Source organism: Salmo trutta, chromosome 39 (genome assembly GCF_901001165.1).
Source record: "Salmo trutta chromosome 39, fSalTru1.1, whole genome shotgun sequence".
NCBI lineage: Eukaryota > Metazoa > Chordata > Actinopteri > Salmoniformes > Salmonidae > Salmo > Salmo trutta.
In genome coordinates, this window is record NC_042995.1 from 23,852,582 (window position 1) to 24,140,939 (window position 288,358).

Genomic DNA, 288,358 nt, shown 5'->3' on the forward strand with positions numbered 1-288,358 from the left:
TCAAAGGATTGAAACATGGCTGGAGCATTCTTTAACCCATACGGCATGACAAGGTACTCATAGTGGCCCGATGTGGTACTAAACGCGGTTTTCCACTCGTCTCCTCCCCGGATACGCACCAGATTGTACGCGCTCCTGAGATCCAGTTTCATGAAAAAACGCGCTCCGTGAAATTATTCCACCGCCGTAGTGATGAGAGGTAGCGGGTAACTAAACCCCACTGTGATGGGATTTAGACCTCAATAATCAATGCATGGACTCAGACCTCCATCCTTTTTCTTCACGAAAAAGAAACTCGAGGAGACGGGTGACATGGAGGGCCGAATGTACCCCTGTCTCAGAGATTCCGTGACATATGTCTCCATAGCCAGCGTTTCCTCTTGTGACAATGGGTACACGTGACTCCTGGGAAGTGTAGCGTTTACCTGGAGGTTTATCACGCAATCCCTTCGTCGATGAGGTGGTAATCGGGTCGCCCTCTTTTTACAGAAGGCGATAGCCAAATCGGCATATTCAGAGGGAATGCGCACAGTGGAAACCTGGTCTGGACTCTCCACCGTCGTCGCACCGATGGAAACTCCTTTGCACCTGCCTGAACACTCCTCTGACCACCCTCTGAGAGCCCCCTGTCTCCACGAAATATCATGATTGTGATTGGCCAGCCAGGGAATCCCCAGCACCACCGGAAACGCAGGCGAATCAATGAGGAAGAGACTAATCCGTTCCCCATGATCACCCTGCTTTACCATGTCCAGTGGCACTGTGGCCTCCCTGACCAGCCCTGACCCTAATGGGCGGCTATCTAAGGAGTGCACGGGGAAAGGTTGGTCCAACGACACCAGGGGAATCCCTAGCCTTAAGGCGAGCCCACAATCCATAACGTTTCCAGCTGCGCCTGAATCAACTAGCGCCTTATGCTGGAAGAGGGAGAAAACTCAGGGAAAGTTATAAGTACAAACATATGACCAACAGGGAGCGCTGGATGAGGTTGGTGCTTACTCACCTGGGGTGAACGAGGAGTGCTCTGCCTACCATCCCGATTCCCAGAGAAGCTCCTCCAGCACCGGTCGGCAGTGTGTCCTCTCCGACCACACCGGGTACAGGAGGAGCCTCCTCACCCGGTTCCCCTCGATGCGGCCCCCCCTTGCTCCATAGGGATGGGAGCTGGAGGGCCTGGAGGTGGAACCAACAGGGACGCCCGCGGGCAGCCAGCAGGTTGTCGAGACGAATGGACATGTCAATAAGTTCATCCAGGGAGAGGGTAGTGTCCCGACAGGCTAGCTCCCGGCGGACGTCCTCCCGGAGGCTGCAATGATAGTGGTCCATCAGGGCCCTGTCGTTCCACCCCGCTCCAGCAGCCAAGGTCCGGAACTCCAGAGCAAAGTCCTGTGCGCTCCTCGTCTCCTGACGCAGGTGGAACAGCCGTTCACACGCCGCCCGGCCTTCTGGTGGGTGGTCGAACACGGCTCGGAAACGGTGGGTGAACTCGGGGTAGTGATCCCTTGCCGAGTCTGGGCCATACCACACTGCGTTGGCCCACTCCAGGGCACGACCCGTTAAGCAGGAGACGAGGATGCTCACGCTCTCCTCTTCCGAGGGAGTCGGACGAACGGTAGCCAGGTACAACTCCAGCTGCAGCAGGAACCCCTGGAACCCAGCCACCGCTCCATCATACTCCCTGGGGAGAGCCAGGCGTAGGGCCCCGGGTCCGGACGTCAGAGGAGGGGTAGCAGGTGGAGGGGGAAGAGGAGCTGGGGATGCGGTAGGGAGGCCACTCCTCTCCCATCGGTCCATCCTCTCCATCATCTGATCCATAGCTGAACCGATCTGGTGGAGAATGCTGGTATGATGGAGGACCCTTTCCTCCATCGATGGGAGAGGAGGCGCGGCTGCTCCTGCTGACTCCATAACTGGTGCGGGATTCTGTCACGAATGCTAGGAGTGGTGGTAGGAGTCAGGCGCAGAGAGCAGAGGTAAGAAATAATGAGATTTATTTTCTCTGGTACGACAAGGTCGACGCCAACACAACAGGCGTGTGAACAAAATGACCAACCCATACACAACGGGCACACAGTCCGGAAAGAAAATAATCCAGGCAGATCGCCAGCACATCCAAAAAGCACACTGACGTAAAATAATCCCGCACAAACCTAGGCGGGCTAAACAGGCTTAAATAACCACAAATCAAGACACACAAATAAGGAACAGGTGCAAACAATAAGACATACCAACAGAAAAGGAAAAAGGGATCAGCGGCGGCTAGTAGGCCGGCGACGACGACCGCCAAGCGCCGCCCGAGCAGGCAGGGGAGCTACCTTCGGTGGGATTCGTGACACTGTACTTAAATCCAAACTGGTTCTCCAACAAATTAGTAAGAATTGCTCACCCGTGTTCAAGAATTGCCTTTTCCCCTTTATTCAGATTACAACCTCTCACTTTAGGTTATTTAAAAATAAAATAAATAATAATAATAATAATCTCCAAAATATCGCTATTTTCAAAAAGAAAGTTGGTTGCAATTTCAGATTAATCCACTTGAAAAGACGGAACAAATATTAAGTTAAAACGGTGTAATCTTTGTAAATTATATCATAAATAGCACTGCTGGAGTTGTCACCCATGCGGCTTACAAAAATATATGGAAATTTCTGCTTCATACAAAATTACAACCAACTATTTGCAGCATTACTGCAAAAAAGGAAGTGTCAAGTGGAAGGGTAGAAAGTAAATAACTTACATTAAAGACTAAAACTGGTTGAAGAAAATTGTAATCAATGAAAAAGTATACCAGTTTAATTTAAGGACCAACACATGACAGCTTTGCCATACAGATTGCAAAATAGCTGGGAAAAGATTTACAATGTACCGTTTCCATGGTTTGATTCCATGGTTTATCTTTAAAATCTGTAGAAACTATAAGTATGGTAAAGTTCACAACTTTTGAAAACACAATTTCAAATTTTTAAACATAAGACCAATTTGAGCGGTCTTTAACATTTACATAAGTACTCAGTCACTTTACTCAGTACTTTGTTGAAGCACCTTTGGCAACGATTACAGCCTTGAGTCTTCTTGGGTATACAAGCTTGCACACCTGTATTTGGGGAGTTTCTCCCATTCTTCTCTGCAGATCGTCTCAAGCTCTGTCAGGTTGGATGGGATGTGTGACTGGTCAGCCATTTTCTGGTCTCTCCAGAGATGTTCAATCGGGTTCAAGTCCGGGCTCTGGCTGGGCCACTCAAAGACATTCAGAGACTTGTCCTGAAGCCACTCCTGCGTTGACCTGGCTGTGTGCTTAGAGTTGTTGTCTTTTTGGAAGGTGAATCTTTGCCCCATTCTGAGGTCCTGAGCGCTCTGGAGTCGGTTTTCATCAAGGATCTTTCTGCAAAACCATTAAGCGCTATGATGAAACTGGCTCTCATGAGTACCGCCACAGGAATGGAAGACCCAGAGGATAAGTTCATTCGAGTTACCAGCCTCAGAAATTGCAGCCCAAATAAATTTGTCACAGAATTCAAGTAACAGACACATCTCAACATCAAATGTTCAGAGGAGACTGCGTGAATCAGGCCGTCATGGTCCAATTGTTGCAAAGAAATCACAAATAAATGACACCAAGGGTGTGCAAAGCTGTCATCAAGACAAAGTGTGGCGGCTTTGAAGAATCTCAAATATAAAATATATTTTGATTTGTTCAACACTTTTTTGGTTACTACATGATTCCATATGTGTTATTTCATAGTTTTGATGTCTTCACTATTATTATACAATGTAGAAAGTAGTAAAAATAAATAAAGAAGAACCTTTGAATGAGAACGTTTGTAAATGTGATATTTTTTTTATTTAATTTTTTTACAAATTTGCGAAGATTTAAAAAAAACGTCTTTTGCTTTGTCATTATGGGTTATTGTGTGTAGATTAATGGGGGGGGAAATGATTTCATACATTTTTGAGTAAGGCTGTACAATATATATAGTAGTCCTACCATACAGCAACGGGAAAACAGAAAGCATTGGCATCTTCCAGGATAATAAAGCCTTCATCTCAATACGTTCAGTATGCACACTTTAGATCTGTAAGAGCTGAACTGGACAGACTGAGGCAACTCCTGCTGAGAATGAAATAACTCCTGCTGAGATCAGCTGTCCTAATATGGACACCGTAATAGTTAGATAAAGTCACTTTGACACAGAAATATGAAGCATGTTTAATTCTGGAACCTATAAGTAAAATATTTTTGTTTCAGGAGGGAACATTTTCAAGGGTGAACTTTTCCACTTCTACTACAGATTGTGTGTAGAAAGTAATTGGGGTCATAAGCTGTTTCTGCCCTGTAGGTCAGGGACTCTGAAAGTGATATGATCTTACAGACCTTGTTCAGTACATTTTCTCCACAATGGTAGAGGGCTAAAGGATTGTGGTCATATTAAAGGGATTTGAAAAGTGTAAAGTATTGCCATGAAAGAGAGGTTTGATCCAAAAGAGAGATTCTTAAAAGTGTGGGTCAATGAAAATAGACACGCATGATCTTCTTTACACAAAAGAAGTATCGTCTGAAAATGTTTGGTTTTGTCCAAAAAATACTGTCATGTACCAACAAACATTGATAGATGAGTTTATTTTATAAAAGAAAGTAAAATGATACGCAGCACTTCATTGGGGCTAGTATTTCTGGATAACAGGTTGTTCCTCCCTGTTTCATTACGGTTTCTTCTGTTTAGTGCATAATGAACACGGCCAAGGTTTCCGAAATGTCCTCTGGGCACTGCCTCGTCTCTAATTGACCTATCTGTCACTGTGGCAACGTTGAAGGGGTTAATGGACAATCACCCTGGCGACGGCCATCCCATAACATGTCTCGGTGAGAAAGGCCCCTGTGGGAAATGTAGTCAGCAGGTTGAGCTCCCGCTAATTGCTGACACAGGGCTCCTGTTCCAATGTCCCCTGGGACACCTGACTCCAGGTCAGCTCTAAATCTCTTAACAGGAAGTTCAGCCGTTGTGCCACAGCGGTCTGTAAAAACATAGCAATGAAACTGGATCAGTATCTGACTATGGAGTGGTGACTCTATAATCGCAAACCTGTGAGAGCCAAGGTTGACTGTGAGGCTACAATACCTTTTGATTACATATTCCTATGAACAGATCTGACATCCTTTATCATTGACTGCAGTTATTACCGTTGGCATATCAGCCTTGTGTTTTTAGCCTGTCAATCTGATGTCAGTTGCCAAGAGTGTCACGATCACAAAATAATGTCCCAGGGCCAGAGGATCTCACATTTAAAGCCAGTGAGAGCAAAATAGAAATGTAAAGCCATTCAAACTGACACATGGCTGTTTGTGTCATATTACTTTAAATCAACATATAAGTAGTTACACAGGTAATAGTGCTGTAATTGTAATTATAATTACAATGGCATGCAATGTGATGACACACCCTATAATAAAATATCACACTATGAAGACTTGTTAACGCTCTTAAAATAACTCCAGCTAAACTGTAGCTATATCTAATACAATTAATGCAGAAGGACATGCTAACACACCAGAACACAAGAGATTCATTTGTACAATGTGTTCCAATGACTAACTAGTTTTAGCAGCAAAATGAGACAAGCAGAGGCTATACAATGACATAGGTAGCGGGAATTAATTGGTTTCCATTAGCATGCGCCAGAGCCAGCATTTATCTTGGTAAGAATCTGGTGACATTTGTCCTTGTAGTACACAACGGTACACCGTCTTTAATTACCGACAATTACGGTGAAGGGCAGAGGAGGAGAAGGGCTCTAATCACTAAGGGGAATTAGTTATTAAAATCCAATTGTATTTAAACAGATGTAATGAGCGAGAGCAAGTTCGCCTCGCCCGTAAGGACTGGCCCGGGATACATAGGATGCACCCTATTCCCTATTTAGTGCACTATTTTTTGACCAGAGCCCTATGGATGGCTATTGGGCCCTGATGAAATGTAGCACACTATATAGGGAATAGGGTGCCATTTCAGTCGCAGACATACAGTACATGGCCTTTTTTTGTACTGTTTATGCATGGCTATTCCTCTCCAGGCTTTCTACTCCAGCATAATGGTGTAGGGACTGTGGTAATAGAATGAAGCTAGTCAGCCATTTGCATTTGATTTAGTGGCTGGTAACAGTGCTTGTGCAGAAGTATGCATTTGTCTTCTTGATTTCCCTTTGTGTCATATGAAGCCATGCTGTTCGTAACACTCTGCAGTCCACCTGTAGTAAAAGTCATACACAAGCCACTGTACATATTATGTAAATAATCTGTTTTGACCATAGTTACATTTTTATTTTCTCTGACTCAACTAAATATATAGCAAAGTATAAAAATCTGTATACACACAGGCAACAATAACTCAACAAAAGGGTACATGAGCTACACATGGGATGGTAGAAGACAACAGGTTGTTAAACACTGAGCTTGCCTTGAGGTAGTCGCGCCTCTCTGTTTGACACTTTCCATAACAGCATAGAGGCAGGCTACAAAAGCAACAAAGGTGGGAGCATATGCCAGCGTGACTTGGGCTGGGAATTCCAAAAAGTCTGATGCTAATCAGCCTGGCCCGGGTATCCTGGAAGGATATTGACCTTATTCCGTCAGTAGAGGATGCCTTTTTATTCTTTTAAAGTGCTTCCTCACCATCTGAAATAAGCATGCCCCATTCAAAAAATGTTGAACCAGGGAACTGCAGTTCCCAGACCTGACTGCCCTTGACCAGCACAAAAACATCCTATGGCATACTACATTAGCATCGAATAGCCCCCGCGATATGCAACTTTTCAGGGAAGTTAGGAACCAATATACACAGGCAGTTAGGGAAGTAAAGGCTAGCTTTTTGCATCCTGTAGCACAAACTCCAAAAAGTTCTGGGACACTGTAAAGTCCATGGAGAATAAGAGCACCTCCTCCCAGCTGCCCACTGCACTGAGGCTAGGAAACACTGTCACCACCGATAAATCTGTGATAATTGAGAATTTAAATAAGCATTTTTCTACGGCTGGCCATGTTTTCCACCTGGCTACCCCTACCCCAGTCAACAGCCCTGCACCCCCCACAGCAACTTGCCTAAGCCTCCCCCATTTCTCCTTCACTCAAATCCAGATAGCTGATGTTCTGAAAGAGTTGCAAAATCTAGACCCCTACAAATCAGCTGGGCTAGACAATCTGGACCCTCTCTTTCTAAAATTATCCCCCGAAATTGTTGCAATCCCTATTACAAGCCTGTTCAACCGCTTTTTCCTATCGTCTGAGAGCCCCAAAGATTGTAAAGCTGCCACGGTCATCCCCCTCTTCAAAGAGGGAGACACTCTAGACCCAAACTGCCACAGACCTATATCTATCCTACCCTACCTTTCTAAGGTCTTCGAAAGCCAAGTTAACAAACAGAACACCGACCATTTCGAATCCCACCGTACCTTCTCTGCTATGCAATCTGGTTTCCGAGCTGGTCATGAGTGCACCTCAGCCACGCTCAAGGTCCTAAACAATATCATAATCGCCATCGATAAGAGACAATACTGTGCAGCTGTATTCATCGACCTGGCCAAGGCTTTTGACTCTGTCAATCACCACATTCTTATCGGAAGACTCAACAGCCTTGGTTTCTCAAATTACTGCCTCGCCTGGTTCACCAACTACTTCTCAGATAGAGTTCAGTGTGTCAAATCGGAGGGCTTGTTGTCTGGACCTCTGGCAGTCTCTATGGGGGTGCCACAGGGTTCAATTCTTGGGCCGACTCTTTTCTCTGTATACATCAATGACGTCGCTCTTGCTGCTGGTGATTCTCTGATCCACCTCTACGCAGACGTCACCATTCTGTATACTTCTGGCCCTTCGTTGGACACTGTGTTAACTAACCTCCAGACGAGCTTCAATGCCGTACAACTCTCCTTGCGTGTCCTCCAACTGCTCTTAAATGCAAGTAAAACTAAATGCATGCTCTTTAAACGATCGCTGCCCACACATGCCCGCCCGTCCAGCATCACTACTCAGGACGGTTCTGACTTAGCATATGTGGACAACTACAAATACCTAGGTGTCTGGTTAGACTGTAAGCTCTCCTTCCAGACTCACATTAAGCATCTCCAATCCAAAATTAAATCTAGAATCGGCTTCCTATTTCGCAACAAAGCATCCTTCACTCATGCTGCCAAACATACCCTCGTAAAACTGACTATCCTACCGATCCTTGACTTCGGCGATGTCATTTACAAAATAGCCTCCAACACTCTACTCAGCAAATTGGATGCAGTCTATCACAGTGCCATCCGTTTTGTCACCAAAGCCCCATATACTACCCACCACTGCGACCTGTATGCGCTCATTGGCTGGCCCTCGCTTCACATTCGTCACCAAACCGACTGGCTCCAGGTCTTCTATAAGTCTTTGCTAGGTAAAGCCCCGCCTTAACTCAGCTCACTGGTCACCATAGCAGCACCCACCCGCAGCACGTGCTCCAGCAGTTATATTTCTCTGGTCACCGCCAAAGCCAATTCCTCCTTCGGCCGCCTCTCCTTCCAGTTCTCTGCTGCCAATAACTGGAACAAACTGCAAAAATCACTGAAGCTGTAGACTCATATCTCCCTCACTAACTTTAAGCACCAGCTGTCAGAGCAGCTCACAGATCACTGCAGATGACTGATCACTACAGATCACTGATCAGTACAGATCACTGCTCATCTGTAAATAGCCCATCCAACTACCTCATCCCCATACTGTTATTTATTTTATTTATTTTGCTCCTTTGCATCCCAGTATCTCTACTTGCACACTCATCTTCTGCATATCTATCACTATATTGGAGTTATTTCGCCACCATGGCCTATTTATTGCCTTACCTCCCTTATCCTACCTCATTTGCACACACTGTATATAGACTTTTTCTATTGCATTATTGACTGTATGTTTGTTTATTCCATGTGCAACTCTGTGTTGTTGTTTGTGTCGCACTGTGTTGCTTTATCTTGGCCAGGTCGCAGTTGTAAATGAGAATTTGTTCTCAACTAACCTTCCTGGTTAAATAAAGAACAAAAAAAAAAAAAAAAAAATTCACCACCCACTTTCAAAGGTCTTCTTTGATTCATGGAGACTGTGCTAAGAGATGAAAGGTGAAGTAAAAATGATAGGAGGATTAGAAAGGATCAAGAATTCCCTTCGTGAGGTTGGTAATGCATAGCAATCTTGACAACAACCCTGAGAGCAAAACACAGCAACATAGCTGGCAATGTTCTTCACCATCAGAGATGAAGATTGTAATGGCTTCATTGTCGAATAAAACAAAGGTTGTCTGGCAAGGCAGATACTTGTAATGGCAACCCAGGTGTAATTCTTTCCTTACTCAAACCACAGTCTTCAAGTTCAACAGGTTTAATGTTTTACTGCAGTGGGCTAAATCAGGGTCACACAGAGTGATTCTTGGTAGTCTTTAAACAAATCTACTTTGAAACAAAAGTGTACACCTCACACACATGAATAATTTCAGCCTCAATGTGTGCGCTCTGTTCACATCGGCTCTCTATTGCTTGGTGGAGTCCAAGAGCCTGCGAAAACATTTCCACTCCATCGCTCACAAGTACACTACCGTTCAAAAGTTTGGGGTCACTTAGAAATGTCCTTGTTTTTGAAAGAAAAGCAATTTTTTTTGTCAATTAAAATAACATCAAATTGATCAGAAATACAGTGTAGACAATGTTAATGTTGTAATTGACTATTGTAGCTGTAAACGGCAGATCTTTTTATGGAATATCTACATAGGCGTACAGAGGCCCATTATCAGAAACCATCACTCCTGTGTTCCAATGGAACGTTGTATTAGCTAATCCAGGTTTGTCATTTTAAAAGGCTAATTGATCTTTAGAAAACCCTTTTGCAATTACGTTAGCACAACTGAAAACTGTTGTCCTGATTAAAGAAGCAATACAACTGGCATTCTTTAGACTTGTTGAGTATCTGCAGCATCAGCATTTGTGGGTTCGATTACAGGCTCAAAATGGCCAGAAGCAAAGACTTTCCTCTGAAACTCGTCAGTATATTCTTGTTCTGAGAAATGAAGGCTATTCCATGTAAGAAATTGCCAAGAAACTGAAGATCTTGTACAACGCTGTGTACTACTACCTTCACAGAACAGGGCAAACTGGCTCTAACCAGAATAGAAAGAGGAGTATGAGGCCCCGCTGCACAACTGAGCAAGAGGACAAGTACATTAGTATGGTTTGAGAAACAGACATCTCACAAGTCCTCAACTGGCAGCTTCATTAAATAGTACCCGCAAAACACCAGTCTCAACATCAACAGTGAAAAGGCGACTCCGGGATGCTGGTCTTCTAGGCAGAAAGAAAAAAAGAAAATAAAAGACTAAGATGGGCAAAAGAACACAGACACTAGACAGAGGAAGATTGGAAAAAAGTGTTACAGATGAATCTAAGTTTGAGGTGTTTGGATCACAAAGAGGAACATTCGTGAGACGCAGAAAAAAATGAAAGATGCTGGAGGAGTGTTTGACACCGTCTGTGAAGCATGGTGGAGGCAATGTGATGGTCTGGGGGTGCTTTGGTGGTGGTAAAGTGGGAGATTGGTACAGGGTGAAAGGGATCTTTAAGGAATAGTATAACTCAATTTGCTATGCCATGCCATACCCTGTGGACGGCACTTAATTGGAGCCAATTTCCTCCTACAACAGGACAATGACCCAAAGCACAGCTCCAAACTATGCAATAACTATTTAGGCTGGTATTCTGTATATAATGTAGTGGCCAGCACAGTCACCGGATCTCAACCCTTAAGAAGTGCCCATCAAGCCAATCCAATTTGTGGGAGGTGCTTCAGGAAGCATGAGGTGAAATCTCTTCAGATTACATCAACAAATGTATAACTAGAATGCCAAAGGTTTGCAAGTGTAATTGCTGCAAATGGAGTATTCTTTGACAAAAGCAAAGTTTGAAGGACACAATTATTATTTCAATTAAAAATCATTATGTATAACCTTGTCAACGTCTTGACTATATTTCCTGTTCATGGAAAACAAGGACATTTCTAAGTTTATTTTTTTAAATGTTTTTATTTCACCTTTATTTAACCAGGTAGCAAGTTGAGAACAAGTTCTCATTTACAATTGACCAAGATAAAGCAAAGCACTTTGACACATACAACAACACAGAGTTACACGTGGAGTAAAACAAACATACAGTCAATAATATAGTAGAAAAATAAGTCTATATACAAAGTGAGCAAATGAGATAAGATAAGGGAGGTAAAGGCAAAAAAGGCCATGGTGACGAGGTAAATACAATATAGCAAGTAAAACACTGGAATGGTAGATTTGCAGTGGAAGAAAGTGCAAAGTAGAAATAGAAATGATGGGGTGCAAAGGAGCAAAATAAATAAATAAATAAATACAGTAGGGGAAGGGGTAGTTGTTTGGGCTAAATTATAGATGGGCTATGTACAGGTGCAGTAATCTGTGAGCTGCTCTGACAGCTGGTGCTTAAAGCTAGTGAGGGAGATAAGTGTTTAAGACATTTCTATGTGACCCCAAGCTTTTGAACGGTAGTGTAGAAAATAAGTATAATGCGACATAAAAGAGAGGAGATTGAAATTAGCTTGTATTGTGCCGGGAGAGTTTCATAGATGAACGATAATGGTAAAGGGGTCCTGTAGCAGCAAGGGGACTGTCTGTCCATTTTGCCCGGGTAAAAAGGGACAACGGTACAGCTTTAATGAATGTACAATCTTTATCGTACTTCACCACTGAAACCTTTTGCTCCCTGACACTCACGACTCACCTTCCCGATACAAACAGAGGGTTTCACCAAATTGAGACTTTCAGACTATCAGCAGCAGAACAATTTAACGTTCAGAGTTTTTTATTTCTTTCAGGAGTACTGTAATTGTTCTCTGCTCAAATTGGTGCACACTTTGTCCTCCTAATTCTTTTATTAAGCAGAATCCAGAGCTGTCTGATTACGTATTCAAAAGTATGAACATTTACATATAAAACATAGAGATTGCATGAATTGTATGTTTGTTATGTACAAGGGCCATTTCTCCACCGTGACAAGGCGTTTGGAGCTGGTTCATAATGAAACAACATCCGGAGTAGTGTTTTTAATCTTTCCTAAAGTTGTCGGTATAGCTGATTTATTCTCACAGATAGTCGCCTAGGGAATTCCCCCTCAATCCAAATTGTCTGCCAAAGTGTAGCCACAGTGAGACAGACGATTCACGGGTAGAATCAATCATTCGCTTAATACCCAACATAATTCACTCGGATCACCCTGGTGTGAATGTTATGTGCTATTGGGAAAGGTGACCATCATTATAGAATGGTACTTTGCACGTTAGGTTCACAGGGACATTATAATGCAGTAATGGGCGGAACACTTGGCGACTGACATGCTAAAAACACAAGGCTAACATATCAACAGTCATTACTGCAGTCAATCTTTTAGGATGTCAGATCTGATTCATCCACATGATATTGTGGCTGCTCATTCAAAACTCACTTCCTTAGTTCAACATCAACATTTGACAAATAAACCAGAGAATAAATATATGAAGTGATATAGCCTTGTGATACATCTTGCAAATTCCAATGGGTAAAAACATCATTCCGATTTACTTTATGTTGAACAGTAACTAAGTTGTTAAAAATGATGAGTCCCTTCTGGTCTGTTAGAAGTGTGTTAACCAAATTACTCAATGTTCAATACACTGAGAATACAAAATATTAAGAAGACCTGCTCTTTCCATGACAGACTGACTAGGTGAATCCAGGTGAAAGCTATGTAGATGTGTAGATGAAGGGGAGGAGACAGGTTAAGATGTTTAAGCCTTGAGACAATTAAGACTTGGATTGTGTATGTGTGCCAGAATTGCTGGAAATTTGCTTTAAAACTGCAACATTTTCTCTCAGCCTCATGGCAATAGGAAATGTGCTTTACAAGTGCAAAATGGTCTCTGATCCTCATGGCAAAATGTGAAGAACAGCCTGAGATGAGCTATAAGACAGCACATTTTTCTCGCTGACCCATGGCAAAATGTGTAGAATAGCAAGAAACATGCTTTACAAGTGCAAAATATTCTCTCATCCTCATTTGAAAATGTGAAGAATAGCATGAGATGAGCTACAAAATAGCACATTTCTCTCACAGCCCCATGACAGCATGTGTGGAATTCTAGGAAATTAGCTTTAAAACTACAACATTTTCTCTCAGCCACATGACAAATTGTGTAGAATAGCATTATGGATGGAACAGATAATGTTTCTCTCTCCCATGGCAAAGTGTTGAAATGCAGGAAGTTTTCCCTAAAAAAACTCTACTTACACTTTTTGGGTTGGGGGCTTTCTGGAGGTACAGTGGAATGCGAAAGTATTCACCCCCTTGGCATTTTTCCTATTTTGTTGCCTTACAACCTGGAATTAAAATAGATTTTTGGGGGGGTTTGTATCATTTGATTTACACAACATGCCTACCAGCTTCAAGATGCAAAATATTATTTTGTGTGAAACAAACAAGAAATAAGACAAAAAAACAGAAAACTTGAGTGTGCATATGTCATAGGCGTCGTAAGGATTGGACCAAGGCGCAGCGGGTAAAGTGCTCATCTTCTTATTTTATTAAAGAAAACACTTAATCAAAATAAACAAATGACAAAAACAGTCCAGTAATGTGCACAGACTATACTGGAAACAACCACCCACAAACACAAGTGAAAACAAACACAACTAAATATGGCCTCCAATTAGAGACAACAACAACCAGCTGCCTCTAATTGGAGGTCATTGCCAAAACTCACATAGAAAAAGAAAAGCTAGATTTAAACATAGAAATAGGAAAACAAGAACCTAAACCCACAATACCCAAACACACAAAACAAACACCGCCCTGCCACGCCCTGACCAACTATAATGACAAATAACCCCTTTTACTGGTCAGGACGTGACAGCATAACTGTTCATCCCCCCAAAGTCAATACTTTGTAAAACCACCTTTTGCAGCAATTACAGCTGCAAGTCTCTTGGGGTATGTCTCTATAAGTTTGCCACATCCATCCACTGGGATTTTTGCCCGTTCTTCAAGGCAAAATTGCTCCAGCTCATCTAAGTTGGATGGGTTCCGCTACTGTACATCAATCTTTAAGTCATACCACAGATTCTCAATTGGATTGATGTCTTGGCTTTGACTAGGCCATTCCAAGACATTTATATGTTTCCCCTTTAACAACTCAAGTGTTTCTTTAGCAGTATGCTTAGGGTCATTGTCCTGTTCGAAGGTGAACCTTCATCCCAGTGTCAAATCTCTGGAGGATTGAATCAGGATCCCCTCAAGAATTTCCCTGTATTTAGCACCATCCATCATTCCTTCAATTCTGACCAGTTTCCCAGTCCCTGCCAATGAAGAGCATCCCCACAGCATGATACTGCCACCACCATGCTTCACTGTGGGGATGGTGTACTTGGGGTGATGAGAGGTGTTGGGTTTGCACCAGACATAGCTTTTTCCTTGACGGCCAAAAAGCTCAATTTTAGTCTCATCTGACCAGAGTACCTTCTTCCATATGTTTGGGGAGACTCCCACATGCCTTTTGGCAAACACCAAACATCTTTGCCTATTTTTTTCTTTAAGCAATGGCTTTTTTCTGGCCACTCTTCTGTAAAGCCCAGCTCTGTGGAGTGTACGGCTTAAAGTGGTCCTATGGACAGATACTTCGCTGGATCTCCGCTGTGGAGCTTTGCAGCTCCTTCAGGGTTATATTTGGTCTCTTTGTTGCCTCTCTGATTAATGCCCTCCTTGCCTGGTTTGTGAGTTTTGGTGGGCGGCCCTCCCTTGGCAGGTTTGTTGTGGTGCATATTCTTTCAAAAAAAATTATAACGGATTTAATGGTGCTTCGTGGGATGTTCAAAGTTATGGATATTTTTTTCTAACCAAAACCTCATCTGTACTTCTCCACTACTTTGTCCCTGACCTGTTTCGAGAGGTCCTTTGTCTTCATGGTCCCGCTTGCTTGGTGGTGCCAATTGCTTAGTGGTGTTGCAGACTCTGGGGCATTTCAGAACAGGTGTATAAATACTGAGATCATGTGACACTTAGATTGCACACAGGTGGACTTTATTTAACTAATTAGGTGACTTCTGAAGGTAAATGGTTACACAAGATCTTATTTAGGGGCTTCATAGCAAAGCGGATGAATGCATATGCACGCACCACTTTTCCGTTTTGTATTTTTTTAAACAAGTAGTTTTTTTCATTTCACTTAACGAATTTAGATTATTTTGTGTATGTCCAGTACATGAAATCCAAATAAAAATCTATTTAAATTACAGGTTGTAATGCAACAAAATAGGAAAAACACCAAGGGGGATGAATACTTTTGCAAAGCACTGTACGTTGGAATGCTATTCATTGACTGCAGCTCAGCGTTCAACACCATAGTGCCCTCAAAGCTCAACACTAAGCTAAGGACACTGGGACTAAACACCTCCCTCTGCAACTGGATCCTGGACTTCCTGACGGGCCGCCCTCAGGTGGTAAGGGTAGATAACAACACATCCGCCACTCTGATCGTCAACATGGGGGCCCCTCAGGGGTGCGTGCTCAGTCCCCTCCTGTACTCCCTGTTTGCCGATGTCACAACAGTGGTAGGCCTGATCACCGACAATGACGAGACAGTCTATAGGGAGGAGGTCAGAGACCTGACCGTGTGGTACGACAACACCCTCTCCCTCAACGTGATCAAGACAAAGGAGATGATTGTGGACTACAGGAAAAGGAGGACTGAGCACACCCCCATTCTCATCAACAGGACTGAATTGGGTGAGAGCGTCCACATCACCAACAAACGAACATGGTCCAAGCACACCACGACAGTTGTCCTCAGATTCTCAAAAGGTTCTACAACTGCACCATTGAGAGCGTCCTGATGGGTTGCATCACTGCCTGGTATGGCAACTGCTCGGCCTCTGACTGCAAGGCAGAGGGTAGTGCGTATGACCCAGTACATGACTGGGGCCAAGCTTCCTCTATACTAGGCGGTGTCAGAGGAGGGCCCTAAAAATTGTCAAAGATTCCAGCCACCCTAGTCATAGACTGTTCTCTCTGCTATTGCACATCAAGCGGTACAGGAGCACCAAGTCTAGGTCCAAGAGGCTTCTAAACAGCTTCTAACCCCAAGCCATAAGACTCCTGAACTTCTAATGAAATGTCTACCTAGGCTATTTGCATTGCCCTCCCCCAGCCCTATTTTACACCGCTGCTACCCTCTGTTATTATCTATGCATAATCACTTTAATAGCTCTTCCTACATGTACATATTACTGTACCTCAATTACCTCGACTAGCCGGTGCCCCCGCACATTGACTCTGTACCGGTGCCCCCTGTGTATAGCCTTGCTATTGTTATTTTACTGCTGCTCTTTAATTATTTGTTAATTTTATTAATACTTTTCTGGGGGTATTTTTCTTAAAACTGCATTGTTGGTTAAGGGCTTGTAAGTAAGCATTTCACTGTAAGGTTGCAGACTAACAACCTGTTATATTCGAAACATGTGACAAATAACATTTGATTTGATTTGAGTATTCGGCATCCATCCATGTCTGACGATATTGGGCGATAACATGGTAACCAGCCACTAGGGGCAACAGTGAGCATTGTTACCTTCAAGTAGGTTTCAGTTTTACTAGGATATTGTGGACAGTGATGTCAGAGAGGTGTAAGCATTTGCCCTTGATGCCAAAAGTTTTATGTTCAAATCCAGCAATAGGAAGTTGTTCTTGACATTTTTTTTTTAAGCCTATCCCAAACCTTAACTCTTTCCTTAGCCATTCGAAGTTAATGCATAACCTTAAGATTTCAGAATTAATGACTGAACTTAACCCAAACGTTAAAAATTCTGTTCATGCCTAAACTTAACCTTAAACACTTTGGAATTTGACCTGTGCAACAACTTCAAAGTGTTACGTTTGAGAAACATGGATGAACATCTAATTCTGACGTGAGACTGTAAGGTCTAGTTGTATGTATAACCAGAAAGACAAAATGCTACAGTGATGTCAAATGGCCAAAGACGAGAAAGAATGAGGTGAGAGGATAATGACCTGTCTGCCAGTGCCTAAGGATACAGGTGTCAACATCCGTCAGGCGTTATCATCTTTCAGTATGGTGCAGGGCAGGAGACAAACCTAACATCATAACTAGTTTTTCTCCCTGTCATATTCTTCTCTTTATTTTATACAGTTTAAAATTAAGATCTATGGGTATAGTTGTAGAGTTGTGCTCGGTAGACTGCATCACTACCGCTGCCACGAAGTCATAACCTGTTAACCAGGCTTATTTGTTGTGAAATGTGTTTATAGTCTTTTCCATCCCACAAGGGTTTTTATGTATAGAAGTGCACTAAGAAGTCATATCTCTCCCCACTGGCTGTAATGCGTTTAGCTGTTTCTATCTTAGAGTCAGAGTCTATCGACGGCTCTATCGCTAAGGAAGAGTTGAACGTCTTTGGATAGTGTGGAGCATAACATGTTTGAGGAGGGGAGACACCCACTGCATTCAAATGGCTGAGGTAGACTGTTAAGCCTGCATACAGTATGCATCTTTACACACACTTACTTACATATTGAAATATGCATTTGCTTGCAGACACACATCAACACACATATAAAATGTTCTATTATATTATATGCATGTACACATACATAAACACACACACACAATACGAAGATGAATGCATATGCAAGGAGCTGCATCTCTCTGTCTCAATTCAATTCAATTTGCTTTATTGGCATGACGTAACAATATACATATTGCCAAGCTTACTTTGGATACTTACAATATGAAAATAATAAGAATCAAAATTGTCAACGGGACAACAGTAACAACAATAACCAAGGGTCAACATACCCATACATTGAACAATAACAATAAGCATACAGTAGAGGACATGTGCAGGTTGATTGTTCTGTCAGACACTGTCCCTCACCTTATGGCAGGCAGCAATGTAGTGCACTGCCAACCCACAGCTCTCTGCGTCCTCCCCCAACAGGACGGGTAGCCTACTCTCATCAGAGAGGTCTTTGAAACCTTGAATAAGGGTTTCAAATTTTGTGAAATGACACTCTCTAATTGTTTTATATTTTGCCAGGAAATGCAGCTCTGTCTCAGGTTCTGCTGTTGTGCAGTGGTTGCACAGCCTTTCCTCTACAGGGAGCCAGGTTTTCCTGTGTCTACCCTTCTCAATGGCAAGGCTGTGCTCACTGAGCCTGTACTTTGCCAAGGTTTTTCTAAGGTTTTGATCAGTAACCATGGTCAAATAGTTAGCCACGGTGTACTGTCGATTTAGGGCCAGAAAGCACTGCATTTTGCTTTGTGCTTCCCAATAAGCAATGCAGTTTTGTTTTGACTGTGTTGTAATTTGGTTTATTCTGATTGATTGGATGTTCTGGTCCTGAGGCTTCAGTGTGTTAGTCGAACAAGTTTATCTGGGGGGGGGGGCTCAGCTCTTGGCATTGCAGGGCTTGGTGATCGCTCTCGCTCTCTCTCTCTCCTCTCTCTCTCTCTCAAAACCAGGCAGAAAGTCCATCAAGTCAGATATGTGCTAGATGAAGTGGTGTGAAAACAAGAAAGTTATCATAGCAACGTTTTGTTATATCAACTGACAAGCTTCCTCATAACAGTAGGGCACAATGCTATTGACCAACACACAAATAAACTCATAAATTGCTCACACACACACATTTTTTGTAAGAGTAAGCAATTTGATGAAAACCAAAAAAATCCACTCTGAAGTGCACTAGCTCCTTATGATTGCACAGTGTGTGAAATGAGACTGATTTCCTTGCAACCTCTTAGAGTGGAGACTTACCCTGGGGCACATCTTCATAGGGCTGTATTTGTGTCTGCACAGTGTCAACGAAAACACTTGTCTGTAGTCAATACTTCACAGTCTAGAATGGAAGTGGACTAAGTGTTTGGTACACAACAACAAAAAACACTCAGACAATAGCAGGCCTACCTGCTATGTTTGTGCCATGGATAGTTATACAGTAGGCATCATAACCTGGGATTGAAGGTAATGTTTAGACGTGATATTGCAACAATGCCGGTCTCTGCCGCAAAATTCTCTTGCTTTGCCATAATTTCATAGTTCTGTATTTACCAGGAAAGCTGGAGATCAAGGTTCCCTTCAAATGCACCAATGAATTTATGTCATTTTTATTTTAGGATCATCATACCATTGTGCAGATACATTTTGTTTTGTTCTATATTTCACATTACACACTACATATCTGTGTCACACTTTTCGTCGTCGTCAGACGATATGGCGAAATCATCGTCGGAAAAGGAGGACCAATATGCAGCAGGATTGTGAATGCTCATCTTGAAGTTTATTAACTCAAAAGTGACCATAAAATAATAAACAACGTACTCACAATCTTCTAGACAGTCCTGTTAGGCTCACACACGCTAAACAAGAAACAATCTCCCACAAATGGCAAACACACCCTAATATATAGGACTCTCAATCAAAGGCAAAGAGAAAACACCTGCCTTCAATTGAGAGTCCCAACCCCAATTAACCAAACACAGAAACACACTCACTAGACTACACATAGAAATACATAAACATAGACCATAAGCCAAAACCCCGGAAATACTAAATCAAACGCCCTACTACCAAAACACCACCCCGAACTACATAAAACAAATACCCACTGCCACGTCCTGACCAAACTACAATAACAATTAACCCTTATACTGGCCAGGACGTGACAATCTGTTTATACAACGTTGACTTGCCCTGCTTAGCGCAGGTCTAGATGGGTTAATGCAAAAGATGTGTTTTGAACATGGACATTGTGTCTGTTTACACCAGTAGTTAACAACAAGGGCCCCTCAAGTCAAGTAGCTAGAAGATAACTCAGAACTCAGGTCCCCTAAGGGAGTGCGCCACATTTGTAGCCATGGGTCATTCCATTTCATTTCAGCAAGCCATGACACCCGTTAGCTCAGATCGTTCTGAGAAACAACAATAATGAATTTGGCAGGAGATGAATAGTTCAACCTGACTCTTGTCTTGAAATGTGTTTTTTACCTTTCATGAAATGCTGTGGGAATGTAGAATCCGATTTTTACCGTATAGTGTTAAATAGCCTTATTTCTATGTCTTCTGCACATCATGGCCACTCATTTGACAGAACAGATAAGATAAGCATTCCCTCAACATTATTTTGTGGAACAACAATTTGAACTCTGAGATATTAAGCTAATTGATTCACATAATTTTCATGAAATGTATGTTTCAGTCTTCTGTGATGTATATAAAGTGTAATATTGGGATGCAAACTCAAAATATAATCCGTTTCAACTTTTTATCTGACATGGTATAGGTGTCTTCTTTTTCTTAAACTCATAACCATGTGTGTGTGAGGTATACACTTTTGTTTCAAAGTAGATTTGTTAAAGACCACCAAAAAACAGTCTGTATGACCGTGAGTTACCCACTGCAGTAAAAGGTTAAAAAAGCTATCAGTCAGGTCTGTGATCACCCTGATCACTGCAGTAGTGACACTCAACATGGTGTTTCCCTCTCAGCTTTCTTACAATGACTACATAATCATCAAAGATCCATCTGTTTCGCCATAGAAATAGAATGGCACTTAATATCGCCGCCGTCCACTGGTCCATCCCTCACAGAACATTGTCTTGAATTGTAATGTCTGTTCTAGTCATTGCTGTGCACAAGAATAAACCACATTCACGATTTGGACCAGTCTATGTTCACTGCTGGAGCAAAACATGTAAATAATAAGACCAAGGCACAGTTGTAGCATGTTACAGATAATGCCAGTTTATATTAAAATAAGAATGAGGTAATATGATCGATCAATTAACAATGTACAATGCGTGGAAGTGAGTACAATTAACATAGAAAATGGTAATAACCATGTAATAACAATGGGTAAGTAACAACCTTATATGTACAAGAACCTTTAGGCAGTCAATAGTATTTCTAGGTCATTATAATCTACTGGGTGCACCCTGTAAATCTAAACTTCATATAATACAATGTACCAATACATTAGAGTACACAAAATCAGTTTCAGAAATGTATGAAAATACCAATAGTTCAATACAATCAATTCACCAATTCAATCATACAACAATCCCACAACATCAGTAAATGGCAGTCATTGACCATCAGAGTATTCATCAGGAATTCATCACTCCATTACACAAGTACAGTACGTGTCCACTTGGGGAGAAGTGAAGAGAGTTTCGGGCATTTTTTGTTGTTGTTGTAATTAAACCTTTAATTAACTAGGCAAGTCAGTTAAGAACAAATTCATATTTACAATGATGGCCTACACCTGCCAAACCCTAAAACGGACGACCCTGGGCCAATTGTGCACCGCCCTATGGGACTCCCAATCACGGCCGGTTGTGATACAGCCTGGAATATCATATCATCCCACAGGGAAAAAATGGTTGAATCCACGTCATTTCAACAACAAAATGTCATGTGATGATGTAAATTAAAACTAGACTTTAAATTGAAGTCTGTGCCTAGTGGGATGTTCCGGGAAAGGGAAGTTATTTAGTACAAAGAAAAATAACAGTTGAGCCGAAGGCAAAACCATAACCTCAGTACGTAGAATGACGAATAAACTGGAATGGGATGTAGGTGGAAAAAGCAGTAACAGTTGAGCAAAGCAATGCCTTGGCCAAGGCAAAACCTTGTACAGCCTCAGTACATTTTTCAGAGACATCGAGAAAACATTGGGAAAATTGAAAAAAGGAGATGGTGTTGTTCTTGGTAGTGTAGTAATGGTCTCCGCACAGTGCAGGAACAGCAATGCTACAAAAGGAGACATTGAGCCTTGAGGTTATGTGGATGTGGATCAATCACACATTTCTGTTTCTGCAGTTTGTCATTGTGTAGTTGGACCATAAATGGTGAATGATTGTGAAAAAGAAAACAGCTAGGCTGCTAGAGAATTACAATTGGATACAATTTTAGCCGCTAATTTATCTCAAATATACGGTTCCTGGCCCAAATGGATGTTGTTCAATATTTTATATGATTTTTATCATTTTCAAATCAATTATATTAAACATACTTTTTTCATGGAGCAGTATGTGAGTATGCTCCAGTGCGGCTGTGATTGAATCCTAGCCTGAGCCTATTCCGCTTATTGCCGTTTGCAGTCTATTTCCCTTTATCCTTCTACCCTGTCATGATGAGCATACAACAACGTTTTTCATTTATCTTAAATGAAGTTCCCAATATGTGCTCTGGAGGAAAATAGTAATTTCCGAGCCATTTTTCTTGTTTATCTTGTTTATGTGTCTGGTAGTTTTCACTTTGGGGTTTTCACATTCTTCCGTCTGACAGTTGTTTTTTAGCTCCACTTCAACATCTTATGTGTCTGAACTCTGCGTTATTGCGCCGAGAAAATGGTGTAACAGCTGGAAATCCATTCGGCTTTTAACAATCAAACGCAAATGATGAAAATAGTCTGTTTTTGTGTGTGGAGATCTATGTTGAGATTAAATATAAAGGCTAGGTCTTTTCATCCAAGACAGAAAAAGCCTCCCCTTGAATTTTAGGAACCATTGATGTATGGAATCATGAGAAACTTTACTTTCACCACCACGACTGAAAAGCAAGATGTGCATTTGCAGAGATTCCTTTGCAGGCCCATTTGTTTTGTTTGTGCTACTTCAAGTAAAGCTTTTATTTATCAATGGCTTGTTTTGCTCTGTAGGTTTTTGCTCTGTAGGTTTTTGCTCCAATCTATGAGCTGACAACCCATCAAACAAAGCAAAACTGGTTGTAATGATTTAGGCTGACGTCTTTTATGACGTCACGGTTGGTGTAAAGTTTTCCTGTTTTTAATACAGTCTAGGCAGTTTTTTTGCGACTAGGAAATGATGTATTTTCCTGACAAGACAACAAACAGAATATATCTTTCCCAGACATCTTGATGTTTTTATTAACATAAAGCTGTTGTGATATGACACCATTACAATTCTGTAAAATCAGTGGCCATGATGTGCAGGAGACCTAGAAATAATGCTATTTAACACTATATGGTAAAAACCTGATTCTACATTCCCACATTTAATGAAAGATGAAAAACACATTTTAAAACAAGAGTCAGGTTGAACTATTCATCTCCTGCCAAATTCATTACTGCTAATAATGAAAATAAATAGCTTTCCTTGTTGAGTTTTTTATGAAGTATTTATAGCTACACCATCTATTTCTGTATTCAAATTAGTTTATTAAAACAGATACAGGCTGAAAATCCAGTACTTGCGCAACACAAACACATAACTATGCAAGTTGTTATTTGGGTCAAAGTGCAGAAAACATCATTATTTTTTGCCGGATTGGCATTCACCGAGCACACGGCAAGACACCAATGCACTTTCATCTCAGTTCATCATTCAACTGATAACATTAGCAATCATGGAGTACATTTACATATAAATACAACACATTTGGCTAAATTAGATTGTGAATTCAACCCAGGGCCTAGTTTACCAGCAAAGTTCGTGGACCAAAATAGCCAGGTGATTGCTTCAGTTTTTCCACATTTTACATTTAGATGATAAAACCCGATGAACGGCGCTTAATGGAATATGCAGCTGCTAAACAGTAATTAACTTTGAAATGACTATTATTAAAGTAATTTAAAGTAAACCGACAATGGCATTAGTTGACAGGTGGTGTAGCATGCAATAAATTGGCTCACAAAATGACTGCTCCGTAAGGCATTTAGTCATATTCGCAACATCGGCTCAATCTAAAAATCAATAAGCTATGGTAATAGAAAAACACAGCGGTGGGATAGAGTGACGTGATCAAATATGGCTACCTAGTATGGTCAAGTCTCTATTGCAGGATATCACAAACTGGGATAGACCCCTTGACTTTTTCAAACTAGGTGAGGAGTTTGGTCAGTTGAGTTACTGCTGGGTCGTATTCATTAGGAACCAAAAGGACGTAAATGGACTGAAGCAGGGAGGGACTACCTGAACTTGTCCAATTAGAAACTAAGAAACTTAGAAAAGGTGACAAAACGTTTTGCTAAGTTGTGCACTAATGAATACGACCCAGACGTGTTCGTGCAAAACGTATGCCATATTTTCTGTCAGCCATGACAATGTTGTGCATTACTTCACAGTGGCCCCAAGTTACTACATTGACCCAAGACATGGTAGCCTGCAAATCTGGACATCTGTTAGACAAGGGGGCTTACCACAGACTCATTCATTAGCAACAGGGTAACACACACACACGCACACACACACCGAGAGCTAGTCAGCCCACACATGCTCCCTCTAGTGTTTAATCTTTTCCCCAAATATTCACGAACTTGATGTATACATAAAATCACCCTTTAATGCAGCCATCTGTGTTCTTCCTAGAGTAATTTCATTCTGATCCATGCCCTTTCATTAGAAAAACAGAAAGAGAGCTTTGCTGCCCCACAACTCCTCCGCGAGCATCAAACGCAAGACACAAGAAAAGCAACAGCCGACATCCCGACTTGAACCTCGGTACATTGTGCTCTTGTCTAATTTCCTGATGTTTAATGAACGATTAATTGGTAAGAAGTACTCACTCTTTGACAACTCATTTTTACAACTCATGTTTACACCTCTGGCAACCAAATCCACTTCAGACTGAAGCGTAGAGGACAGGGCTTTCAGACAGTAGCTTTACCTGTCGTGGTCTCTCCCTCTGCCTCGTCTGCTTTCTGTCTGTTCATCTCTTTGTTTTGGAAGGTGTTTGAGGCTGTTCCCAAGACTGTGTGAATGAGGGTGTTTGATGCCCATGGCGAGGGATGAATACTAATACTGTACACTGGCAGAGCAGTGTAGAAGGGCGCTCTGCTGCCACCTTTTGGCAAATATCAAAGCCTCATACTGTAGATAGTCACAGTGATTGAGAATTCAGCAACAGTCGGTACCTTTGCAATGCTCTCTCCCCTTCTCTCTCTCTTCCTCTTCAACTACCTCCCATTCTTTATTGTGTCTCATTGGCAATCCACATCCTGTCTGTATTGTAAGTCCCCCTCTTTCTTGCTGTAGCACACTGCCTCCTCTTTTTTCTCCCTCCACATGCCTCTCTTTCTCTTTCTCTCTCTCTCTCTCTCCAATCTTTTTTCTCCCTCCCTCACACCTTCCCCTCTCTTCTTCTCTCTCTCACTCGCTCGCTTACATTCACGTAAACTCCATCCAGGAAATTAGATGTACAGTCTCATCTTCTGAGAGGTGTCATCATGTCCTCTGTTGATTGTTCCCTTCTATCTACCTGTTACAGAATGCATCCCAAATGGCACCCTATTCCCTATATAGTGCACTACTTTTGACCAAAACCCATAGGGCTCTGATCAAAGGTAGTGTACTATGTAGAGAATAGGGTGACATTTGGAACACAGGCACTGGTCGGCTCCACAGTGATTGCTCGGCAAACCTAATCAGCCAAGCCTCTTCCCTGTTCCCCATTATCCCCTGTCCTCCCAGGGATGACGTGATGAGACAATTAGTTGTAGGAAGCAGCGGCATCATGCCCATTGAAACTGAGTGGCACATGCCCACTCAATTTCATCTATTTGTAGGATAAAAATATAGAAAGAAGTTTCTCTTAAACATAATGAATTTAAAGATATTGAATTTGGCTGTTAGTGCCCCTACAAAAATAATAGATACAGTACATGGCACGCACCAACTTGTTCACTTCATTATGCAACCTCTGATGATCAACAAGAAGCCAGGTGCCATTACTTAGCGCAAAACTACAACACTATGACAAGGTGTCATGCCCTGACCTGAGAGAGAGGGTTTGTTTCTCTATGTGGTTAGGTCAGGGTGTGGGGTGGGCATTCTATGTTTTGTATTTCTTTGTGTTGGGCTGAGTATGGTTCCTAACCAGAGGCAGCTGTCTATCGTTGTCTCTGATTAGGAACCATACTTAGGCAGTGTCACGCCCTGACCTGAGAGAGCCTTTTTTATGTCTCTATTTAGGTTTGGTCAGGGTGTGATTTGGGTGGGCATTCTATGTCCTTTTTTCTATGGGGTTTGTGGGTAGTTCATTTCTGTTTAGTGTTTTGTAATACCTGACAGAACTGTTTGGCTGTCATTTTCTTGTTTTGTTCAAAGTGTCTCGATTACAATTAAATATGAGCACTCAACACGCTGCGCCTTGGTCTACTACGTACGACACCCGTTACAGGCAGCCTGTTTTTCCTTTGGGTTTTGTGGGTAGTTGCTTTCTGTTTAGTTGTAAGTACCTGACAGAACTGTCAGCTGTCATTTTTGTTCAATTTGTAAAGTGTTCATTTTTGCATTAAACTACAAGATGAACATATTCCACGCTGCAACTTGGTCTACTCATTTTGACGCCTGTGACACAAGGCATTATGTCTCTCAAAGAAAACGGACACTAGGTTAGTCCAAAATATCTAATTTCATAATATCGGCACAGTTATAAGATTAACTCCCCAAAAATGTGATAATGTTTCTATTGAATGTGGGAAGAGACATTCTGTAACAACAAAGTCTCCAGCCACCCTAGTCATAGACTGTTCCCTCTGCTACCGCACGGCAAGCAGTACGCGCTAAGTCTAGGTCCAAGAGGCTTCTAAACAGCTTCTACCCCCCAAGCCATAAGACTCCTGAACAGCTAATCAAACGCTTACCCAGACTATTAACATTGCCCCCCCCCGTTTTACGCTGCTGCTACTCTCTGTTATTATCTATGCATAGTCACTTTAATAACTCTGCCTACATGTACATATTACCTCAATTACCTCGACACCAGTGCCCCGCACATTGACTCTGTACCCATGCCCCCTGTATATAGCCTCGCTATTGTTATTTTACTGCTGATCTTTATTTATTTGTTATTCTTATCTCTTATCTCTCTTATTTTCTTAACTGCATTGTTGGTTAAGGGCTTGTAAGTAAGCATTTCACTGTAAGGTTCTGATTTGAATTGATTTATATCAAGCATATTGGTACTTTGCTGCTGTATCAGTGTGGACTGTTTGGACATAATTCCTTAAATACCAATCTATGAACTCCTTCAAGGTGGAACATTTTCCACAAGAGAAGAGAAGAGAAGAGAGAAGCAGTGAGAAGCAGACCTGGGATAAAATACTATTTAAAATCTTTCAAATTCGCGGCTTGCACTTTTGGGATGTGTCTGTTGCTTCATTGCAACAGGCAAGATCGAAAAGAAACAAAACAAAAAGAAAGAGAACTCTTCAAAGGGAGAAGCAGAGAGAAGAATAGAAGAGATAAAACAGAGTACATAAACGGAGAGGAGCAGAGGAGAGGAGATCAGTAATAGCATTGTTGTGATTCTGGCGATGCTCCCCCTGCCTGTCTCTATAATGAACCTGCCGCATATTAATCCCTATCACTAATGAGGCCATTCAGAATGATAAGCTTCCCCCGCACCCGCTAATGAACACATGCTAATGCTGCCGCTCCCTCTCCGCCAGGCCCCTTTCACTGAGCCTAAATCAGACAGCAACACCTGCCCGGCTGCACCGTCGTCCAGACAGCCATCAGCACATAGGCCTAGGTCCAAAATGCAGTGCATCTGTCTGTTGGTTAATCTATCTATGCTTTCATTCGTCAGTCCATGTGTCCGCCGATTCATTAATTAATTCATCCATCCATCCTTCCATGAATGTTTGACATCCATCTGTCCATCCTTTCATCCATCTATCCATCCATCTTTTTTTGACACCCATCTGTCCATCCATTCATCCATCCCTTCATATCTATCTAACGGCACATTTACACATCCACATTTGGACATCCTCCATCATTCTGTCAGTTCAATGAGCTGACATAAATCTGAATTTCCTTACCATCCACTGATGAACCACGTGCCCCATTGACATTATTTTCTGAATTCTTTAAATCTGGGACTCTAAATCAGGCAAGTGTGATTGTGTCTCGTCTCTATTTGGGGTTCTTCCAACACCTTGAGGAACAGTGCTCCAAACAGGGGCGTATTCATTGTGGAAACTGTTTATCATTTAAGAACCAAACGGAAGCAAACAGAACAAAACAAGAATTTCTATTGGACAAATTTAGGTAAGTCCCTCCTCATTTTGTTCAGTTTGTTATGTTTTTAATAAACGTTTTTCAACGTTTTGAAACAGAATTGGTGTAAAGAAAACTTCCCCTGCTCACCTCAAACTAAACCCAACCTACAAATATACATCCATGAAAAAAAGTAAGTCATGAAATACAGTACATTCGGAATGTATTCAGACCCCTTCACTTTTTCCACATTATGTTACATTACAGCCTTATTTTTTTTATTTTATTTTACCTTTATTCAACTAGGCAAGTCAGTTAAAAACAAAATATTATCTACAATGACATCCTACCAGGGAAGAGTGGGTTAACTGCTTTGTTCATGGGCAGCACGACATATTTTACCTTGTCAGCTCGGGGATTCGATCCAGCAACCTTTAGGCTACCTGCCGCCCCTTTTACAAAAATGTATTAAATTATTTTTGTTCCTCATCTATCTACACACAACACCCCATAATGACAAAGCAAAAATAGGTTTTTAGAAATGTTTGCAAATATATATATAAAAAAAATGAAATATCAGTTACAGTATGACGCTACAAGCTTGGCACACCTGTATTTGGGGAGTTTCTCCCATTCTTCTCTGCAGATCCTCTCAAGCTCTGTCAGGTTAGATGGGGAGTGTCACTGCACAGCTTTTTCAGGTCTCTCCAGAGATGTTCAATCAGGTTCAAGTCCGGGCTCTGGCTGGACCACTCAAGGACATTCAGAGACTTGTCCCGAATCCACTCCTGCGTTGTCTTGGCTGTGTGCTTAGGGTCATTGTCCTGTTGGAAGGTGAACCTTCACCCCAGTCTGAGGTCCTTAGCACTCTGAGAAGGTTTTCATCAAGGATCTCTCTGTACTTTGCTCCGTTCATCTTTCACTCGATCCTGACTAGTCTCCCAGTCCCTGCCGCTGAAAAACACCCCCACAGCATGATGCTGTCACCACCATGCTTCACAGAAGGGATGGTGATAGGGTTCCTCCAGATGTGAAGCTTGGCATTCAGGCCAAAGAGTTCAATCTTGGTTTCATCAGACCAGAGAATCTTGTTTCTCATGGTCTGAAAGTCCTTTAGGGTGCCTTTTGGCAATTTTTTGGTACCCTTCCCCAGATCTGTGCTTCGACACAATCCTGTCTCGGAGCTCTATGGACAATTCCTTCGACCTCATGGCTTAGTTTTTGCTCAGACATGCACTGTCAACTGTGGGACCTTATATAGACAGGTGCGTTCCTTTAAAAATAATGTCCAAATAATTGAATTTACAATCAAGTTGTAGAAACATCTCAAGGATGATCAATGGAAACAGGATGCACCTGATGTCCATTTCAAGTCTCATAGCAAATGGTCTGAATACTTATCTAGATAAGATATTTCTGTTAATTTTTTTAAAATAATTTTGCAAACATTTCTGAAAACCTGTTTTCACTTTGTCATTATGGGGTATTGTCTGTACAGTAGATTGATGAGGAAAACAATTTAGAATAAGGCTGTAGTGTAAGAAAATGTGGAAAAAGGGAGGGGGTCTGAATACTTTCCAAATGCTCTGTATTTAGACGTTATTTTTTGGAAGAGAAGTTTGAACTGTGAAGTTCTGTTAGCTGTTAGTCAGAAATTATCAACTTCATTATAGATTACCTTTTTGTTGTTTTGTTACCTGGATGTTACCACATGTTAGCCTTCCAGCTCATTAACTTTTGTTTTAGCCTTACCATATTGCTTTACTTTGCCAGTGCTGATAAATCGCTTTTCATTTCTGTGGTAACTTTATTAAACACGTTGATCACGAAAAAACAACAAATGCAGACAACACGACAGGAGACAGTTTCGCAGGCTATAACTAGCAGTGCAAAAAACAACTACCCACGAAACACAAAGACAAACACACCCTACTATATAGGACTCCCAATCAAAGGCAACTCAACACACCTGCCTTCAATTGAGAGTCCAACCCCAATTAACTAGACATAGAAACACAGACATAGACCAGTGACAAACCCCATAAACATACATCAACTAACCTCTGCCACGTCCTGATCAAACTACAATAACCAAATATACTCTATACTGGTCAGGACGTGACAGCGTCATAGCAGTGCAGCGTTCTACGAGCCTGACTCTAGGTGTTGACATCACGGGAGTGAAAGGTCATGGTCAATACCAATGCCATACAAATTCACACATGAATAGTAATACTATACTGCAGATAAGTATGCATACACATTCAAAACAACAATTTCAATATTCATGCATGTTTGTATAGCGTTTGTGTATTGGTATTGATCATGCCATTGTTTTTCAATGTTTACCATTACAGAATTGCATATTCATTATTGCACTTTATGGATATGGTTGTTTATGCTCAGAAATTATAATTGAATATTTACAATTATATTTGGAAGCGAACCCTCAACATTTGTTGTTAGCATTGTGGTTAAACCAAATGGACCATCTGGATGCAATCATACCACATGAACTCCTAATGTAACTAAGGAGAGGAGAGTGTGAGATGAAGACCATCCAGGAGTGCAGGAGACTGGAGCCTGCGTGAACTCATGAGAAAATAATCCTATAAGTGTCTTATCATTAAGACAAGCATGGCTTATTAATGATGGCTTATCTGTTTCTTTAAGCATTCATGGGATGAGGCTTTATCATATCAATAAAAAATAGCTCAGCATACAGACATACTTGTGCATGTGACAAATAAACCTTGAAAATAAAACTATTTATGTTCCTCACCATATGAGCTGAAGATCAGGGTTGCCCTCTTTGCAGGCCTTGGGAACACACACACACACACACACACACACACACACACACACACACACACACACACACACACACACACACACACACACACACACACACACACACACACACACACACACACACACACACCGCTTTCCCTACACATGAATAGGAAATTACTTCCCACTGCGAATAACTCACATTAGCCATCCATCAAAGCCATCAAGTTTATTGTAATAAATCTATTCCCTGGGCTACATAGGGTCTTGATTAAAAGTAGTGAACTATACAGGGGATAGGGTGACCTTGAGAAGCTGAACACAACGATTGTCATGATGTGGACCCGAACGGCCTGCTCCTCAAATAGCTCTTAAAATATGCAAGCTTTCAAAACAAATTTTGTACAAGGGGGTGTTAATTGTTGTCTGCTTCAAAGCGTTGCACTTCCTGACTAAGATACGGTTTCATTTCAGAGAAGGAATGAGATGATGCCAAATACAGTATAACAATCATTGATTGTGTTCAGTTTAGTAATCATCATTTTGTAGTTGCTTGGTGTCTGCATATTTTCCAGCTTTTGTTACTTGTGTGACTCGCAACATTAGTTCATATACATTTTCTATATTATGTTATTGATGTACTTTGGGGTAATATAACAATCATTAATTGTACTCTGTTTCAAATCATAATTTCATAGATTCCTGGTTTCTAGTTGAGTCTTTCCATCTATTCTAAATTGCATTGGCTCACAACAGTCGTTTGAATGTTCAGATCCATTTTCTACAGTGTTATCTAAAAAATATATATATTAGATGTATATATTTGTTTTTGTTGTTGAATATCCGAAACATACAATATACTTGCTGTGAAGCCACTCAACACCATACCAGTCATCCAACAGATTCCCATTCAGAGCGACACACAGAAGCATCCAGGGTCAATGCCCTGCTCAAGGGCATGCTGACAGATCTCCCACCAGGCCAAAAAATGTGAACCCGAACCCTCCAAGATCCCCCCCACAGTTCCCTAATAGCTGTCCCTCAACCATTCGAGACCCCTCCCACAGTCCACCCCACCAAGAAAAAAAAGAAAAAATACAATTAATTCCATTCCCCAATGCAACAACAACCAAGAGAATGAACTAAAGAGAAAAAAGAAAAAGACAGAAGCAAACAACAATGCAAAAAAAAACTAAAATAAAACAACAATTAAAAAAAACAAAAAAACAAAGGACATCAAGGACACCTAAAATCATAACAGCAATGACAACTTTATATGTTTGTGTGCATGTCTGGCACTATTACATGTATGTGTGTGTTCTTGTATGTGTTTATTTGAATGAGAGTGTCTATATGAATGTGTACAAACACCTGCATGGCATCAGCCTCAGGAAAACCGGCATTAGTTGTAAAAACACTGCCCCTCAGTGTCATTCAAACATACTTTTTATTATGTTTTATTTAGACTTTATTTTTGACTTTTATCTTTGACCACCCGCACAGAAACTCCACTCCCACTTGACTCCAATTCCACATCCCAACCCTCAGCTTCCCTCAGCCCATCCCATCTATCTCTGATGCCCACCCTCTTCAGATTTCTACGCAACATACATCTTTCAACTATGCTGTGCTGTTTAACGTACAATTTCAATCTATCTAATCGAATAGAATCCACAGATTGCGAGTTGAAGATAAATACTTTTGCTGAGAGTATTAGTATATTAGTAATTGACTGAACCGGTCTCTCCATATCTCCTAACAGTATTATTTCTAGGGTCAATTTTAGATCAATGCTATGCATTTTCACCCATTCCTTAGCCTGAAACCAGAAACAGGCTACCTGAGGGCAATACCAAAATAAATGGTCTATTGATTCTGTATCCTAAAAACAAAATCTGCAGAGCTTTGATGATTTTATGCCCCAAATACTCAACATTTTGTTGGTGGCAAGAATTCTATAAAATAATTTTAGCTGAAAAGCACGAAGTCTTGAATCTTGCGCTGTTTTATATATCAACTCAAACACCCTGTACCATGGAATCGGTACATCAAAACTCTCTTCCCAGCTATTTTGCAATCTGTATAGCACAGTTGTCAACATCCTGGTCCTCAAATGAAACTGGTATACTTTCCTATTCATGCAATTTTTATTCCTTCTCAAGTTTTGATCATTTATATAGGGCAGACAGACCAGTTCCCTACCTCCTCCCGCTGCCACCTGCCTCCTCCATTTTGGGGGTAATGCTGTAATTAATTGGTTGTACTCTTGGATTGAGCAGACCTTCCCGTACATTTCTGATAACTCCATGAAGGACATAACTCTACCATTCCAATTTACAATATAATTTCAGAACAAAATACCCTTTTAAAACATCTTTCCCATAAATACAGGTGTTTTATCAACCAGCACATTTGAGTTTAGCCATATTATTTGTTGTAATATTTGTTATATATTTTCAGGGGGATGACATTGAAATTGTAGCCAGCTCTGCAGTGCTTGTTTGAAAAAGAGAGATACTTAGAAAAAAGTATAATTTTCAATTAATCGAAAATGAGACATGGCATTCTGCACAAAGGATGAGCTTTTCTTAGTAATCTACTTGAGAACCATTTAGGGTTCAAATATAACTTTTGAATAAGTGAAGCTATTAAAGAGAGGTTTACTGCTTTTATATTTAATCATCTCAAACCACCCAATTCATATTCATTATATAGATCGGCACACATTATTTTGTCTGGTTTAGCATCCCAGATAAAGCAAAATATTTTTTGCTCATATGATTTGAAAAATGAATCATCAGGAGTAGGCAGCGCCATAAGTAAGTGAGTGAACTGAGATATGAGTAAGGAGTTAATCAGGGCAATTTTTCCATAAATAGACAGGTATTTACCTCTCCGTGGTTGCAGGATCTTGTCTATTTTTACAAGTTTTCTATTGAAATTCATTGTGGAGAGCTTATTTATATATTTTGTGATATGAATACCAAGTATGTCTACTTCACCAACAGCCCATTTTATAGGTAAACTGCAGGGTAATGTAAAAGTTGTATTTTTTAAAATATCCAATATGTAATATTGTACACTTATCATAATTAGGTTTTAGTCCAGAGAGTATCTCAATCTTCAATGAGACATTGCAGGGATCTAGCTTGCGGACTGAATATAAAACTTGAATCATCGGCATACATCTTTGTTTTTAAGCCTTGGGTTTCTAATCCTCTAATGTTGTTATTTGATCTGATTTTAATAGCTAGCATTTCGATGGCCATAACAAATAGATATGGTGACACCGGACACTCTTGTTTAACTCCTCTTGACAATTCAAAACTCCCTGAGAAGTAGCCGTTTACTATTTTACACCTGGGGTTGCTATACATTATTTTGACCCATTTTATTGGAGAATCACCAAAATTGAAAAAATCCAGGCATTTATAAATGAAATCCAGTCTTACTTTATCAAATGCCTTTTCAAAATCTGTTATAAATACCAGGCCTGGCTTCTTAGATGTTTCATGATGTTCTATTATTTCTAGTAGTTGTCGTATATTATCTCCAATGTATCGTCCATGTAAAAAACCTGTCTGATCAGGATGAACAATACCTTGTAAAACCTTTTTAATTCTGAGTACTATGCATTTCGCTAGTATTTATGCATCGCAATATTGAAGTGTAAGGGGCCTCCAGTTTTTTAGATAGACTGGGTCTTTATATTTGCCATCTGGGTCTTGTTTTAATAAAGTAGAATTCAGACCTTCCTGCTGAGTACCTGACAGACTACCATTTCTATAGGAGTAGTTAAAACAATCTAACAATGGAGCTTTTAGTATATCAAAAAGGCTTGATATACCTCTACCGGTATGCCATCAAGCCCTGGGGTTCTTCCAGACTGAAAGGATTTAATAGCCTCAAAAAGTTATTCCTCTGTAATTTGGACTTCGCACTGTTCTTTCTATACATTTGTAAAAAAAAATGTTTAAATAATATTATTTGGGAAGAATTCCTTGCTAATAATCTTCATTCAGTGGGAGAGGATGGGACGGAAAAGAGAACATCTGCCTAAAATAATTAGCTTCCTCTTTTAAAATATAATTCGGAGAAACATAGATGACTCTGTCTTCAGTAACGAGTTCCTGCAAATTATTTTTGTTAGCGTTCCTGTATTGGAGATTCAGGAAGACTTTTGTGCATTTTTCTCCATATTCCATCCAGTTTGCTTTATTTTTGTAATAGTTTCCATTTGATCATTCTTGAATAAGTTTTTCAAGTTCTTTTTGTTTTTCCTCAAACTTATTTTGTGTCTCTGTAGTATCGTTTTTTTTTTTGCTATCAACCAGTACTATTAGTTCATGGATTTCCCTTGTTAGTCTTGTCTCTTTAGCCAGAAACTGCTTTTTTATTATTGATGACTATTGAATTGAATGACCTCTGAAGGTATATTTAAAGGTATCCCAAAAAATAAGGGGATTTGCTGAACCTATATTATACTGGAAAAATTCTGTTCTAAATTATTTTGTCTTAGTTAAAAATAAGTTCTCCAGTAAACTTTGATTCAATTTCCAATATCCCCGTCCACATGTAAAATCTATGAGTCATGTGAATACCAATTAGATGATGATCCGATCACATTCTGTCTCCTATTAAAACGTTTTCAACCTTTTATGCAAGAGAAAAAGACACAAGAAAGTAGTCAAGACAACTAGCTTGATTAAGTCTCCTCCATGTATATCTCACTAGGTTGGGTATTTTTAGTCTCCAAATATCCACTATTTCTAATGTGTCCATAATATTTGTGATTTCCTTAAGGGCACGGTGATGATAGTTTGTAGAGTGATTACCTTTACGGTCCATTGAGGTACTTAACACCGTGTTATAGTCTCCAACCATAATGATTTTATCATTTGTTGACAGTAAGTTCAATAAATTGGTGTAAATGTTTTTGAAGAAGTATGGATCATCCTGATTTGGACCATATAGATTAATGAGCCAAATCTCTTTTTCGTTCACTTTCATATACTAAAAGGTCCACCTTCCTTGCAAATCATTCCTGACTATTTGCACATTCAGATCAAAATGTTTGTTAATTAATATCATCACACTTTTTGAGTTCCTTTGTCCATGACAGAAAATTATTTCACCACCCCATTTCTTTTTCCACGCAACTTCATCTAAGGATATAGAGTGAGTTTCCTGTAAACAGTATATGTTATATTCCTTTTATTTTAGCCACGTAAAGACTGATCTTCTTTTTTTATAATCTACTAAACCATTACAATTATAACTGGCTATACTTATTTCACCCCTTACCATAACTAGATACTATTCTCAGTCTAAATTGACCATAATTAGTGCTTGTAAAGTTACTGCCATCAGAGGTATTATAACGGTCAAAATTAGACCTTTCAAATGTCTGATATTTAGAATTCAAGAAATATGTTCTAGCAATATTTGTTTTATTCCTGTGTTAAAGTTTTTTTAGGATAAATACCTTTAAGGACAGAACAACTACATACTACAAAATAGAAGGAATTGCAATACTTTTGGTGGCAATAAAGTTGATGATAATGAACTCTTTAGATGCAAGGTTCAAAGCAAAAACATATGTTGCTGATTTTGTCCAGCAAGTTTCCATGTGCATATCTGGTGGAGCTTTTTGTGATTTAGCTGTTAGATTTAAACCCATAGTGCAACTAAAGAAACCAATGATTTGTTTTTGATAGAGGGAATATCGTTTTAGATGTCGTTATAACAGGGTGTGTGTCTGTGTGCCTGACTGGCATTGCGTGTGTGTTTGAATGTCTGCCGTGCACTTGTGTGTGAGCAGTGTGCATGTGTACACTGCATGAATGTGCCTGCCCTGTATGAGTTTTCAGATTTCCCTCTCATACTAGTGTTCCTCTGAATGGGAGCACAGCGGTTCCACCTCACCCGCCATGAACCTCCCACTCCTGCTCCCGCTGTCACTCATCCGTGTCCCCTCGCTAATAAAGGTTGGATTTATCGCATCCCGCCTCCCTCGTTCCCTGCCATGCGTAGTGACCCGGTCCCTGCCGGTCACCTACATGAGCGCCGTGACATTTCTGCTAACCGGAGTGGGCTGTTGCTAATGACCCAGGTCAGGTCACACCGTGGTGAAAGCCAAACCCAACCCCATCACTGACATTTCCCCCACCGCCACATGTAATAACCTATCATGGTGTCCCGGAGGTCCTCACCTACATTATCAAACAGATAACGGACTGCTCCATTTGTGTGTTTCCCAAATGGCACCCTATTCCCTGTATGAACCCTAGTCAAAAGGCTCTTCAGACTAAATCAACTCCCCCTCGACACTTCCTGATGTTGATTATGTCACCATGATGGAGCGTGGGTGGGTAGATATAACTCGATATGATGGGGCTCATTTGGGACTGTGTCGGGTCACTAGGTAGGTCTGATAATATAAACTCCCCAGAAGCTTTCAAATGGAGTTTGAGTCCCTCTATTGCTTTTTTACTGTGAAACCTTGGTCAAAAAACATTAACCAAAGGTAATGTTAGCCACTGCCGTACAGAATCTTATGATCCACTTCCACAAAACACATTCTCTCCTGCTGAAACTCGTAGCCTAAACAATTCTTCCTGACATCAATTGTTCAGTGCCTCAATGCCAATCATCAGTTAAATGTGTTTTTGCATTAAGCTGTTAATGCATAGCAGAAAAAAAATCCATGAACAAGCAAACCTTAAGAGAGACTGATGGATCACACTGCATTAAGCCAGACGGACCATTATGGGAAAGCTTTGGATCATAAACAAATGACATAATGACAACGAGTTGGTGAGGGAAATGGGGAGTGGGGGAAGTAGGGGCTATTCTATCTGGGTACACTAAATGCAGCCGTTAAACTGTACAATGTAGCTTCTAATAAATCAGGAGCACATCCAAGGCAGGTGTTGTGTGTACGAAACCTCTTTCATTCCCCCGCAACGAAACTCTCTCTCTCTCTAGCTCCCTCTCTTTCTCTCATTTTCTTCCCCTTTTTCTTCCGCTCTCTTTACCCTCATTATTTTCTCTACATTCCTCCCTCTCGCTCTCCCTCCCTCCATCCCACCTCATCCCTCTCTCTCCTGAATCCAGTGGAGCAACACGGTCATTCAGGAGGTGCTCTGTGATCTATGTTGATGACAGTGACTAGCGAGCTATAGGCAGGACTGGAATACCCAAAAACTCAATTTGGCCTGACCTTAGCCATGTCCTGGTCTCAAACGACTGACTCCAGAACAGGTTCCATCCAGCATATTCGTCAGCCACAGCCTACTGATCTGAATACTACAAGCCCCATGCTGTGTAGTGGGTAGAGCAGTCCGATCTGAACGCTAAGGAAGAGAGGTAGTATTTAATGGTGTTTAAATAGTATTGCTTTTCATTACTGTAATGGTTCCACCATGAATGAAAGGATTTGACTTAGAATAGAAAACTAGTCATAGTAGTCATAGGGCCATGGATAGCAGTCATAGGGATCATGGTCAATTCCTTGTCTGGTCACATGTGCTGTGTCTGAAAAAGTTACTGTCCATCCAATCCTTCCTTCCCCCACCATTGTTGCCTCAATTCCTCTCAAAGCTCATTGAAGGAGGAGGCCCGAGGGAGAGACATCGATCCTCTCCTCCAATATACTTTGAGAGGAATTGAGGAAACGATCCAGAGGAAGCAAGGTTTTGATGGCTGATATCGCTTTCTGCACAGCCATGGACACTACCCACAGGGCCTAGAGAATTTCCTGGTCATATCATGTGGTCAGGAACAACTCAAGGCCATATTCCTGATTACCCATCTTCCTGTAACATTTGTCTATGATGTGGTAACATAATAGTGCAGCCTAGTTTTCCTGTAACTTTATGCATGTTAGACATCCAAGGCCTCCTCTCTCTCCATGTCTGCTCGAAGATGACTTGAAAGCAGTGGTCTCCAAGGTATGAAAGACACAAGAAGTATTATTTTCCCCATCCCACATTTCTCCTCTTGGCTTTCTGTGGGGAATAGCATTCAGCGAGCATCAGTAGTCCTTCAAGACATGACGTCAATCAATCCCTGTATTCAATGCCTCAGGGAACCAACTGAAGGGCTATGCCTCATTTCAAGGAGCTGTGGATAGGGGGCAGATGCAGGAGAAGAAGAACTTATTCCCCCCAAACCGGCAGATATGAGACTTCCTCCTTCTTCTGGTTTGGGGTGAGAGGACTCGAGGTGGACTTCACGAGACTCGAAGAGACTCTGGAGAGCGAATACAGATAGATTTCCAGTGACAAGAAGGGAGAGAAATGTTCAAGGCTTTGGATCAGTCCAGATCAGGCCACCACCGAGAGACGGGCTGACTCAGTGAGTTGATCGAGAATCGATAGCAATGTTCTCAATTACAGCAACGCTTTAGGGCCCAAATTAGCTCTCTAACGGACCAGTGGCAGGAGGGATGGAGGGAGTGAGGGAGTGAGGGTGAGATAACAGGGTGAGAACACATATCAACACAAGGTGGTGTGTCTGTATGTTTGTGTGTGTGTGTTGTGTGTATTTGCATGTGTGTGGGCGTTCGCATCTGTGGGTCTGTGTAGGATTAATCTGTTGCAGCGGTGAAGCCGGTCTAAGTTGATCAGAAGTAGGGCAGGGCCATGTTTTCTAGGGCCATGAATCGGTGACTAGGACGTATGCCCCAAATGACATCCTATTCCCTAAGTAGTGCACTATATAGAGAATAGGGTACCATTCAGGATGCATCCTGTGTGAATCAGGCTGACTATGGTGTTTGAGGATATACTGATTTAACTGATTTAAAAAGATTTGGGTAATGGTTCAGACACCTTGAACGGCCATAAGAGGGCTGATCAAAAGCTTAAACCTAGGTGCTAGCAACACCAGGGTCATGGGTTCGAAGCCCGGTGGAGTCACAAATGTATGCACTCACTGAGTCTGCTAAATTAAATGCAATATGCTCTATTATGCTTGCTGTTATTAAGATGGAAGGTTATCAATTCCTGAATGTTATGGAACTGAATGTAGGCCAACATGTGTGCACTACTCGGGTGTGCAAATGTATAGAAAATTCAATTGTAACAGACAGAGGCTAAAAACACTTGACTGGCGGTCAAGGTCAGTTTTCATCAAACCTGAAATCAAGGGATCCATTAGTGTCACATTCCACCCTCCCTGAAACGAACAAAATTGCTGGCGTTTCTCCCACAATTTGAATCAGATTGTTATTGCATCTCATTACCAATTATAAGAAGCGTGTGATTACACGGATAATGCCCAAACTGTCCATCTGCGGCACAAAAGATAGTCATCCCATTACATCCAAATAGAAGTGGAAGCTCAACCACACAATGGAACATCATACAATCATCCTGAGGGCTTTTCTTTCAATTTGAGGCAGTTTATTTGCCTATTCATGCAGCCACCAATATGCGGTCATTTGAGCAGTTTGAATGATAAACTTTCATTCTCTTTGGGGATTGGCATAGGTGTGCCTGTCACTGTGTACAACATCAAGGCTTATGTATATATATTTTTTGGGAAAGGATATAGGAATAGGACTATGTAGTAATTAGATGCAAGTACTTCAAAATTGCAATAGCAATGTAGCAATTTAAATAAAACTTGAGTCAATGTCCGCGGCTCCCACATACATCTAATTAGCATAATAAAATCATCCGCATAAAAATCGGTAATTTTAAGCTAGAGATATCTGTGTTTTTGCATAGTAGGCGTCTCAATCTCCCAATGTCGCACTTCCCTTTTTGGTTCTAGGTAGAACCTTTTCACCAAAATAGGGTTCTCCTATAGGGACAGGCAAATAACCTTTTTGAAAGCCTATTTTTCACAGAATTTGACATATTTAATCAAACAAGCTAGCTACTTTCAGTCCAGACAAACATCCATCATGGCTCTGAAGTTGTTTCCACAGCATAACGATGGGGTATAGGAACTCGGGTGATTGCTGCTCTTTTGCAAGTACCAGTCCATGGGCAACCTGAATAAACTGAAATAGGTTTACACTTTATTTATTTTCATTCTCTACTGGCTCCAGGCTCAGCGCTATAGAGTTCTTGGTTGGCAATATACCATGGAAGGCATTACAGCAATACATATGAGAGGATTGAGATGGGGTAGTAGTAGAGTGGCTCTCCCTTGTGGAAACTGTGTGGGGACTGCAGTAACAGAACAGTCAGAGCACTGTGAGTAGGTGTTTACCTGTCGGAAATATCCCATTGCACCTTGGAGAAGACGGGGATACAAGGCCCAGAGGAAGACCAGGCCCTGTAGTCTAACTATCCTTGTGATGGCTGGGGTAGGTAGACCTGATAACTGTCAGGATGTACTATTCACAGTTGTGTGTGTGTGTGTGTGTGTGTGTGTGTGTGTGTGTGTGTGTGTCTGTGTGTGTGTGTGTGTGTGTGTGTGTGTGTGTGTGTGTGTGTGTGTGTGTGTGTGTGTGTGCGTGCCTGCATTTGTGCATGCGTGCTTGGTGGACATGTCTGCCTGCCTGCCTCCCTGCCTGAGTGTGTGGGAGGGTTGCCAGGCTGTAGATAAGGATGCATGTCGGTATAATAGATACTAAAATTTATCTCCCATAGTGGGCTGCATAAAACAGGTCGATACACTGCAAATACCCTCCATTACGTTTGATAATGAATAGCAGCAGTCAGTAATCCAATAGATAATGCAGGTCTTCATGCTGCAAAGTAACATTCATATTCTTTACATCCATGAAATGTATGTAATTATCTATAGAAAAATGAATTGGTACTTCAGTTTGAAACTGACTTTCTGAGAATATATTTTTTTCTGAGAATGTTTTTCTTTGTATGCAGTAGTTGTGAGTGGCAAATATGTGGTGCAATTACTGAGAAATTGACAAATGCTGCATATAAAATAGTTAAATAGATCCTTAGGGCATATCTCATTAGTAAAACATTTAAAACATGTATTTATTTCTCTCTCTCACTTTCTCTCTCGCTCTCCCTCTCTCTCACTCCATCCCGTAGCTCCATTTTCAGTGGATACTGACATTATCAGACAGCCATCAGAGACCCATTGTCAGCTACTCAGCAGTCCACTTAAATCACTCCATGCTGAATGTTCTAACTGAGGCCTTGACTGGAGGACTTGCACTTGAGTGAATAGGGCCTGATAAATAGCATGTTGTGGTGCAGCATGAGCCATGCTATCCTCTCCACCACTTACTGAGGGTGCACATAATGTAACATACTTTATAACACAACAGGGATTTGGAAACTCGAATGTATTGTTTTCTCACCTTGACATGGGGTCCTTGATAACAACTGCATAAAGAGCAATTTAAGGCAATAAACAACTTGTCTGATAGAAAACAGCCTATGTGGCATCGGTATTAGTCTGAAACATTTATTCTGGTGTCAAAATTGACTACAAAAGGTAACTGGATAAATTTGGTCATGAAGTCAGTCTCGTCCAAAACTGAGTTGTGTTAGTTCATCATGACTTACTTGAGGGTTTGGTTTTGATTTCGACAATGCTCACGTGCCCACTAACATGGGATATATAGCTGTGGTAATTGCACTTCATCCAATCATACGGAAGAACACACAGACAGTGAGACAGACCTGCCCTTTGTTTACATAAGACAACAAGTTGCCATTTTTTTACTTGAGAAACCCTGCACCAAACACCTTAGCTAGATGTTAAATTGCACGACTAAAACCTATTTTGAGGAAGTCATACTGACTTTGTTCCTATGGTGTCTCATGGGGGACAAACATCAGTAACTGCCACATTGAAACACACCCCAAAGATTGAAATCTTGTTTCTCTTAATGAACAACAGAGAAACACATGCGTAATTGGTGTGTTCAGTCGCTCTTTTAATGTTGAGGGTGTTAAATCTATATGCTGGAAATGAGTCTGCGTTTAATTTCATGTATTCTGATCCATGCCCGTCCTTCCTAATGTATAGCTGGTTATTTTGTTCAAGTTCAAGAAAACTTTACATTGAACTCAAGTTGAACCAAGTTTAAATGAAGGACCATTGCTGTCACTTATTCCTAAACCCTCCAAATACAGTAGAGTTGAGTGAGGTGGTGAGTTTGGAAAAGTTGATAGCCCTGTTCATTTCCTCTGAATTACCTTTAATGTGTGTGTCTTCGACTCTGGGCCCTGGGGGCAAACAGGTCAAGAAAATGAAAACCTGTATGGCACTGGCAGACAAGGTGTTGGATGGAGAGGGAAGAGGAGATTGTGTGTGTGTCCTTGCCTGTTTGTCTGTGTGTGTGTGTGTGTGTGTGTGTGTGTGTGTGTGTGTGTGTGTGTGTGTGTGTGTGTGTGTGTGTGTGTGTGTGTGTGTGTGTGTTTGTGTGCCTGTTTGTTTGTTTATGTGTGTGTCCATACATCCGTGCATGTGCATCTGTGACTGCATTTGTGAATGTTGTACATAAAATATTCCTATTTACTACAGACTGCCTATAGACTGGTTTTGCAGCATATGGGCATTTAATAAATTTCACTGTTTCATAGCTACATTCCCGTTATGAATTCCTAAGCGCGTGAGGAGTAGAAATAGGCACCTTCTTCAGGCATCGCATTAAGCTGAGCCCTTCAGTGGTGTGCTGGCACCTTTTGTGTCGATCAAAATAGACTCTTAGGTTGCTGGCTCTCGGCGAACAAGAGAGCTTAATGGACTATTTAAATGACTGGAGGTTTGGTAGGAAAACACAGACAGGATAAAAATGGCTGTCATGTGGACAAGCTAAAGAAAAAAACGAATCAATATTCTCTCGAAATAGAGCATGAAGGTAAAATCCAATTACACATAATGCTTCTGAAAGTCAAAATAACACTTTGTCTTATTTCCTTGTGCTTCTCCTTTGCCACGTGTGACAGCAGGCATGACAAATGGTCCGGAGCTTTGATTTGATATAGAACAGGGGGAAAGGGAAAAGTAATGTGCGTTCTAAGAGATTGTGTTCTACTTTCTTTCCCCTAATCATGCATAAGATCTTCAAGAACAGGGGTATTCAACTCTTACCCTAACTGGTCTGGAGCCTGCTGGTTTTCTGTTCTACCTGATAATGAATTGCACCTACCTGGTGTCCCAGGTCTAAATCAGTCCCTGATAGAGGGGAACAGTGAAAATAGCAGTGGAACTGGCTTCAAGGTCCAGAGTTGAATTTGAGGGTTCCAGAAGATAGAAGTGAACTTTGAGGAAACCTAAAATCTGCTCTTATCTTCAGGATAAACATCAAATCTCATCAACTCAAGTTTAACCGTGGGCTGATTTAACCAAGTTTAGGTTTAAATTTAAAGGGTCAATCTGTAGTTCAAACGAAGCAGCCACCAAGCCACTGATTATTTAAGCACAATGATGTGGCTGGAGAAATGCAAGCTCTCTCTAATTAATATACATAGCTATGGATGCAAGGACTGACCATCCATAAGATCAAGTAACAAGTAACAAGTAATCAATCAAATTCACAACAGCTACCTTATACACACAAATGTAAAGGTATGAATAATAATATTTACATATAAATATATGGATGAGCGATGGCCGTGCGGCATAGGCAAGATGTAGTAGATGGTATAGAATACAGTATATACATATGAGATGAGTAATGTAGGATATGTAAACATTATTAACATGCCGTTATTTAAAGTGACTAGTGATATCTTTATTAAGTTCATTTATGTGGCCAGAGATTTGAGTCTGTATGTTGGCAGCAGCCTCTCTATGTTAGTGATGGCTGTTTAACAGTCTGATGGCCTTGAGATGTTTTTCAGTCTCTCGGTCCCAGCTTTGATGCACCTGTACTGACCTCGCCTTCTGGATGATTGTGGGGTGAACAGGCAGTTGCTCGGGTGGTTGTTGTCCTTGATGATCTTTTTGGTCTTCCTGTGACATTCGGTGTTGTAGGTGTCCTGGAGGGCAGGTAGTTTGCCCCCGGTGATATGTTGTGCAGACCGCACTACCCTCTGGAGAGCCTTGCGGTTGGTTGAGGGCGGTGCAGTTGCCGTACGAGGCTTTGATACAGCCCTACAGGATTTTCTCGATTTTGCATCTGTACAATTACATTGTTTACAAACAATTGTGTAAAGAAAGATTATATTTTGGGTTCTGATATGGTATGACAGTTTAATTAAACTCATAATGCATTCATAAGTTATATTCTTTAAGAATCAATAGGTATATCATTGTTCATCATTAACTCCAAAAATGGATGTAGCAATCACAGATTGCCACTTTAGGTTTAAGTTCAGAAACAAGTGTTTAACATCACGCTATTTTATTCACAATATTTTCCTGTCAAGCTTACAGTGCACTGATTAAATATCTATGGTCATATTATACATTCATATCCATAGTTAATTCAGATCTATTGAAATTCACCATGGGATGTTTTGGCATTTAATAAAACACAAAGAAATTACTTCGGCATCAGATGCCTGGACCGCAAGAATTTCATTAAATATTGCAGACATGCGAGTCCTTGGACCGGCAGGTAATCACCAGGGAGGAAGAAATATAAGGATTTTTACTTAGGCTCTTTCACTTTTCTTTACCAGAAGAAGAAAAGGGCCAGTATCTTTGCTTCAAAGAAGCTCCCCAGCTTGAGTAGATCCTGTTGCCTTTCTCTGGCAGCTGTGAGGTTAGAACACATACCAGACACATCATGTCCAGCAGCTTTCAACTCAAGCACTAGCAACATGTCATACTCACTTGCATGTAGACCTGCAGGAAACTAGATGTAACACTGACATTTTTTCTCTCTGACATGTTGCGACTTTGGCTATGGCTATTCAAGATAATTTACTGATTAATTAATGGAATAATTCATTTATCGAATTAAGTTGGTTTTCCTATCCAAATTAATCTAAGAGGCTCACCATTAAGGATTTTGCTATATAGAGACCCCTTGTAGTTATCATTAACCGTTATACCATTAATCCTATATCAACAGTCTTAATCAACAGTCATTTTACTATATTATTTTTCTGAATGGTCGTTGAGCTATCAGACTTCAATGCAACAACAAATTCAACATTTTAATACTAGACCAGTCCTTCTCAAATAGTGGGGCTCGGAGTGATGCCAGGGTGTGGCACCGGGGAACATGCTTTTTTTTGCCGCAGGGAGTAGGGTTTTTTTGCACCGAACAAGAGCACACAGCACAGAGCAGGAGATATGAAGTGCAGATAACAAACCCTTAAGAGACACCATGGAAAAATATTTAACAGGGATGAAAAGAAAGGCGGAGAGAGATGGAGATAATGAGACAAACGTAAGTCTCCCGAAAGCTAAGACAAGGAAATATGACGAAGCGTATGTAGCGCTTGGCTTCACTGTGACTACGGTGGGAGACGAGGAAAGACCGGTATGTTTACTGTGTCTAAAAATGTTGGCAGCGGACAGCATGAAGCCAAATAAATGAAGGCGTCACTTAAAGACATTACACCCTAATCACGCTGATAAGCCGCTTGAGTTCTTTCAGCGAAAACGTGCCGAATATTGCCAACAATCTTCCCGCTTTGTGAATGTTACTTCAGTAAACCAGCGAGCACTGTTAGCATCATATAAGGTGGCGTACCAAATTGCTCAGTGCAGAGAAACCCACTCCATAGCAGAGGAGCTGATACTGCCTGCAGCATTAGACATGGTCTCTGTCATGCTGGATGACGCAAGTGCTGCAAAAATAAAAATGATCCCTCTGTCCAATGACACTGTCGTCAGACGTATAAATGACATTGCTAACGATCTTAAAGAACAGCTGGTAGATAAACTCAAAGACAAACGTTTTGCCTTACAGTTCGATGAAGCAACTGACAGCAACAAAGACTGTTTGTTTATCGCTTATGTACGTTTTGACATGACAAACTCCCTGTGTGAGGATCTACTTTTTTGTAAATATGTCAGAGACAGAGCCACAGCTGAAGAGCTATTCAAAATGCTGGACTGCTTCCTGACTGAGAATGGGCTAAAGTGGGAGAACTGCATTGGTGTTTGGAGTGATGGTGCACAGACCATGGCAGGGATGAGAAAAGGACTTCGGGCACTAATCAAGAAGGCCTCACCTAATGCTGAGTGGACACACTGTGTTATACACAGAGAAGCACTGGCATCAAGGCACCTTTCCTCTGACTGACATTGTAGGTGTAGTCAATTTTATGAAGACCAGACCACTAAAATCAAGAGTCTTCTCTGCTATCTGTGAGGAGATGGGAGCTGAACATCAAGCTGTGCTGTTTCACAGTGAAGCAAGGTGGCTGTCACGAGGAAAAGTCTTGTCCCGAGTTTTTGAGCTCAGAGAGCAGGTAAGAATGTTTTCGGAGCAGGAGCACATGTATGACCTCGCAGAAAAATGTAGTGATGAGAACTTCCTGGCAAAACTGGCCTACCTGAGTGACATATTTGGAAAGCTAAATGAACTAAATCTACAGCTTCAAAGGAAAGATAAACACCTCCCTCAGGTCACAGACAAGATCAGCTCTTTCACTCGAAAGCTTGCAATGTGGGGCAGGCGACTTGATGAAGGAAATACTGATTCATTCGAGAACCTGCATGAATTTGTTGACACAACTGACTATGATGCCACCTCAGTGATTCCATATATTAAGGAGCATATGTCATCACTGATGGGATTCTTTAAAAAGTACTTCCCTGAAAACAGTTCCCAATATGACTGGGTGAGAGATCCTTTCAATGCACCAGCTCCAACTAGTTTCAGCTCTGCAGAGGAGGACCAGTTCATTGATATGACGTCTGACTCCACATTGAGACAGAGTTTCACATCACAGACACTGAGTGAATTCTGGCTGTGTGTAGAGAGGCAGTATCCACTCTTAGGGCAGAGGGCCATGGGCATTCTTCTTCCTTTTGCAACATCTTATCTTTGTGAGACTGGCTTCTCTGCGGTTGCTGCACTGAAGACCAAGTACAGGTCCCAGCTAAACATTGAGCAGGAGCTGAGAGTTGCAGTATCATGCTTCAAACCCCACTTCGAAAAGCTGTGCTCTGCAAAACGTGCTCATTGTAGCCATTAATCCTGACTTCCTCATTTTGATTTAAAAAAATCAGCACAAATTGTTTTATTCATTTTTGTTTTATAGGTCAGTGTTTCATATATTGTGCTCCTGAGTTAATGTTACTGATCAATTTGAATTTATTATTATTTATTGATTATATTTAATTTTATTTTTCAGTATCAAATGGTCAAAAAATGTTTACAGTTTAAATAAGGATGGAATTTTTTTTACATTTCAGGCAAATTGATGCACTTTAAGTCTTTTCTGTTACAGACTAAAAAACTATGTTAATAAAGTTATTCTTTGTTGTAAGTTGATCTATATTTCTTTATTTTTTATTTTTTGTTTTCTTTAATGTTATTCAGGATACAATGTTATGCAGAGGTGTACTTATAACAATTTTATAGACAAATTATACTATTTACAGTCGCGGTGGAGAGTTGGGGGGCGCAAAATGTTTACTTCTTCCTAGGGGGGGCGTAACAGAAAATAATTGAGAAGCACTGTACTAGACTAACATAGGTTGAAAATGAGATAGCTAGGTGCAGTGGTCTTAATAGACACAAGATACAAATGGAATGCAGTACAATCATTGATGTGGGGAACTCAACAGATAAATTGAATAGGCTTATGTAGCCTACTCACAGGCAAATGTGACAACACTTTAACAGGACTTTGGAGAATTGGAAATTCTTATTCGTGAAAACAGGAGAAGTGAAGGAGAGACTAGATTAGTAAAGTTTCACAGCCATGAAACTATAGGCTCCTTAATCAGGGGTAGACCAGCCCGGTTACAGGTTAACACTTGCTGTGGACAGTGCCAGGACTGAATTGATATGTAATTCAGACTAACAGTCTTACAATAATCCGTAACTTCCACCACTTTTACACAAACACAGCATAACCAGAAGGGAAATTAAATGCAATGATGTATTTATGTGTATGTTAGCTGAAGGTCAGAGGGTCCGGGCATTGGAGCTTGCAGCCGAAGAAGCTTCTTCCCTCGTTGGAGCTCACACGCATAGGAGTTCGTCGTTCTCTCTCAGAAGTGGTAATGTCGACCCACGGGTCGGTAAGAGACGGCTGGTGCCTGCTCTCTCCCTCTCTCTCAGTCTCAGTCCTCAATTCCATTCAGTCCAAAGAAATCAAGTTTGTTTAGTCAGTAGGGTCCAGTGGAATGTTCGGGTCCCCTGAGGGAGAGAGGAAAACTTGGAGGTTCATCATGAGTGGGCAGAGTGCGGGTTCAGCAAAGTTCCTCTCAGGAGATGGCTATCTCTGTCCGAATCGGATGGTGGAAGTCAAGATGACGTTAGTTTTCTCAAGGAGAGGGATCATTAAACTTCTAAGGCGTTGCTGCAACTCACAAAGATCTGATCTGACGAGTCTGAGTACAAGTCTCACTAATTATAGTGTGGGAAGGCTCAGCCAGAAAGTGTCACAAAGACTGTCCGGTCACTCCTCAGAGTTTAGCATATGGCATGCCAATATTATAATAAAACTTGAGATTTGCTTGTGAGTGTACACAATAAGTCCCTTTTGAACAGTTCACCGTTCTTAAAAGGAGATAAGCAATTCATAGATTCTAAACACGACTGAATAAGATACATACATTTTATGTTATAGTGAAATACAGGAAACATTTTCAGAATGTGTATTTGGTTCATACCAATTATGTGCAAAGCCATTTATTTTGGTACATCGTTTAGAAAAGGGGTCAAATTTCCCATGTAGCGTTTGACGCCATTTCCCTCCTTAGAACGAAGAACATATTTCTCTCTTCTCCCCCTTTCTTAGAATCAGCTAATTTGATGCCAGGATGTCTGGTTGACTAGCTCTGTGTAACACATGCTTACTGTAAAAGTGTCTACATTTGACCCCCTTGACCCACCGTTGAGGTACTTAAGGGTCGTAAGAGAGAGGGGACAGGACTCAAGGCCCTTGTGATAGACCTGGTTTGTAAGATAATCAAGGACAGGATGGGGTCTATTTTTCCTCCTTCAGCACCAAAGGACATCCCTCATGGGGTAAGAGAGGTACAACAGCCCCATGGCAAAATGTGTATAATTGCAGTGAACTTGTTGAAAAACTTAAACCTTTTCTATATGCCACATGGCAAAGTATTTTTTCTCTCTGCAGTCAAGAGCATGGCCACTTAAGGTTTTTCCCACAACGTGGGAGAGCTCTGCAACCAAATTTCGCTTAAGGCCCCCAAAAGGCTAGGGTCGGCCGTGCATGCATGGCACACAGTGCACATTAATCAACATTCCTGTAAAAGTGACGGTTTTAGCCGCAGTTTCTGGACCGAAGTCCCTGGGTAGGTTTTTAAAATAACAATACAGACAGATAATGAGCACATACAGAGCAACGCATGACAAGCAACCCTTAGCATGCGGACAGAGAGAGAAATAACACAAGTAAACAAAATTACAGAACAATTACGAGCAATGTCTACATACCTCACACGCTACAGACAACAGACAACATGGAAAGGAGCTATACACAGCTAGGGATTGTGTTCACACACCTGATTATTCTTTAGCCATGTCTTTGGGTTAATTGTAAAAGTGTGGTAGGTGGCGCAGTTACATGTGTCTGAAGGCAGTGTGTTCCAGACATGGGAAGCTCTCACATAGAAATACGTAGGTACTCTCACACCTGTTAATTGAAATGCATTCCAAGTGACTACCTCATGAAGCTGGTTGATAGAATGCCAAGAGTGTGCAAAGCTGTCATCAAGGCAAAGGGTGGGCATTTGAAGAATCTCAAATATAAAACATATTTTGATTTGATTAGCACTTTTTGGTTAGTACATGATTCCACATGTGTTATTTCATCATTTTGATGTCTTCACTATTATTCTACACTGTAAAAAGTAGCAAAAATATAGAAAAACACTGAATGAGTAGGTGTTCTAAAACATTTGACCGGTAGTGTAAGTCAAAACTGTAACTAGGCCACTTAGGAACATTCATGGTCATCTTGCTAAGCTACTCTGTTTTTGGTTATTGTCCAGCTAAAATGTGAATTTGTCTCCCAGTGTCTGAACAGGACTTTGCCTGTTCTTAGCTCTATTCCGTTAATTTTTTATCCTGAAAAACTCCACAGTCCTTGCCAATGACAAGCATACCCATAATATGATGAAAATATGATGTGTTGCGTTGGATTTGCCCCAAACATAACACTTTGCATTCAAGACATAAAGTGAATTTCTTTGCCAAATATTTTGCAGTTTTACTTTAGTGCCTTATTGCAAACAGGATGCATGTTTTGGAATATTTTTATTCGGTACAGGCTTCCTTCTTTTTGCTCTGTCAATTTGGTTAGTACTGTGGAGAAACGACAATGTTGTTGATCCATCGTCAGTTTTCTCCTATCACAGCCATTGGCCTCAAGGTGAAATCCCTGAGCAGTTTCCTGCCTCTCCGGCAACTGAGTTTGGAAGGACGCCTGTATCTTTGTAGTGACTGAGTGTATTGATACACCATCCAGTGTAATTAATAATTTCACCATGCTCAAAGGGATATTCAAGGTCTGGTTTTTAATTTTTACCCATCTGCCAATAGGCACCCTTCTTTGCGAAGCTTTAGAAAACCTCCCTGGTCTTTGTGGTTGAATCTGTGTTTGAAATTCACTGCTTGACTGAGGGACCTTACAGATAATTGTATGTGTGAGGTACTTCAAAAATCATGTTAAACACTATTATTGCATCCATACAACTTATTGTGCGACTTGTTAAGCACATTTTTACTAATGAACGTATTTAAACTTGCCATAACAAAGGTGTTGAATAGTTATTAAGACATTTCAGATTTTAATTTGTAATTAAATTGAAAAAATGTTTAACAACATAATTCCACTTTGACATTATGGGGTGTTGTGTCAGTTACAAAAAATCTCAATGTAATCAATTTTAAATTGAGTCTATAATTTTCACGCCCTGATCTTTCACCTGTTCTTGTGATTGTCTCCACCCCCTCCAGGTGTCGCTTATTTTCTCTAGTGTATTTATCCCTGTGTTTCCTGTCTCTCTGTGCCAGTTCGTCTTGTTTGTTTCCAAATCAACCAGTGTGTTTTTCCCGTTCTCCTGCTTTTTGCATTCTCCTTTTTCTAGTCCTCCCGGTTTTGACCCTCGCCTGTTTCTGGACTTTGTACCTGCCTGCCTGACCATTCTGCTTGCCTTGACCACGAGCCTGTCTGCCACTCTGTACCTCCTAGACTCTGATCTGGTTTTGACCTTTTTGCATGTGCACGATCATTCTCTTGCCTAGCCCTTTGGATTAATAAACATTGTAATACTCCAACCATCTGCCTCCTGTGTCTGCATTTGGGTCTCACCTTGTGCCTTTATAATAACAAGGCACTGTAACCATTCTATGACCTGCTACTGCATAAAGAATATATAGTACCAGAATTAAGTACTTTCATTCTTTACATCAGCCATTTTCTATTCCCCTGCCTGCTTAATTAAGGGCCTTCTCTCCACTGTGATTTGCTTTTCACCAATAGATCAGAATGTGTCCAAGGACTGGCTCGCAGGACTTTTATGAGGCATAATTTGTGCAGCAAGTGTGAGATCAAGTGATATGTTAGTTGGAAATGGCTATTTTCTGTATTATCGATGAGATAGCAGAATACTTATTCTCAGGATTTCATAACCATATCCTCAGATATTTAAAAGCCTCTAATTCAGTCTGCATAATGCCCTGTATATTCTATACGTTATTATATGCAATGAACTCTGTTTCTGTGTACAATTTTGTTTCCCCATTAATGGAAAGTGTGCATTAGTGTGCTGTTTTCCGAAATGTACATGTTGTTGGGTAGTGTTAACTAAACACACACACATTAGATACAGGTCTGAATGCTTCAACAATCCAGGATAAAGTCTGGAATTATTTGCTATACGAAGACTGGCAATGTCAGTATCTGTGGAGAGTGCAGACCAGCCCTGTACCGACTGTATCAGGTACTGTAGACATGAAAACACAACATAGGCATTACGCAACAGGATCATTGCCTTGTAACTAGTTGAGTACTGCACTATTGTCCAGAGTGCTTCTAGGGTTATCATATTTGTCTGTGTAATAGAGGTGGTATGGTGAACCTCTCTCTGTTTATGAGAAGGCTAACTTTGACTGAGACTTGAAGAGTTGAGTTTTAGGCTTTAGCTTAGCTGGCTAACACATCTTGTCAAGTGCAGGAGACCTGGGATCAAACACCAGTTGGTCACTTTGCTAATTCGGATCAGTCAGGAAAAAGTAAATGCTCTTGTTAGCTACTGTAACCCTTTGATGTAATTCAATCACTTAGGTCTATAAACAAAACCCATTGATGCAGCATGTTGACCAAGGGCTAGAGGTGGTTAAGCAAGTGATTAGGCCAAGCAGATGACCTGAACTTTCTTAAGTTGCTACATGACACAACAACATTGTTTGGACAATGTTACTGAGTGACTATAGCTTCTCCATGTTGACAAACAACTCCCAATGTGAAAAGCATTTGACATTATCTTTAAAGGATCCTGTGCAATGTCAAACTTCTGGAAGTCTATGTCAATCATTGTGAATAAGAGGACATGTATACATTTGACCTTACAAATCATATTGCCTTGGCACCCTCAGTGAAAGTGACAAATATCCCTCCTTAAGTAATGTGTATTCTGCTATGGAACAAAAATTATTGATGTCAACTGATATATGTATATATATTACACATATTTAAAACTACCTCCATACCTCCATTCATTTTTTAAAACCGGTACCGGTTACCTTCAAATGAGTCCTGTGACACTTGTGGGGGTTGTACAGCAAAACGGAGCAAAATCACAATCGTGTGAGTCTCATCTCTCCATATAGTGGTCATAATAGTTTGTAGACCAAACCGTTCGGATGCTGCATGCATTTTGTCATGGATGTCTCTAGTGTGACTTCTGCGGATGTGGTGGATTGAGATGCATCCAATGCAAAAAAACCCTGATATCTCTATTTTAAAGTTTCGGAAAACTATTTATGACCGGCTATTAAGTCATAAAACCGTCCCAACTCCCCCGCTCTATCTGTCAGCCATGTTCCAAGCTGATCTGGCACCTTTGATCCTCACCAAGGAGAGAGAGTCATGACACAACCCATACATACTGTATTTCATAGGTGATAATGTCACCCTATGAATGTGTTATGTATGGGTTATGAATATGTTCTTATGTAGTTACGCTACAAATATAGTCCATAATGACATTGGATGAACTTAAAGACTTGTAAGTATATTTTAAACCTCCTGCTTTGGGCTGGATGTGTCAATGTGTGGTTCATAACAAATACAGTCCATTACGACTTTGGATAAACTTAAAGACATGTTCTGGTACTTTCGCGATTAGTAAGTATATATATAGACACTTCTGCAGGATGCAGTGGATTGAGATGCATCCATTGCAAAAAAAACAGATATCTCTATTTTAAAACCTCTTAAGGATCCTCCTTTTTTTTCAATTTTTGCCTGAAATGACTTACCCAAATCTAACTGCCTGTAGCTCAGGCCCTGAAGCAAGGATATGCATATTCTTGGTACCATTTGAAAGGAAACACTTTGAAGTTTGTGGAAATGTGAAAAGAATGTAGGATAACACAATAGATCTGGTAAAAGATAATACAATTAAGAATACCAACCATTCTTTAGTATTTTTTTCTTTGACATGCAAGAGAAAGGCCATAATGTATTTTTCCAGCCCAGGTGCAATTTAGATTGTGGCCACTAGATGGCAGCAGTGAATGAACCAATGAACCACTGTTCAAGACTGCCCAAACGTGCTTAATTTGTTTATTAATAACTTTTCATGTTCAAAATTGTGCACTCTCCTCAATCAATAGCATGGTATTCTTTCACTGTAATATCTACTGTAAATTGGACAGGGCAGTTAGATTAACAAGAATGTAAGGTTTCTACCAATATCCGATATGTCTATGTCCTGGGAAATCTTCTTGTTATTTACAACCGCATGCTAATCGCATTAGCCTACATTAGCTCAACCGTCCCGTGGAAGGGACACCGATCCGGAAGAAGTTTTAAGGTCCTGGAGTGGCCTAGCCAGTCTCCAGACCTTAATCCCATAGAAAATCTGTGGAGGGAGTTGAAGGTTTGAGTTGCCAAACATCAGCCTCGAAACCTTAATGTCTTGGAAAAGATCTGCGAAGAGGGGTGGGACAAAATCCCTTCTGAGATGTGTGCAAACCTGGTGGCCAACTACAAGAAACATCTGACCTCTGTGATTGCCAACAAGGGTTTTGCCACCAAGTACTAAGTCATGTTTTGCAGAGGGAGTCAAATACTTATTTCCCTCATTAAAATGCAAATCATTTTTGAAATGGATTTTTCAGGATTTTTTTGTTGTTAATCTGTCTCTCACTGTTCAAATAAACCTACCATTAAAATTATAGACTTTCATTTCTTTGTCAGTGGGCAAACGTACAAAATCAGCACGGGATCAAATACTTTTTCCCCTCACTGTACATAGATTTGTAGCTAGCATTGCCAAATTTTTTTTTTTTTTTTTTTACCTCAATTTGAAGGTATAGTCTTGTCTCATTGCTGCAACACCCGTACAGACTCGGAAAGGCGAAGGTTGAGAGCCATGCATCTTCTGAAACACCACCCTGCCAAGCCGCACTGCATCTTGACACACTGTTCACTTAACCCGGAAGCCAGACGTACCAATGTCAGAGGTGTCACGTCTACTCCCGCTCCTTCCCTCCGGTGTTCGACGTCACCAGTTTACTAACCACCGGTCCTGGCATTCATCATTATTCGCACCTGGCATTCATCATCATGCACACCTGGACTCCATCACTACATTGATTACCTTCCCTATATCTGTCACTCCCTTAGTTCCATTCCCCAGGATGTTTTTGCTATGTGCTCCTTACTATACGCTACTCATGTTTGTTATATTGTTCTTTGTTCGTTTATTATTAAACTCACCACCTGCACTTGCTTTCTGACTCCCAGCATATACGTTACAGGAAGAAAGACAGTACAACTGGCGACCGAATGGCCCTCCACAATGAGTTGCTAGAGTGCGATGGGACAAGGACATCCAGCCAGCCAAACCCTCCCCTAACCCAGATGACCCTGGGCCAATTGTGTGCCACTTAATGGGTCTTCCGGTCACGGACGGCTGTGACACAGCCTGGGATCGAACCAGGCTGTAGTGACGCCTCAAGCACTGTGATACAGTGCCTTACACCTCTGCGTCACTCGGGAGGCTGTTTAAAGAGAACTGAACCATGGATTACAGTTTATCCAGGCCCATAGATTACTTTCAGGGTGATGAACCATCTAACATCAAGTTAGAAAAGAATGAACTACTCCTATATTGTATTTACTTCGCCACCATGGCCTTTTTATTGCCTTTACCTCCCTTATCTCACCTCATTTGCTCACATTGTATATAGACTTACTTTTCTACTGTATTATTGACTGTATCTTTGTTTTACTCCATGTGTAACTCTGTGTTGTTATATGTGTCGAACTGCTGTGCTTTATCTTGGCCAGGTCGCAGTTGTAAATGAGAACTTGTTCTCAACTTGCCTACCTGGTTAAATAAAGGTGAAATAAATAAATAAATAAGTCCCTTTTGCCCTTGACACACCAAAATTGACAGAGGCTATGTATAAAGCAGTCGTATTATTACATTTTTGCCATAGCACATATCTATTTTTCACTCTTTTCTATTACTTTGACAGGCCCGTCACTCTAAAGTAAATTAGCCCAGTTTAACCCCTCGACCCCAGGACCGTTTCTCAAAGTCACCTTTTCTTCCGGCGTGGTGCTATTAAGTATTTACTTCCAGGTGACAGGCGACTTCTAGTCGCACCTCGGTCCCATAAGGACATAATAAATCCCTCCTGAGTTTTCATTCACGAGGAAAAAGTGAAAAGAGAGGTTGCCGGGATCACTTAGGAACATTTTTAAAGACAAGTTTGACAGATACACAAGCATATCAGGGCAGCACGGCTGGCCCTTGGATGCACACAGAGAGCTAACGTTAATAATATGCATGTCAAGGAGAGATTGACTTCATCACTACTTGTATTTATGAGAGGTATTGACATGTTGAAGCGGTGTGTCTAAACTACTGGCACACAGCATGGACACCCGTTGCAAACCCCACAAGACATGCCACAAGAGGTCTCTTCACAGTCCCCAAGTCCAGAACAGACTATGGGAGGCGCACAGTACTACATAGAGCCATGACAACATGGAACTCTATTCCATATCAAGTAACTGATGCAAGCAGTAAAATTGGATTTAAAAAACAGAATACAAAAACACCTTACGGTACAGCGAACACTGTGAAGCAACACACACATAGGCACAGACACACGCATACACACACACACACACACACACACGATAATATACACACTAAACACACAGATATACATGATTTAGTACAGTAGATATGTGGTAGTGGTGGAGTAGGGGCCTGAGAGCACATAGTGTGTTTGGAAATCTGTGAATGTATTGTAATGATTTTAAAAGGAAGAGTAGCTGCTGCCTTGGCAGATACAAATACACATATTAACAGTGATAACGAGGTAATACAGAGACACACAAAGACGCACAGAGACACAAGCCAAAAGCACCAAGGCACAGAGTCAACAACCCTGTACTGTTCTGAAAAGAAAACATTGTCCAGCAAGTACCTTTATTCCACCAAAGAGGATACAGTGTTAGAGCACAGAAATACACAATTTTTGGTTCAAAAAAACTAAGTGAATAACAACTAATGGACCTTTCTGGCATTTTGAAGGTGTGACATGTATGGACAGAATACATCATGGCAAAAAAAGAGAAGAATGCTCACCATGGTGCAATGCAGGCCCAGTGTGTCTTGCAGGAAAAAGAGTCTATAGCACCACTTGAATGGAAACTTACTAGTCAGTGTTCCATAAATCAGGAATCAGGTTTTTGTGTGTGTGTGTGTGTGTGTGTGTGTGTGTGTGTGTGTGTGTGTGTGTGTGTATATTCGCTATCTGCTAAGTCCATTAGAGCAAAAGACAAACAGGTAGGCAGAAATTATTGTAATTTCTACACAGGTAGAGAGAACAAGGAGAGATACCTCACCCTCTAGCAATATACTTCACATTACCTTATAGGAAATCCCATTTTTCTTTACACACAAAACCTAAGTAAGATTAAACCAAAACATGAATTGTAATATTTAATCTTTGCTTTCATTTTTGTACAGTCTGCCTCACTGTCTGCTTAGAGCCTAACACCATCAGTATACACAGTGGGAGTAACTCTTTCAAAGTTAAAGCCACTCTCCCTTCTCTCCTCCCAAAGCCTCCACAGATGGGCCTTTTGATGAATTATGAAGGGAGCTCCCGCCTGATTCATAGGCCAGTACGCACGCCCGCACGCTCGGAAGCACACACACACACACACACACACTTGTCTAGGCGCTGCCTCAGTATGTCTCACTGATGCCCTCTACATCACACAGATATACCATAAACCTCTTAAAACGCTACCCCCCACCCCCATTTGAATCCACCAGCGGGAGAGAAATGTACCCGTATGTGATGTCACATCGTTAGTTGCCCCATGTCGCAGATGCTGCCTGCAGTCCCTCCTGCCCCACATGCACCCCTCACTCTTCCAGGTCAGTCTCCCTTAAGCAGTCCCGTAGCAGACTAAAAACTATGTGTGACAGGGCTTTCATTTGCGCTGCTCTGCGGCTGTGGAACGCACTTCCAGACACTATTAGGGCTGCAGAGTCTCTGTCCTCATATTTAGGTACAGGTACAGCTCAAGACCGTGCTGTTCAGAAAAGCTTTCATGGACCTCTGCAAATACTGTTCTCATGTTGTCCTAATACTGTTCTCATGTCGTCCGTCTGATTACCCCTGTATATTGTGCCTATAGAAAGTATACACCCCTTTGAACGTTTTTAAAGTGGGATTGAAATAGATTTCATTGTAATTTTATGTAATTCATCTACACAAAACACTCCATAATGTCAAAGTGAAAACACATATTTACAAATTAATAAAAATGTTATAACTAAAATATAGTCGTTGCATAAGTATTCAACCCCTTTGTTTAGGCAAGCCTAAATTAGTTAAGAAGTAAAATTTGGCTTAACAAATCACGTAATAAGCTAAATGGACTCTGTGTGAAATAATATGGATTAACATGATTTTGAATGACTACCCATCAGTGGTGTAAAATAATTAATTAAAAATACCTGAAAGTACTACTTAAGTAGTTTTTGGCGGTATCTGTACGTTACCATATTATTTCTATTTTTGACAACTTTTACTTTTACTTCACTACATTCCTAGTGAAAATTATGTTATTTTTACCCCATACATTTTCCCTGACATCCAAAAGTACTCATTACATTTTGAATGCTTAGCAGGACAGGAAAATTGTCAAATTCACACACTTATCAAGAGAACATCCCTGGTCATCTCTACTGCCTCTGATCTGGCGGACTCACTGAACACACATGCTTTGTTTGTAAATTATGTCTGAGTGCTGGAGTGTGCCATTGGCTATCTGTCAATTAAAAAAAACAAGAAAAAGGATTCAATTTGGTTTGCTTAATACAAGGAATTTGAAATTATTTATACTTTAGTATTTGGTTTTAAATATACTTAAGTATATTTTAGCAATTACAATTACTTTTTATACTTAAGTATATTTAAAACCAAATACTTTTAGACTTTTACTTAAGTAGAATTTTACTGGTTGACTTTTACTTTTACTTGAGTAATTTTCTATTAAGGTGCTTTACTTTTACTAAAGTATGACAATTGGTTACTTTTTCCACAACTGCTACCCCTTGACTGAGTGACAATTGGTCACAAATCCCACAAAATATCTTTAACCCCCTAAGGTCGATGTCCGTGCCAGCGTGGAAATCTATTTAACATAATATAATAAAACAATCACACAAATCTGCCAGTTTAAGCTAGAGATATCTGTTTGGATGCATTGGATGCATCTCAATCCACCACATCCACCTAGGTAACACTTACGCATCTGCGATGAAAGGTGACAGAGCTAGAGCGGTGTTTGTCAGACCATGTGACATCCCGAAAATTGGTCTTCTCACAAAATTGTAGCGTCTGAAACAGTTTGTAACTATTATGACCGCTCTATGGGAAGATGAGACTCTCACGAACACGATGGTGTTCTACGTTCTCTTCTCTGCGGCCCCCACAAGCATCTTGGGACTCGTCTGAAGTTGATGCAGCCGACCTGCCAACTTCTGTCTGTAGCTCCGAACTGTTTGGGCTACACAGTAATACGACCTCTCAGTGCAATGGTGAGATTCTCACGCATACGTACATGTTGGTTGTTTTGCTCACAGGCCTCACAAGCCTCGTCTGACGGTCCCCAGTACCAGTAGAAGACATTTATGGAATTACAGCATACAGTCCAGTATAAGGAGACTTTTTAGTGATAAAAATAAAGGTTTGAATACATGTCAATTGTTTTTACAAATATTTCGCTCAGGTAAAGGATAGACATTTTTTTTTTTTTTTTTTTCCTTTGTTCCATCTAGTGAATATTTTATTCAATGTGTTTGTATGGGCTAATAGATGTAAATACATTTTTTTGATACTGCAAGAGGTCTTACAATTCAAAATCAAATAGCAAAATGATCCTTGGTATCCTCTCCCGGCTTAGACAGGGCTTAATAATTATGCTGTGGAGGATACATTAAACCACCCAGATACATCAAACAGGCAGCCATCCTTCTGAACTGAGCTGCAGGACAGGAAGGAAACTGCTTAGGTATGTCACCATGAGGCCATTGGTGATTTTAAAACAGCTACAGAGTTTAATGGCTGTGATGGGAGAAAACTGAGGATGGATCAACAACATTGTTAGTGACAATAATGATTAGGAACATTGTGAGGAGACTCCTAGTGATGACTCGTTTGTCAGCCGTTCATTTGGCTCCCTGAATTGCATAGTTCTACTACTGCTTTTTGAGCTTCAAACAATGATTATCTGTAAATAAGTTACAAAATCTTCACGGAAGAAACAATAAACAGTGGGGAGAGCAAATTTTTTCAGGCCATGTAATCATTTCACCAGGTAAATTTTTTTTATGTGCATATCACGTTCTGACATGGTAGCCTACTTTTGTGAGTTTACATTAGAGATGTGCAAGTTTTTCATGGTTATAGGTTGATTTTCAAGCATTTTGAATGAAGAGACGTTTTAATAAAAAATATTACAATGTTCCTTTTCCGTGAACGGAGTCAAATGATGCGGCTCATCGAAATTACCTGGAATGCCCATCACTAGAGACTGCCTAAGCCATTTAAACTCGAACAACCATTTCAGTAAATGGTGAAAGAAAATGTAGCTGATTTGATTAGTTTAGAAATATTTATGGAATATATCTTTGTGTAGCATTAGATTAATCAATCATTCAAAAACACAGATATTAAAAACGATTTAAAAACAAATCTACCTGCAGTAGAGCATGCTGGGAAATATGATGATAATGATGATGGCACAAATTTGCCTTTTTAGGGTACCACACCAGTGACAAAGCCATTATTTCCTTTTAGGTGGCAAAAATGTATCATTCTACCTTATTGTGGACATAAAGAGTATTGAGGGTACACAAAATACATTTGTACCCTGGGAAACAGAAAGGTACCTTCATATTCTACCTCTTTTTTTGAGATTGAGAGTGTGATGACTGTACCTTTATACTCAAAATATGAGGTACAAAAATGTACCATTATACTTTTTATCCACACATGTACCCTAAAAGGTAGCGAACAGTATGATGTTAGATCATTATGTGTACCTTTGAAGTTACATTATGTATATTTGTATATTTTTGTACCCCAGGGAACAATACAGTACCCTTATTTCTAAGAGTGTAGTGTCACTGTGACCTGCCACACGTGTCAAGAACCAAACTGGTAATTATATGTAATTACCACAGTTCTGTTTGCATTAGAGATGAAGCAGAAACATGTGATATGAAGTGTTGTTTACACGTCCATAAAGCGGCTTCCTGTATCACTGTCCCTGTTTCATTAAATGTCAAACTATTTTGAGCCAGAGACGGTGTATAAATATTGACAAATCTGAGAGCAAGCAGGAGGAGATGGGAATCGCTAATGTGTTTTATACGTTGTTGTGTTTGCTCATCAACAATGTACACGAGGGAGAGGAGCTGCAAGGGGAGATGGACAAAGATAGGGAGGTAGCATTGAGCTCTGGTATGGTCAAGAATATAGGCCAAGAGCTCATAGACCTTGTTTAGTCCTTGTAAGTAAAAATACATATTCAATCACTTGCGATCTGTTGTAAACAATATGGCCTTGAAATCCCTATCAAGTATTGTGATGAGGAGGTTTATTATGATGACTCATGTCTGGTTGCATTGAATTACAATTTTGTAAGCAAAAATGTTGAGAGTCTTTCGGCAAACATTTTCAGTGACTCTACTGGGTTATGACAAAAAAACTATACGAAAAAATGCATTGGAGATTCTTTAGTGAGCATGCTTTTGAGTTCAGGACTAGGCTTTTTAATCTGTGTATGTTATATCAATGTCTCTATGTGGGCCTGGTGACTTTTCATTCCCTAATGGGTAGCACAGGAGCGGAGATACAGGAGCTCAGATTGGGGAAAGAGTAGATATAGTGGAGGCAAGAGAGATGGGTCGATACTGGATACGCAGCAGGGCCAGAGACAAGTGAGCTGTGTGTGTGTGTGTGTGCGTCTGTCTGTCTGTCTGTCTGTCTGTCTGTGTAGGTGTGTGTGTTTGTGTGTGTGACAGAGGGATATGTCACGGTCTATGAAGTAGGATCAGACTTGGTTTGTTACTCAGGGACTTTAGTTGTTTGTAACCAACCATCTCGCCAGGGTTTCAGCTGACACATTGTGAAATTGACATTTTGGCACACTGTTGGTCAGTTGGTCCACTGTGTTCACTTCACATTATCATTCTGTTAAATGATTCCATGAATGTTGAATTTGCACGGCAGTGTCACAATCTATGGTTATTAAGCTCATGCAAAATATTTTGTATCGCTAGAATGGTCTCTAAAATAACGTAAAACCACTGCCTGGTATGGCAACTGCTCGGCCTCCGACCGCAAGGCACTACAGAAGCTTCCTGCCATCCAGGACCTCTATACCAGGCGGTGTCAGAGGAAGGCCACCCTAGTCATAGACTGTTCTCTCTGATACCGCACGGCAAGTGGTACCGGAGTACCAAGTCTAGGTCCAAGAGGCTTCTAATCAGCTTCTACCCCCAAGCCATAAGACTCCGGAACATCTAACCAAATGGTTACCCAGACTATTTGCATTGCATCTATGCATAGTCACTTTAATAAAAAAAACACAAAACACCCCTTGTCACGCCCTGACCTACTCTACCATAGAAAATAACATCTTACTATGGTCAGGACGTGACACTTTATTACTTGCTACTTTTATTTCTTATTCTTATTCCTATTTAGATTTTAATTTAATTAAATTGTTATTTAATTAGTAAAATGTTTGAATATTTATTTATTGAAATTATTTTTCTCTTGTATTTTATTTTTATTATTATAATATAATTTTTTTTACTGCATTGTTTGTTAGGGGCTCGTAAGTAAGCATTTTACTGTAAAGTCTACACCTCATGTGACTAATAAAATTTGATTTGATTTCAACAGCGAGAATGGTAAATATCACCAACCCTCCCTGCCCCTCAGCCTACAAATAGCTGGGTCTGATACTGTTGTCCATGTCTGTTTTCGGTGACATTTATAAATGTTTCATCGGTGCAATATAAAACATTACAGATGCCACTCTCATGAATCATTTGTGTTATGGATCATCGCTTCCGAGTCAAACCCTAGCAACTCTATAGCTCTAACAGGAAGTAAGAAACTCAGTCCCAGGCTGCTTCCCAAATGGTACCCTATTCCCTATATGTTGCACTGCTTTTGACCAGAGCCAGGTCACATCCAGCCTTAGCACTTAGCACGTTGAAATGTTAGCCATTTAAAAAAAATGAAAGATACAGAAATATCTCTGAGTAAATACTTTGTGGAAGCACCTTTGGCAGCGATTACAGCAGTGAGTCTCTAAGAGCTTTCCACACTTTCCACACTAACATTTGCCCGTTATTCTTTTCAAAATTCTTCCATCTCTGTCAAATTGGTTGTTGATCATTGCTAGACAACCATTTTTTTTTTTGATCTTGCCATAGATGTTCAAGTAGATTTAAGTCAAAACTGTAACTCGGCCACTCAGGAACATTCATTGTCGTCTTGGTATTATATTCATTTTATTAAAGATCCCCCATAAGCAACTCCAGTGCATATTTGGCCTTGTGTTTTAGGTTATTGTCCTGCTGAAAGATTCATTTGTCTCCCAGTGTCTGTTGTAAAGCAGACTGAACAAGGTTTTCCTCTCAGATTTTGCCTATGCTTAGCTCCATTTACGTTTATTTTTTTATGCTGAAAAACTCCACAGTCCTTAACATAATGCAGCCACCACTATGCTTGAAAATATAAAGAATGGTACTCAGTAATGTGTTGTATTGGATTTTCCCCAAACGTAACACTTTGTATTCAGGACAAAAGCGAATTGCTTTGCCACATTTTTTGCAGTATTACTTTAGTGCCTCGTTGCAAACAGGATGCCTGTTTTGGAATATTTTCATTCTGTACAGACTTTTCAGTATTGTGGTGTCACGGTTGTCGTTGGAAATGGAGGACCAAAACGCAGCAGGTATGTTTACGCTCATCTTGACATTTATTTACTCAGAATGAACACACCAAAACAAACTTACGAAACAGTCTTGAAAGGCTCACTCGGCAAAACAAGAAACAATCTCCCACAAATACACAGACAAACACACCCAACTAATATAGGACTTCCAATCAAAGGCAACACCAAACAGCTGCCTTCAATTGGAAGTCCACCCCAATTAACTCAACATAGAAACAGATCAACCAGACTACACATAGAAATACATCAACATAGACCATAACTCAAAACCCGGAAATAATAAATCAAACGCCCTCCTAACTAACACACCACCCTGAACCACATAAAACAAATACCCTCTGCCACGTCCTGACCAAACTAAAATGACAATTAACCCTTATACTGGCCAGGACGTGACAGTACCCCCCCCCCCCTTAAAGGTGCTAACCCCGGAAGCACCTTAAGAAAAACAACCCCAAACAACAACAAAACAAAAATTCCCCCCTACTAAAGGGAGGGAAGGGAGGGTGGCTGCCGTCAACGACGGCACTGTGCTACACCCCCCCTCTCCAGCCCACCTATATCTGGAGGTGGCTCCGGTTCTGGCCGTTCCGGGCAGTCGGGCCACTCTGGCAGCTCGGGGCAGTCTGGCCACTCTGGCAGCTCGGGGTAGTCTGGCAGCTCGGGGCAGTCTGGCAGCTCGGGGCAGTCGGGGCAGTCTGGCAGCTCGGGGCAGTCTGGCAGCTCGGGGCAGTCTGGCAGCTCGGGGCAGTCTGGCCACTCTGGCAGCTCGGGGCAGTCTGGCCACTCTGACATCTCCGGGCAGTCTGGCCACTCTGACATCTCCAGGCAGTCTGGCCACTCTGACATCTCCGGGCAGTCTGGCCACTTTGACATCTCCGGGCAGTCTGGCCACTCTGGCAGCTCCTGACTAGTGGGTGGCTCTGGCGACTCTTCACTGACGGGCGGCTCTGGCGATTCCTCACTGACGGGCGGCTCTGGCGACTCTTGACTGACGGGCAGTTCTGGCGACTCTTGACTGACGGGCATTTCTGGCGACTCTTGACTGACGGGCAGTTCTGGCGACTCTTGACTGACGGGCAGTTCTGGCGACGTCGGACTGGGATGAAGCAATTGAATTCTGGTGCGTGGTGCTGGTACTGGACGTACCAGATTAGGAACACGCACCTCCAGGCTAGCGCGGGGAGCGGGAACAGGACGAGTCGGACTGGGCTGACGCACTTCCGGGTCCGCACGAGAGACAGGAGCTGGAAACTTAGGGCTATGGAGGCGCACAGTCGGTCTCCTGCACAACCCGTCCTGGCTGGATGGAACTAGTAGCCCTGTACGAGCGGGGTGCTTGTACAGGGCGGACTGGGCTGTGCAGGGGCCTGATGGTAGCCGTGCGTAGTGCGGGAGTTGGGTAGCCTGGTCCTCGGAGGCGTACCGGCGACCAGATGCGCTGCGCAGGCATCCTCCTACCAGGCTGGATGCCCGCTCTAGCACGGCACCTGCGAGGGGCTGGAATAATGCGCACCGGACTGTGCGTGCGTATGGGTGAGAGTGCGCTCCTCAGCGAAACATGGCGCTCTCCACCTCATACGCTCCTCCATATAACCACGGGTAGTTGGCTTCCGGCTCTTCCTAGGCCTAGCCAAACTACCCGTGTGCCCCCCCCAAAATAATTATTGGGGGTGCCTCTCGTGCTTCACCCTCAGCGCGTCCAAGGCCTCGTACCTCCGCCTCTCTGCCTTGGCTGCCTCAATTTCCTCCCGTGGGTGACGGTACTCCCCAGCCTGGTGCCAAGGTCCAGCCCCGTCCAGAACTTCCTCCGAGGTCCATCTCTCCCGCCAGTCCAACTCGAAATCCCCTTTCCTCTGCTGCTTGGTCCTTAGTTGGTGGGAGATTCTGTCACGGTTGTCGTTGGAAATGGAGGACCAAAACGCAGCAGGTATGTGTACGCTCATCTTGACATTTATTTACTCAGAATGAACACACCAAAACAACAAAACGAAACGAACTTACGAAACAGTCTTGAAAGGCTCACTCGGCAAAACAAGAAACAATCTCCCACAAATACACAGACAAACACACCCAACTAATATAGGACTTCCAATCAAAGGCAACACCAAACAGCTGCCTTCAATTGGAAGTCCACCCCAATTAACTCAACATAGAAACAGATCAACCAGACTACACATAGAAATACATCAACATAGACCATAACTCAAAACCCGGAAATAATAAATCAAACGCCCTCCTAACTAACACACCACCCTGAACCACATAAAACAAATACCCTCTGCCACGTCTTGACCAAACAAATGACAATTAACCCTTATACTGGCCAGGACGTGACATGTGGAGTAACTACAACGTTGTTGATCCATCATCAGTTTACTCCTATCACATCCATTGTACACTGTAACTGTTTTAAAGTCACCACTGGCCTCATGGAGAAATACCTGAGCAGTTTCCTTCCTCTCCGGCAACTGAGTTAGGAAGGACGTCTGTATCTTTGCAGTGACTGGTCTTTGTGGTTGAATCTGTGTTTAAAATTCACTGCTCAACTGAGGGACCTTACAGATACTTTTATGTGTGGGGTACAGAGATGAAGTAGTTGTAAAAAATGTATGTTAAACATTATTATTGCACACAGAGTGTGTCCATGCAACATATTATGTGACTTGTTTAGCAAATGTTTACTCATTAACTTTTTTAGGCTTGCCATAAAAAAAGTGGTTGAATACCTATTGACTAAAGACATTTCAGCTTTTTATTTTTAATTAATAATAATTTTAAAAAAAATTAACATAATTCCACTTTGACATTATGGGGTATTGTGTGTAGGCCACTGACCAAAATATAAATGTAATCAATTTTAAATTCAGGATGTAACACAACAACATTTGGAAAAAGTCAAGGGGTGTGAATACTTTCTGAAGGCACTGTAGGAACTTAGAAACCAGTTACTAATTATTAGAAAAGTGTTTTAGCAGTTCCTAATCTATAGTGTGGACTAGTCATCCTTTATAAATACTTAATAAATGTTTTGGGTGACTAATATAGTTTTTCACCAAAAAAATTGACATTTCATTGCTAGACATTCCAGCAGTGAAAGGATTATGCAACAAAAATGTATATCTTGAATCACCACTGTTTTCTGGGTCAAGCTCTGGGCCCTGAGGCCAAACAGACTAGGATGTGCCAATAGTGTAAGCTATTGATCTGTTAGAGGTTGAAGAGAATATAACATTAATACCTATATATTCCCTGATAGAAAAGGTGTTGGATTGAGAGGGGAGAAGGAGGAAAAGAGAAAGAGAGAGATGCAGGGAGAGGGAGAGAAAGAGAGTGTGGGTATGTGTGTTTATTAAATAGTGACACAAGCTAAACAGTGGCTTGTTGGTGTTACAAAGGCCAGTCAAAGCCAATTAGATGTGTGAGGAATAATCAAATGAACCTTTTGCAAGTTCACTATCCTCAGACTGCATTGAGACGACATGTACAAACAGTCAAAGCCACCATGTTAAATCTGCATGGAGAAAAGCAAATAGCTCCAACCTGAATATATCTGTCTGTCTGTATACTGTACCTGCAAACGTACGTATGAGTGTGTAGTGAGTATGAGTTAAAACATGTAGGATGGTTTGAAACAACCAGTGTTGAAACAAACAGTGGAGGCACATGAAATCCACAAATTACAAATGACTTGCAAGACCAAGTAGTCCAACCATTCAATGTACGACAGACTTTCTTTCACACTTTATAATTATCTCCTCAAGTTATAGTGTACAGATGGATGAAGTCTGGTTTGACTCTTTTTGAAGTACTTTTGTCACAATCGTTGTAGTAAGTGGACCAAGGAGCAGCGGGTCGAGTGCTCATCTTAACTTTATTTGTGAATACTTATTAAACAAAACAAGAAACGAACTAACAGTCTTGCAGGCTAAATACAGCAGTGCTAAGAACAAACGCCCACAATACCCATAACAAACATACTCCTAAATATAGGACCTTCAATCAGAGGCAACGATAACCAGCTGCCTCCAATTGAAGGCCCCAATCCCAATTACCTAAACATAGATCTAAATACCCTAGAACAGACGTAGAACTATACAACATAGAACTAAACCAAAAACCCCGGAATACATAAATCAAACGCCCCTCTACATAAACACACACTCAAAACCATATAAAACAAATACCCCCTGCCACGTCCTGACCAAACTATAATAACAAATAACCCCTTTACTGGTCAGGACGTGACAACTTTCCCATGTTTTGATTTTCATTTCTCGCCAGTGAACGGAGAAATCTCTTTATGTCTGTCTGTGTGTATTTAAGGCTGTGTATGTTTACTAAAAGGCTTGGTCCCCATGTTCAGGGCCATCTTTCATTGCAAATGGCATTGAACCATGTGAGATAGGGTACAGTCAACTGCAGAAAACCCAGCTGAATTCACAGGAATTTTATCTTTCCTTCCAATTCCGTCTGATCGGTATCGGCCATTCCACAGAGAGTGGGTCCGTGTTGGAAATGTAAAAAGGGAAAAGTACGAGATTCGATTTAGATTGCAGGCCCCAGAACCACATCCCCAATGCAATGCCTTTATTACATTGCAAGAATGAGGCACACTTTACGCACAATTAGGTTTCCATTTGAACGCCCATCGCCACTGCCACCAGTTGAACTTTAAGCCCGAAGGAGACGTGTTCACACAAAACCTCAAGCTCTTTATTTCCTCCATACAGTTTTTCACTGAGTCCTAGATTAGAATAGTGTTTACAGAATTGCGTCCCAAATGGCACCCTATGCCATATATATATAGTGCACTTTCGACCAGAGCCCCATGGACCCTGATCTAAAGTGGTGCACTATATAGGGAATAGTGTGCCATTTGGGACATATGCAATGTGTTTGCTCTAGTGAAGCAGCACCGTGGAAGACCTGGGTTCAAATAGTCTTTGTTTTCTTTCAAATACCTAAGATGTGCTTGATTGAGCTTGCCTGACGCAATGGAACTAATGGGATAGTTAAGAAAGTGCAAACCCCGCCTGTCTGGCACAACAGGCAGGCTTAATCTAACGCTCTAAAGTGTCAGTGCAGACATCCTTGCTAGCTGTACCTGAGAGGGGTAGCCTAGACACAGCTTTTGGCTAGAGCACTTCCAGGCCAACTTGCTCCCTTCAACTAACACATTGTATGTAACCGTATTAATATTATGTACTGTACATCCATGATAAGTACAAGGGTTTAGTGCACATCATCTTAGATAGTGCAGAAGATAATTGCTTTTATGTCTCTGTAAGCTGTACACTGCTGTAAACAGGAAATAAACTGCTAAGACTTCACCTTCCATCCTACAGAGTATTGACGGTGGATGGCAATATGTCCTTCAATAAGAAAGAGGCTATTTTATAAGACAAATGGGTGTAAGGTTTCTTAAAGAGGCAATCTGCATTTTCAAAGTGTAAACATTTATGTACCAATCACAGATGCCCCTTTTAATGTTACAGTATATCTAACACAAGATAGACACTTCAAACCTATCAACCCTTGCCCTGACAAAGTCATCAGTGACCAAAAGCTTAGCAAATAAAACTCTGACATTGCATCTGATTGAAGTGTGAGAAACATATCAACTTTGCCATCGACCCAGCTAAATCAAAACCTTCTTAATATTATATACTGTACATTTGTGATAAGTACAAGGATTTAATGCACAACGTCTTAGATCATCTTAGATAGTGCAGAAGATAATTGCTTTCTATCTCTCTGTAAGCTGTACACTGCTGTAAGCAGGATATCTACCATACCTTGCTTATTGTGCCGGGACTTCACTGAGATTACCTAAACGATTCATGCTGCCGACATTGGTTTTTCATTTATTATGTATTTACCAAACATAAAATTGCCATTAGAAATATATTATTAACATTTCTTCCCACAGAACCTAAAGTTTGCCTTGTTGATATGAAGATTTTTTTTTTCCCCTATGGCTAAGATGTTACCGATGTCACGACTGACAAGGAATTGAGCTGTGAAGCATGTTTTATATATGTGAAGGAGCTAACGCTAGGATCCAGTATCACACATTTTTTCAAACATACACACTGTAGTACAACACCTTCCCATGGATGTATTAGCTGTTGATACTGTTTACATCAAATGGCAATTTTAGAGTGTGGAAAGTGATAAATAAAGTATAAATTGATGTGCATCACTTTCAAGTATTCTGTTGATCCTCTTTCTTCAATAAGAGGCAGGCCTTTAGCATTCTAGCAAAACATGCACCTAGGCCTAATGTATGTAGACACACACACACTTTTTCTTTCACATCAGCCCATGCAGTCCTTTGCAGGTAACCTCAATATATCCTATTGGAATTGACATAGTCAGCATATTCAGTCTTTTTGGCCTGTTTCTCAGGAAATTAAGTGATTATGAATGAGAGAATTACATTATCTAAAGATTTCTCTCCAGATATGCAAATAAACAAGCATTGGTTTAACTACATAAAATGGTGGTCTTTCTTCTGATTGTCCTCTTCAGCTTCAGCCGTTGTAACCTTCTAACTTGCTGTTTGGAAAGCAATTACAACAGCGTCTGCCGTCTCATCACAGTGCCGACCAAAATTAACACCATTTTTCTATTCCTCTTCCTGAAAAATGTAAGGCAGAGAAGAAGAGTTCTTTACTCTTGTCTCTGCAGGCGGCAAAATCTCACCCACACATACATTACCAATGCCACTTGAATAATTCAGAGGGCCGGGACATCGAAACAGAGGATGAAAGATTTATGAAATAACATAACAAGTTTCAATATTTTAGCAATTAGCTGGAGACATATCATCTCTCCGGAGTTGTTCGCGCAGTGGGAGGTCAAACGCATGCTCGGGAGTCCTGGAGATGTTTAGAAGTTTAAGCAAAGTGCAAGTCATCAGGCTAATGCTGTCCTTAAACTTTGATCAATTCAGGAAACAGGAAAAAAACAGCTAAGACTTCGCCTTCCATCCTACAGAGTATTGACGGTGGATGGCAATATGTCCTTCAATAAGAAAGAGGCTATTTCATAAGATAAATGGGTGTAAGATTTCTTAAAGAGGCAATCTGCAATTTCAAAGTCCAAACATTTATGTACCAATCACAGATTCCCTGACAAAGTCATCACTGACCAAAAGCTTAGCAAATAAAACTCTGAAATTGCATCTGATTGAAGTGTGCAGAAACCTATCAACTTTGCCATCGACACAGCCATAACTTCCACAAAATCCATCACTATTCAATACTAACTTGCAAATTACAGTGATTAATTATGTTTTTATCGGCACATATGGGATGTGCATTTGAAAGGCCATGTGCAGACATATGGCCTTGTGTCCAAATTATAGCTACATTATTCACTGATGTTTGGAATGATTTAAATGTTAATGGACAGTAGAGAAACAACTGAGGTTTGGAACAGCCAGCCCTTTTAGCCCTAGATAAGAACAGATAAGAAATAATAGGCATATGGTAATGTGTAAAACGTTGATGTGAACATCAAGCATTGATATGCCATGAACAACTATTGGATCATGTGTCGTGTGGAGACAGGTGGTCTTTCGGCAACAACACCTGCTACAATATCATTAACATTGAGACTTACGTACATGTTCCTGCCTAATGGGCCTGTTGTCCACAAGCACCTTAAGTATGGTTTACGGGAACACGTTTATGTTAGAAGCTGGAGTAGAAGGTTCCTTCACCAAACGGTGTAAGTGGTCGCTGAGTGTCCAGGCACAGCATTCCCTAAGCCCTGACTTGGGAACAGCTCCAGAAATTCTGCCTCTTTTAACCCTCATATGGAGTATAGAGACTCCAGAGCGGTCCCTAGGGTCAGTGTCCCAACTACAGCTGCATTCACATGCTACAATTAGTTTTTTTGTTCAGGTGTACCTTTTGTGATGCCAAAACCCTCCAGTCCTCTGGGTATGTGCATGTGATCTCCCATCTCAGCACACCCATGCTCAGTTACTCCCAGACAAGCCTGACCAATCTATCTGTTCTGTGGCGGACTGTGGTTGATACACTGGCATGGCCAGGCTCCAAGCTAATATGAAGCATGTCTGAATGAGACAGTTGAATGTGGTAATGACAGACGTTCTGCTTTCTGTATTATTCTGTTAACACTAAGGCATTTTACTGGAATGAAGTGAAATCTATTCTGTGAAATTGTTCTAATGTACATACTGTGTCTGGTATCCTTTCCTCTTCTCCTGTCCTTGTTCAGAGTTAATCGATTTGAAAAGATGCGACATGTGAACGCAAGGAGTTACATGACCAGAGTTTATGAGATCTGACTCGGCAAGGTCTCATGAGGCCACACAATCTTACCTTGCATAATTTCACTTGTCTGTACGATTTCCCAAGTGATTCCTGCATTCCAGGCCGACTACATTGCAGGTGTGGCATTGCAACAACCACGTCATTGACTGCACAGTTGGGCATCAGATTGCTATTTCATATGATGTGGTTAGCTGATATGTTAAGTGTTTTGGGATCTGGCATGCACCTGCAATGTAGTCAGTATGGAAAGTAGACCAAGCCTTCACCTTGCTCCAGAGGTGGTATTATGGAGAAGCCACCATTCGTCATGTGCATAATTTTAAACCTGGTAATGATGTAGAGCTTTAAAACAGACGTCCCAACATCGAAGACAAATTGTGAATTAATTTAGAGTAAAGCTGCCTGAGCTGGGATGAAATATGAGTAAGTTATGAGCTTTTGAAGTGGCACCATTGGTCTATCAGCCTCTCAGTATATTCCTGAAAGCTATGAAAAATACCCCTTGATAGATATTTTTAAGGTTGTCGTACTGTTGAAGCTGTCAGTATGTGACTGGAGTTTGTCTTTGCCTTACCTCTGCTGGTCAAATTATTGGTTGATAGACAATCGCAAGACTGTAGCAATCTGTCCAAGGTCCATCCATGGTAGGGTCACCTTCAGAAAGATCCCCAAGAACGCTAGAGACTCCCCACCTCTTGTGCAGAGTCAGTCTTCCTTTGTATAAGCTCCAAATGTGTTGGCTTGTCCAGTGGTTTAGAGTTTTTACAGAACCTTATTGGTGTCATACTGAGCCCAACGAAATGGCACTTTCAACCAATACATTTTAAAAAGAAATCATCTTACAATAACATTAGCTATCAAATGTTTAATTGATTTACTGTGCACCAGTAGCTCTTGATTGTCTGCTCTTTTTTTTTACTGAGTCAAGAAAAAAACTGGCATTTTGGGCAATGCCAATCATTTTAGAAGTGCTGATCGCTCTACTTTAAAGCGGATTGAGGGCACGGCTCAACGCTTTGCCTGCCTTAGTCAGTCAGTGATATTACCAGCCTCAACCTGACCATTGAAATGTCTTTTACTACTTTTAAAAGCACACCATGAGGGACTGTTGTATGAAAACCACTAGCATTAATGGGAATGCAAATGAAATAGACTTGCCTCTGATGTTTCTACCTTTCGCTTAAGTGCATGCTTGTGCAAGAACACACATGCACACTTAAACAAACACACTTATGCACACACACACACACACACACACCAGACCAGGGATAACTATAGTTTTAACTATGCTTTGTGGAAAGTAAACTTTTTTCCAGGGGAACATATAGTTACTTTGGAGCTGAATAGAACTATTTGAATAAACATCCCCAAAAATTGTGGAAGTGACTAATTTCTGAAACTATTGGATTGGCAGCCTTCAATTAATGACAGGGCTGTATATGGAACTACATGTTGAAGACATAAATATAATGAATAGAGCACACACAATCTACAGTAACACTTTATTTGACACCTAGCATCCTAACACGTTATGACATGGTCCATTCTGTTCTACTTGTAAATAGTACGTTATATAACATTTCCCCAAATCTCCCATTTTATTACCATTGTAATTGTACACACATTTATGTCAAACATGTGCCTAGCCCAGTGCTCTGTCGCTGATGACTGGGATGAATGCCGGAGCCAGACAAAACACCCTGTTTGGGACTTATGGTCATGTACATCATAGATCTATCTGGCTTGTATTATTTATTACGGCTCAGGCTAAGCCTCAGATGCAGATACAGGCGGATAGTACGAGTCTCTGAGTTTATTATAGTACAAGGGGTAGACAAAAAGGTAAGTCAAGGCAGGTAAAGAGTCGTAATCAAAATTAGAGTCAGGCAGGTACAGGACGGCAGGCAGGTCCGGGGTCTGGACAGGCAGAAAGGTCAGAACTTGGATGACTAGGAAAAACTAAAGCTCAAGAAACACTGGACCACGCTGGTAGAACTTGACGGGACAAGACGAACTGGCAACAGACAAACAGAAAACGCAGGTATAAATAGACGGGATAATGGGGGAAGATGGGAGACACCTGGTGGGGGGTGGAGACAAGACAGGTGAAACAGATCAGGGTGTGACATTATTACCCTTACAAGAACAACAAATGTCCTTTGACAGATTGTATACATTTCCATATTTTGGAATCAAAGTTTGTTTGTCAACAACATTATGATTGTAGTACTCCATGGTTTTGCTTTAATATACATGTATACTTAGCGCTACCACTAGAGGGAGACATTTGAACTGTCAGCTGCAGGCGCGCGTCTCAAACGTTGGAAGAAGAGAAGCCCAGTGGAAAAATGAAAATGGAAATTGTCTGTGTCTCCTCCTGTTTTCAGGTTTGAAACATTTATAAGCATGGTTTAGTTTTTGAAATATAGAGATAACATGTTTATCTAATGTGCAATGAGTTTTCTCGTCGTGTTTATGTATAATTTAAGTGTTTTGACCGAATGAAAAACGAGTGAGATTTTCCTCTTCACATGTGGGTAGCCAAGCTAAGGTAACTAACTTTGTATGTAAGTCAATGAGACAAGATGGCATCTCGGATTAAATGTATTTATTGTTCTAAATGTTTTGGCTCTTAAATGGTTTTATTTATTTTTTACAAACAATGGGTGGTATTAAGTGTATTGATATGAGTACATATGAACTACTCTAATGATATGTATTTTAGAAGGTTACTTTTTATTAAATGTGTATCTAACGGTTGCATGCTAACTACTACTGTTAGATATCTAGCCTTATATAGCTAACTAGTTTTTATCTGACAATAGTGTTTAGGCCTCTTCTATAATTCATTTGTACAATTAGCACAGTATATAGAGTGAATCGGGTGTACTGTTGTTGCCTCAACAGTACATGGGTATAAGTAGTTGTTTTGCACACCCCCATCTTTAGGGATAGGGTTACTAACGTTAGCTAGCTTGCTAGATAGATCAATCGTTGAGAGATAGCTTTAGCTGTGTTATGAAAACATTGAGAAAACAGGATTGAGACGTATTTGAGAATGTGTGAAAGTGTTTGCTATTGCCATAATATATGTGATTCGTTTCAGGAAACTAGGCATTTTTTGCACATCACTACTTCACAGGAGAGAGATTTAAATGTAAACATAAAATGTTTAATCTAAATGCATTTTTTGGGGAAGAAATGCCTTCTGGAACATGTGAACTTCTATGTGCCTTAAGAACAAACTTGTATTCCATCCATAAATATGAATACAATTGTTAAATTACGAGCCAAGTTGGTTTAGCCACAGAAAAAGACAGGAAACATCCCACTAGCAATGATTGGCTGAGATAATGGATGGGCTGGAAATGCTGGGAGAGGAGTTTGGATTGGTCTGCCATGTATTTTTATTTTATTTTATTTAACTAGGCAGCATCTGTAATGTGAGCTGTTCTGTATGTGTTGATAATCCTTTCTACTGCACCATTTTTGAAAGATATAACGTTAGCCATCGAGAACTACAAAAGTTTTGCTACTTTTTCAACAACATTCATGCCCTGAATTTAGCAGGCGCCATATACAGATCAGTTGGAATAAGTGATGGGCTACTTTTGTGAACCGGAGTGACTTGACACAATGCTGTACAAACAAAACAGAGTTAAATGGTTCCAGATTGCCGTGAAGCATTCATCCATGTACGGATAAGAGTCTAGCTACATTTTCACAAATAAGTTTTAAATTTGATCAGAAAGTTATTTTTATTGCATGTTAAAGCGTACTGTTAGTTAGCTAGTGAACGTTATTATGCTGGCTCGCTAGCTAACATTGTGTATGATCTGTGTATTAATATTATCCAAATCAGAAAACATTTGCATTGCTATAACATTTCCATCACATGACCAAATCAGTTTAGACATGTGTGCCGGGTAAGCGTCATCTAATAATGATAAAACATTGATGAAATAGTTTTATCTGGACACTTTCTGTTTTTGATATTGCTACTATGCAAGTAACCATTTCAGTGTACCGTTTACACCTTCTGTGTCTGGTGCATGTGACAAATAAGTGTGTTTACCACATGGCCTCACTTGTGAATCCTTAAAGAGATGGGTGGGGCTAAGGCTTAAGAGGGTGTGAACAATGCTGATGGGTGTAGACAAAGAAGAGCTCTCCGGTAGGTGTACCAAAACATTCATTTGCCATTTTCTCAAAAGTGGGGTTACAAGTTCATCAACTTTCAAAGCAGAATTACTTGCCCATTGTTCCTCAACTGCAGTGTATGATATACAATTTTCAAGTATAGTCTCTAGTTTAATCCAATGTAAAAAAAAACAATTTCAAATTTTGTAACATATGACCGAATCGAGGTGGTTGGTCACATACAGTGTATTTGGTATGATTTAGTTTTCAGCTTACTTTAGCGGTGTCACTGCATTGTGGTATACTCTATTCTGATTTCTGTTCTTTACTTGTATTTTTTAGACAAAGTAATGCATCTGTTGCATCCAAGGGTGGAGGTCAATACCTTGAGAGTGGCTGGAGAAACAAACTAAATTAAACTTATTGGCAGAGAAAAATACATATTTGAATAAATAATAGGATTTAGAGTTAAAACCTGTCTGGGCTAGGGGGCAGTATTGAGAATTTTGGAAAAAATATGTTCCCATTTTTAACTGCCTCCTACACCAACTCAGAAGCTAGAATATGCATATTATTGTTCAGGTTTGGATAGAAAACACTCTGAATTTTCTAAAACTGTTTGAATGGTGTCTGTGAGTATAACAGAACTCCTATGGCAGGCAAAAACCTGACAAGGTTTCAAGCAGGAAGTACCCTGTCTGACAAGGAGTCGTGCGTCTTGCATCTTTTTATTGAAAAGTAAGGATCTTAGCTGTAACGTGACAATTCCCAGGGCTCCGATAGGCTCTCAGAGCCCGGGAAATAACTGAAGGTTTACGAGGGAGCCTCAGGCTGAAACACATTATCACCTTTTGTAAGTGGCTGCTCCGAGGACCTTTGAATGAGGCGCGTGCATGAGTCGCTTCTGAGGAGAAATTTTATTCGGCTGTTTAGGCTCAATGCATACTCCCGGTCGGAATATTATCACTAATCTACGAGTTAAATGGCATAAAAATTGGTTTTAAACAGCGGTTGACATGCTTCGAAGTACGGTAATGGAATATTTAGACATTTTTGACACGCCAATGCGCCATGCGCGGGACCGTGAAGAAGCATTCTAGAACTCACGAACAAAACGTCGCTGTTTGGATATAACGATGGATTATTTGGGACCAAACCAACATTTGTTATTGAAGTAGAAGTCCTGGCAGTGTATTCTGATGAAGAACAAGCAAGGTAAGAACATTCTTCTTATAGGAAATGTGATTTTGGTGGAGGCTGACCTGGGTGGGTATCTAAATAGCTAGCCCTGTAATGCCGGGCTATGTACTTAGATTATTGCAAAATGTGCTTCATCCGAAAAGCTATTTTAAAATCGGACATATCGAGTGCATAGAGGAGTAATGTATCTATAATTCTTAAAATAATTGTTATGCTTTTTGTGAACGTTTATCGTGAGTAATTTAGCAAACTGTTAGTAAATTCAACGGAAGTTTGCCGGGGGTTATGCGTTTTCTGAACGTCACATGCTAATGCAAAAAGCTGTTTTTTGATATAAATATGAACTTGATTGAACAGACATGCATGTATTGTATAACACAATGTCCTACGTGTGTCATCTGATGAAGATCATCAAAGGTTAGTGCTGCATTTAGCTGTGGTTTGGGTTTATGTGACATGATATGCTAGCTTGAAAAATGGCTGTCTGATTTTTTCTGGCTGGGCACTCTGCTGACATAATCTAATGTTTTGCTTTCGTTGTAAAGCCTTTTCGAAATCGGACAGTGGGGTTAGATTAACGAGATTCTTGTCTTTAAATAGCTGTAAAATAGTCATATGTTTGAGAAATTGAAGTAATAGTATTTCTAACAATTCAAAAATCGCGCCACTGGAATTTCAGTAGCTGTTACGTAGGTGGGACGAAATCGTCCCACATACCCCAGAGAGGTTAAATCCTTTGTTGTTGTAATGAATTATTTACAGTCTGTTTTTCTTTCATTGTATTTTGAATAAATTGAAGAAAATACATTTTCTGACACTATCATGAAACATTATGACCATCCTTTGTCACTTTACTTTGACTAAGAAAATATACTTTATGATGCTGTCAAGAAGTATTATGACCATCATAATCATTTAAGACAGCTAGGACTACCACATAGAGTCACAAAGAGTGTGTCCTGCTGTTGAAATCTGCTCCTGCATTCATCCCAGTCATCAGCAACAGAGCATTGGGGTAGCTGCAATTACGGTGAGGTACAGTTACCCGCTACCTCTCATCGCCACGGCAATTGAGTCAATGCACGGGGCGCGCTTCTTCACTAAACTGGATCTCTGGAGCGCTTACAACCTGGTGTGTATCCGGGAGGGAGACGAGTGGAAGACAGCGTTCACTACCACCCCAGGGCGTTATGAGTACCTTGTCATGCCGTACGGGTACCCCAGGGCGTTATGGGTGTAGTAGTGGTGTATATCGATGACATTTTGATATACTTCGCTACACGTGCCGAGCATGTGTCCCTGGTGCGCAGGGTGCTTGGACGACTGTTGGAGCATGACCTGTACGTCAAGGCTGAGAAATGCCTGTCCTTTCAGCAGGCCGTCTCCTTCCTAGGGTATCGCATTTCCACCTCAGGAGTGGAGATCGAGAGTGACCACGTTTCAGCCGTGCGTAATTGGCCGACTCCCACCACGGTAAAGGAGGTGCAGTGGTTTTTAGGGTTTGCCAATTACTACCAGAGATTTATCCGGGGTTTTGGCCAGGTGGCAGCTCCCATTACCTCACTGCTGAAGGGGGTCCTGTACATTTGCAATGGTCGGCTGAGGCGGACAGGGCTTTTGGGCACCTAAGGCCTCTGTTTACCTCGGCTCCCGTGCTGGCCCATCCGGATCCCTCTTTGGCGTTCATAGTGGAGGTGGATAGGAGCCATACTCTCTCAGCGCTCGGGCACGCCACTGAAGCTCCGCCCCTGTGCTCTCCGCTCAGCCCGGCGGAGCGAAACTATGATGTGGGGGACCGGGAGCTGTTGGCTGTGGTTAAGGCTTTGAATGCATGGAGACATTGGCTTGAGGGGGCTAAACACCCTTTCCTCGTCTGGACTGACCACCGCAACCTGGAGTACATCCGGGCAGCGAGGAGACTGAATCCTCGTCAGGCAAGGTGGGCCATGTTTTTTACCTGTGTTGTGTTCACCCTGTCCTACAGACCAGGCTCCCAAAATGTGAAGGCAGACGCACTGTCCCGGCTGTATGACACAGAGGAGCGGCCCATGGATCAGACTCCCATACTCCCGGCCTGCCTGGTGGCACCAGTAGTGTGGGAGCTGGACGCAGACATTGAGCAGGCGTTACGTACAGAGCCCGCTCCCCTCCAGTGTCCCGTCGGGCGTCTGTACGTTCCGTCTACTGTCCGTGACCAGTTGATCTATTGGGTCCACACGTCACCCTCCTTTGGTCATCCGGGGATCGGTCGGACGGTGCGCTGTCTGAGTGGGAAGTACTGGTGGTACCTTGGCAAAGGACGTGAGGGTTTATGTTTCCTCCTGCTCGGTGTGCGCCCAGTGTAAGGATCCTAGACACCTGCCCAGAGGTAAGCTACATCCCTTACACATTCCACAACGGCTTTGGTCACATCTGTCGATGAATTTTCTGACCGATCTTCCTCTCTCACAGGGCAACACCACGATCCTGGTCGTTGTGGATCGTTTCTCTAAGTCCTGTCGTCTCCTCCCTCTGTCCGGTCTCCCTACGGCCCTACAGACTGCGGAGGCCTTGTTTACACACGTCTTCCGGCACTACGGGGTGCCTGAGGATATAGTGTCTGATCGAGGTCCCCAGTTCACTTCGAGAGTCTGGAAGGCGTTCATGGAACGTCTGGGGGTCTCGATCAGCCTTACCTCAGGTTTTCACCCTGAGAGTAATGAGCAGGTGGAGAGGGTGAACCAGGATGTGGGCAGGTTTCCGCAGTCTTATTGCCGGGGGAGTAGGCAGCGTTCGTGCCCTGGGCAGAGATGGCGCCGAACTCGCTCCGACACTCCTCCACTAATCTCTCCCCCTTTCAGTGCGTATTGGGCTACCAGCCGGTTCTGGCGCCATGGCATCAGGGTCAGTGGACGACTGGTTCAGGTGCGCGGAGGAGACATGGGAGGCCGCCCATGTTCACCTCCAGCGGGCCGCGCATCGCCACGGTTTCGGGTCACACCGGGGGACTGGGTCTGGCTCTCGACCCGAAACCTGCCCCTCTGTCTGCCTTGCCGGAAGCTGGGTCTGCAGTTTGTGGGGCCATTTAAAGTCCTGAGGAGAGTGAATGAGGTGTGTTACAGGTTACAGGTTACCGAATGAAGTCCTCGTTCCATGTGTCTCTCCTCAGGCCGGTGGTGGTTGGTCCACTCCAGGAGTCTGTGGTATGGGAGGTTCCTCCGCCCCCTCTGGACATCGAGGGGGCCCCGGCGTACTCTGTTCGGTCCATCCTGGATTCGAGGTGTCGGGCGAGGGACCTTCAATACCTCGTGGAGTGGGAGGGATACGGTCGGGAGGAGAGGTGCTGGGTTTGGGTGGAGGACCTGTTGGACCCTGCAATGCTGCAGGAGTTACTCCGTCTCCGGCCGATTCGCCCTGCGCCTCGCCCTCCGGGTCGTCTCCAAGGCCGGTGTCGGCGCGCAGCTGGAGCCGTGCGTCAAGGTGGGGGTCGGCTCCTCTCCTTGTTCGGGCGGCGTTCGGTGGTCGACATCACCGGTCTTCTAGCCATTCCCGCTCCACTGTTCATTGTTCCATTTGTTTTGTCTTGTTTCCCCGCACACCTGGTTTACATTCCCTAATCACACTACATATATATTCCCTCTGTTCCCCCCGTGTCTTTGTGTGGAGTTATTTTTGTTACATGTTTCGTGTTACTTGTCAGGCTGGTTTTCTCCGGGTACCGTGTTGTACCTGAGTGTGTTTAATTGTTTAACTTATACATTATTGTGACTGTTGTTCACGCTTTGCACTTTTACCATTTGGCTGGAGGTTTTTGACGCAGTTGCGTCCATCTGTTGTTACTTCTGCCAATTAAAGTGTGCACCTGATCACAACTCTCCGCTCTCCTGCACCTGACTTCTTACCAGTAGCGCACAACCTGACAATTATAAGTGAAATAATCTGTCTGTAAACAATTGTTAAAAAAATTACTTGTGTCATGCACAAAATAGATGTCTTAAATGACTTGCCAAAACTATAGTTTGTAAACAAGAAATTTGTGGAGTGGTTGAAAAACAAGTTTTAATGACTCCAATCTAAGTGTATGCAAACTTCCAACTGTACTCCGAGCATGTGCTGACCAACTGGCATGTGTTTTCACTGACTTTTTCAACCTGTCCCTGAATGAGTCTGTAATACCAACATATTTCAAGCAAACCACCATTGTCCCTGTGCCCAAGAACACCAAGGTAACCTGCCTAAATGAAAACCGACCCGTAGCACTCACGTCTGTAGCCATTCATGAAGTGCTTTGAAAGGTTAGTCATGGCTCACATACACACCATTGTCCCAGAAACCCTAGACCCACTCCAACTTGCATACCGCCCAAACAGATCCACAGATGATGTGGATCTCTATTACACTCAACACTGCCCTTTCCCACCTGGACAAAAGGAACACCTACGTGAGAATGCTATTCATTGACTACAGCTCATCGTGCCACACTTTAGTGAAAAGCTTTTAGGGCACTAATCAAAGGACCCTGGAACTAAACACCTACCTCTGCAACTGGATCCTGGACTTCCTGACGTGCCGCCCTCAGGGGGAAAAGGTAGGTAACAACACATCTGCCACACTGATCCTCAACATGGGGGCCGCTCAGTGATGCGTGTTCAGTCCCCCCCTGTTCTCCTTGTTCACCCATGACTGCATGGCCAAGCATGACTCCAACACCATCATTAAGTTTGCCGATGACACAACAGTGGTAGGCCTGGTCACTGACAACAATGAGACAGCCTATAGGGAAGAGGTCAGAAACCTGACAATGTGGTGCCAGGTTAACAACCTCTCCCTCAACATGATCAAGACAAAGGAGGTGATTGTGGACTAAAGGAAAAGGAGGACCAAACACGCCCCCATTCTCATCGACGGGGCTGTAGTGGAGCAGTTTGAGAGCTTCAAGTTCCTTGGTGTCCACATCACCAACAAACTATCATGATCTAAACACACCAAAACAGAGGTGGAGGGCACACAATGCCTATTTCTCCTCAGGAGACCGAAAATATTTGGCATGGGTCCTCAGATCATCAAAAGGTTCTACAGCTGCACCATTGAGAGAATCCTGACTGGTTGCATCACCACCTGGTATGGCAACTGATGGGCCTACGACCGCAAGGCACTACAGAGGGTAATGTGTACGGCCCAGTACATCACTGGGGCCAAGCTTCCTGCCATCCGGGACCTCTATACCAGTCGGTGTCAGAAGAAGGCCCTAAAGATTGCCAAAGACTCCAGACACCCTAGTGATAGACTGTTCTCTCTGCTACCGCACGGCAAGCAGTACCGGAGTGCCAAGTCTAAGTTCAAGAGGCTTCTAAACAGCTTCTACCCTCAAGCCATAAGACTCCTGAACATCTAGTCAAATGGCTACCAAGACTATTTGCATTGCCCCCCCACCCCTACCCTCTCCACACCACTGCCACTCTCTGTTGTCATCTATTGATAGTCACTTTAATTAACTCTACCTACATGTACAGTCGTGGCCAAAAGTTTTGAGAATGACACAAATAATAATTTTCACAAAGTTTGCTGCATCAGTGTCCTTAGATATTTTTGTCAGATGTTACAATGGAATACTGAAGTATAATTACAAGCATTTCATAAGTGTCAAAGGCTTTTATTGACAATTACATGAAGTTGATGCAGAGTCAATATTTGCAGTGTTGACCCATCTTTTTCAAGACCTTTGCAATCCGCCCTGGCATGCTGTCAATTAACTTCTGGGCCACATCCTGACTGATGGCAGCCCATTCTTGCATAATCAATGCTTGGAGTTTGTCAGAATTTGTGGGGTTTTATTTGTCCACCCGCCTCTTGAGGATTGACCACAAGTTCTCTGGATAAGAGCATCTCCTAAATGACGTAAATGTTCTCAATTGGATTAAAAACTTCTTCAGCCTACCATCCCGTTAGCGGGATCATTTTCCAGCGAAAACTCCTAGCGACATTAGCATAACGAAATTCAATATTTCTTTTTTTTCAAATATAGGGCTGTCTCATATCGTTTTATAGATACACCTCTCTTGAATCGACCCTCGTTGTCCGATTTCAAAAAGGTTTTACAGGAAAAGCACAATATTAGATTATGTTAGAGGAGTACATTGTAAAAGTCGCATCATATGAATTTTCCGAGCAAGCACACCCATCACATATAACCAAAAAACAGCTAAATGCAGCACTAACCTTTTACAAACTTCATCAGATGACACACCTAGGACATCATGTTACACACAGCATGCAATCTTTTGTTCAATAAAGGTCATATTTCTATATAAAAACAGCATTTTACATCGGCACCTGAGGTTGACTAACTATTTTCCCATATAATGCGTCCCGGGAAACAGTGCTACAATTTTATAAATTACTATTCGAAAACGATTTTTTTAATATATATTGTCAATCTAAGATTTATAGATGAATATCTCTTGAAAACACCTGTCAAAACAGATTTTAAATTAACTTTACAGGGTAATCACACTTTGAGATCAAATGGGATGCGATACCCAGAAATTGAGCTCGAAAACCTAGCTCGGCGCCACCTGTGAACAATAGCACGTAACATCTGATATTGTATAATATCGCCAATAATCCCTCACCTTTAGTTGTCTTCATCAGAAATCACTTCCCGATGTCCCAGGTCCATGACAAATGTATTTTCGGTCGAAAAAGTCCATGCTTTATGTTCCATTAGCTTCCTCTTGTTAGCGCGTCCTAAGGCTGTAATCAAATGTTGATCCGTGGGCGGCAGCTGTCTAACGCAAAATGACTGTTTACGGTAAGTTAGGGTCGTTCAAACATGTCAAACGTTGTATCAAGTAATCGTCAGGGCCTGTTTCAACAAGAGAGCCAATCAGATTCGAGTGGGACGATTTCATTGTGTTTCAAAAAACTTCCAAAGGTGGGGGCAGACACGGCCGCCAACGTCACAATGCTCATGGCCCTCCGACTGTGACCAATTGCCACATCGTCTCTTTCACTGAGTTTCTACCGTAGAACCCTCAAAACACTTTGTAAAGACTGGGGACATCTAGTGGAAGCACTGGAAAGTGCTCAATTTTCATTTTTTTACGTTGTGATTTATAGGTAAGGCTGTGAAGTCGAGTCCACAATTCAGATTTCCACTTCCTGGTTCAATCGGTCTCGGGGTTTTGACTGCCATACGAGTTCTGTTATACTCACAGACACCATTCAAACAGTTTTAGAAAATTCAGGGTGTTTTCTATCCATATAAAATAAGTATATGCATGTCTTAGCTTCTGACTTTGATTAGTAGGCCGTTGAAAATGGGAACGATTTTTTTCCAAAATGCGCTGTGGCGCCCCCTATCCTAGGGTAAATCCAACAGGTTAAGGTCTGGGGAGTTACCTGGCCATGGACCCAAAATATCGATGGTTTGTTCTCCGAGCCACTTAGTTATCACTTTTGCCTTATGGCAAGGTGCTCCATCATGCTGGAAAAGGCATTGTTCGTCACCAAACTGTTCCTGGATGGTTGGGAGAAGTTGCTCTCGGAGGATGTGTTGGCGAAATTCTTTATTCATGGCTGTGTTCTTAGACAAAATTGTGAGTGAGCTCACTCCCTTGGCTGAGAAGCAACCCCACACATGAATGGTCTTAGGTTGCTTTACTGTTGGTATGACACAGGACTGATGGTAGTGCTCACCTTGTCATCTCCAGACAAGCTTTTTTTCCGCATGTCCCAAACAATCGGAAAGGGGATTCATCAGAGGAAATGACTTTACCCCAGTCCTCAGCAGTCCAATCCCTGTACCTTTTGCAGAATATCAGTCTGTCCCTGATGTTTTTCCTGGAGAGAAATGGCTTCTTTGCTGCCCTTCTTGACATCAGGCCATCCTCCAAAAGTCCTCACTATGCGTGCAGATGCACTCACACCTGCCTGCTGCTATTCCTGAGCAAGCTTTGTACTGGTGGTGCCCCAATCCCGCAGCTGAATCAACTTTAAGAGATGGTCCTGGGGCTTGCTGGTCTTTCTTGGGCGCCCTGAAGCCTTCTTCATAACAATTGAACCACTCTCCTTGAAGTTCTTGATGACCTGATAAATCATTGATTTAGGTGCAATCTTACTGGCAGCAATATCCTTGCCTGTGAAGCCCTTTTTGTGCAAAGCAATGATGACGGCACGTGTTTCCTTGCAGGTAACCATGGTTGACAGAGGAAGAACAATGATTCCAAGCACCACCCTCCTTTTGAAGCTTCCAGTCTATTATTCAAACTCAATCAGCATGACAGAGTGATCTCCAGCCTTGTCCTCATCAACACTCACACCTGTGTTAACGAGAGAATCACTGACATGATGTCAACTGGTCCTTTTGTGGCAGGGCTGAAATGCAGTGGATATGTTTTTTGGTATTCAGTTCATTTTCATGGCAAAGAGGGACTTTGCAATGAATTGCAATTCATCTGATCACTCTTTATAACATTCTGGAGTATATACAAATTGCCATCATACAAACTGTTGCAGCAGACTTTGTGAAAATTAATATTTGTGTCATTCTCAAAACTTTTGACCACGACTGTACATACTACCTCAAATAACCGGTGCCCCCACACATTGACTCTGTACCGGTACCCCCCTATATAGTTATTTTTTGCTGCTCTTTAATTACTTTTATCTCTTATTCATATTTTTTGAAACCACACTGTTGGTTAGGGGCTCATAAGTAAGCATTTCACTGTAAGGTCTGCGCCTGTTGTATTCGGCGCATGTGACTAATACATTTTGATTTGATCTAATAGATATATTTTGTTACTGTTAGCATTCTCAGTAACACTTAACATTAAAATGGTCTTGTGTCTGTGTAATACAACTATAATTACTTTTGGAGCAACATTTAATCAGCATGTTGTTGTCCCGAGTGGCGCAGTGGTCTAAGACACTGCATCTCAGTGCAAGAGGCGTCACTGCAGTCAGTACCTGATTCGAATCAAGGCTGCATCACATCCGGCCATGAATGGGAGTCCCATAGGGCTGCGCAAAATTGGCCCAGCATCGTCTGGGTTTGGCCGGGGTAAGCCGTCGTTGTAAATAAGAATTTATTCTTATCTGACTTGCCTAGTTAAATAAAAGGTTAAATTAAAAAAATTATAATTATTATACTTTGGTAATTGCATTTGAATTACATAGCAATTCGTTTTTGTAACTACTGTACACAAGGAATAGTAACTGTTCCATATTCCACTTATGTAATACATCTATTATTATGCAATTATGAAGTCCTATGTAACAACAATGTTGCTATTGTAATAATCATAAAGTTACTACACTTGTGTAAGAACTTGATGTCAAGTGTTACTGTATTACCTTGTGTCTCACTCGTTATGAAATATATTTGCTAGTAATTTTAAAGCTGCAAAATTGGTCTACTCTAATGTTGAGGGGATTCCATGTCCCTCATGTGATTCCATATCCCTGGGCCAATTGTGCGCCACCCTATGGGGCTCCCTGTCACCGCCGGCTGTGATACAGCCTGGGATCGAAATGTGATGCACATTATTTGGTTTTCTAGATGTAACCCTCTCACCAGGCTCGAATATGACTTTCACAATATTAACTTATGCAGAGTATCTCAACAGCATGGGATGTTAGGTGAGAAGGACATCTCCAATAAGAATTCCTATTGTAAACTATCTAGGGTTATGACAATAGGGTATTAACTTCAGATGAAATTATTATAGGTTTCTGTTATTGAATCAGGATAGACCATCCCATGCATTCAATTAAATTGAAACAATCAATGACTCCACCAAGTCAAAATACATAAGGTTCCATATGTGTATTAAAACATTTTCAAACACAAATACAGTTTCAGACACAACAAAATAAATAAAAAATAATAAACCCCAATGAGTCCAAATTATTTCAAGTTTGCTTAAATAAATCGTTGGCGCGCGTTGGAGCGGAAAAAAAATGACGACACCCCAAAATATCCTGAAACACCTCACGTTGTGGTTACTCACTGCTTGGTAGATATTCCCTCAGCGAAGTATGGCAGTTCCATGCAGGTTTCCTCACAAAGTCCAAGTAAAGCACAGCTACCCATGCAGACAGTACTCCTTAGCCGTAACCGATATCCCATGGGAACACGAACTCGTTAAGCTTCCCAAGCAATTATCTCCCGGTGTCACACGATGCTAGGCTAACCTCAATGCTGGCAAATACCTCCACGACGAGACGGTAGCTTCAGTCTTTACTAAGTTTTAACAAAATTATAACAACTCTTTTATAAAATAAAACATGTCTTAGTAAGTATGGGTTTTGTTCTAATTCTGTCGTCTTCTTTTACAATTTCTTTACCAACCGTCCTAAGGTAAAACGTCCATCCTTTCATCAACGTCTTTTTCCCTCTCTTTTTTCCCAGGCCTCCCGTTAACCAGGTCAACTCCCATTGGCCACAACTTAACAAGCGACCTTATTGGTCAAAACTTACACTTCAAAGTAAAACAAACTATTCACTTATACATTAAATAAATATTTCTTCAAAAGCATAATGCATTAACAACATTACAGTTTAGGAGCAATTCAATTATATTTTAAATATATAACCAATTAATTATAAATAAACTCAATACCTGGTTCAAACAAGGGTATTACATAGAGGTATTCAAAATACTTTCAAATATTATTTGTTTTTCTGAGACTTGTATTTGAATATCAAATAAAATAGTTACCTTTAAGTTGAAACTATATAAACTATATTTGATTACCTTGAGTATTTGAAAAGTTGGTATTTTCAAATAAACTACACACACACATTCATTCACACAAACACAAATACACTTACACAAATACATACAGTATACTGTACACACATGCACACACAAAGAACACATGCATGCCGGATAACCATATGGGTAATAGATCAGTTTAAGGAGAGCGACTGAGCTACGAGCATGTACATCGATCCTGACAGTCCGTCACAGATGTGACTGTGTGTCTCGTCTCTCGGCTGAGACATTTGTCCTCTACGTTAACGCTCTAAGTCGTCCATCAGCCTTCCAATCCCTCTCGATCTAGCCAGTCAAGGATGTCATACACTCTCCGTACACGTCTTAGGAGAAACGACTTTCCCAGTAATGATCTACACTGAGATTCTGAGATTTTTCCAAAGCCTTTTCATCTGAGTAATTGGCTTCACATGAACACAACGGAGCATCGTCTAATGCCGGTTACATGTCTTACATATCAATTAATGGATGTCCCTGATAGATTTACAGTATTTTCATTAGGTTGTATTTCTTCCCCGGGTAGAGCTGGCACTCAGCACCTGGTGATAACCTCCTGCTTACAGATGCCTCCTTACTGAGACACGCTCCCCAAACTTTTCAGACCCCTGTGGTGGGATTTCTCTTACCAAGGTTGCCCTGACCTTCGAAGACCTTGGAAAAGAACTCAAACCCACATGGATCCATTACCAACAATGACAGAAATGTCCAGAGGGAGGGAGAGGTCTGGCCTTGCTACTCCATTGGGCAACCGGTTTCCAAAACCTGTAAGGCTCTTACTACAGCAAGAGAGTTTGAACTGCAGGGTTCGGAATTGGGCTGATTCCTTTCCTACGCATGCATTTCCTAAGCACTTCTCAGTAGTTGGTATTCAGATTTATCTTATGCAGGTGCATAATGGGCTTTGCAGACGTGGTTCCCTTGCGTGCACTTAATACATTTTACATTTAAGTCATTTAGCAGAGCGACTTACAAATTGGTGCATTCACCTTATGATATCCAGTGGAACAACCACTTTACAATAGTGCATCTAAATCTTTTAGGTGGGGGGGGGGTTAGGAGGATTACTTTATCCTATCCTAGGTATTCCTTAAAGAGGTGGGGTTTCAGGTGTCTCCGGAAGGTGGTGATTGACTCCGCTGTCCTGGTGTTGTGAGGGAGCTTGTTCCACCATCGGGGTGCCAGAGCAGCAAACAGTTTTGACTGGGCTGAGCAGGAAATGTGCTTCCTCAGAGGTAGGGGGGCCAGCAGGCCAAAGGTGGATGAGCGCAGTGCCCTCGTTTGGGTGTAGGGACTGATCAGAGCCTGAAGGTACTGAGGTGCCGTTCCTCTCACGGCTCTGTAGGCAAGCACCATGGTCTTGTAGCGGATGCGAGCTTCAACTGGAAGCCAGTGGAGAGAGCTGAGGAGCGGGGTGACGTGAGAGAACTTGGGAAGGTTGAACACCAGACGGGCTGCGGCGTTCTGGATGAGTTGTAGGGGTTTAATGGCACAGGCAGGGAGCCCAGCCAACGGCGAGTTGCAGTAATCCAGACGGGAGATGACAAGTGCCTGGATTAGGACCTGCGCCGCTTCCTGTGTGAGGCAGGGTCGTACTCTGCGAATGTTGTAGAGCATGAACCTACAGGATCGGGTCACCGCCTTGATGTTAGTGGAGAACGACAGGGTGTTGTCCAGGGTCACGCCAAGGTTCTTAGCACTCTGGGAGGAGGACACAATGGAGTTGCCAACCGTGATGGCGAGATCATGGAACGTCCTTCCCCGGGAGGAAAAGCAGCTCCGTCTTGCCGAGGTTCAGCTTGAGGTCGTGATCCGTCATCCACACTGATATGTCTGCCAGACATGCAGAGATGCGATTCGCCACCTGGTTATCAGAAGGGGGAAAGGAGAAGATTAATTGTGTGTCGTCTGCATAGCAATGATAGGAGAGACCATGTGAGGATATGACAGAGCCAAGTGACTTGGTGTATAGCGAGAATAGGAGAGGGCCTAGAACAGAGCCCTGGGGGACACCAGTGGTGAGAGCACGTGGTGCGGAGACAGATTCTCGCCACGCCACCTGGTAGGAGCGACCTGTCAGGTAGGACGCAATCCAAGTGTGGGCCGCGCCGGAGATGCCCAACTCGGAGAGGGTGGAGAGGAGGATCTGGTGGTTCACAGTATTAAAGGCAGCAGATAGGTCTAAAAGGATGAGAGCAGAGGAGAGAGAGTTAGCGTTAGCAGTGCGGAGAGCCTCCGTGACACAGAGAAGAGCAGTCTCAGTTGAATGACCAGTCTTGAAACCTGACTGATTTGGATCAAGGAGGTCATTCTGAGAGAGATAGCAAGAGAGCTGGCCAAGGACGGCACGTTCAAGAGTTTTGGAGAGAAAAGAAAGAAGGGATACTGGTCTGTAGTTGTTGACATCGGAGGGATCGAGTGTAGGTTTTTTCAGAAGGGGTGCAACTCTCGCTCTCTTGAAAACTCCTATCTGCTGTCCTGCGCCTCTACACAAGCTACACACAGACCTCATTACACCTTCCTCTAATTTCCACCTCTCCCATTTATTTCTGATGTCTATACAGTTTAATTTCTAATTAATGTTAAAAAAATTGCTAAAAGTATTATTAAACTATTTACTATGACTTTTAAAATCACCCAGTATTGCAGCGTTAGCTCCTGGTAAATGTTGCAATTCTTCAACCATTCATGGACCTGTGACCAAAAATGAGTTACATATGAACTAAAAAGGATCTAAGGACTCTGCCTCCTCGCAGCAAAATCTGCAGAGCTGGGAACGTTGTATCCCCCATATATATAACATTCTATTGGTTGCAAGAATTTTGTATAATAATGTAAATTCTAAGTTTTGAATCCGGCGTCGTTTTGTGTGTCAGTTAAAAACCCATGTGCCATGGAATCGGTACATCAAAAATCTCTTCCCAACTATTATGCAATCTATATGGCACAGTTGTCAATTTTTTGGTCCTAAAATGAAACTGGTATATATTGTTATTCATCACAATTTTCCTTTTTTCCTTACTTTTCCCCCGTCCACTTGCTCTTCCATTTTTGTGGTAATGGTGCAATTAGTTGTAATTTTGGGTAGATCAGACATTTCCAGATATTTGTGTTAGCTGCAGGTGTGACATAACTCCACTGGTCCTATTTATGATATTATTTACAAAGATGAATCTTTTTTTTATCAATTATTATATTTGAGTTTAACCACAAAATTTGTTGTATTATTTGTTCTGGCTTTTCTGGTGGATTAAACTGAAATTGCATCCAACTTTCTATGGCTTTTAATTTTTTTTTTATTTATTTTGTGGGATTATTTAATTTTCAAATAACTGAAAGTGAGCGGATGTAATCTGAATAAAGGGAAACGGGCCATTCTTGAACACGGGGTGAGACGTTCTTGCTAATTTGCTAGAGAACCAGTTCGGATTTAAGTATAACTTCTGCATGACTGATGCCTTTAGTGAGTAGTCTAATGCTTTAATATTTAATCATTTCTGCCCTCCAAAATCATATTCCTTATATAAATAGGCCCTTTAACAATAAGTGAATTGCTTTGCCACATTTTTTGTAGAAATACTTTAGTGCCTTGTTGCAAACAGGATAAATGTTTTAGAATAATTTCATTCTGTACAGGCTTCCTTCTTTTCACTCTGTCAATTAGGTTAGTATTGTAGAGTAACTACAATGTTGTTTATCCATCATCAGTTTTCACCTATCACAGCCATAAAACTCTTTTAAAGTCACCATTTGCCTCAATGTGAAATCCCTGAGCGGTTCCGGCAACTGAAGGACGCCTGTATCTTTGTAGTCACTGGGTGTATTAATACCCCACCCAAAGTGTAATTAGTAGCTTCACCATGTTCAAAGGTTCATTGTCAGCTTTTTTTCATTTACCAATAGGTGGCCTTATTTATGAGGCATTGGAAAACCTCACAGGTCTTTGTGTTTGAATCTATGTTTCAAATTTGCTGCTTGCCTTAGATACCGTAATTGTATGTGTGGGGTACAGAGATGAAGTAGTCATGTTAAACACCATCATTGCACACAGAGTGAGAACATGCAACTTATTATGTGATTTGTTAAGCACATTTGTGATGCGTTTAAGGACACTAGGCGTATGTCGCACGTCACTACTTCACAGGAGAGCCATTTTAATGTATACTTTAAAAAAAATCAAAATCCATTTTTTGGCAGAAATGCCTTCGGGAACATGTGAACTTTCATGTGCCTTAACAACAAACTTTTATGCCATCTGTAAATATGAATATGATTGTTAAATTACGAGCCTAGTTGGTTTAGCCACAGAAAAACAAAGGAACCTTTCTGCTAGCCATGATTGGCTGAGATAATGGATGTGCTGAACATGCCGAGAGGTGAGTTCGGATTGGTCCGCCATTCTGTTTATCATATGAGCTGGTTAGCATGTGTACTGTAGGCAATCCATTTGAACGTTTTTAAAAAAAAAGATATAACATAATAGCACTGAAAAAGTGTTGCTCTCCACTTTCTGGAGTACCGAGTTTTGAAATCAGTGGAACGCCCAGTAGAATTAGACTATGAAACAGTTGACGTCAGAAGATTACATATACCTTTGCCAAATACATTTAAACTCATTTTTTCACAATTCCTGACATTTAATCCTAGCAAAAATTCCCTGTCTTAGCTCAGTTAGGATCAACACTTTACTATAAGAATGTGAATAATAGCATAATAGCAGAGATAAGACAGGGAATTTTTAGAATAATAGCAGAGATAATTATTTATTTCAGCTTTTATTTCTTTCATCACATTCCCAGTGGGTCAGAAGTTTGCATACACTCAATTAGTATTTGGTAACATTGCCTTTAAATTGTTTAACTTGGGTCAAACATTTTGGGTAGACTTCCACAAGCTTCGCACAACAAGTTGGGTGAATTTTGGCCCTGGGTCTCGACCCCACCCTGTGCAACTGGGTCCTGGACTTTCTGACTGGCTGCCCCCAGGTGGTGAGGGTAGGAAACCACATCTCCACCCCGCTGATCCTCAACACACCCTTGTGGGGCCCCAGTGTTATCAGCACTCTCCTGTACTACCTGTTCACCCATGACTGCGTGGCCATCCAACTCAATCATAAAGTTTGCAGATGACACTACAGTGGTAGGCTTGATTACCAACAATGATGAGATGGCCTACAGGGAGGAGGTGAGGGCCCTCGGAGTGTGGTGTCAGGAAAATAACCTCACACTCAACGTCAACAAAACAAAGGAGATGATCGTGGAATTCAGGAAACAGCAGAGGAAACAGCAGAGGGAGCATCTTGCCTATGCCGTTCAGCCATCGCTCATCCATATATTTATATGTACATATTCTTAATCATTCCTTTACACTTGTGTGTATAAGGTAGTTGTTGTGAAATTGTTAGATTAATTGTTATATATTACTGCACAGTGGTTCCCACTAGAAGCACAAGCATTTTGCTACACTCGCATTAACATCTGCTAACCCTGTGTATGTGACCAATACAATTTGATTTGATTTGAGTAGACACACCTCTGCCACACCTTCATTTCTTCGATCTCCACCCCAAACAAATAGCGGGCGAATAGCATGCTTATGTTCAAATTCAGAATATGTGTAGAGAGATAAGTGTATGAAAAGGGAATTCTGCATGTGCTTCACTCAAGAAGATATTCCCCCCATAGAAAATCTGTGAAGGTAAAACTGTTCTGGGCAACCATTATTACATGCCTGTGCGTGTGTTTTATGTTGCGTTTAAAAGAAATCTAACTGGCTACAGAAGATATGGGTGCAAAGTAACCTGCCATTCTAGTGGTTGGTAAACTGATGCAGTAAAGTAGTGAGTAGTGCTCCTCAAATGTTGGTTGTGACAATTGCAGTTAAAATATATTTTAAGGTTTTATATAATTATCTAGAACATAGCTTAATAAATTTGAATAGCCAGAATATTGAACATAAACCCACGAAATAGCGATGATGTATTTTTATGAAACCCATTTGATGTATATTTGGGAATAAAGTGTGCTGTCAAGAGCTATATACAAAGACTTGCATTTTAGACAAACATGATATGTCAGCCTGTCTCCAGAAAGGGTTCCCCTGGTTCGAGATATAGCTACTGTATAATACATGTACACTGTGTGCATCCCAAACGGTACCCTATTCCCTATTTAGTGCACTACTTTTGACCAGAGTCCTATCGGCCATGATCAAAAGTAGTGCATTAAATCGGAATAGGGTACCATTTGGAACACACACTATTTTTCCCGGACATGTTCTTTGGCTTCATGGATTCAGCCCACTGCAACAGAAATACACAAAAAAGAGGGGGGTTCCTTTTGAGTGGCACGATTGATTGTCTTTGTGTCAATTCACTGGCAGGCAGTGCTGTCATTTTCTCTGGCAAAGCTGTCTATCAGATTCATCCCACTATGGCCCTGTGGTATTTGATGTTATGAGTTTAGAAGTTGGTGATGCTGCTTTGGCACATTGGGTAAGACACAGGCATAGATAATATATTTCTCTTCTTCAAAGGTGAAAGATGTGTACTGAGTTTTAATTGGAATTCTGAGGGATGTGTTTTGCATGATTGCTTTTTTTAAGAGCCTTTGGAGCTCAATCGGAAACTCTATGTCAACATGAGAACCCAAAAGAGCCCTTTCACACACACCTTTTTCAGTTATTTTTCCAGTTTCCATCTTATTCTCCTTAGTATCGATATACATTATTTTTTACCCTGACACTAACAGCAAAGTTGCCTTAAAGAGTTAATTTAATGTGTCAATATGAGTCAAGTGCCTATGTATTGTTTACTTAGAGCTAATTGGGAATACATCAACCAGTGTCTCGTTAACCACTATACCTCAAACTCAGCAAAAAAAGTAAAGTCCTCTCACAGTCAAATGAGTTTATTTTCAGCAAACTTAACATGTGTAAATATTTGTATGAACATTGCAAGATTCAACAACTGAGACATAAACTGGACAAGTTCCACAGACATGTGACTAACATAAATGGAATAATGTGTCCCTGAACAAAGGGGGGGTCAAAAGTAAAAGTCAGTATCTGATGTGGCCACCAGCTGCATTAAGTACTGCAGTGCATCTCCTCCTCGTGGACTGCACTAGATATGCCTGTTCTTGCTGTGAGATGTTACCCCACTCTTCGACCAAGGCACCTGCAAGTTCCCAGACATTTCTGGGGGGGAATGGCCCTAGCCCTCACCCTCCGATCCAACAGGTCCCAGACGTGCTCAATAGGATTGAGATCCGGGCTTTTCGCTGGCCATGGCAGAACACTGACATTCCTGTCTTGTAGGAAATTATGCACTGGCTGGTGGCATTGTCATGCTGGAGGGTCATGTCAGGATGAGCCTGCGGGAAGGGTACCACATGAGGGAGGAGGATGTCTTCCCTGTAACGCACAGCGTTGAGATTGCCTGTAATGACAACAAGCTCAGTCCGATGATGCTGTGACACACCGCCCCAGACCATGACGGACCCTCCACCTCCAAATTGATCCTGCTCCAGAGTACAGGCCTCGGTGTAACGATAAACGCGAATCCGACCATCACCCCTGGTGAGACAAAACTGCGATTCGTCAGTGAAGAGCACTTTTTTCCAGTCCTGTCTGGTCCAGTGACGGTGAGTTTGTGCCCATAGGCGACGTTGTTGCCAGTGATGTCTGGTGTGGACCTGCCTTACAACAGGTCTACAAGCCCTCAGTCCAGCCTCTCTCAGCCTATTGTGGACAGTCTGAGCACTGATGGAGGGATTGTGCATTCCTGGTGTAACTCAGACAGTTGTTGTTGCCATCCTGTACCTGTCCCGCAGGTATGATGTTCGGATATACCAATCCTGTGCAGGTGTTGTTACACATGGTCTGCCACTGCGAGAACTATCCTGCTGTCTGTCCTGTCTCCCTGTAGTATTTTGCTGTAATGTATGGAACTTAAAGAAACACAATGGTTGTGTCTCCAATGGGCAAGATTTACAGAACCGTATGTACCTGTACAAAGTTTGCCCCTATTATTTTCAGAGGTGATTATAACAGAGTTATAAAGAACTCTTAATTGCAATACTTTCTTCAATCACTCACAATATCACACTTGAAACACTGAGTGTTAGCCAAAAAAGCTGAAAATAAATAGTAGCCTACACCTACCCAAGCTTAACCGCATGTTGCCAATACACAGACATCAGGCAACAACAAGACACTGTACATATATTTGTCACGGCTGTCGAAAGGATCGGACCAAAGTGCAGCGTGGTTGTACTTCCAGATTTGATTATATCCGTGAAACTTTGCAATACATAAATAACTAAATTGACAAAACAACAAACCGTGACGCAGAGAGAAACAAACACTACTCAAAATATAATCACCCAAAAAACCCAGGAAGAAAAACCCCTACTAAAATATGATCTCCAATTAGAGGCAACGAGGACCAGCTGCCTCCAATTGGAGATCAACCCAAAAAACAACAACATAGAAATAGAACTAGAACTTACACATAGAAATATAAAACATAGAAAAACACAAAACACCCCCTGTCACGCCATGACCTACTCTACCTTAGAAAATCACATCTTTCAGTACGTGACAATATTAATCTCTATATCTCCTAAATAGCCTGATAAATTAAACAAATTATTACTTCGCAGTCGTATTGACACACCTTTATGAGATAAATGAGTTGATATTCCCGGGCACTTGAGATCTATGCCCATAACGGCCTCTCTATAGCCTTTGTCCCTCTTTATGTGGCTGAGGCTCAGACGTGAGGCCTTCATTGATCGGTGGTGGCTGATGTTTACTCGCTGGTAAATTATGCTATTATTCAGGGGCTCAAATTGAATTAATTCTCTACAATTGATCTGCTTCATGCGGTACAATGGCCCTTGAGTTGCGGGCAGTTTTTTTTGCTCCCAGAAAGAGTTTAACAGGCAATGTAACCTCTGTGTCTTACAACATGTCCACTTTCGTGCTGCCTGGCTGTCCGCTAGGCTAGGCTATACCCCCTCTCCCCTGTCTTGCTCTCTTTTTCATCTTTCTCTCTATTTCTCATCTCTCTCTCCTGCCTCTTTCATTCCCTTCTCTCTCTCACTCTCTCTCAACTTCTCTCCATTTCTCCTCTCTCTCTTTTCAGCAATCAATAAGAATTCCCTGTCAGATAAAGGGTCTGTCAATCACACATAATACAGATTGTTGTGATTGTAGAGAGGATAACACTGTATATACAGGTAACTTACAAAATAATGGAAACACTTGTGAGAGATGAGGGATACAAAGTATATTGAAAGCAGGTGCTTCCACACAGGTGTGGTTCCTGAATTAAGCCATTAACGTCCCATCATGCTTAGGGTCATGTATAAAAATGCTGGGCAGGCCATTATTTTGGCTACCATGGCTATGCCCCCATAGGATGACAATGCCTCAATCCACAGGGCATGAGTGGTCACTGAATGGTTTGATGAGCATGAAAAGTATATAAACCATGGCCATAACAGTCACCATCACCAGATCTCACCCCAGTTGAATACTTATGGGAGATTCTGGAGCCACCATCAAAGTACCATCAACAAAACACCAAACACCAAGTTTATCGTGGAATAATGTTGTCACATCCCTCTAATAGCGTTCCTGACACTTGTAGAATCTATGCCTAGGTGCATTGAAGTTGTTCTGGCTCTTGCTGGCCCAACGCCCTATTAAGACACTTTATGTTGGTGTTTCCTTTATTTTTATATCTAGGTTTACAATTTAACATTATTACATTTATAAAAATGATTCATTATGTTTTACAATATTGCCGTAAACCCAGTCCATCGATGGCTCGAACATTACACAGTCACACAGTCACACAGACCACAAAACAAACCAAACCATTGTGTTAGAAGTAATTTGAGAAGCTATTACAGCTCTCACACTTCAAAAGAAGTACAACCTTGAACCAGGTGTTCATGAGCCACTTGTCAATTTATGTAATAATTTGAGGCTGCTGACTCTTTCTAAATGTCAAGGTGTCCAGAGCATTTGGTGGTGTAACTGCTGATAATTAACAGATTTCTCTTAAAGCTTTTAAATAGTGGCGTGTATCAGGGGTGCAGTGAATCAACCTCCCTTTCAGACATTTGTTCACACACTTTCAAATCCTCAGTTAATTGAAATGAGAAAATAAATACATAACTTACGAGATATGTTTCTTCGTACTGTTGGTTTCGACATTTCGAACATTGATATATTAAATAAATGATAGAGAAGAAGCATAGAATATGAGGAGTGAAAGAGCCTGGGTTTTATGTCAGAAGTTAATGGTTCTCTGTAGGAAGACAGATGGCTTTGGAATGTGTTGGGTGGACGGGAGGAGAACAACATGTTGATATAGGGGAGACAGATGGACATCTGTGGATTAGGTGAAGGAGGGGTTGAGGTCAGGAGGTGAGGTCAGATCCCCTGAAGGGAGTAATATGGGTTTAGTATCCTGTTCATCTTTTCCTGTAGAACCATAAGATGTAAGGATTGGAGAGAAGGAGGGGTGTCTTGAGTGGGATATATATATCTGTGATGGGAGAAATGTTGGGTTGTCTGAATTACAGCTGTACAGATCCTGTGGGAAGAATTAAACTTGGTTAAAGCTTCTCTAGTGTCCGTGAGTTACTTACTCTGAAAAATAAGAACCTAACAGTACCCTTAGTGCATTGCTGTAGCTGTCATTTGATTTGCATGAGACTATTCCCTTCCACCGCCATTACTATGCATCTATGGCTCCCAATCTGTGCTTTGGGTCTATGGGTAAGAATCGGACTTGGACTGTCACCAAAATTAATCCCTGATATGACCAATGTCAGTCTGTCTATTTAAGCAATCGGAACTGCATATCTCAGACTATTAAAAATGAGACCTGATAGGCTTGACCATTTGTGAGTCTTATCTTGCCCAGACTTAAAACCCCATTTCAAAAACACCTGGGAATCGACTTTTTCCTCAGATGTTGCTATTGAGGCAACACATTTTGCAACGTTGCCATAAGCTCAGATTTTTTTCTCTGGAGTTGGTGGCCCGCACGAGGACAGGCCAGATTGCATATTTTGTCTGCTTTAGAGATAATTCCCTGTGGATACTTAATTGGTTTCGGTGAAGGCTCATTTCTCTGGTGGTATAGCTGTGAGCATCGACAGGTACACACAAATCCCTCTCATGGGCACCTGCTTATTCTTTCTCCCGAGACACAATACAACTGAGCTTGAGTGGTAACCCCTCAGAGCAGCATTTCTGCTGACAAATATCGATTCCTAAAATGTTTATTGGAAGTTTGGGAGAGTTTGTTCAGTTGTATTTTTTTTTTACATAGCAGGATGTGTCTATTCAGAATTCCAGGGACGTATCCCTTGAATGTTGAATAAATACTCTTTTAAAAGTCACATTTCAGGATTTGACTAGGTGTTTCAATAATACTCAGGGAGAAAGTTCTCACACTGTTAACCCCAATGTGATGTCATTATCCAAACGTTTGAGGAAACCTGTTGCACTTAATATGTCTGAGTACTGTTACTTAATTAATCCATAGGAGTCCAAGCCCAGTCTAAGCCGGGGGAGGGGGGATTGTTTTAAGAAGGTCATACCAATGATCATTTTGCTATTTTATTTAGAATGTTAAGATCCCTTAAAGTATAAAAAAAACAATATTTAAATGTTTTTTAAATTAAAAAGTATTTTTGGCCTTATTGCTACTAGACCATACAAACACATTGAATAAGAGATTCACTACATGGAACAATAGACAGCCCCCCCCCCCCCCCCAGAAAATCAAAAGGAAGTTTGTTCTGAAGTGTCTGTCCTAAATCTGAGAGATATAAGAAAAATCAGGAAACATTATTATTATTATTTTTTTTTTTTACATGTATTTAACCCAGATTTTTGGCACTTAAATAGTCTAGGCCCTGTCTAAACCGGGGGGAGAGATTCTACTAAGCTATAAGGAATTTCTTTAAGAGGGTCATACCAAAGAAATATTGAATAACAGGGGGGGTCCAGATTTTAGTTATCAGCTGTTAAGATTTTAGTAATGCCCCCATTAATAAATCCTGTTAAGGTGTAGGGGGCAGTATTTCCACGGCCGGATGAAAATCATACCCAAATTAAACTGGTTACTACTCTGGCCCAGAATCTAGAATATGCATATTATTAGTAGATTTGGATAGAAAACACTCTGAAGTTTCTAAAACTGTTTGAATGATGTCTGTGAGTATAACAGAACTTATATGGCAGGCATAAACCTGAGAAAATCCAACCAGGAAGTAGGAGATCTGAGAATTGTAGTTCTTCTTTTGAATCCCCATTGAAACTATAGTGTCTGTGGGGTCACGTTGCACTTCCTAAGGCTTCCATTGGCTGTCAACAACCTTCAGAAAGTTTTTCCATCATTCTCCTGTTACTGGGCAGAGAATAGTAGCTCAGTCAATGAGTGGACTGCCTATGGACAAAGGACTTGGTGATGCGTGATCCCGAGAGCGCGCCGTTGCTTCTTTTTCTCCTCGAATGAATACGCTATTGTCCGGTTGGAATATTATCGCATTTTTACATTAAAAATACCCTAAAGATTGATTGTAAACAACGTTTGACATGTTTTTACGAACGGTAATAGAACATTTTGACTTTTCGTGTCTCGAATTACGCTCGCGCATTATGCCTTTGGATAGTGACCTGAACGCATGAACAAAACAGAGGTATTTGGACATAAATATGGATTATTTCGAACAAAAACAACATTTCTTGTGGAAGTAGCAGTCCTGGGAATGCATTCTGATGAAGATCAGCAAAGGTAAGAGAATATTTATAATACTATTTCTGAGTTTAGGTGACCCCAGAACTTGGCGGGTGTCTGTATAGCTTGCTTTGATGGCGAGCTATTTTAAAATCTGACACAGCATTTGCATCAAGGAGTACTGCATCTATAATTCTTAAAATAATTGTTATGTATTTTGTCAACGTTTATGATGAGTATTTTTGTAAATTGAAGTGTTCATTCACCGTAAGTTTTTGGTGGGAATACATTTTCTGAACATCACGCGCCAATGTAAAATGCTGTTTTTGGATATAAATATGAACTTTATCAAACAAAACATACATATATTGTGTAACATGATGTCCTAGGAGTGTCATCTGATGAAGATCGTCAAAGGTTAGGGCTTCATTTAGCTGTATTATGGGTTTTTGTGACATCTCCTTGCTTGGAAAATGGCTGTGTGGTTATTTTTGTCTATGTACTCTCCTAACATAATCTAATGTTTTGCTTTCGCTGTAAAGCCTTTTTGAAATCTGACAATGTGGTTACATTAAGGAGAAGTGTATCTTTACAATGGTGTAAAATAGTCGTATGTTTGAGAAATCGAAATTATTACATTTTTGCGGAACGCCTTTCCTCAACATAAGCCATGTTGCCTATATAATTTCCCAGTGTGCCTTGCCTTTTCAAGTGAATTGTAAAGTTACCACCCATGACTGTATTTGTTAGTAACAGAGACATGGTTGTTGAATTCATTCATTTTCTATCCTGTGGCCTTCTACAAGTGAGTTCCCAGGTGTATATCATCATTATATTTAAACTCTTTATGACAATACATATCTCATATGGCCTTATTTTGAACACTAGCTTTACCTTAATACAGTGTCCTGAAACTAATGGTTTACAGGCCACATCATGCCTGCAATTAGGGTTGCAAAATTCCAAAGACAAATTCCCAGATTTAAAAAAAATACAGAAATCTTACAACTGGGATTTCTGGAAAAGCTGGGAAGTCACATTATGCTGACTTGCAAAGTGATATGTAATCCAGTCGGAAGTTTTATTATTCTTTCTAAACCATAATATAAAACCCAAATAAGCCAAAATCTCAATAATGACTGCCAGTGCTAGGAACAATGTGAGCAAACTTCATAAGCCATTTAAATGGGAACAACCATTTCAGTAACAGGTGCAAAAAGCTAACTAAATGAGTGGATTCGTTTAGAAAAATTGATGTTATGTATCTTTGTGTAGCATAAGATTAATCAATCAATCACTTTAATGTACATGGAAAAACACAGATATTAAAAAAATAAAAAATTATATTCCTGCAGTAGAGCATGCTGGGTTAAAAGTTAATTTGTTATCATAACTTAACAAAATAATTGTTGAGTTTTGAGTCAGTACCACAAATATTTTAAGTAGTAATGACTTTTCAGTGACTTTGAGTTCAACTTATTAGAAGTATTGGAGTTAAAAATGCCTTGCGGTTTACAGTGCAGTCCCAACCAAGTGGGAACCAGTCAAAACACTCCATAATATTTTGCAAACAATTCTCATTGTTTGGGACTTCTGACTTCAGAAGACACACTAAAGAAGGACAAGCTAAACAATACAGGAGGACAGTGATCCTCCCAATACCCCTGAGGAACAAAGCTGAATCCCAAATTGCCCAGGCACTCTCTAATATCTACTGTTTGTTTGAATGACACTGCTATTTCAATTAATTTCCATTGACTCCCATCTAAAGAGATGCTTGTCGCTTGTCCGCCTCCCATCTCCCATACGACAGGGCCTATTTGGGTATAGAAAGGCTGGGGCTGCATCTCAAATGCCCCCCTATATAGTGCATTGGGCCCATAAGGAACCTGATAAGGCTCTGTTCAAAAGTAGTGCACTATATAGGGAATAGGGTGGCATTTGGGATGCGGAGGCTGAGTGTGATGAGGCCAGACCGTTGAATATTGTTGGCGAAATAAGAGAAGGCGGCGGTCCTGAAATGGGAATCCCAGAGAGAGGGACGTCCTGTCAGCCTTGTCTATGCTGGGATTATCCCAGAGAAGAGACACCGTTTTTATTGGTCTGTGTATTCTCTCTCTCTCTCGCTCTCTCTCTCTGACTTTCAGTCTAATAACTCTCGCTCTCTTTCTCTCCCTCTCTAATGCGCTCTCTTGCCGCTTTCTTTCTCTCTCTCCCTTTCTCAATTTGCTGTCTCTTTTTTTGCACACGGTGGCCCCTCTATCTCTGACAGCTGTCAAGGTCTCACCACTCTCTTTTCTTTTCTCTGTTCATTTTCCTCCGGCTTAAGTTGTTTTCATGAAGGACAGCGTGCGACTTTGGCTGGATACATAACTTAGTTTTATAAACAGAGCTCTATTTTCTGTGAGATGAAGGACATCACTAGCCCTTCGAAGTGAAAAAGCAGGATATGGCAATTGTGACTCTGTTTGTTACTATTACCAGTAGTCATTTTTACATTAGGCTTTGTTAATGCTAATATTATTTAACCTATAAAAATGCTGCATGAGCCTCTACCATGTTAAAATGCAATTGCTGTTTATCAACGTAAAGCCAGTGTTGTAGTATATTATCTGCATTACCACACTAACGTTACCGCGTCATAATTCTTAATAAACTGTGAGTATTCTGCATTATACACTGTGCACAAAACATTAGGAACACCTGATCTTTCCATGACATAGACTGACTAGATGAATTTAGGTAAAAGCTATGATCCCTTATTGATGTCACTGGTTAACTCCGCTTCAAATCAGTGTAGGTGGAGGGGAGGAGACAGGTTAAATAATGACTTTTAAGCCCTGAGACAATTGAGACATGGATTGTGGATGTGTGCCATGAAAACCCCCTTGGCTTGTGCCATGGCGGAGATCTTTGTTGGCTATACTCGGCCTTGTCTTAGGACGGTAAGTTGGTGGTTGTAGACATCCCTCTAGTGGTGTGGGGGCTATGCTTTGGCAAAGTGGGTGGGGTTATATCCTGCCTGTTTGGCCCTGTCCGAGGGTATCATCGGATGGGGCCACAGTGTCTTCTGATCCCTCCTGTATAAGCCTCCAGTATTTATGCTGCAGTAGTTTATGTGTCGGGGGGCTAGGGTCAGTCTGTTACATCTGGAGTATTTCTCTTGTCTTATCCGGTGTCCTGTGTGAATTTATATATGCTCTCTCTAATTCTCTCTTTCTCTCTTTCTTTCTTTCTCTCGGAGGACCTGAGCCCTAGGACCATGCCTCAGGACTACCTGGCATGATGACTCCTTGCTATCCCCAGTCCACCTGGCCATGCTGCTGCTCCAGTTTCAACTGTTCTGCCTGCGGCTACGGAACCCTGACCTGTTCACCGGACGTGCTTGTTGCACCCTCGACAACTACTATGATTATTATTATTTGACCATGCTGGTCATTTATGAACATTTTAACATCTTGACCATGTTCTGTTATAAAATCCACCCGGCACAGCCAGAAGAGGACTGGCCACCCCTCATAGCCTGGTTCCTCTCCAGGTTTCTTCCTAGGTTTTTTGCCTTTCTAGGGAGTTTTTCCTAGGGAGTTTTTCCTAGCCACCGTGCTTCTTTCACATGCATTGCTTGCTGTTTGGGGTTTTAGGCAGGGTTTCTGTACAGCACTTTGAGATTTCAGCTGATGTACGAAGGGCTATATAAATACATTTGATTTGATTTGATTTGATAATGGGCAAGATAAAATATTTAAGTGCCTTTGAACGGGGTATGGTAGTGGGTGCCAGGCGCACCGGTTTAAGTGTGTTTTTCACGCTCAACAGTTTCCCGTGTGTATCAAGAATGGTGCGCACCCAAAGAACATCCAGCCAACTTGACAAAACTGTGGGATGCATTGGAGTCAACATCGGCCAGCATCCCTGTGGAATAATTTTGGTACTTTGTTGAGTCCATGCCCAGATTAATTGAGGCTGTTCTGAGGGCTAAAGGGGTTGCAACTCAATATTAGGAAGGTGTACATTACATATTTTACATTATGGCATATGTAGAAAATCTTCCTACCTTCCTAAAAATACTAAACCACCTATAGTGTCTCACCCTGGAATCCCTGACAACCTGACCTACCAATTGTGACTAGTTTCAGGAGATGTTGCAAGTCACGACTTCACAGGAGAGGCTTTTGATTTTTTTTTGTTGAACTAGCTAAGTAGTTAACATTGAACCTCATTCTCTATTTCTCTCTCACACATACACACATTACATGAATTAACTCACATAGGGATATTCTCAATTGCATACTCCTCACGTCCTCTCTCCTCACCTCCTTCTAAAAACCCATTGGATGAGAAAGCCAGAGGCGAGAGGACGCAAGGTGTATGCAATTGAGATTCCTCCATAGTACACACATACTCTCAGGTATACGCCTACATCTCCTCCCAATTCCCAAGATGTCCTCACTCTCAAATGTGCACGTTCCACATTATCTCTCTCGGTCCTCCCGCACGCCTAGGTGGGTTGCTGGTGTTGAGTGTGGGCTCCATCATGGTGCCCATCGGAGGGAGACTGACGGAGGTTGGCAGACAGGCATTTAGGGAGGTGTCCGTCTGCTCCTCACGGCGAGGCAGCGCCAGCCTCCATCCATCTCCATTACAGCTGTCCACATGGCAGTGGGCAGAGGACAGCTTCCCCGAGACAGACTGAAGACAAGGGGGAGAGAGGGGAGGAGATTCTGTCATAAACCCTGTTTCACTGCCTATGACTTCTTTTCCTCCATCTAAATGGTGTCGTTGTAGAACAGAAAGGGAGGAGAGAGTGCATCCACTGGGGCCCCCACTGGATGCACGTTTAGTTTTTTGCCCTAGCTCTACATAGCTTATTAAAATAACCAACTCATCATCAAGCATGGATGATTTGAATCAGCTGTGTAGTGTTACGAAAAGGACATGGCAAAATGTTCAACCATTTAAGGTTATATACTTGCTTCCAGTTAAATCTGTCCCCTTTACATTTTAAATTGATGGGGCACTATAACCTAGTTAAATTCAGTGGTGTAAAGTATTTCAGTAAAAATACTTTAAAGTACTACTTAAGTAGTTTTTTGGGGTATCTGTACTTTACTATTTATATTGTTGACAAATTTTACTTCACTACATTCCAAAAGAAAATAATGTTAATTTTACTCCATACATTTTCCCTGACACCCAAAAGGACTCGTTACATGTTGAGTGCTTAGCAGGACAGGAAAATGATCCAATTAACACACTTATCAAGAGAACAAGTGGTCATCCCTACTGCCTCTGATCTGGCAGACTCACCAAACACAAATGCATCGTTTGTAAATTACGTATGTTGGAGTGTAGCCCTGGCTATCTGTACATTTTAAAAACAAGACAATGGTGCCGTCTAGTTTGCTTTATATAAGGAATTAGAAATTATTTATACTTTATCTTTTGATACTTAAGTATATTTAGAACCAAATACTTTTAGACTTTTACTCAAGTAGTATTTTACTGGGTGACTTTTAGTGAGTAACTTTCTATTAAGGTATCGATACTTTTACTCAAGTATGATGACTGGGCACTTTTTCCACCACTGGTTAAATTGGTACAGCATTCTAACTCACGGGTGCAGCAAATATAGCCTCTTACAAGGCACACCTCAAAATATGTTAAGTCAGAAACAACAATACCATGCACCCACAAGTGGTCAAAAGGTTTTTGTCACTCTAAAGATACGGTACAGTACTGCATTCTGTGGGGTGGAATTACAGTACCATTCGAAATACAGTAGTTATTTCCCTTCCCACTAACGTTTCCCACAATGTACCATCATTTACAGTATCCTGCAGTTATATGTTTCAGAGTATTTTACTGTTGATAAGACAAAAACATATCTTATAATGTACAGTTTTCCGTTATAGTGTGTTTGCTGAGTCAAATACAGTTGTTCACTCCCTTAAGGAGATTTGAATGTTTAATGTGTCTTTTCCCTCATACACAATGCATGCCTATCCATAAAGATGCAGAGACATTAAGTCTATTGGTTCATTATACCACAAATATGCTAATTGCCATTAGTTTGAAGGGATTAATGAACATCTCAGCGTGATAATCTTCTGGGAGAAAGTGTTGACTAAACAGACATACTAAATCACTCTAAATGATCTGTTTGTGGGGCTCGTTGATAGCTTGTTACCGCGGTGATGCGGTTGTTTTCATCAGCATCAGCATTTCCTCTGCGACAATAATGACCACTTTGGACGAGGAGGGGAAAATGAAAAAACAAAAAGAGTTTTTGCTATGATAAACGTCCTGATGATGCATCCTCAAGGAAAACACCCCTGCTCTCCACTCTCTGTCACAGTCATGTGTTGGCGATGGGTAGCGATTGCGTTGCCAGCCCAAAGTGGTGTGTGTGTACCTTTCTGCGTGTGTGTGTGTGCAATACCAGCTCAAAGAGGTGTGTGTGTTTGTGCATGTACGTTCTTGTGTGTGTGTGTGTGTGTGTGTGTGTGTGTGTGTGTGTGTGTGTGTGTGTGTGTGTGTGTGTGTGTGTGTGTGTGTGTGTGTGTGTGTGTGTGTGTGTGCGCGCACGCGCGTGTTCCTGTGTGTACGTTCCTGTGTGTGTGTGAGTGAATGAGTGAAGGGATGGGGAAATGGTCTTCAAACTGGGCCGTCTTCCAGTCACTCTGCTTCATTACATCCATATTTTTCCCTCGGCAGCACTGCTGGAACTCTGTACATTTCCCCTTAGTTACATCTAGAAAAGCCTACTAAGACAGCCACTGTGTCTCCTGACACCAAACGTCTACCGCCTCGATAATTTTTTTGGGGGAAATACTTAATCCGACACCTTCCATCACATCAGCACAGGTGCGTTGATCTGCTGCATCGGAAACACGTTGGCTTGGGAGATGTTGAAGTCGGGTGTTTGAGCTGGAATTACATCGTAGTAACATATTTTTATGTCGAAAGTCTTTGCTCTAAACTCTTCTAAAAAGTCAAATTAAAAGAGGTATAGCAAGGCCTGAAGTTCGATCTCCTTCCTCATATGAACGTCCTGTCAGACTAACATTTCACCTATGATGCAGTTCCTGTTAAGGCAGGAAGTTACTCAGGCTGGCAATTTCCTCACAAGAAAAAGATGGATACGTGCAAGAAACAACATTAAACTCATCTAAAATCTTCAGCACTGCTTCAATGATTTGATTATGAGGAAATTATTGAACCACAGTTTACTACATTCTGGTTGAAGCATCATGACTCAACAAAATTCGACCAGCTGTAACAGCTGACACTCCTGAGTTATAACCAGGAGGGGTCGATGGAGCTGGAGCTACAGTACTTCCAATCAGCATAGCCTGGCATGATAGTGACCAGTCACAACAGTTACAAGTGAGAGAAAGCAGAAAACACTGTGGAGCCAGCTTACTACCAAACTAAACTCCCCCCCCCAAAAACTAAAATATAGCCCTTGAGTGCCTGGAGTGAAATTTGGAGTGAAACCATTTGGGCACACAAGCAGAGTCCTTGCTTATGAGTCTCCCAAGCCAGAGTGTTTCCTTGTGTTCTGAAAGTCAAAATACCCTCTCCTTATTTACTCAGAAAAGCTCCCTGAGAGGCAGGCATCCCAAGTTTTCCAATTAGCCAAATTAGCGAATCATTAATAATGAGTTGCGATGAAAACATCAGAGTGGCTCATCATAGTAATAGGATGGAGACACTCACCTACTCTAAGTACCATCAATCAAACAGATTGTTTGACAGACACCTTGTAGTACTGTATTGCGGATATTTGATAAGATAGAACGTGATAGTCTTTGAGGAGGAATAGCTTGTTGACAGTGGTTTAGTTAATTGACGTGATGGGAGAAGAGTTGGAAAAGGTATAGAGAGACAGAGAGGCCCCTAGAGCAAGGTGGAGGAACTGTCTATGTTGAAATATTCAACACCCTTTCCAGTGTCAATTTTAGCATTTAAATCTTGGTGGGGCAAACAAACCAAAGAATGTGGGATGCATGCCAGCAAAGCCACTACACAACACAATACAGTAATTGCACTAAAATGGTGACAAACGGTGCCCACAAACTGTTAGGGCCTACATAAAGCTGTCCCAACAGCAGAGTCCCAACAGCAGAGTCCCAACAGCAGAGTCCCAACAGCAGAGTCCCAACAGCAGAGTCCCAACAGCAGAGTCCCAACAGCAGAGTCCCAACAGCAGAGTCCCAACAGCAGAGTCCCAACAGCTTACCACTGCTACACCTGGCTGAGCCTTGTCTGGCAAAACGTTCATTCAGCCTCATTTACTGCCTTTTGTCACACCCTGATCTGTTTCACCTGTCCTTGTGATTGTCTCCACCCCCCTCCAGGTGTCGCCTATCTTCCCCATTATCCCCTGTATATTTATACCTGTGTTCTCTGTTCATCTGTTGCTAGTTCACCTTGTTTGTCAAGTCAACCAGCAGTTTTGCCTTTCTCAGTCTCTCTTTTTCTCACCCTCCTGGTTTTGACCCTTGCCTGTCCTGACTCTGAGCCCGCCTGCTTTACCACTCTGCCTGACCCTAAGCCTGCCTGCCAAGCTGTACCTTTGCCCCACCTCTGGATTATTGACCTCTGCCTACCCTGAGCCTGCCTGCCGTCCGGTACTGTTGCCCCACCTCTGGTTAACTGATCCCTGCCTGCCTTGACCTGTCTATTGCCTGCCCCTGTTGGATTATTAAACCATTTTTAATTCGACGTTGTCTGCATCTGGGTCTTACCTTCAAACCTGATACCTTAAAAAAACATAGATGATATGGCTGACTTGCTTAAATAAATGTGGTTTCTACTGACAATTGAGATGTACAAACTATGGCATAAGGGGACGACAAGCGGATAAGAGGCAATCCACAATTTTGAGTGCGCTAGGACAGATGTAGTCAATATAACTATTTGTTCAGCACTTTGGAAACGTACAGCTACAGAATTCAGAACATGGTCATCAAAGTATGCCATTTTCTGGAATTTTGGTGCTTTCAAGACAACTAGGAAAGAAAAAAAAAGTTGTGATCTTCAGGTCGAAGCCCTAGAAAGTAGCCCAAGTTCCGAATTCACAATTCCTAGTTGGATAAAGTTCAAAATGTATTTTCCCAGTCGTATCTACTTTTTTACTGAGTTCCCACTTGTCTTGAACTCACAAAAGTCAGATTATGCAGTTCTGAGTTAAGTTGTTTTGAGCGCGAAACAAATCATGGTTCATTGACAGCATGGCCAATGTTTTAAACTAGGAAAAGAGACCCTTAATCTTAGACTTGGGACCACACATCCACTCCACTGAATAGCATACTAATGATTGCTTTGCAATGCTTGCAGTTAGCCACTGATTCCTTCCAAACCACTCATTGTGGAATTTGTGATTTCCAACTTGTTGTGTAATATTAATGTCCAATGGCCGATGAGCACCGATACATTTTATCTATAATTTCTCTTCATATGACAAGGATTAAAACGGATTTGCCAGTAGATAGTTGACTTGATTCATGATGACTGTTAGCTAAGATTCCAATCAAAGATACTGTAGATATAATGTGATTTGACATCATTTAATCTATGGCCAATGACCTTGAGCCTGCTTGGATGGGCATTTCTAATGTAACTATGGCAGCACTCAAGGGGCTTGAATTTTCCAGCTCTACTCTTAGACTTGGCGGTGATGTAGTGTCCCCATGAGTGACAGAACACTGAGCCAATCAAGGCGCTGTCTTGCCCCACCACCACAGAAAGCACTGAGCTAGGCTGAAACACCTGCATTTTGGAGCTCCCTTACTCAAGAAAACAAAAAAAGAGATCCATGTTTGTATGTGGCTTTATTAACTCAATGATATTATTTTTACATTGTTTGCAATGTAAAAATGTGGGGCTCAAAACAGGTGGGACTCTGCCCCACCTGCCCTGAGTGACGGGTCACCACTGACCCTTTCTGTAAACCATTGGCATGGGCTAAGTAACCTACTGGAGATTGTAATAAAACATATGATGCGCTGAACATCAGCATGGTGTGATGGTTTGTGAGATACGGTCTTCCAAGCTCTTCTATTGCCTATGTGAAGAGTTAGTCAGACAACAGGTGAAATGGCTGAGGATGCAGCCAGCCCATAACAATTAGTTGGAAACATATGTAGGTTTAAACTTGGATATTCTCCAGCCTATATGATTGTGTTAGCCCACTGACCTAAAGCCTACAACCCAAGCATAATTACTCAACACGTGAGCATGGTTCACTGAACAACCTCTGTTATACACAAATAAAGTCTCTAGGGGTATGTCTCTATAAGCTTGGACCCTCTAGCCGCTGGAAGTTTTGCCCATTCTTCAAGGCAAAACTGCTCCAGCTCCTTCAAGTTGGATGGGTTCCGCTGGTGTACAGCAATCTTTAAGTCATACCAGAGATTCTCAATTGGATTGAGGTCTGGGCTTTGACTAGGCCATTCCAAGACATTTAAATGTTTCACCTTAAACCACTCGAGTGTTGCTTTAGCAGTATGCTTAGTGCCATTGTCCTACTGGAAGGTGAACCTCCGTCCCAGTCTCAAATCTCTGGAAGACTGAAACAGGTTCCCCTCAAGAATTTCCCTGTATTTTGCGCCATCTATCATTCCTTCAATTCTGACCAGTTTCCCAGTCCCTGCCGATGAAAAACATCCCCACAGCATGATGCTGCCACCACCATGCTTCACTGTGGGGATTGTGTTCTCATGGTGATGAGAGGTGTTGGGTTTGCACCAGACATAGCATTTTCCTTGATGGCCAGAAAGCTACATTTTTTTTCTCATCTGACCCCACTTGCCTTTCGGCTAACAACAAACGTGATTGCTTGTTTTTTTCTTTAAGCATTGGCTTTTATTTGGTCACTCTTCCATGATGCCCAGCTCTGTGGAGTGTACGGATTAAAGTGGTCCTATGGAAAGATACTCCAATCTCCGCTGTGGAGCTTTGCAGCTCCTTCAGGGTTATCTTTGGTTTCTTTGTTGCCTCTCTGATCAATGCCCTCCTTGCCTGGTCCGTGAGTTTTGGTGGGCGGCCCTCTCTTGGCAGGTTTGTTGTGGTGCCATATTCTTTCCATTTTTTTATAATGGATTTAATGGTGCTCCGTGGGATGTTCAAAGTTTCATTTTTATAACCCAACCCTGATCTGTACCCCTCAACAACTTTGTTCCTGACCTGTTTGGAGAGCTCCTTGGTCTTCATGGTGCCGCTTGCTTGGTGGTGTCCCTTGCTTAGTGGTGTTACAGATCATGTGACACTTATAGTGCACACAGGTGGACTTTAACTAATTATGTGACTTCTGAAGGTAATTGGTTGCACCAGATCATAGCAAAGGGGGTGAATACATATGCACACACCACTTTTCCGTTTGTAATTTTTAAAACATTTTTGAAACAAGTTATTTTTTTCATTTCACTTCACCAATTTGGACTATTTTATGTATGTCCATTACATGAAATCCAAATAAAAACCCATTTCAATTACAGGTTGTAATAAAACAAAATTGGAAAAATGCCAAGGGGGATTGTCACGTCCTGACCATAGAAAGCTTTCATTTTCTATGGTAGAGTAGGTCAGGGCGTGACTGGGGGGTTAGTCTAGTTTATTATTTCTATGTGGGGTTCTAGGTTTGTTTTTCTATGTTGGTGATTGTGTATGATTCCAATTAGAGGCAGCTGGTAATCGTTGTCTCTAATTGTGGATCATACTTAGGTAGCATGTTTTCCACCTGTGGGTTATGGGATATTGTATTTTGTTTATGTGTAGTTGCATTGTTGTCACGTTTCGTTTATTCTTTATCGTTTTTGTATTGTGTTAAGTTTCACTTTCTAATAAAGATGTGGAACAATACTCACGCTGTGCCTTGGTCCAACCATCATTATTACGACGTACGTGACAGGGATGAATACTTTTGCAAGGCACTGTAAATCACCCAGAAAAAATACTTTTCTGTTGATATCACATGCATTATCAAGCATTTCACACATATTATCCAAATACTGACTGTTAGCACTTGGTGGTCTATAGCAGCTTCCCACAAGAATGGGCTTTAGGTGAGGCAGATTAACCTGTAGCCATATTACTTTAACATTATTTAACATTAGATTGTCTCTAAGCTTTACAGGAATGTGATTCTGAATTTAGACCGCAACACCGCCTCCGTTGGCATTTTTGTCTTTTCGGAAAAGATGTTAAAACCATGTATTTCTACCACTGTATCATCAAAAGGTATTGTCTATGTGAGTTTCAGAGATAGTCAGAATATGAATGCAAGCAAGTTATTGACTTCATGGACCTTGTTTCTTAGGCTACATATGTTAATATGGGCTATTTTAAGCACTTTTCTTGGTTGCTTGTTTGTTTTTAATGCTTTACTGGGAAGCTTATCCAAGGTAGACTTACTCATGTTATTTACATTGGAGCTGGTAGTGCAGGGTGAGCTGCATAAAGTGGTCTTCCAACTATTGCACACCACCTCAGTGCTAACAGTGTATCTCTGATTTATAGGCTCATGATTACTGCTTACAATAGCTGTAGGATAAACAGATGTATTCCATTCAATTAGGGGTACATGCATTAAATGACTTACATTGTGTTTGCCAATGCCCCTAAGATCATGTACATTTGATGCTGCATTATGACGACTCACCGTCACAATGGTAGGGATAAACTGAGCTGATCCATGACAATAGTGTTTGTCTCTTCTACTTTTGATTGAGAGCTGCCTGTGTAGTGACACTGGCCTTGGTGAAATGAGCTTGGACAGGATATCAGGTCCAATGTCACACATTGTATCTGTACAAAGACTGCTTTCGTGCAACAGTTGTGGAGTCATGCACAACACAGCGTAACGATGTAATAAACTGACGTCACTTTTGGTGTTTTTCAGAGTCAGTAGAAAGGCCTCTTTAGTGTCCTAAGTGTCCTAAGTTTTCATAACTGTGACCTTAATTGCCTAATGTCTGTAAGCTGTTAGTGTCTTAACGACCGTTCCGCATGTTAATTAATTATTTATGGTTCATTGAATGTCAGTGTTCTGCCATGGCCAGCGAAGAGCCTGGATCTCAATCCCATTGAGCACGTCTGGGACCTGTTGGATCGGAGGGTGAGGGCTAGGGCTAGGGCCATTCCCCCCAGAAATGTCCCGGAACTTGCAGGTGCCTTGGTGGAAGAGTGGGGTAACATCTCACAGCAAGATATGGCAAATCTGGTGCAGTCCACGAGGAGGAGATGCACTGCAGTACTTGATGCAGCTGGTGGCCACACCAGATACTGACTTTTACTTTTGATTTTGGCCCACCCTTTGTTCAGGGACACATTATTCCATCTCTGTTAGTCATACGTCTTTGGAACTTGTTCAGTTTATGTCTCAGTTGTTCACACAAATATTTACACATGTTAAGTTTGCTGAAAATAAACACAGTTGACAGTGAGTGGATGTTTCTTTTTTTGCTGAGTTTAGTATCTTAAATATACTGCGTGAACACCTATGGTCTTTCATAAAAAAGCACCCTATGTAGATGTTTTTGCAGATATTAGGCGTATGTTGTGCAATATAATGCATTATGCACAGCTCATAAGGTGTTATACATTTGCTTATAATGCATTCTGAAGCTAGTATTCATATGAAGGGTTACTCAACTTTCAAATCTCCTCCCCCCACCTCTCTCTCCCTCTACCTCTCCTCACCCACTTTCTGTTCTCTTGCTCTATCCCTTCCTCCCCCCTCTCACGCTCTCTCTTACTAAGCGCTACAGCATCTGCATCAGTATGAGCAGCCTTTAGATTTCCCCTTAGACACATGGGGAGGGGGGGGGCTGTGTCAAGGAGAGATAGGGGAGTGGGGGGAGAGAGGTTAAAACCAGAGGCTGCCAGCTGGTGTGTAATCACCGCTTTAACCTCCTTTGTCATTAATCTTTTTCAGGGATTCCAGCACGGGCTCTACCACCCATGACAGCCCATCAGCTCACTACAGTTGAAGTGAGTTTGGGACAGGATGGGGGTGGTGAGTGGAGGCGTGGTGGTGGGTGGGTTGTAATGGAGGGTTAAGGGAGACATTTAGTACATTTGAGGACTTTAGTCTCTGTGGTGTAGAGGCATCTAGCCTTAATGAAGACCAGGCACCACACCCTAATAGGGATTTTGTTTTTCCTTTATCACAAACTTTTACCAGTTGAATGTTTTTAGATAAAAATACAATACTTTTTGTATTATTGTTTTTCTGAGATATTGTATTACAATATGCAAATGAGGTAACATCATTAAATATGCACATATTTGCATACCACGCAAATACTTTCTTTGGGACAGTGAAATATTTTGGTTTCATTTTGTTAAGACACTCCAGGTCTGGACTTACTCAGAGTATATTGTGGATAAAACTTGTTTTACCTTTCTATCTGTAAAATACCAAAAGAAAATGGTAAATGTTATCTAGAATAAAACAATATAAACAGAGGGTATTTGTTTTATGTGGTTCGGGGTGGTGTTTTTGTAGAAGGGTATTTGATTTATGTATTCCAGGGTTTTTGGGCACTGTTCCTTGTTAATGCATTTCTATGTTTAGTCTAGTTGGTTGTCTTTCTATGTTTAGGTTAATGGGGGGTTGGACTCTCAATTGGAGGCAGGTGCTTTCTCGTTGCCTCTGATTGAGAGTCCTATATATGGGTATGTGTTTGGTTTAGTGTTTGTGGGAGATTGTTTCTTGTTTTGCGTGTGTGAGCCTTACAAGACTGTTTAGTTGATCGTTTGTTCTTCTTTTGTTATTTTTGGTGTTTTCTTGGTTGAAATAAATATCAAGATGAGCATCCACATTCCTGCTGCGTTTTGGTCCTCCATTCCAGACGACAACCATGACAGAATCTCCCACCACAAATGGACCAAGCAGCGGAGTAAGGAGCAAGGGGAATTCAATATGGACTGGCGGGAGAAATGGACATGGGAGCAGATTCTGGCCGGAGAGGGCCCATGGTGGAAGTCTAGTGAGGACCGGGAACGCTACCGGGGGGGCACACGGACAGATCGGCGGAGCCGAGGATGGAACCAGAGCTAGTCGGGGTAAAATTGGAGGTGAGAGAAACAGAGACTATAAAGGCATTGATGGGAAAATTGGAGAAGAAAAGGATGAGAGAGATACTGTGTTGGTGTACTGGCACGACATTCGCCCTACAGAGCGTGTCCTAAAGATATCACCTGAGTCAGCGTTTATTACTAGTCCTGAGGTGCGTGCTAGCTGTCTGGTGAAGATGGTACCAGCACCACGCACCAGGCCTCCAGTTTGTCAGCCCAGTCCAACTCGTCCTGTTCCTGTTCCCCGCACTAGCCCTGAAGTGCGAACCCCTAGTCTGGCACGTCCAGTACCAGCACCACGCACCTGGCTTCCAGCGCGTCAGCCCAGTCCGACTCGTCCTGTTCCCGCTCCCCGCACTAGCCCTGACGTGCGTGTTCCCAGGCTGATACCTCCAGTACCAGCACCTAGCATCAGGCTTCCAGTGCGTCAACCCAGTCCGACTTGGCCTGTTCCCGCTCCCCGCACTAGCCCTGAGGTGCGTGTTCCCAGTCTGGCACGTCCAGTACCAGCACCACGCACCAAGCTTCCAGTGCGTCAGCCCAGTCCGACTCGTCCTGTTCCCGCTCCCCGCACTAGCCCTGAGGTGCGTGTTCCCAGGCTGATACCTACAGTACCAGCACCACGCATCAGGCATCTAGTGCGTCAGCCGCTCGCCAGTCAGGAGTCGCCAGAGCCGCCCGCCAGTCAGGAGTCGCCAGAGCCGCCCGCCAGTCAGGAGTCGCCAGAGCCGCCCGCCAGTCAGGACTCGCCAGAGCCGCCCGCCAGTCAGGAGTCGCCAGAGCCGCCCGCCAGTCAGGAGTCGCCAGAGCCGCCCGCCTGCCCGGATCAGCCAGAGCCGCCCGCCTGCCCGGATCAGCCAGAGCGGCTCGTCTGCCCGGATCAGCCAGAGCGGCTCGTCTGCCCGGATCAGCCAGAGCGGCTCGTCTGCCCGGATCAGCCAGAGCGGCTCGTCTGCCCGGATCAGCCAGAGCGGCTCGTCTGCCCGGATCAGCCAGAGCGGCCCGTCGCGCCGGATCAGCCAGAGCGGCCCGTCGCGCCGGATCAGCCAGAGCGGCCCGTCGCGCCGGATCAGCCAGAGCGGCCCGTCGCGCCGGATCAGCCAGAGCGGCCCGCCGCGCCGGATCAGCCAGAGCGGCCCGCCGCGCCGGATCAGCCAGAGCGGCCCGCCGCGCCGGATCTGCCAGAGCGGCCCGCCGCGCCGGATCTGCCAGAGCGGCCCGCCTGCCCGGAGCTGCCAGAGTGGCCCGTCTACCCGGAACCGAGGGCGTCTGCCTGTGATCCGGAACCGAGGGGGTCTGCCTGTGACCCGGAACCGAGGGGGTCTGCCTGTGACCCGGAACCGAGGGGGTCTGCCTGTGACCCGGAACCGAGGGGGTCTGCCTGTGACCCGGAACCGAGGGGGTCTGCCTGTGACCCGGAACCGAGGGGGTCTGCCTGTGACCCGGAACCGGGTGAGTCTGCCTATGACCCGGAACCAAAGGAGTCTAGCAGCAACCCGGAACGGAGTAAGTCTATTAATGATCCAGAACTAAATATAAGTAACTGTGTTTCTAATGAGTCTGCCGACAGTGTGGAATGGAAGAGGTCTGCCTACGATCCGGAACGAGGGGAGTCAGCCTACGGCCTGAAACGGATTAAGTCTGTCTGCATTCTGGAGGACAGTAGGCCGGAGCCTGAACCACCACTGGTATAGGTGGGTTGGGGAGGGGGTGTGTAGCACAAGTGCCGTCGGTGACGGCAGCCACCCTCCCTTCCCTCCTTTTAGTTTAGGGGGATTTTTTGTTGTTGTTGTTTTGGGCGTTGTTTATTTATGAGGTGCATCCGGGGTCTGCACCTTTAGGGGGGTACTGTCACGTCCTGACCAGTATAAGGGTTATTTGTTATTGTAGTTTGGTCAGGACGTGGAAGAGGGTATTTGTTTTATGTGGTTCGGGGTGGTGTTTTTGTAGAAGGGTATTTGATTTATGTATTCCGGGGTTTTGGGGCACTGTTCCTTGTTAATGTATTTCTATGTTTAGTCTAGTTGGTTGTCTTTCTATGTTTAGGTTAATGGGGGGTTGGACTCTCAATTGGAGGCAGGTGCTTTCTCGTTGCCTCTGATTGAGAGTCCTATATATGGGTATGTGTTTGGTTTAGTGTTTGTGGGAGATTGTTTCTTGTTTTGCGTGTGTGAGCCTTACAAAACTGTTTAGTTGATCGTTCGTTCTTCTTTTGATTTTTTTTGGTGTTTTCTTGGTTCAAATAAATATCAAGATGCGCATCCACATTCCTGCTGCGTTTTGGTCCTCCATTCCAGACGACAACCGTGACATAAGCACCTAAATTGGAACGCAGTGGCTGTACAGTAACATGCTATACAGTGCATTTGGAAAGTATTCCGAGCCTTTGACTTTTTCCACATTATGTTACACCCATATTCTAAAATGGATGAAATAATCTACACCCAATACCCCATGAACTCAAACCAAAAACAGGTTTCTAGAAATGTTTGCACATTTATGAAAATGTTGAACCTGAAATATCACATTATTAACATAAGTAGTCAGACCCTTTACTCAGCACTTTGTTGAAGCACCTTTGGCAGCGATTACAGCCTCGAGCCTTCTTGGGTATGACACTACAAGATTGCCACACCTGTATTTAGGGAGTTTCTCACATTCTTCTCTGCAGATCCTCACAGTACAGTTGAAAAAAAACAACAAACACTAAGTCTCAAAAACTCACTCAGAAAACGACCGCACAATTCAAACTTCTGCAAAGGACAACAGAAAAACATCTCTTTTTACAGGGAAATCATAATGAGTAAATTGGACACACCTGAGTGTCGTTAATGTCTCTAGGACGGTCTCTGCCGCCCTCTGGTGACAGGTGGAACCATGACATCTACAAACAATTTCTTCAACTTCATGGCTTGGTTTTTGCTCTGACATGCACTGTCAACTCTGCGACCTCATATAGACAGGTGTGTGCCTTTCTAAATCATGTCCAATCAATTGAATTTACCACAGGTGGACTCCAATAAAGTTTTATAAGCGTCTCAAGGATGATCAAAACAATGGAGAAAATTCATCACATAACATTTTAACATGCAAATATCTGATCTATCATGTGCGGTGTTCAATTCCATGAGACTTTTGAAAAAACATGCATGCGCGGACCAACTGGCAGGTGTCTTCACTGACATTTTCAACCTACCCCTGACCGATTCTGTAATACCAACTTTTCAAGTAGACGACCATAGTCCCTGTGCCCAAGAATGTGAAGGTAACCTCCCTAAATGACTACCTCCCCGTAGCACGTTGGGATCCATGAAGTGCTTTGAAGATCTGGACATGTCTCACATCAACACCATCATCCTAGAAGCCCTAGATCCAATCCAATTTGCATACCGCCCCAACAAATCCACAGACGACGCAATATCAATCACACTCCATGTTTCCCTTTCCCACCTGGACAAAAGGAACACCTATGTGAGAATGCTGATCATTGACTACAGCTCAGCGTTCAACAACATAATGCCCACAAAGCTCATCACTAAGCTAAGGACCCTGGGACTAAACACCTCCCTCTGCAACTGGACCCTGGACTTCCTGATGGGCCGCCCCCAGGTGGTAAGGGTAGGCAACACCACATCTGAAACGCTGATCCTCAAAACCGGTTCCCCTTAAGGTTGCGTGCTTAGTCCCCCCGTACTCCCTGTTCACCCACGACTGCGTGGCCGAGCACAACTCAACACCATCATTAAGTTTGCTGATGACACAACAGTGGTAGGCCTGATCACGGATAACGTTGAGGAGGTCAGAGACCTGGCAGTGTGGTGCCAGGCCAACAACCTCTCCCACAATGTGAACGAGACAAAGGAGATGATCGTGGACTGCAGGAAAAGGAGGGCCGAGCAGGCCCCCATTCTCATCGACGGGACCGAAGAGGAGCGGGTCCAAAATTCTCCTTAACAGCTTCTACCCCCAAGCTATAAGACTGCTGAACAATTAATCACATGGCCACCCAGACTATTTACATTGATCCACCCATTTGTTTTTACACTGCTGCTACTCACTGTTTATTATCTGTGCATAGTCACTATACCCCTACTTACATGTATAAATTAGCTCGACTAACCTGTACCCATGCACATTTACTCGGTACCGGTGTCCCCTGTATAAAGCCTCGTTAGTGTTATGTAATTCTACTGTGTTACTTTTAATTTTACTTTATTTTATTGAGTAAATATTTTCTTAACTCTATTTCTTGAACTGCACTGTTGGTTAAGGGCTTTTAAGTAAGCATTTCACGGTAATACCTGTTGTATTCTACGCATGTGACAAATAAAATATGTGAAAATGTGATTTGATTAACTTGTTTATCCACTTGTCATTCAGACAAGGTGACTGAAAATACTATTGTGTTGTTTGATGCAAGAAACCACTTTATAAAATAACATGTATTGTTATTCCCAACCATTATTGCAGAGAATCAGCCAAATTTGTTACATTCCTCTTCGTCAGAAGATATGTTGAAATCGCTGTCAGACAAAGTGGACCAATATGCAGCGGATTGCGTGCTCATCATCATTTATTTAAAATGTGAACACGAGGAAAAAAACAATAAACAAAAACTCACGACAGGAACAGTGTAGCAGGCTAAACAAAAGCAGTGCTAACATACAACTACCCACAAGTGACAAACAAAACACACACCTACTTATAGGACTCCCAATCAGAGGCAACTAGAAACACCTGACTCCAATTGAGAGTCCAGCAACCAAATCTGCACATAGAAAACTTAACCTAGAACCTACTCATACTAAAACATACACCACAAAACCCAGGAACACATAAATAACACACCCCTCTAAGCTATACACAAAAAAAACACCATACAAAACAAACATACCTCTGCCACGCCCTGACCAAATAATACAAATAATCCTCTATACTGGTCAGGACGTGACAAAATTATGCTACCCTCTGCCTTTTGGCTACATAGCTAATTCAAGCCATTCTCAAAATGCAAAACTGCCTCTTTAATAAGACCAAGAAAAGCTCTTTACCTTACTGGCTTTCAAAGATGTCTAGAAATGCACACGTTTTGTGCTCTTGTAGGAAGCAATCACTCACATATTGCTGACTACAAATGATATATAACTGGGCTAATAACTCACTAACTAGCAAAAGATATTAACAAAATGTGCACACGTGGCTTCATGCAGCTCTCACTTTGATCTCAAAACAAGCACATCTTCTCAAGACCACTCATTGTGTAAACAGTCCAGTTCGAAGTAAATGGCACAAATCCATATATGGCAATGGTCTATTTGTATATAGGCCTACTGCAGCTCTTATTGGTTATGCCACACTGGTCTTTCTAGAGTTCGGACTGAGTCCTGCCATATCAATGCAATAGAAACCTACTCCAATGCGTTCTGCCTACAACAAAATCACTTGCATAGTTCGTTTTGCATACTAAGTCTTGCATAGTTGTTTTTGTTTCGGTCTGTTGCATTGAAAGTGGCTAATATTGCATTGATTCGATCACAATAGCCAAAGTAAAGGGAAACTCTAGAAAGTTGAGTGAAGCTTAACATTTCTCCAGTGTGTCGCAGTGGTCTAAGGCACTGCATCTCATTGCAAGAGGTGTCACTATAGTCTCTGGTTCGAATGCAGGCTGTATCAAATCCGGATCTGGTTGGGAGTCCCATAGGACCGCCCACAATTGGCCCAGTGTTGTCCGGGTTTGGCCGGGGTAGGCCATCATTGTAAATTAGAATTTGTTCTTAACTGACTTGCCAAGTTAAATAAAGGTTAAATCATTTTTGAGGGAATCTTGTGCTTCTCTCAGTGGTCGGAGCAGCTGTCCCAAGGAGCTGAAAGGCAGGTTCTTTCAGGTTGCACATTGCTCATTAATCCATTTTATCCGCACCAGTATTACAATATGTGTTTCTGAATTGCTTTGTGAAAGCCGAACACTGTGAGATTATATTTGATAATTTAGCTAGAAACGTTGGCGATAGAACAAGCATTCAAATTATTCAAACCTGAACCAAATTGTGATTTATACTGTAATGGACCGTTTTTGAATTGCATAGACGACAAAAGTAATTGTGTAAAGGCAGGGATGCAGGGCTGTGTTCCAAACAAAACAACTACCTGTGTTGCTTTAGTTCCTCAACGGAGAGCTAAAAATAACGTATAGTTGAAGATTCTTCTTTGAGTCATGAAAGCGCATTGAAATGATCAAAATTACTTAGGAACTGCGCACACTTTGAAGAGTTGTGTGGCCACTTGGAGACACCAGTTAGATCTCTCATTCAAACCCTTGTCTTTTTTTGTCTTATGTTGCACGTACCCAAAATTTTCCACAATTTTTCTTATCATATTACTGAATGTATCCAGAGTATTTTCAGATTAATGTGGCAAAAGTACAGTAAATTTAAAATGCACATAACATCAACAGTGTAATGTTTGATTTGAGTCTTGTGTCAGGTAAACTGTTGTGTACTCATCTTTAGGATAATAACTTCACCATAATCTCCAAACAGTTTCCTTTTAATTGCTACCATGGTTATGCATATGCTTTCCATATATTTAAATTTAGCCCTATCCATTGGCCAATACCCACAAGTGTAAGGGGTAACATTCCTTTCACAGTTCCTTCACAGGATTTAAGCGAGTTAATTACGTGATGTATCAGTGCTGTTCCAGATTGACCCTCTTACATGAAACATCCGAAACCTGTTTAAAACCGTCCTGTTCAGCACTGTGCACTCTCTTCAGTAGCCTTAATTAAGAGAGCTCGTTAGAATTCTCAAAATGCTCAATTAGTGCAGATGTCTTTGATGACCCTCTGTGATTAGAAAAAGAAAGAAAAAAGAAAGAAACACAGCTGTAATTGTGCATATACCATCTGTTCAAGTTCACAGTCACCATTATAGATCCAGACCACCTAAAAAATGTCTCTCACTACCCTACTTACATCTATTGGACCCCACCATTGCATCCAATCTTTAGACTATTATAGAAATCCTCTCTGCAGTCAGTGTATTAATCTGTCTGTCAGGACCAGTCTCTGGTGCTCCTCTCAATCATTGCAATGTTACACTAATTAAAGGCCTCCACATGCTGTCCTGTAGCTAGACGCCCAACAAAGACGTCATCCTCACAAAGGCACTGGATCAATGGGAGATAGTAGATCAATCTGACTACATTATTAGACAGACAGACTGGGGGATTAAGTAATCGAAGTCACCATCATCCATCTGCAGGCGTCGTAATTTTGTCATCATCTGTCGTGAGACTGCATATTTCATCATCACACGAACAAACGATTAGCTTTCGCAGCCGGATTCCAAACTTGTCGATGGTACGTCTGTTTTCAAAGTAAATTAGCATCATTAGTCATTATTACCCTTCTCGAGTCTCTCTGCGACAAGCGGACACGTCCCATTCATTTCAGTTGTTTTTTTATTTACTTGTCATCTTCTTGTGACTACTTTGGAACCGGGGACTCATTAACTAATAAAATGAACTGACATCAGGGACTGATTGGCAACTCCAAATGAAAAACTGGCTCGGGTGATTGTGTGAAACCCCGGGGCAGTATAATTTTATCTCTGACACCATCTTGTTTATTAAGATGGACGTTTCCTGTTGTTTGTCGTGATTTATTCTATTTAGGCACAGAGCCTTTAATTTATTTTTAATCAGCATTTTCTGTAAAAGTTAGAAACCACTACTAAAGAATGCCCACTTGGTTAGGCTGAGGTATTGGCAGTAATATCGGTTCACAGGTGTCATGCTTTTTACTACATGGTCATAAAATATGACACGTATTAGGGCAATAATGGCTCAATCATTATAAATGACAGAACAGTGCCTTGGCTGTCAGAGACTGTTGGTTTAGTCACGGTTATCGTCAACTCCAGGGTGATGCACTTCAAAAGGCGCACAGATGCTCGACAGAGGAATAAACGGGCACAAAAGGAATGACACATTCTCTTTGTTGCCTTTGAAGGCACTTTCTTCCAAGTCAGAATGACCGTGTGAAATTAAAACAAACACATTCTCACTCGGCACTGTGTGTGCCGAGTGCAGACCTTTAGAGTTCAACTGTGGGTCTGACTGACTGAAATACTCTCAAGACTGTTTGTCATGGGTAGTGTGGCATTTTCTGGCACCTGCTTTTCTGAACAGAGAATTCATTCTGAATCCGATAACAAGGCTCGATGGCCGAACTTCGGATGAGATGGAGTTTTATCATGTTAAAGAGAAAAACAAAGGGAGAGAGAGTGTGAGAGGGAGAGGGAGGAAGACAGAGAAATAGAGAGTGAGAGATAGCAATAACAATAGCAAGAATAGAGTTCACCACATAGTGCAATTATTATTTCAAAACTATTCTTTCTCACCCCTCAGAGCACACCCCACTGGGCACACCACATCATTTCAACATGGATAACTGGGCAATATTTAATTGAGATGTTTATCAATGACATTACAACCTTCAGTTGAAGTTGGAAGTTTACATATACTTAAGTTGAAGTCAATAAAACTCGTTTTTCAACCACTCCACAAATTTCCTGTAAACAAACTATAGTTTTGGCAAGTCGGTTAAGACATCTTGTCACACCCTGGCCATAGAGAGGTTTTTGTTCTCTATTTTGATTAGGCCAGGGTGTGACTAGGGTGGGCATTTCTATGTTCCGTTTTCTATGTTTTGTGTATTTCTTTGTTTTGGCAGGGTATGGCTCTCAATCAAGGACAGCTGTCTATCGTTGTCTCTGATTGGGAGCCATACTTAGGTAGCCTTTTCCCACAGGGTTTTTGTGGGTAGTTGTTTTCTGTCTTGTGTTTTTCACCTGACAAAGCTGTGTGTTTTGTTCCACTTTGTTTTTTGATTCAGTGTTCAGATAAAATAAAAACCATCATGAACACGTATCACGCTGCACCTTGGTCCTCTCCTTGCAACAGCCGTTACACATCTACTGTGTGCATGACACAAGTCATTTTTCCAACAACTGTTTACAGACATAATATTTCACTTATAAATTCCAGAAAATTATATCACGGCTTTAGAAGCTTCTGATAGGCTAATTCACATCATCGGAGTCAATTGGAGGTGTACCTGGGGATGTATTTCAAGGCCTACCTTAAAACGCAATGCGTGTTTGCTTGACATTTTGGGAAAATCTAAAGAAATCAGCCAAGACCTCAAAAAAGAATTGTAGACCACAAGTCTGGTTCATCCTTTGGAGCAATTTCCAAACATCTGAAGGTACCACGTTCATCAGTACAAACAATAGTACGCAAGTATAAACACCATGGGACCACGCAGCCATCATTCCACTCAGGAAGGAGACTCGTTCTGTCTCCTAGCGATGAACGTAATTATGTGCGAAAAGTGCAAATCAATCCCAGAACAAGGACCTTATGAAGATGCTGGAGGAAACAGGTACAAAAGTATCTATGTCCACAGTAAAATAAGTCTCATATCGACATGAAAAGCCATTGCTCCAAAATCACCATAAGCCAGACTATGGTATGCAGCTGCACATGGGGACAAAGATGGTACTTTTTGCAGAAATGTCTTCTGGTCTGATGAAACAAATATAGAACTGTTTCGCCATAATGACCATCGTTATGTTTGGAGGAAAAAGGGGGAGGCTTGCAAGCCGAAGAACACCATCCCAACCATGAAGCACGGGGGTGGCAGCATCAAAATAGATGCCATCATGAGAGAGGAAAATTATGTTGATATTTTGAAGCAACATCTCAAAACATCAGTCAGGAATTTAAAGCTTGGTCGCAAATGGGTCTTCCAAATGGACAATGACCCCAAGCATACCTCCGAAGTTGTGGCAAAATGGCCTAAGGACAACAAAGTCAAGGTATTGAAGTGGCCATCAGAAAGCCCTGACCTCAATCCTATAGAAAATGTGTTGGCAGAATTGAAAAAGCATGTGCGAGCAAGGAGGCCTACATACCTGACTCAGTTACATCAGCTCTGTCAGGAGGAATGGGCCAAAATTCAACCAACTTATTGTGGGAAGCTTGTGGAAGGCTACCTGAAACGTTTGACCCAAGTTAAACAATTTAAAGGCAATGCTACCAAATTCTAATTGAGTGTATGTAAACCTCTGAGTCACCGGGAATGTGATGAAAGAAATAAAAGCTGAAATAAATCATTCTCTCTACTATTATTCTGACATTTCACATTCTTAAAATAAAGTGGTATTTCTAATTGACCTAAGACAGGGAATTTTTACTAGGATGAAATGTCAAGGAAATGTGAAAAACGGAGTTTAAATGTATTTGGCTAAGGTGTATTTAAACGTCCGACTTCAACTGTATATTCACCCACTCAAAAAGACAGCCAAACGTTTTTTACATTTCCAACCATCTAAAAGCAAAACCAAATTCCAATGGAAAACTATATCTGATTGTTGGTTTAGTTGTCACCCAAATGTCTATCACTGAACTTTTAACCATTTGTTAAAAGCACAGCAAGGTTCAAATGGGAATACAATGTCAGATATTTATTTTATTTATACAACAGATTAGTGTTTTATCGCTGTGCTTCATCTAATAGCAGAACCAAATGGCCTGGATTGCAGTTGAGATTGCATTAAAAGTACATGGTGCACGTGATCAATGCCGTTTGAGATTCTGCGCAGATTATTACAGCATTTGTGAAGATCTCCAGAGACTTGCAACAACCTATGCATGCTATCTTGAACATGCACACTTTATATGATTACATAATAAGAAATGTATAGTTACAGTAACCTCAATGTGGCCATGGATGTGTTAATCATTTTAAGGTTGACTGTTCCATTAGGTTGTTAACTTAACGCTAATTACTGTATTACAAAAGTTGTATTGAATTGTGTTTGGTTTACAACACAACCAAATATCAAGATTTAAAGGAGATTTATCTACTGCTTGGATCCCATTCTTTAACTTTTTTGTTTTTGTATTGTACCCCCACGATCTTGTCTCCTCGCTGCAACTCCCCAACAGGCTTGGGGGAGGAATCATGCATCCGCCGAAACTTGACCCACCTAACTCCACTCCTTGACACCCTCCAGCTTAACCCGGAAGCCAGACGCACCAATGTGTCGGATGAAACACCATTCAAATGGCAATCGAGGTCTGCCTGCAGGCACCCGGCCCACCACAGGGAGTTGCTAGAGCGCAATGAGCCAAGTAAATCCCCACCAGACAAACCCTCCTCTAACCCAGACAACGCTGGGCCAATTGTGCACCGTCCTAGCCATTTGTGGCACAGCCCAGGAATGAACCCGGGTCTGTAGTAACACCTCTAGCACTGTGATGCAGTGCCTTAGACCACTGCGCCACTCGGGAGGCCCTCATATCTTTTAGTTGTGGTTTAGTTGGAGACATTAATCCAACATATAATTTCGACAAGTTAATAGGCTATTCATTTTATTTCAAAAGTGATATTGAATTGTGTTATTGAAATATCAACATTTGAAAGAGATTTATCTTCTGCTTGGTTAGTTCAATCTGTGCCACTGACTTCCAGTTTATCTACAAATTAATAATTGATGTGTTGGATTTACATCTCAACCAAAATCTAGAGTGCCTTCTGAAAGTATTCATGAATACATGAATATGAATACTTTCTGAAGGCACTGTAGATTGTTGATATAATGATGGACTGTCGTTTATCTTTGCTTAGTCAAGCTGTTCTTGCCATAATATGGACTTGGTCTTTTTCAAAATAGGGCTATGTTCTGTATACCACCCCTAACTTGTCACAACACAACTGATTGGCTCAAACACATTAAGAAGGAAAACAATTCCACAAATGAACTTTAACTAAGTACACCTGTAAATTGAAATGCATTCCAGGTGACTAACACATGATACTGGTTAAAAGAATGTCAAGAGTGTGCAAAGCTGCCATCAAGGCAAAGGGTGCCTACTTTGAAAAATCTAAAATATATTTGCATTTGTTTAGCACTTTTTGTTACTACATTATTCCATAAGTGTTATGTCATAGTTTTGATGTCTTAACTATTATTCTACAATATAGAAAATAGTACAATTAAAGAAATTAATGAATGAATAGCTGCATCCAAACTTTTGGCTGCTACTGTATGTAGCAGGTACAAATGATAACCACTTATTCAGAACACTAAGGTGGGCTGGTGTCAGGGTCTTACATGATAAGTTGAAGACATTTAGCTCCTGTTGAACTGGGGGCCAGTCCTGGATCTTAATTGGTAGGTATCACGGGCGGTTGTTCTTTTCTTCCAAATTGCGTTTATACTATATATAATTTTCCTCTCCCTCAGTTCAGCCGTAATCTTGGTCTGAATGTCAGTCTTACTCTTAATGAGATCATCCTGTTTGATAGGATCATTAAGCTTGTCTCGTAGAGCTTGCTGTCAATTTGGGGGTTGTGATCTCTGTAATATCCTTTTTAAGTTGTTCAATGATCAAAGTCATCAGGTCCAGTGAACATTTGTTAAGTACAGCACACCATCGTTCACAAAACTCTACAGTGCGTTGGCCAAGTGAAGGCACTTTTTGCCAACGTAGTCCGTGTGGGATAACTCCATTTCGAACATACTCACTTAAAGTGACGATGTGCCGGTGTGTTCTAGTTTTCTTAGATGAACAGTCTTGGAATTTTTAAAAAACATTTTCGCAGCTGCCTTCTGGCCGATCATAGCTAGCTAGTAAAATTATTTACAGTTGCTGATGTTACACGTTTGCTAATAAGTTACAAATGCGAGGCATGGAGCATAACAAGCTTGCAGTCACAAGGCTAACTAGCTAGCCAACTCCAGCCATGTGCTAACATTTTCTCTTAAACCTAGCTTTAGGTGGCTGGTTGTAATGTTGTAGCTTGCTATTTAGTAGCCATATCTATTACTTAACCTTTTCATACGTGAGTTCCAAATATCTCTAACGGTTGCCCAAGCATAAGTTGTTTTATGCAGTTGATGTCAGAAAGCACTCAGTGTTCCAAAATATGATTCTTACGCAACAGGACAGTTAACATCCGCTGACTGCTAATTATCTATAGGCTATGTTTGAACTTGTCAATTTCAAAATATTTTGAATTGAGGTGTGTTCCGCCTCCTCATTAATTCACATAGAAGAAGCCCATTTCAGCACTGCGGACAATTTATGTTTGAGGCTTTACTGAGCTGGACAAACTTCTCTCTTCTCTGTTTTTCAGATAAAGTATGCAGATATTTGCACAGTTTTGTGCGAATTGGAAACTTTTCTGGCTGGCGGTCACATTGCCCTGATGTTTTCCTTACAAATAATAACTTTGGACATGTGTGCATTCCTACAGTATCAAAGTAAGTTCCCTATTTTCTGTATATCGTGTTGTCATTTCTACTGTAGGCACATATTTACAGTTGAAGTCGGAAGTTTACATACACCTTACATTTAATCTCAGTTTTTCACAATTCCTGACATTTAATCCTAGTAAAAGTTCCATATTTTAGGTCAGTTAGCATTACCACTTTATTTTAAGAATGTGAAATGTCAGAATAATTGTAGAGAGATGTCACGTCCTGACCAGTAGAGGGTGTAGTTGGCTCAGGACGTGGCAGAAGAGAAGTGTGTAGGTTGATTTGTTTCATTTATTTTGGCCGTGTGACTTCCAATCAGGCACAGCTGTAGAGGGTTGTTGCTGATTGGGAGTCACACATAAGTAGCCTACTTTTCCTTTGGGGTTTGTGGGTAATTGTTCTTGTTACTGTGTTAAACGTGACAGGACTGTTTTGGTTGTCTGTTTATTGTTTTGTATTGTATAGTGTCCGTTTGATCATTAAATATACGATGAAAACTCCGCTGCATTTTGGTCCACTCTTTATTAAAGACAGCCGTTACAGAATTACCCACCAAACCAGGACCAAGCAGCGGAGGAGGAAGGAGCAACAGGAGAACAGCTTGATGGACTTATGGACATGGGAACAGATACTGGACGGAGAGGGACCATGGACTCAGGCTGGGGAGTATCGCCTCCCGCAGTGGGAGATTGAAGCGGCGAGAGCGGAGAGGCGATATTATGAGGAGAGAGAGCGCAACAAGCACGAGAGGCAGCCCCAATAATTTTTTTTGGGGGGGGCACACGGGACAGTCGGCGGAGCCGAGGTCGGAACCAGAGCCAGTCGGGTTGACATTGGAGGTGAGCGAGGGGTACGAGGCAGAGACTGTGAAGGAGTTAATGGGGAGATTAAAGGAGAGAGAGATGAGAGAGCTGCTAGTTTGGTGCATAAGGCACGGCATTCGCCCTACGGAGCGTGTCGTTGAAATGATGTCACCTGAGGCAGCTCTCCATACTCGTCCTGAGGTGCGTGCTGGTTGTCTGGTGAAGACTGTGCCTGCGCCCAGAAACAGGCCTTCTGCATGTCTTCCCAGCCCTGCACGTCCTGTGCCTACGCCCAGAATCAGGCCTCCTGCATGTCTTCCCATCCTGGTCAAGCCCGTGCCTCCTCCACGGACCAGTCCTCCAGTGGGTCTCCCTATCCTGGTCAAGCCCGTGCCTCCTCCACAGACCAGTCCTCCAGTGGGTCTCCCCATCCTGGTCAAGCCCGTGTCTCCTCCTCGGACCAGTCCTCCAGTGGGTCTCCCCATCCTGGTTTGTCCTGTGCCTCCTCCAAGGACCAGTCCTCCGGTGGATCCCTCCACCCTGGTCTCTCCTGTGCCGCCTCCTCAAACCAGGCCTCCAGCGGGTCTCCCCAGCCTGGTGAGTCCAGGGCCTGCGCCCAGAGCCAGGCCTCCTTCATGTCTCCCCAGCCTGGTGAATCCTGAGCCGGATCTGCCAGAGTGGCCCGCCGTGCCGGATCTGCCGGAGTGGCCCGCCGTGCCGGATCTGCCAGAGTGGCCCGCCGTGCAGGATCTGCCGGAGTGGCCCACCTGTCCGGATCTGCCGGAGTGGCCCACCTGTCCGGCGCAGCCAGAGTGGCCCGCCTGTCCTCCGGCGCAGCCAGAGTGGTCCGCCTGTCCTCCGGCACAGCCAGAGTGGCCCGCCTGTCCTCCGGCGCAGCCAGAGTGGCCCGCCTGTCCTCCGGCGCAGCCAGAGTGGCCCGCCTGTCCTCCGGCGCAGCCAGAATCGCCCGCCAGCCGGACGCAAGCAGAGTCGCCCGCCAGCCGGGTGCAACCAGGGTTGCCCACCAGTCCTCCGGCGCAACCTAAGTGGGCGACGCCAAGGGTGCAGCAGAGGCCACGTTCCGCACCTGATCCACCTCCAGGTTAGGTGGGTTGGGGAGGGGGGGGTGTAGCACAGTGCCGTCGTTGACGGCAGCCACCTTCCCTTCCTTATTGTTTAGGGGGGGAGAATTTTTTGGGGGGGGATTTTTTGTTGTTGTTTCGGTGTAGGTGCATTCGGGTTGCACCTTTGAGGGGGGGTACTGTCACGTCCTGACCAGTAGAGGGTGTAGTTGGCTCAGGACGTGGCAGAAGAGAAGTGTGTAGGTTGATTTGTTTCATTTATTTTGGCCGTGTGACTTCCAATCAGGCACAGCTGTAGAGGGTTGTTGCTGATTGGGAGTCACACATAAGTAGCCTACTTTTCCTTTGGGGTGTGTGGGTAATTGTTCTTGTTACTGTATTAAACGTGACAGGACTGTTCTGGTTGTCTGTTTATTGTTTTGTATTGTATAGTGTCCGTTTGATCATTAAATATACGATGAACACTAACTCCGCTGCATTTTGGTCCACTCTCTCTAAAGACAGCCGTTACAAGAGAATGATTTATTTCAGCTTTTATTTCTTTCATCACCTTCCCAGTGGGTCAGAAGTTTACATACACTCAATTAGTATTTGGTAGTATTGCCTTTAAATTGTTTAACTTGGGTCAAACGTTTCAGGTAGCCTTCCACAAGCTTCCCACAATAAGTTAGGTGAATTTTGACCCATTCTTCTTGACAGAGCTGGTGTAACTGAGTCAGGTATGTAGGCCTCCTTGCTCGCACATGCTTTTTCAGTTCTGCCAACAAATTTTCAATGTGATTGAGGTCAGGGCTTTGTGACGGCCACTTCAATACCTTGACTTTGTTGTCCTTAAGCCATTTTGCCACAACTTTGGAAGTATGCTTGGAGTCATTGTCCATTTTGAAGACCCATTTGCAACCAGCTTTAACTTCCTGACTGATGTCTTGAATGTTGCTTCAATGTATTCACATAATTTTCCTGTCTCATGATGGCATCTATTTTGTGAAGTGCACCAGCCCTCCTGCAGCAAAGCACCCCCATATGATGATGCTGCCACCCCCGTGCTTCACGGTTGCGATGGTGTTCTTCGGCTTGCAAGCCTCCCCCTTTTTCCTCCAAACATAACGATGGTCATTATGGCCAAACAGTTCCCTTTTTATTTCATCAGACCAGACGACATTGCTCTATGAAGTACGATCTTTGTCCCCATGTGCAGTTGCAAACCGTAGTCTGGCTTTTTTATGGCGATTTTGGAGCAGGGGCTTCCTCCTTGCTGAGTGGCCTTTCAGGTTATGTCGATATAGGACTCGTTTTACTGTGGCTATAGATACTTTTGTACCTATTTCCTCCAGCATCTTCACAAGGTCCTTTGCTGTTGTTCTGGGATTGATTTGCACTTTCGCACCAAAGTACGTTAATCTCTAGGAGACAGAACGTGTCTCCTTCCTGAGTGGTATGACGGCTGCGTGGTCCCATGGTGTTTATACTTACATACTATTGTTAGTACAGATGAACGTGGTACCTTCAGATGTTTGGTAATTGCTCCAAAGGATGAACCAGACATGTGGAGGTCTACAATTATTTTTCTCAGGTCTTGGCTGATTTTTGGGGGATTTTCACATGATGTCAAGCAAAGAGGCACTGAGTTTGAAGGTTGGCCTTGAAATACATCCACAGGTACACCTCCAATTGATTCAAATGATGTCAATTAGCCTATCAGAAGCATCTAAAGCCATGACATCATTTTCCAAGCTGTTTAAAGGCACAGTCAACTTAGCGTATGTAAACTTCTGACCCACTGAAATTGTGATACAGTGAATTATAAGTGAAATAATCTAGCTATATCTATTGCCAGAGAGTAGATAAATAATTTAGCTAGTAAAGCAGAATGTAATTCATCTTACTAAGTTATTAAGGTCAGCCATTTATGTCATATGATAATGGTATTTGATACATGATTATGTCAGTTTTCAAAGACAGGCAATAGAGAGAGTGTGAGAGAGCACCGCTCATGTTGAGGCAGGGAGAGGATGAACAGGTCATCAGGTGAGAATTGAAGTTATAGGTCACTATCTGTTCAACTCCTCATCTTTGCTGACTGTAGCCCAAGTGCTATAACAAAATGTTGTTGCCTTCATTCTGTTTTCATTTGGTTGTCATAGAGGTTGAAGATGTGGCTGCTCTTAACAATGACTCAAAGCAGATTGAACTATGTTGCCATCTGTCATATCCACAAGGATAAGCCGCACACCATTGATAGGAAAACAATATGACCAAATGTTATTTCTGGCAGTGACAAGCATACACAGGTATTTGGTGCATTTAAGTGAATTACGACTTGAACAATGTATAAGGTTGGTGTATATCGACCAAATTATTAGCAATTTTTTAAAATATAGTTTCCCTTCAAAATTCACCAGAAACAACCAATTCACAGCTATTGAAAAATAAACTCTGTGGGGGCATGACCTTGGACCCCCTAGAGGGGTATTGACCACGAAACCCATTGACCCTGACCCCCCTGATATCCAACAGAAAGTTACGACCTTACATTGAAACAAACTTTGATTAAACTGGTTTGTGCCCAGAGGTTCAGTTCCCTCCAAGGAACTGAACTGTGTAAATCCTACAACATGGGCACAAGACAACCCATGCTAAGAGTAATTTATCCACTTTAGGGTGCTGAGACAAGACACCCCTTCTGAGCAACTCTGAGATGAGGATTGAGATGATTGACTTCACGTATTTACAGGTAACTGCCAAAATAATAGAAACACTTGAGTAAATGAGGGATACAAAGTATTTTGAAAACAGGTGCTTCCACACAGGTGTGGTTCCTGAAGTAATTATGCGATTAACATCCCATCATGCTTAGGATCATGTACAAAAATGCTGTGTAGGCCATTATTTTATCTACCATGGCTATGCCCCCTTAGGATGGCAATGCCCCCATTCACACGGCATAAGTGGTCACTGACTGGTTTGATGAGCATAAAAATTATGTCAACCTTATGCCATGGTCATCTCAGTCACCAGATCTCAACCCAATTGAACACTTATGAGAGATTCTGGAGCAGCGCCTCCAATAGAGTTCCATAAACTTGTAGAATCTATGCCAAGGTGTATTGAAGCTGTTCTGGCTCGTGGTGACCCAATGGCCTATAACAAACTCTTTATGTCGGTATTTCCTTTCCTTTTCCTTTCCTTTAGCCTTTGAACCATTTCTCTCTTCACAGGACAGTCATACTGATGTATTCGCATTGAACCTTTATTTAACTAGACAATAACGGCCTACCCTGGCCAAACCTTTTCCTAACCCGGATGACACTGGGCCAATTGTGCCCAATCATGCCCGGTTGTGATACAGCCTGGGATCGAACCTGGGTATTTAGTGACGTCTCTTTGCCTTAGATCGCTGCGCCACTCAGGATCAAATGGGTGGTCATTCAAGGCTTCTGTTCCCCACACTCAATGAGATATAGTTTTAAATCTGTTCGTGCTGAGGAAGTTGCTATAACATCATTACCAACCATATCTACTGCAGCTGCTACAACTTCACAGTTTTTTATGCCTTGCTTACCAACTTCTGTGTGAACATGGATGAAGAAGATTCACTACAAAATCCAAGGAGTTTCCTCCTCGGAATAATGACTGATCTGTCGCCGCCGACATTTCAGAAGGATCCCTCCCCGCTTCTCCAAGGGAGCGTCCTCCACACTCAAGGCCCTCTAACTCAGCCATACAGGCCTCACATGAAAGGCTTCTACCGATAATCCGATGAGGGACTGAGCAAGCTGTTCATCTCGAAGAAGGGAAAAAGAAACAGGGTGACAGAAATTACTGAGGGATTTTTCTCTTCTTCTTGTTCTCATGATGAAAAGCTGTAGCTGCTGGGGGCAAGATATCGTGGGCTTCTGAGATGTGGCAGAACATCTCGGAACGTTCTGTTTGAGACTGTGAAGCTGTAAACAAGAAGACGTCGGACAGTGTTTGAAGTCATATAAGTTGGCGCTGAGAGAGAGTGTGTTATATGTATGCTAGTTGTCTTTTTTTTGCTGCCTGGCAGTCAAACCCAGGTGTCCTCCACGCCACAAGATTGTATTAGCCCTCTGAGCTAATGACCATCTAATAAAGCAAAGGTAGAGGGAAGGTTACTCCTCACGTAGTTAGATGTCCTCTGTCCTGTCCTGGGGGGAATTTCCATGTGGGGGATATCAAAGTCTCTGTATTATCTACTGTGAGTAAAAGTGTCCAGACTGGAACATGGCCAGCAGGATCTAATATCCACACCAAGAGACTGCCATCTACCACCCAGGACAGGAAGTACTTGGAAATACCCATTATCCTGGTTTCATTGGCAAATAATCCCATTCTGAAGATACAAAAGCATATTTTGGGTCTGAAATGGTATTTTGATGTGATAAAAATATGAAATGACTGAAGTCTGAATCTTCGTGTCAAATGTTTTTGTCCAAACTGGTGGATTTATTTTTACAACTCCCTGAGGACTGTCTGGATGGTTGGAAGTTGTGTGTCTCATCTTCCATACCCTGATTAATGTTTGACAATGGAGCATTGTTCTTAATGATTTTGGTGGGGGTTCTAGGTCATATTTTTGTGTGAGGCTGATTCTGGTTTGGCACTCAACAGATGTATAGTGTGTACGTCTGGAGCCACACTCGTTAAACACAAATCTCACATACATTTTCACTTGCACATCTATCAGTCTGCCACACACATGCATCCGATGCGCGCACACACACACACACACACACACACACACACACACACACACACAGACTTACTGGAAGTTCTGCCTATTTACATATTCAAGATCAAATCGGGGGTTGCTTTATTTTTGTAAGTAACACAGAAAGGTTGCCTTTTCCATTTTGGATTTGACAGCAGCAGCTGGTGCAGGCTTACGCTAGGCTATCAGCACATGCTAATGAGAAAAAAACACCAGGTATTCAGGTGGCTTCCCACTGAGCAAGGCGTGAGGGGAATTACCAATGACAACGCTTGAGGTGAATGACCGTCCCTCTCCCAGGACAATACTTTACAGACTGTTCCCAACTCCTGGAGATGGTCATTTATTTTATTTAACCTTTATTTAACTAGGAAAGTCAGTTAAGAACAATTTACAATGAAGGCCTACCCCAGCCAAACCTGGAGGACGCTGGGCCAATTGTGCGCCACTCTATCGGACTCCCAATCATGGCCAGATGTGATTCTGCCTGGATTTGAACCAGGGACTGTAGTGATGCCTGTAGTGATGCCTCTTGAACCAGGGACTGTAGTGATGCCTCTGTAGTGATGCAGTGCCTTAGACCACTGTGCCACTCGGGATCCCCATTGAAGCTAGCTAAGGGACTACTTATGTAACTCTTATCTTCTCAGTATCAATTTGTTTCTCGTTAGAAACCCAAAACAGTTCACTTGGAGGTAAGGATAAGGGGATGAAAGGAGGGGGGGCAGTTGTGACCTCCATCAACCATGGGTTCAGTTTTATTGTGTCTGTAAAATAGGAGTGTCCACGACACAACACTGTTCCTATCTTGTATTTTTGTTTTGGCCTTGTATAATGGTGTCCATATTTGGACAGTCACATGATGTTGGACTTCTCCCCCATGATGCTCAGTGTTTGTTACTCAGCCCACCATTGGTGATGGCTTAACTGAATGGCCTGTGTTCGGCCTCGTGAAATCAAAGATGTTAAATAAAGTTCATCCAGATAGTTACAATGGTTTGCCTCATAAAGATATATGGAATCACAGCTCATACTGTACATACAGTCATGGCTGAAAACACATTGTAGATAATTCCATTGACCTAAAATAATCCCATGTTCCATGATTTCTCTCAGTTAGTGGTTTAGACAGCCAAACCCTCCCCTAACCCGGATGACGCTGGGCCAATTGTGCACCACCCTATGGTCGGTCGGTTGTGACACAGCCTGTGTGTGACACAGCCTGGGAACGATTCTCTTGGTCTCGAGTGACACCTCTAGCACTGCCATGTGGTACCTTAGACGGCTGCACCACTCAGGAGGCCTCCCCAAAAAAGACAACTCTTATATGCCCAAAAATGCAGTAGTCGATAAGCTGCTTGAGGACATTCCTGTTTCCTCCTACCTTCTCATTGTTGCACAGTTTGACTATGCAGACCTTCGTCCATTACATGATCAATATGACTGTTTCCCAGAAGCTAGAATTGTATGTGGGCAATGGTTCTTTAAAAAAAAATCCACTACATTGTTGTTTGCGTTAGCTAGCCATTCTGGCAGAGAAAACTGCAATCTGGTAGCTAGCTAATATCTTGCTAATAAAGATAGCAAGGCAAATATAAATAAATTAGCTCAACAAAAAAATCTAGTTCTACAACCAAGAAAACGATACATAATTGACCTCCTCCACCTCCTGTAGTTTGAAGAAACTAATTGGAATTGAATAATATCCTAAAAATGCTCATCTATCACTATTCACTATTTCAATCTCTCAATCTATCCAACAATGTCACCAACTAACCAAGCTTCTGAATTACACATGAGTAGCATTAGGTTCATTCTCTGATCCTTTGATTGGATGGACAACATGTTTGTTCACACTGCAGAAGCTTTCATTGGTTGGAGGATGTCCTCTGGAAGTCGTCATAATTACCATGTAGGTCTATGGAAGGGAGTTAGGAGCACGTGCCTCCCAGGTTTTGTATTGAAGTCAATGTAGCCAGAGGAGGATGGAAAATAGCTGTCTTCCTGCTGCACCATGCTGCTACACTAAGGGTGCTGTTGAGACTACTATAGATCTTCATTGCAGTGTTTTAATCAGCTATTTGGTGATGTGAATATATTTACTATAGTTTTATCTCAAAGGTTATATTACATAAGGAAAAATATGTAGAGGCCCCTATGCAATAAATCTTGCATAATAAAATCAGATACCAGAGACTTTCTGGGCCTCATGGGAATCCGTAGAAGTTGTATACCTCTGACAAACAAAAATAATTGCCCTTACTCTTTCCCTGAGTTAATTGGCTTGAGTTTTTTCTTACATTTTTGTAGAACTTACCACTGTGTTTGCATTTTTATTATTCATTCATATGCCACAAATTAACATTAGTCCCCCCCCCACCTCCACTAGCTCGTTCCACTTCCCTTTCCAGCTGAACACCGAGGTCCGAGTTGATGCTGTAGACAATTTCCTGTCATTAATAAATCATTCCAAAATGTCTGTATACTTTCAACAGCGCCAGGAACATCAAGCAGCAAATTCAGGCGGGAAAAGCAATATACTGTGTACTGTACTGTGCAAATCCATGTTGCTAAGATGTCCTCTGCATGTCTTTCATAATATTTGTGGAGGAAATAATTCCTCTGCGAGATGTTTTTATTTCCTTGTTTAACCTAATTTCATTGCCTAAAATAATAAGTAAAAAGGCAGCACATATGGAAAATCAACATTAAATCAGCATATTCCATGTGTAGGAGGTTGCAATTCTTCACTGGAAAATAGGGCCTGTTGAAATTCCATTCATCACAGCGAAAATTCCTCAATGACAAAAATACCTTTTTTTGGGCTTGCAAAATTTCAGTAACTTTTCCCAAATTCTCAGGTTTTCCAGAAATCCTGAATGCTCCAACCAGAATATCAGATAAAACTTGGAATTTAGGGGATATAGGGGATATCTGAATTTTGTGTCCCTACACCTTTCCTCAACTTTTTGGACCTTTCATTACCCTTCATATTGATGGAAATCATAATGTAGTTATTTAGCCCATACTCCTTTCAAATTACAGAGGTGGATTCTTTCATTATTAATGAGGTCTTACATCATAATTCAGATTTTATTACAGGCACTACTATGCGTAATGGCTTTTATGAAAATGTCAACATTTATGCACAATGGAACCTTTCAACAAGTGAAAGCTAATTCAGGCCACTTAAATGTTTTTGTGTGTAAAAGTATATGAACATAGGCAGCCAAGTGTAAGCAATTAAAATTATTTATTTTGACAACATGGAATTAAAATATTAAAGTTGGCATATGCTCTCGCTGAAAGAGCACACACACCCTTAGTTCACAGCCAAACACTGACTTGGAAAACATATCAGAAGAAGACAAAGAATTGTTTGGTACAGTAGGTCTTGACGTACTTTTGTTTCAGTGGAGGTAGATTAATAAATATATATATAGTTGAAGTCGAGGGTTTACATACAACTTAGCCAAATACGTTTAAACTCAGTTTTTCACAATTCCTAATATTTAATCCTAGTAAATTCATTTAATGGCATATCTAGACTAGTGTTTTGCTAGTTTAATAAAGCTGCCAGTTGAGGATTTGTGAGGTGTCTATTTCTCAAACTAGACACTCTAATGTACTTTTCCTCTTGCTCTTCAATTTCTTGGCAATTTCTCGCATAGAATGGCCTTTATTTCTCAGAACAAGAATAGACTGACGAGTTTCAAAGGAAAGATCTTCTGACCAATTCGCCTACCTAACTCTACCAACTACCCTCCTTTCGTTTTTGAGTAAAGTAACCATCTGGCTTATGTAGCCATATCAAACGTAACATATCATACTAAAGGGAGTGTCTCGGATTTACAATTTACAATAATACAAAATGCTTTGAGTGAAGCAATGCTTAGCGTGTTGTTCAGCACATGAGGTTGGTGTCACCTTAATTGTTCTCGTGGTAATAGCTGGAGCAGATTAAGTGGAATGGTATCAAATACATAAAACATATGGCTTCCATTTGTTTGATGCCATTCCATTTGCTCTGTTCCGGTCATTATTATGAGCCGTCCTCCCCTCAACAGCAGCAGCAGTTCAGTCAGGTTTAAGCTTGGCTAGTCGAAACAATAACCAAAGATACAATTATTTACCCTACTTCAAATGTTGCAGGAGAAAATTCAATGCTAATTGAGACTTCTAATCTATGACTGAGGGCCTGATGTATTTTTCAAAATGGCCTCATGGCAACAACAAAAAAAGAAAGTAATCCTTCTAACCCCCCCTCCTACCCTCCCCCCCAAAAAAGATATAGATGTACTATTGTAAAGTGGTTGTTCCACTGGATATCATAAGGTGAATGCACCAATTTGTAAGTTGCTCTGGATAAGAGCGTCTGCTAAATGACGTAAATGTAAATGTGAATGTAGCTAATGGTACAGGTACTTGCATGGCATCTCCTTGACGATGACATGGGCCTTTCTAAATGGGAAAAATCTACATCTTCCTGAAAATAATCAGTGGTAAACAAACTAGAAGGATTTAAGACATACAACCTTCTCATCCATACAGGTTTAAGGTTGTTCCATTGGCTAATGGTACTGTATAGAGCCATAGAGTACCGTGTCTAGTCATTATTATCTCCACTAACATCAAGGCGGTGACCCGATCCTGTAGGTTCATGCTCTACAACATTCGCAGAGTACGACCCTGCATCACACAGGAAGCGACGCAGGTCCTAATCCAGGCACTTGTCATCTCCCGTCTGGATTACTGCAACTCGCTGTGGGCTGGGCTCCCTGCCTGTGCCATTAAACCCCTACAACTCATCCAGAACGCCGCAGCCCATCTGGTGTTCAACCTTCCCAAGTTCTCTCACGTCACCCCGCTCCTCCGCTCTCTCCACTGGCTTCCAGTTGAAGCTCGCATCCGCTACAAGACCATGGTGCTTGCCTACGGAGCTGTGAGGGGAACGGCACCTCCATACCTTCAGGCTCTGATCAGGCCCTACACCCAAACAAGGGCACTGCGTTCATCCACCTCTGGCCTGCTGGCCCCCCTACCTCTGAGGAAGCACGGTTCCCTTCTCAGCCCAGTCCAAACTGTTCGCTGCTCTGGCACCCCAATGGTGGAACAAGCTCCCTCACGACGCCAGGACAGCGGAGTCAATCACCACCTTCCGGAGACACCTGAAACCCCACCTCTTTAAGGAATACCTGGGATAGGATAAAGTAATCCTTCTAACCCCCCCCCTTAAAAGATTTAGATGCACTATTGTAAAGTGGTTGTTCAACTGGATATCATAAGGTGAATGCACCAATTTGTAAGTCGCTCTGGATAAGAGCGTCTGCTAAATGACTTAAATGTAAAAAAATTTAATTAGCAACCTGAGCCCGTGGTTGCGATTTCCTATAAAGCCCTGAAAATAAAGGAACAGAGCTGATGGTACACAGTGGCTAATGGGGTCACAGGTTTCTTAAATGATCTGCCTCCAACATCGATGTGTAAGTTTACACCACTCTAGCTGCGTTTACACAGGCAGCACAATTCAGGTCCTCAAAACAAAACAGAATGGCTCCTGTGCTATTTTTTTATTTTTTTTGCATTGTTTGTAACTTATTATTTTACTTATTTTGTACATTATGTTGCTGCTACCGTCTCTTATGACCGTAAATAACTTTGAGACATCAGAAAAGCGATTACTCACCTCGAACTGTACGAAGACTTTTTCTTTAACGTGTCTGATGCAAAGGATATACTGCTTTCTTGGGAACGGGCCCAAATCCCCATCATTTCCATGAATAAAAGACTGGGTAAAAGGGGCTGCCTTCTGAGAATTCATAGGCTAGTGAGTAAACTTCCACTACCATCTGTTAAATTGGCCAACATGCAATTATTGGAAAGCAAAATGTATAATATACTGTCAAGACTTTCCTACCAACGGGATATTAAAAACTGTCAAATCTTATGTTTCAGTCGTGGCTGAACGATGACATAGATATTATAGAGCTAGTAGGATTTTCCATGCATCGGCAGGACAGAGAAGCTACTTCTGGTAAGACGAGGGGCGGGGATGTCTGTCTATTTGTCAATAACAGCTGGTGTGCAATGTCTGATATTAAAGAAGCCTCGAGGTATTGCTCACCTGAGGTAAAGTACCTTATGATAAGCTGTAGACTACACTATCTACCAAGAGATTTCTCATCTATATTATTCGTAGCCGTCTATTTACCACCACAAACCGATGCTGGCACTAAGACTGCACTCAACCAGCTGTAAAAGGCCATAAGCAAACAAGAACATGCTCATCCAGAAGCGGCGCTCCTAATGGCCTGGGCCTTTAAAACCTGTTGGGGATAGGGGGCAGTATTTGCACGGCCGGATAAAAAACGTACCCGATTTAATCTGGTTACTACTCCTGCCCAGTAACTAGAATATGCATATAATTGTTTTATTTGGATAGAAAACACCCTAAAGTTTCTAAAACTGTTTGAATGGTGTCTGTGAGTATAACAGAACTCATATGGCAGTCAAAACCCTGAGACAAATCCTGACAGAAAACTGAAATCTGATGTGTGGATATCACTTCAAACATTTGCCATTGAAACACACAGGGGTTATGAATCATTTAGCACTTCCTATGACTTCCACTAGATGTCCCCAGTCTTTACAAAGTGGTTTGAGTCTTCTATGGTAGAAACTGACCCAAAGAGAGGCTGTTGATATTGGTCACAGGGGATGGGCCATTACCATTGTGACGTCGGCGCCCATGGCTACTCTCCCTTTTCGAAACGTTTTGAAAGACAATGCAACCGTCCCCATGGAATCTTATTGGAGCTCTAGTTGAAAAACGCCCAAAAGATTTATGTTATACAACGTTTGACATGTTTGAACGAACTTAAATATATATTTTTTGCTCATTCCTGACGACAAGTCCGACGCACACGGTACATTTTCAGTAGCCTTCGGAGCGCGCTAACACTATTGGGACATAAATTATTAACTTTTTCGAACAAAACTACATTTGTTATGGACCTGGTATTCCTAGAAGTGCCTTCTGATAAAGATAATCAAAGGTAAGGGATTATTTACAATAGTATTTTTGATGGTTGATCGTTCCAAGATGGCTCCAACATGTATAGCCTAGACTATTTTTCTGGGCATACCACGTCGTTTATTGCAAAGTGTGATTTCCCAGTAAAGTTATTTTTAAATCTGGCAAAGCGATGGCATTCAAGACATGTTAATATATAAGTCTTTGAATGACAATATTACATTTTAACAATGTTTTCGAATAGTAATTTTGTAAATTGTAGCGCTAATTCACCGGAAGCATTTGAGGGAAAAGATTTTCTGAACGTCACGCGCCGATGTAAAATGCTGTTTTTATATATAAATATGAACTTTATCGAACACAAAATGCATGTATTGTGTAACATGATGTCCTAGGAGTGTCATCTGATGAAGGTTGTCAAAGGTTAGTGCTGCATTTAGCTGTGTTTTGGGTATTTGTGATGCATCTAGTTGCCTTGAAAATGGCTGTGTGATTATTTCTGGCTGGGTACTCTGCTGACATAATCTAATGTTTTGCTTTTGCTGTAAAGCCTTTTTGAAATCGGACAACATGGTTCGATTCAGGAGAGGTGTATCTATAAAACGGTGTAAAATAGTCATATGTTTGAGAAATTTATGAGGTTTTGCATTTCGCGCGACGCGATTCCACTGGCTGTTGATTAGGGTGGGACGCAAGCGTCCCACTGGCCCAGAGAGGTTAATGCAGGCATTACATTTCTACCAGCATGTCATATGTTCAACCAGAGGAAAAAAAACTCTACTCCACCTTTACTCCACACACAGAGACGCATACAAAGCTCTACCTCGCCCTCCATTTGGCAAATCTGACCATAACACTATCCTCCTGACAAACAAAAACTAAAGCAGGAAGTACCAGTGACTCGGAATACGGAAGTGGTCAGATGACGCGGATGTCAATCAACAGTGCAGAGGTCTTCCTGTCCTCTGCTGTGCCTTGATTGTATTACTGTTGATGATATCTGAAAATGTGCATGTACACCCTGGCCCATCTACTGTTGCTAGCCCCAATTCTGACTTGTGCTCTGATGTCTGTTTCACTGATTTCTGCTCTTGTAAAATCCTGGGCTTTCTGCACGTTAACACTAGAATCTTATTAACTAAACTGGATCAATTGAAAGTGTGAGTTCACAGCTCCAATCCAGCAGAGGTGATGGACATTACTGAAACGTGGTTAAGAAAGAGTGTTTTGAATACTGATGTTATCCTTTTTGGCTATAAACTTTTTCAGCAAGACATATATTCAAAAGGTGGGGGAGTGACAATCTTTACCAAGGATCACCTTCAGTGCTCAGTTATCTCCACCAAGTCTGTCCTCATCCATTTATATGGCGATGATAGAGTCTTATGCTCAACTGGCCCCTCCCCGGATTTTGTGTAAAATGCTCTACAACAAAGCTTTCTTAGTGTCCAACAAGCTTTCTCTGTCCTTAACCTTGTTCTGAACACCTCCAAAACAAAGGTCTTGTGGTTTGATAAGAAGAATGCCCCTCACTCCACAGGTGTGTTTACTACCTCTGAGAGTTTAGAGCTTGAGGTAGTCACCTCATACAAGTACTTGGGAGTATGGCTAGATGGTACACTGTCCTTCTCTCAGTACATATCAAAGCTGCAGGCTAAAGTTAAATCTAGACTTGGTTTCCTTAATTTTAATCGCTCCTCTTTCACCCCAGCTGCCAAACTAACCCTAACTCAGATGACCATCCTACCCATGCTAGATTACGGAGATGTAAGGCCTCACTCCCCCCTATCTGAGATATCTACTGCTAGCCTCATCATCCACATACAACAACAACCACATTCTGTTGAAGGTCCCCAAAGCACACACATCCCTGGGTCGCTCGCCTTTTCAGTTCGCTGCAGCTAGTGACTGGAACAAGCTGCAACAAACACTCAAACTGGACAGTTTTATCTCAATCTCTTCATTGAAAGACTCAATCATGGACACTCTTACTGACAGTTGTGGCTGCTTTGTGTGATGTATTATTGTCTCTACCTTCTTGCCCTTTGTGCTGTTCTGTCTGTGCCCAACAATGTTTGTACCCTGTTTGTGCTACTACCATTTTGTGCTGCTGCCATGTTGTGTTGCTACCATGCTGTGTTGTCATCTTATGTCTCTCTTTATGTAGTGTTCTGTTGTCTCTCTTGTCGTGATCTGTGTTTTGACCTATATTGTTATTTCATTTATTTTTAATCCCAGCCCCCATCCCCGCAGGAGGCTTTTGGTAGGCCACCATTGTAAATAGGTATTTGTTCTTAAATGACTTGCCTAGTCTTGCCTTAAAAATAAATAAAAAAATACAGGACTGTTTTGCTAGCACAGAGCAATGGCATTGAGGAGTCGTTGGCTTCATCAATAAGTGCGTTGACGACATTGTCCCCACAGTGACTGTGCGTAAATATTCCAACCAGAAGCCATGGATTACAGGCAACATCCGCATCGAGCTAACGGCTAGAGCTGCTGCTTTCAAGGAGTGGGACACTAATCCAGACGCTTATGAGAAATCCCGCTACGCCCTGTTTGAACCATCGAACAGGCAAAGCGTTCATACAGGATTAAGATTGTATCCTACTACACCGGCTCTGACACTCGTTTGATGGGGCAGGGCTTTATTTCGGACAAAAAGGGAAAACTCAGTCACAAGATGCCCAGTGATGCGAGCCTAATAGACAATCTAAATGCCTTTTATTGTCACACCCTGACCATAGAGAGCCCTTGGTTCTCCATGGTGTTGTAGGTCAAGGCGTGACTAGGGGGTGTTCTAGTCTTTTCATTTCTACGTTTGGCCAAACCTCTTGCCATCCAGGACCTACAGTATATACTAGGTGGTGTCAGAGGAAAGCCCCAAAAAATTGTCAAATACGCCAGTCACCCAAGTCATAGACTTCTCTCTTCTACCGCATGGCAAGCGGAACCGGAGTGCCAAGTCTAGGACCAAAAGGCTTCTTAACAGCTTCTACCCGCAAGCAACAAGACTGCTGAACAATTCATCAAATGGCCACCCGGACTATTCACATTGACCCCCCCATTTTTTTTTACACTGCTGCTACTCGCTGTTTAGTATCTATGCATAGTAATTTTACCCCTACCTACATGAACAAATTACCTCGACTAACATGCATCCCTGCACATTGACTCAGTACCGGTAGCCTTTGTATATAGCCTTTTTATTGTTATTTTATTGTGTTAGTTTTTATTATTTTTAACTTTAGTTTATTTGATAAATATTTTATAAATAAATAACTCTTTCTTGAACTGCATTGTTGGTTAAGGGCTTGTAAGTAAGCATTTCACGGTAAGGTCTACACCTGTTGTATTCGGTGCATGTGACGAATAAAGTTTGATTTGATCTTACTTTCACTAATTGGTCTTTTGACCAATCAGATCAGCTCTGAAAAAGATCTGATGTGATTGGTCAAAATACCAATTAGTGGAAAGAATATCAGAGTTGGGCTGCCTGTGTAAATGCAGCCTTAGTGACCATCAACTTCTTTGCACGCTCTCCTCGCTACTCTCATAATCCTGTCGAGCAGCGAGAGAGGCACGTCACACGTGAGTCTCAGTTCATATTTACAAAGAATTGAGATTAGATCGTTTTCTGTCTCTCTCTCTCACCTACTGACACATGCACGCATGCACCGACACACACACAAACAGACACACTAACATGTACAAGCTGTTACGTTCCCTAAAGACAAACCTAAATTTCCTTGCGCAACAGAAAAGGGAATTAACTTTGATGAGGACAATCACATATTTCTGATTATTGATAAGTGGTCCCTGCAGCATACCATCGCAAATATGTGATTGGAACAGTAGCAACAGAACATATGATGCAACAAACATGTCTAAACAGCTTTGTCTGAAAAGCATCTTAGCAATGTTTTGTACTGATGGGAAATAAAGATCTTCACAACTTTATTATTCAATTTCACCTTTTATTGTAAAAGTTAAACGTGAATAGAAAGAAAAAAAACATTTCTTTGTTGTTGTTGTACCATCATCTTTGAAATGCAAGAGAAAGGCAATAATGTATTATTCCAGCCCAGGCGCAATTTAGATTTTGGCCCCTAGATGGCAGCAGTGAATGTGCAAAGTTTTACACTAATCCAATGAACCATTGCATTTCTGTTCAACATTTTGTATCAAGACTGCCCAAATGTGTCTAATTGGTTCATCAAATGTGCCTAATTGGTTTATTACATTTTCAAGTTCATAACTGTGCACTCTCCTCAAACAATATCATGGTATTATTTCACTGTAATAGCTACCTACAGTAGCTATTACAGTGAAATAATACCATGGACAGCGCAGTACCATTGGACAGTGAAGATTAACAATAGTTTAAGCTTTCTGCCAATATCAGATATGGCTATGTCCTGGGAAATGTTCTTGTTACACACAACCTCATGCTAACCACATTAGCCTACATTAGCTCAACCTTCCCACGGGGGACCCATCGATCCTGTAGAGGTTTTTAAGGAGTACTTCTTCACCATTCACATCAGAAGAACCATCACCAGGAAGGTATACGTTTCAGTAATTGTGGTTGTCACCCATTTAGCAAGCTTCTCCTTCACTCCTGGCTCTCTCTTCTCCTGTAGCTCCAATGCATAGCGATTGGTCTCCTCCACTATGTCTCCCACCAGCTCCTCTGTCATAATCAGCTTGAAACTATCTGCCTCAGAGGTAGATGGCAAGGGGCTTTGCATTTCAGACTGGGACTCATCAAAGCTAACAGCAGGGCCAGCAGGGGTGAAATGACTGGTGGTCTTCCAGCTTCCGCAGACCTGCCGTACTTCACCCACTGTTGATCTGCCTCCATCACCACCAGCATTTTCAGAGGGATCTCGGACTTAGTCAATGGGCATATATTCAAATTTAGTGGAAGCTCTTCACTGTCACTGCCAGAATCTGGTTCCTCACTTTCGTACTCAGACTCAATTTCAGAATTTACAAAAATCTCCAGAACTGTTGTCTCCATTTGAAAGACATTACTAATGCTACAGCTTAGCATAACAACATCATGGAATGGCTCACAGTGAGTGTCATGGGTTACCTGATTGACTGCCGGAACACACCACTTGTATCAATAAATCATTATCAGAAAATGGTTTGTTTGGTAATAATTGATTTATTTACTGCTTCAAGTATTGGTAAAAGAAAATAAATAAAAATGTTGTGCTGACTATAATGCGCTAATTACCAGCTATGTGTGGAGCCATATTTGTTCGCATTATACAATGTATTCTGGGTGTCATCTAAATGTTTGTCAGACCAAAGATGTTATATCAAAACACGGTGAAGGGATGGTTCACTCGTCTCTTGAGTAAATTGAGTAAATTTGTGGAACATTTGGCGAAAAGGGTCAGTATTAGGGGATATCTTTATCTATATATCTCCAGATATCTCACATTATATTAGATATCAGAAGTAGACATGCTCAAGATACACATGTCCTTAATTTCATTTACGGAGGTAAGATAAAGTATTCTCCGTGATGGGACAGTTTCCACATGCATCCAATCCAGACATCCGGGAGTCCAGGGAGATATCTGGAGTGAGATACATTCAAAACACACATGTGATGCACGTGCACCCACTTACTCCGGAAAGGGTACTTGAACCCGATCGAACATCTCTGGAGAGACCTGAAAATATCTGTGCAGCAAAAGTCTCCATCCAACCTGACATAGCTTGAGAGGATCTGCAGAGAAGAATGAGATAAAATAAATACAAGCTTTTATTTGTGCCAAGCTTGTAGCATCATACCCAAGAAGACTCAATGCTGTAATCCCTTCCAAAGGTACTTCAACAAAGAACTAAGTAAAGGGTCTGAATACTTATGCAAATCTGATATTTCAGTTGTTTATTTTTAATAAATTAGCAAACATTTCTAAAAACCTATTTTTGATTTGTCATTATGGGCTATTGTGTGTAGATTGATAAGGGGGAAAAACAATTAATGAAATTGTAGAATAAGGCTATAACATATCAAAATGTGGAAAAAGTCAAGGGGTTTGAATACTTTCCGAAGGTACTGTATTTTCAGAAATGTATCATATAGTCATTACCTGTTAATTTATGTATCCATACATAATGTTTTTTTTCATGTTTTCAATAGAAATCATATTTTGATATGTCTGCTCGAACATGGGCCAAATCCAACTCCTGAAATGTCCAAATCCCAAATCATTATGCCTCTTCAAATGAAGGTGACATATTTGAGCATACATTTCCACAATATTCAGTAGTAGGCTATACAAGGCAATGAAAGGCAAACATTGTCATATTTAATCCAAGTCTCCAAAGCACGTCTGCTATTACAGTGAGGATCAGACCCTTTGTTTCAATTTTGGCCTAAAATGACACACCTAAATCAACTGCCTCTATCTCAGGACCTGAAGCAAGGATATGCATATTCTTCATACCAAATGAAAGGAGACACTTAAAGCTTGTGGAAATGTTAAATTAATGTAGGAGAATATATTGGATTAAATATGACAAACAAAAAATAATGCGTTATTATTTTTTCATCTTTGAAATGCAAGAGAAAGGCCATACATTCAGGCCATACTGTCACGAATTCCACCGAAGTCGGTTCCTCTCCTTGTTCGGGCGGCGTTCGGTGGTCGGCGTCACTGGTCTTCTAGCCATCGTCGATCCACTTTTCATTTTCCATTTGTTTTGTCTTGTTTTCCTACACACCTGGTTCTCATTTCCCTCATTAAGTGTTGTGTATTTAACCCTCTGTTCCATGTCTTTGTGTGGAATTGTTTATTGTAAGTGCTTGTGAACATATTTACTGGTGCGCGTCGGGTTTTGTACCCATGTTGGTTATTTCTTGAAATTAAACTGCGCCGGCTATTACCTAGTTCTGCTCTCCTGCGTCTGACTTCACTGCCACCAGTTACGTACCCCTTTACAGAATTCCACACCTCACCATGGAGTCAGCAGGAGCAGGTACGCCGGTTATAGGAGTCGAGGAGCGCATCAGAGAACAACATCTCGGCGTCGCGATGGACCGCGTCGTCCAGACCATGGACCGCTGGGAGAGACAGGGAGTCCCTCCAGCGCCTCCACCAGCACAACAGGGGTTCCCACTACTCGTCCCTCCTGTACCCGGTCCCAGTGGGATGCGTCTCGCCCTTCCCGGGGAGTATGATGGGACGGCGGCACGGTGCCAGGTGGACCTATACCTGGGCACCGTTTACCCGGCTCTCGGGTAAAGGAGAGAAGGGAGAGGGTGTCCGACCTCGTCTCGTGCCTCTCAGGTAGTCTGGAGTGGGCTAACACCGTGTGGGGAGAAGAAGATGCAGCGTTGGACAACTTCACGGAGTTCACCCGCCGCTTCTGGGCAGTCTTCGACCACCCGCCCGGGTGAACGTCTTTTCCACCTGAGGCAGGGAAGAGGAGCGCCCAGGACTTCGCCCTGGAATTTCGGACCCTGGCCGCAGGAGCAGGATGGAACGACAGGGCCCTTATCGACCACTATCATTGCAGCCTGCGAGAGGATGTCCGTCGGGAGTTGGCCTACAGGGATACCACCCTCACTTTCGACCAGCTGGTGGACCTGTCCATTCGGTTGGATAACCTGCTGGTCACCCACGGACGTCCAGAGAGGGCTCTGTCGATTCTCTCTCCCAGCACCACCGCTCCGGTGCCTATGGAGCTGGGAGGTGCTGCGCTCAGGGAGGCCGGAGGAGGGGCTTTCACGTTTACCATCTGTGGCCGCAGAGGTCACACTGCTGGTCGGTGCCAGGTTGGTTCCTCTAGGGGTCAAGGCATCAGGCAGGGCACTCTGGCATTGTCCCAGGTGAGCATGCACCACTCTCATCCAGAGTCCTCTGTTGTACAGCTGTTTGTGCATGTTTACTTTCCTGAGTTTTCCCCGCATTCCCAGCATAAGGCGCTCGTCGATTCAGGTGCGGCTGGGAATTTAATTGACAGAGCATTCGCTCATAGATTAGGGATCCCTATTGTTCCAGTTGTTAGGCCATTCCCATTTCACGCTCTGGACAGTCGACCATTAGGGTCCAGGTTAATTAGGGAAGCTACCATCCCCCTGGGCATGGTGACGCAGGGGGTCAGGAGGGGAGAATCAGTCTCTTCCTCATTGACTCTCCTGCATTTCCCGTGGTACTAGGCCTTCCCTGGTTAGCTCGTTAGGACCCCACCATTTCATGGCAACAGAGGGCTCTCACGGGGTGGTCACGAGAGTGCCTAGGGAGGTGTTTAGGGGTTTCCGTTGGTGCTACTACGGTGGAAAGTCCAGACCAGGTCTCCACCGTGCACATTCCCCCCAAATATGCCGATTTGGCTCTCGCCTTCTCCAAAAAGAAGGCGACGCAATTACCACCCCATCGATGGGGGTATTGTGCGATAAATATCCTGGTAGACGCTGCACTTCCCAGGAGTCACGTGTATCCCCTGTCACAGGTGGAGACGGCAGCTATGGAAACATATGTCTGCGAATCCCTGCGTCAGGGGTACATTCGGTCATCCACTTCCCCCGCCTCCTCGAGTTTCTTTTTTGTGAAGGAGGGAGGTCTGCGCCCGTGTATTGACTACCAAGGCCTAAATCAGATCACGGTGAGGTACAGTTACCCGCTATCTCTTATCGCCACGGCGATTGAGTCAATGCACAGGGCGCGCTTCTTCACTAAACTAGATGTCAGGAACGCTTACAACCTGGTGCGTATCAGGGAGGGAGACGAGTGGAAGATGGCGTTCAGTACGACCTCAGGGCATTATGAGTACCTCGTCATGCGGTACGGGTTGATGAATGCTCCATCAGTCTTCCAAGCCTTTGTAGACGAGATTTTCAGGGACCTGCACAGACAGGGTGCAGTGGTGTATATTGATGACATTTTGATATATTCCGCTACATGCACCGAGCATGTGTCCCTGGTGCGCAGGGTGCTTGGTCGACTGTTGGAGCATGACCTGTACGTCAAGGCTGAGAAATGCCTGTTCTTCCAACAGTCCGTCTCCTTCCTAGGGTACCGCATTTCCACCTCAGGGGTGGAGATGGAGAGTGACCGCATTTCAGCCGTGCGTAATTGGCCGACTCCCACCACGGTAAAGGAGGTGCAGCGGTTTCTGGGGTTTGCCAATTACTACCGGAGGTTTATCCGGTGTTTCGGTCAGGTAGTGGCTCCCATTACCTCACTGCTGAAGGGGGGACCGGTACGTTTGCAGTGGTCGGCTGAGGCGGACAGGGCCTTTGGTCACCTGAGGGCTCTGTTTACCTCGGCTCCCGTGCTGAGCCATCCGGATCCCTCTTTGGCATTCAAAGTGGAGGTGTACGCGTACGAGGCTGGGATAGGAGCCGTGCTCTGTCAGCGCTCAGGTACGCCGCCGAAGCTCCGCCCCTGTACCTTCTTCTTGAGGAAGCTCTGCCCGGCGGAGCGAAACTATGACATGGGGGATGGGGAGCTGTTGGCTGTCGTCAAGGCTCTGAAGGCGTGGAGACATTGGCTTGAGGGGGCTAAACACCCTTTTCTCATCTGGACTGACCACCGCAATCTGGAGTACATCCAGGCAGCGAGGAGACTGAACCCTCGCCAGGCAAGGTGGGCCATGTTTTTCACCTGTTTTGTTTTCACACTTTCTTACAGAACAGGTTCCCAGAACGCGAAGGCAGATGCACAGAGGAGTGGCCCATGGATCCCACCCCCATACTCCCGGACTCCTGCCTGGTGGCACCAGTAGTGTGGGAGCTGGATGCAGACATTGAGCAGGCGTTACGTGCAAAGCCCGCTCCCCTCCAGTGTCCCACTGGGTGTCTGTACATTCCGTCTGTTGTCCATGATCGGCTGACTTATTGGCCCCACACGTCACCTTCCTCTGGTCATCCAGGCATCGGTCGGACGATGCGCTGTCTGAGTGGGAAGTACTGGTGGCCCACTTTGGCCAAGGACGTGAGGGTTTATGTTTCCTCTTGCTAGGTGTGCGCTCAGTGTAAGGCTCCTAGGCACCTGCCCAGAGGTAAGCTACATCCCTTACCCGTTCCACAATGGCCATGGTCGCACCTGTCAATCGATTTCCTGACCGATCTCCCCCCATCACAGGGAAACACCACAATCCTGATTGTTGTGGATCGTTTCTCTAAGTCCTGCCGTCTCCTTCCTCTGCCCGGTCTCACTATGGCCCTACAGACTGCGGAGGCCTTGTTTACGCAGGTCTTCCGGCACTACGGGGTGCCTGCGGATATAGTGTCTGATCGTGTCCCCAGTTTTACTTTAAGGGTCTGGAGTGCGTTCATGGAATGTCTGGGGGTCTCGATCAGTCTTACCTCGGGTTTTCACCCCGAGAGTAACGGGCAGGTGGAGAGAGTTAACCAGGATGTGGATAGGTTTCTGAGGTCTTACTGCCAGGACCGGCCGGGGGAGTGGGCGGCGTCTGTGCCCTGGGCAGAGATGGCCCAGAACTCGCTCCGCCACTCCTCCACTAACCTCTCCCCCTTCCAGTGCGTACTGGGGTATCAGCTGGTTCTGGCTCCTTGGTATCAGAGTCAGACTGAGGCTCCTGTGGTGGACAACTGGTTCCAGCGCACGGACGAGACATGGGACGCCGCTCATGTTCACATTCAGCACGCCGTGCTGCGCCAGAAAGCCAGTGCAGACTGTCACCGCAGTGAGGCCCCGGTGTTTGCACCTGCCCCTCCGCCTGCCCTGCCGGAAGCTGGGTCCGCGGTTTGTGGGGCCATTGAAAGTCCTGAGGAGACTGAACGAGGTGAGTTACAGGTTACAGCTTCCCCCGATTACCATATTAACCCCTCGTTTCATGTGTCTCTCCTCAGGCCGGTGGTGGCTGGCCCGCTCCAGGAGTCTGAGGTGCGGGAGGCTCCTCCGCCCCCTCTGGACATCGAGGGGGCCCCGGCGTACTCCTTTCTATCCATACTGGATTTGAGGCGTTGGGCGAGGGGCCATCAGTACCTCCTGGACTGGGAGGTGTACGGTCCGGAGGAGAGATGGTGGGTTCCAGTGGAGGACGTGTTGGACCCTTCAATGCTGCGGGAGTTCCACCGTCTCCATCCGGATCGCCCAGCACCTCGCCCTCCGGGTCGTCCTCAAGGCCAGTGTCGGCGCGCTACTGGAGCCGCGCGTCAAGGGGGGATACTGTCACGACTTCCACCGAAGTCGGTTCCTCTCCTTGTTCGGGCAGCGTTCGGCGGTCGGCGTCACCGGTCTTCTAGCCATCGTCGATCCACTTTTCATTTTCCATTTGTTTTGTCTGGTTTTCCTACACACCTGGTTCTCATTTCTCTCATTAAGTGTTGTGTATTTAACCCTCTATTCCCCCCATGTCTTTGTGTGGAATTGTTTGTTTTAAGTGCTTGTGCACATATTTACTGGTGCGCATCAGGTTTTGTACCCATGTTGGTTATTTCTTTATGCCGTTGGTTTTGAAAATAAACTGCTCCGGCTATTAACTAGTTCTGCTCTCCTGTGTCTGACTTCACTGCCACCAGTTACGCACACCTTTAAATATACTCAGTAGTGTGCAAAGTTTCAGACTGATCCAGTGAAGAATGACACTACTGTACATTATTTTGTATCAAGTCTGCCAGGAGTTTGCACAATTGGTCAATTGATACATTTACGAGTATATAACTATAGAGCACGTACAAAAATGCTATGGTAATAAAATGTTTTACACATTCCCAGGAATGTCAGACATGATGGATCAGTAGCTTATACACTAACTTTCACACATCTAGATGGCCGGGCGAGGTGGGTGTGGACCAAGAGACAGACCCCCTTTCTAGGTGCGCCCCTGGCGTCCTACCCGGGTACATACCTGTTTGACCGGAGTGCCGGCGGCGGAACTCAGCGATGAGAGCTGGTTCCAGGATGTTCCTAGCGCGGACCCAGCACCTCTCCTCTGGGCTATAACCCTCCCAGTCAACCAGGTACTGGAATCCCCTGCCCCGTGGTCGAACACTCTGGAGGCACCTCGCCGTGTACGCCAGATGGCCGTCGAAGAGATGGGGGAGAGTGGTGGGGAAACAAGACACAAAGGGCTGTGAGACAGAAGTTTGATCCTAGACACATGAAAGTGGGATGTATACGGCGGGTGCAGAGCGAACAGCAGAGGGGCTAAGAATCTTAGAGATTGGGAAAGGGCCGATAAAATGGGGGGAAAGTTTACGGGACTCCACCCGGAGGGGCAGATCCTGAGTGGACAGCCAAACCCTCTGCCAAAGATGATAGCAGGGAGCAGGGGTCCGGTGTCAGTTCGCCTATCACCGATACCTGGAGGAGGTCTTGAGAAGAGCGGACCGGGCTCTCTTCCAGCTACGGCGACAGCGGCGGATGAACATCTGGGCCGATTGGTATGCTGACCTCTTGCTCTGGGAAGAGCAGGGTCTAATATCCCATGGAACACTCGAAAGGCAAGAGTCCAGTGGCCGAGCAGGGAAGGGTGTTGTGGGCAAATTCCAACCACATGAGTTTCTGGCTCCAGGTGGTGGGGTTGGCGGAGACGAGGCAACGAAGAGCCGTCTCCAGATCCTGATTGGATAGCTCCACCAGAAGTCCATGGATATGGAAGACATGCTGAACCATGATCTGGGCTGTCTCCTTGGCTGAGGGTAACTTGGGAAGAGACTGAAATGGATGGCTTTGGAAAACCTACCTACCACTATAAGGATACTGGTGTTGCTATCTGATGGAGGGAGACCAAGTACAAAGTCCAGTGATATATGGGACCAGGGGCGGTGAGGAAAAGGGAGTGGTTGGAGGCCAGCCGGAGCTTGCTGCACGGTCTTATTCTGAGCACACACAGTGCAGGCGGCGATGAATGTGGCGACCTCAGGAATGATGGTGGGCCACCAAAAACATTGTCGGACAAAGGCCAAGGTCCAACGGGAGCCAGGATAGCAGGCCAGTCTGGAGGAATGAGCCCATTCCAGGCCCGGAGAATGGGTAGAGTCCGGGACAAACATCAGGTTAGTTTCACGGACCTGGTTCTCTATACCCCAGATGATTGCAGCCGCAAGACACAAGATAGGGAGGATGTTCTCTAGGTCTGACGGTGTATCAGCAGGGCTATAGTGGCATGAGAGCGTTTCAGACTTCACATTCTTGGACCCTGGGCAATAGGAGATAGTAAAGTTGCACCAAGTTAATAGCTTGCCTAGAGTTGATGTACTTTGGGGGGAAGCCAGGGTGCTGTAACCCCGGATGAAGCGGTGGTAGAAATGAGCAAGCTCCAGGAAACGTTGCAGCTGCAGTCAATGTGGGTTGAGGCCATCCGCCACCGCTCTCACCTTGTCAGAGTCCATCTGAATATTTCCAGCAGCAATGACAGGAAGGAGATGGTGGAGCGATGGAATTCACACTTTTCACCTTTAACAAAAAGCTGTCTTCCATTCGTCTTGTTCCCATATCCGAACCAGATGGTAGGCATTCTGAAGGTCCAACTTTGAGAAGATTGTCGCCCCCTGGAGAGGATCGAAAGCCGAGAAAATGAATGGTAGACAGTAACGTTTTTTAACTGTGATGTCGTAGTCGATACACGGAAGTAAGGGTTTTGTCCTTCTCCACAAAGAACCCTGCACCGGCGGGGGAGACAGAAGGTCGAATACTCCCTGAAGCAAGAGAGTCCTCAATGTACCTTTCCATGGTCTGGGTCTCTGGACCCGACAGGGAATAAAGCCTCCCCCCAAGGCGGAGTAGTTCAAAGGAGAAGTGTCAATGCGGAGGGAGAGATGTAGTGCGGGCCTTGTATAAGACCTCATGGAGGTCCTGGTATTCCACGGGGAAGGTGGCGAGATCCGAGGCTTCTCCCAAGATGTCCTGGGGCAGGCTGCGCCGACTTCAGACAATGCGCGTGGCAGAACAGGCTCAAATACATGATAGAACCAGTAGCCCAGTCGATCAGAGGATTGTGCCTCTGGAGCCATGAAAACCCCGGGTGCATGAGGGGATTCAATGAGCAGGAACTGCATAGACTTATTGTGATTACATGTCACTATCAGGTTAATGGCAAATGTATTGGGGGTGGTTCTGCTAATAGAGCTATCCATCCAGCATAGAAATGGAGAAGGGTTATGTTCGGGATTCCCAGCTCCAACACAAGGGTAGCGTCCCCAAACCAAAAAGCTCTCGTCGACCCCAGAGTCAATGAGCATCCGGAGAGATTTGGACTGGTCACCCCACAACAGGATGGCATGCGGACGAGTAAAGGAAGATGGGAAACTCCCCATACGGCTCACCAGCGTCTTATGTACCTACTTGATGAGCCTGGACAGGTAGATTTGTAATGTCCTGTTTTTCCACAATATAGACAGCTCTTGGTGCTCAGTCTGCGTAGGCGTTCAGCAGGAAGACACAATCTGACCCTGCTCTGTTGCATGGGCTCCGAAGGAAGCGAGTCGACATCCCTCTGTGATTCCCGAGGGAACTTGGGTGACATCGGCTTCTCCCGGGGACTTCTGGAATTTCTTGGAGGGGAGGTGGGCGCCATAGACGAGCGAGTATGACTGGGAACAGACCTCTCCCTCTTACGTTCCCGTAGCTGCCCATTGATCCATATGGTCAAGGCTATGAGAGAGTCAAGATCCATGGGAAACTCCACGGCTGCGAGCTCATCTTTAACCACCTCTGATAATCCATGCAGGAACGTGTTGAACAAAGATTCCGGGTTCCAGGCACTCTCGACGGCCAAAGTTCGAAAAACTATGGGGGGGGGGGTGGCAAAGGGCAAGTTGAGGACATGCAGAGGGTTGTAACCAGGTTAGAGTCCGACAGGTACAGGACGGCAGGCAGGCTCAGGGCAGGCAGAGGTTGGTAATCCAAAACAACATCATTAAGGTACTGAACGGCAGGCACAGTCAGGGCATGCAGAATGGTCAGAACCTGGAGGACGAGAAAACAAACACTAGCAATACTGGAAACTGGGAAAACACGCTGGTAAGACTTGACAAGACAAACTGGCAACAGAAAATGCAGGTATAAGTATACAGGGTACAATGGGGTAAAATGGGAGATACCTGGTAGGGGGTGGAGACCAACATAAGGCAGGTGAAACAGATCAGGGTTTAACATTGTGCATATTTGGACTCAATATAGCTTCCTATCTTGAAAGTGCAGAGAAAACACATATGTTATGTATACAGTCAGTATTTGTCAACATAAAGAGAGAAAATAGGATTTCACATACAGTATCCCAGGATATAGAATGAGTCCATATCTTGCCATGTCCATGTGTGATATTCGGAGTAATTCCAATATCATATACGTCTAAAATACACATCTGGATTCAGAATTTGTCAGGAAATGTTGCATATCCACGAAAATCCAAGTATGCATTGGAAATGGTCTGAATTCTTTAAAATACTAAAAACGTGTCATGTAAAGCTATCCCCTGATATGGACCCTTTTCGCCCGGTGTTAGGGAATGATAGGAGTTGAATAATGCTTGACGACCCCCTTCAACATGCATAATTCAAACAGACCTAATTCATATTGTCATCTCTTTTTATCTTTAGTTGACGCGGAGAAGCAAACATGGCGTTGACCACAAACTCTACTTTAGACTTTTATAGGGATTTACTGAATTATTTAGATCACTGGTGAGATCACACTCTCTAACGCATGCCCACACACACAGGCACACACACACACACACAAACACACACTCACATGCACACACAAGGAGCGAGAGGGTCCATGTCCTGAGGGATTAATGGTTGTTCTTTGCTCCTTGGCACCCCACGCTCTCTTGCAAGCACCTGGGTGATTGATGGGCCCGGGCTCCTGACAGGTCGACGGATGCAATGTGGCAGAGAATCAGCTTGAGTGACATCTCCACAGGCCTGTCATGATCTGTATAGGCTCTTCCTGATGAGTAAGAACATAGCTTGGAGAAAGAGATGGAGCATGGGAGGGAGATGGAGAGTGGGTGGTAGACAAAGAAAGAGATGGAGATAGATGAAGAGAAAGAGAGATGGATAGAAAGAGAGAGAGTGTTAATCATAGATCCATACAGGCCCACCATGCCCATCATTACTGATGCAAAGTATAGACTATAATGGAAATTAAACTATACTCATCACTGATTGTATTGAGCATTTTTTTATGTTCCGAATACCAAGGTAAATGTTCAAACAACCAGACAGCTCCTTTTCTCACATAGAAAACCTATATCAAAGATCCCAGAACCAAAAAGTCTTATACGCATTTAGAATATCTCAATTACAGCCAATCTCCTTTCAAGTGCTGGAAATGCCTGGTATCAGCATAAATACTTCACTCAGTGAGAGTTTATGTACTCTTTGATTATTTAGAAATGAGGCAAAACATAAAGGTCAACATGTCGAAAGATATGGTCATTTTATAACTATACTGTGATTAAAACACGGGATGTTGGAAGTCGGAGTGCACCGCAGAAATCTGTATGGAATTGTAAAAAAGACATTTTGGAAAAATGTCATCATTGGCTGTACTGTAAACCTTGTTGCCATGGCAGCACATTGCCAATGTAGATGTTTTCTTACCCTTCGTGGAAGTGATTTTTAGGCATGACTGGGAATCACCATATGCCCAGGAAGTCCATTTATCTGAATATAAGGCTTCAATGGGAGATGGAGCTGAATGCATATTTTCTTTAAACCAGTGGGCTTTCAAGTCTAGTCTATCATGTGGTAAAATATGCAGCCTAATTCAGTGCTTGAGAAGAACAGAGTGAAAAGACATAAAAAGAAGATGAAGGATAGATTATCAAGATAAGTCAAACATAGAAATCCATTGTAACTCTTTCAACCTAATATTTGGTTGAGGAAAATAAACATTTTTGGACAGACACGTATGGTTCTGCATTGATAGGCATTAACAGGATTTGAGAGAGAGGCAGTAGAAAAAGTAAGTAGTGGCTGGAAATGTTTGCATATTTTCTCCATTGTCTCCTTCTCTCAGGCCAGGGGCAAATAAGTTAATAGGGTCTCTAGATTAATATCTATTATATTTTTCTTCCAGCAGGGCCAATCGTAGACATGCACTACATGAAAATAATGCAATTTTCCTCTCTCTCATCCTCCCTCACATTCTTAACTGAAAACCTTCTCATTTAAAGTGTGTCCTCCTCTGGAGACTCAGTCACATCAATTCCTTAACTAAAGTCCTTCTGCTGGTTGGACGTTGATCCTTCACTGGCTCAGGAATGGGGACACTGAAAGAGTGAGTGAGGGAGAGGGGGTGGGGGGGTGCGGGGTGCAAGAGAGAGTGATTCAGAGAGTGGGAGAAAGTGAGATTCAGAGAGAGAGGGGGTGTGAGATGCACACAAATACTGTAGTACCCTAGCAAGAGGAGTCGCATGGACATCAATAGATCAAATATCTACAGTAGAAACACTGGTTGTGAAAAAAAGTGGCTTAGAAGCCCCCTGTGGAAAGCTACCAAACGGTACTCTACCCTGCACATTAAAGACTGCTGCCCTATGTACATAGAGTCATTAATTTGACACAAGTATTGTTGTTAGATCAAAGGTTTTCAACATTGGTCCTAGACTGGATGACAGCATGTTTGGTCCCCTTGATATCCATAATGTTTTGTCATATTGACTTAGATTTGCTGAATGGTTTGGATGTGAACTAGATTGTGAGCTTTCTGTTCCTTATGCAACTGTTGTGCAAATCAGTTGTACATTAAGCCCACTATAGTTATGTATTTTTGTATGTTGAGAGCTCTAAATCCATCTGAGAACATCCCAGCGAGATGAGAAGATGAGACTGCTTTTGCCTCAGTCATTAGTGTTTCTCTTTTCATATGCCATATTGTAACTGGAGCTGCGAGATTCAGTCAGAGGAAATCGATCCTTTGTTTGAATAGGCCAGAAATTTGACGTGTTGCTCACTATGCAAATGAGGTGTCCGATTTCACATACTGCATCTGAGATGAGAACAGAGTGGCATGTGAAATGTTACAACCAGAGCTTTCACGGAGTTGATGTTGCGCCATTCGCAGAGTGCTCTGTACACAAAAATGTAGATCGGAGTCAGTCCATAACTGGTCAAAGTCCCGTAAATAGGAGATTTAACATGTTTACAAAGTAGCTCAGCCGCAAAGGAAGCCGCTCCCGAAAAATGAACAACCAAATGCGATCTTGCACACAATGTAAACTATTTGTGCTGTGACAAATTCTAGAGCATTCTAGATAATTGTCCTTCACAATGTCTCTGCCCAATGTTGAATATGCAAGAGTATTTGACAAAATACAGATTGTGAGGGGCTAGTACTTTAGAAAGATGCTGGTTGGATATAGTGTAATGTAATGGTAATTTATTAATATTTGCCAACATGTATAGGAAAATTAGTTGTTGTTTTCAAACATTATTGTGCCAAAGTAATATCAAACACAAACATATCAAGGCACGGCCCAGATGCAGATGGTAGGAGTCTTACAATGTTTATTAATTCAAAAAGGGGTAGGCAAGATAATGGTCGTGTACAGGCAAAAGGTCAAAACCAGGTCAGAGTCCAATAGGCACCGAAGGGCAGGCAGGCGGGAACGTAGTCCAGAGTCAGGCAGTGATTAAAACTGGGAAGACAAGCAAAAGAGAATAGAAAAGGAGTACAGGGAAAAGCACGTTGGTTGACTTGGGAACATACAAGACAAACTAGCACAGAGAGACAGGAAACACAGGGATAAATACGCTGGGGAAAATAAGTGACACCTGGAGGGTGTGGAGACAATCACAAGGACAGGTGAAACAGATCAGGGCGTGACAAAACAGACCATATACAGTATATCACAATGTTGGCATGTGATGTTTCACATAGGAAACATTTTGATATTTGAATACCTGAATGACGATCAAAACTGCCTGAATTTCATTGATTATCAAAAAAAAAAGTTTTTTTGTTTTGTAATTCATTCAATATTTAATGGATATTTTTCACAGTTTTTTTTCTAGAAAACCCCCAAAACTGGATTTTCTGTGTTAACAAAAATACTTAAATGACATCAAGGGATGGCTTTTGAGGTCTGGGAAAAATCTAAGAAAATCTAAGAAACTGTAGTTGCTCTTTAATTCAGTGAGCACAGCACTGTTGTTTGGTTAGTGGGTTTTCTGTAGTGCCGTAAGCTCTGTCGTGAAATATCTAATCAAAGGGAAGGGAGACTGCAGATTCTTTCAAACAATACTTTATTATAAGATTTGCAAAAACGAAACAAATCCACCATCAACGTGAATGGCCCAGAGTTGAAAGCTTAACAAACGTAGCCAGGTCTCTTTTTTTTAACCTAGGCATGTCAGTTAAGAACAAATTACTTTTATCAATGACAGCCTAGGAACATTGGGTTTAACTGCCTTGTTCAGGGGCAGAACAACAGATTTTTACCTTGTCAGCTTGGGGATTTGATCTATGCAACCTTTCAGTTACTAGTCCAATGCTCTAACCACTAGGCTACCTGCTGGCCCATGGATGCCCCACTAGGCTACCTGCCACCCCTCTGCTTTTATAGAGAAAAGACAACCCCTTTCTGTATACATGGATGTCAGAAGATAGTGTGTACAAGGTAACTAGTTGTCTGTACAGACTTAAGATAGCACAAGGTTGATAGCCCGAGGGCTCAACCGTCTAACTGCATTCAAAACAGCAAAACTCTATAATGTGCTATTTTCTGTAAGTTTCCATACATGTGACTTTCTGAAGATAGTAAACCCACAGGATGTCACATGCTGCAGTCGCACCCAAGCGTACTTTAGCTATACGCCCAGTCTTATGACTAAGTCCCACAATGACAAGTTTTTATCAAGTTAGAAAAAACACTAGCATATGACAAGAGACAATTCTTTAAACAGTAAAACATGGGACAGCATGACTAATTATGTAATTTTCCACGATAGCTCACATGTGATGTGATTCTACCGCCAACAGAACAGGTGGAGTAAAAGGCCAGTAAAACTCCGTATTATTCAGACCTCCATGAATTGACACTGTACATGTATATATATTCTACAGACCCTACCTGAGTATTCCCTACAAAAATTTGACTGCTGCAGAATATGTATTTCTCTATGCCAATATTTATGTATTTGACCATGGAAAGTTTTAAAATGCAAATCTCACTTAAATATCAACAAATATGAATCGTTGTCAATTTTTAGACAATATATTTGTATATATCATGAAGGGTTATTGACACCTTTCTACTATTACGTGAGGGACTTTTATTTTGACATTATTCAACATTTCGTAATCCGGAGGATCATTTTTTTGTGTTGCTGACGAGTTGCTGATCATGTGATGAGTTCACAAATCAAATGCCCCGCTTGTCCTGCCACTGGACAGCGAAAAACAAGTAATTTTGACCTTTATTGTAATTGAAATTAGTTTGTAGTAGGTAAGTGTTGAGTTAGATTACATACTGTTGCTACCACAGTCATTATTTCAAATTATTTCGGTGACTTCACAGCAATTGCTAGCTAGACAAAATTTTGCTAGCTGTCAGGCACAGCTAAATACAAATCCCCCTAGATACAGCCATGTCTCATAGTCGCGTCATGAGATTTGTAAATGGAAGAGGAATACAGTAATACGAATTGAGTGTAATTGTTACTCCATTAAATGAATTATGTAACAATTAACTTAATTTGGGGCACCACGGAATACGTTTTTTAGCGAGTTACCATCTCCCGAATTAAACTCATGATATATATATATATACACAAGATATATCAAAAACAGTAATTTATTAAAAGCTTCTTAGGGATAGGTGTCCCGCTAGTGGTACACAAGCCAACAACGTCAGGTGAAACTGGAGGTTGCACAATTCAAATAAATAATCATAATATTAAACATTCATCTAACTGCGTTTTCAGATTTCAAAAAGGCTTCATGGCAAAAACATTCCATGCAATTGTATGAGGACCAGCACAAGCTTCACAAAATCAAATAGCAATTAAATAAATCACTTACTTTTGAATATCTTCCTCTGTTTGCAATCCCAAGGGTCCCAGCTACAACATAAATGGTCGTTTTGTTAGATAAATCCTTCTTTATATCCCAAAAAGTAAGTTTAGTTGGCGCCATCTATTTCAGTAATCCACTTGTTCAACATGCAGACAAATGAGTCCAAATAACTCAAACAACGTTTCTATATAATCCTCAGGTACTCTAAAATGTAAATAAACTATAATATTTCATACAGAAAGTAGTATGTTCAATAGGAAAGGAAAATTTGTCAGGGCGCGTCCAGGTGGTCTCCTAACAAAAACTCCAAATACTTGTTCATTTTTCAAAAAAGAAGCCTGAAACCTTGAATAAAGACTGTTGACATCTGGTGGCAGCCATAGGAATTGCAATCTGGGAGACGGATTTACATAGAAACAATAGGTTTCCGTTATAAGAGCCTGGGAGCTCAAAAAATGTATATTTTGGTTGGATTTTCTTCAGATTTTTCCTGCCATATCAATTCCGTTATAGTCTCAGACATTATTTTAACAGTTTTAGAAACTTCAAAGTGTTATTTGGGCAGTTATTTTTGGGCACGTCAGTCAGGCAGAAATTCAGGAAACTAGACCCTATCCCAGAGCTAGTTTACCTCATATCCATCTCAATCTGAACATCGCAGACTTCTTGAATCTGCAAGAACCTAAGCCTTTTCTGTTATTCAGTTCTATGCAAAATGATTTCATGATTTATTTTTCTTGGGTAGATAGTCAAAGTTCTAGATCCATTTACGTGCACAGTTGCATCCTGTCAAATGTTCTGGTCTAGTGAGTTTATCTTCTTCACCTCATTTTGAGTTTCAGAGCTTCCAACCATTTCAACGTGTTGTCACAGGTGGACGCTTTCTGGTTTGGGAGGTTCAACTATTTGTAACGCTCAACTTACGCTTCACGTCTGCTGGTCTGCATGTTAACTTGTCTGGGCTAGGTTACAGTACCCGATTTAAACTGGTTACTGCTCTTGCCCAGAAACGAGAATATGCATATTATTTGTAGATTTGGATAGAAAACACTCTAAAGTTTCTAAAACTGTTTGAATGGTGTCTGTGAGTATACACCATTTGAAAGATAAGACTCTCGTTAATCCAACCACATTGTCTGATTTCAAAAAGGCTTTACAGCAAAAGCAAAACATTAGATTATGTCAGGAGAGTACCCAGCCAAAAATAATCACACAGCCATTTTCAAAGCAAACATATACGTCACAAAAACCCAAACCACAGCTAAATGCAGAACTAACCTTTGATGATCTTCATCAGATGACACTCCTAGGACATTATGTTATACAATACATGCATGTTTTGTTCAATCAAGAAAAATTGGATTACCTTTGCTGTTCTTCATCAGAATGCACTCCCAGGGCTTCTACTTCAACAAAAAAATGTTGTTTTGGTTCGAAATAATCCATAGTTATATCCAAATACCTCCGTTTTGTTCGTCCGTTCAGGTCAATATCTGAAGGGTGACGCGCTTCGCATTTCGTGACAAAAAAATTCTAAATATTCCACTACCGTACTTCGAAGCATGTCAAATGCTGTTTAAAATAAATTTTTATGCAATTTTTCTCGTAAAATAGCAATAATATTCCAACCGGGCAACGTTGTATTCATTCAAAGAGAGAAAGAAAAACATGGAGAATTCACATGAATGCGCATCTCCAGTGTCACTGTTCTCAGCCTGACCACTCACAAAATCTCCTGCTGTTTTTCGCCCAGAGACTGGAGAGATGTCATTCCACTTTCTGGCGCCTTCTGGGAGCCAATGGAAGCCTTAGAAAATGTCACGTTACAGCAGAGATGCTGTATTTTCGATAGAGATGCCGCAGAAGGAGAACGAATTGTCAGACAGGGCACTTCCTGTATCTTCTCAGGTTTTGGCCTGCCATATGAGTTCTGTTATACTCACAGACACCATTCAAACAGTTTTAGAAACTTTAGGGTGTTTTCTATCCAAATCTACTAATTATATGCATATTCTCGTTTCTGGGCAAGAGTAGTAACCAGTTTAAATCGGGTACGTTTTTTATCCGGCCGTGCAAATACTGCCCCCTAGCCCAAACAGGTTAAGCAGATGTTAACAACGCACAAACCTCATGAAATACATCATTACATTTCTTCCCCAACAACTGTTGGTTGTATGGAGAACTAGCTCTATCACTTCCTAAGTGTTAAGGGAATTGGAACAAAAATGAACAATACACAAACAAAAGATATACAAAATATAGTTACCACACCTTAATCAACTAATTGGACTATATTCTACTCTATATATGTCCACGGTCTTGGCTAAATGACTCTATTATGGTATTGTGTCTCATATTTAGGGCATTCCTACTTAGCGGTGTGTTGCTTAGGACACTATCCTAAGGTGATAACTACATGATAAGTCTACAGCTGTAAGGCACCAGCTTCGGACAGTCTACAGGGATGACCTACGGACCTCTGGAGATAAACTAGTGAGTGATATAGTTGTAGAGTCAAAGGCATCAGGGTAAATGTTCTACTTTACCAAGGCTGGTATTTTGCTCTGACCCTTAAGTGATCCTAGCATAAATCCTTGTTACATGTTCTGTTGTACATGTGCGTTTATGCTTACACAAGCGCACATTCCAAGGGAAAGAAAACCAAGTATCCTAGCAGGCTACAACCTGTTCAGAATGAGTCTGTACTTCATCAGATAATTTCTATGTCAATGAGTTGGTGCTGACCTCAAGTCATATGCCAAGGGGACCTGTAGTGGTTTTACTACAAGTCAATGTGTCTTACACCATTGTTGTGACGATAGGTATGAATGAGTCTATCTCATAGTAATGTTATCAACGGAGGAGCTAACCTCACAATGGAAGTACTCTATAAACACTGCACCAGTTTTAAGCAGTGTGATCATGGTTCATGATTTCTAATAACTTTCCTCTTGAAAGGAGGGTTCTATTTATTAGAGGCATGTGTGTTAACCATCAGAAAAGTTTTTTGTAAGATTCCCTGTGTTGCAATCTGAGTGACTACTACCTCCTCTGTCGCTGTTATCAATGGCAATTCTAAATGTTAGGTCTCTATCCTTCTTACTGATTGTTGCTGGACTGACTTTACTGGCATTGGTATTCCTACCCAAGGAGACCAGCTACCCTACCAATCAGTTCCAAAATGTTATCCTACCGGAACACATGATTAGAGCATTTTACTAGTTGCATTGTAGTTGAGAATACACATGACAAGGAATGATCATTGTTACCATTTGTTTTTGGAGGTGGAAAGTACAATGGACTTCTTTTTCGACCAGTGTGGTACACCTCAGTGATATCTCAGATGTATTCTAAGGTTATCCCTGTCGAGGGGCTTATCCACTCCTCTCTGTTCTCGTGGGGAAGTTTACAACTAGATTTGTTTCCTACTCGGGCGGCCTCATACAGTGTTGCACGTAGTCTCCACCCCCCTACTGGCCTCGACAAGGCTCATCATGGGTCTGGGCTAGTATTCCGGCCTTTGTGTCTTGGGACCCCCCCACCAGCGGTTTGTGTTGGTGTCCGAGGCACAAAAGATAAGGTTGACCCCTTTGTACGGGTTGTCAGCAGCCTCATTGTTTTAGATTGGCTGAAACCTTTCAACCAAATCTCCCGGTGTTTGTGCTTCAAAACTGCTCAGTGGTTGTTGTGGCCTGCCAGTCACCACATCGTCCTTGTGTGGCAACCGTTGCAGTACCTGCGAACTGAGACGAGGATATCTCTCTGCGATACCGCACAGTGTTTCACCAGTGGGAGTCATCGTGTCAGTTGCGGGACTGATGCCGGTAGTTACATTGTAAGGTGTTTCAGTCCCCCTGAAAGTGGAAAATGTGTCATCGGAACGATAGTCCACTCTGCTTATCAATGTTTATATTCATGAAATGGCCGCAGTGCTTGCGGAAATGTCCTAAAACAAGAGAAGTTAATCTCAGCTACAGTATCGCATGACTTTAAGGAGGAGGGAAGTTGCTCATTCACAGAGACTGCTGGCTCGAAATCATGAAAAGAATGGTCAATCAGGTTTGCTGATTGAATGTGACGAGATATCGTAATATCTACTTTGGTTAGATTCTGCCCAAAGAGGTTTCAAAACATATTTTTCCCAAGGGGTTCTATCACAGAGATCCCTCGTGGATGACTGTGTTGCAGATAGCGTTCGGAGAAGACAGTGTGGTCAGTGGAGACGGCACGGTTACCTGTGAACATACTTGGTTGGTTTTCCAATCCATTAGTGGGATCAAACAATCCATCAAGTCTGCTCCGAGCAGCAGGGGTACAATTTTGTTAGGCTGTTAACATACACGGGTTGAACAAGCGATACGTCTTGGAAGTGTAGTTTCAGAATGAGTCTCAATGTGAGAGCCGAGGTAGTCTGAGTTAACCTCAAAGTTTAATGTTGCATCGTTTCGTTTTTAGCACACGTTTAGCTGGGTTAAAAGCCCTTTTGAGATCAATGAACAACATTTGAGAGATGAGCGACATTGCCGAATCAATTAGCGCATCACAGGTTAAGCAGTCCTCCAGGACTGTTTCCAGGTATGGGCTTTTGGAATTGCGTTTTGTTGTCGTATTCCCCACAAAGTGGAATGGTTGTTCGCAATGACGTGATGTGTCATCTTTGTTTATGTTGAAGACAGATGGACTATTTGGTTGTTTGAGTGGAATTGGCTATTGCAATGTTTTTGACCTTTTTTTTCACAGTTTGGGTTTTGCATTGTTGGAAGCTGCAAAAACGATTTTGATAATTTTTAATTTTAATTTTTTATTTCACCTTTATTTAACCAGGTAGGCCAGTTGAGAACAGGTTCTCATTTACAACTGCGACCTGATCAAGATAAAGCAAAGCAGTGCGACAAAAACAACAACACAGTTACACATGGGATAAACAAACTAAATTAATAATGACCGAGTCTACTCTCTCCCGAAACGCTAGAGACAGAAATAGTACTACGTTTTGGCCGAACAAGTCTATTTCTCAGAATACCTAAATCAGCCAGCCCATATGTCCTGGCTCGTAGGCATTCAGTAGTTCACCCTTCACGCTGACTTCGTCAGATAAACAACACCGGAGGCAACCTCTATTATCTTGTTCAAATGGAAACACACACCCAACAACAAGTCTTGCTAGGGCTCTAATGGTTCATAACGGAATCTGCTGCACATTTCATAAAGACTGAATTCAACAGTAAGGCCTAATTTTGTTTTAGGCGCCAATGTGTCGAGATGTGACTTTCATTAATCTGATGACTGTTATGTATCAAATCAACTATGTTTAATTGTTACTCGATTAAATTAATCATTTAACAATTAACTAATTAGGAATTTGGGGCACCATGGAAGAAGTTGTTTAACGAGTTACCATCTCCCGTGCTAAACTCAAGATGATATATATATATATATATATATATATATATATATAGGTAACAGTCATTTATTCATCATTACCTCTTATCAGTCTCATTCTGAATTCTTGAATCTGCAAGAACGCCATCCTTTTCTGATTATTCAGTTCTACACAAATGTATTTAATTATTTATTTACTAACTAACTAAATAATAACACAGAATACACATACACACTTACATGAGACAAAATTCCCTAGTGGACTGACAAGATACGGTTTATTACACAGTGGTGGAGGTGGGGGTGGGGAAAATAGAGAGATACGGAAAAAGGGATATTTATCATGGATACATTCTATAACTATTCTCACATTAATCATATACCTTGCACATGAACCACCACTCGTTTGGGTAAGAAATTTTATGTATTTACGTGTAGATGTCTTTGTTTGTCATCTCTTGGTTGAAACCTTCTACCTTCTGAATCCTTCTATGCAGGTATTCCCAAACTGGGGTATGCGCAATTCCAACAGGGCTATACATTTGGGTGAGCTTTTTTCTTGCCTGAGTAGACTCGTTTCACTGCCAAAAATAAAATTAAACCCTCTAGTGTTCGGCAAAATAACAGCACAATGTCAAATGCAGGTAGCCAAATCAAATAATTAACATCCGATTATATTAACCGTTACTCTCTCGCGGGAAACCTTCACTTTTGCGCAGACATTTAGAAACGAAACTTAACAATTTGAAAAATAAGCCACAGGAGTTTTTGGAGTGAGAATAAAGACAACTTTCGAGTAGTAAGACATGTATAAAAGCAACAGATACCATTAATAAGAAGGGGCTAGAAGCATCTTATATGGTTAGCTACCGAGTGGCTAGGACAGGCAAGCCCCATACTGTTGTGGAGGACTTAATTCTTCCTGCTGCCGTCGATATCCCCGTGGGAATCAAACCCACAACCCTGGCGTTGCAAGCGCCATGCTCTACCAACTGAGCTACAGTGGGACTTATATACTGTACAATGAGGAATTCAACTACAAAATACTAGTCTTCTCCCATTTTTTTAACCATTTCCCCCACCCACAAGGTATATAAACAGCAACATTAAATAAGAATAAAATAAGTTAATAGATACAAAAACATGACCATAAATCAATCAACTATAATTACCACATAGGACAGTATGCAAGTGTGTGTGCATTGACTTTGCAGATATATTTCTCACATGTGCAGCAAATAGTATTTGTTTTACAGTCCATCTTTGGGGGGCAAAATTGGCATCTACTCCTCTTGCCCGCCCCTGCACAGCCTCAGGTGGATCAGGACAAGATTCACCCCCCTGAAAAGCTTTCACAAGCACTGCAGAGACTGCTGTGCGAGGGAGGCAATCCCTTCTTTTAATGTGTGGGGTTACAAGTGCCTTTCCCAGCTGCTCCAGGAGCACCCCCCTCTTGTTCCGCTTATCAGGCATCCAGGTAGGGTTGATCTTGTTCCATATCACGAAGGCATTGTATGAGCACACATTAATGATGTTATGGAACATGACCTGGGGCCAGTGGGAGTCATACTCCTGCAGCTGTATGTTCCAATCACCTTGTACCGGTTGTCCACGCCTCCTTTGTTGTGGTTTTAGTCGAGGATGATGGCTAGCTTCCTGTCCTCACGATCACTGATCTCAGCCATTTTGTGCAATGTGCTCAGGAGGATCACATTCTTCTTCCTCTTTCGTGGGTTAAGAAACTGGAGTGGTGGTGGGGGTGAAGGCAAACTTTGATGAGAAGGCCTCTCTCCCCCTTGTTGAGAGGAGTGCAGGGGAGCTCAGGCTTGTTCTTTTTAACTTTGCCAACCATGGGGATCTTCCTCTTCAGGAGCTGCTGGATGAGTTCATAAGAGGTGAAGAAATTGTCACACGTGACATTGTGCCCCCTCAGTCCATCTGTCACATCAAGCACAACCCTCATCCCCTGGTTCTTCTCTGGGCCTCCACTGGTCGGCTTCCCTGTGTAAACTTGCATCTTCCAAGCGTAGCTGGATTGTGTGTCACATGCCACCCATATCTTGATACCATACTTTGAAGGTTTGCTGTGCAAATACTGCCAGAGAGGACAGGGACCTTTTGACAAAAGAGATTACTATCAGTAATTAGTATCAGTGTCACAGAAAACAATCATATAAATCAATGATATTACAGTAATACATAATAAAATTAACTGTGAAAATCACTTACATTACTAATATGAAAATAAAAATTGTGCCTCTGAATGGAACCACTTGCTCATCCACTGTTACTTCAGGCCCAGGGTTGTAGAGATATGGCAGACGCTCCACCCACTTCTCCCAGACCTATTTTATGGCCACCAGTTTGTCTCTCACACGTCTTGCAGGTCTTGACTCATGGTTATGAAATCGTAGCATTCTTGAGAAAGTGTGTGAAAGACTTTCAGTGGCATCGTGGCACGGAAAATTGCCCATCCACTCTCTGCATCCCAGAGACTACCTGTAGCCTTGCCCTGGGACCTATAAACACCTACTAAGATTAGCAGCCCTATGTAAGCATGCAGGTCAATCTCATCCATCCTTTTTCAGTTGTCTCCATATTTACGGAAACCCTCCACATTTGTCATCTCTAGGATGATTTATTCGATGGCTACTGTGATGAACATGTAGAATTTTGAGGCAATGTCCTGGGCAACTGCATGTCTTGTGGGCCCTGGGGTCATCCTTATGACATTTTTTGCTGCCATCCTGCCCTGGTTGTCAAATGGTGACAAGGACCATCTTATTTTGCTGTTCTTTGACAATAATGTCTCTTTCAGCTTGCGGGATTTCTTCTTCATCTGAAGATGATGCATCATGCTCTGGGTTGTATTCTTCCCCGTCTTCTTCTTCAAATACCTCCTCCTCTTCTAAATCATTGTTCTCTTGTTCCTCCTGGACATCTGAAAAAATCAGATTGACGACCTGTTGGGCACTGAAATGTGCACTCATGGCTTCAGCAAAGAGAGAACTGGATGGACTGTCATCTGCAGCAACTTTATAGCCTCTGACTGCATTCCCCAATAGTAAACAATGCTTTCAGGAAATGTTTAGTTTGTCTGAAATGTTGTTTATTTTGTCTGAAATGTTGTTTACTTTGTCTGTGAACTTGAGTCATGTGTGGGGTCGTGGAGGGGAGATGCTGCACATGCACAATACATTTTAGTTTTGTTTTAGTTCAATCAGTAGCACACATAATCTCAATTTTGTGTGTGTGTGTGTGTGTGTGTGTGTGTGTGTATCTTTGTGGTTTTTGTGGTGTGTAAACGATTTTATAACTGCCCGGGTCAAAAATGACCCTAAGACAATCTTTATTCCCTGGTGGTGTACAGCTTCATGGAAATATGAACAAATGCGATGTTTCACTTTTTTAATGTTGGGGTCACTCTAGGAAAAGTCATCAAATTTGAAGTTGTCTGCACCGGCACATAAGACTGTTCCCTTTACCTACTGACCTAGAACCTCAATAAATATCCCCTCTTGTTCAAAAGACAATGGATCAAGAAACCTCTCATATCCAAACAGGTGTACATCAGCACTCTTTCCAGAGACTTCTAGCTGAATTCAATATAAACTGGAATGGAATATACAGCAGTGATCTTATGTATGTGTCTTAATGTGCCAAAAGGATTACAAACACAGTTATCAATATATACAACCCTAATGTAATACAAGTATCATGTTCACCTAAAAGTTATTCTGTTTAAAGTATTGAACATCTTGAAAAGACTTGTAATGTCCAGGTAAAGCATCTTGATTAAACACTACTGTATCAAAAAATCACGGCTCAAATAGTGCTCAAAAACTTGAGTGATGGAATAATAAACAAAGGTATTTTTGCATGTTCTGTCATATAGATATTTAGTATGTTCAATCACAGAAAAGTGTTCCTTGAAGACAAATTCCTCCTATAATCATTAGATAATTTGCCTTACTCTGATGTAGTTCCAACAAGAGGATTTGTTTGGAATAATGCATCAGTAATTTATTGAACACCGTCATCTATTTTCATGTAATGTTTACTAAGTATCTGTTACATTTCTTTAGGCATATGAAATTAGGAGAAGTTAAAAATATCATGAAATTCTTCTATTATTTTCTGTTGCTCTTTTAGAAACATGTAATACTGTTAGCATAGATAAAAACAGAGATGGAAGCTTATGTTTAAGTGTTTACCATCTACATTCTCTACACTACTCTCCTCTGACTCTTGTGGCAGACCAGTTTGTGAGGAAGTTCCTGTCTCTGGATCAGTGTTTAATGGCTGGTCAATTTCATTTGACACATCTTCAGTTTTCCGCTGTTTCCACTGTTTTTTTTAAAACATTTTTTATTTTTATTTAACCCCTCCACCACCACCCTCTCTTCGGATGACAAACCCCCAGCCGCTTTCAGCCCATCCCACCTATCACCATAGAACGCCCATGTTTGGTTTCCATGTGCCATATATTTTTAAAATGTGCTATGTTAATTTACAAAAATGTTTAATATTTCTAATCCTATATTATCCACAGATTGTGAGCTGAAGATGAAAACCTTTCCTACGAGTATTATTATATTATTTATTGACTGGAATTGGTTTTCCAGATTGCCCAACTCTCCTATTTGTAAGGTTAATTTTAAGTTCATGTTATGTTTTTTTAACCAGAAACAAGCTACATAGGGGCAATACGAAAATAAGTGATCTATTGATTCTGGCTCTTTGCAACAAAATCTACAAACTTGAGATTGTTATATGCCCCATATATATAGCATTCTGTTGGTGGTAAGAATTTTATATAATAATTTAAATTTAAAAACTCTAATTGTTGAGTCAAGTGTAGTTTTTTGTACCAGTTCATAAACTATGTGCCATGGAATTGGTACATCAAAAATCTCCTCCCATTTACTTTGCAACCTGTATGACACAGCTGTCAACATTTTTGTCCTTAGATGAAACTGGTATATTTTTCTATTTATGCCAGTTCCTTTCAGCCAATTTGTATCTTTAATATATGGCAGAAAAACAAGTTCCCTATCTTCTCCCTTTTCCACTTGCCTCCTCCATTTTTGTGGTACTGCTGCAATCAGTTGGTTGTAGAATTAGATTGAGCAGATTTTCCCATATATTTTCGATAACTGCATATGTGACATAACTCCTCCATTTCTATTCATAATATCATTAATAAATATAATACAAGTTTTAAACATTTTTTCCATAAAGAATGTTTTTTTATTAATCAATATATTTGAGTTTAACCATAACATTTCTTGTAATATTTGTTCTATCTTTTCTGGACGATAAAACTGCTTGTTTTAGGAAGGGTGATACTTTAAACAAAATTCAATTTTCAATTAGTTGGAAATGAGAAGTTGTAATCAGTTTTCTGCTGTTATTGATGTTCGAAAATGTCACGCCCTGACTACAGAGAGCCTTTTTATTCTCTATTTTGGTTAGGTCGGGGTGTGACTGGGGGGGTGTTTCTATCTAGTGTGTGTATTTCTTTGTTGGCCTGGTATGGTTCCCAATCAGAGGCAGCTGTTTAGCGTTGTCTCTGATTGGGGATCATATTTAGGCAGCCGTTTCCCCACTGTGTTTTGTGAGATCTTGTTTTGAGTTAGTGCATGTAGCACCTCCGATGTTATGGTTAGTTGTTTGTTTCCTTTTTGTTTTGTAAGTTTCACTAAATAAAATATGTGGAACTCAGAGCACGCTGCGCCTTGGTCCGTCTCTCCACACAACCGTGACAGAAAATCCTTAAGTGTGTGGCTCAGTTGGTAGAGCAGGGTGTTTGCAATGCCAGGGTTGTGGGTTTGATTCCCACGGGGGGCCAGTAAGGGAAAGAAATATATTAAAAAAATTATGAAATGTATGCATTCACTACTGTAAGTCGCTCTGGATAAGAGTGTCTGATAAATGACAAAACATTTTTTTTAATGTAAAATGTTATGATTCCTACTAGCTTGTTTGTTTTAAATTCACACGCTAAAAAAGGCACACAGTGTTTTGAGTTCTCAGATGGTGTCCATTGTGAGTGAATAATTTGCTTCCATTGCAAGCACCTTTAAAATGACATCATTCTGGTATGTCATTTGAGAAAGGTGTGATTTCAATGTACCTGAGGGTTTGAAGGTACAGACACAATCAGCATAAAGTTTGATCCTCCTCCATGCCGTATTCGACAGTGTTTCAGAAGGACCTCTTGATTGGAGTGAGCAAATTTGTCAAATTTATATTGCATGTGTTTAGAATCCTGCAAAAATAGAGCCTTAGGCCTTAGGCCTGTATATTGTGTTGTGACTTTACTTTCATTAATCTGATGACTGTTATTTATCTAATCAACTAACTATGTTTAATTGTTACCCAATTAAATTAATCATGTAACAATTAACTCAATAGGATTTGGGGAACCACGAGAGAGGTTGTTTAAAGAGTTACCATCTACCGAATTTAACTATAGGTCTTTACCTATCAAATCCATAAAACAGTCAACGTATTAATCATTTGGAGTAAGAAATCATGAATGTATTTATATGTAATATTTATATGTTGGTTTGCCGGTATCTCAGACGGAACCAAGACTTATGAAAAGGGGTTTGGTTAGGCCTTTCAGCGGCATGTTTGTAATGTTCTGATTGTCCGAAAAGGGAACCCACCCGTCTCTTCTACTGTTGTTCTCCTCTGTCGTCACCCGGCATCCGGCGACCCGTCGTGTGGTCCTGAACAGAACTACAGAGCTCATTCTGCTTCCTCTCGCTATGGAAGATGATCCATTGAAGATAGGCTAGCCAGCTGTATCAATGGTTCTCAGTGGGGTGATGAGAGTAGTAGAATACAGTGGTTTGAAGAGTAGTAGAATGGTCCAACTAAAATGTGCTTTTATAGAATACTTTACTTAGGACAGCAAATCAGCCATTCCAGTGATTGTCCAGGAGGTGACATTATCGTCTCTACCTCATGTTGACATTGAGTTCGAACCACTTTGGATGTGAGCTCCAGCTAAACATCTCTCTGAGTATTAGAACACAGCTATTGTCTCTTTGCATGTACAGCTGATGTCAGAAGTTTACATACACTTAGGTTGGAGTAATTAAAACTCGTTTTTCAACCACTCCACAAATTTCTTGTTAACAAACTATAGTTTTGGCAAGTCGGTTAGGACATCTACTTTGTCCATGACACAAGTAATTTTTCCAACAATTGTTTACAGACACATTATTTCACTTATAACTCACTGTATCACAATTCCAGCGCGTCAGAAGTTTACATACACTAAGTGGACTGTGCCTTTAAACAGCTTGGAAAACTCCAGAAAAAGATGTCATGACTTTAGAAGCTTCTGATAGGCTAATTGACATCATTCAATTGGAGGTGTACCTGTGGATGTATTTCAAGGCCTACCTTCAAACTCAATGCATCTTTGCTTGACATAATGGGAAGATCTAAAGAAATCAGCCAAGACCTCAGAAAATAAATTATAGACCTCCACAAGTCTGGTTCATCGTTCGGAGCAATATCCAAATGCCTGAAGTTACCACATTCATCTGTACAAACAATAGTACACAAGTATAAACACCATGGGACAAGGTAGCCGTCATACCGCTCAGGAAGGAGACACGTTCTGTCTCCTAGAGATGAACGTACTTTGGTGTGAAAAGTGCAAATCAATCCCAGAATAACAGCAAAGGACCTTGTAAGGATGCTGGAGGAAACAGGTACAAAAGTATCTATATCCACAGTAAAACGAGTCCTATATCGACATAACGTGAAAGGCCACGCAGCAAGGAAGAAGCCACTGCTCTAAAACTGCAATAAAAAAGCCAGACTACGGTTTGCAACTGCACATGGGGACAAAGATCCCCCTTTTTCAGGAAATGTCCTCTGACCTGATGAAACAAAAATATAACTGTTTGGCCATAATGACCATCGTTAGGTTCGGAGGAAAAAGGGGGAGGCTTGCAAGCCGAAGTACACCATCCCAAACGTGAAGCACGGGGATGGCAGCATCATGTTGTGGGGGTGCTTTGCTGCAGGAGGGACTTGTGCACTTCACCAAATAGATGGCATCATGGCGTCAATCAGGAAGTTAAAGCTTGGTCTCAAATGGGTCTTCCAAATGGACAATGACCCCTAGCATACTTCCAAAGTTGTGGCAAAATGGCTTAAGGACAACAAGCCCTAACCTCAATCCCATAGATAATTTGTGGGCAGAACAGAAAAAGTGTGTGTGAGCAAGGAGTCCTACAAACCTGATTCAGTTACACCAGCTCTGTCAGGAGGAATGGGCCAAAATTCACCCAACTTATTGTGGAAAGCTTGTGGAAGGCTACTCAAAATGTTTGACCCAAGTTAAACAATTTAAAGGCAATGCTACCAAATACTAATTGAATGTATGTGAACTTCTGACCCACTGGGAATGTGATGAAAGAAATAAAAGCTGAAATCAATTATTTTCTCTACTATTATTCTGACATTTCACATTCTTAAAATAAAGGGGTGATCTAACTGACCTAAGACAGGGAATGTTTTGTATGATTAAATGTCAGGAATTGTGACAAACTGAGTTTAAATGTATTTGGCGAAGGTGTATGTAAACTTCCAACTTCAACTGTAGCTACAACAAAGATGGAAGAGGAAGTGAGACATCCTACTCCCTAATTGTTTTCTGTTTCAATCGAAGTCAATGAACTAAGTAGACCAGACCCAGCTGCTTTTTCATGCGTGTCTATGGGAGAGCCTGCCCTTAACTAGACTGGAACTGACCATTTTTCTCAATGGTACTGATCGTTTTTCTCAATGGTACTGTAGATAGTTAGCTAGCTAGCAATTCCACAATTCAGAACGGGATAGCTAGCGCTAACTATTACTTGCCAGCCCACTCCAGACACACAAGCTAATGTTATCAGTTCAATAATATATGCAAAACCACGCTGTTCTGTATGAAATATGCTTCAATGGCCTCCGGTGCAAGTTAGTAAAGGGAAGCTCCTGGACAAATGATCAGGAAACCCAGTTTCAAGGGAGCAGTGCAACAACCACAACATGTGAATTCAAAGAACTCAATGAGTTGAAAAGCCTCCTTCTGTAGTGATACTTGGGTGTGCACATTTAGCCAACACATAAAACAACATTGATCCAAAACACTAGGGAAAATTGTTTGGCCAACTAGTTTTAACAGTTTAACTAAACTTTTTCACATTTCTTTGTCCGGTTTACTTACCAATTATTTTGATTCCAACGTTTTGCAAGTTGGCATTATTGCAGTGTTGAAACACATACACACGCATATACACACACTCACACACATGCACACACACAAGGCACCCCCCACACACACCCTCTCCAACATACTTCTCACTTCTCACCCCCCACACACCCTATCTAAACAACCTTTCTCCTCACCCCCAATCCCACCCTCACTCTCTTGAGTGTGAGTCACTTCTCCCAGAGTCATCACACAGGCAGCTTTTATTCTCCAACAATGCAACAGCACTTCCTGTCCGTGCCCTACTGTCGGAGTACGGGGGGGAAGAAAGGCGGTCAGCTATTGTCGCTTAGACAGGTTTGGTAATTACTTGCTTGTCCATTCAGTCCATGTCTGACAGAGGCACACACTCTTCACCCACCAAACCCATTGTTTGTGATTCATTGTAGAGGACTGAGGAGACAGGTTTCTGAACCCTCCAGAGAATGGCTTGTAATGTCATCTAAACATAGCGTAGCGAATTGGGAGAAAGCACTAAGAGGATACAGATTTGCTTCTTTCTGTATTATTTGTCCCATGATTTAAAATAGCATCTTGAGGCACTGAGACCACTTGACGGATAGTTGGACGCATTCAACTAAGTAATATACAGTGAGTGTACAAAACATTAGGAACACCTTCCTAATATTGCGTTGCACCCCTTTCTGCCTTCAGAACAGCCTCAATTCGTTGGGGCATGGACTCTACAAGATGTCGAAAGCTTTCCACAGAGATTCTGGCCCATTCCCATAGTTGTGTCAAGTTGGCTGGATGTCCTTTGGGTGATGGACCATTCTTGATACAGGGGAAACTGTTGAGCATGAAAAACCCACCAGTTCTTGACACCCAGCACTTACTACCATACCCTGTTCAAAGGCACTTAATAACTTTTCACTGCAGTGGGCAGGGTCATATGAAGTGATTATTGGTAGTCAAATGAATCTACATTGAACAAAGGTATACAGCTCGAACACATGGTTATGGGCTTTAAAAACAGAAAACAGCAGTTGAAATGCATTGAATTTCATGTTTGCATCCCTATATAACACTTTATATACATCACAGAAGACTTAAATAACAAAACCGTTTGACATAGAAACACCGGAATGTCGGCAGTTTATTTAAAATATTTATTAATTATGAAATTATGATTTTTTTTACAACATTCCATCCATGTGGCCATTAGAGGGTAATTTGTCTTGCCCATTCACCCTCTGAATGGCACAGATACACAATCCATGTCTCAATTATCTCAAGGTTTAAAAATCCTTCTTTAACCTGTCTTCTCCCCTTCATTTACACTGATTGAAGTGGATTTAAAATGGGACATCAAAAAGAGATCATAGCTTTCACCTGGATTCACCTGGTCAGTCTGTCATGGAAAGACCAAGTGATCATAATGTTTTTTAAACTCAGTATACATGCAAGGGAATATACACCACATGACAAAAGTATGTGGATATCTGCTCGTCGAACATCTCATTCCAAAATCATGGGCATTAATATGGAGTTGGTCCCCCCTTTGCTGCCGGGACGGCTTTCCACTAGATGTTGGAACATGTTAGGCCTGGCTCGCAGTTGGCATTCCAATTCATCCCAAAGGTGTTTGATGGGGTTAAGTTCAGGGCTCTGTGCAGGCCAGTCAAGTTCTTCCACACCGATCTTGACAATCCATTGCTGTATGGACCTTGCTTTGTGCACGGGGGCATTGTCAGGCTGAAACAGGAAAGGGCCTTTCCTAAACTATTGCCACAAGTTGGAAGCACAGAATTGTCTGGAATGTCATTGTATGCTGTAACATTAAGATTTCCCTTCACTGAAACTAAGGGGCATAGCCCGAACCATGAAAAACTGCCCCAAACCATTATTCCTCCTCCACCAAACTTTACAGTTGACCATATGCATTTGGCAGGTAGCGTTCTCCTGGCATCTGCCAAACCCAGATTCGTCCATTGGACTGCCAGATGGTGAAGCATGATTCATCACTCCAGGGAACGCATTTCCACTGCTCCAGAGACCAATGGCAGGGAGCTTTACACCACTGCAGCTGATGCTTGACCTTGCAAATGGTGATCTTAGGCTTGTGTGTGACTGCTCAGCCATAGAAACCCATTTCATGAAGTTCCCAACGAACAGTTCTTGTTGCTTCGATAGGCAGTTTGGAATTTGGTAGTGAGAGTTGTAAACGAGGATAGACAATTGTGTTACGCGCTTCAGCACTTGGCAGTCAAGTTCTGTGAGCTTGTATGTCCTATCACTTCACGGCTGATCCGCTGTTGCTCCTAGACATTTCCACTTCACAATAATAACAGTTCTAGCGGGGCAGAAATTTTACAAACTGACTTGTTGGGAAGGTGGCATCCTATGACGGTGCCACGTTGAAAGTCACAGTCCTCAATTTTATACACCCTTTTATTGATTTGACTATATGAATATATATTTGTTGTAAATCTTTTGGCAATTGTAAAAAAAGTGAATCGTTGGAAGAGTTAATTGAAATTAATCTCATTGTTGATAAGATTCCTTTTTCATTAATTAGGCTATTTTATCTTTGAACCATATGGTCTAGCCACTACAAACTCAAGGACAATATGGACAGAGATCTAAAAAACTACACAGTGCTTTGAAAAAGTATTTGCCCCCTTTCTAATTTTCTCTAGTTCTCTAAGGGGGCAATTAGGAAGCATTTGGTTGGAGTTATTGCAGCTAAAGGTGGCACAACCAGTTATTGAGTGTAAGGGGTCAATTCCTTTTTCACACAGGGAATTGGGTGTTGCATAATTTATTTCATTAAATATATAAAATAAGTATAATATTTTTGTTATTTGTTCACTCAGGTTCCCTTTATCTAATATTAGGTTTTGGTTGAAGATACATTCAGTATCAAAAAGATGCAAAAATAGTAACAAATCAGAAAGAGGGCAAATACCTTTCCACCAACTGTATGAATATTACTATTGTTTCAAGTTATTCAAGTGTAAATTACCAATATTACCATAGATTACCTATAACTTTACCGAAGATTCATGTAACTTTGGTAAATTACTGGTAACTTTGCAACCCTAGTCATTACACAGACTCCATCTATCCTACAGTATGATTGCCGAGAGAACCATCCATCATCTGAAACATATCCATGTCTGTACACATAACATGTTAAAACAATGCCTCCTTTATCCTTTACCAATACTACCCATACTCTGATACACACGCACACAAACACACACACACACACACACTGTACGCTCAGCTGGTTTTGGAGTGCTCAGACAGATGGTGCGGCGGAGCCTGAAGTAAGTAACACACAAAGCGATGTACTTGTCTCGCCCAATGAGAGAGCTCATTTGGAACTGCCATCAGTAGACATATGATTTATTGCTCTGTCTGCTGCCTCTCTGAAATTGCAGCCAGCGATCCCACTGCAACAACACAACACCGGATTAAAAGACTAAATTAAACAACCTCCCTGCAATCTCTCTCTCTTTCTTTTAAAATTCCCTTTCTTTCTCTTTTTCTTTCATTTCATTCTCTTTCTCCCCTTCTCTCTCAAGTGTGAGTAAGTGGAAGGATTGGTAAAAGCCTGGATGTGTAGATGTCCTTTCAACTGACCAGCGACCTCCATAATGTAGCCATGCTACTGAAAATGATGGTAACATATTTTTATATTTTGCTTTAAATCTACCCTTTCCTTAAAATAGCTTGGTGGGCTTGCTTTAAAAAAAATCCTGATAGGAATGAAGAGTTCATTTAAAAGCTTCTGCACTGAATGTGCTCTATCCTTTTTCAACATTCTGGACTCCAACTCTGCAGGAGGGAAAGAATTTCCAGATACATAAATTATAAAAGTGTGGCATTCTTTGAAAGTTCCGTTATTTAAGCAAGTTTCATGTTTGAGAAGTCTGAAAAGACATCAGAAAGTTTGCCGAAACGCAATGGGGACTGCTCAACAGAATTTACATATTTTCTTTAAGAAACCTTGAGCACTATAGGGTATCAAAACTGAAATAGTCTATCTGATGCAAGTTTACACCTTAAAGGTAGACTCAGTAATATGACATTTTCATACACGGTGGGGATACTTCTTGCTTACAGACATAAGCAACACTCAAATCTGTAAAGACTGCTACTATTGGCTCTTGTCATTTGCACCCTCTTGGCAGACTTGATTGTTCTTGTTTATAAGAGAGAGAGAGAAAGAGAGAGAGGGAGGGGTGGAGGAGGAAAGAACATAACTAATCGATGTCCCAGATATAATGAGTTGGCAGATGGTGGTACAGTAGATGCAGACAAGCACAAATATCAAATACCACAGCTATGCCACAGGAAGTTAGTGGCAAGAGGATCTGAATGTGAATGTGATCGATGCGATCAAGCTCAAGAAGCCTTAATATGTGTTGATCAATGCCGATTGTGCCTCATCTGTACACAAGATCAAATCAAATCAAATGTTATTCGTCACATCCGCAGAATACAACATTTTACATTTACATTTACGTCATTTAGCAGACGCTCTTATCCAGAGCGACTTACAAATTGGTGCATTCACCTTATGATATCCAGTGGAACAACCACTTTACAATAGTACATCTATATATTTTTTGTGGGGGATTAGAAGGATTACTTTATCCTATCCCAGGTATTCCTTAAAGAGGTGGGGTTTCAGGTGTCTACAACAGGTGTAGACCTTACAGTGAAAAGCTTACTTACGAGCCCCTAACCGACAGTGCAGTTTTAAAAAATTCGGATAAGAATAAGAGAAAAGTAATTAAAGAGGAGCAGTAAAAATAACAATCTATACAGGGGGGTGCCGGTACAGAGTCAATGTGCGGGGCACCGGTTAGTTGAGGTAGTATGCACATGTAGGTAGAGTTAATTAAAGTGACTATGCATGGATGACAACAGAGAGTGGCAGTGGTGTGGAGGGGGGGGCATTTGACTAGATGTTCAGGAGTCTTATTGCTTGGAGGCAAAAGCTGTTTAGAAGCCTCTTGGACCTATACTTGGTGCTCCGGTACCACTTGCCCTGCAGTAGCAGAGAGAACAGTCTATGACTAGGGTGGCTGGAGTCTTTGACAATTTTCAGGGCCTTCCTCTGACACCGCCTGGTATAGAGGTCCTGGATGTGTGTTGAGGTCCTGTGTTGAGGATCAGAGTGGCGGATGAGTTGTTGGCGCTCCTACCCTTACCAACTGGGGATGGCCCGTCAGGAAGACCAGGATCCAGTTGCAGAGGGAGGTGTTTAGTCCCAGGGTCCTTAGCTTATTGATGAGCTTTGAGGGCACTATGGTGTTGAACGCTGAGCTGTAGTCAATGATTAGCATTTTCACATAGGTGTTCCTTATGTCCAGGTGGGAAAGGGCAGTGTGGAGTGCAATAGAGACTGCATCATCTGTGGTTCTGTTGGGGTGGTATGCAAATTGGAGTGGGTCTAGGGTTTCTGGCAATGGTGTTCATGTGAGCCATGACCAGCCTCTCTTACTGTCAACACACCAGCATCACTATAACTGTTGAGCTGGGTTATAGTGAGCTGTAAGTGTGGTCAAAATGCAGGGCAGGGAATTTCAACTTTGACACTTGACCGAGGTTTTACTGGTTGGATTGTGAATAGGTTATGATCATGCCAGAGTTCAAATTACACTGTGACGTTTGAGAGGGTCTCTATTGGGTGCACTTTCTTATGGGCCTAATAATGAAGATGTCATTTAACAGGCAAAAGTATTACCATTTAATGTGGCATGAACAAAACTAGTCATGATGCTTTCATCTGATTGTCAAAAAAATCTTTTCAAAAAGTAGGCTGCTTGTGCATATTCGTCTACTCCAAAATAATCCAAACAGTACAATGCATATACACTCACGCCATTTTATGAATGGAAATATACTGTTTACAAACAACAAAAAGTGCGCTTAATGACATTCTGCAATTTCCATTGAATAGGCCTACAGTACATTAATTGATGCGTCGTGCTGACAAATTTATATTTTTTGTAGCCTCGAAAATCGGGACACCAGAAATGGGTCTGAAACTGTCCCGTGAAAAACAGAATGGTCACCCTAACACACAGGTCAATTTACTAGACTAAGCTATGTACAATGTGTAGGCTTATTACCATGAACTTTAAATAGGCCTACCGGTAGCTAGTGATGTAGTGGTAAAAAAAAAATAGATGCGTAAACCCTGATTGCCGCTCGTGGTGAAAGAAGTCAGGCTTTTTTTAGACCCTGTGTGGTTCCTGGATCTTGGAGATCTCCGAAAATGCATTGTAAGTGCAACAATGTCTATGTACCATTTCACTATGTTTGAAAACAATTCTCATGGGCACACAAATCCAAAATAATGTAGGACTATGCAATTGCAAAATTGAATGCTGTCACGTCCTGACCAGTAAAGGGGTTATTTGTTATTGTAGTTTGGTCAGGACATGGCAGGGGGGTGTTTGTTTTATTTGGTTCGGGGTTTGTTTGTCACGTCCTGACCAGTAAAGGGATTATTTGTTATTATAGTTTGGTCAGGACGTGGCAGGGGGTATTTGTTTTATATGGTTTTGAGTGTGTGTTTATGTAGAGGGGCGTTTGATTTATGTATTCCGGGGTTTTTGGTTTAGTTCTATGGTGTATAGTTCTATGTCTGATCTAGGGTATTTAGATCTATGTTTAGGTAATTGGGATTGGGGCCTTCAATTGGAGGCAGCTGGTTATCGTTGCCTCTGACTGAAGGTCCTATATTTAGGAGTATGTTTGTTATGGGTATTGTGGGAGGTTGTTCGTTGCACTGCTGTTTTTGCCTGCAAGACTGTTAGCTCATTTGTTTCTTGTTTTGTTTAATAAGTGTTCACAAATAAAGTTAATATGAGCACTCGACCCGCTGCGCCTTGGTCCATTCACTACGACAATCGTGACAGAACCTCCCACCTCCAACGGACCAAGCAGCGGAGAAAGGAGCAGCAGGTGGACTATCGGGAGTTTTGGACTTGGGAGGAGATATTAGCCGGAGTGGGACCATGGAGAAAGGCTGAAGAGGACCGGGAACGCTACAGGGGACCACGGCTGGCAAGGAAGCCGTGTGCCCCCCCCAAATAATTTATTGGGGGGGGCACACAGGTAGTTTGGCTAGGGCAGGCAGTAGACCTGAGCCAACTATCCATGATTATTATGGGGAACAGAGGATCAGAGGAGCACCGTACTATGCGGAAGTGTGCACGATCTCGCCAATGCACATGAACAGTCCTGTGAAAATGATTCCAGCCCCTCGCAAGTGCCATGCTCGAGTGAGCACTCAGGCTGTAGGGTGCGTGTAATGCCAGTAATGCTTCACGGCCCAGTGTATCCTGTTCCCGCTCCTCGCACTAGCCCTGAGGTGCGTGTCTCCAATCTGATACCTCCAGTACCAGCATCACGCACCAAGCTTCCAGTGTGTCAGCCCAGTCCAGTACGTCCTGTTCCCGCTCCTCGCGCTAGCCTTGAGGTGCGTGTCCCCAGTCTGATACCTCCAGTACCAGCACCACGCACCAGGCTTCCAGTGTGTCAGCCCAGTCCAGTACGTCCTGTTCCCACTCCTCGCATTAGCCTTGAGGTGCATGTCTCCAGTCTGATACCTCCAGTACCAGCCCCACGCACCAGGCTTCCAGTGTGTCAGCCCAGTCCAGTAGGTCCTGTTCCCGCTCCTCGCACTAGCCTTGAGGTGCGTGTCTCCAGTCTGATACCTCCAGTACCAGCCCCACGAATCAGGCTTCCAGTGCGTCAGCCCAGTCCCGAGCTTCCGACGACAGTACCTCTTCCAGAACTTCCGGCAACAGTACCTCGTCCAGAACTTCCGGCGACAGTGCCTCGTCCAGAACTTCCGGCGACAGTGCCTCGTCCAGAACTTCCGGCGACAGTGCCTCATCCAGAACTTCCGGCGACAGTGCCTCGTCCAGAGTGTCCGGCGACAGTGCCTCGTCCAGAGTGTCCTGCAACAGTGCCTCGTCCAGAGCGTCCTGCAACAGTGCCTCGTCCAGAGCTTCCGGCGACAGTGCCCCGTAGAGAGACGGCCCACTGTCCGGAACCAAGAGAGACGGCCCACTGTCCGGAACCAAGAGAGACGGCCCACTGTCCGGAACCAAGAGAGACGGCCCACTGTCCGGAACCAAGAGAGACGGCCCACTGTCCGGAACCGGGTGAGTCGGCCCACTGTCCGAAACCGGGTGAGTCGGCCCTACAGTCCGGAGCTCCCAGAGTCGGCCCTACAGTCCGGAGCTCCCAGAGTCGGCCCTACAGTCCGGAGCTCCCAGAGTCGGCCCTACAGTCCAGAGCTCCCAGAGTCGGCCCTACAGTCCGGAGCTCCCAGAGTACAGTCCAGGGTCTACAGTGACATGCTTCAGGCCGAGGTATTCAGTAGGGGTGGACTGGTCAGGTGGGGGACTAAGGCCTGAGCCTGAGCCACCTCCACTGTAGGAGGTTTGGGGAGGGGGGGTGTAGCACGGGAGCCATTGGTGACGGCAGCCACCCTCCCTTCCCTCCCTTTAGTTTAGGGGTTTCATTTTGTAGACATTTTTTGTTGTTAGGTGCATACGGGGTCTGCACCTTTGGGGGGGGGGTACTGTCACGTCCTGACCAGTAAAGGGGTTATTTGTTATTATAGTTTGGTCAGGATGTGGCAGGGGGTATTTGATTTATATGGTTTTGAGTGTGTTTATGTAGCGGGGCGTTTGATTTATGTATTCCGGGGTTTTTGGTTTAGTTCTATGTCTGATCTAGAGTATTTAGATCTATGTTTAGGCAATTGGGATTGGGGCCTTCAATTGGAGGCAGCTGGTTATCATTGCCTCTGATTGAAGGTCCTATATTTAGGAGTATGTTTGTTATGGGTATTGTGGGAGGTTGTTCGTTGCACTGCTGTTTTAGCCTGCAAGACTGTTAGTTTGTTTGTTTCTTGTCTTGTTAAATAAGTGTTCACAAATAAAGTTAAGATGAGCACTCGACCCGCTGCGCCTTGGTCCATTCACTACGACGACCGAGACGTTGTTAAATATGTTTATGTAGAGGGGTGTTTTTTTTTAGAGTATTCCGGGTTTTGGTTATGTTCTATGTTGTTTATTTCTTTGTGTTGGCCTGGTATGGCTCTCAATCAGGAACAGCTGTACATCGTTGTTGCTGATTGAGAGTCATACTTAGGTAGCCCTGTTTTCACCTGTCCTTTGTGGGAAGTTGTTGTTGCACTGCTGTGTTGGCCTGCAATACTGTTCGTTTGTACGTTTTCTTGTTTTGTTAATTAAGTGTTCTAAATAAAAGAACATGATCACTCAACCCGCTGCGCCTTGGTCCAGTATACACGACGATCGTTAAAAATGCTTCTGAAAAAGTCAACTATAGGCCTACTGTCATTAATGTTGGATGGATTATATATGCATTGGTGTCTAGCTGTAGGCTATTTATCGTGTGATATTTGTCACCATCAGCTGATCCAGGAAAAAAAACTAATATTGATAGAAAATAAAAAAGCGAAATAAATGGTATAGTTTTTCTGGCCACGGACAGCACAAAGAACACCAATACTTACGCGCACCTGAAAACAAAGCAATGAGCGCTATAAACAACTGACTGACTAAAGCAAATGATAAATCAACAGATAAATCAAATCCATTGGAATAAAGTCATAGGCTTTTTAACCAGGGTGCATTGGCAAACAAATGGCAAAAATCGACACGTTTAAAGGAGGCCAGTTGAGGCCAAATCTATCACTACTGAGTGGACAGTGCAGTGGACAAGGAGACGGTGTGTGCAGCCACAAACCATGACAGAGAGGTGGGGGTGTTTGTTTCATTTGAAGCTTTTATTTTAATATGTACCACTGTAAAACATATTTACCACTGCATTTTAAACAAATAGAGTGGTTAAATTAGCACCGTTTAGAGCCCCCCACGCCACACACACACACAAAGTTTGACTTTTGTCTCATTCAGGGGAGCCCTCCCTGCCTCCCCTGGAATTCACACCCTGGAACAGGCCATATCACAGACATCAAGTTCATTTGTTAGGAATTGGGCTTTGCCATTTTAAGTTGGAGCGACATGAAGACCATTTCCATGTTTTACTCAGAAAACATTTGCCTGAAACTTAAACGTATGCTTCCCCACTACCTCTTGCTATATCCATTCAAGCTAAATGAATCTTACTGTGCTTTGCTTTGACTGTCATGTACATTGTACAATGGCAGAAGTTGTTTGACTGGAACAAATTGATGCGTGTCTAAGCGCTGTTAGACTCTTTTGACCCATTTCTCACAATGCCTCCCTATTTGACATGTAATATAATGGCATGATGTAGAAGTGCATTAAACCAGCTTAACAATGGCGATAAGATTCCAACATTGATAAATGCAGCAGGCAGGCAAACTTTGATGTGCAGACAGAGAAAAGAGAGAGAGGAGAGGGCTTCTTTCCCTATTACGCCCTTTTCATATCTATTTGATGCCACTCTGTGTGAGATGGCCTTTCAAAGCAGGGAGCAGTTGTAACATTTGACAACAGACAGACACACTGTGAAACCTAATTTCAGTGTGTGTGTGTGTGTGTGTGTGTCTGTGTGTCTGTATGTGTACACGTCTGCGTGCATACATGCGTGGGTGTGTGCGGTTGTGTGTGTGCATGTCGTGCTGCACATCAAACACAGTCCTGGTAATCAGGCAGAAGGTGCATCAAACACAACCACAATCCGCCTTTTAGACCTTGCCGATGACATTTAAACTGCTGTTTTGTTCAAATTAGAAAGGGACCCTTTTATCTGACAATGTCATTGGTCTCCTCCTGAGGCTGCATGCGGAGCGTTCATTCGTCTCGCTAAAACATGCAGCAGCAGCCGTCAGAAGCCCCCATCGGAAGGGATGGGTGTTACATCAACCACAATCAGTAAGGTCATTATTAAAGTTTATTACATTATTACATTTTTGGTTTTATGGAAATTACCTTGGCCAACTCCCCAGTAGCTCTACTCATTTCCTTCATGTTTCGCTTACAAAGGTGCAGATATAAGTGAGTGTTCAGTCTGACTGCGACAGCAACCCCTCAAAGTATCCCAGTCTTGTTAAGATAATGGACACTACTAATGACACTTCTAACCTGAGGTTGTTTAGACACCCAGACATGTGTGTGTGTATGTGTGTGTGTAATGTGATGAATACTTCCAGACTAATAGTTTGTCTGCACCTCCATCGTTTCAGGGGAGGATTCTTAAGTAATGGCTCTCCGTCACCAAGAGCAAGAGAAGAACATTATTTTCTCTGTTTTGCTTGTTCATGGTGCAAGTCTTAACTTCCACTTACTGTAAGTCAAATTTTCACTGAGTCATGCATTGATGTCAATAGAGACAAAGACAAAATGTGACTTAGGTGGATGTTAGGTTTCATACCTACTGACAGTGCATTTGGAAAGTATTCAGACCCCTTGACTTTTTCCACATTTTGTTATGTTACCGCCTTATTCTAAAATGGATTAAATCATTTTTTTACCCACCTCAATCTATACACAATACCCATAATGACAAAGCAAAAACTGTTTTTAAATATATTTTTTAAATATTTATTTACACAAGTATTCAGACCCTTTACTAATTTCTTTGTTGAAGCACCTTTGGCAGCGATTACAGCTTTGCGTCTTCTTGGGTATGACACTACAAGCTTGGAACACTTGTATTTGGGGAGTTTCTCCCATTCTTCTCTGCAGATCCTCTCAAGCTCTGTCAGGTTGGATGGGGAGCATTTCTGCACAGCTATTTTCAGGTCTCTTCAGAGATGTTCGATCGGGGTTCAAGTCCAGGCTCTGGCTGGGCCACTCAAGGACATTCAGAGACTTGTCCCGAAGCCACTCCTGCGTTGTCTTGGCTGCGTGCTTAGGGTTGTTGTCCTGTTGGAAGATGAACCTTTGCCTCAGTCTGAGGTCCAAGTAGTAGTTTTCATCAAGGATCTCTCTGTACTATGCTTCATTCATCTTTCCCTCGATCCTGACTAGTCTCCCAGTCCCTGCCACTGAAAAAATCCCCACAGCATGATGCTGCCACCACCATACTTCACCGTAAGGATGGTGCCAGGTTTCCTCCAGATGTGACGCTTGGCATGCAGGCCAAAGAGTTCAGTCTTGGTTTCATCAGACCAGAGAATCTTGTTTTGGAAAACTCAAAGCGGGCAGTGATGTGCCTTTTACAGAGGAGTAGCTTCAGTCTGGCCAATTTGATGTTCTGCAGCTAAACTCTGCTTTTTACATCTTTAGTCATTTAAAGAGTCGATTACAGAGCAAAAATGCCAGGGATTAAGCTGTGCATGGAGAAACGAGATGAAGGATTTAGTTGTAAAAGGTTGTTTTATGTTTTGTCTTAACTCCCTCAGACTTGATATGTGCTACCTAATTTCTTTCCACTCTAGCATCCAAGGCCTGATTGGTGGAGTGCGGCAGAGATGGTTGTCCTTCTCAAAGGTTCTCCCATCTCCACAGACGAACTCTGGAGGTCTTTCAGAGTGACCATCGGGTTCTTGGTCACCTCCTTAACCAAGGCCCTTCTCCCCAGATGGCTCAGTTTGGACGGGCGGCCAGCTATAGGAAGAGTCTTGGTGGTTCAAAACTTATTCCATTTAATAATTATGCAAGCCACTGTGTTCTTGCAGACCTTCAATGCTGCAGAAATGTTTTGGTACCCTTCCCCAGATCTGTGCCTTGACACAATCCTGTCTCAGAGCTCTACAGACAATTCCTTCGACCTCATGGCTTGACTTTTGCTCTGACATGCACTGTCAACTGTGGGACCTTATATAGACAGGTGTGTGCCTTTCCAAATCATGTCAAATCAATTTAATTTACCACAGGTGGACTCCAATCAAGTTGTAGAAACATCTCAAGGATGCTCAATAGAAACAGGATGCACCTAGGCTCAATTTCGTTCTCATAGCAAAGGGTCTGAATACTTAAGGTATTTTTGTTTCTGCTTTGTCATTGTGGGGTATTGTGTGTAGATTGCTGAGGAAAAAATATATTTAATCCATTTTAGAATAAGGCTGTAATGTAATAAAATGTGGGAAAATTCAAGGGGTCTGAATACTTTCCGAATGCACTATACACCTATGCACATCGTCACATATTTTTTTAATCTCGCCTACCAGCTGGCTCTCTCTCTGTTGAGACGTATGGTTTCAGAACGCCTTGAATGGTAGACTTGAATGGCAGTCTGTGGCAGGAGCGGCAAAAACATCTGACAGGTTTTAATTGGCTGATCTCAAGTAATGGGCTAAATAAGGAAGTGAGTTTTGGAATTCGGAATGTATGCATCTAAGGAATTGTTTTCACATATAAACTTTATTTGCCGAACTCAGAATCAATTGAGCTCTCCAAAAATAATATGGTCACTATGGTATTATTTTGATAGGTGATTTTCGTCATTTTTCAAAGTCCCATCTAATAGAGCTGTTGCAGGCTTGCTCCCTCTCCTGCCTCAATTTTAACCACACTCCACTTTGAGGCACAGTGTTAGCAGGCACTATGTGCCAGCAAATCGAGGCTGGGGACAAGGTAACATATGATTGTTTTGGCGGCATTGTTTGTTTTTACAGTCAGCAGGAAATGTACTCCATGTTATGATATTGTTTTATAAAAAATACAATTTGAGCCACTAAAGAGGGATATCCCTGTAAGAGAAGGAATGATATAAACAGATGGAGAGGGCATTGCTCATTCTGAATGCAGTTTTCCTCCTGCAGTGTCTCAGAGGCATTTATACTGGTACATCCACTCCAGTCAGTCAGCATACAAACACTTAGCAGCATCCTGGACTGCACTGAACTGGAGACTGACTATTTACCAGAGCAAATAGACAAACTAAACACACACGCACACACACACAGACACAGGCAGCAATAGAAGGAGTTTTCCATTTATCAAGATAGTCCAGTAGATAAGCACTGCATTTTTTCAATCATGTTTATCCCATGAACAACGTGTTCACTGTCCTAGCATGGGAAGAATGACAATGTCATTGAACAAGTCAGTAGCACTCTGAGTGACGGCTGTGATGTGTAGGGAGAGGAGTGGGATGACAGGGAGGAAGGGAGATAGAGAGAGGGGAGACAGATACAGAATATGAATGAGAGAGGATATCTGACAATGTCTGGAGATTCTACAGCTTTGAATTCCTAGGGTCAAATATATTCTCGAAGACACAATGAGGAAAACTAGAACATTTCAGTAACCCCAAAGGTTTGGTTTGGAATCGCATAAGGCAACAATTTACTGTCAGGTAGATTTGCTGAATCATACTTGGAATGTAGAGGAACCACATCCAAAAGCTCTCACTGAACTTGTTGATATTTGTCTACCTGGACATTCCCGAGTTTCGACAGTAACAAATTAACTTTGCAGTCAAGCCTTGATTGGATGACTGTCATTTTCCCTGATGGCTTCAAAGAACCTTGCAGCACATCCTGAAAATAGCATTATCCCTTTGCTTTCTCATGCTCAGATGTGTGTGCTTAATATTTTAATTAAACTGGCCCAGTAAGAGGATTATGACATGATGAGTGTGTCCTCGCTCAGATGCAGTTCAGTCTTCCTCATGAACTCATTAATTAGAATTATAGTTTACTGACGGGGAAGTTTGGACAATGAGAAACATGGCTTTCCATGTTTTGACTCATTCTAATATGGGGCGATGCCACCACCTCCTCTCTGGCTAGTTGAGGTGTTTCTGTTTGGTTCTGAAATACGTCATTATTATAATGTGGACCATGTCTTGCCCTTCCCTATTTAACATCTTCAAATCAAAGTTTATTGGTCGTGTACACAGTTAAAGTGGGTGCAGAGAAATTCTTGTTTCTAGCTCCTAACATTGCAGTAAAATGTACACAAATAGTCAAAAATTGAAATAAAACACAAGAAATCATGAAATGTCAGAATTAATCTAATTTACAAACCAAATAGCACTGTAACAGTAATCCAAATGCAATCTATACGTACTGTATCTAGATCTGATGAATTTACACAAGCTATACTAAGAATGTTATGTACAGCAGTAGATAGTAGAGTGAGCTATGTCAAGAATCCAGTATATAAATAAATATGAGGTGTGTGTACAGTAGGGTAAATATTGGAATGAGGTATATTGAGAATGCAGTATTTAATAAAGACACACTACAAAAACCGATGGCAAAATGGATAGAATTGCAGGGAATTAGCTTCCGGACCAAAGTCTGGAATATAAATATATACTGCATGTATGTGAATGGTTTGTATAGACAGAATGGACAGTAAGTGAATAGAAAAGGTGTCTATAGCAGTAGTTATATAGGATGAGCCATGACTAGAATATAGTATATACAGTACATATAAATATGGAAAAACATTATGCAAACATTATTAAAGTGACCAGTGTTCTTCACGTCACTTGGGGAGATTTGTGACCTCCAGCAACCTCTTCACTGAGCCCACTCTGACAGGAAGTAATTGATTGATGGAGAAACTGTGTCAGTAGGAAAAGGACAGAACGCCTTCTCACACTTCTCTCTCATCTTTTGTTTCTTTATCGTACTCTTTCTGACACTTGGCCGTCTCTCTGTCTCTCTCTCTCTCTCTCTGTTCTCCTCTCATCCACCTCATGCTTCTCCTACACTTAACTACTTGTATCTCTTCACATATAGTCTATCTTGGGCATGGGCGGATCGTATGATCAATGCCTCCATTCACCCACTCTACATTTGTCCTCTATCCCACTCCTCCCCCACCCTTCCTCCTGTCTCTTTTATTAACGTCTATGTCTCTCTCGCTATCTTTCTCTTGTCGCTATCTGTCCCCCTGTCAGTCATCTTCTGGAGCCCCCGGGACATTTACCCACACAGGCCATTAGTTTACTTCACTCGTTTAGAATGAATGAAAGAGCGAGATGGAGAGAGATTGGTCATCTCAAATTCAAGTGTAATTTGCCTCTCGGTTTGTGAAGGTGAATCTCTCACCTTTCTCCTCCAGCGCAGAGATGTTAAACGTACAATGTCACACGATTCACAGATTCACCGCTTTGAATGTCACCGTATGTCACACGGAGAAGAGTCAGTTAAATCTGCTACTAACTGCCCCAGATACAGTGTGTATGCGTGTGTGTGCCTGTGCACTTGTGTGACTTTGTGCGTGTGTGTATGTGTCTGAGATATTGTACAGTTCTACCGTTGCCATTCACATCGTGGCTTTGTAGTCGGTACACGCCCACACACACCATTCACACAAATGAATCAGATCCACAGCATGCAGTGGAAAGGGTGAATATTTAGGAGAGAAGTATGATACTGTGTTATACACATGGCTTCACACAGTTTGAAATTATAAATGAGTTATTCAGAATGGCTTTAATAGGGGGCAGTATTGAGAATTTTGGAAAAAATATGTTCCCATTTTTAACGGCCTCCTACACCAACTCAGAAGCTAGAATATGCATATTATTGTTCAGGTTTGGATAGAAAACACTCTGAATTTTCTAAAACTGTTTGAATGGTGTCTGTGAGTATAACAGAACTCCTATGGCAGGCAAAAACCTGACAAGGCTTCAAGCAGGAAGTACCCTGTCTGACAAGGAGTCGTGCGTCTTACCTCTTTTTATTGAAAAGTAAGGATCTTAGCTGTAACGTGACAATTCCCAGGGCTCCAATAGGCTCTCAGAGCCCGCGAAATAACTGAAGGTTTACGAGGGAACCTCAGGTTGAAATATATTATCGCCTTTTGTAAGTGGATGCTCGGAGGACCTTTCAATGATGCGCGTGCATGAGTCGCTTCTGAGGAGAAATTTTATTCGGCTGTTTAGGCTCAATGCATACTCCCGGTCGGAATATTAACACTTCTCTATGACATAAATGGCATAAAAATTGGTTTTAAACAGCGGTTGACATGCTTCGAAGTACGGTAATGGAATATTTAGACATTTTTGACACGCCAATGCGCCATGCGCGACACCGCGAAAAAGCATTCTAGAACTCACGAACAAAACGTCGCTGTTGGAACATAACGATGGATTATTTGGGACCAAACCAACATTTGTTATTGAAGTAGAAGTCCTGGCAGTGTATTCTGATGAAGAACAAGCAAGGTAAGAACATCTTTCTTATAGGAAATGTGATTTTGGTGGATGCTGACCTGGGTGGGTATCTAAATAGCTAGCCCTGTAATGCCGGGCTATGTACTTAGATTATTGCAAAATGTGCTTCATCCGAAAAGCTATTTTAAAATCGGACATATCGAGTGCATAGAGGGGTAATGTATCTATAATTCTTAAAATAATTGTTATGCTTTTTGTGAACGTTTATCGTGAGTAATTTAGCAAACTGTTAGTAAATTCACCGGAAGTTTGCGGTGGTTATGCTTTTTCTGAACGTCACATGCTAATGTAAAAAGCTGGTTTTTGATATAAATATGAACTTGATTGAACAGACATGCATGTATTGTATAACACAATGTCCTAGGTGTGTCATCTGATGAAGATTATAAAAGGTTAGTGCTGCATTTAGCTGTGGTTTGGGTTTATGTGACATGATATGCTAGCTTGAAAAATGGCTGTGTGATTATTTCTGGCTGGGTACTCTGCTGACATAATCTAATGTTTTGCTTTTGTTGTAAAGCCTTTTTGAAATCGGACAGTGGGGTTAGATTAACGAGATTCTTGTCTTTAAATAGCTGTGAAATAGTCATATGTTTGAGAAATTGAAGTTATAGCATTTCTAACGATTCAAAAATCGCGCCACTGGATTTCAGTGGCTGTTACGTAGGTGGGACGAGTTCGTCCCACATGTACTAGAGAGGTTAAAGGGGCAATCTGGGATTGATACATTCATTTGAGGACTTTCAAATAAATGATGATTCGGTATGATTCCAAAAATGGATGTACCAATCCCAGATTACACCATTGAATGAGACTCATTTGAAATGGGACACTTAGAGAATTGTACATATTTGTACCAGTTACTTAGCCTCATAATTACCAGACTGATTACTGGAATGTAAGCTCATGAGACTTCTGGATGGTTTTATGAGGTGACCAGTTGCTAAATACAGACTTTTTTTTCATTAAGGGATAAATCACATTCCTCCAAAAAAGAAGGAATGTCTTACTCCTCAAAATGAACTAGATCAGTATTGCTACAGCCTTAACACTGAGCTCCTTTTTCATATAATATAAATTGCATTTTTCTCATTTACACATTTTTACAATGACCTTTAAGTTACCTTAGCATATGTTTTTATCCAGAGCTAGCCTTCTTACATTAAGTAGGTAAAACACATACTGTATCTCAACCACTGCAAGTACAGATGTTAGGATGGCAATTTGATCTCCCGGTTGCAGGATAACTTTTAAACGTGCAGTGTGTTTGAGGTTTAAAAAGGCTTCTGAAGTTTCTAATTCCCTCTTTGAAATGTTCCGTTATGAAAAAATGATCAACCCTTTTAGAAATATAATCCACATAATAATTCACATTTTCTGTTGCTGCAGATTTATTTTACTGCTGCAGCAAAATGGCTCAAAATAAGATCCTACATCTGTATTGTAAAAGCTCCTTTCAAATAGTTGCTATCAGCAATATTAGTGCCAGTGAGAATAAAAATGATAATTGGAAACATTGTGAAATTTTTACATTTATTGTGTGCTGATTTAGGATGCATATGGTGCCTGGGGGACAGTATGGTTTGAAATACTCTGTTTTGACTCATCCTGAAAATGTGGGTGTATATTCCTATGTATTCCTATTCCTATTTTGTTCCTTTTGTATTCTGTCTTTGTCTCATTCTAAGTAATTTGTATAAACAAATGTTGAGCATAATAGAGGCAAATATTATATTAGAGGTGTCTCGTGTATTTGTGAATTGTCTATCTTCTCACTCTCATGGACAAATATCAGAATGTATTAGCTACAAAACACCCATAACAATTTAAAGTACCAAACCTACTTATTCAAGTGTTTTTCTTTATTTTTACTATTTTCTACATTGTAGAATAATAGTGAAGATAACAACACTATGAAATAACATGTATGGAATCATGACGTAACCAAACAAGTGTTAAAGAAATCAAAATATATTTTATATTTGAGATTCTTCGAAGTAGCCACCCTTTGCCTTGATGACAGCTTTGCACACTCTTGGCATTCTCTCTAACAGCTTAATGAGGAATGCTTTTACAGCAGTCTTGAGCACTTGTTAGCTGGTTTTCCTTCACTCTGCAGTCAAATCAAATCAAATGTATTTATATACCCTTCTTACATCAGCTGATATATCAAAGTGCTGTACAGAAACCCAGCCTAAAACCCCAAACAGCAAGCAATGCAGGTATAGAAGCACGGTGGCTAGGAAAAACTCCCTAGAAAGGCCACAACCTAGGAAGAAACCTAGAGAGGAACCAGGCTATGAGGGGTAATCCTGACCTGTTCACTGTGATCACTATTGCTCCATTTTTATGGAATTGTCTGCCTACCCATGTGAGAGACGCTGAAGGTGACCAGAAAGGCACTGGAGCAACAAACCGCCCTTGCTGTCTCTGCCTGGCCGGTTCCCCTCTCTCCACTGGGATTCTCTGCACAGCCAGTCCTCTTCTGGCTGTGCCGGGTGGAGATTATAACAGAACATGGCCAAGAAGTTCAAATGTTCATAAATGACCAGCATGGTCAAATAATAGTAATCACAGTGAACAGGTCAGGGTTCCATAGCCGCAGGCAGAACAGTTGAAACTGGCGCAGCAGCACGGCCAGGTGGACTGGGGACAGCAAGGAGTCATCATGCCAGGTAGTCCTGAGGCATGGTCCCAGGGCTCAGGTCCTCCGAGAGAGAGAAAGAGGGAATTAGAGAGAGCATACTTAAATTCACACAGGACACCGGATAAGACAGGAGAAATACTCCAGATGTAACAGACTGACACTAGCTCCCCGACACTTAAACTACTGCAGCATAAATACTGGAGGCTGAGACAGGAGGGGTCAGGAGACACTGTGGCCCCGGACAGGGCCAAACAGGCAGGATATAACCCCACCCACTTTGCCAAAGCACAGCCCCACACCACTAGAGGGATAACTTCAACCACCAACTTACCATCCTGAGACAAGGCCGAGTATAGCCCACAAAGATCTCCGCCACGGTACAACCCAAGGGGGGGGGGTGCCAACCCAGACAGGAAGATCACGTCAGTGACTCAACCCACTCAACTGACGCACCCCTCCTAGGGACGGCATGGAAGAGCCCCAGTAAGCCAGTGACTCAGCCCCTGTAATAGGGTTAGAGGCAGAGAATCCCAGTGGAGAGAGGGGAACCGGCCAGGCAGAGACAGCAAGGGCGGTTTGTTGCTCCAGTGCCTTTCTGGTCACCTTCACAATCCTGGGCCAGACTACACTCAATCATAGGACCTACTGAAGAGGTGTCTTCAATAAAGCCTTAAAGGTTGAGACCGAGTCTGCGTCTCTCACATGGTAGGCAGACCATTCCATAAAAATGGAGCTCTATAGGAGAAAGCCCTGCCTCCAGCTGTTTGCTTAGAAATTCTAGGGACAATTAGGAGGCCTGCGTCTTGTGACCGTAGCGTACGTGTAGGTATGTACGGCAGGACCAAATCAGAAAGATAGCACATGTAATGCTTTGTAGGTTAGCAGTAAAACCTTGACATCAGCCCTTGCCTTAACAGGAAGGCAGTGTAGGGAGGCTAGCACTGGAGTAATATGATCACATTTTTGGGTTCTAGTCAGGATTCTAGCAGCCGTATTTAGCACTAACTGAAATTTGTTTACTGCTTTATACGGGTAGCCGGAAAGTAGAGCATTGCAGTAGTCTAACCTAGAAGTAACAATGGATTCATTTTTCTGCATCATTTTTGGACAGAACATTTCTGATTTTTGCAATGTTACGTAAATGGAAAAAAGCTGTCCTTGAAACAGTCTTGATACGTTCGGCAAAAGAGAGAGCAGGGTCCAGAGTAATGCCGAGGTCCTTCACAGTTTTATTTGAGACGACTGTGCAACCATCAAGATTAATTGTCAGATTCAACAGAAGATCTCTTTGTTTCTTGGGACCTAGAACAAGCATCTCTGTTTTGTCCGAGTTTAAAAGTAGAACGTTTGCAGCCATCCACTTCCTTGTGTTTGAAACACAGGCTTCCAGCAAGGGCAATTTTGGGGCTTCACCATGTTTCATTGAAATGTACAGCTGTGTCATCCGCATAGCAGTGAAAGTTAACATTATGTTTTCGAATGACATCCCCAAGAGGTAAAATATATAGTGAAAACAATAGGTGTCCTAAAACGGATACTTGAGAAACACCGAAATTTACAGTTGATTTGTCAGAGGACAAACCATTCACAGAGACAAACTGATATCTTTCCAACAGATAAGATCTAAACCAGGCCAGAACTTGTCCGTGTAGACCAATTTGGGTTTCCAATCTCTCCAAAAGAATGTGGTGATCGATGGTATCAAAAGCAGCACTAAGGTCTAGGAGCACGAGGACAGATGCAGAGCCTTGGTCTGACGCCATTAAAAGGTAATTTACCACCTTCACAAGTGCAGTCTCAGTGCTATGATGGGGTCTAAAATCAGACTGAAGCATTTCGTATACATTGTTTGTCTTCAGGAATGCAGTGAGTTGCTGCGCAACAGCTTTTCAAAACAAATTGAGAAGAATGGGAGATTCGATATAGGCCGATAGTTTTTTATATTTTCTGGGTCAAGGTTTGGCTTTTTCAAGAGAGGCTTTATTATTGCCACTTTTAGTGAGTTTGGTGCACATCTGGTGGATGGAGAGCCGTTTATTATGTTCAACATAGGAGGGCCAAGCACAGGAAGCAGCTCTTTCAGTAGTTTAGTTGGAATAGGGTCCAGTATGCAGCTTGAAGGTTTAGAGGCCATTATTATTTTCATCATTGTGTCAAGAGATATAGCACTAAAACACTTGAGTGTCTCCCTTGGTCCTAGGTCCTGGCAGAGTTGTGCACTCAGGACAACTGAGCTTTGGAGGAATACGCAGATTTAAAGAGGAGTCCGTAATTTGCTTTCAAATGACCATGATCTTTTCCTCAAAGAAGTTCATGAATCTATTACTGCTGAAGTGAAAGCTAGCCTCTCTTGGGAATGCTGCTTTTTAGTTAGCTTTGTGACAGTATCAAAAAGATACTTATCCCAAATCATCTCAATTGGGTTGAGGTCGGGTGATTTTGGAGGTCAGGTCATCTGTTGGAGCACTCCATCACTCTCCTTCTTGGTCAAAAAATGCATAGACAGCCTGGAAGTGTGTTTTGGGTCATTGTCCTGTTGAAAAACAAATGATAGTCCCACTAAGCGCAAACCAGATGGGATGGTGTTTCACTGCAGATTGCTGTGGTAGCCATGCTGGCCTTGAATTCTAAATAAATCACAGACAGTGTCACAAGCAAAGCACCCCCACACCATAACACCTCCTCCTCCATGCTTCACAGTGGGATCCACACAAGCGGAGATCATCCGTTCACCTACTCTACATCTCGCAAAGACATGGCGGTTGGAACCAAAAATCGTACATTTGTATTCAGACCAAAGAACAGATTTCCACCAGGCAAATGTCCATTGCTCGTGTTTCTTGGCCCAAGCAAGTCTCTTTTTATTATTGGTGTCCTTTAGTAATGGTTTCATTGCAGAAATTCAACCATAAAGGCCTGATTCACACAGTCTCCTCTGAACAGTTGTTGAGATGTGTGAAGCATTTATTTGGGATGCAATTTGAGGTGCAGTTAAATCAAATGAACTTATCCTCTGCAGCAGAGGTACCTTTGGGTCTTCCTTTCCTGTTGCGGTCCTCATGAGAGTCAGCTTCATCATAGCACTTGATTGTTTTTGAGACTGCACTTGAATAAACTTTCAAAGTTCTTGACATTTTCCGGATTGACTGACCATGTCTTAAAGTAATGATGGACTGTCATTTCTCTTTGCTTATTTGAGCTGTTCTTGCCATAATATGGACATGGTCTTTTATAAATAGGGCTATCTTCTGTATACCACCGCTACTGTAACGTGTCGTAGTGGAGAGAAGACCAAGGCGCAGCGGGAATGTGGATACTCATATTTCTTTAATAAAAACATGCAAAGCATCCACAGGGAAAAACAATAAACAATACTCACGACGACAGGAACAGTTTTGCAGGCTAACAAAACACAGTGCAAAAACAACTACCCACAAACACAAAGAAAAACACACACCTGTTTATAGGACTCCCAATCAGAGGCAACTAGAAACACCTGCCTTCAATTGAGAGTCCAGCAATCAACCTACACACAACACAAAACCTCTGCCACGTCCTGACCAAAACTAATACAATTACTCCCTCTGCTGGTCAGGACATGACAGCTACCTTGTCACAACACAACTGATTGGCTCAAACACATTAAGAAGGAAATAAATTCCACAAATGAACTAGGCACACCTGTTAATTTAATTGCATTCCAGGTGACTAACTCATGAAGCTGATTGAGAGAATGCCAAGAGTGTGCAAAGCTATCATCAAGGCAAAGAGTGGCTACTTTGAAGAATCTCAAATATAACATATATTTTATTTGTTTAACACTTTTTTGGTTACTACATGATTCCATATGTGTTATTTCATAGTTTTGATGTCCTCACTATTAATCTACAATGTATAAAATAGTAAAAATAAAGAAAAACCCTGTAATGAGTAGGTGTGTCCAAACTTTTGACTGGTACTGAATATATGGTGTCACGTCCTGGCCAGTATAAGGGTTAATTAGTATTGTAGTTTGGTCAGGACGTGACAGAGGGTATTTGTTTTATGTGGTTCAGGGTGGTGTGTTTGGTTAAAGGGTGTTTGATTTAGTATTTCCGGGGTTTTGGTTTATAGTCTATGTTTATGTATTTCTATGTCTAGTCTGGTGAGTGTGTTTCTATGTTGTGTTGATTGGGGTTGGGACTCTCAGTTGAAGGCAGGTGTTGCTATCTGCCTTTGATTGAGAGTTCCATATATTAGGGTGTGTTTGTGGTTGTTATTTGTGGGTGATTGTTCTGTGTTGAGCCTATGCTAGCCAGACTGTTTGTAGTTGTTTGTTCGTTCTTTTGTTTTTGTTATTTTGTACGTTCATTTTTTGGAAGTTAATAAATTCTCAAGATGAGCATACACATACCTGCTGCGTTTTGGTCCTCCTTCACCGACGACAACCGTGACATATGGGCTGTGATACAGTGTTATTACAAAAAACAGCAAGGTATTACATATTACATTTCAAAACCGGTTTCCTTATTTCAGACTCGGTTTCAGTGCTTATGATTTAGTTTCTGGCTTAGACTGGAAATAAGATATAGTTCGTCATAAGCTGCCTTTGTCGATGGTGTGGCAGAAAAGAATGAAGCTTGTTAGGGCATATGAAGCTCAGCTCAGCCACAGTGATTATCATGCATCACTATCCCAGTGTTTTAGCCGCTGACAGCTCTGTAATTATGTCCTTTGGCTTCTCTGAGTTCATTTCTAAACCTGTCTGACAATTAGTCATTTTTATCACCACAGCTCAGCATGGAACACATGCTGTGTGCGGGGCCGGACCGCTTATGCCTGGAACAAGCCTTGGCTAATGTATGTGTGTGTGTGTTTGGGTGTGTGTGTGTGTGTGGGTGTGGGTGTGTGGGTGCGTGTGCGTGTGTGTGTGTGCACTATGAGTATGTCTGTCTGTCCCAGTGTGTCATTCAGTGTGCGCAAGCACATACTCACACACACACACAGAGACATCCCAATGAAACAGTAGGAGAAAGGAAAACACTTTCCATGCTGGCTGAATTTTTTTATTTTTACTTGTTGATTCACTGTGCGAATTAATTGATGGAGAGATGGAGACCGTCTTATGTTTGTGTCAACTGGAGCACATGTTGGACATTCTCCTTTATTTTATTTATTTATATAAACATGGCGATGTCTACTCGCATGAGATGCTACAAAAACTTCCTCCACTCTAGGTCATATCAGAGACGAAGCCAAGACCAGAACTCTTGAGACCAAACTGTTTGAGGTTAAGTTTAGGGTTAGGGTTAAGGTTAGAAAACAATAAAGCAACAGCAGGATTTGAACCAGCGGCCTTCTGTATGTTGTGTCACCATGTGTATTTTGCGCCCCCCTATTCTATGACGTACTATGTAGTCTCTTTTAAACAGAACCACATCAAGTAAGGGAAAGTAGTCAATAATTAGCTGCAGTATTTAGGTACAGCCAGGCGTAAGGTTGAGATGTAAATTGAATTCATAACTTGTTTTCAGGGACTAGGCTGACAGGACTAAATCGATGTGTGTGTAATTATTAAAGATGCTGGCTAGTGCAGTGGAAGGTGGAAGGAGTGGGACGTCTAGCCTTAATGGCCATGTACTCTTATCTCCACCGGCATAGCCAGAAGAGTACTGACCACCCCTCAGAGCCTGGATCCTCTCTAGATATCTTCCTAGGTACCTGCCTTTCTAAGGAGTTTCCTGGCCACCGTGCTTCTACATCGACATTGCTTGCTCTTTGGGGTTTTAAGCTGGGTTTATGTATAAGCAATTTGTGACATCTGCTGATGTAAAAAGGGCTTCATAAATGCATTTGATTGATTTGAAATTTGACACGACAGAAGTACTCTTAGAGTCATGACAGAAAATGACTCTCAGGTTGTTATTAAACCTATACACCCTTGTACATTCCAAAGACAAGGCTGACTATTATAAAAATGAGAACATAAGCAACTTATTCTTCCACAGAGACCATCCCCTGGCAGTACTATATTAGCACACGACCCATCTGTTAAGAGGGAGGGTGTTAGAAATGTGTGGAAACTCAGGATACTAGACAAGGAGAAAACTGAGTCAGCCAATGTCAACCTCTACAAGTCTGTAACAATAATGGTCCAGGGAAACCCCAAACAGTTTCAGCTGGACTTTCACATAATCAAAGAGAACTCAACAGGATAAACTCTGTCTTGAGAAAGATAACCCCACCCCGAGCGTGTCAGACCAGACCTCTTCATTATACAACCCCAAGCGAAAAAGCAACCTCCCAGCGCAGAGTACTACTCCCTCATTGAAATGAAGGATTCATTCACCCAGCTGGAGGTAAGGCAGGTGGAGCTGGAACAGCATATGGACACATTCCAGTCAGCACAAAAAAAATTGTCCAGCTCAACAACACCCCTTCAACCAGACCCGGAGAGCTGGAGGTGGAGAGAGAGACATTTCTGCACTCTGGACTGTGGTGAGACAACATCAACAGGAGAAAGAGCAGGAGCAGGAGAAGAATAGAGCACTAGAGGAGAAGGTGAAAGTGCTCGAGGAGCAGGTCAGAACGATGACGTGTGACAGAGAACAATCCATTAGAGAAACCAGCAGAACAGCCCACCTCAGACCCCAACCAAAGTCTCGACATCACAGCAGAACTGTCCACACCAGACCCTGACCATAGCCTCAACATCACAGCAGGACAGACAAATGAGGACAGACAAATGAAGGGACATGTACTAGTCTGTGGTGACCTAAATGCCAGAACTGGACAAGAAGCTGACACCCTCAGCACACAGGGGGACAAACACCTACCTGGAGGTGACAGCATTCCCTCCCCCATATGCCCCCCTGGGCATACCACGACAACATAACCAACAAAAACGGGTCACAACTCCTGCAGCTCTGTCGCATGCTGGGTATGTACATAGTCAATGGTAGGCTTTGAGGGGACTCATACGGTAGGTGCACCTGTAGCTCATCTCTTGGCAGTAGTATTGTAGACTACTTTATCAATTACCTCAACCCAGAGCCTCTCAGAGCGTTCAGAGTCAGCCCACTGACACCAGGGCTTTCTCCCACTGACACTTGAACAGAGCAATACGCATTCATGAAGCATCAAAGCCAAAGGAACTGAATAATATTAAGTGAAGCTATAGAGGGAAGGAAAGTAGTGTGGAAACCTACCAAAAAACTATTAGGCATCAACAAATTCAAGCCTTTCTGGACAAAACGTTTCACTGTAATAGTGAATGTGTAAACTTGGCAGTAGAAAACCTAAACAATTTATTTGACCTCTCAGCTTCCCTATCAAATCAAAAAATATCAAACTGAAGAAAATGAACAATAATGACAAATGGTTTGATGAATACAAATTGAGAAACCTATCCAACCAAAAACATAGAGACCCAGAAAACCTGAATCTACACCTTCACTATGGTGAATCACTAAAACAACACAGAAATACACTACGGAAAAAGAAGGAACTCAGATATCAGCTCAATGAATTTGAGGAATCCATAGAGTCTAACCACTGATGGGAAAATTGGAAAACACTAAACAAACAACAACACAAAGAGTTATCTATCCAAAACGGAGATGTATGGGGTAAATCACTTCTCCAATATTTTTGGCCCTATAACAGAGAACAAACAGCAAAAACATATACATGATAAAATACAATTCTTAGAATCAAATATTAAAAACTACCAGAACCCACTGGATTCTGCAATTACATTGAATGAACTACAGGCCAAGATACAAACCCTCCAACCCAAAAAGGCCTGTGGTGTTGATGGTATCCTCAATGAACTGATAAAATAAACAGACCACAACTTCCAATTGGCCATACTTAAACTCTTTAACATCATCCTTAGCTCTGGCATCTTCCCCAATATTTGGAACCAGGGACTGATCACCCCAATCCACAAAAGTGGAGACAAATTTGACCCCAATAACCACTGTGGGATATGCATCAACAGCAACCTTGGGAAAATCATTTTCATTTTCATTAACAGCTGACTTGATTTCACAGTGAAAACAATATACTGAGCAAATGTCAAATTGGCTTTTTAGCAAATCACCATACAACAGACCACGTATTCACCCTGAACACCCTAATTGACAAACAAACAAACCAAAACAAAGTCTTCTCATGCTCTTTTGATTTCAAAAAAGCTTTTGACTCAATTTGGCATGAGGGTCTGCTATACAAATTGATGGAAAGTGGGGATGGGGGAAAAACATAAAACGTTATAAAATCCAGGTACACAAACAGAAAAAAACACACTACTTTCTTTCCACAGGGCCGTGGGGAGAGACAGGGATTGACTTTAAGCTCACCCTCTTCGTAATATATATCACCGAATTGGCAAGGGCACTAGAACAGTCTGCAGCACCCTCACCCTCCTAGAATCTGAAGTCAAATGTCTACTGTTTGCTGATGATCTGATGCTTCTGTCCCTAACCAAGGAGGGCCTACAGCAGGACCTAGATCTTCTGCACACATTCTGTCAGACCTGGGGCCTGACAGTAAATCTCAGTTTGACAAAAATAATTGTGTTCCAAAAAAGGTCCAGTTGCCAGGACCACAAATACAAATTCCATCTAGACACCTTTGCCCTAAGAGCACACAAAAAAATACATACCTCGTCCTAAACATTAGCGCCACAGGTAACTTCCACAAAGTTGTGAACGATCTGAGAGACAATCAATCAAATCAATCAAATGTATTTATAAAGCTCTTCTTACATCAGCTGATGTCACAAAGTGCTGTACAGAAACCCAGCCCAAAACCCCAAACAGCAAGCAATGCAGGTGTAGAAGCACGGTGGCTAGGAAAAACTCCCTAGAAAGGCCAGAACCTAGGAAAAAAACTAGAGAGGAACCAGTCTCTGAGGGGTGGCCAGTCCTCTTCTGGCTGTGCCGGGGGGAGATTATAACAGAACATGGCCAAGATGTTCAAATGTTCATAGATGACCAGCAGGGTCAAATGATAATAATCACGGTGGTTATAGAGGGTGCAACAGGGCAGCGCCTCAGAAGTAAATGTCAGTTGGCTTTTCATAGCCGATCATTCAGAGTATCTGTACTGCTCCTGCTGTCTCTAGAGAGTTGAAAACAGCAGGTCTGGGACAGGTAGCACATCCGGTGAACAGGTCAGGGTTCCATAGCTGCAGGCAGAACAGTTGAAACTGGAGCAGCAGCACGACCAGGTGGACTGGGGACAGCAAGGATTCATCAGGCCAGGTAGTCCTGAGGCATGGTGCTAGGGCTCAGGTCCTCCGAGAGAAAGAAAGGAAGATAGAAAGAAAGAAAGAAAGAAAGAAAGAAAGAAAGAAAGAGAGAGAAAATTAGAGAGAGCATTTCACACAGGACACCAGAGAGGGGGGGGGGGGGCCCGGACAGGAAGATCATGTCAGTGACTCAACCCACTCAACTGACGCACCCCTCCTAGGGACGGCATGGAAGAGCCCCAGTAAGCCAGTGACTCAGCTCCTGTAATAGGGTTTGAGGCAGAGAATCCCAGTGGAGAGAGGGGAACCGGCCAGGAAGAGACAGCAAGGGCGATTTGTTGCTCCAGTGCCTTTCCGTTCACCTTCACCCTCCTGGGCCAGTCTACACTCAATCATAGGACCTACTGAAGAGATGAGTCTTCAATAAAGACTTAAAGGTCGAGACCGAGTCTTCGTTTCTCACATGGATAGGAAGACCATTCCATAAAAATGGAGCTCTATAGGAGAAAGCCTTGCCTCCAGCAGCTGTTTGCTTAGAAATTCTAGGGACAGTAAGGCCTGCGTCTTGTGACCCTAGAATTTCTAAGCAAACAGCTGGAGGCAGGGCTTTCTCCTATAGAGCTCAATTTTTATGGAATGGTTGACCCAATTTTCTGCATCATTTTTGGACAGAAGGTTTATGATTTTTGCAATGTTACGTAAATGGAAAAAAAGCTGTTCTTGAAACAGTCTTGATATGTTCGTCAAAAGAGAGATCACGGTCCAGAGTAATGCTGAGGTCCTTCACAGTTTTATTTGAGACGACTATACAACCATCAAGATTAATTGTCAGATTCAACAGAAGAGCTCTTTGTTTCTTGGGACCTAGAACAAGCATCTCTGTTTTGTCCGAGTTTAAAAGTAGAAAACAAGGCTACAAGACCATGGTGCTTGCCTACGGAGCTGTGAGGGGAACGGCATCTCCGTACCTTCAGGCTCTGATCAGTCCGTACACCCAAAAAACGGCACTGCGTTCATCCACCTCTGGCCTGCTAGCCCCCCTACCTCTGCGGAAGCACAGTTCCCGCTCAGCCCAGTCAAAACTGTTCGCTGCTCTGGCACACCAATGGTGGAACAAGCTCCCTCACAACGCCAGGACAGCGGAGTCAATCACCACCTTTCGGAGACACCTGAAACCCCACCTCTTTAAGGAATACCTGGGATAGGATAATGTAATCCTTCTAACCCCCCCCCCCAAAGAAAAAAGATATAGGTGTACTATTGTAAAGTGGTTGTTCCACTGGATATCATAAGGTGAATGCATCAATTTGTAAGTCGCTCTGGATAAGAGCGTCTGCTAAATGGCGTAAATGTAAATGTAAGAGCCTTCTATGCCATCAAACGCAACATAAAATTGGATATACCAATTAGGATCTGGCTAAAAATACTTTAATCAATTATAGAACCCATTGCCCTTTATGGTTGTGAGGTCTGGAGTCTGTTCACCAACTAAGAATTCACAAAATGGGACAAACACCAAATTGAGACTCTGCATGCAGAATTCTGCAAAAATATCCTCCGTGTAAAACGTAACACCAAATAACGCAGAATTAGGCCGATACCCGCTAATTATCAAAATCCAGAAAAGAGACTTTAAAAGAGACATAAAAGGAAGCGATTCCCAAACCTTCCATAACAAAGGCATTACCTACAGAGAGATGAACCTGGCGAAGAGTCCCCTAAGCAAGTGTGGCCCAGATTCACAAAATCTTCTTAAGAAGATAGTTCTTCTTAATTGCTATTTTTCCTTAACTATAGACTTAAGAAGAAAGTTAAGCAAAGTTGCTGTTCCTCAAAAAGATTATTGGAAATTTTATTGCGCTATTTCTTATGTTTCTTCTTAAGCAAAAAGTTAAGAAGAAATTCAATTCTTGAAAATAAAGTTATTGGAAATGTTCCAAATTCCAAGATAGCTAAACCCTTCTCTTAAACTCAGGGCAGTGTGAGAAAAAGCTCATTAAAGCAATTGAACATGTTTAATTCACTCACAAACTTCATCTGAAAGTTTCAGTAGTGATTATTTTAAATCCATGTTCTAGAATAGTAATCTCAGTAAGAATTTTTGAAATATTTTTTATTTAACCTTTATTTAACCAGGAAAAGCCCATTGAGACCCAGAGTCTCTTTTTCAAAGGAGACGTGGCCAAGAAGGCAGCAACAATCAATACATTATAGAATTAAAACATACAACAATACAATAGAAGAACATGAGCCAGCCTAAAAAAACGCATTTACACTCCTCCGTAATAGAGTCTCCCATCAATATTTGAAATTCATTCAGTGGCACTAACATATCTAGATGAAGCATGGATTGAAGACTATTCCATGCCTATGGTGCACAATAAGAGAAGGCAGTCTTGCCTAATACTGTGAATGTCCTGGGTATTGCAACCTCTTACATCTAGACGTTCCGCTAGCGGAACACCACTCCAATATCCAATGATTGGGCGTGGCGCGAAATACAAACTCATCAAAAATCCGAAAACGTCCATTTTTCAAACATATGACTATTTTACACCATTTTAAAGACAAGACTCTCCTTTATCTAACCACACTGTCCGATTTCAAAAAGGCTTTACAACGAAAGCAAAGCATTAGACTATGTCAGCAGAGTACCCAGCCAAAAATAATCACACAGCCATTTTCAAAGCAAGCATTAATGTCACAAAAACCCAAACCACAGCTAAATGCACCACTAACCTTTGATGATCTTCATCAGATGACACTCCTAGGACATTATGTTATACAATACATGCATGTTTTGTTCAATCAATTTCATATTTCTATCAAAAACCAGCTTTTTACATTAGCGTGTGATGTTCAGAACTAGCATACCCACCGAAAACTTCCGGTGAATTTACTAAATTACTCATGATAAACATTGACAAAATACATAACAATTATTTTAAGAATTATAGATACAGAACTCCTTTATGCAATCGCTATGTCCGATTTTAAAATATCTTTTCGGCGAAAGCACATTTTGCAATATTTTGAGTACATAGCTCGGCCATCACGGCTAGCTATTCAGACCCACCAACGTTGGACAGCCTAAACTCAGAATTACTATTAGAAAAATTGGATTACCTTTGCTGTTCTTCGTCAGAATGCACTCCCAGGACTTCTACTTCAACAACAAATGCTGTTTTGGTTCCAAATAATCCATAGTTATATCCAAATACCTCTGTTTTGTTCGTGCGTTCAGGTCATTATCCGAAGGGTAACACGCGAGTGCATTTCGTGACAAAAAAAAATCAAAATATTCCATTACTGTACTTCGAAGCATGTCAAACGCTGTTTAAAATCAATTTTTATGCAATTTTTCTCGTAAAATAGCGATAATATTCCAACCGGGCAACGTTGTATTCATTCAAAGAGAGAAAGAAAAACATGGTGAGTTCTCGTGACCGCACATCTCCAGTCTCACTGTCCCCAGGCTGACCACTTACAAACTCTGCTCCTATACTTTGCCCAGAGACAGCAGACACCCCATTCCACTTTCTGGTAGCTTTAGAGAGCCAATGGAAGCCTTAGAAAGTGTCACATTACAGCACAGATGCTGTAATTTTGATAGAGATGTAACAGAAGGACAACAAATTGTCAGACAGGGCACTTCCTGCATGGAATCTTCTCAGGTTTTGGCCTGCCATATGAGTTCTGTTATTCTCACAGACACCATTCAAACAGTTTTAGAAACTTTAGAGTGTTTTCTATCCAAATCTACTAATAATATGCATATTCTAGTTTCTGGGCAGGAGTAGTAACCATATTAAATCGGGTACGTTTTTTATCCGGCCGTGAAAATACTGCCGCCTATCCCAATGAAGTTAACGAGAGAATCACTGACATGATGTCAGCTGGTCCTTTTGTGGTAGGATTGAAATGCAGTGGAAATGTTTTTTGGGGATTCAGTTCATTTACATGGCAAAGAGCGACTTTGCAATTAATTGCAATTCATCTGATCACCATTCATAACATTCTGGAGTATATGTAAATTGCCATCATACATTCTGAGGCAGCAGACTTTGTGAAAATGTATATTTGTGTCATTCTCAAAACTTTTGGCCACGACCGTACGTATGTTGTCTGTCAAGGGTTATTTTTTACTTATTTTGTACACTAGAGGGCACTATATGTTGGCGTCATGGGTCACTGGTCACGTTTGTATGTAGGTAGCACAGGTAACCAGGAAGGGTTAGCACAGGTGAGAGGAGAGCACATACAGTTCTTACCATATCACAGATACAGGTCATAGAATGCATTTCTCTGCACCTTTTCTATTGGAATATGTGTTTGGAGCAATTTATATTTTATATGCAGAATAAATGGGAAAGTCACCCAAAAAGAGTAGCGCTTGGAAGCTGATTTTTGTGGACGTGTTATGGACATCTCTCTCCTGTGCCAGTGGCATTTCATAGGAAATCACCACTACAAAAGTAAGAACTTAACTCTCGTTGGAAATTGGACTAATTGATTATTGCATGCAGCATGTCGGATTATTGGAATCATTCCTGCTATGCCTATCACAACGAACAAGGATTGTGGCAAACATTTCTTGAGAAACGAGAAGAATCCAAGAATCAAATCTCCCTCGCCATTGCTCAGCAAAGGATATTGGTATGTGCATTTTGCTCGTGCTGCAAGTTAAACATTGTTTTGTAAATTGTGTTGTGGAATAAGAATTGGAGTCAGTGTTTGATAGGGAAATTCTATCCAATATGTTGATGCTTAATTTATGAACATTAGAACAGAGTATTGGGCTCTGTATTTAGTTAGCATTGGTGAAAAGGCAATTGAATAAACATTCTGGTGAATGTGAGATGAAGATGGATTGTAAAGGATGGGGAGAACAATGTTATCTCCTAGAGCAACTGCTCTGTTAAACAATTACTGAAGATATGTGCATAACATTTAAGAAATTGACCATTATGAAAATAATACAAAAATACACAAATTGTGGACTGTGTGAAACAGGGGCAGTCTGACTTTGTACATCAGGGCCATATTGAGGCCGGCGTGGAGTTGCTGATTGGCAGTGATGCTCCACAGGAGATCAACCCTGCTGATGACAACAGTGTTAGAGATGAACCTCACACCGCTGTAACCCAATTGGTGTGGGTCTCTGGCGGTCCCTTAGGAGAAGGAGGTGACAACCCAGGACAGATTGGCTGCCCTGCTCTTACTGCCCACCCCATCGACATGAGACACATGCTGGAATGGCAAACTGGGTGCTACAGGATGCTGCCATGGACAACCCATCAAGCTACTACAGAGTTTAACTTGTTATAGGCTGAGCTGGTGCTAAGTGCTAGCAACCTCTGGCCCTGAAGATCCTTCCATGAAGACACATACGCACATACATTGTTGGTTGCTTTTTTGCATTTGTAGAATTGTTTTTTGCCTAAGTCAGAGAACAATTAGGGGCCAGTGTCTAGGAGCTGTTTTGGCCTGTTTATGTGTGTTGTATATATGTTGTCTGTCAAGGGTTATTTTTAATTGTTTTGTACACTGGAGGGCACTATATGTTGGGGTCATGGGTCACTGGTCATGTGTGTATGTAGCACGGGTGACCAGGAAGGGGTAGCACAGGTGAGAGGAGAGCACATACAGTTGTTACCGTTTCACATATATAGCTTATAGAATGCATCTCCCTGCACCTTTTCTATAGAAATAAGTGTTTGGCGCTAATTGTATTTTATATGTGTAATATTCACCCAAAAAGCGTAGCATTTGGAAAGCTGATTTTTGTGGACGTGTTCTCTCTCCCGTGCCAGTGGCATTTCATAGGTAATCACCACTACAATCACAGTGTGCCATCACAGCAGCAAGATTTGTGACCTGTTGCCACAAGAAAAGGGCAAACAGTGAAGAACAAACACCATTGTAAATACAACCCATAATTATGTTTATTTATTTTCCCTTTTGCACTTTAACTATTTGCACAAACTATATTAATTAATAGTTTTTTTTCACTTTTGTTGATTTTCTACTTCACTTGCTTTGGCAATGAGAGAGAGAGAGAGAGAGAGCTGTATCATACAATGTATTATGGAAACCCATTATTAGGAAGAGAGGATGTGTATGGATGCAAGAAAGAAAGAGCGGAAGGAAGAGAGAGACAGGGAGAGAGAGAATATGTTCCTGACCACAATTGTATCCTATTTGTTGCTCCTCTCCCTCTGTTACTCTGTTCTTCTAGGTCAGTGAAAAATAGGGAAGTGATGTAGAGAGTCCGGGCTCAGCAGCAAAAGGCATAGAGGAAGAGGAGTTAGAGATGATTGGAATGATAGATATGTAGAGAGAGGAGGGAGGAGTGGAGGGAGAGAGGAAGAGGAGAGTGAAGAGGAGGGAGAGTGGAGGGTGAGAGGAAGAGGACAGGAACATGTATAGGATGAGGGAGAAGAAGAGGTAGAAGAGGAGGAAGAGGAGGAAGCAGATAGATAGGGGGAAGCAGAAGGAAGGGAAGAGGGAGAGCACACATCAAAAGGGGAGCCTATTGTACGTTTCCATGGAGTGGCTCTTTGCTTGAATTCCCCAAACAAATATCATGTTATAACTATCTAAATTTAGCTAGTTGCCTAGGAGACTGAGACACCCAGTTTAGGACAGGGCTTTTTGAGATCATAAAGTCAGGTTCGACAATACACTGCTAGAGTGGGACATTTACCGGAAAAGGCCAATAAGGTCTGAACATTGGAAACTGTAAAAATGTGGTCTAGAGACCCCCCACATAAAACCCCACACTTTAACAGTTCAATATTCATCCTCGTGCAATGCCTCTTCTGAAATTCACTTAGGGAATGTATATATTCATTTAACAGAAGCTCCTAGCTCTTATAGCCTACAGTGGGGGAAAAAGGTTTTGATCCCATGCTGATTTTGTATGTTGGCCCACTGATAAAGAAAGGATCAGTCTATAATTGTAATGGTAGGTTTATTTGAACAGTGAGATACAGAATAACAACAAAAATATCAAGAAAAACGCATGTCAAAAATGTTATAAATTGATTTGCATTTTAATGAGGGAAAGATTTCTGGCTCCCAGGTGTCTTTTATACAGGTAACGAGCTTAGATTAGGAGCACACTCTTAAAGGGAGTGCTCCTAACCGCAGCTTGTTACCTGTAAAAAAGACACCTGTCCACAGAAGCAATCAATCAATCAGATTGCAAACTCTCCACCATGGCCAAGACCAAAGAGCTCTCCAAGGATGTCAGGGATGAGATTGTAGACATACACAAGGCTGGAATGGGCTACAAGACCATCGCCAAGCAGCTTGGTGAGAAGGTGACAACATTTGGTGCGATTATTCGCAAATGGAAGAAACACAAAAGAACTGTCAATATCCCTCGGCCTGGGGCTCCATGCAAGATCTCACCTCGTGGGGTTGCAATGATCATGAGAACGGTGAGGAATCAGCCCAGAACTACACGGGAGGATCTTGTCAATGATCTCAAGGCAGCTGGGACCATAGTCACCAAGAAAACAATTGGTAACACACTACGTCGTGAAGGACCGAAATCCTGCAGCGCCCGCAAGGTCCCCCTGCTCAAAAATACATATACATGCCCGTCTGAAGTTTGCCAATGAACATCTGAATGATTCAGAGGACAACTGGTGAAAGTGTTGTGGTCAGATGAGACCAAAATGGAGCTCTTTGGCATCAACTCAACTCACAGTGTTTGGAGGAGGAGGAATGCTGCCTATGACCTCAAGAACACCATCTCCACCGTCAAACATGGAGGTGGAAACATTATGCTTTGGGGGTGTTTTTCTGCTAAGGGGACAAGACAACTTCACTGCATCAAAGGGACGATGGACTGGGCCATGTACCGTCAAATCTTGGGTGAGAACCTCCTTCCCTCAGCCAGGGCATTGAAAATTGGTCATGGATGGGTATTCCAGCATGACAATGACCCAAAACACATGGCCAAGGCAACAAAGGAGTGGCTCAAGAAGAAGCACATTAAGGTCCTGGAGTGGCCTAGCCAGTCTCCAGACCTTAATCCCATAGAAAATCTGTGGAGGGAGCTGAAGGTTCGAGTTGCCAAACGTCAGCCTCGAAACCTTAATGACTTTGAGAAGATCTGCAAAGAGGAGTGGGACAAAATCCCTCCTGAGATGTGTGCAAACCTGGTGGCCAACTACAAGAAACGTCTGACCTCTGTGATTGCCAACAAGTGTTTTGCCACCAAGTACTAAGTCATGTTTTGTAGAGGGGTCAAATACTTATTTCCCTCATTAAAATGCAAATCATTTTATAACATTTTTGACATGCGTTTTTCTGGATGTTTTGTTGTTATTCTGTTTCTCACTGTTCAAATAAACCTACCATTAAAATTATAGACTGATCATTTCTTTGTAAGTGGGCAAACGTTCAAAATCAGCAGGGGATCAAATACTTTTTTCCCCCACTGTATGTAGCCATGAGAGTTCCTCAAGGGGAAGGGGAACTGCACGGGGGCGTTTCAGTATGTACCACTCTGGCTTTAGGCCATTATCCTCTTATAGGGTCATCTTCTCTCATCCTCTCCCCCTCCCAAGCCCTCTTACCACCCCAAGGTAGAAGGCGGGGACAGAGGTCAGGTGACCTTTCCAAAAAGGTAGGTGGAAAGTTCTCAGCTCGGAGCTCCTCGCCACATCTGTGTCCCAAATGGGCCGCCACCCAGATACCCACATTCCTCCTGTGCCAACTCCCCCATCAGGCTGTTTTGGAATCCTGTTCATGGGCATGGAACCATACTCTCTCCCTCCAACCCTCCATCCCTCATCCCACTAACCCTCCACCCTTAATCTGACTCAATAGGGCTCTCTTGGAGTGGCTGCAGACTCCTGCGCTGCATCCAATCCCTTCCCCGGCCCCCCTCATCGGATAGTGATTGGCAGAGCGAGGGCAGAGACGAAGGAAGCGAAGGACAGACCGAGGATATCATTACACACCCCGCCAGCATCGCAGCGTGCACCTCTCTATCCACCGGTCAGCTCTTTAGCCCTATTTTTGCTGAGCACAGATACATGCTCCCTCCCTCGCGCTATCCATCTCTCACTCTCTCTTCACCTTCTGACTTTCACCATCCCTTGCTCTGTTTTCGATCTCTTTTTCAATCCTTGTATCTTTCTTTCTCAAAACATCGCATGGATTGTCTCATTCTTTCTGTCTCACTCAGTCGGGGTCTCAACTTACTGTTGATATTTAGAACAGTAGAGTACACAAGGTGTAAGTTCAAAATTTGGTTGTGCATCAGCAATTTTTCTCTTGTTTTGTCAGTCTCTGACAGTCAGTCAATTAGCTAACAATTTTAAATTGGTAAGTTAGTTTAGCCAGTTATCTAAATTGTAGTAATCATGGCCGAATAACATGGCATAAGTCATGGTAAAATGTGTAGAATTGCTGAAAATATGCTTTAAAACTGCAAAAATCTCTCTCTACCCCATGGGAAAATGCGAATTGCATGAAATTTGTTACAGAAATTGCTTAAAAATATATAATGGTTACTCGCACCATGACAAAATGTGTAGAACTGCAGAAAATGTACTGTGTGTGTGTGTGTGTGTGTGTGTGTGTGTGTGTGTGTGTGCATGATTTGCGTGTGCATGCGAGAGAAAAAGAGAGATAGAGAGAGGGGAGAAAGCGAGAAGAAGAGAAGCCAGATAGAGGTGAATTGGAGGGGGTTCAAATGTCTGATCTTTTCATCCACTGAGAGAAAAGGTGCCTCCTCTGGCCTCAGTTGCCTGGTTGTTTAATTCCTGAGGGAACGGTGAGGGGATCGAGGCTTATTTTAGCTGGGTCTGTGTCTGAGTAGTTGAGGAAATGTAATCTCCTCTGGCTGCCTGGGGTCAAGCTTATTGTAGACACAGCTTTGGGAGTGTTAGACCAGATGCCGATATAGTGTGAGATTACGTAATCAGATGAACTTCTCCATTCCCACTCAAGCACATCAATGTCACAATCATGTGTCACGACTCGGTAATGAGATCTGTCGATGTTAAGGACACATCATGCAAAGGGAAAAGTGACAGATTGTTTCTGAATTGCAGAATATGTAGTTGTCTGTGATTAAATGTAGGGCTGTACTGCCCTCTGGGGGATTTACTGAATAACTGCAAAATGGAAGCTCCAGGACCATCTGCACACAGGTACAAGGTTTGCACTATCTAAGGGTGGCAGATACTGAAGTGACAAATTAGTTCACTCCAGTGGCAATCCGTTATTCAGGGCGTTTTTGAGCCCCACATTTTTAGCAAATGTTTTTTTGGGGGGGGGCCTTTCCTGTTTTTCATGTTATTTTGGAATTAATACGTGTCACATATCAGTTTGAAAAACATATTAAAAAATATATATATATCATTGAGTTGATAAAGTCACATACAAACATGGTCTCTTTTTTGCTTTCTTGAGTAAGGCAGTTCCAAAATGCTGGTGTTTCAGCCTAGCTCAGTGCTTTCTGTGGTGATGGGGCAAGCCAACAGTAAATATGCAGCGCTGTGCCGTGATTGGCTCAGGGTTTTGTCACTCATGGGGACACTACGTCACTGCCAAGTCTAAGGGTAGAGCTAGAAAATTCAAGCCCCTTTGGTGCTGCCAGAGTCACATTAGAAGTGGTCATAGACCACAGATAAAATGACGTCAAATCGCAATAGCTTTGATTTGACTGATAATGTCAAAGTCATACTTTCAAAATCTTAGCTAGCAGTCATCAAGCATGATTTGTGCCGTACTCAAAACAACTATTATCTCTGAACTGTAAAATCTGACTTTCGTGAGTTCAAGACAACTGGGAACTCGGGCAAAACAAGCTACGTCTGGGAAATTACGTTTTGAACTTTCATCCAACACGGAATTGTAAATTCGGAACTCGGGCCTCTTTCTAGAGCTACGTCTTGAAGATCACTGACGTCATCGTGATTAAACCTTTTTTCCAATTTCCCAGTTGTCTTTAAAGCACTATAAATGCAGAGAATGCCAGACTTTGATGACAAAGTTTGATTACAAAATTTGCCCACGAAGGACCGCCACAACACCTTCCTGTTCAAGTGAGCACAGCACAACAAGGTGAGTCCAAAAATGTATTGTATGCTGCTGCATAAATTATGTAATATGCCAGGGAGATATGTATACTGTAGATAAGAAGGTAAGACTAAGTGTATGTTGTGTAGTAAGCTGTTAGTAGCCCATGTGCCTCACGCTAATAATTTGATATATTTCCACCTCTTAATTTCGCCTACTGTTCTGACTTGGTGCTGCACATGCAACGTTAGCCTATAACCTGTTTTTGAGAAATGTAATCATGTAACGGGTTGGCAGTCGAGGTGAAGGAATGAGGCACAGGAAGCAGCGAGCACAGGGTAGTGGCGTATTTAATTTACACTCACACAAAACAAATACTCCCAAACACAAGGGAGAAAATACACACGGCGTAAAATAGCGCCGACACGAACATGAGCCGTCACTATCGTAATAATCCCGCACAACACGGAAGCGGACCAGCTAACATAAATAGCCCCGCTAATTAACCAAACTAACACAGGTGCACAAAACCAAAAAGAAGGGAAAACCAAAAAAGGGAATCAGTGGTAGCTAATAGGCCGGTGACGACGACCGCCGAGCGCCACCCGAGCAGGAGGGGGCGCCACCGTCGGTGGGAATCGTGACAAATCATTGAATATTGTAAGAGCTTTCATTGTTTGCTTATTTGCTCCCTTTATTTATCCTACGGTTCTGACTTGGTGTACAGGGAGAACACTGTAAGAGCGACCCATGTTCGGAATTCTGTCGCTGTACATTTCAAAAGTGCTGAACAAATAGTTACATTGACTAAATCTGTCCAAGCTCGCTCATTAATGTCTTAATCAAAATTACGGATAGCCTCTTATCCGCTCAATTGTCAGTAGAAACCACATTTGTTTAAGCAAGTCAGCCAAATCAGCTATGTTTTTTTAAAAGGCAGTAAATGAGGCTGAATTAACTGTTCACTACCAGACAAGGCTCCGCTGACAGTCAAGTGTAGAAGTGGTAAGGTGTTGGGATTGCTGTTTGGGGTCACTGTTAGTTTTGTATTTTATTTTCATATAACCAGGCAAGTCAGTTAAGAACAAATTCCTATTTACAATCATGGCCTACTGGGGAACAGTGGGTTAACTGCCTTGATCAGCGGCAGAACAACGTATTTTTACCTTGTCAGTTTGGGGATTTGATCCAGCAACTTTTGGTTACTGTCCCAACGCTCTAACCGCTAGGCTACCTGCCGCCCCATTGTCACCGTTATAGTGCAATTCATGTATTGTTTAGTGTTGTGTTGTGTTGTGTTGTGTTGTGTAGTGACTTTGCTGTTATTCATCCCACATTACAGTTTTTGGTCCATTGGTTTACTCGCCCACACACACACACACACGCGCACACACACTCACACACACCCCCCCACACACACAAACATCTTCGTATTACAGTTACAGCAACACAGGTCTTATATGTCTTTCTCTTTTTTCTCTGATCACATTTTCTCTCAAGACCATACACTCATCCACACATCCACGTACACACACACACACACAATATGGGGATGGTAGCATGCTGTGTGTTTGAATAATGTTGACAGCCATGTCACTTCAGCAGTCGCCACGCTCACAAATATATTGCAAAGATCTTACGTTGTGATACGTCACTTGGCATTTCCTGTTACCATGTACCAGCTTCAATCAGACAACACTCACTCAATAGTTTTTTGCATTTTATCCTATGCCATTTCTTTTTACGTCATTTGTAAATTGCAGTACTCTCTTTGACAAACCTGTCCAATCCCCCCCCCCCCCCCACCCCCACCCCCACCCCCACACCTAGTCCCTAGTCACTAGTCCCTGTCCTATACATCACTGGGACAGAGCTTCCACCCACCTAGGAAATCTACTTGAAACGGTGCCTGAGGAAGGCACGCATCATCATCAAGGACCACACACACCCCAGCACAAGCTGTTCTCTCCCTTACTGTCGGGTAGATGGTATCAGAGCATGAGGTCTGACACCAACTGGACTGACCACTTGCTCTTATTCTCCGCACCTTAGCATACATACACTCACTCATGCACACACCCACACAGACATAGACACACACACACACGCACACACACACAGACATAGGCACACATACACAGATACACACACATATACATTCATGGTACACACACATCACAACTGCCGCTACCAGACTCGTATTATACTGCTCAGTTTATACCATGCCCTCCATCACCCTGTTCCCCAATGCACATGTAAATACTAAATCATAAATTGTGCCTTCCTGTATTATACTTGTGCTAAAATGTTTCTTATATTTTACTGAGCCATTTACTTTATGTTCATATTCTTATCTTTTCTAAGTTTCTTCCATTTGCAAATAATCTCACCAACTGTTGTCACCTTCTCACCAAGCTGCTTGGCGATGGTCTTGTAGCCCATTCCAGCCTTGTGTAGGTCTACAATCTTGTCCCTGACATCCTTGGAGAGCTCTTTGGTCTTGGCCATGGTGGAGAGTTTGGAATCTGATTGATTGATTGCTTCTGTGGACAGGTGTCTTTTATGACCTGGTCAAATAAGGGTGAATAATAACTCCGAAGACTGGAAAAAGCGAGAATTCAATAAAAAAAATTTTTTTCAAGTGCACACCTAGCGAGAGAGGAATGTGTTTGACTAGCAGTGTTTCTGTACTGCTACTGCAACTGCACATGTGATGGCAACAAATTGATACAAATAATAATTATATCATTCTGTCAGGTAGGACAACTTTGTAGTAAACATTTATTTGAGAAGGTTTTGAGGAAAACCTTTCTGTCTACCCACAAGATGGTAGTCATGAGCATCGCTAACTGGTTACACATCATTATAGACATCACGCAGGCAAGGGCAATATTGCTGGAAATGAATCGGTAGATATTATGTTACGTTTGGCTTTTTAAGCCAAATGTGGCTAACCGTTGGTAGTAGTGTCATCGTGGCTTTGATTGGATAGTAACCAGGATTTTGCAGTGTCTGATTTTTGTGAGATTTGTTTATGACAGTTTGTGGTGGAGCATGTGAAAAATGTATGTACCTTCAGATGATAATTAATTGTTTGGCAGCCCACTCATACCTGATGTAATAATGATATGTCAACATCAGTGGCCTCCACAATGATAATACATAATTTGGGCTAGGGCAACTGTCTCAGTGCCAATGAGGAAATAAGATTGTTCTTCTTTCTTCACTATGCCTGCCCATAAAAAGAGCAGTTATCAGTTTCTTCCCCTTACATTTTCACATTTTGCACATTTAGCAGGCACTCTTATCCAGTGTGACTTATAGCTGTTGTTACAATTGGAACACACCACAGAACAATATGATGGCATTCCATCTTCTTATCACTCTGGGATTTCGATTCATTTCAGGTTTGTGTTTTCAGGCCTTAACTTACTGTAGCCTAGATACAGTAATATCATTGTTGCAGTGTCACTGTTTAACTTTTGATTCCTTTGTACCGGGAAAGCTAAATCAATCAGAAAAAGTATTTGACAGTATTTGACCCAGGTCTGACTCTGGTATTTGAGTGTTATTTTGTCTCACTGGACTATTGTATCTGAATAGCGTCTTTCTGTCTCAGTCTAATTCTGGTAATCAACTGAGTGTTTGTTTCATTCATTCTATAGCGGAGTCACTTCTGCCTCAACCACAAAACGTTGAGGTGGTCTCTTACAACATGGATGCCATAGTTAAGTGGGACGCTCCCCTTACTTCACTGAAAAACCTTACCTACACAGCTGAATACAGGTGAGACATGCATTCACACACACACACACACGCATGCACGCACGCACGCACACACACACACACATACACACACACAGGATAAAATACAGATGAAGAGGGTGTTGCTCATTCTGGATGCAGTTTTCCTCCCGCAGTGTCTCAGAGGCATTTAGACTGGTACATCCATTCCTGGACTACACTGGACGGGAGACTGACTTTTTACCAGAGCAAATAGAAAAACAAAACACATACACACATATACAGATGTAGGATCTTAATTTGATTTTCCCTTACAAAAAAATGATCAACTGCTCAAAAATACCATGAATTTTAATGGACATAATAAGTCACGTTTTATGTTGCTGCAGGATTATTTTCCTGCTGTAGGAGACTGGCTCCAATTAAGATCATACATTTTTATGACACAAATACACATGAATACTTCTGGTATAAGTGTTTTGTCATTATACTTAGAGGTTGTTCACACTTACTAGCATTTTTTTGCAAAAATATCCTCAGCTACACATACTGTGAGAGCAAAATTGCAAGATTATGTAATAATACTGCAATTGCATCAAATTGTTTTTTTTTGCAACAGAATAGGGCGGGGGTTCTTAAACTTGTTCAGCCTGGGACCCAAATTAAAATTGTTGTGTTTTCCTGGGACAAGCTTAGGAAAATATGCAACTATATGTAAATATTGGTACATTTAATTGCCCGTATGCCTAAAACAAATGTGAACAATAGACAAAAACAAAAAACAATGAAATTACATTTTCATATAAATATATATTCATGTTTATTTTCCCCCATTAAAAACACTCTTACATATCTGTCTAGGTTGGAACTGTTGCTGTTAAAATACAATACATCATTTTCATTCTGAACTGGAATAAACTCATTGATCACATCACACAGATGAGTAACAGAACGCACACACAGGCTTTTTGATAGGGCAACCCTAAGTAACAGTACAGATGAAAAATGATCAGGCCTACTGTACATCTTACTGTAGAAATTATTGTTGAAAGAAAATCAAGGTTGGAACTGTTGCCGTTTAAAATACTGTACATTATTTTATTCTGAACTAGAAGAAACTGATTGATCACATCACACAGATGTAGATCAGAAAACTCACACACACATTCCTAATGAGAGGTGTGTGGCTGGTTGAAGTTTTCAAAAAGCATGACTATTCTGGGCTCCGTTTTTTACAGTGCAACACTGAGGTCATACTCAGCAATGAGACCGTTTCTGTATCTGTTTTTTAAGTATGTCAGAGTTGAGAACCCTGACTCACATAGGTATGTGGTGCCAAAATGGATCAGAACATCTACTGCTTTCTCAGTCAGGCAGGACGGAGGCTGCTTCCTGCTGTAGATGAGCAACCCAGAACTGTGTGAATGTTTGCCTCAAAAAGCTTCAATCAGTTTATTCCAGTTCAGAATACTAGTTTTCAACAATCATTTCTACAGTAAGATGTACAATAGGCCTGATCATTTTTCATCTTCATCTGTACTGTTACTAAGGGTTGCACCATCAGTAACTAGCCAGCTTGCTTTCCTTTACTAATGTTAGCTATTAGTTGTGTAACTTCCAAGGGCACGGGATTGTTTGAAAGAGAAACTCACATCTACTACTAGGAGAGTTAGTACTCCGTTATTTCTACTTATCATCGCCTGTTATAAAATTCCAACAATGCCTTGCTAGCTGACTTACTTTTCCACTGTCAAAGCACTGCTTCCTGAAGCATGATGCCCTGTTCTGGATGAACTCCCTGGGTTTACCATCATGCTGTATGTTTGGTCAGGACGTGTCATTTTATATTAATTTGACTCAATACTAACATTAAGCACTTCCCCGCACAAAACACATTGTGGGCGCTCCTCGTTATTTCTCAAAGTTTGTATGAAAGAGAGAGAAACTCATCCCTATATTTGTATTTCATGACAATTGAGCTCAGCCAGAACTTGTGGCTAGCATGAGTCCATTTAATGACAAGTCAGTGGCTGACAGGGCATCATCTGCTGCTGAACGACAGCGCTGCATCGTGTGTCACGAAGTGATCTTCAAGAAAACTGCAGAAAAAAGATCCGGTGAAACGCGAGCGGAGAGCACAGATGCACTTTGTCAAATCAATTCCAGTAATTAATGAAATAAGTATACATTTACTTTGAAATAATTATGAATTTACTCTAACACATCGCAACCCACCATTAACAGGTCCGCGACCCACTTTGACTTGCGACCCATATTTTACGAAAGGCTGGAATAGGGGGTTCTTAGAACACTCATCTGTGTGTGTTCTACTGAGAAGGGACCTCTGGGGGCTTAATGCTGACAGAAGATTTACAATCCATGAGTGATAAACCTAACAAGACTGCATTCCATGGCATGAGTTGGTGTTTCTGTACTGAGGTACCAGGGTGGAGATGGCTCCAGTATGGATAATTGTGAGAGGAATTTTGTTTTGGGGGCCAGACCCTGAATTCTACATAATGAGAACAGTCTTTACAACAGATACTGTCTGTTGGGAATTATTAGTATCTTTCATACGAATACTAACCTTGTGACCCATTCCATACATCTGTTGTCTGTCATGAATATTCAGTAGGATGTACTTTGCTATAAAATGATGTAGCTCAAATCCGCTTGTTGGGCTCTCAACGAATCACCTATGGGTGGGTCGTAAACAAGTTTCATTATTGCAATAATTCATTCATGTTATTAATACGTTTTGAATAAAATAATATCCTGATTGGTGATTGACCTTGTCTCTCCTCATTATTTGATTAGAATTTCCATGACAATATACTGCAATGTATACTTGCGAACTTGTCTTGACCATTACCTCCAGAGGTAGGGCACGACACTCCCGATAGTTGCCCCCCTGTAAGCAAGGCAGTGTAAACAGAAATGTCTCGTCGAGGCAACACTCTTACAGTAAAAATTGTAATACCATAGCAATGTTTTGCAGTTCTGTGGGGTTTGTCGGCGTCTGGCATCCAACTTTATTGTGCATTAATGCCACCTACTGTACTGTAGCGCCCCTGCCTCCCACCTGTCCTAACTTAAAAATGTCCCAATAGAAGTATAAAGAGGGGTTCCTGCAGATGCAGGAATGACCACATGGAGGAACGCCAAGAATTGCTGGACACAATTGCACCCTCCCCTGAGGTCCAGGCAAGAAGCAACTCCGAGGGATTCATCAATGTTTTCAATCGCAATTTGCTTTTGACTTCCATGATATTGATAAAATGAAGCCTGTTTTGTTCTAGTGTAACTTTAATATGGTAGATAGGAGCACTTAGGCTTACACTATCTAGCTTTGGTTCACCGAAACCTCAGCATTCAGCTACAGCCAGCACGTTTACGTGAGGATAGAGAAATTACTTTGTTAAGCTAGGTAGATAACATTACCTAGCTGTGTAGCCTATATAGAGTTGAAGTCGGAAGTTTACATACACCTTAGGCAAATACATTTATACTCAGTTTTTCACAATTCCTGACATTTAATCCTAGTAAAACATCCCTGTTTTAGGTCAGTTAGGATCACCACTTTATTTTAAGAATGTGAAATGTCAGAATAATAGTGGAGAGAATGATTTGTTTCAGCTTTTATTTCTTTCAACACATTCCCAGTGGGTCAGAAGTTTACATACATTCAATTAGTATTTGGTATCATTGCCTTTAAACTGTTTAACTTGGGTCAAATGTTTCAGGCTATCCTTCCACAAGCTTCCCACAATAAGTTGGGTGAATTTTGGCCCTTTCCTCCTGACAGAGCTCGTGTAACTGAGTCAGGTTTGCAGGACTCCTTGCTCACACACGCTTTTTCAGTTCTGCCCACACATTTTCTGACGGCTTGAAGTCAGGGCTTGTGATGGCCACTCCAATACCTTGACTTTGTTGTCCTTAAGCCATTTTGCCACAACTTTGGAAGTATGCTTGGGGTCATTGTCCATTTGGAAGACCCATTTGCGACCAAGCTTTAACTTCCTTTATGGTCAATTTGAGCTGTGGACCAAGAATTGATAAGTAGAAATGTATTTAGCCATATCTATTGTACAGGGAATAGGGCCATGCACTTCAGTGACATGTTGACATTTTGCCATAGTGTGAGTATATAATTATGTCTGTGGTTATACAGATGCAGGATCTTAATTTGATCACTCTTTTGCACCTGAGAATTTTCTCAGTGTATTCAAGGTTTAAAATGTCAGACTTGATTTGCCCTAACGAAAAATGTATCAACCCCTACAAGAAAATAATAATAATTATATATCCACTGAATAATTCAAATGTCCTGTTGCTGCAGGATTATTTTCCTGCTTTAGCAAACTGGCTCAAATTAAGATACTAAATCTGCATGAGGAACTTCACTGAGAAGGAGACGTTGTGAACAATGATAGGGCATTGATATGACCATACATACAATATAGGAACTAAAAAAGTTCCACCTTTTCTGGAAGAGAACAAGACGCACACACCTTCAAAAAACAAAACAAAACCTGTTTGATTTTTATAAAACAGGTAGTAACATAACTCTAAGAGAAATTAAGAGAATGAAAGGGTTTTCCTGTCTAATGAATCAATTGCATTGGAGCTATTGAGTTTGTAGCTACATTATTTGACTTTCATTAATAAGTGTTATGTTATTTCGGAATACCTTGCCAAATCAGCTGTGTGTTTTCTCCTCTCTATTTAATAGTAAGCAACATAAAGGCACTGTTATTACACATCGATGCCACAAAAAAATGCAATTAAAATGTTAACCTCTTTTTATTGTCTGATACTCAGAATGCCTTCAACTGCCTTCTTCCACACCGTGTGTAAAGCCACCAAAGAGCACAGGTGTGACTTCGGCGAACTTCCCAGTTGCCATGGAAATTATCAATTCAGAGTGAGGATAGAGTTAGAGGGAAATACCTCCAGTTGGGCGAAAACCCCAGACTTCTCTCTTAAGAAAGGAAGTGAGTACCAATATGTACTTTGGTGATATTGTTCATTGTAGCTCTCTCATTCTTGACATCCTATCTTTGACTTCCTGTATTGTGTCTCCTCAGCCATAATTGGTCCTCCAAACGTAACCTTGGTCACCAAGGGAGGAGCTATAGGAGCTGTGGAGGTGAACATTCAAAATCCGGTGCTAAAGATCTCATCGCTGAAAGAAGCCTACAGCAATGTGGAATACAATATCAGATACTGGAAGAAGACTGACAAGAAGGATGTAATAGAAACATATGATAGTCAAACACACACAGAAACACACACACAGACACACACACACACATATATACCGTGTACATTGAGTGTACAAAACATTAGGAACACCTTCCTACTATCGCACCCCCTTTTGCCCTCAGAACAGCCTGCATTCGTCGGGACATGGACTCTACAAGGTGTCGAAAGTGTTCCACAGGGATGCTGGCTCATGTTGACTCCAATGCTTCCCACAGTTGTGTCAAGTTGGTTGGATGTCCTTTGGAGAGTGGAACATTCTTGATACACACAGGAAACTGTTGAGCATGAAAAACCCAGCAGCGTTGCAGTTCTTGACACTCAAACTGGTGTGCCTGGCACCTAGTACCATACCCCATTCAAAGGCACTTAAATCTGATGTCTTGCCCATTCAAGCTCTGAACGCACACATACACAATCCATGTCTTAATTGTCTCAAGGTTTAAAAATACCTTTTCACCTTTCATTCAGAACCTACAGTGCATTCAGAAAGTATTCAGACACCTTGACTTTTTCCACATTTTGTTACGTTACAGCCTTATTCTAAAATGGATTAAAAAGTTTATAGTCAATCTACACACACAACCCCATAATGACAAAAAACATTTTTTTTTAGGAATGAAAAATGCAAATATCGAATTTACATAAGTATTTCGACCCTTTTCTCAGTACTTGAAGCACCTTTGGCAGAAATTACTGCCTTGAGTCTTCTTGGGTATGACGCTACAAGCTTGGCACACTTGTATTTGGGGAGTTTCTCCCATTCTTCTTTACAGATCCTCTCAAGCTCTGTCAGGTTGGATGGGGAGCTTCGCTGCACAGCTATTTTCAAGTCTCTCCAGAGATGTTCGATCGGGTTCAAGTCCAGGCTCTGGCTGGGCCACTCAAAGACATTCAGAGACTTGTCCCAAAGCCACTCCTGTGTTGTTTTGGCTGTGTGCTTAGTGTCATTGTCCTGTTGGAAGGTGAACCTTTACCCCAATCTGAGGTCCTGAGTGCACTGGAACAGGTTTTCATCAAGGATCTCTCTGTTCTTTGCTCTGTTCATCTTTCCCTCGATCCTGACTAGTCTCCCTGTCCCTGCCACTGAAAAACATCCCCATGCTGCCACCACCATGCTTCACTGTAGGGATGGTGCCAGGTTTCTTCCAGACTTGACGTTTGGCGTTCAGGCCAAAGAGTTTAATCTTGGTTTCACCAGACTAGAGAATCTTGTTTCTCATGGTCTGAGAGTCCTTTAGGTGTCTTTTGGCAAATACCAAGTGGGCTTTCATGTGCCTTTTACTGAGGAGTGGCTTCCGTCTGGTCACTCTACCATAAAGACCTGTTTGGTGGAGTGCTGAAAAAGATAGTTGTCCTTCTGGAAGGTTCTCCCATCTCCACAAAGGAACTCTGCAGTTTTGTCAGAGTGACCATCAGGTTATTGGCCACCTCCCTGACTAACGCCCTTCTCCCCCGATTTCTCAGTTTGGCTGGGTGGCCAGCTCTAGAAAGAGTCTTGGTGATTCCAAACTTCTTCCATTTAAGAATGATGGAGGCCACTGTGTTCTTCGGGACCTTCAATGCTGCAGATATGTTTTGGTAATGTTCCCCAGATCTTTTCCTTGACACAATCCAGCTCTACGAACAATTCCTTCAACCGCATGGCTTGCTTTTTGCTCTGACATGCACTGTCAATTGTGGGACCTTACACAGACAGGTGTGTGCCTTTCCAAATCATGTCCAATAAATTGAATTTACCACAGGTGGACTCCAATCAAGTTGTAGAAACATCTGAAGGATGATCAACGGAATCATGATGATCAATTTCGAGTCTCAAAAGCAAAGGATCTGAATACTTAAGTAAAGAAGATATTTCTGTCAAAAAAATGTATACACTTGCAAACATTTCCAAAAACGTGTTTTTGCTTTGTCATTATGGGGTATTGTGTCTACATTGATGAGGATGTACAGTTGAAGTTGGAAGTTTACATACACTTAGGTTGGAGTCATTAACCTGTTTGGTATAGGGGGCAGTATTGAGAATTTTGGAAAAATATGTTCCCATTTTTAACTGCCTCCTACACCAACTCAGAAGCTAGAATATGCATATTATTGTTCAGGTTTGGATAGAAAACACTCTGAATTTTCTAAAACTGTTTGAATGGTGTCTGTGAGTATAACAGAACTCCTATGGCAGGCAAAAACCTGACAAGGCTTCAAGCAGGAAGTACCCTGTCTGACAAGGAGTCGTGCGTCTTACCTCTTTTTATTGAAAAGTAAGGATCTTAGCTGTAACGTGACAATTCCCAGGGCTCCAATAGGCTCTCAGAGCCCGCGAAAACCCTGAAGGTTTACGAGGGAGCCTCAGGTTGAAACATATTATCGCCTTTTGTAAGTGGCTGCTCCGAGGACCTTTCAATGATGCGCGTGCATGAGTCGCTTCTGAGGAGAAATTTTATTCGGCTGTTTAGGCTCAATGCATACTCCCGGTCGGAATATTATCACTTCTCTACGACATAAATGGCATAAAAATTGGTTTTAAACAGCGGTTGACATGCTTCGAAGTACGGTAATGGAATATTTAGACATTTTTGACAAGCCAACGCGCCATGCGCGGGACCGTGAAAAAGCATTCTGATAGTGTCTAGAACTCACGAACAAAACGTCGCTGTTGGAACATAACGATGGATTATTTGGGACCAAACCAACATTTGTTATTGAAGTAGAAGTCCTGGCAGTGTATTCTGATGAAGAACAAGCAAGGTAAGAACATTTTTCTTATAGGAAATGTGATTTTGGTGGAGGCTGAACTGGGTGGGTATCTAAATAGCTAGCCCTGTAATGCCGGGCTATGTACTTAGATTATTGCAAAATGTGCTTCATCCGAAAAGCTATTTTAAAATCGGACATATCGAGTGCATAGAGGAGTAATGTATCTATAATTCTTAAAATAATTGTTATGCTTTTTGTGAACGTTTATCGTGAGTAATTTAGTAAAATCACCGGAAGTGTTCGGTGGGAATGCTAGTTCTGAACGTCACATGCTAATGTAAAAAGCTGGTTTTTGATATAAATATGAACTTGATTGAACAGACATGCATGTATTGTATAACACAATGTCCTAGGTGTGTCATCTGATGAAGATCATAAAAGGTTAGTGCTGCATTTAGCTGTGGTTTGGGTTTATGTGACATGATATGCTAGCTTGAAAAATGGGTGTCAGATTTTTTCTGGCTGGGCACTCTGCTGACATAATCTAATGTTTTGCTTTCGTTGTAAAGCCTTTTTGAAATCGGACAGTGGGGTTAGATTAACGAGATTCTTGTCTTTAAATAGCTGTGAAATAGTCATATGTTTGAGAAATTGAAGTAATAGTATTTCTAACGATTCAAAAATCGCGCCATTGGAATTACAATAGCTGTTACGTAGGTGGGACGAAATCGTCCCACATAGCCCAGAGAGGTTAAAACTAGTTTTTCAACCACTACACCAATTTCTTGTTAACAAATTATAGTTTTGCCAAGTCGGTTAGGACATCTAAGTCATTTTTCCAACAATTGTTTACAGACAGATTATTTCACTTATACTTCACTGTATCACAATTACAGTGGGTCAGAAGTTTACATACACTAAGTTGACTGTGCCTTTAAACAGCTTGGAAAATTCCCCAAAATTATGTAATGGCTTTAGAAACTTCTGGTAGGCTTTTTGACATAATTAGAGTCAGTTGGAGGTGTACTTGTGGATGTATTTCAAGGCCTACCTTCAAACTCAGTGCCTCTTTGCTTGACATCATGGGAAAATCAAAAGAATCACCTTCATCCTTGGGAGCAATTTCCAAATGCCTGAAGGTACCACGTTCATCTGTACAAACAATAGTACGCAAGTTTAAACACCATGCGACCACACAGCCGTCATACCGCTCAGGAAGGAGACGCATTCTGTCTCCTAGAGATTAACGTATTTTGGTGCAAAAAGCACAAATCAATCCCAGAACAACAGCAAAGGACCTTGTGAAGATGCTGGAGGAAACAGGTACAAAAGTATCTATATCCACAGTCAAATGAGTCCTATATCGACAGAACCTGAAAGGCCACTCAGCAAGGAAGAAGCCACTGCTCCAAAACCACCATAAAAAAGACTACGGTTTGCAACTGCACAAGGGGGCAAAGATCGTACTTTTTGGAGAAATGTCCTCTGGTCTGATGAAACAAAAATAGAACTGTTTAGCCATAATGACCATCGTTATGTTTGGAGGAAAAAGGGGAGGCTTGCAAGCCGAAGAACATCATCCCAACGGTGAAGCACCGGGGTGGCAGCACCATGTTGTGGGGGTGCTCTGCTGCAGGAGGGACTGGTGCACTTCACAAAATTCATGGCATCATGAGGCAGCAAAATGATGTGGATATATTGAAGCAACATCTCAAGACATCAGTCAGGAAGTTAACCTCTCTGGCGCATGTGGGACGAACTCGTCCCACCTACGTAACAGCCACTGAAATCCAGTGGCGCGATTTTTGAATCGTTTGAAATACTATTACTTCAATTTCTCAAACATATGACTATTTTACAGCTATTTAAAGACAAGAATCTCGTTAATCTAACCACACTGTCCGATTTCAAAAAGGCTTTACAACGAAAGCAAAACATTAGATTATGTCAGCAGAGTGCCCAGCCAGAAATAATCAGACACCCATTTTTCAAGCTAGCATATCATGTCACATAAACCCAAACCACAGCTAAATGCAGCACTAACCTTTTATGATCTTCATCAGATGACACACCTAGGACATTGTGTTATACAATACATGCATGTCTGTTCAATCAAGTTCATATTTATATCAAAAAACAGCTTTTTACATTAGCATGTGACGTTCAGAAAAAGCATAACCCCCGCAAACTTCCGGGGAATTTACTAACAGTTTGCTAAATTACTCACGATAAACGTTCACAAAAAGCATAACAATTATTTTAAGAATTATAGATACATTACTCCTCTATGCACTCGATATGTCCGATTTTAAAATAGCTTTTCGGATGAAGCACATTTTGCAATACTCTAAGTACATAGCCCGGCATCACGGGCTAGCTATTTAGACACCCGGCAAGATTAGCCTTCATCAAAATCATATTTCCTATAAGAAAAATGTTCTTACCTTTCCTGTTTTTCGTCAGAATGCAGTCCCACGACTTCTACTTCAATAACAAATGTAGGTTTGGTCCCAAATAATCCATCGTTATATCCAAACAGCGACGTTTTGTTCGTGAGTTCTAGACACTATCAGAATACTAAATCACGGTCTCGCGCATGGCGCATGGCTTGACAAAAAAATTCTAAATATTCCATTACCGTACTTCGAAGAATGTCAACCGCTGTTTAAAACCAATTTTTATGCCATTTATCTCGTAGAAAAGCGATAATATTCCGACCGGGAATATGCAATGAGCCTAAACAGCCGAATTAAATTTCTCCACAGGGGCGAATCGTGCACGCGCCTCATTCAAAGGTCCTCTGATCCGCCACTTACCAAAGGCGATAATGTGTTTCAGCCTGAGGCTGCCTCGTCAACCTTCAGGTATTTCCCGGGTTCTGAGAGCCTATCGGAGCCCTGGGAATTGTCACGTTACAGCTAAGATCCTTACTTTTCAATAAACAGATGCAAGACGCACGACTCCTTGTCAGACAGGGTACTTCCTGCATGAAACCTTGTCAGGTTTTTGCCTGCCATAGGAGTTCTGTTATACTCACAGACACCATTCAAACAGTTTTAGAAACTTTAGGGTGTTTTCTATCCAAACCTGAACAATAATATGCATATTCTAGCTTCTGAGTTGGTGTAGGAGGCAGTTAAAAATGGGCATATATTTTTTCCAAAATTCTCAATACTGCCCCCTAGCCAAAACAGCTTGGTCGCAAATGAGTCTTCCAAATGGATAATGACCCCAAGCATACTTCCAAAGTTTTGGCAAAATAGCTTAAGGACAACAAAGTCAAGGTATTGGAGTGGCCATCACAAGCCCTGACCTCAATTCGATAGAAAATGTGTGGGCAGAACTGAAAAAGCGTGCGTGAGCAAGGAGGCCTACACACCTGACTCAGTTACAGCAGCTCTGTCAGGAGGATTGTGCCAAAATTCACCCAATTTATTGTGGAAGCTTGTGGAAGGCTACCCCAAACGTTTGACCCAAGTTAAACAATTTAAAGGCAATGCTACCAAATACTAATTGAATGTATGTAAACCTCTGACCCACTGGGAATGTGATGAAAGAAATAAAAGCTAAAATATTATTCTGACATTTCACATTCTTAAAATAAAGTGGTGATCCTAACTGACCTAAGACAGGGGATTTTTACTAGGTTTAAATGTCAGGAATTGTGAAAAACTGAGTTTAAATGTATTTGGCTAAGGTGTATGTAAACTTCCGACTTCAACTGTGTGTTTTATTTAAAACATTTTAGAATTAGGCTATAACGTAACAAAAGGAAAAGGGTCTGAATACTTTACAAATTCAATGTATGCAATCCATGCCTCAATTGTCTCAAGGCTTACAAATCCTTCTTTAAAATCCTCCCCTTCATCTACACTGTTTGAAATGGGATAATAGCTTTCACCTAAATTCACCTTTTCTGTCTATGTCATGGAAACAGCAGGTGTTCCTAATGTTTATACAGTGAGTGTATGTACACAAACACACACATACTCCCACTATTTCTCTCACCCACCCACCCACCCACCCACCACCCCCTCACTCAACTCAACTCAACTCACCCACCTCACCCTCACTCACTCACTCACTCACTCACTCACTCACTCACTCACTCACTCACTCACTCACTCACTCACTCACTCACTCACTCACTATTACACTAACTCCATGTGTTATCACAGGTGTTTGAGAGCGAGATGGTGACTGAGCAACGTGTTAAGCTGAAGTCACTGGAGCCCAACACTAGATACTGCGTTCAGGTTCAGGTGTACATACCAATGCCGCACAACAATACAGGGCAGTACAGCAAGGCCGTGTGTGTGATGAGCACCCCAAACAACACAACCACAGGTGAGCTCTCCACCTCCTCCACCACTTCTCCCTTCTCCCTCACACACACTTCCACTTTTTCTCCCACCCTTCATAATTTGATGATACCAAATCGAATTTGTGTTCATTGTTGCAAATGGAATGGAAACTGCCTCAGCAAAACACAAATTTCCATAATCTGTGCCATCAGTTCAGTTTCTGAGGGTCGTTCTAACTGGTGTCCACCTGTGTCTGTGCTTTAGATAGGGAGCGAAGGTTGTCTGAGGGCCTGGTGGTCAGTTTGGTGACGGTAGCTGTGGCTTTTCCACTACTACTCTTAGTCCCCTGGATCATCTACAAAGGGAAAAGGTTTCTCCATCCCAAGGTTAAGCTGCCTGAGCATTTGAAACAGGTACTGTGTGTGTGTGTGTGTGCGCATGCGTACGTGTGTGTGTGAGCACATGCATGTGTGTATGCATGGGTGCATGTGTGCACCCCTGCGTACCTGGTGCATATCTGTGTGAGTCAGTATTCAATTAATTAATTGATCAATCCATCCATCTATTCACCCACCCATTCATCCATCTATTCATTGGATGGTTGATTGACTGACAGTTCTTCTCCCCCGCAGCACCTGATTGATTCTCATCAATACCCTTACCTGGCCTCGCAGATCACCTCTCCTCTACAAGAGAAGTATGATCAGATCAGCGCTCTGTGTGAGGAAAATCCATACAATGTGTTGACGGACATACCAGAGGACAACCTTTACCATGTGGATAGTGGGGTCTCTGTAGAGATGCCTGAATACTACAATGCTGTTGCTGAAAATGCCAATTTTGACATGCCCTACAAGAATATCTGACAATGGTATTAAGACATGAGCTACTGTAATCATTCTGTATATGGGCATATGGAATCTGAGGATAACAGGTAGCCATGATGGATTGCAAGCCATTAACATTAACGTGTCCATTAGGGGCTCAGGCCCTTCAACAGAAATATTTTCACTTTTCTGTGTTTTTCCTTTTCAATTTTCGTGCTTACAAAACCGTATTGAACTTCATACTTTTTAGGTTTTTTTTACATACTGTATATATATATATGCACAGTACCAGTCAAATGTTTGGACACACCTACTCATTCAAGGGTTTTTCTTTATTTTTACTATTTTCTACATTTTAAAATAAAAGTGAAGATTTGTTTTTGGTGTTATTTCATAGTTTTGATGTCTTCTACAATGTAGAAAATAGTCAAAATAAAGAAAAACCCTTGAATGAGTAGGTGTGCCCAAACTTTTGACTGGTACTGTATATATATATATATATATATATATATATATATATATATATATATATATATATATATACAGTACTAGTCAAAAGTTTGTTTTATATATATATATTGATTTTTTGGTTGTTGTTATTCTGTCTCTCACTGTTCAAATAAACCTACCATTAAAATTATAGACTGATAATTTCTTTGTCAGCGGGCAAACGTACATAATCAGCAGGGGATCAAATACTTTTTTCCCTCACTGTAACACTTTCATGTCACCAAATACCTGAATAAAACACACTGTTTTGCGTTGAAGGTGTAACAGTAGTCTCAACAACACACTTTAGGATAGCATCATAGTGTAGCCAGAGGACAGCTATTTTCCATCCTCCTCTGGCTACATTGACTTTCATACAAAACCTAGGAGGCTCGTAGGCCTCACCCACATGCAAAGACCTACATGGTAATTTTGACCACTTCCAGAGGACGTCCTCCAACAAATCAAAGCTTTTGCAATAGGAACTGACATGTTGTTCATCCAATCATAGGTTTAAGATCAAAGAACTAACCTAGTGTGGTGTACTGGGGTTGTGCCGCAGAGAATTATTGGAGTTCTATGTGTTTAGAAGCTTGGTGAGTTGGTGACATATTGATTGAGAGCGAAAGAGTGATAGCTGAGCATTTTTAGGATATTATTCAATTAAAATTCTTTTCTTCAAACTACAGGAGAGGGAGGAGGAAAATTATATATCGTAATCTTGAATTTAGAACTCAAATGAGTGCAATTTATTTCAATTTGCATTGCTAACTTCAGTAGCAAGTAGCTAGCTAGCTAATAGAGTCCAGTTTTGGCCACCAGAATGACTAGCTAATGGTAACAATAATGTAGTGGATTTTTTGTTGAAGAACCCCTTTCATTGCTCACATCAGATTCAAGCTTCTGGGAAAAAGCCACATCGATCACGTAATGGACGAAGGTCTGAGTATACAAACTGTGCAACACAATGAGAAGGTATGAAGAAACAGAGTCACAAGCAGCTTATTGGCAAGAGATGTCTTTTACTTAGGGGCACAACGAGAGGGAAGGTTCAGCTAACAAGGGCAATGTATAATAATGGCGCCGGAAGGGATGGCTAACTGTTTTACAGGTTCCTAACCAACTGTGCTATTTTGTTTGTTTTTTTGCATTGTTTATAACTTATTTTGTACATTAAGTTGCTGCTACTGTCTCTTTTGACTGAAAAGAGCTTCCGGATATCAGAACAGCAATTACTCACCTCAAACTGGACAAAGAATTTTTCTTTAATGAGTACGACGCGAAGGATATACTGCTCTCCGGAGACCAGGTCAAAATCCCTGTCATTTGCATGAAGAAAAGGCAGAGATACAGATGGAGAAGGTCGGGGTGTCTATTTGTCAATAACAGCTGGTTCGCGATGTCTAACATTTAAGTAGTCTTGAGGTAGACCACACTATCTACCAAGAGAGTTCTCATCTATATTATTTGTAGCTGTCTATTTACCACCACAAATCGATGCTGGCACTAAGATAGCACTCAACGAGCTGTATAAGGCCATAAGCAACAACAAAAAAAGACTCATCCAGAAGCGGCACTCCTAATTTCTACCAGCACGTCACATGTGCAACCAGAGGGAAAAAAAACTCTACACCACCTTTACTCCACATACAGAGATGCCTACAAAGTTCTCCCTCCCCCTCCATTTGGAAAATCTGACCATAATTCTATCCTCCTGGTTCCTACTTACAAGCAAAAACTAAAGCAGGATGTACCAGTGACTCACTCAATACGGAAGTGGTCAGATGACACGGATGCTACGCTACAGGACTGTTTTGCTAGCACAGACTGGAAAATGTTCCGTGATTCATCCAATGGCATTGAGGAGAATACCACCTCAGTTACCGGCTTCATAAATAAGTGCATTGACGACGTTATCCCCACAGGGACCGTAAGTACATATCCCAACCAGAAGCCATGGATTACAGCCAACAGCTCTAGCTAAAGGACTGGGACACTAATCTGGACGCTTAAGAGAAATCCCACTGTGCACTCATACGAACCATCAAACAGGCAAAGTAGCAATACAGGACTAAGATTGAATCCTACTACATCAGCCTTTAAGCTTGTCGGGTGTAGCAGGGCTTGCAAACTATTACGGACTACATAGGGAAACCCAGCTGCGAGCTACCCAGTGACGTAAGCCTTCCAGACGAGCAAATGCCTTTTATGCTCTCTTCGAGGCAAGCAACACTGAGGCATGCATGAAAGTACCAGCTTTTCTGGACAACTGTGCGATTAAAATCTCCATAGCCGATGTGAGCAAGACCATTAAACAGGTCAACATTCACAAGGCCGCAGGGCCAGACGGAATACCAGGATGTGTAATCAGAGCATGTGCGGACCAACTGGCAAGTGTCTTCACTGACATTTTCAACCTCTCTGTAATTCCCACATGTTTCAAGCAGACCACCATAGTCCCTTTGCCCAAGAATGCAAAGCTAACCTGCCAAAATTACTAAAGCCCCATAGCACTCACCTCGGTAACCATGTAGTGCTTTGAAAGGCTGGTCATGGCTCATATCAACACCATCATCCCGGAAACCCTAGACCCACTCCAATTCACATACCGCCCCAACAGATCTACAGATTATGCAATCTCAATCACACTCCACACTGCCCTTTCCCACCTGGACAAAAGGAACACCTATGTGAAAAGGCTGTTCATTGACTACAGCTCAGCGTACAACACCATAATGCCCACAAAGCTCATCACTAAGCTAAGGACCTTAGGACTAAACACCTACTTCTGCACATGGATCCCGGACTTCCTGACGGGCCGCCAGCAGGTGGTAAGGGTAGACAACAACACATCTGTCACGCTGATCCTCAACACCAGGGCCCCTCAGGGGTGAATGCTTAGTCCCTCTGGTACTCCCTGTTTACCCACGGCTGCTTGGCCAAGCACGACTCTAACATCATCATTAAGTTTGCTGATGATACAACAGTGATAGGCCTGATCACCAACAACGATGAGACAGTCTACAGGGAGGAGGTCAGAGACCTGGCAGTGTGGTACCAGAACAACAACCTCGCCCTCGATGTGAGCAAGACAAAGGGGATGATCGTAGACTACAGGAAATGGTGGGCCGAACAGGCTCACATTAACATCAACAGGTCTGTAGTGGAGCGTGTCGAGAGTTTCAAGTTCCTTGGTGTACACACCACCAACAAACTATTATGGTCCAAACACACCACAGTCGTGAAGAGGAACAACAACTACTTTTCCCCATCAGGAGACTAAAAAGATTAGAAATCTGGGTCCCCAGATCCTCAAAAAGATCTAGAACTGCACCATCGAGAACATCCTGACTGGTTGCATCACCGCCTGGTACGGCCACTGCTCTGCATTAGATCGTAAGGCGCTACAGAGGGTTGTGTGTATGTCCCAATACATCACTGGAGCCAAGCTTCCAGCCATCCAGGGCCAATATAGCAGGCGGTGTCAGAGGAAGGCCCAACATTTTTTCTAAGACTCCAGTCACAGACTGTTCTCTTTGCTACCACACGACAACTGGTACCGGAGTACAAAGTCTAAGTCCAAAAGGCTCCTTCTTATACCCAAGCTATAAGACTGCTGAATTTTTTTTCAAATGGCCACCCGGACTATTTACATTGATCCCTTTTATGTTTTTACACTGCTCCTAGTCCCTGTTTATTAACAATGCATAGTCACTTTACTCCTACCTACATGTACAAAGTACCTCGACTTACCTGTACCCCCGCACATTGACTTGGTGCCGGTAGACCCTGTAAATAGGGCGGCAGGTAGCCTAGTGGTTATAGCGTTGAACTAGCAACCGAAAGGTTGCATAATTGAATCCCAAGCTGACAAGGTAAAGATTTGTCATTCTGCCACTGAACAAGGCAGTTAACCAAGTGTTCCTAGGCCGTCATTGAAAATAAGAATTCGGTCTTAACTGACTTGCCTAGTTAATTTAAGGTAGAAAATAAATATATATAGCCTTATTATTTATTGTGTTACCTTTTATTTTTTGCTTTAGTTTATTTAGTAAATATTTTCTTTACTTTATTTCTTGAACTGCATTGCTGGTTAAGTAGCATTTCATGGTAAGGTCCACACCTTTTGTATTCGGCGCATGTGACAAATAAAATTTGATTTGATAACAGGCATGCAGAGGTAATTGCACGTTAGCATTCTTTGCATTCTGAGTATATGGAATTTTCTACTTTCTTCTCTGGGACGTCGAAATCAATTCAGAATGATTTGATATTATCCATTGCATCATCCATTAAAAGTTAGAATAAAAGAGAGGTTGACGCAGCAAATATTTTTGTGCCTGCTCAAGTAGGCTACGCTTTCCACTTTCCTATGGTATTTATTTAGCAAACATGATAACACATCATCAGTCCAGACAGACACAAACAAAATGTTGCAGCAGCCTAGGCTACACCTAAACATTAGAGATCTGACGATTTTCCGGTCTGATCAACAGTAAGCTACTTATAATAGCAGCCACATACAGTTTATGCGCCCTGTCCATCTGGTCATGGTAAACAAATTGGTAACGTTGTGTATTTATAGTTAATTTGTTTGTGTCATGAGAAAATGTGAATGTGATCAAATTTGGTAAATATTCAAACTTGGGCTGGCTAGGCTGCCTAGACCTTTTCAATCCAAAATTATTAACCCCCAGAAATCAATGTCTGATCCAACACGTTTTTGTTTGTTGCATTGAATGCGTCTCAATCCACCACATCTGCCTATTTAACCTCTACGGGAACGCCCCCCCCCCACCCCCCTGCGGGATGGTTGAGCTAACATAGGCTAATGTGATTAGCATGAGGTTGTAAGTAACAAAAAAAAATCCCAGGACAGAAAGCTTAAATTATTGTTAATCTAACTGCACTGTCCAATTTACAGTAGCTATTACATTGAAAGAATACCATGCTATTGTTTGAGGAGAGCGCACAATTATGAACTTGAAAATGTATTAATAAACCAATTAGGCATTTTTGGGCAGTCTTGATACAACATTTTGAACAGATATGCAATTGTTCATTGGATCAGTCTAAAACATTGCGCATACACTGCTGGTCAAAACGTAAATTGTGCCTGGGCTAGAATAATACATTATGGCCTTTCTTCTGCATTTCACAGATGATGGTAAAAAAAAAATATTTTACCAGATCCAATATGTTATATTCTCCTACATTCATTTCACATTACCACAAACTTCAAAGTGTTTCCTTTCAAATGGTATCAAGAATATACATGTCCTTGCTTCAGGTCCTGAGCTATAAGCAGTTATATTTGGGTATGTCATTTTAGGCAAAAATTGAAATAAAGGGTCTGATCCTTAAGAGGTTCTACTTCTGCGGTGAAAGTGCATTATTTGTCAGACCATGAGACATCCTGAAAATCTATCTTCTTACAACATCATGTGTAACTATTATGACCCCTCTAAGGAAAGATGAGACTCTCACGAACACGATGTTGGTCTCTGTTTTGCAACGACCCCCACAAGTGTCTTGGGAATCGTCAGAAGTCGGTACAGCCAATCTGCCAACTATGCCTGGTTGTTCTTTATAAGTGTTTTCCTCACCATCTTAAACTAGCATGCCCCATTCAAATAATGTAGAACTAAGAAAAGATATAGCCCTTGGTTCACTCCAGACTTGACTGCCCTTGACCAGCACAAAAACATTATGTGGCGTACTGCATTAGCATCAAATAGCCCCCGCGATATGCAACTTTTCAGGGAGGTCAGGAACCAATATACACAGTCAGATCGGAAAGCTAAGGCTAGCTGTTTCAAACAGAAATGTGCATCCTGTAGCACTAATTCCCAAAAGTCTTGGGACACCGTGAAGTCCATGGAGAATAAGAGCACCTCCTCCCAGCTGCCCACTGCACTGAGGCTAGGAAACATTGTCACCACCGATAAATCTATGATAATAGAGAATTTCAAAAAGCATTTTTCTACGGCTGGCCATGCTTTCCACCTGTCTACCACTACCCCGGCCAACAGCTCTGCACCCCCCGCAGCAACTTGCCCAAGCCCCCGTCCCGTCCGCCTCTCCTTCACCCAAATCCAGATAGCTGATGTTCTGAAAGAGCTGCAAAATTTTTGCAACCCCTATTACTAGCCTGTTCAACCTCTCTTTCGTATCGTCTGATATCCCTAAAAATTAGAAAGCTGCCGCAGTCATCCCCCTCTTCAAAGGGGGAGACCTTCTAGACCCAAACTGTGATAGACCTATGTCCATACTACCCTGCCTTTCTAAAGTCGTTGGAAGCCGAATTAACAAACAGGTCACCGACCATTTTGAATCCCACCGCACCTTCTCCACTATGCAATCTGGTTTCCGAGCTGGTCATGGGTGCAGTTCAGCCACGCTCATGGTCCTAAACGATATCATAACCGCCATAGATAAAAGACAGTACTGTGCAGCCGTTTTTATCGACCTGGCTGAGGCTTTCGACTGTCAATCACCGCATTCTTATCGGCAGACTCAATGGCCTTGTTTTCTAAATTACTGCCTCGCTTGGTTCACCAACTACTTCTCAGATAGAGTTCAGTGTGTCAAATCGGAGGGCCTGTTGTCCGGACCTCTGGCAGTCTCTTTTCCCTGTATATATCAATGATGTCGCTCTTGCTGCTGGTGAATCTCTGATCCAACTCTATGCAGACGACACCATTCTGTATACATCGGGCCCTTCCTTGGACACTGTGTTAACAAACCTCCAAACAAGCTTCAATGCCATACAACACACCTTCCGTGGCCTCCAACTGCTCTTAAATGCTAGTAAAACTAAATGTATGCTCTTCAACCGATTGCTGCCTGCCCCCGCCCGCCCACCTAGCATCACTACTCTGGATGGTTCTGATTTAGAATATGTGGACAACTACAAATACAGTGGCTCCTCCTTTAAAAGTTGCTAGCTTGCACCGTGGGACTTAGCGGTACCCAGCGTCATGGCTTCATTGCTTCAGACCACCATAAGGGGGAGTTAGAGCACTCATTATGCATTTGGGTCCCAAGGTTTTTATATAACCAATCATATCGAGTGGTTCCAATGACGAATTTTGACGCAAGCCACCCTTGCCTTGTGGCGTTCTTCAACAAAGATGGCTGACAAAACATTACGGTTGAACCAGATGTAAATTGTTATAACGTCATAACGAGTCAAGCAAAGAATGTACAATTGAGCGGAGTATGTTAGTTAATGTAGAGACAAACGTTTGTGCATATTTTTTTTCTCATGACGTTAATTTACGAAAATCGCTATTTAGCAAGTTATTTGACTAGCTAATATTAGCCAGCTAGCTAGTGTTAGGAGAATTAATTTGTAATTTGTGTTTAATGTTTTAGGGACTCCTGAGAAAACCAGAAAACAAGGCTATCGTCTTGTGAAACAGTGGATGTAAAGAAACTAGCTAGCTAAATCATTTACTGCAAATTGAATGTACAATTGTGTAAGCTTGCCTTGCAATGCAGCTGAAGTAACATAGCTAGCTAACTATTTACTTGCTTATTGTGTAGTGGAGGATAAAAATAACTGTATGCCTATGGATGTGTAATCTGTATACTTGGACTATGATTTAGCTTTTCCAGTATTTGTAGCCATATTGTAAGTTCAACATTTACAAAACACCCAGTTTTCATAACTTCATAACTCTCCATATTCTTGCAATTTTTGTCCAAAAGGAAAAGGCTTGCTGTCGCATAAGGTTAGCAGCCAAACTCTGCGACAGATATGAAGCCCAGCTCATTGGCTATCTAGCTAGCTTTATTTGACCCCGATTGGTGCTTATTTGACAAAGTTACAGTCAATCAAGTGAATGACCGCCAGTGTCATCGGCATGACATGGAGGCGTCGCTCTCTGAACAAATTTGGTGTCCGATAGGATATTCTACACTCCTAATGATATAGTGAAGTCTAGTTACGTTCTAGGATCTCTGAGGAATAAATATGAACATAATTGGTTGAAACAACGTTTAGGGTTAGATTTTCACAGACTCCTTTCTTTGCAAATTGAACGAGTGGAAATACAAAATTGATTGTGGATGCTATATGGACCTTTTTAGGATATGAAAAAGGATTTTATCTATCAAAACAACACTTCATGTTATCTCTGAGACCCTTGGGATGATAAATCAGAGAAAGATTTCAGAATGTAAATACACATTTCACCTTCAGAGGTGAATTTGTCCAACCTATCGCGGTGAAAAAAGTGTTTTGTTGTTAGGAGCTCTCCTCAAACGATAGCATGGCATTTTTTTGCAGTAATAGCTAGTGTAAATTGGACAGTGCAGTTATATTAACAATAATTTAAGCTTTCAGCCGATATAAGACACTTATATGTACAGACATTTGTTGTTTCTCTAAAATCTGCAATTGTGACATGATTTACAACTGCCCCGTTGACAGGACGCCTATCCCTAATCATATATACAGAAAAAAACTGTGCATATCTAACTCCCTTCATCTGCATTAATCTGAGGACACAGGATAGTATTTCAATGAGATACTTAATTTCAACCAGTGGAGAATGTGAAACGCTTTATTGAAAGAAGTTCATTATCCAGGTGTTATAAATACATAAATGCAATATAATTATGATAATTGTAATATTATAAATACAAGCTCAATCTGTACTTCAATGCACCCATGGTGTGCATTATAAAACGAAGAAGAAATACGAGGTGGGGAGAGAGGTGTAGAAGACAGAAAGGGAAAGAGGTAAGAACAGCGGCAGACAGCATATGTGTCACGTCCTGACCAGTAAAGGGGTTGTTTGTTATTGTAGTTTGGTCAGGGTGTGGCAGGGGGTGTTTGTTTAGAGTGTTTCGGGGTTCTTTGGTTCATGTTCTATGTTAGTGTATTTCTATGTTCGTTCTAGTTAGTCTATTTCTATGCTTAGTTTATTGGTTTGACCTTCAATTGGAGGCAGCTGTTTCTCGTTGCCTCCAATTGAAGGTCCTATTTATAGGGGTGTTTTGGCTCTGGGATTTGTGGGTAGTTGTTCCATGTGTAGCTGTGTGTCTCACAGGACTGTTTTCCCGTCGTTGTTTTGTATTAAGTGTTTATTTTGGTTTTCTTCATAAATAAAGAAGATGACTATTCACATTCCTGCTGCGCCTTGGTCCCATCTTTACGACGAACGTGACAGAACTACCCACCACCAAAGGACCAAGCAGCGGAGAAGGGAGCAGCAGGTGGACTATAAGGAGTCAAGGACATGGGAGGAGATCCTGGACGGGGCAGGACCATGGCACCAGGCTGGGGAATACCGACGACCTAAGGAGGAGCTGGAGGCAGCCAAGGCGGAGCAGCGCCGTTATAAGGCATTATATGCGCCGATTGGCAAGTGCGAGAGGCACCCCCAAGAATTTATTTTTTGGGGGGGGCACACGGGAAGAGTGGCTAGGTCAGGTAATAAACCTAAGCCAACTCCCCGTGCTTATTATGGGGAGCAGCGGATCAAGAGAGCACCGTGCTATGCGGAATTGCGCACGATCTCGCCCATGTGCACGCACAGTCCGGTGCGAGCGATCCCAGCCCCTCGCAAGTGCCGTGCTAGAGTGAGCATTCAGCCAGAAGGGGTTGTGTGCTCCAGACCTCCAGTGCTTACTCATGGCCCAGTGTATCCAGTTCCCGTTCCTCACACTAGCCTTGTGGTGCGTGTCCATAGTCTGGCGCCTCCAAAGCCAGCACCACACACTAGGCTTCCAGTGCGTCAGCCCAGTCCAGTACATCCTGTTCCTGCTCCTCGCACTAGCCATGAGGTGCGTGTTTCCAGTCTGGCGCCTCCAAAGCCAGCACCACGCACCAGGCCTCCAGTGCGTCAGCCCAGTCCAGTACGTTCTGTTCCCGCTCCTCGCACTAGCCTTGGGGTGCGTGTCTCCAGTCTGGTACCTCCAGTACCAGCCCCACGCACCAGGCCTCTAGTGCGTCAGCCCAGTCCAGTACGTCTTGCTCCTGCTCCTTGCACTAGCCCTGTGGTGCGTGTCCCTTGTCTGGTACCTCCAGTACCAGCCCCACGCACTAGGCTTCCAGTGCGTCAGTCCCGTCCAGAGCTTCCGACGACAGTACCCCGTCCAGAGCTTCCGACGACAGTTCCCCGTCCAGAGCTTCCGGCAACAGTGCCCCGTCCAGAGCTGCAGAGACGGCCCACAGTCCGGAGCCTGCAGAGACAGCCCACAGTCCAGAAACGGCGCAGCCGAGTCGCCCTACAGTCCGGAACCGGCGCAGCCAGAGTCGCACTACAGTCCGGAACCGGCGCAGCCAGAGTCGCCCTACAGTCCGGAACCGGCGCAGCCAGAGTCGCCCTCCAGTCCGAGGTCTCCAGCGACGCGCTTCAGCCCGAGGTCTTCAGCGACGCGCCTCAGCCCCGAGGTCTCCAGTGACGCGCCTCAGCCCGAGGTCTCCAGCGACGTGCCTTAGTGCTGAGTCTTCAGCGGGGGTGGACAGGTTAGGTTGAGGACTAAGGCCGGGGCCTGAGCCACCTCCGTAGTTGGAGGATTGGGGAGGGGGGGGTGTAGCACGGGAGCCGTCGGTGACGGTAGCCACCCTCCCTTCCCTCCCTTTAGGTTGGGATTATTTTTGTTTTGGGGTTTATTTTTGTGTTTTTTCTGTTTAAGGTGCATCCGGGGTCTGCACCGTTGGGGGGGGGTACTGTCACGTCCTGACCAGTAAAGGGGTTGTTTGTTATTGTAGTTTGGTCAGGGCGTGGCAGGGGGTGTTTGTTTAGAGTGTTTCGGGGATCTTTGGTTCATGTTCTATGTTAGTGTATTTCTATGGTTGTTCTTGTTAGTCTATTTCTATGCTTAGTTTATTGGTTTGACTTTCAATTGGAGGCAGCTGTTTCTAGTTGCCTCTAATTGAAGGTCCTATTTATAGGGGTGTTTTGTCTATGGGATTTGTGGGTAGATGTTCCATGTGTAGCTGTGTGTCTCACAGGACTGTTTTTCTGGTCTCATCTTTATGACGAACGTGACAATATGATTCATGAATTACGGTGTTACCCTAATATTCTCTCAGTTCATCACACTTGCGGTGTCTCCTAACCAGCCTTGGGACCCCATTTGGCCCGAAGGTTATCTTAAGAGAGGGTGAGGTGTTGATGACGGGACTGGTTCCTCTCTCAGTGAAAATGGTTGTGTTTATGTGGTGTAAATCTGAAAATTAGCAGCTGACATCTTTAGGGTTTTTAAATGAATGCATGTGAGACAGGTTCCATGTACAAAAAGACAGACAGAACAGTTTAATTACCTCTGGTTATGGACACTTTTGCCAGCAATAAAGCTTCCACGTCCTGTTCCTCGGACAGTGAACATCTGGCATATCTACATTTTTGACCCCTTGGTTTCTCTGAAAGTAAAGAAAACAGCTTATTTTTTATAGATATGAAAACAATAACTGAGATATGACCATTCAATTTAAAGCAGCAGATGTCCTTTTTGGGATACGCCAATACAGCCCAGTGCTGCTTACCTGAGATGCCATCTTCGTAGGTGTCCGCTTTGACTTTCTTTGTCGGAAAAAAGTTGCTTTCAGAACAATTATTTTTCATTGAAAATAAAAAAGGTTTTGCTCTCGACAAAGAGACACAAATGTACCTCCATAGCATATAACAATTTGGTGTGACTAACCACACCTTCATACAAACGTGCTATTGTATGCAGAATTCTTGACGCACAACCGAAGATATCCTGCCAACACGCCCACAAGCAAGCCACTCAAGAGCAGAATGATGACACGTGGAAGAGGGAAAGGAATGAGATGGGAACAGCAATTTGTTGCAAGTTGGGGAGGAGGGCTAATATCTGAACAATAGACTATTCAACCTTTACTAAAGAATAGTCTAATAGCCGAGCTAGGTGTGAAACCCCCCCTCCTATCACAGACCAGATTTGACCTAACGGTCAAGGGGTAGCTTGCCACTCAATGTAATAAAGTAATGACTTTTCAAATAAGTTACCTCACACGTTGTGTTGGCTGACAATTTGTTAGCTACGCTGTACTTAGCATAGCATAGCATATCATTACAGCAGTATGTACCATTATGTTAGCTAGCTACCTAATGTTAGTATACTTGCCAGTATATTAACTATAGGCTAACTAACTACCCAACGTTTATTGACTTGATTTTTCTCGTCATTCTTAGCTTAGCTAAATGGTATAGTCGTTGTGCTTTCTCAATAGACATTCAGGTGCTTTCATAAATTCGCTCTGGCTATCTATAGGCTGGACAATAGAACGAGTCAAAATTCACCCAAGGCTGAAAAATGGCTTGGCTGAACTGGAACACTAGCGTGAGCCCATAGCAAATTAATGGATTCAAATGTTCGCAGAGCCTGTTTTGACTGGAGTGATGCTTAGAATTCCATAAAATATGTATCCTTTTTATTTTACCACTACAATCTGTTTTTCGGACGAAACTGGAAGAAAAATACTTGTGTAGAAAGTAAACATCCGCACCTTGATGGTGTCAACTGTGCTTATGTCTCCGTAATGAAAAAGTAGGGGAAAAAAAAAACTTCTGACTATTTCTGGTCCAGCGATCGATGACTAACGAGCTCGCTGCCCAGACTTACGTAATTACAAAAAGGAGATTCTCTGGTTCCTGTGTAGTTCCTGTTTATGGTTCCTGTGTAACAGTATGGCTTCCGTCCCTCTCCTCGCCCGTACCTGGACTCAAACCAGAGACCCTCTGCACACATAGACAACAGCCACCCTTGATGCATTATTGCCCATTGCTCCACAAAAGCCGCAGCCCTTGCAGAGCAAGGGGAAAAATTACTTCAAAGTCTCAGTGCGAGTGACGTCACTGATTGAAATGCTATTAACGCATAACGCACACCCCGCTAACTAGCCATTTCACAACGTTACAACCGACTTGAAAAAAATCTAAATATACACATTGCAAGATATTTGGCGAAATAAACAGACATGCCTATATTTCCCCTACAGGAAACAATGGGAAGACCGCAGACTTCCAATATTTTTTTTGTTATTTAGATTTTGTTGTTTACATTTTAACTATAAAACAACGTGAGCAGATCTCATTGCCAACAATAGCGAAGCAGGTATTGTGACATTGAACAATAAGCTGGGAATAGAACGTTCGGAAGGCGAGTTGGTGCCACGGTGCTCAATAGATCTAATAGGAGCTAGCAGGGTGAAAAATGCACTAAAATAAGGCCTTTTTTTTACGATTACTTCAAAACGACGGCAAGCAGCTGGGAAATATGGTAATTTTCTGAAACTGGTCTCCACGGCAGATGCAATGAACTAGTTTTTATCAGAAAAGAACATTTAAAAAATGTTTCAGAGCACTCTCGTCTGAGTGTACCAGAGCGCAGAATAATTACTTTACCAGCGGACAACACCTGTTGAATATGGCCGGTGTCAGTAAACATTGGAAAGCACATTTACAGTCACCAACACTCTGGTTAACACGAAAACTGCCTTACCAGCTCTGCTAGGGCAAGTAAAATGGTCAGAGTTGTCTCATTTGTGTCTGGAAGTAGCTAACCAACGTTAGCTTGGATGCTTGACTGCCGTTGTAAGGCCAGAACGCTCAAATCTACCCTACTCCTCGGCCTGAACATCCAGTGTGCACTCCGAGAGCGACACGGTCTGAATTTACAAACTGACCATTTTTCTCTGAATGAAATCACCATAATATTAATGTCACGTCCTGGCCAGTATATAAGGTTAATTGTTTTGTAGTTTGGTCAGGGCGTGACAGAGGGTATTTGTTTTATGTGGTTCGGGGTGGTGTGTTTGTGTAAAGGGTGTTTGATTTAGTATGTCCGGGGTTTGGTTTATGTCTAGGTAGTTCTATGTGGAGTCTAGTATGTCTGTTTCTATGTCTGGTGAATTGGTGTTGGGACTCTCAGTTGAAGGCAGGTGTTTTCTATCTGCCTTTGATTGAGAGTCTCATAAATGAGGGTGTGTTTGTGTTTGTGTTTTGTGGGTGATTGTTCTGTGTTCAGCCCTAGGCTTTGCCAGACTGTTTTGTTGTTCGTTTGTTAGTTCTAGTAGTTTTGTTATTTTGTATTCAGTTGTTGTTTGTAAGTTAATAAATCTAAATATGAGCATACACGTACCTGCTGCATTTTGGTCCTCATTCACCAACGACAACCGTGACAGAATCACCCACCACCAAAGGACCAAGCAGCAGAGGAAGGAGCGGAGGATTTTCGAAGAGGACAAACGAGAGAGATGGACTTGGGAGGAGATCTTGGAGGGAGAAGGCTCCTACACTTGGGAGGAGATCCAAGCAGGGAAAGATCGCCTTCCTTGGAAACAGGTGGTACGCGAGAGAGAGGATAGGAGTAAGGCTGGTATGGACCGGGAACGTTTCCGAGGGACAAGACTGGCGTTGAAGCACGAGAGGCACCCCCAAGAAAATTTTGGGGGGGGGCACACGGGTAGTTTGGCTAGGCGAAGGAAGAGCCGGAAGCCAGCTACCCGTGGTTATATGGAGGAGCGTATGAGGTGGGGAGCGCCATGTTTCGCTGAGAAGCGCAATATCTCACCCATACGCACGCACAGTCCGGTGCGAGTTATTCCAGCCCCTCGCAGGTGCCGTGCTAGAGCGGGCATCCAGCCTGGTAGGAGGATGCCTGCGCAGCGCATCTGGTCGCCGGTACGCCTCCGAGGACCAGGCTACCCAACTCCCGCTCTACGCACGGCTACCATCAAGCCCCTGCACAGCCCAGTCTGCCCTGTACGAGCACTCCGCTCGTGCAGGGCTACTAGTTCCATCGAGCCAAGGCGGGTTGTGCAGGAGGTAAGATCTAGACCGGCTGTGCGCCTCCATAGCCCTGGGTTTCCAGCTCCTGTCTCTCGTGCGGACCCGGAAGTGCGTCCACCCAGTCCGACTCGTCCTGTTCCCGCTCCCCGCACTAAACGGCAAGTGCGTAAACCCAGCCTCGCGAGTCAACAGTCGTCGGAGCTGCCCGCCAGTCAACAGTCGTCGGAGCTGCCCGCCAGTCAACAGTCGTCGGAGCTGCCCGCCAGTCAACAGTCGTCGGAGCTGCCCGCCAGTCAACAGTCGTCGGAGCTGCCCGCCAGTCAACAGTCGTCGGAGCTGCCCGCCAGTCAACAGTCGTCGGAGCTGCCCGTCAGTCAACAGTCGTCGGAGCTGCCCGTCAGTCAACAGTCGTCGGAGCTGCCCGTCAGTCAACAGTCGTCGGAGCTGCCCGTCAGTCAACAGTCGTCGGAGCTGCCCGTCAGTCAACAGTCGTCGGAGTGGTCAGACTGCGCTGAACTGCCGGAGTGGCCAGACTGCGCTGAACTGCCGGAGTGGCCAGACTGCGCTGAACTGCCGGAGTGGCCAGACTGCGCTGAACTGCCGGAGTGGCCAGACTGCGCTGAACTGCCGGAGTGGCCAGACTGCGCTGAACTGCCGGAGTGGCCAGACTGCGCTGAACTGCCGGAGTGGCCAGACTGCGCTGAACTGCCGGAGTGGCCAGACTGCGCTGAACTGCCGGAGTGGCCAGACTGCGCTGAACTGCCGGAGTGGCCAGACTGCCCTGAACTGCCGGAGTGGCCAGACTGCCCTGAACTGCCGGAGTGGCCAGACTGCCCTGAACTGCCGGAGTGGCCAGACTGCCCTGAACTGCCGGAGTGGCCAGACTGCCCTGAACTGCCGGAGTGGCCAGACTGCCCTGAACTGCCGGAGTGGCCAGACTGCCCTGAACTGCCGGAGTGGCCAGACTGCCCTGAACTGCCGGAGTGGCCAGACTGCCCTGAACTGCCGGAGTGGCCAGACTGCCCAGACTGCCCCGAGCTGACAGACTGCCCTGAACTGCCGGAGTGGCCAGACTGCCCTGAACTGCCGGAGTGGCCAGACTGCCCTGAACTGCCGGAGTGGCCAGACTGCCCTGAACTGCCGGAGTGGCCAGACTGCCCAGACTGCCCCGAGCTGACAGACTGCCCTGACCTGCCCGAGTTGCCAGACTGCCCTGACCTGCCCGAGTTGCCAGACTGCCCTGACCGTCCCGAGTTGCCAGACTGCCCTGACCGTCCCGAGTTGCCAGACTGCCCTGACCGTCCCGAGCTGCCAGACTGCCCAGACAGCCTGGAACGGCCTGAGCCGGAGCCGCCTCCAATATAGGTGGGTTGGGGAGGGGGGGTGTAGCACAGTGCCGTCGTTGACGGCAGCCACCCTCCCTTCCCTCCCTTTAGTAAGGGGGAATTTTCTTTTGGGTATTGTTTGGGGGTAATTTTTTTTGTGTTAAGGTGCTTCTGGGGTAGCACCTTTAAGGGGGGGGTACTGTCACGTCCTGGCCAGTATATAAGGTTAATTGTTTTGTAGTTTGGTCAGGGCGTGACAGAGGGTATTTGTTTTATGTGGTTCGGGGTGGTGTGTTTGTGTAAAGGGTGTTTGATTTAGTATGTCCGGGGTTTGGTTTATGTCTAGGTAGTTCTATGTGGAGTCTAGTATGTCTGTTTCTATGTCTGGTGAATTGGTGTTGGGACTCTCAGTTGAAGGCAGGTGTTTTCTATCTGCCTTTGATTGAGAGTCTCATAAATGAGGGTGTGTTTGTGTTTGTGTTTTGTGGGTGATTGTTCTGTGTTCAGCCCTAGGCTTTGCCAGACTGTTTTGTTGTTCGTTTGTTAGTTCTAGTAGTTTTGTTATTTTGTATTCAGTTGTTGTTTGTAAGTTAATAAATCTAAATATGAGCATACACGTACCTGCTGCATTTTGGTCCTCATTCACCAACGACAACCGTGACAATTAATCAAATTAATAAAAAATCTATCCCATTTACTATGCTATTACAAAAAAGGTTTTAAATTCTCTGGTAATGCCAATACGGAATACTATCAAATGCTTCTCAAAGATGCCCTCTGGTGGTCAAACTAGCAATAACTTGCAGTAACAGCAGAAATGGCTGCGAATTAAATGACGTGCGCCGAATGCTGCAGCAGCACGCAGGGTGTGCCGCAGTATGACAGAACTTTTAAAGGAGGAACCACTGTACCTAGGTGTCTGGTTAGACTGTAAACTCTCCTACCAGACTCACATTAATTAAAGCATCTCCAATCCAAAATTAAATCTAGAATCGGCTTCTTATTTCGCAACAAAGCCTCCTTGACTCATGCTCGTAAAGATAGTAAAACGGACTATCCTAACGATCCTTAACTTCAGCGATGTCATTTACAAAATTACATTTACAAATACTCTACTCAGCAAATTGGTTGTAGTCTATCACAGTGCCATCTGTTTTGTCACCAAATCCCCATATACTACCCACCACCGTGACCTGTACGCTCTCGTTGGCTGGCCCTCGCTTCATATTCGTCGCCAAACCCACTGGCTCCAGGTCATCTATTAGTCTTTGCTAGGTAAAGCCCTGCCTTATCTCAGCTCACTGGTCACCATAGCAGCACCCACCCCTAGCATGCACTCCATCAGGTATATTTCACTGGTCATCCACAAAGCCAACACCTGCTTTGCCCGCCTTTCCTTCCAGTTCTCTGCTGCCAATGACTGGAACGAATTGCAAAAATCACTGAAGCTGGAGACTTATGTCTCCCTCACTAACTTTAAACATCAGCTGTCAGAGCAGCTTACAGATCACTGTACCTGTACACAGCCCATCTGTAAATAGCACACCCAACTAACTCATCCCCATATTGTTATTTGTTGTTTTGCTCTTTTGCACCCCAGTATCTCTACTTGCACATCATCATCTGCACATCTTTCACTCCGATGTTAATGCTAAATTGTAATTATTTCGCCACTATGGCCTATTTATTGCCTTACCTCCCTAATCTTACCACATTTGCAAACACTGTAGATATATTTTTCTATTGTGTTATTGACTGTATATTTGCTTATCCCATGTGTAACTCTGTGTTGTTGTTTTTGTTGCACTGCTTTGCTTTATCTTGTCCAGGTCGCATTTGTTGTTCTCAACTGGCCTACCTGGTTAAATAAAGGTGAAATAAATTAAAATATATATATATATTATATAAAACAGATATGTACTCTGTGGTATGTTAGTGTATTTATTTTATCACTTGAATGGCGCTTACAGAAGCTTTGCAATTAGGGCCAGGTTGTCAGGATGGCTAATGTACTGTATAAGTACACATTAATTACAGGTAAGTACCCCTCAAAATACATTTCATTTTAACTTGCTAAAGCCTTTGTAAAACGTAATAATGTCATTGTACTTCTGCAGATATTACAGTGCTTTCGGAAAGTATTTAGACACCTTTAGACACCAAAAATTCTAAAATGTATTACATTGTTTTTTCCCTCATCAGTTTACACACAATACCCCATAGTGACAAAGAGAAAATAGCTTTCTTTTGCTAATTTATCAAAAATAAAAAACTGAAAAATTAAATTGACATATTATTGAGACCCTTTACTCAGTACTTTGTAGAAGCACGTTTGGCAGCGATTACATCCTTATTTCTTCTTGGGTATGACGCTACAAGCTTGGCACACCTGTATTGGATGGGCTCCCGAGTGGCGCAGCATTCTAAGGAACTGCATTACAGTGCTTGAGGCATCACTACAGACACCCTGGTTTGATGCCAGGCTGTATCATAAACGGCTGTGATTGGGAGTTCTGCTGGGCAGTGCACAATTAGCCCAGCGTCGTCCAGGTTTGGCCGGTGTAGGCCGTCATTGTAATTAAGAATTTGTGCTTAACACATTTTTTTGAGTTAAATAAAGGTTCAATTAAAAAATGTATAATAATAATGTAAAAAATACAATAAAATTGGGGAGTTTCTCTCCTTCTCTACTGATCCACTCAAGCTCTGTCAAGTTTCTTCCTGACGTGACGCTTGGCATTCAGGCAAAAAAGTTCAAGCTTGGTTTCATTAGACCAGAGAATCTTGTTTCTCATGGTCTGAGTCCTTTAGGTGCCTTTCGGCAAACTCCAAGCAGGCTGTTATGTGCCTTTTACTGAGGAGTGGCTTCCGTCTGGCCACTCTACCATAAATACCTGATTGGTGGAGTGCTGCAGAGATGGTTGTCCTTCTGGAAGTTTCTCCCATGTCCACAGAGGAACTCTGGAGCTCTGGCAGAGTGATCACCCGCGTTCTAGGTAACCTCCCTGACCAAGGCCCTTCTCCACTGATTGCTCAGTTTGGCCAGGCGGCCAGCTCTAGGAAGAGACTTGGTGGCTCCAAACTTCTTCCATTTAAGAATGATGGAGGCCACTGTGTTCTTGGGGACCTTCAATGCTGCAGACATTTTTTGTCACCCTTCCCCAGATCTGTGCCTCGAAACACTATCCTGTCTCGGAGTTCAACGGACAATTCCTTTGACATCATGGCTTGGTTTTTGCTCTGACATGCACTGTCAACTGTGGGACCTTATATAGACAGGTGTGTGGCTTTCCATATCATGTTCATTCAATTGAATTTACCATAGGTGGACTTCAATCATGTATTAGAAACATCTCAAGAATGATCAATGGAAACAGGATGCACCTGATCTCAATTTCGAGTCTCATAGCAAAGTGCCTGAATACTTATGAAAACAAGACAATTCTGATTTTATTTTTTCTAAATTTGAAAACATTTGTAAAACCTGTTTTCACTTTGTCATTATAGGGTATTGTGTGTAGATTGATGCATTTAAAAAAAATCTATTTTAGAATAAGGCTGTAACGTAACAAAATGTGGAAAAAGAGAAGCTTTCTGAATGTACTCTGTCATTTACTAGTGTGATTATGCTCACACTTGGATGGTTCTTTAGGAAGCCTTAAAACAAGGGCCAGGGTTGTCACGATAGGTAATATCCTATATAAGTACACATTCATTTCAAGTAAGTATCACTCAAGATACATTTCATTTTAACTAGATAAATCCTGTATAAAACCTAGTAATTACATTGTACTTATGCAGCTATTACATGTACCTACATCTTACCTGTTGTTGTATTACACATGTAATTACACTGTAATAAGGACCCCTTAAAATGAAGCATTACCCACTTTTCATTTTTTTTAAACATACACTACCCTTCAAAAGTTTGGGGTCACAAATTTTCCGGCCATTAAAATAACATAAAATTGATCAGAAATACAGTGTAGACATTGTTAATGTTGTAAATGACTATTGTAGCTGGAAACGACAGATTTTTAATGGCATATCTACCATTAAAAACCCTTTTGCAATTATGTTAGCACAGCAGAAAACTGTTGTCTTAATTAAAGAAGAAATAAAACTGGCCTTTTTTAAACTAGTTGAGTGTCTGGAGCATCAGGATTTGTGGGTTCGATTACAGGCTCAAAATGGCCAGAAACAAAGACCTTTCTTCTGAAACTTGTCTATTCTTGTTCTGAGAAATTAACGCTATTCCATGCGAGGAAATGGAAAGAAACTGAAGATCTGGTACTACGCTGTGTACTACTCCCTTCACAGAACAGCTGGCTCTAACCAGAATAGAAAGAGGAGTGGGAGGCCCTGGAGCACAAATGAGCTAGAGGGCAAGTACATTAGAGTGTCCAGTTTGAGAAACAGATGCCTCACAAGTCCTCAACTGGCAGCTTAATTAAATAGTACCCGCAAAACACCAATCTCAACATCAACAGTGAAGAGGCGACTCTGGGATGCTGGCCTTCTAGGCAGAGTTGAAAGAAAAAGCCATATCTCAGACTAGCCAATAAAAAGAAAAGATTAAGATGAGCAAAAGAACAGACACTGGACAGAGGAACTCTGCCTATAAGGCCAGCATCCCGGAGTCGCCTCTTCACCGCTGATGTTGAAACTGGTGTTTTGCAGGCCTATTGTGTCTCTACCTAATAATGAATGAGCGATGTAAACCAAATAGAAACTGATAATTGTGCACAACTTCAAAATTGAATTTCAATTAAAAGAATGATGATGATGAAGCAGGTGATTGAATTTAGAACAATAGTGTAAGAATTGCTATTCCTCTGTCCTGCACGCATACTGGAAAAAAACAAACATATTTTTTGTTTCTATTTGGTCAGAAGAATATGTAACTAGACTGTAGCATATTACCTACTAAAACTGTTGTTACACTAAGGTTTTTATTCTAAGAGAAATGAAAACGTTCAATTATATTCCATGATATTCTTAAGATATATGTGTTGACTGAATACAAGCAAGTGATGCAAAATAATCAAGTTGATGGCACAGTCAAATAGCCTCAACACCTACATAGATCTGAGTGACTCACTCATTCATGGCTTTGGATCAAAATAAATAAGTACCAACATTCTTTCTGATAGTCTTTAATAAAGAAATGTTTTGATTATCCTGACCTGGATGCCATGTATTATTGTCTCTAAAAGAGAGAGAGAGAGAGAGAGAAAGGATCGAAACACACACAGTAACGCATGGAATATGGCAATAAGAATGTCCGTTTAAGTGTAGATCACTTCCTATTACTGAGTTTGAAGAATTGTGTGTGCTCAATTGTTTGTGACATTGTGGCATTTAAAGCATATTGAAAATTGAAGCAATAGGGCTTGAAGCAATAGTCTACCTGCATGTGGTCAACTACTTCAGCACCGTTTCACGCTGCTCTGAGTCAAGAATGGGGACTGGTTTTGATAAATCAATGAGATTTTTATTTTCACTGAATCTCCATTTGAGTATTGGTTAGCGTACAATTAGGGTGTGGAAATATTACTATTTAGGTTTTGCTATCCTGAGGTAGAGTATCTCATGATAATCTGTAGACCACAATATTTACCAAGGGAGTTTTCATCTATATTTTTCGCAACTGTCTATTTCCCACCACAAACCGACGCTGGCACCAAGACTGCACACAACGAGCTGTTTAAGGCCATAAGCAAACAAGAAAGAGACGGCGCGCCTAGTGGCAGGGAAAGAAATCCGTTTTACCTCATTTCTACCAGCATGTTAAAATGTGCAAAAAGATGGAAAAAAACTCTAGACCACCTTACCTCCACACACAGACACACATACAAAGCTCTCCGTCTCCCTCTTTTTGTCAAATCTGACCATAACTCTATCCTCCTGATTCCTGCTTACAAGCAAAAACTAAAGCAGGAAGTACCAGCGACTCACTCAATAAGGAAGTGGTGAGATGACGCAGATGGTAAGCTAGAGGACTGTTTTGCTAGCATAGACCGGAATATATTCTGCGATTCTTCCAATGGCATTGAGGAGTAAACCACATCAGTCAGTGGCTTCATCAATAAGCGCATCGATGACGTTGTCCCCGCAGTGAACGTACGTATAAACGCCAACAGGAAGCCATGGATTACAGGAAACATCCGCACTGAGCTAAAGGGTAGATCTGCAGCTTTAACCTGTTAGGGCTAGGGGGCAGTATTTACACCGCCGGATAAAAAAACGTACCCGATTTAATCTGGTTACCACTCCTACCCAGTAACTAGAATATGCATATAATTATTGGCTTTGGATAGAAAACACCCTAAAGTTTCTAAAACTGTTTGAATGGTGTCTGTGAGTATAACAGAACTCATATGGCAGGCAAAAGCCTGAGAAGATTCTCACCAGGAAGTGGCCTGTCTGACAAGTGGTTGTTCTTCTTGCCTCTGTTTATTGAAGACTGAGGATCTTTGCTGTAACGTGACACTTCCTACGGCTCCCATAGGCTCTCAGAACCCGGGAAAAAGCTGAATGACGTAATTCAATGCTCAGGCTGAAACACACTAGCTCGTTTGGCAAGTGCTCTATCAGACGGCCATTAGACGAGGCTCGTGCATGAGGGGATAGCATGCTTTTACTTTTTCTCTCGTTGAATGTAAACAGGCTTTGCCGGTCGGAATATAACCCTTATTTACCCTTCGGATAGTGTCTTGAACGCACGAACAAAACACCGCTGTTTGAACATAACTATGGATTATTTGGGACCAAACCAACATTTGTTATTGAAGTAGAAGTCCTGGGAGTGCATTCTGACAAAGACAGCAAAGGTAATAACATTTTTCTTATAGTAAATCTGACTTTGGTGAAAGCTAAACTTGCTGGGTGTCTAAATAGCTAGCCCTGTGATGCCGGGCTATCTACTTAGAATATTGCAAAATGTGCTTTCACCGAAAAGCTATTTTAAAATCGGACATATCGAGTGCATAGAGGAGTTCTGTATCTATAATTCTTAAAATAATTGTTATGTTTTTTGTGAACGTTTATCGTGAGTAATTTAGTAAATTCACAGGAAGTGTTCGGTGGGAATGCTAGTCACATGCAAGTCACCTGCTAATGTAAAAAGCTGTTTTTTTATATAAATATGAACTTGATTGAACAGACATGCATGTATTGTATAACATAATGTCCTAAGATTGTCATCTGATGAAGATCATCAAAGGTTAGTGCTGCATTTAGCTGTGGTTTGGGTTTATGTGACATTATATGCTAGCTTGAAAAATGGGTGTCTGATTATTTCTGGCTGGGTACTCTGCTGACATAATCTAATGTTTTGCTTTCGTTTTAAAGCCTTTTTGAAATCGGACAGTGTGGTTAGATTAACGAGAGTCTTGTCTTTAAAATGCTGTAAAATAATCATATGTTTGAGAAATTGAAGTAATAGCATTTCTAAGGTATTTGAATAACGCAAGCGTCCCACCTAGCCCAGAGAGGTTAATAAATAAAACCACCGTTAACAGAACAATAAATCAATGGGTAACAAAACCCTTCACACACCAGCATAACGTGCACAAGCACTACAATAAACAATTCCGGACAGGACATGGGGGGAACAGAGGGTTAACCTGTTTAGGACAGGGGGCAGTAATTTCACGGCCGGATAAAAAACGTACCCGATTTAATCTGGTTATTACTCCTGCCCAGAAACTAGAATATGCATATAATTGTTTGATTTGGATAGAAAACACCCTAAAGTTTCTAAAACTGTTTGAATGGTGTCTGTGAGTATAACAGAACTCATATGGCAGGCCAAAACCTGAGAAGATTCTATTCCGGAAGTGCCCTCTCTGACCATTTCTTGGCCTTCTATAGCCTCTTTATCGAAAATAGAGGATCTCTGCTGTAACGTGACATTTTCTAAGGCTCCCATAGTCTCTCAGAAGGCGCCAGAACGGGGAATGATGACTCTGCAGTCCCTGGGCGAAAAACAGTAGCGCATTTGGATAGTGGTCGATCTGAGAACAATGAAACGGGCGCGTGCACGTGAAGAGTCCATTTTACATTTTCAGTCTTTGAACGAAAACAACGTAGCCCGGTTGGAATATTATCGCTATTTTACGAGAAAAATCGCATAAAAATTGATTTTAAACAGTGTTTGACATGCTTCGAAGTACGGTAATGGAATATTTTGAAATTTCTTGTCACGATATGCGCCGGCGCGTCACCCTTCGGAGAGTGTCTTGAACGCAAGAACAAAACGCCGCTATTTGGATATAACTATGGATTATTTGGAACCAAAACAACATTTGTTGTTGAAGTAGAAGTCCTGGGAGTGCATTCTGACGAAGAACAGCAAAGGTAATCCAATTTTTCTTATAGTAAATCTGAGTTTGGTGAGTGCCAAACTTGGTGGGTGTCAAAATAGCTAGCCGTGATGGTCGGGCTATGTACTCAGAATATTGCAAAATGTGCTTTCACCGAAAAGCTATTTTAAAATCGGACACCGCAATTGCATAAGGAGTTCTGTATCTATAATTCTTAAAATAATTGTTATGTTTTTTGTCAACGTTTATCATGAGTAATTTAGTAAATTCACCGGAAGTTTGCGGGTGGTATGCTAGTTCTGAGCATCACATGCTAATGTAAAAAGCTGGGTTTTGATATAAATATGAACTTGATTGAACAAAACATGCATGTATTGTATAACATAATGTCCTAGGAGTGTCATCTGATGAAGATCATCAAAGGTTAGTGCTGCATTTAGCTGTGGTTTTGGTTTTTGTGACATATATGCTTGCTTTGAAAATGGCTGTGTGATTATTTTTGGGAGGGTATTCTCCTGACATAATCTAATGTTTTGTTTTCGCTGTGAAGCCGTTTTGAAATCGGACAGTATGGTTAGATTAACGAGTCTTATCTTTAAAATGGTGTAAAATAGTCATATGTTTGAGAAATTGAAGTTAGAGCATTTTTTAGGTGTTTGTATTTCGCGCCACGCTATACTATTGGATATTGGTGAGGCGTTCCCTAACAGGTTAGCAACTTTCAGTTTTGAGTGCATGGAAATGGTTTGGCTCCATGGATGTAAAGTGCTGACCTTGCTGTTAAAACCTGTTGGGGCTAGGGGCAGTATTTCCACGGCCGGATTAAAAATGTACCCAATTTAAACAGGTTACTACTCTGGCCCAGAAACTAGAATATGCATATTATTAGTAGATCTGGATAGAAAACACTCTGACATTTCTAAAACTGTATGAATGGTGCCTGTAAGTATAACAGAACTGATATGGCAGGCAAAAACCTGAGAAAAATACAAGCAGGAAATGAAAATCTTGTGTCTGTTCTATTTTCAAGTCATTGCCAATGGAACACACAGTGACAAAGGATTCATTTTGCACTTCCTAAGGCTTCCACTAGATGTCAACAGTCTTTAGAAAGTTGTTTGAGGCGTCTATGATGAACAGAGACCGAATGAGAAGGCTGGGAAGTTGGTCACCCAGGGAATGACATCACTTCATTGGCATATGTTCATGAGGGAGGAACCTATGTTCCAAAACATTTTTCAAGACACAGGAATGGTCCGGTTGAAATGTTACTGAAGTTTCACGTTAAAATGGCCATAAAGATTGATGCTATACAATGTTTGACATGTTTGAACAAATGTAAATAGATTATTTTTTTTACTTTTCGTCGTGACACTTTCAACGCGCCTCCTACATTTTGAGTAGCCTAGTAAACGCGCTAACAACATGGAGTTATTTGGATATAAATTATGAACTTTATCAAACAAAACAACATTTGTTGTGGACTTGGGATTCCTGGAAGTGCCTTCTGATGAAGATTATTAAAGGTAAGTGAATATTTTGAATGTTATTTATGCATTTAGATGACTCCAAAATGGCGGCTATCCGTATTGCCTAGTGTATTTTTCTGAGCGCAGTACTCAGATTATTGCAAAGTGTGCTTTCCCAGTAAAGTTATTTTGAAATCTGTCAATGCGGTTGCATTCAGGAGATGTTAAAACCTCTTGAAAGTCTCATCCCGTTAGCGGGATCATTTTCCAGCGAAAACTCCTAGCGACATTAGCATAACGAAATTCAATATTTTTTTTTTTTCAAATATAGGGCTGTCTCATATCGTTTTATAGATACACCTCTCTTGAATCGACCCTCGTTGTCCGATTTCAAAAAGGTTTTACAGGAAAAGCACAATATTAGATTATGTTAGAGGAGTACATGGAAAAAGTAGCATCATATGAATTTTCCGAGCAAGCACACCCATCACATATAAACAAAAAACAGCTAAATGCAGCACTAACCTTTTACAAACTTCATCAGATGACACACCTAGGACATCATGTTACACACAGCATGCAATCTTTTGTTCAATAAAGGTCATATTTCTATATAAAAACAGCATTTTACATCGGCACCTGAGGTTGACTAACAATTTCCCATAAAATGCGTCCCGGGAAACAGTGCTACAATTTTATAAATAACTATTCGAAAACGATTTTTTTTATATATATTGTCAATCTAAGATTTATAGATGAATATCTCTTGAAAACACCCGTCAAAACAGATTTTAAATTAACTTTACAGGGTAATCACACTTTGAGATCAAATGGGATGCGATACCCAGAAATTGAGCTCGAAAACCTAGCTCGGCGCCATCTTTGAAGAATTTCAAATCACATCTGATATTGTATAATATCGCCAATAATCCCTCACCTTTAGTTGTCTTCATCAGAAAGCCTTTCCCGATGTCCCAGGTCCATGACAAATGTATTTTCGGTCGAAAAAGTCCATGCTTTATGTTCCATTAGCTTCCTGTTGTTAGAGCTTCCTAAGGCTGTAATCAAATGTTGATCCGTGCGCGGCACCTGGCTAACGCAAAATGACTGTTTACGGTAAGTTAGGGTCGTTCAAACATGTCAAACGTTGTATCAAGTAATCGTCAGGGCCTGTTTCAACAAGAGAGCCAATCAGATTCGAGTGGGACGATTTCATTGTGTTTCAAAAGGCTTCCAAAGGTGGGGGCAGACACGGCCGCCGACGTCACAATGCTCATGGCCCTCCGACTGTGACCAATTGCCACATCGTCTCTTTCACTGAGTTTCTACCGCAGAACCCTCAAAACACTTTGTAAAGACTGGGGACATCTAGTGGAAGCACTGGAAAGTGCTCAATTATCATTTTTTCACGTTTTGAATTATAGGTAAGGCTGTGAAGTCGAGTCGACAATTCAGATTCCCACTTCCTGGTTCAATCGGTCTCGGGGTTTTGACTGCCATACGAGTTCTGTTATACTCACAGACACCATTCAAACAGTTTTAGAAAATTTAGGGTGTTTTCTATCCATATAAAATAAGTATATGCATGTCCTAGCTTCTGACTTTGATTAGTAGGCCGTTGAAAATGGGAACGATTTTTTTTCAAAATGCGCTGTGGCGCCCCCTATCCTAGGGGAACGTCAAGAGGTTTTAATCTATAATTCTTTGAATAAGAGTTTAATATTTTATCAACGTTTATAATGAGTATTTTTGTAAATTCACCGGCAGTTTTGGGGAGATACATTTTCTGAACGTCACACTCCGATGTAAAATACTGTTTTTGGATATAAATATGAACTCGATAGAACAAAAAATGCATGTATTGTCTAACATAATGTCCTAGGAGTGTCATCTGATGAAGATTGTCAAAGGTTAGTGCATAATTTTAGCTGGTTTTCTGCTTTTGGTGACGCCTGTCCTTGCATTAAATTTTTTTTGTCTATGTACTCTCCTAACATAATCTAACTTTATGCTTTCGCCGTAAAGCGTCTTTGAAATTGGACAATGTGGTTGGATTAAAGAGATGTTTATCTTTCAAATGGTGTAAAATAGTTGATTTTTTGAGAAATTGAAATTATTAGATTTTTGCTGTTTTGAATTTCGCGCCATGTATCTTGTCAAGCAATCCTGTTACCGGGATAAGAACGGGAAGGGGTGTCCCCAACAGGTTCAGGGGTGGCAGGTAACCTAGTGGTTAGAGCATTGGGCCAATAATCAAAAGGTTCCTAGATCAAATCCCTAAGCAGACAAGGTAAAAATCTGTCACTCTCCCCCTGAACAAGACAGTTAACACACTGTTCCTAGGCTGTCATTGTAATTCAGAATTTGTCCTTAACTGACTTGCCTGGCTAAATAATAGTAAAATAGACTGGTGAGCACAGGTGAGCACTAATGATAATAGGGGTAATAAACACGCAAGTGTCTTTCCTCAAAAGTAGGACAGGGTTAAACCCTAGGTATGGTAGTCGTGATTAGATAGTGTTCAACGCTTTTAATACCCACATATACTCAGAAATACCCCTAATAAACTAGCTTGGTAACAAAAAAACAAAAGTTATATGTAGAGGTGTTTTGGAACTGAGTTATGTACTTTTTCCACAACTCCCTCTCTTTAGCTACTCCAGATGTCGTTGAGTTGAAGTAATCCAGGACTCCTGTGGGTGGGATTGAGGGCATGCCCTTGAGGCTCACCTGTAAGGCAGAGTATGACACAAAAAAACACGTGGTCGTATTGATGCCATTAGGTGTCATCACACTTTCGAAGAGTGTCCCAAGCTCATTGACCCCGGAAAGCACCTCACCGTTGTCAACGAGATGTTTATGAATGACCACAGTGTCAGACATAGACGCGTTGTAACAGACTTCATACAGCTGACCCCTGCTGACCAAGGAGTCTATCAGTGCCATGCAGTATGTGAAATCGGAGGCCATACTACCATGGGACACTACATAAATATCACGGTCAAAGGTACTTGTCTATTACATTTTTTGAGTACATTTTTATTATGAGTTACTCTAACCCACAGAGACTTACAATAACAACATTCAACTAAGGTGAAACAGCCATGTAGCATGATCATCAGTCAATCAGTTAAGCAATCAACAAACCAACCATTTAATCAATAATGTTGAATTCTAACCCTATAATAGCAGCTCCCATTGTTGATCAAAGAAAAGCCAACAATGGTGGACTGAACTGTACATACAACACCGGAATGATACTGTGGTCCCTTCTCCTAATACTGGAGTTACTTGAGGCAAGATCAATAACAAAGTAATCCACAAAAAATGCACTTGTACATTTATACTTCGCAGCCAATCATAAATTCATGTAGATCTTTTGATGTGAAGTCTCTTGTTTATTGATGATTATTTGTGTTTAACAGGTTAATCATTGAGCTGGTCTGCTAGCTGATGGCAGATTACGTCAAGGCTGAACGTGATCTATCAATTATAATGGAGACACCATCTCCAATACAGATTTACATTATATCAAACCCAAACATTTAACTGAATCGTTTTACATATGTACAAATAAGGTGCTACATGGCTCAAAAGACCACAACATTTGTATTCTACGGTTAATAGTTTACTTAACATTTACGAAAAAATATAACGTTTTTATTAAACATGTATGTTGGAAGACAGGAGGGTTTGTACTACTAAAAATAATATCCAATTTCATAGAATTTCACTGGAATAGTCATTTGATAGCTCAATGACAATTTTAAGCACACCTCTCAGGTCTGTGTCTGTTAGAGGAAATGCCCATACAGGACAGGAAACCACACATAGCAGTTGCACAAACGGAGGACTAAAGCTATGTGAACAGAGATAGTAGCAGTCCATGTGGTTGGAAGAGTGAGGGTTAGTAAAATGGTCTGCTAGTCTTGTGATGTTCATCATAATCTCAGTTTTATTTGAAGGCGCAGGACTACACTGTAATACTTTTTTGTTCTAGTTGTCATGCGTACCTATTTTTTTTTTTTTTTTTATTGTTCTCTCCCCTGTTCTTGTCATGGTGGGCTATGTCTCTACACCTTTCAGGTCTGCGTCTGTTAGAATAAATGCCCATACAGGACAGGAAACCACACATAGCATTTGCACAAAGAAATGGATGCCTGATGCTATGTGAACAGCGTTAGTAGCAGTCTATGTGGTTAGAAGGGTGAGGGGGAGTAAAGGAATCTGCTTGTCTTGTGATGTTCAACATTATCTCAGTTTGATGTGAGGGCTCAGGAGTGCACTGTACTACTATATACTGTACGTTTACACTATTTTGAAGGAAATTATTATGAATTGTGAAACTGAGTGATATTTTGTGTGAATTATTGGCTACACCACTAGGTCAGAACTTCCCCATGTACATTTTGGTTGTATACAGGTGTTCCCCAGAGTTATTTTGTGTACCCCAAAAAAACACGAGATAATAAAAGCATGGTGTGTCATACAGTATATGGAAATGAGCCATTTGACCATTATCAACTGACAAACTACATACAAATGTGTGCACTATATCTGCAATCTTATAAAATAATCAAACATATAAAATAATCAAGCAATTATCAAAGTGTTTTTATATGTTTACACGCATTAACGTCTCAGTAAAACCATATCTACACGTTTAAATGAGTGGAAATGACTACTTCCACCTTAGGGTAAACTTTAAAGGTAGGGAGACTTAAAGAGGAGATGACCATGCACCAGTTTGTTGCCACAAAACAAGTGAAGAATATTTTTATTAGTCTCGCTTGCCAGGCTAAAGACACAACTCTTGGAACTAGTTTTTTACACACGACAGCGAGTGACCAGGGGCTTTGAGAATGTTTTATGTTTTATGCTAATATTGGCTAAGCCTGGGTTGGTATCATAATGCTGATATTAGACAAACTGCATTTATTTTTATATCATGGAATGTGTAATTAGTGCTCATGAGTTAATTCTGTATTGATCTTACATTAATTTCTGATGAAAGCAACAGCATAATGGCTTTTTTCAAACAGTTTCATTTTTGTGAGGGAACGCAAACATTGTTACAACTCATGTTTCACATCTATTACAGATCTATGCTTTTTTATTGTAGTTTTACTGATATAAAATAGTATTTATAAAAATGATAATCATCAGTGAGCATTGTCTTTACTCCAGATGGTTCGGAGGTGAGGTGCCCAAGGGTTCCTATCATTGGGAGAGAGGGCATGCCGAGAAAACGTGGTCATATTGAAGTTTCCTGGTGCCATGGCTTTTCAGTTGAAAAAGAAAAGCCAACAATGGTGGACCTTAACTGGACATACAACACTGGACTGATACTGTGGTCCCTTCTAATACTGGAGTTACTTAAGGTAAGATTAATAACAAAATATTGACATTTACTGTATACTTTGCAGCCAATCATAGCATGTTGTGTTACCAATGGGGTTATGGGGTGATTACTGCATGTTATGATTCCTTAGAAAGTGATGCAACTATGTCAGAAGGGACAGTTGTTTATTGAATATATATTCTGTGTGTTACAGGTTCATCAAGGCAGAACATGACCCGTCAATCATCATGGAGAGACCCTCTACCATACAGATTTATATCAAACCCAAACATATTGCTGAATAATTTCAGATACAATAAGGTGTTGTGACGTGGCTCAAAAGAGTGCAGAGTTTGTATTCTATGGATAATAGTTTACTCCAAATTTAAGAAAAAAATACTTTATTATTCACATTGTGTTATTTACAATTTCAATCATCAATATGTATGTAGGAAAGGTGGTTGGGTTTGAGCATTATAGTGGTAAAATTACAAACTCTGTTATGCACATCATTTGTATAAGCCCTAAATCTGTACATTTCCACTGTCTGTTTCTCTCATGTAAGAAGAAGCCAGTGTTTTTCCTCTCTTGTTTCTGAGTAACTTAGTCATGTGGCCAAAGACAAAAGGGCCGTCTAAGAGTGACCAGTTTTTTGGTCCATCCTGTTCTTTTCCTATCTTTCAAGGGCACAGCTGTGTGGAGATATGAATAGAATAGAGGCTAGCTTGAGCAGCAGCAACAATTCTATCAGCAGAAAGGAGTAACATAACTACCGTTATCACTTGTTTGTGCGCAGTGCTCCCACCATAATCTTACACACCTGCTAAACTGCCACATAGACAAAAGAGGTTGTATTTTTCTATAAAGGCTGAGACCCATCTCCGCTGCTTTTTCTAGATAGTCTTCTGTGGAGTGGCATACTGTATACAGCGCAGTCTGAAAAACTGGTTTCTTGGAAGTCCTCTTTTTAATGGCTCAGGGTGGAAGCTGTCCCTCTGTAATAGAGTATTTTTTTCAGTTTCTTTTCTATACAGAGTTGTAAACGGGGTTCCATTTGATTTCCGAATCCACATATCAAGGTAATGAACACGTTTAGTGCCACATTCAATAGTGAATTTGAGATTGGGGTCAATGCCATTGAGTAATGTGGGGCGGAAGGTACCCTAATGGTTAGAACGTTGGGCCAGTAACCAAAAGGTTGCTAGATCAAATCCCCGAGCTGACAAGATAAAAATCTGTTGTTCTGCCCCTGAACAACGCAGTTAACCCATTGTTCCTAGGCTGTCATTGTAATTAAGAATTTGTTATTAACTGACTTGACTAGTTAAAAAAGGTACAGAAATAAAGTCTTACAGCTCTGTTCCCGTTCCTCCACATATGCAAAAAATGTAATCTATATATTGATACCACTTCAGGACTATGTTCAAAAATGGGTATTCATTATTAACAAAATGTTCTTCAAAACGACCCACATAAAGGTTATGTGGGTTATTGCTTGGAGCGAATGTGGAGCCCATCGATGTTCCATTCGTTTGGAGGTAGTATTCATCATCAAACCTGGAATAATTATATGTGAAAACATACTCAGCCAACTCTAGAATAAAGTTTGTTGGTTTTTCGTTACTATCTCTGTCTCTCAAATAGTCAGCTAGGGCTGCCACATATCCTTATAACGAAGGCAAGCACCCCACACTAAATACACAAAATGTTCATTTGTGTACCTGTACCAAAACCTTTCCTGCGTACCCCTTTACAAAAATATCTGCTAAGCCCTTCGCTATTATTCATAGATTTTGAGGGTACTAAGTTGGACTAAATTGTACATCAATTGTATTAAATAAAACCCCAATAAACTTGGGTTTTTATTGATACCATACAGATTAGCACACTTTGAGAAAAACAGGTGTGATACAATGCATTTTTTTATACTAAAAAACTTCCTAAAAAAATATTACTGTCTCTATAAGTACGCCCTGGAGCACCTCCAGTAGTAAATCATGAGAACAGGAACATTTAAAATGTTTAATGCCAAATAGGACACTAAAATGAAGAAATTACAAATAAATACATAATAAATAATTGAAGTTATTGTTGAGTGTTGCCTAATCAAAACATGGAAACAAAAGTGATTATAGTAGCCATTACCAATGAGTGTACATGTCCACACACATGAATATCTCAGTTAAAAGTAGTCTTTATAATATAGCTGATGTCCAAACTGAGTCCAATTCTTTCTGTCATTGCCTTTTGATTGTTTTTATATGAGCAAGAATAGGGAGCCAGTGACACAGTGTAACGCCCTGGCCATAGAGAGTTTTTTTTTGTTATCTATTTTGGTTAGGCCAGGGTGTTACATGGGTGGGCGTTCTATGTTTATTTTTCTATGTTGGTTTGTTTCTTTGGTTGGCTGTGTGTGGCTCCCAATCAGGAACAGCTGTAGTTCGTTGTTGCTGATTGGGAGTCATACATAGGCAGCTTGTTTTTCCTTTGGGGTTTGTGGGTGATTGTTTTCTGTTGAGAGTTTTTCCTGACAGGACTGTTTTGCTGTCGTCTTTGGTTTATTTTTGTATAGTGTTCTCCTTTTTTCATTAAATATCTAAGATGAACACACATCCTCGCTGCACCTTGGTCTCATTACGACAACACCCGTTACACACAGTGCAAGTTCTAGAATAAAGACCACTGTGTCCAGACTACTTGAATTTCAGTTCATTCTCATATTTGTTTCCAGGACAAGATTAAGACTGTTATCCAGAGGATAAACTGAAACAGAACACCGTGTGGAAGGCTTCACCGGGGGATCACCTGAAGATATATTGTGTTTCCACCTGCATAGTTAAAGTAGATTATCCGAGATTCTGTAAACTTTTAAGAGTCAGCATTAAAGGGACATTTCACTTTTAGATAACATTTGAATGTTTCTTGACCTCAAAAGTAGACTAGTGTTGAGATATAGTATTTCCACATCCCATCAGTTGTGCAGATCTGATGATACAGTGCCTAGTGAAAGTCTACACACCCCTTGCACAGTCTTCATATTTTTTTACCTTAAAAATGTAATCTAAAAAGAATAACATTTAATTTTTACCTATCCATCTACACAACCTTGTCAACATTTTCAAAGTGAAAGAAAATTAGAAAATGTCTTGAATGAATATGCCTTGATTGCTTATGTTTTTATGCAGTAAAGACTTGGTGGATGCACCTTTCGCAGCCATTATAGCTGTGAATCATTTTGATTAAGTTTTGATTAAGCTGTATCCATGCCCATTGGATGTTGTGATAACAATATAGTAGCTATATCTAGAAGGGCCCAAGCTCCAAAAGCTGGGTCTAAAAGAGATCATACAGAAGATTTTCTGTGACTCTTAAATGGATGATGTTAAAAATATTTGATGGTCTGATGTCATTAATAAAGAGCAACCAGACCCTGCACTTGATGAATTTATGAAATTGCTTCTTCCAATTATTGATACACATGCATCTGTTAAGAAACTGACTGTTAGAACTGTTAGGGTTCTATGGGTTGATGAGGAATTGAAAAACTGTATGATTGAAAGAGATGGGGCAAAAAGAGTGGCTAATAAGTCTGGCTTCACATCTGACTGGCCGACTTACTGCAAATTGAGAAATGATGAGACTAAACAACAAAAAGACAAATAAACTGTATTATTAAGCCAAGATCAATGATATAAAGGATAATGTAAAAAAATACTTTGGAGTTCTTTAAATTAAACTATGGGCAGAAAGACAATTCAACTCCATCTTTCATCGAATCAGATTGTTTATTAATCACAAAACCATTTAATCTTGTCAATTATTTTAATGATTACTTCATTGGCAAAGTGGGCAAATTTAGGCAGGAAATGTCAACAATGAGCAGTGAGCCATCGTATTCATGCAAAAAAATAATGATTGTACTTCTCCAGCAATGTGAGCAAGACAGAGGAGCTGATCGTGGACTACAGGAAAAGGCGGGCCGAACACGCACCCATTCACATTGACGGGGCTGTAGTGGAGCGTGTCGAGAGCTTCAAGTTCCATGGTGTCCACATCACCAACAAACTATCACGGTCCAAACACACCAAGACAAGTGGTGAAGAGGGCACAACAATGTCTATTCCCCTTCAGGAGACTGAAAAGATTTGGCATGGGTTCTCAGATCCTCAAAAAGTTCTACAGCTGCACCATTGAGAGCATCCTGACTGGTTCCATCACTGCCTGGTATGGGCCAAAAAATTGTGAAAGACTCCAGCCACCCAAGTTATAGACTGTTCTCTCTGCTACCGCATGGCAAGCGGTACCGGAGCACCAAGTCTAGGAGCAAAAGGTTCCTTAACAGCTTCTACCCCAAAGCCATAAGACTGCTGAACAATTAATAAAATGTCTACCCAGACTATTTGCGTTGACCCCCCGCTGTTTATTATCTATGCAAAGTCACTTTACCCCTCCCTACATGTACACTAGCGTTCAAAAGTTTGAGGTCACTTAGAAATGTCCATGTTTTTGGAAAAAAAACTACATTTTTTTTGTCCATTAAAATAACATGAAATTGATCAGGAATACAGTGTAGACATTGTTAACGTTGTAAATGACTACTGTAGCTGGAAATTGTGATTTTTAATGGAATATCTACATAGGCGTACAGAGGCCCACTATCAGCAACCATCACTCCTGTGTTCCGAAGTCCATTTTTGGTTCCAACCGCTGTGTCTTTGTGAGACGTAGTGTGGGTGAATGGATGATCTCCACATGTGTATTTCCCACCATAAAGCATGGAGGAGGAGGTGTTATGGTGTGGGGGTGCTTTGCCAGTGACACTGTCTAATTTATTTAGAATTCAAGGCACACAACTAGCATGGCAACAACAGCATTCTGCAGCAATACGCCATCCCATCTGGTGTGACTATCATTTGTTTTTCAACAGGACACTGACCCAACACACCTCCAGGCTGTTTAACCTCTCTGGGGTAGGGGGCAGTATTTTGAAGTTTGGATGACAAACCTGCTCAATGTAAACTGCCTGTTATTCAGGCCCAGAAGCTAGGATATGCATATGCATGTTAGTATTGGATAGCAAACACTCTAAAGTTTCCAAAACTGTTAAAATAATGTCTGTGAGTATAACAGAACTGATATGGCAGGTGAAAACCTGAGGAAAATCCATCCGGGAAGTGGGATTCTTTTGATGTGGGTGGTTTTCAATTGAAAGCCTATAGAGATTCTAATGTGTTAGGACCCAGATTGCAGTTCCTATGGCTGCCACTAGATGTCAGTCTTTAGACATTGTTTCAGGCTTTTTTTCTGAAAAATGAAGAAGAATGAGACCTTTCTGTATGTGGACTGTAGAATCATACAGAGCTGGTTTGAGTGGGTGACCGAGTGCGCGCCCTTTGTTGTTTTTCCTTTCTATTGAAGACACTATTGTCCGGTTGAAAGATTATCGATTATTTAGACAATTGACAACCTGAGGATTAATTATAAACATCATTTGACATGTTTCGACGAACTTTACCGGTACTATTAGGATGTAATCGTCTGCATGTTTTGACCGCCATTGAGCCAGTGGATTACTGAACGAAACCTGCCAACAAAACAGAGTTTTTGTGATATAAAGAGGGACTTTATTGAACAAAATGAATGTTTATTTTGTAGCTGGGACTCTTGTGACTGCAACCAGAAGATGATCTTCAAAGGTAAGTGATTCATTTTATCGCTATTTCTGACTTTCGTGACTCCTCTACTTAGTTGGAAAATGTTTGTATTCTTTTTCTGTCCTCAGATAATCACATGGTATGCTTTCGCCGTAAAGCCTTTTTTAAATCTGACAAAGCGGCTGGATTAACAAGAAGTTAATCTTTAAGCCGATGTATAACACTTGTATTTTTATGAATGTTTATTATTACTATTTCTGTATTTTGAATTTGGCGCTCTGCAATTTCACCGGATGTTGGCCAGGTGGGACGCTAGCGTGCCACCTACCCCAAAGGTTTAAGGGCTATTTTACCAAGAAGGAGAGTCATGGAGTGCTGCATCAGATGACCTGGCCTCCACAATACCCCAACCGCAACCAAACTGAGATGGTTTGGGATGAGTTGGACCGCAGAGTGAAGGAAAAGCAGCCAACAACTGCTCAGCACATGTGGGAACTCATATGCTGGTTGAGAGAATGCCAAGAGTGTGCTAAGCTGTCATCAACGCAAAGGGTGTCTATTTGAAGAACATCAAATATAAATATATTTTGACTTGTTTAAACACTTTTTTGGGTACTACATGATTCCATATTATTTTATAGTTTTGATGTCTTCACTATTATTCTACAATGTAAAAAATAGTACAAATAAAGAAAAACCCGTAGGTGTTCTAAAACTTTTGACCGGTACTGTATGGGACCAATAAACATTTGATTTGACACACTGATCCAATAAAAATGTCATTCTGCAAAATGTTTTGCTTTAAATGTGACTTGTCCAATCAGATAATACAGATCTTCTTCTGACAGCTAACTTGATTGACAGCTAACTATGCAGATGTGTTCTGCAGACAAGTCAGTAAAGAACAAATTCTTATTTACAATGACAGCCCAAACCAGCCAAACCCGTACAACGCTGGGCCTATTGTGCACCGCCCTATGGGACTCCCAACCACAGCCAATTGTGATACAGCCTGAATTCGAACCAAGGTGTCTGTAGTGACACATCTAGCACTGAGATGCAGTGCCTTAGACCACTGCGCCACTCGGGAGCCCATGTAGGCTAGCTGTCAGAGTAAAATCATGGACAAGTTTTTAAAAAGTGCAGGTCCCTCTTCATCTACTGCTGCTTCCAATGTCAACACCAAGGCAGACAACCCGGTCCCTTTCAAGAAGATAAAATATGACCCTGACTTCATCAAATATGGTTTCACATATACTATAGAAGACAGTCAGGGTGAGTGTAAACTGCAGTGGGTCCTATGCAACGAGCTGTTATCTAATGAGAGCATGAAACCCTCCAAAATGAAAAGGCTTCTGGGCTCCAAGCATCCAAGCCACAAAGATACGACAGCTGACTAAAAAGAAAATATGGCAGGGGGGTGGAGCATCGCAAGATTAATGCCATGTTTAGCCATTGTTCTCTCTCTTACGTCTGGTCTTCACAAGACATGGCCACGGTTGTTTTGTACAGGTATCCTTAATTTATTTGTCTTGGGCTATAGCCAAACAGTAGCCTGTGTGGAGTTGGGTTAATAAACCGTGAATTAGTAAACTCCATCCTCTGTCTGGACAATTGTCCCTTTATGATCTAGTCAGGTCATTACATTGGTGTCAGAAGTAAAAACTTAGATAAAAGTTAACCAGCAAGCTAGCTGACTACCGTGGCTAGCTAAAGTACGTGAGAACGGGGTTAAAAACGTTTCAAGGGAATCCGAATGTGAAGGTGGAGGTAGGGGACAATTATGACCAAGGAGGTGCGTGTGTATGGACATCAGAGGGTTTGGACGAGGAGATTGTCAGGGCATCGGAGCCCATAGGCCGCTTGAGGGTGACCTCTAGAATTATGGTGGTTGAAGCGGGCATGAGTGCTTCGTCAATTGTGCTTCGCGCAGATTCTGGTGGGCGGACCGAAGGGGTGACGTCGACGCAGGGGGATGAGGAATCTGGGGCTCAGGATGTAAACAAACATGGCGAAGCCCAGTCCCCGATTGCGTCCATATCTGTTAAGACCCAGAAGTACTCTGGTAAGGCCGATTGGGAAGCTTTTCATGCTCAGTTTGTACTGTTAGCGTATTTTGGGGGATGGTCAAATGAAGATAGGGAACTATAGTTAGCTTTGTGCCTCACAGATGATGCTCTGTCCTGTTTGATATTGATTAGCCCCGAGAACAAACGTGATTATGGGGCTTTAGTTGGAGCACTGAGACGCAGGCAGCCTGGAGAGCCACTCTGGGTGCTAGCTAATGACATTGAGAGCCTCTCTCGGCGGGCATGTGCTCACATGCCCCCCTCCGTGCAGAGTGAGCTAACACGGGACCAGTTCATACAGGCTCTCTCACCTATGGAGCTGCGCATACAGACCCGGCTGGCTTATCCTGAGTCGTTGCAGATAGCCTTGGAGATGGCTTTGGAGAAAGAGCTCGTGTGGGCTGGGGCTTCAGCTGGGCCTTCGGTGGGGGTGCAGGGAGACACACTCACTGTGTGGGCTGGGGGCAGAGCAGCCCAGAGCCGGAAAAGCCTGCATGGGTGGCAGAAATGAATGAACTCATTTGTGCTGTGTCGCTACAGGTGGCATGCAACACACGCCCTGGTCCCATGGTCTGCTGGGGGTGTGGCCAGCAAGACCATCTGTGCTGGGATTTCCCCAGGTCCCCCAGAGCTCACGGAAACAGCTCAGGGTCCGCATAGACGGGGCAGTGCAGACCCCTGGCTCTCTTTCCCAACCACCACCAATTCTAGGAGGAGCCCTCCGGCACGGACAGGGGAGCAAGGCTCCACTTCTCCCAGAAGTAGACAAGTGCAAGCAGATGGAGCTTGTTGTTGTGGTGGGCAGGACTTGTGTTGGGGACTTTTGTCATGTCCATGTGGATGGGTTGCCCTGCTCTATCCGGGTCCACAGTAACCCTGGTGAGGCCGGATATTGTGCCAGGTTGGACTCAGCTTAAGCTCACAACTGTGCAGCTCTGCACAGTCACAGGTGAGCTGGCACACATGAATGGGAAGGGAATGATGACACCGACAATAGGGGACAGGACTGTATGTCATCCTGTGTGGGTGGCGGCTGTGCAGGACCCTTGTATCCTGGGGTTGGACTTTCTTACGAGCACAAGCTGCCAGTTAGACCTAAATAGGGGCACACTGAGCTTCCAGGGAGGGCCGGCAGTCATCATGCCCCCCCTAATGTCACATTCACACAACTCAACTACTCCCTTACTCCAACAGTTAAAGCAGCAGATACTCATAGCTGCCCCCACTCCCCCACATCGGTTTGTGACTTTTCCCCAGCCCCTCTATCACCTAGTATGGCTGTGTGTACATGCCCGCGCTATCCCAGCCCAGCTACCCCAGATGGGAGAGGAGAGGACACTGTCTGCTGTGAAGGAGATATGGGAGAGGAACTGTGTTGGTCTTGACCCTGAGCAGCAGGAACGGTTTTGGCAGTTGCTGTTTGAATTCAGAGACTGCTTTGCTCTGAGTGAGGAAGAGGTGGGTCAGACTCATCTCGTGTAGCATGAGATTGACACAGGTGATGCTCGGCCCATCAAGATGCATCCCGTCATATCTCTCTGGCAAACCCGGAGGCAGCAGACAAGCCTGTTTTGGAAATGCAGTGGGCGTACCTCATCGAGCCCTCAGACAGCCCCTAGGCGGCACCAGTTGTCATGGTTGCTAAGAAGGGGGACAAGTTGAGCTTCTGTGCGGACTACAGGTGGCTGAATGAGGTAACCAGAAAGGACTCATACCCCATACCACGTATCGATGAGTCGCTGGACCTAGTTAGGGGTCCTCCTGGTTCTCCTTACTAGACCTCTGCAGTGGCTACTGGAAGGTGCCCCTCTCCCCAGAGGCCAGAGCCAAAACTGTGTTCTCCACTAATAGAAGACACTGGTAGTTCAAGGTCCTGTGCTTCGGCCTGTGCAACGCTCCAGCTACTTTTGAGCGTTTGATGGACAGGGTGCTGGATGGCTTCCCCCGACAGGAGTGTCTGGTATACCTCGACGACATCCTGACCCATGGCAGCTCCTTCCATTCAGCTCTGGCTGCGCTACGGCATGTGCTGGAGAGGATGGCTGCCACAGGCCTGAAGCTCCACCCCGAGAAGTACCACTTCATGAGGAGAGATGTGTCCTTGTTGGGCCACCAGCTGAAGAGCTTCCAGGGCCTGGCCTTGTACTAGAGGAGGTTTAAATGGGGCTTCTCAAGCGTCACTGCTCCCCTAAACCTGCCTGCTGCCGAAGGACAAGGCCTTCATTTGAACAGTGGAGTGCAAGGAGGCCTTCAACACCCTCAAACGTGCACTGATCGAAGTCCCTGTGCTTGCCCCCCTGACCTCACCTTGCCCTTTATCCTGGATTCAGATGAGAGCAATGTGGGCATGGGTGGGGTGCTGGCTCAGGTGGGGCCATAGGGGCAGAGAGTGGGGGTGTACTTCAGAAAAACATTCAACAAACATGAGTGTGTCAACCGATGGGAGTTCCTGGCTGTTGTGTCTTCCATCAAATACTTCAAGTACTAGCTGGGTGGCCTACCATTTACTGTAAGGACTGACCACTCTTCTCTCTAGTTACGCTTGTCTTTCAAAGAGCCAGAGGGGCAGGTTGCACACTGGTTGGAGGAGCACAGGGCAGGGGCATGCCACTCCAACGCCGACGCCATGTCACTTCAGCCCTGTACTGCAGACGGGTGCCGCCACTGTGAGCATAGAGAGAGCCGTGAGAGAGAGCTGTATGAGGAGGAGGAGGTGTGTGCCACAGTGTGTGGGCATGCGGGCCTGTCTGCTGTGAGCTGCAGACTGTCGATGTGGCTGAATTGGGGGCAGCACCAGGGACGGGATACAGACCTACAGCCAGTGCTACAGTGGGTAGAGGTGTGGCTGAGACCAAGGTGGCAGCTCTCTCACTCGCGACCAAAGAGTAGTGGTCAAAGTTTGAGAGGCTGTGGCTGGCTGATGGCATGCTACAGCGGGCATGGAAGGAGCCAGCTACGGGATAGGAGAGGTGGCAGGTGCTGGTCCCAAAAGCACTGCAGGAGGTTGTGCTCCAGAGCACTCATAGGGGGGTGGGGACAGTACACTTTGGGGTCACAAAAACACTCCGTCAGGGCTTTTACTGGGGGCAGCAAAAGAGGGATGTGGAGGACTTTTGCCGCCGCTGTGACAACTGCACAGCGAGAAAAGGGCCCACCAGGCCATTCTCATGCTCAGCTCCAATAGTTCCCAGTGGGGGCTCCCATGGAGAGGGTGGGAGTGGATCTAGTTGGGCCATTCCCCACCACAGACAGTGGAAACCGTTGGGTACTCATGGCCATGGACTGTTTCACAAAATGGCCCGAAGCCTATGCTCTGCCGGATCAAAAGGCAGAGACCATTGTCGACGCCCTGACAGTGGGGGTGTTCAGCAGGTTTGGAGCTGCGGAGTCCATCCACAGCGTTCAAGGCAGAAACTTTGAGTCCCGGGTGTTCGCCACCATGTGTGAGAGGCTGAGTATGCAATAAGACCAGCACTACTTCTCTCTATCCTCAAAGTGATGGCCTTGTGGTGCGCTTCAACAAAACTCTTGGACAGCAGCGTGACTGGGCCAAGAACCTGCCCATGGTCCTTATGGCATGCCGCTCCGCTGTCCAAGATTCCATCTCCTGCACACCTGCCCTCCTCATGCTGGGGAGAGGGATCCCCACCCCTGCAGAAATAGCGTTTGGTCGGCCCCTGGATATCCCTCCTCTTCCCTCGGAGCCGGAGTATGCCTGGAGACACCAGGACCACCTGGAGACAATCCACAACTTCGCCAGAGAGCAGCTGGTGAATGCAGATGTGAGGCCAAAGAGGCACTATGACGTGCACACCCGGGGAAGGCACTTGTGGCTGGTGAGCTGGACTGGGTCTACAGCCCCCTGAGAAAGAAAGGCAGATGTCCCAAGTTGAAAAGCCACTGGATGGGGCCCTGCGGAATCCTGGAGAGGGTAGGAGAGGTTGTGTACCGGGTGCAGCTTTCTTCCAGTGTGAGAAAGGTGGCACTGCACCGGGACAGGTTAACCCCATACAGAGGGGCCTCTTCTCCCCAAACCCCAGGGACTCCCACAATTCCCCTCTCTGGCATTGACATTCCCCAGGCACCCACCCCCAGGCGCCGCACACAAGGCTCCAGACATCCCACTCACCCAGTGTCCCTCCCTGTGTCACCGCGTGGTTCCCTGGAGCCACAGACTGTATTTCCCTTTCCCTCATCCTTGTCCACCATGTCCCTGCCTTCATCCCCTGGGCCCCAGAGGGGCAGCCCACTGCCACAGACTGAGCCCCCTGTTTCACATCTAGACACTCTGCAACCATCACGGCTATGCAGGCAAAGGAGACCTCCGGGTCGCTTCAGAGACTTTATTTGTTCCATCGGGGGTGAGGGACTTTGTGGTGGAGGGCTGTGTAGCGACTCGCACAGACAGCTGTGTGTTATGTGTTATGCTGTTCGTTGGTTTTGCTGTACTTACCAGTACCCAGTGTTTGTGGGGTCCAACATGCCAATCAACCTGCCAACTACGAGAATGCCTAAAATATTCTTGTGCCGGGATTCCTGGTGGTTTGTGGAGCAGGGGGGGGCATCGCAAGTTTAGCCATTGTTCTCTCTCTTACATCTGGAGAGATGGTCACGGTTGTTTTATACAGATATCCTTAATTTATTTGGCATGGGCTACGGCCAATCAGTAGCCTGTGTGGAGTTGGGTTAATAAATTGTGAATTCATAAACTCCATCTTCTGTCTGGACAATTGTTCCTTTATGATCTAGTCAGGTCATTACAGTATGCACCACACCAAACACACTGCAACTGCCTCTGCAACGTGATGCTGCAAGTCAAACGCAGCGTTTCATTGGAAATTAATGTACTTCTGCTGTACCAAAATGCAATGACGCTGTCGGGGTGTTCGAAGCATAAGTGCAAAGAAGCCCACACAAGCAAAGAGGAACTCATACTCCCTGCTGATATTGATACATTCACTGAAATCGTGGGAGAATCAGCTGCCAACAAACTTAAAACCATACCCCTATCCAATGACACCATGAGGACGAGGACCAGATCCAGGACATGTCTGAGGACTGAGGACAAACCACGCCAGACATTAGAGTGCATCAGTGCAAATGGCCATTGCGCACTGCAGCTTGATGAATCCACAGATGTGGCTAACCATGCAATTCTAATGGTCTATGTCAGACACATCTGGAATAATAACTTCCTGGAGCAGTTCCTTTTTAGTGCTGATATGCCCACCACCACCACCACCACTGCAGAGGCTGTCTTTAACACAATGGATATGTACCTAGTGGAACTGGCATAAGATGGGTGCATCTGTGTTACCACTGCCATGACGGGATAGCACTCTGGGGTAATAAAGCAGATCCTGGAGAGAGCACCGAGTGTGACGTGTGAACCATTGCTTTCGACACAGGGAGGCTTTGGCAGCATAGGACATCGTGCCTGAGCTCAACGCCCCTCTCCAGAATGTGATCAAGCATGTCAACTATATCAAAAAGAGTTCCACGAAAAGCAGGTGTTTTGCTCAGTTTGTCAATGCAAGGCGAGGGGACACAATCGATTTGACCCGAGGGACAAAGCGGATGTCTTCAAGATCAACCTTACCGTTGGGGCAAATCATGTTTCTAACGGAAGGATTTACATGTTTCCCAATACTGATTTTGAGATTCAGAATCTGATCAACATAGCGCAACTGTTACATCTGCCCCTGCCACGCCCTCTAGTTCTCATGTGTCTCCCTAACCTGCTGCCACTCCCCCAGGGCTCTTTCCCGCTCTCTGTGTGGGTGTATCTGATTGTGTGAGTGAAGACAGGTGTGCTGGAGTCAGAGCAGATCCCCACCAGCTGCAACCTGTTCCATAATCAAGACCTCTACAAATACTCAACCCTGCCTCTTCCACGCTGCCAGATCATAGCCTCTGCTCAGTCTGTCTGCATTTCAAGCCGTTTGTTCCTGCATAGACCTTGTTATCCTGTGGTGCCTGTTTTCCCTAGCCTGACGCTGCTTTCTCTCCACTACAGTTACGTCCGCTCCAACTCTGGTCCCTGTCTCGAGTCCATCGTCTCATCAGTCCTGCTTCCCAGCCCTGGACCCCAGCTCTACTGCTTCCGTAGATTCTGCTTACCATGCCCCTACTCCCCTTGCTCCGGCCACAGCCTCAGTTCCCTGCTACCCTCCCGAGCTACCCCTGGCCTGCACCACATCTCCACCTGCTTTGGTTACCTTATCCCTGTCTCCTCGTCTGAGTCTGCACTTGGGTTCACCTGCTCTCCACCCCACATAACAGCAACATAGCGCACACACTGAAAAAAAAAGTTCAACAGCATCTTATCAAGCTGCAGGGAAAGTTGTGTAACTACTTCCCGGAGGAGAATAGGAGACTAGACAACTGGACATGGGACCCTTTTGAGTGGAGATGGGAAGCATCGTGTTGCCAATCAACGAAAAGGATCTGCTGGTGGAGCTGTCATTTGATCGCGGACTGAGCATGCACTTCCCGGAAATGGCACCGCCACAGTTCTGGTGCAGTGTAATGGGAGAGTATCCTGCTCTCACCTGTCACAAATCATGCTACCTTTCAGCACTTCCTATCTGTGTGAAAGTGGCTTCTCTGCTATGGCATGGTGAAAACTAAAAGCAGAAACAAACTGGACAGCCAGCATGACCTCCGAGATGCCCTGTCAACCATCACCCCAGACTTCAGTGAACTTATCAAACTAAAGAAACCCCCCCACCCAGCTTTCCTACTGATAGGCCACACACGCGCATGTGCACACACAATAAATAAACAGATTAATGAGTTATTGTTTACTATGTTAATTATTAATGTTATGAAGCTATTCACATGGTAATTAATGCATAAGAATTTCTAATGATAGAAAAAACAACTATTTTAAACACTGGTATGTGTTACTGTTCATTAACATTATTGGGTTGGTTTTGATGTCATGTTCTGAGTCTGATAATTTATTGCACCCCACTCCTGAACTGGTCACTTAACTTAATGGCTTATTCTCTTGAATTGATAAATGTTTTCGCAATTAATATGACTATGTAATGACTCTTTAATACCATAATTGATACCACAAGTGAAGCCTGCCCAAGAAGGCAGCTGCAATATGACATTGTAAAATGTAATCAACAGTCCATAATATTGGGTCGCGACGTAATTGTCATTGTCAAATTTGGGTGCCCAGGGAAAACCAGTTGAGAACCACTGTTGTAGACGATTCTGTGCTTCCAACAGTTTGGGGAAGTCCCATACCTGTTTCAGCATGATAATGCTCCTGTGCACAAAACGAGGTCCATACAGAAATGGTTTGTCGAGATCGGTGTGGAAGAACTTGACTGGACTGCATGAGCCCTAACCTCAACCCCATTGAAAACCTTTGGGATGAATTGGAACGCAGATTGCGAGCCAGGCCTAATCACCAAACATCAGTGCCTGACATCACAAATTCTCTTGTGGCTGAATGGAAGCAAGTCCCCGCAGCAATGTTCCAGCATCTAGTGGAAAGCCTTCCCAGAAGAGTGTTGGCTGTTATAGCAGCAAAGGGGGACCAACTTCGACCAATGTTCGAAGAGCAGTTGTCCACATCAAACAAGCACAGTCATTTTTTATTTGTTGTTAATAATCTTCTCCACAAGCTTTTTCCGCATGTCAGCGGACATGTGCTGAATTATTTCCCCACACACGGTCTTCTGTATAGCAGCCGCCCTATATCTTTGCTGCAGGAGGGACTGGTGCAGTTCACAAAATAGATGGCAACATGAGAAAGGAAAATTATGAGGATATATTGAAGCAACATCTCAAGACATCAGTCAGGAAGTTGAAGCTTGGTTGCAAATGGGTCTTCCAAATGGACATTGACCCCAAGCATACTTCCAAAGTTGTGGCAAAATGGCTTAAGGACAACAAAGTCAAGGTATTGGAGTGGCCATCACAAAGCCCTGACCTCAATCCTATAGAAAATGTGTGGGCAGAACTGAAAAAGCTTGTGCGAGCAAAGAGGCCTACAAACCTGACTCAGTTACACCAGCTCTGTCAGAAGAAATGTGCCAAGATTCACCCAACTTATTGTGGGAAGCTTGTGGGAGGCTACACGAAACGTTTGACCCAAGTTAATCTCGCCAGGATCCCCCCCTCTATTGTCTCTGATGCCAGCATTTCCTCTTGGGTAGCCCAAAAATTGGATCGGAATTCGAAGTTGAAGCCAGAATTGAGATAAGTAACTGCCAATCTGATGTTCAAAAGGTTGTCGGTTGTAAGAAAAATAGCAAAGTTGGGTCAGAACTTGCAAAAGGGCACCATCTTTTTGAAATTCAATACTTGACTGAGGGACCTTACAGATGTTGTATATATGGAAGACATAGGAAGAAAGTCATTTAAAAATCATGTCAACCTCTATTATTTCACAGACTGAGCCTGTAACGTATTATAAGATTTGTTTAAGCCACATTATATTTAGGCATTCCTAAACAAATTCATCTTTAACAAATGTTACAGTTTTCTTCCACTTTGACATTAGAGTATTTTGAGTAGATTGTTGACAAGAAAATGAGAATGAAATCAATTTGAATCCCACTTTGTAACACAAAATTTGAAATCCAGTGGGTATGAATACTTTTGTATATACAGTACCAGCCAAAAGTTGACACACCTACTCATTCAAGGCTTTCTTTATTTTTACATTTTTTTTACACTGTATAATAATAGTGAAGACTATTTTTGTGTAGATGAAGGTGGAGAGACAAGTCAAAAAATGATTTTTAAGCCTTGAGACATGGATTTTGTATGTGTGTCATTCAGAGAGTGAATGGGCAAGAACGGGGTATGGTAGTAGGCACCAGTTTGAGTATGTCAAGAACTGCAACGCTGATGGGTTTCCTGTGTGTATCAAGAATGGTCCACCACCCAAAGGACATCCAGACAACTTGATACAACTGTGCGAATCATTGTAGTCAAAATGGGCCAGCATCCCTGTGGAGCACTTCCGACACCTTGTAGAGTCCATGCCCAGATTCATTGAGGCTGTTCTGATGGCAAAAGTGGGTGCAACTCAATATTAGGAAGGTGTTACTAATGGTTTGTAAACTCAGTATATATAGACTGGTCCATAATTATTGGCACCCTTGATAAAATTCCTCAGAGAGAGATTTTGTTGAACAAGTAATAAAATAAATACAAAATATAGGGGTCAACATTTGCACCCCTGTTTTCAATAGACTAGCACCCTCCTCTTGTGAGGATAATGACACTGATCCTTTATCTAAAATGTTTTATGAGATTGGGAGGAATTGTCGACCATCTCCATACAAAATCTTTCCAGATCCTGTATATCCTTTGTCTGTGCTCATGCACTGCACTCTTTAAATCAAAACACAGGTTGTATTGGGGTTTGAGTCTGAAGACAGATGGCCGTTGCAAAATGTTGATTTTCTGGTCAATTAACCGATTCTTTGTGGATTTTGATTAGTGATTGGGGATATCTTCCTGAAGTTTCAGCCTCCTGGAAGGGGAAACCAGGTTTTAGGCTAAAATGCCTTGGTACTGTGTAAAGTTCACGATGATGTTGACCTTAACAAGGGCCCCAGGACCAGTGGAAGCATAATAACATCAAAGATCCCCCACCACATTTTACAGTATGTACTGTATGGGGTTTCTTTTATGCGTATGCAACCTTCATTCTACGCCAAACCAACCACTGGTGTGCTTGGCCAAAGAGCTCCATTTTAATGTAATCTGTCCATAGCACCAATTCCAAACCAAGTGCCAATGCTGTTTAGCAAACTCGTGACATTTACATTTGTAGGATGACATGAAAATAGAGCTCTTTGGCCACGCACACCAGTTTGGCCAAATATTTTATATTAAATTAATGGAAAGTAAAACTGGAAATGTAAATCAATTTAGGGATCTATTCAAGCTGTGTCGCTGAAGCACTACAGATCGCATGATATAAATGTAAAGGTAATTTCCATTTGAGCCGACATTGAGCCGGCTGAATTTACCGTGAATGCAGTATCTGCTAACGCGGAAACATTGCATTTAAATTTCAATCACTCTGTAACTGTCACGTTCGTTTGTAGAAGGAGACCAAGGCGCAGCGTGAGTATCGTTCCACATCTTTATTAATATGTGAAACTATGCAAGACATACAATAAACTATAAACAAAACAACAAACCGTGACGACAGAGGTGCAACATGCACTAACTCAAAATAAGATCCCACAAACACAGGTGGGAAAAACAACTACTTAAATATGATCCCCAATTAGAAACAACAATTTGGGAATCATACAAAAACCCCAACATAGAAAAAAGCAACTAGAACACAACATAGAAATAAATAAACTAGATAACCCCCCCAATTACGCCCTGACCTACTCTACCATAGAAAATAAGAGCTCTCTATGGTCAGGACGTGACAGTAACGCTGAACTTCTGCGATACGGATTGAATAGAGCCCTTAGATTTTGTTTTACTGTTGTACATTTATTTTTCAAAATTCTTTACATTATGGGTTACATCATTTGAGTGAACTGTCACTTTCAGGCATTTAGCTAGATCTAGGCAACAGTTCGTTAGGGACACGGACTCATCTCAACATTAGAATAGAACACTTGTGCAGTTTTAAAATTATATAGAAATACATTTTCATAATGAGTGAGATGTAAGATATTACAGTAACACTTGACATCAAGTTCTTAAACATATGTAGTCACTGATTAGTACAATAGCAGTGTTCAAACACAGGAGTATAGAAATACCTTTATTATTGCATAATAATGGAGTTATTATACAAGTGGGATAAGGAACAGTCACTATTCCTTGTGTACAGTAGTAACGAAACAAATTTCTATACAACTAAAAAGCAATTACCAAAGTACTATGTAACATGCTAATAAAATGTTGCACCAAAAGTAATTACAGTGTTATTACAGAGGCACAAGAACAAGTTCTTGTTAAATATGACAAAATATGACTATTAAGTGTCTTGGGTGCTAATTCCAATTTAGGAAATGCACACTTTTCCTATATTACGGCTTTCCTACGTACTTCTCAGTAGTTGGTATTGAGACATGCTCAATGTTCCTTCTAATCTTTTTCGGCACTGAGCAAATGTCAGGACTGCTGAGCTCAAACTTGAACATTGTGAAAATTCGGTGCAACTTCCAGCGTGCATTTACTGTGAACACTGAGGCTGCATCTGCTTTAAGTTACAGATTTTAACAGCGGCCAAGTAGGCTACTGTGGCTACTTGATCGTAATGTAGGCCTACCACAGTGGCCTACCATCAAAAACAATGGAGAAATTGCATCCCTTAACATTTTAACATGGAAATAGCTGTTCTATCATTCAGCCGACAATAGCAGCCAATGTGTGGTGTTCAGTGACAGGGATTATAATTGTGCCAGAGGGGATGGCAGGCTCCTAACTAACTGTGCTATTTTATGTGTTCGTAACTTATTTTGTACATAATGTTGGCTACTACCATCTCTTATGACCGAAAATAGCTTCTGGATATCAGAACAGCGATTACTCACCTCGAACTGGACAAAGATTTTTTTTTTTTATGAGTCTGACTCGAAGGATATATTGTTGCTCCCGGACAATGTCCAAATCCCTGTCATTCACATGAAGAAAAGACAAGGGCCGCTGATAAGGGTACCTTGTGAGAATTTGTCTGCGAGTGGGTAACCTGCCTCTACTATCCGCTCTATCGGCCAATGTGCAATCACTGGAGGATATACTGGATGAGCTCCGTTCGATACTATCCTAACAACAGGATATTAAAAACTGTAATATCTTACGTTTCACCGAGTTGTGGCTAAACAACGACAGATGATACACAGTTGGCTGGGTTTTCCATGCATAGGCAGGACAGAACAGCTAAATTCGGTAAGACGAGGGGTGGGGGTGTGTCTATTTGTCAATAACAGCTGGTGCACAACGTCTAATATTAAAGAAGTCTTGAGGTATTGCTTGCCTGATTTAGAGTACCTCATAATAAGCTGTAGACCACAATATCTACCAAGAGAGTTTATCTATATTTTTCATAGCCGTATATTTACCGACATAAACCGATGCTGGCACTAAGACCGCACTCAACGAGCTGTATAAGGCCTTAAGGAAACAAGAAAAATGCTCGTCCAGAAGCGCCACTCCTAGTGGCCGGGGACTTTAATGCAGGCAAACTTCAATCCATTTTACCACATTTCTAGACCACCTTTTCTCCACATACAGAGAGTTACACAAAGCTCTCCATTTGTCAAATCTGACCATAGTTCTATCCTCCTGATTCTTTCTTAGAAGCAAAAACTAAAGCAGGAAGTACCGGTGACTTGCTCAATGTGTGGTCAGATGAATCGTATACTACAGGACTGTTTGCTAGCACAGACTAGAATATTCATCCAATGGCACTGAGGAGTACTCCACCTCAGTCACCGACTTCATCAATAAGTGCATTGACAACGTCACCACAGTGACCGTACGCACATAACCCAACGTGCTGCCGCTTTCAAGGAGCAGGACTC

The 288,358-nt window shown here is 42.3% G+C and overlaps 1 protein-coding gene across 1 annotated transcript; it reads left to right on the plus strand.

Annotated features, from left to right (window-relative positions):
• The first annotated feature begins 222,829 nt into the window (after window positions 1-222,829).
• Window positions 222,830-236,695, plus strand: LOC115179698 (interleukin-10 receptor subunit beta). The gene is made up of 7 exons (XM_029741380.1): window positions 222,830-222,953; window positions 223,212-223,332; window positions 228,112-228,284; window positions 228,378-228,541; window positions 235,425-235,593; window positions 235,815-235,963; window positions 236,183-236,695. Exons 1-7 carry the CDS (start codon window positions 222,905-222,907, stop codon window positions 236,414-236,416), a joined length of 1,059 nt encoding a protein of 352 aa, XP_029597240.1. The 5' UTR covers window positions 222,830-222,904; the 3' UTR covers window positions 236,417-236,695.
• The last annotated feature ends 51,663 nt before the right edge of the window (window positions 236,696-288,358 follow it).

Coding starts and splice junctions, on each gene's coding strand:
- LOC115179698 (XM_029741380.1), top strand. CDS start 222,905: ATGATGGCATTCCATCTTCTTATCACTCTGGGATTTCGATTCATTTCA. Junction 222,954..223,211: donor GGGATTTCGATTCATTTCAG/GTTTGTGTTTTC, acceptor TTCATTCTATAG/CGGAGTCACTTCTGCCTCAA. Junction 235,964..236,182: donor TGCCTGAGCATTTGAAACAG/GTACTGTGTGTG, acceptor TCTCCCCCGCAG/CACCTGATTGATTCTCATCA.